Source organism: Thunnus thynnus, chromosome 4, assembly GCF_963924715.1.
Source record: "Thunnus thynnus chromosome 4, fThuThy2.1, whole genome shotgun sequence".
Lineage (NCBI taxonomy): Eukaryota > Metazoa > Chordata > Actinopteri > Scombriformes > Scombridae > Thunnus > Thunnus thynnus.
In genome coordinates, this window is record NC_089520.1 from 22,536,064 (window position 1) to 22,807,430 (window position 271,367).

At 38.7% G+C, this 271,367-nt stretch overlaps 19 protein-coding genes across 26 annotated transcripts; 13 read left to right on the forward strand and 6 right to left on the reverse strand.

Moving 5' to 3' along the window:
- Positions 1–2,796: 2,796 nt before the first annotated feature.
- LOC137182271 (E3 ubiquitin-protein ligase MARCHF9-like) lies at positions 2,797–11,636 on the forward strand. Its single transcript, XM_067588596.1, has 4 exons — positions 2,797–3,889; positions 8,208–8,363; positions 9,770–9,962; positions 10,703–11,636. Exons 1-4 carry the CDS (start codon positions 3,551–3,553, stop codon positions 11,020–11,022), a joined length of 1,008 nt encoding a protein of 335 aa, XP_067444697.1. The 5' UTR covers positions 2,797–3,550; the 3' UTR covers positions 11,023–11,636.
- A 2,484-nt stretch (positions 11,637–14,120) lies between these two features.
- Positions 14,121–22,065, forward strand: mettl1 (methyltransferase 1, tRNA methylguanosine). Its single transcript, XM_067587636.1, has 6 exons — positions 14,121–14,350; positions 14,811–14,938; positions 15,065–15,249; positions 18,053–18,166; positions 20,022–20,123; positions 21,548–22,065. The coding sequence occupies exons 1-6, from the start codon at positions 14,271–14,273 to the stop codon at positions 21,662–21,664; spliced, it is 726 nt and encodes a 241-aa protein (XP_067443737.1). The 5' UTR covers positions 14,121–14,270; the 3' UTR covers positions 21,665–22,065.
- Positions 22,066–36,915: 14,850 nt separating this feature from the next.
- On the forward strand, positions 36,916–43,927 carry cyp27b1 (cytochrome P450, family 27, subfamily B, polypeptide 1). Its single transcript, XM_067587638.1, has 9 exons — positions 36,916–37,258; positions 38,359–38,549; positions 38,999–39,189; positions 40,146–40,346; positions 40,982–41,145; positions 41,239–41,405; positions 41,498–41,579; positions 41,708–41,905; positions 42,629–43,927. The coding sequence occupies exons 1-9, from the start codon at positions 37,028–37,030 to the stop codon at positions 42,740–42,742; spliced, it is 1,539 nt and encodes a 512-aa protein (XP_067443739.1). The 5' UTR covers positions 36,916–37,027; the 3' UTR covers positions 42,743–43,927.
- A 1,801-nt stretch (positions 43,928–45,728) lies between these two features.
- On the forward strand, positions 45,729–52,492 carry mcrs1 (microspherule protein 1). Its single transcript, XM_067587639.1, has 14 exons — positions 45,729–45,893; positions 46,754–46,908; positions 47,109–47,247; positions 47,350–47,514; positions 47,623–47,732; positions 47,859–47,967; positions 48,145–48,283; positions 49,788–49,863; positions 50,015–50,043; positions 50,297–50,389; positions 50,500–50,582; positions 50,710–50,797; positions 51,819–51,946; positions 52,060–52,492. The coding sequence occupies exons 2-14, from the start codon at positions 46,754–46,756 to the stop codon at positions 52,144–52,146; spliced, it is 1,401 nt and encodes a 466-aa protein (XP_067443740.1). The 5' UTR covers positions 45,729–45,893; the 3' UTR covers positions 52,147–52,492.
- Positions 52,493–57,111: 4,619 nt separating this feature from the next.
- On the forward strand, positions 57,112–65,265 carry suox (sulfite oxidase). 2 transcript variants are annotated; one of them, XM_067587640.1, is made up of 5 exons: positions 57,112–57,253; positions 59,973–60,043; positions 60,288–60,456; positions 61,603–61,875; positions 62,982–65,265. In XM_067587640.1, the coding sequence occupies exons 2-5, from the start codon at positions 59,985–59,987 to the stop codon at positions 64,203–64,205; spliced, it is 1,725 nt and encodes a 574-aa protein (XP_067443741.1). In that variant the 5' UTR covers positions 57,112–57,253; positions 59,973–59,984; the 3' UTR covers positions 64,206–65,265. The 2 variants fall into 2 exon arrangements, with proteins under 2 accessions (XP_067443741.1, XP_067443742.1); XM_067587641.1 differs by lacking the exon at positions 57,112–57,253.
- A 5,759-nt stretch (positions 65,266–71,024) lies between these two features.
- mmp19 (matrix metallopeptidase 19) lies at positions 71,025–76,754 on the forward strand. The gene is made up of 9 exons (XM_067587642.1): positions 71,025–71,460; positions 71,600–71,685; positions 71,854–71,984; positions 73,343–73,555; positions 73,660–73,905; positions 74,642–74,761; positions 75,130–75,294; positions 75,395–75,522; positions 75,639–76,754. The coding sequence occupies exons 1-9, from the start codon at positions 71,371–71,373 to the stop codon at positions 75,867–75,869; spliced, it is 1,410 nt and encodes a 469-aa protein (XP_067443743.1). The 5' UTR covers positions 71,025–71,370; the 3' UTR covers positions 75,870–76,754.
- A 145-nt stretch (positions 76,755–76,899) lies between these two features.
- Positions 76,900–89,555, reverse strand: LOC137181718 (transmembrane protein 198-like). 3 transcript variants are annotated; one of them, XM_067587644.1, is made up of 5 exons: positions 88,994–89,555; positions 79,055–79,303; positions 78,318–78,893; positions 78,108–78,197; positions 76,900–77,857 (listed from the first exon to the last, which is right to left on the reverse strand). In XM_067587644.1, the coding sequence occupies exons 2-5, from the start codon at positions 79,206–79,208 to the stop codon at positions 77,805–77,807; spliced, it is 873 nt and encodes a 290-aa protein (XP_067443745.1). In that variant the 5' UTR covers positions 79,209–79,303; positions 88,994–89,555; the 3' UTR covers positions 76,900–77,804. The 3 variants fall into 3 exon arrangements, with proteins under 3 accessions (XP_067443745.1, XP_067443746.1, XP_067443744.1); XM_067587645.1 differs by having other exon boundaries at positions 78,120–78,197; positions 88,994–89,554; XM_067587643.1 differs by having other exon boundaries at positions 78,049–78,197; positions 88,994–89,551.
- A 3,996-nt stretch (positions 89,556–93,551) lies between these two features.
- timeless (timeless circadian clock) lies at positions 93,552–104,998 on the reverse strand. The gene is made up of 30 exons (XM_067587647.1): positions 104,836–104,998; positions 103,624–103,754; positions 103,325–103,478; positions 103,001–103,115; positions 102,428–102,490; positions 102,164–102,265; positions 101,868–102,023; positions 101,640–101,773; positions 101,105–101,192; positions 100,830–101,006; positions 99,917–100,134; positions 99,728–99,831; positions 99,436–99,605; positions 99,225–99,350; positions 98,608–98,759; positions 98,416–98,513; positions 98,209–98,332; positions 97,878–98,079; positions 97,623–97,762; positions 97,361–97,440; positions 97,122–97,245; positions 96,923–97,005; positions 96,633–96,787; positions 95,994–96,231; positions 95,667–95,735; positions 95,394–95,512; positions 95,018–95,267; positions 94,581–94,632; positions 94,404–94,465; positions 93,552–94,164 (listed from the first exon to the last, which is right to left on the reverse strand). Exons 2-30 carry the CDS (start codon positions 103,718–103,720, stop codon positions 94,034–94,036), a joined length of 3,783 nt encoding a protein of 1,260 aa, XP_067443748.1. The 5' UTR covers positions 103,721–103,754; positions 104,836–104,998; the 3' UTR covers positions 93,552–94,033.
- A 1,032-nt stretch (positions 104,999–106,030) lies between these two features.
- Positions 106,031–112,769, reverse strand: prph (peripherin). Its single transcript, XM_067587648.1, has 9 exons — positions 112,052–112,769; positions 110,256–110,316; positions 109,228–109,323; positions 108,170–108,334; positions 107,961–108,086; positions 107,653–107,873; positions 107,167–107,219; positions 106,955–107,028; positions 106,031–106,811 (listed from the first exon to the last, which is right to left on the reverse strand). Exons 1-9 carry the CDS (start codon positions 112,597–112,599, stop codon positions 106,740–106,742), a joined length of 1,416 nt encoding a protein of 471 aa, XP_067443749.1. The 5' UTR covers positions 112,600–112,769; the 3' UTR covers positions 106,031–106,739.
- A 5,607-nt stretch (positions 112,770–118,376) lies between these two features.
- On the reverse strand, positions 118,377–128,673 carry pmela (premelanosome protein a). The gene is made up of 12 exons (XM_067587649.1): positions 125,814–128,673; positions 124,566–124,661; positions 124,321–124,467; positions 123,937–124,071; positions 122,845–123,006; positions 122,450–122,734; positions 121,496–122,344; positions 121,227–121,397; positions 121,018–121,120; positions 120,121–120,326; positions 119,948–120,038; positions 118,377–118,975 (listed from the first exon to the last, which is right to left on the reverse strand). The coding sequence occupies exons 1-12, from the start codon at positions 125,872–125,874 to the stop codon at positions 118,822–118,824; spliced, it is 2,460 nt and encodes an 819-aa protein (XP_067443750.1). The 5' UTR covers positions 125,875–128,673; the 3' UTR covers positions 118,377–118,821.
- Positions 128,674–132,395: 3,722 nt separating this feature from the next.
- On the forward strand, positions 132,396–136,658 carry cdk2 (cyclin dependent kinase 2). The gene is made up of 7 exons (XM_067587650.1): positions 132,396–133,080; positions 134,010–134,087; positions 134,193–134,313; positions 134,405–134,575; positions 134,840–134,941; positions 135,051–135,254; positions 135,636–136,658. The coding sequence occupies exons 1-7, from the start codon at positions 132,965–132,967 to the stop codon at positions 135,738–135,740; spliced, it is 897 nt and encodes a 298-aa protein (XP_067443751.1). The 5' UTR covers positions 132,396–132,964; the 3' UTR covers positions 135,741–136,658.
- Positions 136,659–139,424: 2,766 nt separating this feature from the next.
- Positions 139,425–143,168, reverse strand: olfml3b (olfactomedin-like 3b). Its single transcript, XM_067587651.1, has 3 exons — positions 142,868–143,168; positions 141,568–141,853; positions 139,425–140,427 (listed from the first exon to the last, which is right to left on the reverse strand). The coding sequence occupies exons 1-3, from the start codon at positions 142,964–142,966 to the stop codon at positions 139,643–139,645; spliced, it is 1,170 nt and encodes a 389-aa protein (XP_067443752.1). The 5' UTR covers positions 142,967–143,168; the 3' UTR covers positions 139,425–139,642.
- A 4,498-nt stretch (positions 143,169–147,666) lies between these two features.
- Positions 147,667–157,942, forward strand: avil (advillin). The gene is made up of 20 exons (XM_067587652.1): positions 147,667–147,766; positions 147,913–148,019; positions 148,248–148,322; positions 148,496–148,692; positions 148,774–148,882; positions 148,970–149,080; positions 150,279–150,484; positions 150,591–150,669; positions 150,848–150,946; positions 151,045–151,198; positions 151,320–151,420; positions 152,230–152,367; positions 152,528–152,686; positions 152,851–153,030; positions 155,119–155,276; positions 155,408–155,552; positions 156,094–156,282; positions 156,369–156,437; positions 156,897–157,004; positions 157,455–157,942. Exons 2-20 carry the CDS (start codon positions 147,960–147,962, stop codon positions 157,566–157,568), a joined length of 2,451 nt encoding a protein of 816 aa, XP_067443753.1. The 5' UTR covers positions 147,667–147,766; positions 147,913–147,959; the 3' UTR covers positions 157,569–157,942.
- An 827-nt stretch (positions 157,943–158,769) lies between these two features.
- Positions 158,770–167,219, reverse strand: si:ch1073-456m8.1 (golgin subfamily A member 2). Of its 2 annotated transcripts, none has more exons than XM_067587657.1 (6): positions 166,952–167,219; positions 166,573–166,647; positions 163,337–163,372; positions 162,919–163,080; positions 162,651–162,734; positions 158,770–161,610 (listed from the first exon to the last, which is right to left on the reverse strand). In XM_067587657.1, exons 1-6 carry the CDS (start codon positions 167,048–167,050, stop codon positions 161,047–161,049), a joined length of 1,020 nt encoding a protein of 339 aa, XP_067443758.1. In that variant the 5' UTR covers positions 167,051–167,219; the 3' UTR covers positions 158,770–161,046. The 2 variants fall into 2 exon arrangements, with proteins under 2 accessions (XP_067443758.1, XP_067443757.1); XM_067587656.1 differs by having other exon boundaries at positions 163,337–163,375; positions 166,952–167,217.
- A 6,267-nt stretch (positions 167,220–173,486) lies between these two features.
- On the forward strand, positions 173,487–203,667 carry LOC137181726 (growth/differentiation factor 11-like). Of its 2 annotated transcripts, none has more exons than XM_067587654.1 (3): positions 173,487–174,377; positions 193,516–193,889; positions 200,148–203,667. In XM_067587654.1, exons 1-3 carry the CDS (start codon positions 173,963–173,965, stop codon positions 200,526–200,528), a joined length of 1,170 nt encoding a protein of 389 aa, XP_067443755.1. In that variant the 5' UTR covers positions 173,487–173,962; the 3' UTR covers positions 200,529–203,667. The 2 variants fall into 2 exon arrangements, with proteins under 2 accessions (XP_067443755.1, XP_067443756.1); XM_067587655.1 differs by having other exon boundaries at positions 173,489–174,377; positions 200,151–203,667.
- Positions 203,668–222,078: 18,411 nt separating this feature from the next.
- gpr25 (G protein-coupled receptor 25) lies at positions 222,079–223,884 on the forward strand. Its single transcript, XM_067588597.1, has one exon. The coding sequence runs from the start codon at positions 222,200–222,202 to the stop codon at positions 223,322–223,324; it is 1,125 nt and encodes a 374-aa protein (XP_067444698.1). The 5' UTR covers positions 222,079–222,199; the 3' UTR covers positions 223,325–223,884.
- A 7,378-nt stretch (positions 223,885–231,262) lies between these two features.
- Positions 231,263–250,431, forward strand: inavab (innate immunity activator b). 3 transcript variants are annotated; one of them, XM_067587658.1, is made up of 10 exons: positions 231,263–231,536; positions 239,195–239,310; positions 242,977–243,110; positions 244,772–244,894; positions 244,986–245,217; positions 245,404–245,457; positions 245,764–246,058; positions 246,897–247,052; positions 247,295–248,003; positions 248,906–250,431. In XM_067587658.1, exons 2-10 carry the CDS (start codon positions 239,256–239,258, stop codon positions 248,999–249,001), a joined length of 1,854 nt encoding a protein of 617 aa, XP_067443759.1. In that variant the 5' UTR covers positions 231,263–231,536; positions 239,195–239,255; the 3' UTR covers positions 249,002–250,431. The 3 variants fall into 3 exon arrangements, with proteins under 3 accessions (XP_067443759.1, XP_067443761.1, XP_067443760.1); XM_067587660.1 differs by having other exon boundaries at positions 246,900–247,052; XM_067587659.1 differs by lacking the exon at positions 231,263–231,536 and adding an exon at positions 236,487–236,729.
- Positions 250,432–252,166: 1,735 nt separating this feature from the next.
- On the forward strand, positions 252,167–262,681 carry adipor1a (adiponectin receptor 1a). The gene is made up of 8 exons (XM_067587661.1): positions 252,167–252,279; positions 255,175–255,390; positions 255,482–255,595; positions 258,280–258,451; positions 258,648–258,834; positions 259,903–260,090; positions 260,365–260,558; positions 260,840–262,681. The coding sequence occupies exons 2-8, from the start codon at positions 255,244–255,246 to the stop codon at positions 260,966–260,968; spliced, it is 1,131 nt and encodes a 376-aa protein (XP_067443762.1). The 5' UTR covers positions 252,167–252,279; positions 255,175–255,243; the 3' UTR covers positions 260,969–262,681.
- A 2,675-nt stretch (positions 262,682–265,356) lies between these two features.
- rabif (RAB interacting factor) lies at positions 265,357–268,045 on the forward strand. Its single transcript, XM_067587662.1, has 3 exons — positions 265,357–265,496; positions 266,292–266,443; positions 267,540–268,045. Exons 2-3 carry the CDS (start codon positions 266,300–266,302, stop codon positions 267,786–267,788), a joined length of 393 nt encoding a protein of 130 aa, XP_067443763.1. The 5' UTR covers positions 265,357–265,496; positions 266,292–266,299; the 3' UTR covers positions 267,789–268,045.
- The last annotated feature ends 3,322 nt before the right edge of the window (positions 268,046–271,367 follow it).

Consider the following 271,367-nt stretch of genomic DNA (forward strand, 5'->3'; position numbering starts at 1 on the left):
TAATCAAGTGATACATGGTTTTAAAGAAACACCTTGAAGTTGTATCAATTTTCTTAAGTCACAATTCAAATGGCTGTTTATTCACTGTTAAATACTGTCAGTGAGTAATTATATCAAGTCACTATATTATATTATTATATCAAGGTTTGGAAATTTTTTAAAATTTTTTTTTAAAAAACTCACTAGTCCTCGATAGTAGACAGTTACACAATAGTGTGTCCAGTAGTATGTTGTACACATCGCAGTTTACAATCTGTACCTCTTGTGAAAAAAGTGCAAATTAATAGTAATAAACCACAATGCTTTTGGTAGCATTTTACTGTAAAAGTAGAAAATAACAGTTTTATGTTGTATTTATAAAAACAGCAACAAACTGTTAATTTCAGCAACAGCAAGACGCCATTAATTTTACAGTGAATTAATGGCAACCTGCTACCAGTTCTTTCCCCATTTTTGACAGAAAAATTGTTGAAAGTTCATGGTGTATTTTCATTCAGTCACATTCTTTCTCATTTTTGATACTTTTGAACTATTATAGATGGAAAATATAGTTTGTCTTCTAATTTCAAAATATCCTGCATTTATGATGTTTTTGAAGAACAAAGTCAAACTGTTACTTAAACTGTAAATTTCTTGGAAACAACACAAAGAGCAAAAAGTATTGTTCAGATTCATTTCTCCAATCAACTGACACATTATTGATTACTTAGAATTACCAACAAAGCCTCCTATGTGATTATGATGATATATGATATATGATGAAAGAAGCTTTCAAGTCTTCAATCACTTGAGTTTGATTTTTTTTTTAACGGTGTAGCTAAATCAGAGATTCATTGAGTTATATTTGAATGCATGCTATGCTGGTTACCACAAACAGGAGCCTACTTTGAAAAATGTAGGAAAATGCTAAAGATTTGGGGCATCACTAAGACGGATGAATGTTGTTTTTGTTTTGTGGGATCTGAATCAACAGATCTTGTTTCACTTCTGTCATGTTGTTTCTGCCTTTTGGAAGAAAGTTCAAACAATGTGTTTCAACCTGAGCTTCCAGCCAAACCTTTTCTCAGTTGTACTGGGTGATGCTGCAGAAATAAATAGTTATATTATTAATTTTATTATTTGTTAGGGAAAATGTTCATTTTTAAATCTGATTGATTCATTGAATATTAATCAGTTTAGAGTGTTTCTAAAACCCTACTTTACTTGGAAGAGTGTATAGCAAACAGAAAAAATGATACTAGAAATGATCTTAGGCTTATAGGAAAAGTTCACTGTAGCTGAGAATTGATAAGAAATGTATTTTAAATACATTTGTCTTTATTTTCCACATAATGTTATTATTTTCTATATGACAATGAGGATGTAGAATTTCCTCTTTTGTTTTTTTGTTGTCAGGCTTGGTAGTAAATATGTGGACTTTCATGTCTGAGTTGATGTTTATGTCTGATTTTGTGCGATTTGTTCTGTGTGGTTGTATTTTGTTGTATTTGTCTGTCTTAATAAAAAAGAGGGGAAACAGCTTGAGCTTTCTCACCTCTATCACAACACATCTCCAGCACATAGTAGCTCTGCTCCACCAACAACAAACACTTTAACACCTTTTGATCACTTTTGATCAAATCTAACTCCCCACTGGCTGTAGATTTGTAATGAAGGAGGTCAGGAACAAGTTAAAACCTGTGTGAGGCAAAATAAATCACACACATGCAGGTATGATAAATAAATAACACGTCAGTCATATTAATTTGCTGATATTCAATATTGATTTGAAACAACTGATCATTTTCTATAGATACTGCTAATATTCAGGCCACTGTATTTAAAAAAAAGATTATAAATCAGCAAACAACTACAATGCTTGTCCTTGTCTGTCCAATAATAGTAGCAGACAGTCCTCTGTCTCCTGAGACAATTATCTGACAGATGTGTTGTGACTGTGTGAAAAGAGGATCTATTGAATCTATTGTACTCACACACTGTCCTCACTGTCCCAACCCTGGAGAGTCTTTGTGCTGTTTATTAGAGTCTTATGACACCATGAGATGATGACACACACAAACATACACATTCAGACTGTGTCCCTCACAATAATTGTTTTTCTTTTTCTCGATCAGCCGATGGTTATCAGCACGTGGCCTCCACGTCACGTGAATATCAGCACCTTGGACAGCAGCAGCAGCCGCTGTCAGTACGCTGAAGCTCATTTCTGCTCCTCTCAGCTGCTCGGAGGGAGGCTGGATTAATGGAAACACGCTGCTTTCTGTTACTATGCAGTCAGGAAGTTTGTGCTTTGAGCTGGCGGGTCTGAGAATCAAGTTTTAACATCCAGGAGATTCATGAGGAGAAAGACATCGCTACAGCCTGCCATGTGGAGGGTTTCCTATTGATTCCTGGGGAGGGGGAGTGGGGGGGCTTGATTTGATTTGGTTTGACGATGATGATGATGATGATGATGATGATGATGATGATGATGATGATGATGATGATGTGCAAGTGCAGTTGCTTTTAAGAACCCGGAAGGGACAATTGCAGTCTGCTGTGGGCTCATTTTGTGTTTGCAGGAATTCATATCTGGCATCCTCCTGCTGATTTGTGGCGCAGAGATGATCTGGAAAAGAAGACAGCTGGCACCGCAAGTTGTCGTCCAAAATGGATTTTTAATGCTCGTCTTATTTCATATTTTTGGCATCCATCTCTAACATGCGACGCTGCTGGGTTGCAACTTTGTAACTACAGGGAGGGAGTGGGGGGAAGGGGGGTGGGGGGGGAGTGTGGGGGGAGAGAGAGATGTGGGACGAAACCCTCTCAATAAACAAGCCAGAAGACAAAAAGCTACAGCGAAGAAGAGACAAGAGGGAACAGTGTTGAACTGATGGAAGCCACTGCGAGACAACAAAGGATGCACGCTCCCATCTCCCCTGTAGCTAAATGACAAACTCAGATATAAATCGGATTGGATTTAGTTGTTAATGGGATTTAATATCACCCCCCTCAGACACCTTCGCTGAAGAAAAACAGACACCAACACCAGCATTTTGTTGCTAACCTTGGACAGCTCTTGCAAATTTAAAACACCAAGAGGACCCTTTTGAACCTTGAGATACTAATAATGAGCCGGATTTGAACATGTAGGCATGAGAGGATACTGCTGGACCCCTCTGACTTTAATGTTGGTGCCTCACAGTTCGTGGCTTTCAGCCTCCATTGAATCCCGAAAGAAAACGCCTCTATCCATGAAAAATAATCCCTCCCTATTGGCTGGATTGCGGTGCACATGCTATAACAACAGGATATGCAAAGAGCTATGGGCTGATCTAATAGCCTATCATGTTGTTCGCATGCTTTTTTGACCGAGATCTGTATTTTATTTTATTTTATATGCTAGGATGTGAACTGTCTGCTTGAATCAAGTGGTTCAGATGCCAACATAATTATAGTAATAATGATAATAATAATAATTTATAATGGACCAGTCTGCACAGTCAATGGGGAGCTGAGAGCAGTTTTGTATCACAGAGCAGTTTTGCCTGTGTAGTAAAGCTGTTGAAGAATGTTCAAGTATCGGATCCGGATGTTTTTCAATGAACTCAAAGTGTTGTTACTGATGCGCTCTGGATCAAGCAGGAGGACTGAACCGGGCACAGACCCGGACACGCAGACCAGGATGAGAGGGCTCGCTATAGGAGGCTGTGGTTGGCCGCCGTTGAGCTGCTCTCACCGGGACGACGAGGAGGAATATTACGGCTCTGACCCCCGGCCACGCAGCCTGGCATTTGAAGATAAAGAAGCCAAACCCCAGGGAGGCCTGGACGCCTCTTCCCTCCCGAGTCTCTCAGAGAGCGGGACGCGCTCACCGCAGTGCCGGATCTGCTTCCAGGGGCCAGAGAAGGTAAACTCAAATAAAACATGTTTTAATGTGGATTCCTGTACTTTAACCAGGGGTGTCAGCTACTCAGTTGGATCTCTGTGCCCTTTAGCAAACCACTGATTGAATCACTACAGTCCAGGTTTGCTCGGCAGGACAAGGCAAGTTTTGTGTGGCACCTTTCAACAACAAGTTAGAGGCATTAAAAATCACAGTGCTGCTACAGTGTAGTGCAAGATATTAATAAATAGTCCCAAGTTGAATTTAATAAAAGGCAGTGGCAAACAAAAAAGTCTTGAACTGAGAGTTGGAGTTTAGTTTAGACTTGTTTTATTTAGGACAGTAAACTTGTCCCAGATGATCTGAGAGGTCTGACCAACTCCAATATACTCCACTGCTGTTTGAGCTGAGGAGTCCATGGAAATGCCTGGCATCTTCAAAACTGAATACTACACACTCAGAGTAACATTAGACATTCAAATCCAAACGTTTGCCAAGACACATGCAGGTTTAAGACTATTTTGAACAAAATATAATATCTACAAATAAATGCTTCGGTGCCAGCCTTTAATTTAGCTTCATTTGATCTGCTTTCAGCATCAAAGGGGTACTCCATCAATTTAGTATTGCAGTTTCTTACAGTTGGTCGACTTCCGAAGGACAAATTTTGAAAAGAACACTCGAAATCAAAGCAGCAGAGGCCAAGATCCTCAAAGGATAAGGGTGGCGATTTTCAATGTTTTTCCTATTTTCATGTGCAGTGAAAACCAACAATGAATTCCTCCTACTTAAAAGTACTGTGTGTGTATCCAAGGCCTGATTCCTCTATGCCAAAGATCTTCATTGTTGTCCAAAAACTATTAAAAACACATCAGTTGCACTGGGTGACATGCTCCTTCACCACAAAGAGTCTGGACACGGTAGTTTGTTTAGAAACAGCTCCAAAGGCTAATAACACAATCATGTTTTCAGTCTCCGGAGAGTTGTTCCATGTAAGGCAGACGCCACTGCATGTGGATCCATTTACAGAGCGTCGCTAGCTTGTTGTGCTACATAGCGCAACCTTTTGACTTTGTGCTACATTGTAAATTTCTCAAAGAACTTCAGTATGAAGTCAAGAGATTGTGATACGTAACACAACAAGCACCAAAAGCATTCGATCCTACATTTCCCATAATGCAACTAAATAACATGTTTTTATAAGGCTCTCTGTGCATGATAAATTCCCACATATGCCACACAACCCATTTGTAATGCAGGTATTCTGTTAGAAATTTGTGTCAGAGCTCAAGCTGACATAACCCTGATGACATACCTATGACATCATCAGGGTATTTTTCTCAGGCTGGACAAAGCTCCTCCAGAGGTACAGAGGATATGAAGATATGAGCTATTATACATAAATACCAAACAAGTGTGCATCAAGTCTGCTCTGACACAACCTAAAAATGCCCGAGTGACTAAGACTAAAAAAAGGAATTAATCTATCAACAGTGATCTGAAAATAGCAGTGGGCAGATGAAGGACGTCAGTTAAGAATAGGCTGGAGAGAAGCAGGAGGAGCTTTATTTACTATGTGAACCAGTGAAGTTCTTTTATGTCAAGAATGTTTCCTTGACATAAAAGACATTTTTGGAAGTTGTTTATTTATACTCATTTATATTCAGAGGGGTTTGAGTGAAGAAGGCAGCATTTCAATAACTCGCTGATGGATTCTTCAGCAGGACGCATTAATGCCAGCATTCGATCATTCATTTACGCTACAGGAAGGTCACACAAAGTACACTTTCACCCAGCTGTCCATGAAGTGTCGTCTACTCACATGAAGGAGAGCAGAGGTGCGGGGGATGCACAGAAAGTTAAGTAAGATGTGGGGTTTTTTTTTTAAAAAAATGGAAAGAAGTGGAAGTCTTAGCATGTCAAATCTAGTGGATGAAATCAACCTTGAAAAGAAAGACTTTGCCAGAGGTCTTATAAAGTTTTTGTTTCCCCTCCAGATATTCAACTAATTAAAGACCTCGCACATCACCTAGAGTCAGACAGAAAATAAAGTGAGACGTGTGAGAGCGTTGTCAGTCCGAGAGCCTCAGGGAGTCTCATACTGACAACAAAAACCTGCGCCAGATGTCCTGTGATTTCTATTGAGGCTACAGAGGAGTGACACGAGAGAAGCAAACTGTATCCAGAAGAAGCAGCAGTCAGTCACATGTATCAAAACTCTGTATACTCTCACTTCATTACACTTTGATTCATATTTTGAATGTTTGCAGCTCAGTAAAGCCATGTGTATATCCAATGAAGACCTCAACCAATTAACTTTTCCCTTTAAGTCAGCACATATACATTCATGATGCCTGAAATACCTCCATCATAATGAGGCGAACTCGCGTTTATACCCTTATCAGTCATAATTTAACTAGGGTTCAACTGCCAAAACCTTCCTTCGGGATTTCTGGCCTCTATTGACTCCGGTATTTTCTGCAAGTGTGTCAAGTTGGGAGCCGATCGCTGAGCCAAAAATCTCATCCCAAATGTTAATCTGGACTGAGATCTGGTGACTGGGCAAGCCAGTGCAATTAGATGAATTCAGTGTCACTCTTGTGGAAATGTTCCTAGACAATTATAGCCTTCTGCATTTATGCTATGAAGGGATATGATTGACTAGCAATGCTCAGACATGTCATGACAATCAAATGCACTATTTTAGGGGCCTGATATGTGCTTTGATATAAACCCTACAGCACTGTATCAGCAGCAGCTTTAAAAACATTTTACAGGCAACGATCAATGCATATACTGTACTTGCAGTCATTTTGTTCTGTCCTATTCATCTTTTTGTGCCCATGCAAATGGAAAAATAGTCTCTCTTGACATACAGTATATGTAGCTACAAAGCCCATAAGTTTAAAAATGTGTCATTTGTCATGCTAGGTAGGTTGGATTTCCTTCCTTTGTACGCAATTGAATTAAAATGTGCTTTTTTTAAGGACTTATCAATATTTCACCACAAAAAGAAAGGTAACAGGTGTTTGATATGAACGCAGGGCTTTAATCAGACATTTGTGTGAGATTAATCAATGATGCATCAAAGCAGCATCGTAAAATTCAACAGAATTGGATTCTCGCACCTCTTTTCAACTCAACACAACACAGCACTTTGCACAAAACAGCTGAAGATGAAAGTGAAGGCAAGAATCTTTACAGCTGCTACAGAGAAGCTGTCAGACAGAAGATGGAGAGCCAGCAGTATCAAAGATGGCTCTCAAAGAGTTGGAGGAAATTGAACGCTGTGAGTTTTACTGAAACCTGATGTGACCACTGGCAGTGAATGAAGAAATTAAAAGGTGATTCATTTTTTTAAACGTTGCCTTAAGTTCCTTGTTAATCAAAAACACAAATGTTTAGATTCCACAAACTCACAAGGAGTTTATCAAAAATACAAAAGTGTTATTTTGAGAGGAGGCATTAACAAACTGTGTAGTTTGTGCTGTCTTTCAGTTATCAAACCGTTAATGCTAGAGCTGAAACAATTAACCAATTAATCGATTGGTTGATCATCTGAAATTTAATCAGCAACTATTTTGATAATCAAATAATTGTTCCAGTCATTTTTTCAGCAAAAATGCCAAAAATTTAACTGACCAACGTGACATATTTGATGTTCTTGGTTGTCATATACAAAAATGAATTAAATATTTTTGGGTTTTGGACTTTCGGTCAAATAAAACAGCACCTTTAAATTTTTTGTGTGTGAGCACTGAGAAATAATAGTTATTTGTCATTATTACTGTCGGTGTTTCTCTCTAAGAGACAAATGTAGGTACATATACAACACTGACTGTCAATAAATCAAATAAAACTCAATTAAACTATACTCAACACGTTTCACTAACCAAAAAACTAAGAATCATCATCAGTCTACACTTTATCTTGATCTTTTAGTACTTAACTAACCTTTTAAGCTCATATCTCAAAAAGTATTTTTTAAAATACTTTTTGAAGTGGTATTTTCACTTATTGATGCACATGCAGAATACTTTTAAACTGATTAAAATGGTTGGTACTTGCTCCTTGCTTTTCTCTTTTTTTAAAAATCCCTTATCAGCCTCAGGGCATGAACAACACCTCATACAATACCTTCAAACAGCACTTTCAGTAGATGAAATGTGACAGTAACATCGTCAGGGCAGGGGATTTCCGAGTTTGGCTATTCATTATAAAAATATTTATTTTCACTGTCATCTTCACCAAATCAAATCTTCTTCTAACTGACTGATTCAGTAGCCTAACAGCTTCAACATCCAGCAGTCTGTCTCATGCAGCTGCTCCTTGTGTCCTGCAGGGAGAGTTGTTGAGTCCATGTCGCTGTGCCGGCTCCGTGCGCTGCACTCACCAGTCCTGCCTTATCCGCTGGATCAGTGAGAGAGGCTCCTGGAGCTGTGAGCTCTGCTACTTCAAGTACCAGGTCCTGGCCATCAGCACCAAAAACCCGCTGCAGGTACAGTCAGTGTCCCTTTGTCGCTCTATCTTAATTAACATTTTGGCAAACAATCATAAGCTTTAGAAAGTTTTAAAAATGTGGATGAGGAGCTTCACTACTAAAGGTCTTTCACATGAGGCTGCCAGACTACATTTGACCTGATTTTGTCCCATCCACATGCACTGACCCCCAACAGGAAACACAGATAAAGAGTGAATTGCCCTTTGCAGATTTTCACAGAGCTATTTATACTGTTTTCAATTAACAAATGGAGAGGAAGAAAGTGATGAAGACTTATAGGAAGATGCTGAGAACGGAGACAATGGACATTTCGCAAGGGACACAGTAGACCAACAGACCAAACAATCACCAAATGACAGCGGGAAAAGAGATATTCTCAGATGAAATGCCTGCTCAATTATGAATAAAACTTCAATATTGCTGGAGAATTTACGTTATGTAGTATTAGTTAAATGGGTTGATTTAAATTCTCTAAACTACTTGGTTTTTATGGTTTTATTATCAGTACAAAAGCTGTGAGGTTGTGGGGGTTTTTTTCGCAGCTCTGTAGCGACTGCACATAGTGGATGACATACTGTAGCACTCTAGTTACAGCACTTTGAAGGTGTGGAGTGAATTGGGGCAATAAAGCATTTGTCTCACAGAAGATATAAGCAGTGTTACTGTCAAATAAATCTGCGGAGGCCTGTCACTTGAATGACATTAAATCCAATACTGACACCACACTGCCAGAGCAGAGTCTCTCTAGAGAGCCACGAAGCAAGTAAACCATCTGGCAATTGCTGTTCATATATCTCCATTAACTTTGATGGGAAAGCCAGTGAAACTTTGGTATATTTGATCTTATATACAAGTCATTATTGAGTCTTTACAACAGGTATTCTTACAACTACATAAAGAAATTGCAGTGGGGGCGATAGCATCACTGGAGTTAATGTGAAACAACTTTTTTTAAATTTTTAATGTCATTTGTTTAAGTGGAATGCTATTCATTACAATTTCATTCAATTCAACAATGCTACATCTACATTAGCTTCACTTTGTGTCAAAATATATTTGTTTGGAACAATTGCTTCACTTAAAGTAAGTCTCAAACCAGAGGCACTTGTGAGAAAAATATTTTACGACCGACCTTGCACACTAATCAAATAATGCAATGTATCCTGCTACGGAGAAGCAAGGCAAAGAGAAATGTGTTATAGTTAAACAACCAACAACCAAACAGAGATGAAATGTGGCTATTTAGATGCATAGTGCTCTTTAGAGGTACATTTTTGCAAAGATTTAGTCAGATACTGCTAGAAACTTTGCACCATTATCTCTCTTAACCAAGACGCATTTGGCAATTTACTCTGATAATACTGGATCTCAGTCCATGTTTGTGTCTCACTCTGTTTCTGCAGTGGCAGGCCATCTCTCTGACTGTGATTGAGAAAGTGCAGATCGCAGCTATCATCCTGGGCTCTTTGTTCCTCATCGCCAGTATCTCCTGGCTGGTGTGGTCTTCCCTCAGTCCGTCAGCCAAATGGCAGCGCCAGGATCTTCTCTTCCAGATATGCTACGGCATGTACGGCTTCATGGACATAGTTTGTATAGGTAAAACGCAGAGGTTGGGTTATTTCAAAGGTGGTTTGAATATCAACACAGTTGATTGTTATCCTCGCAAAATTGGTGGTAATGCTATAATTTCCTAGAAAGAAATATGTAATTTGGTACTTTTATAGGGGAAAAAGAGACTGCGCTCAATAGTACACTTCCAATAAATTCCAGTTAATTGTAATCTAGACAATCATGGGATGAGCTAAACATGCAAAAATGTAAAATGTGTGTACAGGAAAGCATGCAATTCAACATATACAAAGAATAAAGGTTCCAATAATAAATGAATAATGGATTAACATTAACTTGGATTTAAATGCTCTTGTATAAGAAATGGTTCAGTTCTTGCACTGATAATTATTTTGGTTCTATAATTACATCATTTGTTCCCAGAAACAAGAAACAAACTATGAAATGAAACTATCAGGAAATTACAGACCTCTAAGATAAAGTTTTACCAATGTGTTTTTCACTAAACACATCTTTAACTTATCTTATTAAAAAGATTTATCCAGTTAATCTTACCAAACATAATTCCAAAATACCCACAAACAAGCCTAGTATGTTTAATCTTTTCAGTGTTAATAAGAACTATAGGACTAGAAGTTCTTATCAACTCTGTACCTTCTGTACCTTTTGAGTACTTCCTGATTCTCGCTGAATAGGCAACTGTTTGTCTATATGTAACCCTGTTTCCTGCCCCTCCACCTCCCCCACCCTTTGTCCTTTATGTCCAGGCCTTATAATCCATGAAGGATCGTCTGTTTACCGGATCTTTAAGCGCTGGCAGGCGGTGAACCAGCAGTGGAAAGTGCTCAATTATGAGAAAGCAAAGGACTTAGGTGACCCCATCAGTTCCAGCAGTAAAGGCGCCGGTCGTGTTGAGAGGAACTCTTCTCACACTGTCACAAACAGCGGACGGCGGGCAAGCCGGCATGTCAGGACTTTTCTTAACCACCACTGTGGCTACACTATTTTGCACATCCTCAGCCAGTTAAGACCCAACAACCTGCACAGTACCAACCATGAGGTGGTCATGAGGGTGACCACGGTATGAGGCTGGCTTATATACAAACAAATGTGCTCCAGTGTTCCAGGAGTCACAGGAGCTGACTGGGGTTTCATACACATAAATCCTAATCTGCTGCACAAACACTGCCGTTAACTTCTCGTCTTATATGAGCTCGTGTGTGGAAGCAGAAATCTTTCTGAGATGTGGGCAAAGGGAGAACAGTGCAGTTTTATCTGAATCTTTAAATACAAAGAAGAAATTTGAAAAACTTAACTTTGGAAAAAAAAAGCTTTGATTCTTAAAGCTATTAACTCTGTTTTACCACCCTGACCAATAAACATTACAAAATGACATTTAGTGGGTTTTTTTTTGTTTTATAAAGAAAAAATAAATTATTGTTAAGTTTGATTTTGCTCATAATAGAAAGTTTGATGTATTCATATTCATGTTACCACCATAACAATAGCCTCAGCCCCCTTAATTTATTCCATTTATTTTTGAGGGTCTGCCATGATCTGATAGATTTGAGCTGTTGTCATCTGAAGCAGCTCTGATGGATCAGACATTAAAAAGCCCGACACGACTTTGTGACATGACACAGTTGCTTAAAATAAACCCTCAAGATACAATACATGTTTTGTAATAAAGACTTTGTGGATCTCAAGGGAAACTTTGTGTTTTCTTTTGTCTCATTTCTAGCCAGTAAGCCTAAAAACAAATGTGACACTCTTGATATATTTGCAGATTGGATCTCCCTGTTTGAACAAATCTCATGACACAAGTCAAATAAAGTATGGAAAGATGTTAATAGGACTTTAAAATACAGAGAAATATTTGAAATATGATTATGAATATCCATCCCCTTATCTCACCAGTCCAGAAAAAACCTGGCCTCTCTGGCAGATATTTGTTTAAAATTTTCCATCATATGTTACACAAACTTCACCTACAGCAGCTCTCATTAGTTGGGATTTAAAATGATTTCTAGTAATTAATTTATTACCAAGTTAAAAAAAAAAAAAAATCTTTCTATCACATCTGATAGCAGCTGCAGGTCTGATGTCTGTACTCTCTCCATCTCTTCATTCATCATCATTCCCCATTAATATATATTCCAATTTGAACAATACAATTCCAATATTAATATTGTTGCAGTTTTGCAATTTAAATGTCACCTCGGGCTAACTTTACTCATTTCATTTTAATATGACATGTAATTCTGACATGATGTTCAGTATATGTTCAGTAATAATAAGGATTAACAATAAAGATCTTGGTCTCTGCTGTACTTAATATAAGACATGTGACATATGTATGAAAATGGTTTCAGCTTCATTATATAAGTAAGAGTATCAGGAGAAAAGAAAATGGTTTGGCAGATGATGGAAAGAAAGAAGGAGATTTTATGTTTATCAAAAAGTATATGAGTTTTAGTGAAATTTAAACTGAGTGAACAAATGATTTGCCTGCGAAAAAAACCACCATCGGCGTCCTGCCCACGCTACCAGAGTCTTTCCTTTTGGCAGAATGATGTAACATAAATCCTGGCTGTAAATATCTAAAGGCCTCTGACACGTGTCATTTGCCTTTGTCTCTCCTCCCTGTCAACCATTTCAAAGTATTATCTGGGAAAAAAAAGTCTGATCCATATTCCTTCACATTGTGTTAATAATAGTCTAGTAGTCTACAGTACATGTCTAATCCAATAATACTCAGGTGAAATAGGATACTGCTGAATCTACAGTAGAAAGTTGTATTTAGATCTGTGGACACAAACTCTCTCTCATAAAGTCGCACACCAGGAGGAGAGGGATTATGATGTGTCACCAAGTTGACAGGGAATTGAGAGGGATATTAGAGCTGACTGAGAGGACCCAGAGGGACCTGCAGAGGCAACACAATGTAAAGAATCTCTGGCTGTGTGGACACTAAAAATCAAGAGGTGAAGTTTAAGCCTGCAGAGAGCAAAACAAACATACATGTACATTTGTGTTTTTGTTAATGAAGTATTCATGCTTGTGAAATCTCTATTTTCAGCCTGCAAGACAACAGAGCTGCTTCAGAAAGTATTACGAGCCTGTCACCTGTGTTTTGGCCATATTTCCATGAAACCCTGCATTTGTTTACTCCATTCAGTCTGGGTTAGAGGGCTACAGTTTCTAATAAAATCATTTTTTAAGTGAATATGATAACAACATGGCAGTACACACAAATGTGCTCTCTAGGGGTTCACATCAAACAACAACTGCCAGGAAGAAGTAAAATTACCCTGAGGGAAGGGAGCAACTTAAACATCACACATTAACAATTATATAAACAGTACTGTAGAAAGTAGCTTTGTACATTTACTCAAGTAAAGTACAGCAACATAACACCCTATTTTATCTCTTTAAGTAGCGTATATCTATCTATATATTTCAGTATATTTCAGAGGCAAGTATTGTGTGTTTTACTCCACTCCAATTATCTGATGGCCATAGTTGGCAGCTTTATTATATAAGTAAGAGTATCAGGAGAAAAGGAAATGGTTTGGCAGATGATGGAATGATGGGCAGATTAGTTTGATTTATTTTATCAAATTGTATTTGATTAGTTTATCAAATGTGCCAATTTATGAATGTTACTCCCAAATGGTAGGCTTTAGGTGGGTAGTAAAAATCAGATCCACCTTAAACTACTGCAGTAGTGACAAAGCATCTTGATATGAATGAGTAGCAGATTTTAACTGGAGAAAAAAAACACAATAAAAAACTTTTCGAAATATTTTTTTAGAGTTTTCTTTGATCTTTTCTGTTTTTCTTATGTAATTTTATACAGTTTTACGTCTTTTGGCCACTAAAACAATTGAAATGAGATGATATGAGAGGAGAAAATCACTCGTAGACTAACAAGACAAGAAAGATGCTGCATACAAGTGCATCAGTAATAACAGTCCAACAGTATAATAGCCAATTTTAAATAATTTGACAGAGAGAGACGATTCTGATGAGCCTCTTCTTACTTTCAAAAGTTAAAAAAAAACATTTCGGTGCTTCACTTTCATCTTAGTAAAAACTGAACTGCAGCAGCTACTTTTTTACTTGTAACGAACAGATAGATTCATAGTTTACTTCTCTTTCAACAAACCTGGCAACCCAGAGGAGACGCGCAGCGATGACGTAAAAACGCCGCGACCCGCAACCGGTGGTAAACTATCCAGAAACAAGCGAGACTCTTTGGAAATCGATAACTAGAAGTGGATATTTGTATTTATTAATAACCAAACAGACAGACTGAATATTATCGGGAGCAACATGAGTTCGTCTATGCCGCAGAAACGTTACTACAGACAGCGAGCACATTCAAACCCGATGGCTCACCACACGTTTGATTAGTGAGTGATGCACATGTGTCTGCATTTATACCATAGACTGTATATAACGATTAATACCTGCACTGCACTGCCTCATGCAGCTTTACATCAGTTTATATCAGTATATATATCAGTACCTGCTGCCCTGTCAGTCCCGTCTGTGCCTTTATAAATGCAGAAGAAGAAAATCAAGAAGCAAACTGGCATTTCTCGCCACATATTTGCTCACTTTTTCCCCAACTAGTGATGTTAAAAGTTTTTACAAAAGGATTTAAGATATTGTCTGAGATTTCTGTGTCCAATGTAATATAATATAGGTGCTCAAAGCAATGAAAAATGACATTTAAAACACCTCTTTCCACCTCTTTCCACAAACAGCATCCCTATTATTACGTTGGATAATCCACAGAAAACACTGGCAATAGTTTTTTTTGTTGTTTGTTTCTTTATTAGAAAATAATTCCCTCTCTTTCCTCGTCAGCCCGGTGTGTCCGGAGGAGATGGACTGGTTCAAGCTGTATCCAGACTTCTTTACCAGCAACCCACCTGAGAATAGGACGCCACAAGTTGAGTTTGCAGACATTGGATGTGGATACGGCGGGCTTTTAGGTAGTTATGTCACTGATCTGCTGCCTTTTAGAGTTTTCACAGGTCAGAGTTTTGTTCTGTATTGACCTGATGTCATCTTCATTCATATCTCTGTTTGTGTCTTTGTGCATCTTTACTTTCTCTCAGTGGAGTTATCTCCACTTTTCCCAGACAAGCTCATCCTGGGCATGGAGATCCGGGTGAAAGTGTCAGATTACGTTCAGGATCGTATCCAGTCACTCCGCGCCTCTGAACCAGGAAGCTACCAGAACATCGCCTGCATTCGCAGCAATGCGATGAAGTACCTCCCCAACTTCTTTTCCAAAGGACAGGTTTGTTCGCCTCTGTATTTGTGCTGCTGTCAGACGAAAGAACAGATTGAAGTGGTTCTCGCTTCTAACCAGACACTAAGGCTTTAATGTTAAACTTACTGAGCTGTGTTTGGAGGAAATGTCAATCTTGCAGGTCACAAGAATTAATACAATTGAGCCTGTTGTTGCATTTTTAATGACAGCTTGCAATTTTTTGTAAATACTCCAATGAAATGATCACAGCCGGAAAATATAACCATTAGTCGAGAACATTTTTTAAGAAATTAGATTATATCAAACATCTGACAAGAGTCATTTGAAAGTTTTCTATATATGTGTCAATACATACATGAAATTTGGTCCAGATACCAAAATGATACTTTTTTTAATACCTCACATTGAGAAATAAAAACATTTGTTCAACAAAACTCTTTATCCATTTAACAGAAGACGTTCTCAAATGTTAAATGTTGTCTAAAAACAAGCAGCCATACTTAACTTGATAAAAAAATTACTGAAATTGGCAACATTCTGATTTAAATCAGAGAATAACTAATCAAGATTAAGCATCTGACTAGACATTCGGTTACAGCTTTCAGTGCCTGACAGCTTTTACTGCTGTGGTGCTACGGACACGTATTCATCGGCACCCAAACAGTTTTAAGGTTTGATACCCGTTTTTTTTTCACATGCACGTCCAACTTTGGCTGGACTTTGTTTTGCCTTACAGACCTTAAAGCCTTTTCTCTTAGGTTGCATATAAATCCTGCTTCTGTTGACTCAGTGCCTGCTGTGGTCACACATTTATCAAGAAAATCCTCACTTTCAAAAGTCAGAAATCATAAAAGACTTAAACAAACTCACTTTCTAACCTGCTCAGGTCTGACAGCGGTGCATGCTGGTTCATGTAGGCAAGTGTGGGACAGAGAACTCTCTCTTTCCAGGGAGGACCCAAGATGCATTACACCACTACAGGCACTACACAGGCAACATAAACTTAAGTGAGGTTAAAGGGTCACTTCACCCAAACTACAAAACAACCTTTCAAGAATTTGTGACCTTGTTACTCTCTGTAACCTCTGTAAAGGATCTGACTGTAGACAATTTTGATTTAACAACTTTCTAACAAGGATTTTTTTTTTTTTTAATCACTGTGAGCACCATCAATTTCCCTACAGGCAGACATCTCATACCTTGTTATCTGCATGGCTAGATACTACTAGAGGCATGTTTTTTTTGGAAATCGTTTGAGCCAGCTGTATAAAAAGCTCCTGAATGTGATGTTAATGTGCCCACATACTGCTGACGCCCCCCTTAATAAGAGCTCACATACAAAAGGCCTGCAGTTCTTTAATTGCTCATCTGATGTGGCCTGTAATAACCTTAAATTAAAGCTGACAATCTGTCCTGGCACTGGCAAGGTAATAACTGTATGCAGCCCAACCGTTTCAAACTAAAAATAATTACTTTCCTCATGTTTAACATATGGACTGAATTAGTTTATACGGATTGCTCAATAAATCCACAACAATGGGGTCATTGACTGACACGCAAGGCATCGCATCAGCTGAGCAGAGAGCAGTGCAAGATGCTTTTTATCCGTTCCAATTAGCTGCGGTAATCTGTGACTTGTTGAAACTCGCATTAGATTACACAGTGGGCTTAGTGTGCCAGGGTTAAATTAGGTACCCTGGATAAAAGGTTCACCTCAAAAGCCCTGAGCGAGTATAAACTGAAAAATGAACGCAGGGAAGTAAATGCTGTAACACTGACACATTTATGGAATAATAATTATACTGTACTGGTTTCATACAAAAAAGCATACTTTTTTTATTTTAAAAGGTCATTTTAAATAATATTTGTACAGCTTGCGTTAAGATTTCTTGCCAGTCTGAGATTTGAAGTGTTTCGAAGGAACAGTCGTCCGGACATCTGCATGGTTTGGACGGAGAAGCTTGGCTCGGTTTTGCGTTTCGGTGTCACTCCCTTCAACTCATTCATAAATTGCATCTCTTGACTCGTATTCATTGAGCAGAGATTAACATTTTTCTCCGTGCAGCTTTATTCTCGGTTACCTTCCTCACTCATGATTAGAATAAAACCGTCTTCACAACCCAGATTTTTTTATTTTTTCTTTCAAAGCGGAGAAATAAAAGACGACCACCCAGGCTAGCGCTCAAAATCTAGCTCCAATCCTTCTCACATGCATGACGTGCTTCAAGTGTGGAAACAGCACATTCTAAAGACCTGCAATACTTTTCTTCTTTTTTTTTTTTCTTCTTCTTGGTATGTTTTGTAACCCTAAAATAATTCAAAGTGTTAAGGTTTTTCCATCTTCTATCAGCACTGAAGCAGCCCCCCGAGGCTGCAGCAGTCCACAGTGATTATACCCACATCTTTCTGTCTATACCTGACATTATTTATTTTAACTAATAAAAAGCTACTGGAATGGTTTTTAATCTATCAGCCAGACTAATACCAATGGAGCCTGCAATTGTACACTTGTCAACGATAGACACACGGGGAACTTTATGGAAGAAAAAAAAATCAAGGAGGGAAATTCCAGTTTTGCAATCCACGGTGCTTAACAACCAACCACAAAATGTTATGTGGGCCACATTTAAGTGGTGGCATTCATTCATTTTAGAACTAGAGTATCAAAGTAGATAAAAATAGAAAGTTTAGTTTTGATCTCATGTGTGGGAAAGACGCAAAGTAATCAACCAGAGTTAAAAAGAAAAGTGGTGTTTTTGTGAATTCAAACACTTTGCTGCTGCTTACTTACAGTTTCTCACCGTCTCCCCGTCCTCCCTCTGTGTTTCAGCTCAGTAAGATGTTCTTCCTCTTTCCTGACCCTCACTTTAAGAAGACCAAGCACAAATGGAGGATCATTAGTCCCACGTTGCTGGCAGAGTATGCCTATACACTAAGAGTTGGGGTACGTACATGAGTAAGACTTGTTGCAACAATCAATAGAAATTTGATAGATGATCGTTAAAAGTCATTTTCCAAAGCACAAATTCCAAACATACACTGGTTTCAGATTTTCGGATATGAGGATTCATGCCATTGTAAAGTGAATATCTTTGGTTTTTTATTGGACAAAACAAGCAATTTGAAGATTTTACTCTTGGCTTTGAGATATGACACTGGTGACGTTGTTTAGACTAAACAATTAATAAACATAATCACTTAAGTTCAAGCCGAACTGCTGCTTCTCTCTGCAGTTATTGACACTTTGTCTGTTTGAACTTTTAAAATTGAACATACGAAGATGAGAATTCAGTGAATTCCACAATTATTGTTTATTTCTTTGTCAACTTAACTTTCTGACCTCCCTACTCTGTCTGTGGCACTCAGCCCCTAACCCATTACCACTGAAGATGTTGATATTTACAGCTTACAAATATATAATTTCATCTTTTTTTAAAAAGGCTCAGTAATTTCCTAAAACAGCTGGGCGCTGTAATGTTTAGCAAAAGTTACTCAAACAGCAGTAAACTGTGTGCTTGTGCATTTTAAGCTGCAGATTAAAACACAGTTTTTTTGCTCTAGTGAGTATTTACAACAGCAGGATTGTGAATGTGGGATTTTTAATAGTTTTTGGAAAACAATGGAGCTCTATGACGCAGAGGAATGAGATATATTAGGCTTTGGCTGCACAGACAATACTTGTTAATAGGATAAAATCATTGTTGGTTTTGTTCTTTTAATGGGATTTGTTTACAGTAAGAAAAATAGAGAATAGATCCACCTTTATCTTTCAGTACTGATAAAATAGTTTCAGTTATATTTGCAGAAATTTTTAAATATCTGCAAATGAGACTTACTAAAAAAAAAAAAACGCTGACTTTTCAGTAGTCAAACAATAAATTACCACTATCCTCACCATTTTATCAGTTGATTGCAGTGTGTAGAAATCCATGAATTCAACGAAATAAAATTGGGCAACCAGTGTGGCCTGCAGCTGGCTGACGTCTGTACACACCCCGCTCCTGCCTGTCAGAGCTGTCAGAGCAGCAGTGGGACACTTGAATAGGGAGCGAGTGCTGATGGAGGTTGTTTGGAACAATGGAAGGCTTGTGTCTAAATTTGGCTTTATCGTTTTTCCTCTGGTGTGTGTGCGTTTCTCTGTATGTGCATTGATGCATTGGTGCATGCGTATGTTGTGAGTGTGTGTGTGTGTGAGTGTGTGTGTAATCTCTTCAAGGGCCTTGAGCATTGGCACGCAGCCATAATTGTGCTGTAGGGTGGGGAAGCTGTCAAGAAAATGTTCTTTTATAGAAGCAGTTTCATACCAAAATTAATCTGAATGTATTATTTATTAGTGACTTGATCTCAAACAGTAAACAGGTGTGCAGATAACGTGCTCACAGTCTCTCATCCTCATCCTGGCTTCTCTGAAAAAAAAACCTATACGTGCTAACTTGCACTGCTGTGGAAATCTGTGCCACCGCTGAGTTTTCAAAGAATTCCTTGTTCTGGTAATGCTATCTGTTCTCCAAAGTAAACTACAGTGACATAGGTGATTAACCTCTGTGTTGTCTGTAGGTTATTTTTATCTTCCTAGCAAGGATCATTGCTCTCCAGAGGTGATGAAACCACTTAACTCAGGCTGCAATGTTTGACAGCGTTTAAAAAAAAAAACATTAAAAAAGAAAAAGAAAGTTTACATGTATCTTGATAAATGAGTTAACTTGATAAATGGATCCATGTTTAAGTTCTATGTAAGTGTAACATTTTTTTCCTAGAACTGTGTTATTAACCTTCCTGTGTTTGTCTGGTCATGTCAGGGTTTGGTGTATACCATTACAGATGTGGAGGAAGTCCACCTCTGGATGGTGAAGCATTTCACTGAACATCCACTATTTACACGTGTCCCCGATGAAGAACTGGTATGTTGTTTTATCTCCGTGTTTGCAGGTCATGACAACAATATTTGTTTTTCATCAGCTCTTTGGAAGAAAAGAGGTCAAATTCTTAAATTTTCAAGGAATAGTTGGACTTTTTTCACTTTCTTTGTGGCATGAAAAGATCAATACTTTTCTCGTGTCTGTATACTAAATATGAAGCTACAGCCAGCAGCCGAGCGTATGTTGCATTCACGACATTGGCAGAATGGCAAGAACAGGAAAACCTCCTGTTATGCCTGGGACACACAGGATGTGTGAGCAGCGTGTGTGCATGTGCGTCGCTGAACTGCTGCGTCTTGCACGCTTGCAGCGTCCACATAGGCAGTGTGTCTGCTGTGGCACTTCTGCTGCGCTGCTACTGGCAGCCCTATCTTTCTATTGTTTTCTCTGTCTATTTCTCCCGAGAACGGCGCGCATCACACGGAGAAAATAGGCAGATCTCTAGATGATGCGATGCAGCAGCCAGCAGTGGGCTGTGTGGCTGCTCTAACCTGTTAACATGGGCGCTGAAATGAAAAGAGGTTCCACGATGCACACACGCTGCTCACGCATCCTGTATGTCCCAGGCGTTATTCCAACTTGGGAGTGTTCACACATTATTCCGAGATAGTTAGCCTCATTGCTAACCACACCAGATCAATAGTCTATGTTAGCTACTTTTGTTTTGTTGCGTATTTTAACATTAAAAAGTGAAAGCAGATACAAACAAGCAATATATATCTTCTTTTAAATTAACGTAATCTTTTTGTTAATATTGAGTTATATTTACCACCAGTAGAGGCTTTGCAGCCATTTTGCTAGCAGTCTGTTACGCTTGTGGCTGTAGCTAGCTCTTTTGAGAAATGGGAGATATCATATCTGTCAGAAATTCCCAATGACTTTGGAAAAAGATGGAAACAGCTAGCTTGACTTTGTCCAAAGTTAACCTCAAAACCACAACTTGCCATTTTTACATTTCTGTTTCTGTGCGGATTAAAGAAACAAGATATTAGCATGTTCATATGTGAGCTTTAGAGATGTTGTTAGGTTTGGGTGATTTTTTTTTTTAACTTTGGACAGAGGCAGGCTGACTGTTTCTCTGCTGTTTCCAGTCTTTAAGCTAAACTAATCATTTCTTAGCTCTTACTTAACTCTTGGCAAGAAGCATATTTCCCAAAACGTCAAACTATTCTTTTAAAAAGCAAGTCATGTTTTAAATAAACAATGTTTTTTTGGTTTGTTTTTACAGTTAACATACTTTGATTACAAAAATGAACACTTTACTATGATATTTTGGTGATTAATATGTTTAAGGAATAATGTGAGTAAACTGAATCATGAAAGAAAGTCTATGTGAGTTCATCTTCTGCTGAATATCTTATTGTAATTTTGTTCAATAAGCTTCAAAAACAAACTTCTTTTGGCAGGTCGGTGATGTCATCATAAATCGCTTGGGTACCTGTACAGAAGAAGGAAAGAAAGTGCAGAGAAATGGTGGGAAGAATTTCCTCGCAATTTTCCGGAGGATCGAGGATTCAAACTAAGGCCAAACATGTATGGATGTGTGATAAACTTTAATAATGGTCTTATGCAGTGATTCATACATGAACAACATGGAGGACGATGCTACTCTGTTGCCCTGAAGGCTGTGGCTTGTTCACACTGCAGATGAACAGGGATGTTTATTTTTTCTGGTATGGACAAACATTTGCATCATCACTTGATACAAGTTTTGTTTTTCACATTTTATGTACTTCATTCCTCAGCTCACAAAAGTCAGAACAAGGAAAGTAAATCTCTGTTGAAACTAGACTTGTTTTTGTAGCTTTTTTAATATTATTGTTTTTTAATAATGATCTTCGGTTTCTTTCGCCAAACTTGAAAGTGCTGTTTTGGATTTCCTTTAAAGCTGTAAATTCTCTCGGTAAAAGTGCTTCTAATGAAAGAGTAAATGTTTGGTTCATTGTAGTAATGATGAGAACACTATTTGAAAACGATGATGATCCTCGATTTGAAGTTTTGATTTTATATCTTTTTTAACAAAGTTATCTTCATGGACTGTAAAAAATAATTGATGCAGCCACCATCACATCACATTGGTTTGTGGACTCCCGTTTTGGAGCCTCAAGTTTGCTTTTTGACTGTCGCCATCTGGGATTTTTGGAGCCAGAAGTGACCATATTTGGATGAGAGGGTGGAGCTGACCCTAACGCTAGCTGCTAGCTGCTAGCTTTGTCAGCACGGTGCATTATAGTCTGTGGTTAACTGTGATAATGCTAATGCTAATGCTAATGTTCGCAAGTGAAAAACAGGATTAAAACCATTAAAACAAAATGTATTAAACAGAAAAAAGTGAACATCCGACACCTTAGAGGGTCTTTAGTACAACCAAACACAGATCAAAATGTTACAATTAACTTTCATGAACTGGTAACACACTGAAATAGCGATGCCTACGGCTTTATTCTGTGAATCTGGGGTTGCCATGGTTACATTACCTAACCAACGTTGTTGCCATGCTAGCGACTTGCCTGTGACAGCACCCATCTGTTAGCCTACTCAAAGTGACCACACCCTTAATTATGCATAACTTTAAGCCTTAATAAAATTCAAAAGGGTGAGTTATATAAAGATTCACCCCCCATACAGTTGTCATGGGGAAATTAGCTATAGAGACCAAAACTGTTTTTGTACCAGGCTGTAAACATGTTAATTTCTGCTGTAAAGTTGGGCATTTTTACATGGAGGTTCTATGGAGATTGACTTGCTTTTGGAGCCAGCATCAAGTGGCCATTCGAGGAACTGCAGTTTTCAGCCTCAGAGGTTGCTGCTTGGTTAACCTGCTAACTTGACTAAGCCTGCTCCATGAGACAGAGCCTTGGTGTTTTTAATTAATTTGAGAAATTTTCAAAATGACTTGTCAGTTATCATGGTTTTAATTCACAATACTACAGCCTGAATCCAAAATAGATTAAACTGAGTTTGCCAACAATCTACATCTTGCTTGTTTGCTTTGGGTTGTTGTGTGATTTAAAAATAAGCCTGCATGCTCCAGCACAGAGTGTTCATTGTGTTAGATGACTAACACAATCATGTTCAGAAAATGTTCTGCCTTTTTGATGCAGTTGCTAGAAGAACATCTTTGACCAACAACATATAAACCTAAAGGGCTTTGTGCTAAAAGACATTTTAGATTCTCTCTAATTAAAATATAATTCAGTCCAAATTGACCACAATTATATAATTCGCGAAAAAAGACACATTATATTATCTGCATTTACCAGACATGTCTGGTATGGATCTTTGTGAAGTCCAAATCAAAGGAGTCAAACAGAAATGGTGGTTTTCTGCTCTCATTTTATGATTTTGGCTGTATATTACAGGTTGGTATTTTTGTCTGTCAGGAGTTTGGAGACGGGACAGTGCAGGTTTGAAGCCCTTTTGCTGCTGCAGGGGGTGGTGATTAAGAACAGGACAGCACATGCCCTAATGACAGAAGCCCAGACACTGGAAAACTGAAGGTGATGGCAGAAAGTAATTGAAGCACTGTAATGGAAATTTATACTCTTAATGTTACACTGTTTTATGATTATGTGCGTGTGTGTGAAACTTTTTTACTTGTGTGAGAAAGTGTTCAATTCCCAGTTCTCAGCAGGTGTAGAAATGTTATCAGAAGTGAGGCTGTGTGATTCGACCTTCAACTTCCAGTTCTCAGCAGATAGATGCGGAGGCAGAACTCCTCCAAGAAAGAAACACTGATAAGTAATGAACAAAAGCAACAACTGTCCCTCCTTCTTTTCACATTATATACAAACAATTGTAGAAACCAGTACACAAACACATATTCTGATAATACAGCCATACTCAGTTTACTGACAGAAGATTCAGACATTGCTATGTATAAGTCAGAGATAGAAGAGGTTGTACAGTGGTGTGAGGGGTACAACCTGATGTTCAACGTCAAAAAAACTAAAGAAATGGTCTTCAATCCCAAGTCTGTTGGTGATCACAGCCCAGTTTTAATCAACAGGGAGAGAGTTGAGCACGTAACAACGTACAAGTACTTAGATATTCACTTTGAATCTCAGTTACAATGGGCTCATCAAGTGGAGAATGTTTGTTCATGAATCAGTCAGCGTCTGCATTTTCTGCAAAGGCTCTGGGTCCATGGAGTAGATAAATGCATTATGTTATTGATCTACAGGGCAGCCATTGAATCTATTAATCTTTATGGCATCACAACATGGTTTGGTAACCTGTCTGTTAAACTCAAATCACAATGACCAGAAGGGCTGGAAAAATAATTGTCATGCTGCCTCCATCTTCTCTCTAGGAGATATTGAGAAGACAGTGAAGTGGAGTTGAAACATTATGGCTCTTATTGTGGGGAACATGCAATATCTTGGTAACATTTTGGTCAGGGCTGGCTCTGACTATGTTGGTGCCCTAGGCGAGATTTTAAATCGAAGCCCGAAAATATTTAGATCGGAGCCCCCAAAAAAGTGCAACCTCCAGTCCAAGAAGATATGAATTTGCACTAAAATCAATTTCCACAATGGTACCTCCAGCCCAGACAAAGTCCTCCCACTCCTCCAGACAAAAAGGCAAGTGAGGGTCAGGTGCCATTCAATGAGTGTTTGGTGGCATTGCCTGAGGTAGCAGATGAAGTTTGGTGGCTGTTGTGTGAAAAGTGACTGAACAATAAGGCTTTGGAAAATCAAATTAGATGAAAATCCTTGCAAGTTAATGGGGCAAAGGACAGGAAAAGCATTAAGAAGGGAGAACTTGTAGACTACATATTTCCAAAAACCCCACGTTCCACTCATTTGGCGCCCTAGGTGACCGCCTATGTGGCCTGTGCCACAGGCCGGCCCTGATTTTGGTGTAGGGCATTGTGCAATATTCTTGACATGTATGTTCTGGTGTATACGGATCTGTGTTTGATACTGCACATTAACTGTAGTTTTATTGTACATGTATACGGATATATTGTGTGTATATGGAGAGGCTGCTACATCACCCATGTTCTGTCAAATGCGCAAGACAATTTCTCCTACAAGAGACAATAAAAGCTTCTTATCTTATGGTTTACCAGTTAATTGCTAAGGTTGAATTGTCTAAGCGTGATGAAGTGCTCTGTAACTTTCTGTTAAAGGTGCGGTTACAACTATAATTATGACTGTTTTACTGTGTTTGGGGCTCTTTGTCTAATGCAGGCACTGAGTCTTTATGTGTGATCCTGGAATAAACTCTGAAAGACACTCTCTCTTTGTGAAATCCACTTTTATTAAAGGAAATCCCACAACAGCACTCATGAGCTAAAACTGATGCTATTAATATTAGAAAACATTTCACCTTTGTGTCCTTTGCTGTTATTGTTATTGGCGTTCTGGCATTATTCCACTATATTTGATAGTGCATTTGCTTTCTGAACCCTTTTATCCAAATCATAACCCAGTGGGGGGACCATATAATTAACATTAGTCCAACTTCAATGCACTTCATCCTTTTTTATTTAACTTCTGCTGGACGTTTCTTTGGTGATATGAAACTATAAATTGCTTCCAGTATTAAGAGAAAATGATCCTGAAACAGCATCTATGAAAATGCAGTGAGCAGACAGTATGTTTAATTTCCCCCTCTCTCAATAATCTTAGATATGCAGTACAAGACATAACTTTTTACCATGAGCATGTGGGTTTAAGTCCATCTGTGAACAGATGATGAACATAAGTTAAATACTGTACATGTCCACACTCATATAGCAGTATCTGCTCAGACTCTTGACACTGTAAACGTTTCTGTTTCCATCCGAACGGCACCAGGTTATGTAGTTAAAGCTCTTAATAATAAAGCAATCTCCTTCTATAGTCGTCTGTAGCCTTGAAACACATATTCACTCATAACAAATACTTTGTTTTTGTATTTTGTTGGTGGCATTTCTCTGTTTATTGGATGGCTGATCACATAAGCTGAAACTAGTTGCTCAGTAAACCTTTTTATCATTAAGATATTTCTTATACATCATTAATCATTAAATAAGAAATGTTCTTAGTCACCAAAACAAAGTGGGCTTAAATATTTGGTTAATTGCACATTATTTTGCTTAAAAATATACATTTTTAACTACAGTAATTTATTAATTTTTTTTAAAAAGTGCCTGCTATTTCCAAGGTCAGATTTAAAGTCCCCCTCCACTCAAAAACGTGTTATTGTTACTTTGTTTTGATATTTGCTTCACTATGTACTCACTGAAAATCTCAGTTTAAGGCGTATTCCTATGAGCAGGATTTGTGACATCACAACTAGTTTGGAACCAATCATGGCCCAGTATGCAATGTACGGAGCTGTGATGTGGAAACTTGAAGCCTCCAGTGCACAAACACTGAGAATTAACATTTCATTGAAGAAGGAGGCATCTTGCATGCAGCAGGTAAACTTTTGAGATGAAGAGTATTTGCATATGTATAGATTCTGAATTTTTCATTGAGGGAGGAGGAGTAGATGTCATTTTAAGGATTTCAACGAGGTAACTGATCTTTTTTTGTTGAAAAACCATATCAGACACAATATTTTTTATATATCTTAAACCATGTGTTGAGGAAATCTTTAATCTCAAATGTCTGACTCATTTCCTACATATGCTTGTATAAATACAGGACATGTACACAGAATTTTTTATGGTGTGAAAATGTTAACCAGTCTAAGTCTAGTCCACTGAATCTGTAATGTTGCAGGGATCTGCTGCTCTGTTATCACTTATTATTGCCATGTGGCAACAAAACCAAGTCAGCCAAAGTGCATAATTTAACATTTTAGTACCATCAGGTCATCAAACGAAAGAGTTTAATTAAATGCGCTGCAGGGGAAGAAACTTAATGATTAGCATTTGGCAACACCAGTAAAGCAATGTGGATGTTGCCTTTGCTTCATACCCAAAGAATTTGTTGCATCTGGACATCAGAATGTTATTGAGGTCAAAGGTTAATCCCCCTCTGAACTAGTTTACAGAGGCAGCTGTCCACTATTGTTGTTGGTACATAATCAAAATACCCCCGCAAACATTTTACTATTTAAGTTGACATCTCCAGCTGGATGTCTGCCTGCCACCTCAAACTCAGCCTAAACCAGACTGAGCTGCTGCACTACTTCCGCAGAAAGTCCTGACTCATTTCTTCTCACACCAACAACAATCCTGATGGGATTCACAGCCACATCACAGCAACTCTGCCATCCTGCAGGTTTGCATTCAGCATTGAATCCTTCCTCATTTGGGTTTCCCAACTTCCCTCTGCATGGCTGCCTGTGACTACTCAGATCCAAGGAATAGACAACAGTCCTGTCCTGCAGTAGCTCAATCATTTATCTACCCAAACCATCTCTTTAACCTGCAGGCCCTCATCAGACTGGAATGACTACTAGTCTAGTCAGGTCTAAAGAGTAACACCCTATCATTCTATCTTTTGTTTAAAACTAATCTCTCCCTTTTGAAATATAATTACATTGCAGTTTTCTCCATCTTCCCCCTCCACCTTCTCCAACATGTGTTTTTCTGTAAAAAAAAAAAAAAAAGAAAAGAAAAGAAAAGAAAATACAGTAGTGTTTGGTTTTCTCGTGTTGCTCGTGTTTCTTGTGTTTCCCATGCACTTTTCCATCACTTATGGGGTACTCTAATATCACAGAAATTATATGTGACCTCCACCATCAGGCTGCAGTTACTGACCCTCTTAGTCTCTCCTGCTGACTAGTTGTCATGAGCTTGCTTGACAACTGTATTTCCTTCTCTAAATTTACATTACAGGTGATAATTTCACAAAGAAAAGCCAATGATACAGTAATCTCTGGATTTGAAATGGCAATACCTTGGGATTTAGTACTTTGTCCCATTTAAAACAATGAACATTTTAGGTAAAACTGCAGATGAAGTTGCATGTACAGTATATACGAACCAGAAATGCATTTAGTGAGGCAAATTCTGTGGAGATCTTGACACACTGTAGTCAGATGACCAAACCCACTCTCTTTAAAAAAAATACCAAAATTAGACTAAAAATTTTAGACTTAAAATTTCTAGTTGTCTACAGTTGCAGCCACTATATAAACAACAGAGTTCTCTTCATTGCAAGTCAAATTTGTCCCACCACCATATGTAAGTGATAAATAGTAGGAAATGTGATCTGTCCAAACTTTTCAGAGTATGCTTTGCTGCTGATGGACACCAGTAATTATTTTGAAGTGGAGAGCAGCTGCAGCCCTCTCAGGCTCTCAAACTGTTTACACATGCTGCTCATGACATCATGACGGCTTCATTACTTAAGTCAGCTTGCATCAGATGACTAAAATATGACATAGTGCCAAGTGGTCATCAGTAATGGCTGGCCATAAGTTAGACCATATCTGTACTTTATCCTTTTTATGAATTTGAGTTTTTTTGTCTTGGAAATGTTATAGTTCCCCTTTACAAATCGAGATTGATCCCCCTTTGATTTATATTTATGTTTTTTTTTCCCTACAGCATGTCCTAAGGTAAGTGATGTTCAGTTTCTACATCTGTTAAACACTTTGGTCCAGGACAATTTATCCAGAAGTAACTGCCTCAATGAATTAATATTTTGGTAACCACTAGATCTTTTGTGTAGTGCCTCCATCAGGATAAAATTTCCCTTTGTTCACAAGAAATATCATATTTGAGTTTACAATTTGCAATGGATTTTATGAGCATGTTCTTGTTCCTCAGTGGATGAATCCTTTCCATTTTGAACACTCATAGCACATACTGCATTGATTCAGCTAGGGACCTTTGTAGCTTGTCACACCTGCCTCTCCCCACTTTTCTTGTGTCTCTACACTACCAGCTATCAAATAAAGCCAAAACAAACATTTTTTAACTGGCGCACAGTATATGTCCAAATGTAATTAAGCGAATCCATGAAATTTACTGAGTTTATTTGTGTTCCCAGAGGCCAATAACTTAACTACCACATGAATTTTCTTGTGTTGCCACTCTCAAGATGAATTTCACATTTATACTGCCATTACTGCTAAGCCTAAAGAAATAGTAAAACTCAGTGTGTTTTTCCTTCTGTCTAATATTGTCTCATATTTTGGGGTGTAAGGAGCATTGCAGCATCTCTGCACCTAATTTTGTTGAAAATAATTATTACGAGAATGGAAACGTGTGTGAAAAATGGAGCAAATATGTAAAAACAACAATCACAACATCCTGTAGCTCTCAATAGTTAGAGATAGATCAAACACATATTGTCAAATGTACAAAGTGTGCTAAAAGGGACATGAACTCTTTCAAAATCTAGTTGGGCATTAATCTTTTAATCATATTTAGATATGTTATCTAATAAAAAAAAATTAATTACAGGACATGTATCTACTTGTTTTTTGTATACTGCTGATCAAATATACAGAGACACTGCTGCTATTAAAAATGCTATATAAGAGGTAATACAGGAAAGCATATCCAAAGCTAAGTGGGAAGAATAATTAAGAAAAACAAGTGGAAGAAGAATATAATCAGGATGTTATAACAGTATTAAGGCCAACTAATTCTATATGTTCTGGCAGGATTATATCTGCAAAATGTAAACAAGGTATGCAATCAGAGTGTAATTGTACAAATTATTGGAGATAATCTGTAGCATATCACACATCCATTTTGTTCATTTAAAGCTTTATCCATCAGATGTGATGTTATTGATTTAACAAAATACAAAAACCTACAAAAAGGCTGATTCAATTAGACTTCTACCAAGAGCTCCTAATATCTCTTTGTGAATACAACCAGGCAGGGTGTTAATAATACATTTGAGTGAAAAATCATTAAAGATTCTGTGTAATCACTCATAATCACTCATTTATATAGTGGATTTGCTTTTACTTATGGCCCAGGAGCAAAGAAAAGTTCATTATCTTTCACATGCTGCCACTGTAGTGGACATACATCACATAACGACAGAATGAAAAAGTCTCTTTCATATGACAGAGCATCTGGTGTCCAGATGTGCTCTTAATTCAACAGATGCCTTTTACCACACCTTAAACACCTAATTTATATTCATTACATGAAAGTGTTTTTGAAAAGACTGCACAATCTTAATCAATTACTGCATGTATGGCAATAAAAATCATTATTCAGTAATTTTATTACTCTATTTTTATTTTTCATTACCACATCCTCATATCCTGTGTGCTCACTTGCAGCTGTTGGAGATTTTGGCGAGTGTTGTTAATAACTCCATGCACACCTCCACTGTTTACTCACATTAACATATATGAACACATTCTGAATATTACATCCTGAATAGTGAGTATTTTTTCAAACACAATAAAGAGCAACCTAAAAAAAATAATTTGACAAATAGGAACCAAATTATGAGTAGATGACTTAGAGCCAATCTCACCTAACACAGTATGTGGCCACTCTGGGTGAATAATGTAATGATTCCTAAGGGCGCCTGCATGTGTAAGTGGAAACTTCAACTAAACTCAGCTAAACAATAAAAATCCTTATTTGATTAAAAATATTTAATATATATTTGTGTTAGTAAGGAAAATAAAACGCCAATTAAGATTATTGGTGTGATGCTGATCTTAACTATATTAACAATAACCAGTAGGCTGCACCCAAGTCAGTAACAACTGAGAGTGTATGAAAACTAGTTAGCAAGCGAGTTGAGAAGTTGAAACAGTTTGCAGAAAGTAATGGATAAAAGGTTGAAACAGGTAAAAGTGTAATGGAATGGTGTAAGTTTATATATTTAGTTAAAAGTAATGGAACAGGTGAAAGAATTAGCTAATTAAACAGTTGAAATAGTTAGCTAATGGATAAACTAATTGGCTAAAATGATTGACAGCTGACATAGTTAGCTAAAAGTAATAAACAGTTGAATGAGTTGTAATGTGTAAATAGTTGAAATAGTTAACTAAAAGTAATGAGCAGTGGTAGAAAGCAAATAAATACATTTACTCTGTACTGAAGTGCAGTTTTGAGGTACTTGTACTTTACTTGGGTATTTTCATTTTACGCTACTTAATCATCTCACAACCCCTCAGATTTATCTGGTGACCCTTTCCCAACCTAGGGGCCTGACCCCTAGGTTGGGAACCACTGGACTAAACTAGTTAACTGTATATAAAGTAGTTCAAACTAGCTCCACCTCCAGCAGCTACAACAGTAACATGCTGCTTAAACACTGATGCTTCAGTATTGTATGAAAAAATGCACTTTTAATATAATATCCATTTTTAATAGTGTTAAATGACATCCAGTTCATAATGCATTCATAAGAACATATTTGGAGCTTGACGGCTTGTGCTGGTGAAGGGATAGCATACTAGGTGGGGTTACAGCAGACAAAAAAGATTAAGTACCACGGACATAATGCATATGGATGACTGTGTAACAAACATGGCCATTGAAATGCCATGTACAAAGGGCAGGGGGCTCAGAGTAGAGTCCATCACCATATAAATAATAAACGAGAGGACATTTCAAATGGTTACACTGGTTTACTGCTAAAAAAAAGCAAATATCTGACTGTTCAGACTACACAGGCGGAGTGTTGAAATTATTATTATTATTATCATTATCATTATTAATATGAATATGATACTTTCAGTAAGAAACACTCCTGAAATGATTTCATTCCAACTTGGTCATGTGAATTTGTGGTCTTAGTCAGCTATGTAGGAAGGCAGAACATAAATGGAAAAAAATTCATTTGAGGTACTGAAAAGTTGTCTGGCAAATGATCAGCAATCTGTCAAAGCCGCATGAGTGAATTATTTTGCCACCATTATCTCCAGAAATCCCGACAGTCCCAAAGTTCTGTTCCACACAATTAATTCAGTTCTCAGCCCTGTTGCTGTTACCTGTCTTGTGCCAAACACAGGACTTTTGAGGACTTTTTAAACTTTTTTTGAGTGAAAATTGATCACATACGATCTAATATTACACTGCCTGCCCACAATCCCTCTGTGGGATCTGCCTGCTCTGCCACCCTTAGTGACTTTCAACCTGTGTCTCTGTCCCACATTTATGACACAATCTCTCACACAAAGTCCACTACCTGCCCCCTGGACATTGTTCCTACATACTTTTTAAAGGAAATATTGGACATTGTCGGTTCCACAGTTTCTCTTGTTATAAATAGCAGTCTTGCAAATGGAACCGTCATGCAATAGTCCAACTTCTTATTAAAAAGCCTAACCTTGACAAATCAGAACTAAATAATTTCCGTCCCATCTCCAAGCTCCCATTCTTGTCCAGATCACTGGAGGAAATTGTCTACACACAGCTTCTGTCTTTTTTAGATAATAAAAACATCATGGAGAAATTCCAACCAGGCTTCAGCTCTTTCAGCTCAGCTTCTGCTCTTCTTAAAGTCTCAAATGACCTACTGTTGCCTTTAGACTGTGGAAAATGTGCCATTTTAATTCTTTTAGACCTTCACGTGGCCTTTGATACGGTTGATCATTGTATTCTATTAAACCTCCTCTACTGTCCCAGTCACTTGTGGAGTACCTCAAGGTTCCATTTTAGGGCCCATTTATTTGTTTAGGCTCTGTCTTCTGCAAGCACAATGTCTCCTTTCACTGTTACACAGATGACACTTAAATATACTTCCCACTGAATCTGGGGGATTCCAGCTCTATCATATCCACCCATAATTGCCTCCAGGATGTGAAATGCTGAATGGCAAAAAACTGTCTTCAGGACAAGATAGAAGTGATTGTTTTTGGTGCCCCCAACACCACAGGGGGTATAGCTAGCCACTTAGAGCCATTGACATTGAATCTTCATGCCCATGACAGGAATCTTGCTGTCATCTTTAACTGGCACTGAAATTTGACAGATTAACTCTGTGGTGAAAGGTTGCTATTTTCAGCTGTGAAACATTGCTAAACTAAAGTACATACTCTCTTTCAACATTATGAAGACTGTTACCACCACATTAATCTCCTCAAGGCTGGATTGCTGCAACTCACTGGGTGTTGGCCAGTCCTCTTTGTCTCGCCTGCAGCTGGTGCAGAATGCTGCAACGAGACTAACTGATAACAGAAAAAGTGACAGGATTACACCGGTACTAGCATCCTTGCACTGCCTACCTATCAAATACAGGACTGAATGCAAGGTTCTTTTATTTGTTTCTAAAGCCATACATGGGCTGGCAACCCTGTACATTTCAGAACTTCTCTGCCCCTAGTCCAACTTTAGACCTCTTAGATCCTCAGAACAATTGCTTTTAACTGTTACACAGTTGAGGCTTGTGGGTAAGGAAGATCGTGCCTTTGCAGTTGCAGCTCCAAAGCTTTGGAATAGTCTTCTACTGTAGATCAAGTGTTCCCCCTCCAGTGACACTTTTAAGACAAAACTCAAGATGTACATGTTTTCAATGGCCTTAGTGGTTTTAATACTTTTAAAATCTTCTAGTTTTTATAAATTGATCTTACAAGTTATATTCTGTTTTACATTTGTACACATATTTTGATATTGCCTTTTATTTTATCATTGCCATTCATTGCTGTTATTCGTGCCTTTTTACTACCGATGTCATTTCACTTGTTACTGTTGTGCCTTTCACTACATCTACTTTGGTCAACTCTGGTCATTTTTAAATGTGCTATATGAATAAACTTGACTTGATATATACACCATCCTCACCAGCCTGCTGCTAACACAATCACTAGAAACATACTCACTCATTCATGTGCCCCTCTGGGCAAATACATATATATATATATACATATCTGTGTGTCTGTGTGTGTACAAAGACACTCTTCTGATACCACCCAGACAGGCAGACTGCAGCCATGAACTTTAACATACTAGTCTGGGAGTATAGCAGCCTCCTTTCTGGGCACTGGGCCAATACAGTAAGGGAAAATACCTCTCCCCGCCCCGCTCTATAGCATGATCTACAACTGGGCCACATCAGTTCACGCCATAAGACAGCACAAAGAGACCATTCTTTCACAGGATTTCTTATTATGTTTTTCATAATCAATATTAATCCCTCGTCTCTCTGGTTTTGGGGAGAGTCTAATCTGTGTCAGCTTCTTGTGTGGTCTTAAATTACCAGCCTGCTGAACAAGAGGTGAAACTGAAGATGAGCATCTGAGCCACTGTGCTAAAGCAAAATGTGAAGATATGTGCATCTTACAAAAAAGATGATGAGGGAAAGACATTTTTACCTATTTATTTTTTTTATTGCAGACATGTATGCAGTCCTGAACTGCATGATGTTAAAAACCCCCCCACATTTTTTCATTATAGTAGCATTCCCCTTCTTAAGCTTGATTTGTGTGCAATCTTTGTGTAACACCAAGACTCATCATGGCACCGTTGACCTTGCTTAAAAGTTGTTTATGTGTTCATGTAAATTTCAGAGGTCACTGTTTATCTTTCACCCTTGAAGATAACTAAGCATCTTCCAATCAGGAAGTCTCGTGTCTCGTTTATAGACATTTTCTGACAGAGCACGTTTGATCTTTGCTCTATGTTGCGCTTTCATCCTCGTAACTCTGTATCACACTTTGTTTTGTAAATAGTGGGGTCAGATATGTGGGGGATTGCTGCAGTGCTTAAAAACGGTCTTGCAATATAAACCTTTTCCCCTGGAGGCTTCGTTCAATACAGTCGGAGCTGTTGTCAAGTGTTTCCATCGATTTCATGTTCATCGACTTTAGCATCTATGACTATCTCATCTAAAACTCATCAAACTTTGTTATGTCACCGTCTTACTGCTGCTATTTATCTTGTTCTTGTTTCAGTCATATATCAGTTTTCTTCCACACGCACTGTGTCAAGAAACACAGACACGGATCTCTATGTATTAAAATTCATTTGTAATGGTGTGTGTTATGACAAGAACTCATGCAGACAATTGCAGACATGTCTTGACCATTGTTGACATTATCTTGGATGTTAATGTACACCAAGAGGTTTGTATAAATCTCTGGGATGGGAATCTTTCCATCATTTCCATGTTGACCTTTTATTCGACCAAATTTAGTTCATGAAACATTTACTCTTAGTTAAGTCTATTAGATTTCTTCACGTGCAGTCCACACAATCAGTGGCAGGTCATTCTCATCAGACTGAATCCTTCCTCAGTCAAATAAATCAAACAGACTCTCCTTGACCTTTGCAGAGTGCTGAGACATGAGATTGCCTACCCCCAAAAAAGACCATGTCCCCAAAACACAAGATCTATCTCTAAGTATTTTAGCCGTATCACAGCAAATGGCTGCTACAAATCAAAATGTCATGTATCATGTGAGAAGTGATCCTTTAACCCACTAGCTGGGAGTGTGAACTTCTGTGGAATAAATTTCTCTTAATCACTTTTTTCACGCAGCAAAACTCCACTTTGTCAGTTCATGTCAGAACATCACAGGGCAGCTGGACTGTTCACTAGTAGTAAATCTAGCGGATTTTCCTGCACAAATAATAAGCTGGTACACTGTAATTCTGCACATCATTATAAGTAGACAGAAAAAAAAGCCACTATGTCATTTTTGGAGCAAGCTTTTAGTAGGCTGCTAGGCTCATTTTCAGGCGCCAACACATGTTTTTCTCTTCTTTAGGCGACACACAAATTTATATGCACACCTATAGGGTTGTAGCATTTGGCTGGCATATTGTGATCATAACTTATATATAATAAGCTAGGTGCACAGGTGTACAGCTAGGTAGCTTAAAGGATGATTATTAATCATATATTTGGGGATTATACACAAACATCACTGTAAAACTATAAAAGCAAACAGGAATGATTTAGATGACAATTTAGTCACAGTATATTTCATAACGGATAAGAAAAATACAGCAAGTCGATGCTGAGACGTATCACATTTATGCTACTGGGAGTGCAGCGGTCGTCCATCAGGCCTCGTTATTTTAAAGTGGAGATTTGCCTGTCAGTCCGCTGTATTTCTCTGAAACTGGGTGATCTAATATTTCTAGTTAGAGCATACAGAATGTGGGAGCAAATGTCACAGCAGATTCTGAGTACAGCCCCGGGGTTGTTACTTCGCAGTCCGCACACATGGTGCTTTGGACAAATTCCACTTCAAATGAAATCAGGTCAGGATTTTCTCCCTCACTAGGAAACCCACCAAGTCAGCAAAAGAATTGGTCGTAGCAGGGTAAACAATACACCACCGAGTCTAGAAAAGACAGCGGCTACACCTGCCTGTTTTTCCAGTTTACCCATAAAACATTGAGCCAGCTGCAAGCCTGTTCTTATTAATAATCAGCTTGTTTGTGGTGCTTAATAGTGAGTTTGATCTTATCATACGTTGTGCGCCAAAACGTATGACAAGATCAAGATTTTTGGTTATTGGATCAGTAGTTTCTGCTTAAGGTTTTGTCTTTTTAAGGTAAAACTAACCTCCAGCCCTCTTATCACTGTTAAACAGACCTGGTTTCCCTGTTTCAGATAAATGGGATCTATAATAACAATGGCCTTGGGGGTAAGTGGTCTTTAAACATACAAGACATATATCCACAAGTGCGTGATCACTCTAAATATGTCAGTCTGCTTCACTATCAGAGAGCAAAGTGCTTCACAGGGGAAGAGATAAGCCTGAACAGTAACACAGAAGTCATGTATTATTTAGCCTGGAGCTCCACGTGTGCTGACTCTGGGATGGTCCGTGCTCAGCCCTCTGATTGGACACACCTTCCTGTCAACTCACGCCTTCACAGTGTCATCCCGGAGGGGCGGGGCCTGGTCGCATTTACAACCATGATTGGCCCAGAATAAGAAAATGTACAGCTTTATCTCCGCGGGTTCGAGGAGCAGGTCGCGCGTTATAAATACAGCCTCCAGCCGGATAGAATAAAATGAGCATCGACAGCCAAGGGATCCGCGTCCGGCCACCACTCCATGATCTCAGTGAGAAGGATGCTGCAGCAAGCTCTCAGAGTATCCGGCCGGAGCGCCTTCCCCCTGGTCAAGTGGATGGAGAGGTGGGCTGAGGGCGCAGCGGCCGGTCCGGAGGGGACCAAGCAGCAGCTCGCAGGGAAGACTCTGGACGACATGCCCGGACCGACGGTCGCCAGTTTCGCCTGGGACTTGTTTGCCAAGCGGGGGCTGTCACGGCTGCACGAGTTACAGGTATGATGAAGTTCAGCAGGGATGAGGAGCATCCATTTAAAACACTGCATATTGACAGTGCTTGCATTTTTAGTGGAAATGCATGTAGGCTGCATCATAGTGGACCAAGACTGATGCACATGAGGTGCAAAGAGGACAGAATGATGCATTTCTGAAAACATAATGGATTGCATATACATACAGTAGGTGGTTGTAGGAACAATAATAATAATAATAAAGAAAGAAAGGACTCCATTTTCATTTTTGACTATTTTTAGACTACTGTGAAAATGGCTTAAAGATCCCCTCCAGACATTTTTAAGACATTTAAAGAATTTGTGTCTGACATGTTTTTTCCTCAAAGAAGTTCAGTTTCCTTGTTAAAATTTCTTAAAAACACATAAGTTTACTCCTTCTCCCTCAAAAATCATTCATTCAGTTCATTTAAAAGTTTAACTACTGGACACAAGATGCCTCCTACTTCCCTGAAAAGTCAATTCTCAGTGTTTGTGCTCTGCAGGCTTCAGGTTTCTACATTGTACTTTTGTAAGTTGCATACTGAACCGCTACTAGATGTCATGTCATCAAATCATGTTCATGAACTAGACACCTTAAACTCAGAGTTAAAGTGAGCTCAGAGAAACTTTCCCCCTTCAGAAGATGAATGTGAAAACATTCTTCTGCACAGTGAAAGTCAAACATCCAAATGACGTAACAATAAGCAAAGCACAGATTTTGGTGGAAGGGGACTTTAATCTAAATCTCACCTTTTTAAGATGCAGGTGTTCTATCCACTGATTTGTAATATTCAAAATATATCAAAGAATTTCAATTACTGCTGGTCTACTGTGCAGCAGGTTTATGAAACACTTTGTAAATTAATTTAGCTGCCATCTGTCAACCGTTCTCCCAAGCAAAAAACAAGATTTGGCTGATCAAACTGCACCAACAAGTTATGGATCTTCAATGATAATTATCTCACATTAGTGGATTACAGGAAGGCGTCTTTATCTCAGCGCTGGGTTTTACTTAACTAAAGAAGAGTGCATCCAAAGATGGTGTCAATCATCTCCTAGCCTGCAGGGTTTTTTACAATGTCATACCTCTGTCTCATGTCCCAGCTGGAAGGAGTGCAGCGGTACGGCCCCATGTGGAAGGCAAGCTTCGGCCCCATCCTGACGGTTCACGTGGCCGATCCGGCTCTCATTGAGCAGGTACTGAGACAGGAGGGCCAGTACCCAATGCGCTCTGACCTTTCATCCTGGAAGGACTACAGGAAGCTCAGAGGACATCACTACGGACTCCTGACGTCGTAAGTGTCACATCCTTACCAGTTTACACTTTATGTTCAGACTTTTCCGCTTCTTTGTCAAACATTAGAAGCCCCAAATCACGAGACAATGTAAACTATTAAATATGACATTACTGATGTAAATGAAGTAACTGAGCTCAAAAACATTCACTGCTAATTCTGGAGCCATAAAGATCAAGGCAACTGCCCTTCAAAAGTGAATAGGGATCTGTAAAAGGTCCTTAGTTTAACTTCAGTGTAAGATTTCACCAACAAAAAGAAGCCAAACTTACAAGACTTTAAATTATTGACTCTCTTACTGTGTAAGATAGCCCACTGGCTGGTGTCAAGTTCTTTGCTGCATTTTCAAAGCAGAAGTTAAACACACCTTCTTGAAATGAAGAAGTAGTATGAACAGAAGCCACACTAACATGAGTGTTTGTTGATTTTTACTCTGTGTGTGTGCCCAGTGAGGGGGAGGAGTGGCAGGCGGTCAGAAGTCTCCTGGGGAAGCACATGCTGCGGCCGAAGGCAGTCGAAGCTTATGACAAAACCCTGAACAGCGTGGTCAGTGACCTCATTGCCAAACTTCGCCTTCGCACACGTCCTCGAGGCCTCGTCACGGACATCGCCAGCGAGTTCTATCGCTTTGGCCTGGAGGGTAAGGTTTGATGTGGTTTGAGGGGTTTGAGTATAATGCATCACTATAGGTTGTATCACATTATGTAAACATCGGTAATTAGGGCCAGCTGCATGCTGCAAGCAATATTATATATCATAAAGCTGACATTTCAAACATACGTGCCTATCAAAGCCTGCCCCAACATGCCCCAGTGATTTCAGAATGCCAAACAAGAAGTGACCTTTATCTCACTTTTAAGTTTTTGAGATTTAAGATATTTGGATTCCCAGCAATTTGTGATCAAATTATCTCATTTTGAGTTCTTTTGAGAGTTCAGTTAGGCAGATTGTTTGCAAAAAAATAACCAGAAAGCAAAAAGCACATGATTTAGGCCTAATATAGCTCAGATTAACTACCAATTATTGAATACAGCAATAAAAAAATGGGCTTTTCTGCACACTCATGTAAAATGGACACTGTCCTTTGGCTGTTTTCTGTCCCAACAGTTATTTCCGCATGAGTAAAGAGCAACATTCATTCATTTTCCTCTCCCAGATTTTCCCAGACTAAACACAATTTCGATCCGGTGACTGTGTTTACATGCACGGTTCTCAAACATTTACTGTTGTCAACATTACTGTATTGTTGAATGAATGGAGGCCTGAACTGTGGCCATTGATAGAACTTGACTGAACTTATGATGTGAAACTGAATTTTGCAAAAAGATACCAAGTGTCTAATTACCTATTGTATAATATTTTCTTTTTTGTTGCATTTTACACTTTAAAAAAATCCCCTTTCATCAGTCTCTTGATTACATTGTTATTGCAAAGTATCATTTAATCATAATTAATTATATATCTGTGCTTCTTTAGTATGATGCAGCAGCTTAAATGTGGTTTTATCTTCTTGTACATCAGCATTTACAATATATCATCCCTTGTGTCATGTTGTCTTCACCTTCTCATTTAACTTTTTTTTTTTTTTTTTGACAGGCATCTCCTCCGTATTGTTTGAATCCAGAATTGGCTGCCTGGATGCCGTTGTTCCTGAAGAGACAGAGCGTTTTATCCAGTCGATCAACACCATGTTTGTAATGACGCTTCTCACCATGGCCATGCCAAGTTGGTTGCACCAGCTGTTCCCTAAACCCTGGAACATCTTTTGTCAGTGCTGGGACTACATGTTTGACTTCGGTAAGGTTATTTATCATAATGATCATCTGGGTTTGGTGTCAGCATAGGAAATGTTAGCAAAACCTGTGCCCACTTTAAAATACTAACTTTAATAGTTATCAGTTCATGTTCAGAGATCACAAAATGCTTTTTTGAAAGTTAGAATATATGAAAATTATGTAATGAAAAAGAAATCTTCCAACATACAATGAACAGGGATGTTTTCAGCAGTGAAATTATAAAGAAGCTTCGATTTAGTGGAACCAAAACAAACATGGAAGTGGAACATACTGCATGTCTTTAAACACTTTATGTAACTATTTTCCCTCCGTTCACCTCAATTCTCATTGGCTGGTTGCTGGTTTCCACCCAGAACTGGGTTGTCATCCCAGTCACTCTTATCCAGACTTATCCAGATCTGAGACATCAATATCAAACATGTTTTAAAATGATCATGCTGGTCCACCACTAGATCAGGAAGCAGGAAGTCTTGAACCCTCACGCACCACAAGATCATCTGCAAAGTCGTGATGGTCAAAATGTTGCTATAATCAAACTAATATATATGTAATTTTCTCTCAGGACTTACTGAGTTCCTTTGCATCCGCATACAATACCTTCTCTGTCATAATGACCCCTAATATCTGTGCCTCCAGCTAAAGGTCATATCGACCAGCGTCTGACAGCAGAAGCAGAGAAAGTCGCCTCTGGAGAAAAAGTGGAGGGCCGCTATCTCACCTACTTCCTGTCCCAGACAGGGCTGCCCATGAAGACCGTCTACAGCAACGTCACAGAGCTGCTTCTTGCAGGAGTTGACACAGTAAGACAGATACCTGTGCCATTCTTCTTCACTGGATTCTGCTGTCAGTCCTGCAGGCTTTTTTAATCTCTGGTGCCCCCTGTGTTGTCTCAGATCTCCAGCACTATGTCCTGGTCTTTGTATGAGCTGTCCCGTCACCCTGAGGTGCAGGCCTTGCTCCGGGATGAAGTGTTGACTGTACTGCAGGGTCGTCGCGTACCGGAGGCAGCCGATGTTGCCCGCATGCCTCTCCTGAAGGCCACAGTTAAAGAAGTGTTAAGGTATAATTATGTTTTTAGTCATTTTCGTAAAGAAATCTAGTGTGAATCAGCAAGTTAAATTGTACTTACATTATGGAACTTTTGTCTTTCAGGTTGTACCCTGTTATTCCCGCCAATGCACGAGTCATCACTGAGAGAGACATCCAGGTTGGAGGCTACCTCGTCCCTAAAAATGTGAGTGTGTTTGACAGAATTAGTGCACTTTGAAATCATTCATAATGCCATTCAGTCACAGTTGAAAGAGCCTTCATACTGGCCTAAATATGAGAGTTAATGTCTGATGGTTAAATCTTTCCATCCAGACTTTGATCACTCTCTGCCACTTTGCAACATCACGGGATCCAGCAGTGTTTCCAAACCCAGATGAATTCCAGCCCCATCGATGGTTGAACAAGGACCAGACTCATCACCCGTATGCCTCTGTACCTTTTGGGGTGGGAAAACGCAGCTGCATAGGCCGCCGTATTGCTGAGCTGGAGCTCTACCTTGCTCTTGCCAGGGTGAGTTAGCTGGACTTAAAAATAGGAAGAAGAAGAGTCATTTTTTGCTGATAAAAGAGATTATTGACTAGCTTTTAACATACTAGCACCAAATCTGATGTTAATCCTAAAACTGTGAATCAACCATTTTAATGGTCAAAATAAGAAAGCAGTAAGTACACAGATAGAAAACAGCTCATTTACAGACAAACAATCTATTCGGTTAGTTAATGGTTTGAAAAAATGACTGTAAATCCACATACAATTACAGTACAGACACTCACACACTGCTTCACAGCCTGAATTTAGCAGTACATGTAATTTTCTGATTAATTGCTGAAAATCAGAACTGTAGAAGCACAGGACGCTGTGATCAATAAGTAGTCACAATGTGAGAGCTTTCATTAAAATGGAAATGAGCAACATCTGCTACATACTGCATGCACAAAGATTATCTGAAATGCTTTCTTATGAAAACAGTAAGTAATTTAGATTGTGTGTCATTAAATAATCAGAAACTGGAGTGTTTCTAACAAACAAAGCACTTTTCCTTGGAAGAAATTAACAAATGAAAAAATGGGATTTGAGATGCATATCCAGTTTCTAATTAACTACTTCGATTACTTAATAAAGGCAGTTAAGAGTCACTGCCCAACACTTAGCACATGATGAGCACTTATTGATTTTTTTTTTATTTCAATCACCCGGTTGTTAATCTGTTTTCTCTGATTCTGCTCTCATTAGATCCTAATAGAGTTTGATGTGAAGCCGGACCCAGAAGGGGTTTCCGTGAAGCCCATGACACGGACGCTTCTAGTTCCTGAAAATGTCATTAACCTGCAGTTTATCGAACGATGACCCACTCTCCCGAGCGGTTCAGTTACGTGAACGTGAACGTGAGACTCTTGGCAGCAGAGAGCACGAGCAGGCGGAGTTACCACAGGAGCTGTGAGCCCGTTGCATGCAGCGGATCACGTCAGAGCGGACCTTCAACCCTCCACAAATCAAAGACCAAAGCCCTCCATACCCGCAACCTTGTTTGTGGAGGCTGACATGTGGAGACGGACAAATGGGAGAAGGATGAGGAGGAGTGAAGGCACATCACTGAGACATTCCCCTGGGAGCGGTTTAACTCCAAATTTCAATCTGTCTCTTTTTTTTTTTTTTTAAACATAAAATCACCATTATAGCACTTATTTGCACAGAGGCCAAAAGCAAGCCAGTGATCTTCTACAATATGTTTAACAAATAGTCTTCATACTATCATTTCATCCGTAACGTGAGTCACACCATTACATAGGATTTGACTTAACATGTCGGTATTTGAAGCAGATTTCTGATTAAGCCCTCGCAAATGTGATTAAGAACTGTGTTCATATATAACACGAGCTTCCACACTCTTAACTACATACAGCAGTATCAGCGATTTCCTGTGTGTCCTGATCGTGTAAATGTTTCATTTCAGGACCGTCTGTGTACATGTTATTCCAGTTTTCCAGCAACGACATTACATGTCTCATAAAGTCTGAGATGCACAGTGCGTCATGAATTATTGAAGAGTACTAGGAGAGCTTCAGACTGGCACAAGAGCACAGTTTCTAACATCTCCAGCTCTTATTGAGATACTAGTTAGATTTTAAACATGTTGATAAAAATGTCTTTCATAAGGTGCTTATGGTGAAAAACTTTTAGTGATGGGTTCCTTTTTTTTTTTTTTTGAAAATATCCACAAAAATGGCAGCTGTTGAAAATATTCCTGTGCAGAAATACATGGTGCCACTGTTTTAAAACCCAAAACTATTCTGCACTCAGACTTTGTAAATCTGCCTGTCTTGTCTTTGAAATTTAAATGTATGCAACAATTCAACACTGCAGCACAATGCAAGTTTATCTGTCTGTAATTTTTTTTTTTTTTTACGTCTAAACCTACTATGACTGATATTTCACCGTTTTGTAAACTTCAGTATCTGAATTCTGTATTTATTCTAATTTAACATATTTTGAAACTGTTACTGTAAATGTCAATAAAAGGTTTCAAGTGAATTCTGTTGATTTTATTTGGCCTAACTCATGAGAACCATCAATAATACCACTAGTACTGTGTGCGTGAGTGTGATGCCCACTTGGCTCATTAAGAAAAATATTCCCCGCTGTCACAATTCAGCATTTAACCTTCAGTTTTAACATTAGCTGTATCAGATTAGGTCTAAATGATCAAACAACTTTTTAACTGTGGATAGTTTGATGCTGGTCAACAGCCACGTGGCACGTAGGCAATAATTTCTAAGAAATACAACACTGAGTATCAAAGTTCTTGTGTGACATGACTATCTGGAGCCATGGTGTACCAGCTGTAGGTCGATAAGTCAGACCAACCTGTCCAACAGATGGGGGGAAATGATGTTTAACCTAAAGCTGGAGATCTGCCTCCGAATAGAAATCATGTTACAATTAAAAGTTTGTTCAAAATGTGACATCATCACCCAAAGTTATGATCCAATTGTCCAATACTGACCTGAATCATTATCAGTACATATCTATAATTCTTACAGTGCTTACTTTGTCGGCTTGAAACATTTATTGCAGCATTTACACTGTTAATTTAAGCATAGTGCTGACAGTGATAGACTAGAGTATACAGTAAAAAACATCCTTCCAGTGTCCATAAAAGTGATCATTCAGTGGTTATTAGTTACACAGAAAGTGTTGATTCTTGACAAATTAGAGTATTGGCTCCCTGTTTCTACCTTTGATAGAGTCTTGTTCATGATTACAAATTCAGACTAAACTTCCCAGGGAAGCAGAAATCAACACCTTCACAATACCTTGAGTGATAAAACTTCTTCCAGCCTCCTTGTCTTGTGTAGACCTGTGAGCAATGACAGCAGGCACCATGAGTGAGGAGGATGATACAGATGAGGAAGGAAAGCTACAGTCTGCAGGTGATGCTGTTAGATACTTAGTTACTGCTGGAACATCGCTGAATTAAGTCCATTTTGTGAGACATGATGGGTTCACAGAATATGGTTCACTGTTAAAATTTAGACTAGACAGCTGTGACAGATAGGAATGTATGGCTTGAAAGAATTTTTCATTCAATCATCACTTGATTAACTCGCAGGAACTCATTCACTATGTGGCTAACACTGTTTTAATAAATAAGCTTATAATCCATCATAGCCAAGTTAGATTTTAAATAAGGAATAAGAATCCTATTGGTAACTCTTGTAAAAATTAATAAAAGTCTTCTAAGACGTTTAAAATACATGTAAGATCCAATAGAGGGAAAAAACAGATTTCCAATAGAACCAAACAGTTTTTCTCATAAAGGGGATACAAAGTCTAATAGGATTTCTAGAAATCCTGAAGGATTTTATTGGAACCAGCAGAAAAAAAACAGATTTCCAATAGGATTGAGAAAATCCTAAAAAGAACATTTTTTTCTAACAGGATTTTTAGAAATTTATGGGACTCCTTAAGGATTCTGTTGGAAAAGATTTTTTGACCAGGGCACAACAGTGAAATGAAACAATTGATAGTGCATGTACTAAGTGTCCAAAACCAAACACTTGGCCTAAGTTACTGGTTTTAAGCTTATCAGACAATTAACTGTAAAGTAACCACTTAACCAACTAACATTTTTGGACCTCTTCTTCAAAAAAGAAGAAATGTTGTGAGGACAATTTCAGTTTAAATGTTAAGAAATATTAATCTCGTGTGAAATATTCTGTGTATATCATTTGAACGGCCTGCTCTCCGGTCCACTGGGGGGCACTGTTGTACCGTAAAGCTGTTTGTTAACTGCGCTACACCCTCACAAGAAGAAAACAGAGCAGCAAAGAAGCTAATGCTAATAAGCATCCGTCAAATTCCTGTGGTCAGTTAGCCATGTAGCTACCTAAATAAACCGCCCACGTCAAGCAGCTAACAGGGTGTTGATATAGACCATATAGGCTCCATATAGACTCCCATTAACGGATCTGATATCACAACTAAGACAAACAGCAAGGTGAGTCGCAAGACAGCGTAGCTAGCTGGTCGTATTAGCTTGCTAATTAACTATCGTAAGAACGTTATGTTGGCTAAGCTAATGCTAGCTAGCCTAACAGAAACCAGCATTATTTTGACCAGATAATGTTGGCTAACCAGAAAGACTGTCAGAATTATAATGCTCCATTATCTGGGGGAAGCTTTCTTGATCGCTCCAGCTATTATTTCCGTATTAAGTATCACATATTGGAGGCAGTCGTAAAGGCCCCATATGGCTAAGGTTACATGTAAACAAAAGGCGATGATGAGCAGCCTGATCACTCCCCTGACTTATAGAAACACAAACACAGACTACTTTAAAATGGATCACACACACAGCGGTAAAGCGACATTCTGAATAAATGACTATCATTTGAGACGTATTTCGTCTGTTTATAACTTTGACGTTATGTTCATACATGAATCAAAGTTGAAATATGTTCTCATACACTGTTATTAAGATGTTTACTATAAAGAAATAAGGTGAATTATTAAAAACTGGTCAACATATGCACATGGATTCCAGGTTATTCCTCAATTTAACACTGGAAGGCTAAGCAAATCAAACTACATGTTAATGTAGAGTGTCCCTAAAGCATATGATACCCCTTACCTGCTCCAATAAGAGTTTAATTATTCGTGGATTGTACTAATTGTGAGCAACCTGGAACATGCTTAAGCTCATATTCTCACATGGATTTAGCAACCATATTAAGCCAGATAAACTCTGAAGCCAAGTTAAAGGTTCATAAACGTGACAGAGACAGGATTGATGAGTTCTGCTACTCTGAGAAAGGTGCAAATTTATTTCCTGACGTGTCTTATGTTGTGACTGGACAGATGCAGGCGGGTGACCCTGTGGTTGGTGCGCCGATGGCAGTAGCTGGTGCTCAGAGCCGGTCAGAGGACGAAGAGTCACTCGGAGTAAAAGATGTGAAAAGGACAGCGACACAAGCATTTGGCAGTGGTGTTCCCAAACGCAGAAGCTCCTCGAGGTGTGATTTAATTTGTTGTGTATTGTGTTGTTCCAGCTGTATACTAGCATAGTCAACATGGTTTCTTTTAGCAATAAATGGGAATATAGTTGTGTTGCTCACTGCTGCTCAAAATATGTGATTTAGTGTTTCTGTTGTGTGTATATATGTTTAAAGAATGAAGAATTGCTGCGTAAATGTTGCCAAAATAATGTCCTCAGGTCAATAAAGAGGAAGAAGTTTGATGACGAGCTGGTGGAAAGCAGCCTCGTCAAGTCATCCAGTAGAGTTAAAGGTCCTCCTGTCATCGAGCCTGTTCGCTGTTCAGGGAGCGAGCCTTCATCCAGTGAGAGAAAAAAGGTACATAAAGCCATAAAAGATTCCCACACAAATGCGTGATGGAGATAAAGCTTGAGACTGATGGATGATGTAAATTTTTGTGCCCTTATGTGACCCTGTTAGGTGGCGAAATCAGGAACAGCTTTGCCACCGCCTCTTACAATGGTGGTAAACCCTGCACCTATCACCAAAAGGGTGAAGAAAAGCAAGCAGCCTCTACATATTACCAAAGACTTGGGTCGGTGGAAACCTACTGATGACCTGCTGCTTATAAATGCTGTGTTGCAGGTGAGTAGTACAAACTTAACGACGCTGTCATGAAAGATGGACATTGTTCAGGAATTAACGTGACCAGTTTCTTTCTACTTTCTTGTGAAATCTTGTGTTTGTCTCTAGACCACAGATCTAACCTCTGTTCATTTGGGGGTCAAGTTCAGCTGTCGTTTCACTTTGCGGGAAATTAAAGAGAGGTGGTACGCTCTCCTCTACGATCCTGTCATCTCAAAGTAAGATACCAAGCAGGCGAAAACTTCACCTTCCCCTAATTTTTAAAATATATTTCTCTTCTTGTTTACACCCTTACCCTTTGAATTTTATTTCAATCACATTCTGTCTGTTGTCTGTGTGGTTAGGCTGGCATGGCAGGCTATGCGGCAGCTTCACCCAGAGGCCATTGCAGCGATCCAAAGCAAAGCGCTCTTCAGCCAGGCTGAGGAGGCACTGCTGGCCAAGATTGGTTCAGTAAGTGAAATTGTTTCCTGAATCAGCTGATGTGTACCAATCAAATGGCGATTCAAACGCAATTCAAAAATAAGCTGTTGTTTTATTTTGGATTACAGCATACGTTTTTGAAATACACATTTGATATTTGCGTCTTGAATTCACAAGAGGCTTTGCATTATGTTTGTCGTTAAACAGACTAGCCAGCCCAAACTGGACGTGTTCCAGGAGCTCCTGAGCAAACACCCCAGTGTCTTTCACCAATCTCGCACCCCCAAAAGCCTGCTGGTACACTGGCAGCTTCTAAAGCAGTACTATCTGCTGGATGACCAGAGTGGTGAGTTGAGTTACTCATTCAAACTCTTCGGAGAATTCACAAATTAAGTTCATTTATTTTGGCCAAATGAAACATGTCCTTTGTACTAGGGGTGGAGTTGAATCCAAATACAGTATTCCAAGAAGCACAAATAGTGGGTTTTTACGAATATTTATTTCGTATAAATATTTTCAAAATTATTTGTTTTCAGGAAGAAAAAAAACATATCAAATAACAGCAGGTCGAGACATTACTGTCTCCGTATCTCTCCTCTGCTCCGTCTGTCTCTGTGTCATGGATGTATAAATAGCTGCACGTCTGTGTGTCTGGCGGAGCCGAGCTTTGGCTGAGTGATCAGTGCAGTCGTCCATAGTCTGGGAGACCGGGGATTGATACCCAGTGTGGGAAAAAGTGTCCGCAAAATTGTTAATTGAAGAAAACTTTAATATCCTAAAATTAGAAGCATAATAAAAACAGAAACAGGATTGTTATGCCTATTTCCACTTCTATTGGAATACAAATACAAATAATTTTGCTGCCTCAACAAATACAAATACTGGGCTCTCCACACATCCCTATTTTGTACTCAGATGCATGTCAAGTATGAATCCCTTTCGGGGGCCATCCTGCAACCAAACTGTAATATCTTTATACTGGGTGTGGAATATAATTCAAATCTTTGACAGGAAAAGACACTTAAGTGTAAACATTTGCCAGTAAACAGTTGTTTTAAAATCTAAAAAAGTGCAGTATCGGGCTGTAGTCTCCTGGTCGACTGGTCGATTAGTTGGTCAATATGCTCTCGTCCGACTAAATTCTCATTGGTTGAATAATCTCCGTCTTATTTTCATAAGGAGAAAAGTGCTACATCAACAGCTTTCCAGGAGTAATCCATTATTTCCTGCGGCGGGAGGGACAGACTAACAAATTACCTGTGAAAACGAGGGTGTATTCAAAACACCCCCGATGTTTTCACAACGTTGAACTCACCCAACCTAATGGAGACTGCTGGGTCTACTGAAGATCATGTACGATTTTAGTCGACCAAGATTTTCTTTGGTTGACTACAGCCCTAGTGCAGTTACATAACAAAATGAACTGATCTCAAACCAGACTCTTCTTCATGTAAAGGTGTGTTCTGGCAGAAACGCATACAAACATTTAAAATGGTCAAACAAACTAAATTATATTACCTAAACAGACAGTCGCTATAATTGATGAGTAAACTACATCATGACTGTTAGAGGGGCTTTTTTTCTTAAAGCACAACCAGGCTTTACATCTCTTTATTGGGGTCTTAGCATGGCAGAAATTGTAGGGACTGTTTTACTGTGATTTTACTCTGACTATTTTACTTCTATTCTACTCTGATCAACATTTATTGAAAATACAGAAAAATAGAGTTTGTCAACATCTGTAATAGATGACAGTTATGATGTAAATTACATTACTATCTATTGAATAATCACATTAATAAAGTGAAGAACTCTGTATTCAGTAGTGTGTTGTTTTTTGTGTGTTACAGTCCAGCCTCTCCCTAAAGGTGACCAAGTCCTGAACTTCTCTGATGCTGAGCAGATGGTTGATGATGTAAAGTTAAAGTAAGACAATCTTTCACTTTGCAGTATTCATATAAGATTTTAGTTTGTCATAAAAGATAGTAGATAAATTATTGTCCATCTTCTCGCTAAAGTATTGTATGTCCATCAATTTTCACTGCTGATCAGTTTTTTTGTGTTTCCTTCCATGCAGGGAGAGCAGAGACGAGGTGCTGGAACATGGTAAGAGTTTTCATTATAAAGACACAAGTTGATATTCAGCTGCGATGCTTCATTACTTGAAGATTTGTCTAATGACGGCGCAGACGCCACAGTGAGGTTTAGTTCAGGTTCGAGTTGGCAGTACAATTGTTTGTTTTTACAGCCAGAAATGTCCTAATTGATTTTTTTTTTTGTTGCTGTATAACATGGATTTAAATCTTTGATCATCTTGATATTTCTTACATAAATGTTTTTACTCCTGGTTTCCTCTCAGAGCTGATGATTTCTGATCGTCACCAGAAAAGAGAGATCAGACAGTTAGAGCAGGAGTTGCCACGCTGGCAGGTCCTTGTCGACAGTATCACAGGTATACACGCTTACACTCGCCAAGCACAAGCAGATGACTTTTAAAATTATATTTGTTTCGAAGAACCCAGTTTGGTGGAACTCGGTTTATGTTCATGTCTTTGTCACCAGGGATGAGTATGCCCGACTTTGACAACCAGACATTGGCGGCACTACGAGGACGAATGGTACGCTACCTCATGAGATCACGAGAGGTAAATCATTGTATTTTTCACAAATATGATACCTCAGAAGCACCGCTGTTTGTGAGCGGGCCAATCTTATCTGTGAAGGTGTATTTTAGTATGATGCTAATTGTCTTTTTTATTCATGTTCACACAGATTACGTTGGGCAGGGCGACGAAGGACAAACAGATAGATGTAGATCTGTCACTAGAGGGACCTGCCTGGAAAATATCAAGAAAACAAGGTGATTAAACTTAAAACAAACATTGTCAGGCTGTAATAGGAAATTTAAAATAATTTGCTCTTAGTTACTGGCAGCAGCTAAGAGAATGGAAACTGCAAAATGAATTAAATTTTTTGGATTGTTTGAGCAAATGGCACTTACTGAATAATTAATTAGCATAATGATAACTTATCAGATATATTTTTGAAAGTAAACTTGCATGCAACACTATTACGGTTCAGACCAAACGTGAAGAGAATTTTATGTGTGGCACGATTGGTCTGTTTGCAGAATATAAAGACAAAATATCCACAGGAACATTTTTGTAACTCAGGGGCTATACTCGTGTTTTGCGAGGAGGAATCAGGGTCCATATTTGCTACCTCTGCTGTAGTTCCTGGCCCACCAAAAGTCCCAGGTGTTGGGGTAATACTTTCCAGGAAGTTGATCATTCAACAGTTGATGTTTAATATACATTTATGCTGCTTTGTGTCATTTTAAAATACTGTAACAGTAAAGCTGCTACCTTGACCTCAAGCTGTTAGATATGAGGAAGTTGCATGAAGCAGTGTCACAATCGTGCAGAACGTGCACAGCAGAGCGTTTGTATGTGTGACTGTTACATCTCAAAAGGTCAATGTCTGTCATGGTTTTAAACTGACATTGATTTGAGACCAGTTTGTTTCTTTTATTGATTTTATTGTCATGTTAAAGCCCTATGAGACAACATTAATGACTAAAGAAGAAACAATAAAAGTCGAAAAAACGAATTAAATTATTATTTATTAAGAATTTATCAGTCCACCTCAGAAGAGCTCTGGGAAAAAAAGAAACCTCAACTGTGAAATAACCAAAACTTCTCAAACTTTGGCAGAAAATATTGTGTTCATGTAGGATCCTTGTCAGTCATAGTAAGAAGATTATTGAGGGGAAAAAAAGTTTTCAGGGACTTTTAAAGCTTCATATTTTCAACTAGCAGCAATTAGAGGCTGCTGACAGTAAACTCAACAATCAATCATCTTGATGTTTTTGATGTTTCCAGGAATTATTAAACTGAAGAATAACGGAGACTTCTTCATCGCCAATGAGGGCAGACGACCCATCTACATAGATGGCAGACCGGTCCTGTCGGGCAACAAGTGGAAACTCAACAACAACTCAGTGGTGGAGGTGTGTGGAGGATGTCAGCCAAGCTGCATATGATTTAAATTTTAAGCGTAAATATAATATCATAATATATTTGAGTGAGACGTGGCTCTAACATACTGTATGTGTCCCTACAGATTGCAGGTCTTCGTTTCGTGTTTCTTATTAACCTGGAACTCATCTCACTAATAAAAGCTGAAGCAGCAAAGATGACACAGCAGTGAATATCAGCCATCCAGCAGGAGAATCCACATGAAGGACGTACTGGCAGGCGTATGGATCCAGGAAGTCCCTCTGTGTACAACAGTGGTTAAAGGATGCTCGTATCAAGCTCAGCAGTGCTACCAAGAATCGGACTGACAGCGGCCATGTTAACCTGAAATGTGAATTATAAAGAGGCTACAGCTAATTCCTGGAGATAGTGACAGGTTTTAGGTGATGTTTGGACATTTTCCATGTTGTAATGTAGACACTCTCATGATAGAGCCTTGTTTTTCCACTTTTTTCAGAATATTGTATTTAAATTCTGTAGTAAAGCTTTTTCAAAATATTAAACTTGTATACACATGAGATTCTGAAATTGTCTTTACAGTCCTATTCACTCCTCATCGTTAAGTTTTAACGTATTAACAAAGAACTGTTCTGTGAGAAACAACACGTCCTTGCATATGTTACTAAAAACCGTTAATGCAAAACTAGTTTTACTAAAAGCACTAATTTATGCTCAGGTGGGTGTCAGAATGGATTGTAGGTGGCTTTTCTCTCGATAACTTTGGATATTTGGCTCAAATATTTTTTACATTTTAAGATTAAGAATCTTTATATGCTCTGAAATGATTTTTATCAGTTAAAAATCAGAAAATAAAGAAAAGACCAGTTTATCTGAGCACCAATGAGTGCTACTCCCTGCACGTAAAATATTCACTGCAGATATTCAACTCACATTTGACTCAAATCCTGAAATGCTCAAGGGAGTGCTTAAAGATCCTGGTATTATAAATCAGTTAAAGGCTCTTTTAGCCTTATCAGAAAACAGAAAAATGGTGATGCATCAGCTATGTTTGATCAGATCTCACTAAACCAAAGCAGTTTGGAGGTAATAGGTCAGTCTCCTGTCAAGCTGAGGATGGGGAGACTACCAAAGTCTACACAAATTTATGTCTATTTCTGACTTTCTCTAATATATATTTTTCTTATGAATCACTGAAGTACATTTTCCAGCCTGTTGGCTTTTTGTTACAAATAGGCGAAATGACCTGCAATCTCTTTCATTGAGCTGTTCATAACTGCATCTGCAGTTGTACATTAACGGGATTCGTGATCTGAATCAACTGTATTGTCGGTTATATACACATTACCAGTAGGTAGAGCTAGAGAGCCCAGCAGTGACAGACAGACCACAGAGGCAATATTCTATGTTTTATTATGCAGATAAGTGATAGAATTTCTTTACAGAGAGGAAAGTTCACTACACTCTGTCTCTGCATGACACTAATTCATCTTTCACTTGATTCATTGACCTACAATTCTGAGAAATGTTATTTCAGGGTAATTGGTCACACAGATAGAAAAAAACTACACAACCACAATATATGCAAAAACAATGACCAGTAACATAGCAACCAGCAGAAACATAGCAACACATCAATCAGAAACCTGGATATTTATGAAGGATATGTATGAAATTTATTGCTCTGATTGTGCCCGACAGCACAACCTACGCACAAAAGGCGTATCGTTACTTAAATATTTATTTAAGGTGTGTCTTTAGTTAGTACGTGGAAATGTACCTGCTGGCTTAAGGAATTGTTTTATCTAAAATGTTTCATTGAGCAACAGGATGTTCTTGTCCATTCATAAAATGTACTTCACTAACATGAAGGTGTCAGAGGTAGGTGTCATGTACATGTAAAAAACAATATTTGACAGAATCCTCACATGAGGGCATGTATGAAAGTGCACCGAGGGGGTTTGGAAAAAATGTCATCAAAACACAGACAGTGCAGTCCAGTGAATCAGTTGTTACTATAGCAACTAAATCCTAAGTACGTGCCTCAGGTTATGTTTTGACTGCATTCTCCAAACATGGCAAAGCTCACAATAGCACAGTTTAAACATGGGGGAAAAAAAGAAAATCCCTCAGCCATATTTTACACAACAGTGACCAAATCCAGACACATTATCTTGTGATATTCTGCTATATAAATATGTGAGTTCAGGTTACCAGCTGTTCAGCAGGAAACACCTAAAAAACATGTTGCATCCAGAGAGAAAAAAATTAAGCCAAGAGCACCTGATAGTTTAGTGTCAGGACTGTATATTGTTTGAACAAACCAGTTGTTTGCTGAATTTGCGGTAATCCTTTAACTTTTGTGTCAGTTTTCCTGCAGCTTCTGTTAAGTTGGTGGCACACAGAAGAACAGGAGGAGTTTGAGTGTGAAATATCTGCAAGGTGTGACATTTGTTGAATTCTGAGTCTTTATCACTTCCTTTTCGATACTAATTACTGTACGGCAAAAAGGAATATAAACAGGAACTCTTCTGATGTCCACCATGACCACTTGGAGGAGAGAAAAGACTATTTTAAAGAGGAAAAAATATCAAATAAATACAGTTTTATTGTACTTTGTAGATTTTAGCCAAATGTGCACTATGTAACATCAATGAATCATTACTGCATTCCATTTAATTAACAAAAATATATTTACTATTAAAAAATCTATACATACTATTAAGATCATCATTGAGAAGACGGCTACTGGCAGCATTATACAATGAGATGGTGCAACTGTGTTGGATTATAACAGTAAGGGAAAATTGTTTTTTGGTGGAAAATGAGCTAAAGATGACAAAATTGCAGCTGGAAAGGTCTAAAATCAGACATTTATTCTCTTCGGGATAGAAAAAGAATAAATAAATGCACATGTGGTGGCAACATTTGAATGAAAGCAATTGGGTTTATGGGAAACGTAGTCTTAATTTTGAGAAACAGTGAATCAGGCTTATTTCTAAGTAGGTTTGCACATGCAAGGAATTTGCCTCATGGTTGTGGTGCATAACAATCAAAATCTACACAAAATTTATTCAAAATATATTCTAAGTGAAAAGAGCTGTTATAAGTTTAAATTGAAGAAAATTTAATGTGCAAAACATTGACCAGGAATGTAAATATGTTCATGGTGTAAACAGCATTTGCAGTGTGTAAGTAAAAATAACAAAACCATTGTTTTAATGTACTGCACCGAGTTAGATGTAATGAGTAATAAAACCCACAGATGCACAAATGTTAGATTATAAGATTTTACGTTAATGTAACGTGTAGTGTCCATTGGTGGGTCAGGAGTCTGTGGGGTCCCAGGTCTTGTTGATGAGGACAGCTCCACTCGAGGTGTGAGATACAGGATTAATCTGCATCTTTCCAACCAAGCATCACAATACAAAAACCGCATGATATTTATATGGTTATATTTACGTCTAACAGTTAATAGTTGTCATATTATTCTTGCTGTGTGCACTTATATTATTATTATTACTGCTGATTTTGTGCTGTTGTTATTGTCAAACACATCTTCAATTTTCACTCATGGCAGCGAGTCACATCTCCAACTGTGTTATGGTCAAATTGCACTACTTTGGCACAATATGCACATTAATGACGATTAATTAGTGCAATAAAGTTTCCTGATAAAGACTTCCTCATTCACTCCTGTTGATAATGACAAAAGTTTCTGTTGGGCCTCTGTTTTTTTACACAGTCAATGCAATATTATACATTACTCTGTTGATAATGTTGTGGTTTATTCAAACTTTTAATCCTCTTCCCCGTCTGCATGTCTGTTTATTGTGTAAATTCGGGTGCATTCAGAAAGTGTGAATACTGGAGGAGACGAGGGAATGAAGAGTCAGTAAACTGGAGCACGTCCAGACTAACCTGCTGTGAAGCCTTTGGCAAAAAATGTACTCTGATAGATTCTTTGTTTGGTGCAAAAAAGAACATCGTCATATAGGCTATATTTTAGAGCTGCAAAGATTAATTGATTAATTTTGAACTATTGAATTACTATTTTGATATTCAATTAATCAGTTTGAGTATTTTTTTAAGAAAAAAAGAATGTGTGGGTTGTGGACTGTTGGTTGAAACAACAGAAAACATTTAAGGACATTATTTTGGGCTTTGGAAAACAGTGATCACCTTTTCTTTTTCTTTCATCATCATCATCATCATCATAAAGCTTTAGCCAGTAAACAATTTTTCTTACATTAATTAAATCATTAGTGATAGATTATACTTTTTTTTTAAAGGTTATTAGGAGCTGGTACCGACTAAACTACTATTGTGCAGTGGTGGAAGAAGTATTCAGATCCTTTACTTAAGTAAAAGTACCAATAAAACTATGTAAAAATACTCAGTTACAAGTAAAAGTCCTGCATGAAAAAATGTAAAAGTACATAAGTATTATCAGCTTGATGTAGTTAAAGTATTGCAGTCAGGCGCCTCCAAAGGGTCACCAGATAAATCTGAGGGGTTGTGAGATGATTAATGGGAGAGGAAAGAAGAAGAACAAAGTTCTGATACACAAATCTGTTCAACATCATCAATCATTTGAACATATTTTCATTATTGAAATGAAACCATGTGAGAAGTTGAGAGGGAAAAATCACTATTTGGTGAAGCTGCTAACAACTCATAGACATCTGAAATGTGACCCCAACTACACACTGCTTTTTGTAAGACATCCAAAGCCAAAAAGGTTGGAAACCACTGGTTTAATCTTTAACAATGTGTTGTATTTTAAAAGCTTGTTATATTATCAATTGTGTCAAATCTTCATCTGAAAAGTAACTAATGCTGTCAAATAAATGTAGTGGAGTAGAAAATACAATATTTCCCTCTGAAATGTAGTGAAGAGGAGGTATAAAGAGGAATAAAATGGAAGTACTCAAGTAAAGTACAAGTACCTCAAAACTGTAAAGTAGGCTACAGTACTTGAGTGAATGTACTTAGTTACTACTATTGTGTTTCATTTGTTACACAGTCTTCCAGCAGTCATCCTCCCACAGTGTTCATCTATAAATTAATTTCTAAACGGTTGTTTTCAAGCCGTCTAAGTCCTTTAACCTAATAATCTTGGGAGTTAAAGGTTGCATTGACCCTGCCTCCTTTTGCAGGAAGTCCTGCAGAGAGAAGTCAACAGTAGTTATCTTGAACGCACCGCAGTCCATATTTGTGTTACGTTTCAGAGCAACGTAGTTAGTTGTTGTTCATCGTGGGGAGCATCTGGGTCCAAGTCTACACATCCATGGTCCAAGCAGGCGACTGACACAACTAAAGTGAGTGTGGCTTTGCGTAGAAGAAGTAACTGAAACTAACATTATAAGAGTAACATTTATTCTGTTTATGAACATACTGTAAGTGAGCGGGTAGGTGAAGCCGGGCAGGCAGGCTAATATCAGCCGGCTAACTGGACTGTTAGCTACGTTAGCGCTGCGACGTCAAATAGACATATTGGTTATTTTAACGTTGCCGAAACGTTTGGCTGCTGTGACACAACTTGAACCGAGTAGCTTTTAATAGGATTTATTTTACGAGTGTCTGCTGTGTGAGTTTTAATAACGTTAGGGTAATATAACACACAGTTTGCTAGTGCAGAAATGTATTATTAAAGCTAATTTTGTCTGCTGTCAGCTTGTGGAAAGATCCAACGCACCCATAATCAGGTCTATGTAAATTACTCATGTGGACAATATAAAACTACACATATTACTGTCAGAGAACTTACACTAAATACTGTTGCAGTTTTTGCCATTAAAAATATGGTGTTAGATGCTAATTTTATCTATAAATAGTTTAATGTGTTGTTTTAAATTTCCACATACACACAGCATGTAAAATGGGGGGAAGGCAGGTTGTCAATACAGCTTGATGTCAGTAAACTTGCAATTTGGGATGCACATAGTTTTTCAGTAGTAGTAATAATAATAATAATAATGATAATAATAATAATAATAATAATAATAATAATAATAATAATATGTGAAGTTGTTTCACCATACAGTCCTTGTTGTGCACCACAAACAAACAGGTGGTTTTTTAATCTAATTTGGGAGCTCTGTGTCTCTCAACCTTTTTCACTTCATATCATTTCATCTCATATATTTCTGGGTGTAAAATTCCTTAACTAAGTTGATCATAAGAAATGTAGGTGTGCCCGTATCCATCTCTCAGATTAGCGAGACTGCAGATACTGAAAACAAAATTAATGTTTCACATTTTAGGTTTTCTGTAAACTTGATATTTGTCACATTTAATTGTTGCTCTTGTCATCTTCATATATTTCATACACTTACTTCCTATTTACAGTCAATATTTCACATTTTAAATCCCATTTCTAAACTATTATTATTCGACTCAGTAAATAGATTTAAAAATTTTCACTTAATTTTAGCACTACTTTGTTCATTTCATTATTATTATTGCCTCACTCTTGTTCTATTTTTATTCTTTTATGTTGCATTTGTGGTAGCAAACGACACATTATTTAATCTAAACAGATTCTGATTCTGAAGAGGTCTCAATGTGTGTAGCTGTAAAAATGAACTTTTGTAACTTTAAATTGTAACTTAAGTCTTACGAGTTACTCTGACCTGCCTGTTTTAAAAGCCTCAAATGCAACTTTGTCAACCAATAAAACCCTTAGTCAGATGAAATATATTAAAAGTGTTACTCAGACTTTCTAGCTACAGATGACTTTTTTTCTGCAGTGTTAAGTAAGGTGAATAGCGGTTATGACACTAAATTCAGTTATGATAACAAAATGGCTCCGTCACTCTACGTTATCCTTCCTCTTTTTATCAAAGAGCACTTTTTTCTCTCTGTGTAAACAGAGTGAGACTCATAAAAACCAGGAGGAGACGACCCCTTTCCCTTCAAGACTATCAGAGTTGAAGTAGCTGCTAGCTGGCTCGCTGCCTCAGTGAAAGCTGGTTAAAGATAACCCCGACTAATCGTAATAGCTACTGTTTACAGTGATAAGGCAAGTGTAATTGATTGATAAAGCTGAATCCCTCTGCATACTACTATAGTTTTATGAGTGACATAGAAGACATAGAAATGCTGTCTTTTTTCTATTACAATACAGTTTTTTAAAATAGCATTACCATTTTTTGCCTTTTTAATTTTGGTCTGATCTTCCAATTAACAGTAAATATCTATAAACTTTATCTTTCCAGTCAGCCAGTCCCTGGTCTAATGAAGTGTAAGCCACAGCCATGTTTTTCTAAAGCTGAGCGAGTCTTTAGTCTGAATTCCTTTATTCAGACTGGAGTCTTTACTGAGTCATGTCCTCTTTCCTTATCATAAAAATGTTAAGGCTTGGTCAACAGAAGAAGATAAGGTCCTGTCTAATTACATTTTCCCACTAAATGGTAAAAGGTTTCAGGTAGTGAATTAATCATATGCTGTGTTTACATCCAGAAACATTTCTGTGGTCAGGGAGTGAACCGGGGCTCAGCCCTCCTCCTCTTCTCTGTTCACTCCCCCTCAGCCGGTTGGCTCCATTTGAAGGTTGAAGTAACTGCTGGTTGGTCAGTTTAGTAGGAGTAGATGGGTTTAAAGGTTCAGTTGGTCATATTAACAAGACTATATGTGGGCTATAAACAGAGAGTACATCTGGTGAGCAGTGCTAAAAAAATGTAAAATGAAACTATATATGACTGTAAAAAAAGGTGTATAAAGTGTAAAATTATGCACACAGTAGCATGTTTGTTTTTTTTACCAGCTATTCCAAGTTACACACATCAACACATCACTCACTGAGCCAGTAGACTGTTACATGTCTCTGTGTAGAGCTGCAACAATTAATAGACAATCAGCAACTGTTTTGATAATCGAAATAATCATTTTAGTCATTTTTTTTAGGCAAAAATGCAAAATAATGTGCTGCAAACGATTTGAATTTCAGTTTACCAGATTATATTTTTACCATGTTTTTGTGTAATATTTCAAATCAAAGGATGTTGGGTAACATTTCTCAATACAATGTCTCCACAGAACATCAATGCAATGCTGCTTCTCAGACGCTGTCAAAGCCTTACTCGATTTGGCCCCCTCAACTCCCAAAGGTACATTTATCACATTTATCACAGTTTATGGACCTCCAGCAAATCAAACCAAAACGGATACGTTTATTATTAGAATATTGTGTACAGTTAGATAACAAGTGGTGTATATTTTATTTTACAATCTGTGAATACCTCAGAAATGTATAATTATACATACATACACAGTTGTATTCAATATGAATATAGATAATGAGCTTGTCTTGATCTGCATAAAAGTTAGATTTCCATTTTTTTCATTTCCTAGACATCAGGTGATACCTGCTGCGGCGTCGTGTGCGGCTCGTCTCTGGAGCAGCAGCAGTGACGACCAGAGATCGCACCAGCATGCTCACAGTCCCAGCTGGAGACATGGCTTGGCAGGACTGCTGGCCGGTACAGGAGCTGTACTGGCTTACGTCCTCCACCACCACAAGGTTAGGAGGCCATAAGATCTGTAAAGACTGTAAATGTTGAATTTGCTTTTGTCATAAGGTAATATTATGTCAGAACAAGCAATTTACAGACATGAATTTGATTGTTAAAACTTGTGATGGACGTCTGATATTATTGTTGACATCTTATAGACTAAACAATTAATGCAACAATATCAGTAATCAGTAGATTAATTTAGATGAAATTTGGTTGCAGCTTACTGGCTACAATCCTCTGCCAAATTTTCTTTTTACCACCAAATAAATCTCTTGCTCTTACTGAAAGTAAATGGCAGCAGTGGAAAGCAGCTTTATCTGAAAGATGTGTTGTTGAACATCGATGAAGAACAATGTGTTGATCTAGAGCAGCACCATTCTAGTGTATAGTATGTTACGGTTTTAATGATAAAAGTAGTCAATTATTTGGCCAATTTGAAGTTAATTAACATTTGATTTAAGCAAGGCGAATTTGCAGCGTTGGCTTTCAGTCACACCCTTTTATGGTGTTCTATCTAACGGTATGGACAGTGATCTATTGCATATGTTGGTACACACTATCACCAGTTTTCACTCCCACATGTGCGTGACTCAACGGGTGTTACACATCATCAGATGAGGAAAGTGATTTGTTTAGAGGAGTGCAGACTTGAGAAATTCAAGGTTCAAACTGCTGACCATAAATGAAGAAATGTTTTAGTTGCATCATGGATAGTTTATCATGTCATTTTTTCATATTTGTTAAACTAACTGAAGTGATGGACTAGTTGACTTGTCATCCATGCAGCTCTCACATGTACAGTGAGAAAACTTTAACCTCTCCAAGCAGCAGTGCAGATCTTCTTTATAAACCTGTGAATAATTAACACAATGAGTATCATTGAGTATCATCATTGTGCTAAATGTCTCTTGCAAGATTTACTACTACTAGGACAAGTAGTAAATTATGTATTAACTCCTACTTTCTGTTCTACTGTGTTTTGTCTTGATCCGACACAGGTGTTCAATATTCAAAGTTTAAAAATCATTAACAGTTTAAGAACATGCTGCTGCTACTGTTCAACAAATAAAAGCCATCTGGTGGACCAGCATGTGTTATTTCCACAATTAAGATCACAAAACTGATGTTTCCTCTCATCTCTCCCCGTGCAGGCTGAGCAAGCAGACACCATTACAGTTCGAACCATAGAGAAGACCTCTTCTCTTCCCATCTTCAGCCAGGAAGAAGTCAAAAAGCACCGCTCTCTGGAAGACGGTGTGTGGGTGACTTACAAAGGCAGCGTTTATGACATCACTGAGTTTGTGAGCATGCACCCAGGTGGGGATAAAATCTTGTTGGCAGCAGGTGGGGCCCTTGAACCCTTTTGGGCTCTGTATGCTGTACACAACCAGGAACATGTGCTGGAAATCCTCTCAGAATATAAGGTGGGAATATAAGAATTGGTTTCTGTTAATACTTCAACAAAAATACTGTTATAAAAAAAGTTTTAAAAAAAAGTATGTTTCAACCAAAAAAAGAAAGTTATCCACAAAAACCAGGAGTAAGATCCAAAAGTAAAAGAACTGTCAGGTGATCATACAAATTCTCAAAGTTAGAAGGTACATTCCTGTCACTAGTGTCTTCACTAACACACAGAAAAGTGTATTTAATATTTAGCCAGTGAACTACTGATAGAATATAGTCTGTCAGAAAAAAAGGTACCTTTCAGCAGATGTTCACTGCTTGCAGGTGGAGAGTTTCCAACACATAGCTGAGACAAAAACTGGTTGTGACCACAACAGTTCAGCCAAAGTTTGTAACCTTATGTGTAGACATTCAGCAGCTGAAATATCTCAACGTGTCATTGAATTCCATTTAAAATTTAACAATAACACACTGGTGCATAGCTTCACCTTGGGGTCGCTGTTTGTGGCTGGAAATGGAAATATGACCTCGTTTCCCCCCCCGTATTACGATCCAGGAACTTGACTGGCCAATCAAAGTCCAACCTGCAACAAAGGAGCATGTTTGTCTTAAAGTTCAAATGAGAATCAATGGCAGTTAAATGTGTTAATCTGCACATCCAGTAACAGCATTTCCTCAAGCATCTATTCAGTATGACAATCCATTAAATAATGTTTGTTTTCATGTTTGAGGAGTCAAAAGAGAGATCTTGTTGGTTATAACAACATTACCAGACGAGGTCTGTTGAATTTGATCCTGGGACGATGATGTCATTTATTTTGTCTGTCTTGCATTTGATCCCTGAAGATACATGTGAAAAGGTCTGCTGCATAGTGTACTCTAAGGAAAGATTAATATCTGTCGGCTAAATACTGGCACTCCCTCAAGTGGCCACTGAGAAAAATGCTCAGCAGCTGCCAGGACAGCAGAGCAGAGTGACTGCTTTCAGAAAGGGGAGGATGAATTGGTTTGCAGCAAAGGAAAGACACATTTGATTTGTATTTTAGGTCATTTGAGATCAAGAGAGATGTTTGAGTTAGACCCATGTGGGCTTATAACACTTCTCTGTGTCTGTGGTTGATAAAAGGTCGGTGAGCTGAATGCAGAAGACCAGAAGAAGCAGCAGGCTGTTAAATCAACTGACCCCTACTCCTCTGACCCTGAGCGTCACCCCATACTGCGCATCAACAACCTCAAACCCTTCAACGCTGAGCCGCCACCTGAAATCCTCTCTGACAACTACATCACCCCCTCCGCTATCTTCTTCAAAAGGAACCACTTGCCAGTTCCTCAAGTGGACCCGGCTTCGTATCAGCTGCACGTGGAGGGACTGCCTGGAAGAGCACTGACGCTGTCTTTAGAGGACTTGAAGACTCGATTCCCCAAGCACACTGTGACCGCCACACTGCAGTGCGCAGGTAACCGCCGTTCTGAGATGAATAAGGTCAAGCAGGTGAAAGGACTTAACTGGGGCATTGCTGCAATCAGTAACGCCAGGTGGAGCGGCGCTAAGCTCAGAGATGTTCTTCTGGCAGCCGGATACGGGCCGGAGGTGGCGCAGTGGGCTCGCCATGTCCAGTTTGAGGGGCTGGACAAAGATGTTACGGGGACGACTTATGGTGCTTCCATCCCTCTAAACAAGGCAGTTAGTGAGGAGGGCGATGTGCTGCTGGCTTATGAAATGAACGGCGAGGATATTCCGGCCGACCATGGCTTCCCTGTCCGCGTCGTGGTACCAGGCACAGTGGGTGCACGCAATGTTAAATGGCTGGGTAAGATCATAATAAGCGCAGAGGAGAGCAGCAGCCACTGGCAGCAGAATGACTACAAGGGCTTCTCCCCCGGGACAGACTGGGACACAGTGGACTTTAAGTCTGCTCCGGCCATCCAAGAGCTGCCCATTCAGTCCGCAATCACCACACCGGCAGACGGCGCTGTGGTCGACCGCAGCGAAGAGGAGGTGATCGTGAAGGGCTACGCATGGAGCGGCGGAGGCAGAGAGGTGGTGCGCGTAGATGTTTCTCTGGATGGAGGGAAGACGTGGCAGGTGGCCCAGCTGAGGAGCAGCGAGAAGGGACAAGCTCCCGAACCTTCGCCTCCACCAGGACGAGCTTGGGCCTGGAAGCTGTGGGAGGTGACGGCTCCTCTTCCTGCCAAGGCTCAAGAGCTGGAGATCGTCTGCAAGGCAGTCGACAACAGTTACAACATGCAGCCAGACACAGTTGCCCCCATTTGGAATCTGAGAGGAGTGCTGAGTAACGCCTGGCACCGAGTGAAGGTGAAGATCAGAGAGGACGAGAGCGAGGAATAGACTCATGATGTACTGCAGCAGGATGTATCAATACGTACGAAACAAGATATTTATGCAATCTACCTGAAAGAGTTTCAGCGGTACTCAAAACAAAGTTGGTGAAAGCTGTAAATGACCAAACCAGAAAATGTCCGGATTTGTCAGATATGGATTCACTTACACTTTGGTCTTAAGTGAGAATGTGATTCAGTTAATTCTGAATCTTTTTTGATCTGTCGAAAAGAAAACATTTATTTTTCTAATCATCCTTGATGCTGAAAATGTACGCACAGTGTGTCAAAAGGGTTGAATTGTTCTTTGTGATTAACATGCATCATAACTTAAAAGCCTCATTTGAATTAATATGATGGGATATGTAAAGTATGAAGTTAATTATTTAGTAATTGCTTTAAGTGAAGGCTGTTGGAGTTGTGTGGAGTGTTCACTTTACTTTAGAGAGAACAACTGGAGTTTATCAAGACTAGGATTAACTTGGAATTTTTAAGACATTGTGAGCGTCTGTTAATCTGCAGCTGTGGCTCTGCTTACCATTAACCTCTGCAAGTGAAGAGATGTGAAAATAATCACTTTTTGAGGGAAATTTGAGTCGCTTGAAGAAATCAGAGGTGAAGTGTGACCCTCAGAGAGCACCATTTAGGTTATAAACCTCTCTCTGCACCAGATTGATTGATTGATTGATTTATCTGATGTGTAACCTGTGTCTCTGGTAACAGGCAAGTGTGAGGAAAGGGAGAGTTTTTTGAGCTCAGCAAAAACATTAAGGATTAAGAAAGATGAAGAGAGTGGATGTTGAGAGAGGAGCAGTAAATAATGTGTGAGGCCAGCTACAGTAAATCTTAATATACACCCTTTTTGAAACGTCCTTGAAGTGGAGTAACTGCACAGCTTCTGCAGAAGTAGCCCTGCTTTTCATGGTCATATTCAGTCATATTAATGTTAAATCACATTGACATCATCATATCATTTAGCCTTGTGATTAACTTGGCTTACACAATGTATTGTGTAAAATGTACGTTATTGTTGAAGATGATGAATAAACAACTCTAATTTTACACTGAAATACTTCTGATGATTCAATTACTGCTTATTGCTGCAACTGGTGAAGAGTCAGAACCATCAAGCACGTCTATGAACTATTAACTATTTTTGTGTCACTCAGAGTTGAACATGTTGACGTCATGGTTGAGAGTCAAACTACAGTTTTCTTAAGTTGATAGAAAACACATTTAAATCACAGATTCTTTTTGTTCAAGGGTGATTTTAGTTATTTAAAATATGGCTTGTGTAGGAATAATACTATACTTGAAATTAATATTATGCACTTGTTAAGGTAATAGGAGCACCACCTCCACTGATTAATTGATTAATAATGAATTAATTAGGAGGAAAAATAATTAAATCAAATTAATCAGTCTTATATCTGAAAGTCATGAACTCTGAATACAGTGAACTCCATCTCTGATATAAACGAACAGACAAATACAACGACTCAAGATATTTATTTAACTACCAAGGAATAGGGATGAGTGGGAAACACCAAGCATATATGCATATAAATATATACACATATATACAACTAAAATGAATGAATGGGTAAATTAAATTAACAAATTATTGCAGACAGAATGAAGGAATGAATGTTATCAAAAATACAATGAGGGGCCAAGACTCTAACTGAGAGCTCCAGAAGCAGCTCAACGAGAACTCAACTAAAAAGCAAAAGATTGCAGAGATTCCTAAACCACAAGCCAAGCCATGCCGTTTGACATTTGAATAATCTATTATTTTTGTAATCTCCTATGTTTATCGTGTACTTAACGTTAGTTAAAGACTTTTCCAAGGACTCTTTTGATTAGTTTAGAGCTCCATGTATCCAACTCTGCAGCCTGCCGCTGAATGCATCAAGACTGGGATACCTCCCTACTGTCTGTGTGTCCACTATGTGGCCTCAGCTAGTCTGAGACTGGATTCATCCTCCTGAGAAACAGTGAACTGAAGCTGTTTCACTCCTTCCTTCATCACCAAGGAAACAGTAGGAAAACCATCTACCATGCTTCTGTCTCAGAGTTGATGCAAGTTATTCAAGATTTGAATTTTTATTGGCTGTAGTCATAGAAATGCCAGGCCAACTCGGCTGCAGGGCCAAGAGGAACACAGAAGAAGCCGCTAAAACGGCATGAGCGAAGAAGAAGAGGTCAGACAAAGAGTTGTAAAACATCTTATAGCGAGGAGGCGTGTGTTTGGAGAAAGAGGATCCTTAGCGCTCTTTTGGGGGACCCCATTGGTTACTAATTAAGTCCTTTGTGTGGAGAGAAAACTGGCCTTCAACTCTAAGGGGGAATAATTTTATTTATATCAGATATCTGAAAATTACACGCTTGCAAATTGAATATTCACTCGTTCTGTCATCAATGTCATCAACACGTCATGGAACAGTGAGAACACTTAGAAATTGTATTATTGATTAACTTAACAAAATACAGAATAAAATCAATTAACCTTAATTTCCCAATCTGTAATTAAACCTATTAAGAAAGCATTACACTAGCAATCGAACCATAGCTAAATGATACACTTACACACAATACATTTATATCAAATAAATCAAATGCAATTATATGTGACTTATAACACATCAAAAGTTAACATTGGCTAGGTAAGTCTAGATACAACCTTTTTTTAGTGGCATTTCTGACCCATTCAGACACTTACTGTATATAAAACAAAAAAGAGGAAGAGAGCGACTAAAAGGAATGCAGCTTCTCCCAAAATTTACAACTTAAGAGACAGGAGCTCGCAGGAGAAGGGAGAATGGCCCATCCAGGTTGGAGCAGTCTGTTTGTATCTGAGAAGAAAAACAAAGTCGTTAATTTCCAAAACTGTTCATTTTCTCTCCGTGACTGGTGGTGAGAAGGCTGCGTCTTTAGTCCTTTTCAATGTTTCCTTGACATCCTTAGGCCTTTAGGTCAGAGGTCATTGGGTCCGTGTGTGTGTTAGTGCTCCTGCACCTACACAGACAGACTGTTAGGCCAAAAGGAATCATAATTTTTTTGAAAGAATTAAACTTTTCTTCTTATATTCCTGGGTTCATATGTCTAAATCTCTTCCAGCTTTCACACACTAATTTAAAAAAAAAAAGTATCCTTTTTCTTCCCTCTCTTGTGAGTTGGAACAGCTGTATACACACTGACCTAATTATTTTCAAAAGGGGAAAGTCCACAGAGGTTTTTATACTATGACTAACGTGACTAACTGCGTAACTAGAAAAGGAGCTGGAGCTGCACGGTACTTTTGCTTGCTCGTTGTGAGATCTGGAAAGTTTAGAGTCTCAGAACATGAATAAGGTGACCTCAAAAGGTTATATTGCACTCACACGGTGATACATTTTGTTGTTTTGTGTGGCAAAATTCAGTTTCCAGTTCCCAAAGTCAGTGTCGAATTCATCAGGATGCAGTCATTTGTTGAGGGCAGCGAATAATTAAACATTTTAATTACTTCAGCAGAAATCAAGCTACAACTGTCTGTCCAAAGTCACATGTTGGTACTAAAATCTTCACCCTGGATTTTGATATTTTGGCTTCAGCACCAATCTTTATCCACAGTATACAATATAACTGTACTAAGTAATGACGCAAATATCCTCTTCTTCTTATTTAATCATTCCTAAATGTAGTAACAGTGGAAACGGGATATGGACTCACTCAGACAGCTTCCTGAAAAATGATGTTGCAGCTGGCAGGAAGGTGGAGAAGAGGAAAGAAGACTTTCATGTGATGGATGAGGTGTCGTGTCAGGACAAAAACTTAGAGGAGATAGAATAGACTGCAATAAGAAAATCTGAAAAATATAAAGTTAAATCTACAGTTATTTGAGTAGTTGTTAGTCTAAAACTTTTTTTTATCCTGTTTTAAAGTCAGTTTGTGTGATTTCTTAATGAACTGGGAGTCATGATGTTCTCATGATGACAAGCAGCATGTGATTTGGCCCAATAGGATTATGAGGATGTTGATGTTCTCCTGCACATTGTTTTCTTTGGCTATAAGAGACTGAAAAAGACATTTTTTATACGCCAAAACCAGATATCTTCCAGTTGTTTCTATGCATGATAAAAGCTGTGGGATCTGTTTGTTTATTAGCGTCTGTGGGGGATTGGGAGGGGATTGTAAACTTTTCATTCTGATCCATCTCTGACTCATGAATGACTAAAGCTGTGGTGGGCAGAATTGAGTCGAACAGATAAATAAAACAGGTTGATATTGCTGTAACAATTGATTTATTGTGTTAGTTTCACGCACAAAAACATGACAATGGCATGAGTGTGTGTGCAGTGGAGAACAACTGTGCACTACTCACTAGGACTTAAGAGAAATGACAGAGAAGGGAAGCAAAGTTGGCAAAGAAATGAAAAATATCCGCTCACTGTAGAGGAAGATGAGAGGAAGAAATCAATTTAAATAATAATAATATTGTTCTACAGTATAATGTTGCTGTGGTTACAAACGTAGCTCGTGACGTTTTTTTGAGTAAGGTGTCGGAAGCAACCTCATCTAAAATGAGTTCATACTGTACTCCCAATTCGTGCTTGTTCCTGCTTTCTGTTCCTTTCTTTTCAAAAATACGTCTGTCATGACAATGACATAGACAGTAGATAGGAAGTGGGTAAAGCTGACTCTTAGTATTACTGCTTTCTCTGTCAGCAAACATAGAGAAATGTGTCACATTGGTGGTAAATTTAAACCAATGCACCACTGCTTTCATTTAATTTCTCTGTGGTCAGTTGTGATACAGTGAGGAATGTAAAGATGGAGGCAGAAAATGTCCATTTATGACTTCAGTTTTAGAATTTAACCATTAAACCGATGAAATTAGAAGCACTGTGGGATTAATGACAGTAATTAACCTAATGCTAATATGCAAATAAATGCTAATACTGTAGGTTTGGTTGTCTGCAGCTCACTGGACGCTTTGTCAGGTTCATAGTTGTCCCCTTGTTGTAGACAGTAGATGAAAAAGTTATTTCTTTCACCTTCTGGAAAATGTCGATTTGAGCTCTGCTGTTGGCACACAATACAAAGACAATCCTTTAGTGTTAGTGTGTCTTCAGGCTTAAGTCTGGGAGGTTCTTCTGAGGATGTGTGATGCCATCAATCCACCATGCACTCACATCTTGAGTCCAGGTGTTTGTGCGTCTAATGCTACTGTAACATTTACACTGGTTTTATACAATGCAGTCTACTGTGATCCTGTCCCAGATTATGCAAAGATAAAGGCACAAATACACAGGATGAGAATTTCATGAGATGACATCAACCTTTCATCATCCACAATTGAATATTTATAAATTCTGCAGACTTTTACATTGCTTTGGGTAATGAAGCAAGATTTGGATGAAATCTACAGAAGTGTAAGCAATTCTAATTTGATCCAAAAATATGACACAACTGCTTTGCTGAGTTCGATTTAAACAAGCAGGAGTTGAATTTGGCAGACAAGGTGGAAGCAAAAACAGCAACAAAAGTTGCTGCTGACAGCTGATGCATGCTAATCAACTCATTTGACAGCCAAACAGCAGACAAACACATAGCCCTGACAATGGCATAATGTTATTTACACATCTAATAGACACAACGCAGCATTATGACTCACATTTGAGTTGTGTTTCTGACCACCTGAAGAATTTGAGTTCAATATTCACTCTACCTTCAGCTCTGTTTTGTTCTCAGTGGTCAACAAATATTTGTCTCTTCCTTGAGAATTTCACCAGCTAGTTGCTAACTTTGTCTGTCTTTGGAGCTGTGCAGCTTGTCTGCAGGTTTTTTTATTTGTTTTTTGTTGAAAACATCTTTAGATTGCAGCTGGTGGAAACAAAGTTTTTGAAAACTGACTGAACCGTGCGGTAACTTTGCTGGGCATTAAAGTGTTAGCCTGCATTAGTCTGCCTATTAAAACACCAGTCAATCAATTTAGGAGTGATATGATTGTTTTGTTTAAATTTTGATCACAAATTGGTGACTTGTAAATTCTCAAGATCACATATGTTTTCTTCACGTGACATGAATTTACTGTATTCAGTAATTGGAGGAGTACTTCTTCAATACCACAAATATAAAAATACTCCATTAGAAGTAGAAGTCTGCATTCAAAATGATACTAAACTAAAAGTACAGAAGTATTACCAATATAATGCACACAAGAAGATTTATATTTTCTTAACAGAATCTCTATCTGCAAAGTAACTTGTAACTATAGCTGTCAGATAAATTTTGTCCAGTAAAAAGTATTTGAAATGAAGTAGATTGGAAGTATAAAGTAGCATAAAATGAAAATTTTCAAGTAAAGCAAAGTACCTCAAAATTATTGTCCTAGGTAAACATGCTTACGTCCACAGAATTAATTCCACATATTGTCTCCCATTTTCATTTTTCTGGTTCACTTTATCAAAAAGAAATATGAGTAGATCTTATTGTTTAATAATAGCAAAACAAGATGTCACAATACATCGAAAACATGTGCCAGCTTGCCAAACCTATATCTGATCTGTCCTTGCTTACCTGTCATCAGGGACGGGTCCAAAAATGGATCAATTTGTGTCTGACTTGTAAATATTTGTCTCAGGTGAAGAAGGTGTGGGAGAGACAGGAATGTGGAGATGGAGGGTGAGGCACCTTTTGTGGTTTAGGGCCATAATTTAATTGTGATACATATGACATACAACACAGCATTAACTCCAGCAAGTCAACAAAACGGGACATGGGAATGTTACAGTGATAGTTGTGTTCAGGGTGAGCGCCCTCTCTTCTGTGACAGTTAAACAGTGCCTTGTAGCTGAACTGAAGCCCACTACTGTGTGCTTTACTGCGGTCTCTTGGCTCTCTAAATTAGCCTGTAGATGACTACTACAGGATCTCCACGTCCTCTCTGAACAGCTGTAAGGTTTACCAGAAGACATATTGGCTGTAGGTCAGCTGGCTGCTCTTGTAATCCTCATTCTTCAGAGATGGATCATCATAGCCGCAGGGCTGACTCATGTGCCGCGCTGAGTTATAAACTACAAGAGCACTCGGAGAACAAACACAGTCTGCTGTGGGCCTTTGCTGAACACTTCTCAAGCTCCAAGCATTAGATCTGGATACTTAGTGCAGGATCTGTGCATAAAAACTTGGAGATGGACTACACAGGGCTGCTGGTGCTGCTTCTGGGGCTCACTGGCTCATTTTGTGCTGTGGTGCGATGGACAGAGTTAGATGAAGCAAAGGTAAGATTTCATTCTTTTAAATACACATTCACAACATGTAGTGTGTATAAGAATCTCAGTAGAGAGTTAACTACATAAATGAATTGGCCTACTTTATTCAGTGCAGTAAAGTTTCATTGTTTGCTTCTACATTTCACAGGCCTATTTAAAGCAGTATGGCTACCTGAACGACCCTGCTGATCCACAGGACCCTCATTATCTGGAGGAGGTCATTGAAGCTCTCAGGTAACATAGACTAGTGTCTTTTAATGGGAAACACAGGAAGCTACTGACTATGAGTTAATGTCATAGCACATGTGGAACAATACTCTAATACTGAAACTGTGGAGGAGGACGCTGTACTTCTTGTTTTTCAAGTCAGTTTGCAGATGTTTGATCCCTTTGTGTCTTCAGAGTATTCCAAAGGGTGAATGATCTGCCACCTACTGGAGAATTAGATAAAGCAACCCTGGATGTGATGAGGCAGCCCCGCTGTGGCATGGAGGACCCGTTCAACATGAAATTTCACAAATACAGAGTGATGGGTGAGTGAAAAAATGTGAACATTTAGTGGCTATAACTTAAGTTTAGTTTATTAACTTCAAAAATATGAATTAATCATTAATATAGCTGCCAGCTAATGTTTGGTTTCACATTCATTAGTCTAATAGAGTGTTAAAAGTTATGATGTTGATTATGGTGCAATTTTACCAAACTGTCAGCAAGTCGTTCATTAGTAGTAGTAGTTCATTATTTTTCTGTTCACTTCTTAAAGAGCACAAGTTAGATACACTGTTAGCATGTCCTGCAGCGTTAATAGTGTTTGTAATCCTAACTTTGACCACGGTGACGTATTTCCAGTACTCAGACTTTTACAAACAATTAAACTCTAGTTAAATGGTTGTATCTCTAAAGGCAACAACTTTTTTAACTAGTGGTAGGAAGACTCAAGTGTAACTAAAACATACATATTTTCTTATTTCTTACTTATTATGATGAGAGCATAATTAGATGAGATCTTTGTGATGTGATTCTTGCATCGTACCAACCAGGACACTCAAAATTACAGAATTAAGTGTCAAAGTTACAGATAACTGTTCTTGGCTGACCGACTGTTCAGTGTGAATGAATCCTTTATTATTAAAATGCCATTTAAAAAAACACAGTAAGACCTGGTGACTTGAAAGACAGCTTAAAGCTACAATAATCAATATTTGACTACTAGGGGGCAGAGGAACTTAAAACAAGCTAATGGACTCAGAGCTCTGACATATTATCTGGCTAACATGTTAGCAAACAATCACTTACTGACACATCCAGCAGAGCAACATTAGCATTTCCTTGCAATTGTCTTGAATTTCATATTTGATACGACAACTGTCGAGCACCAAAGTTATTCATTTTCATTTTCTACACATAGTGGCTTTAACTGATTAATAAACCATCATCTTCATATTTCCTGTATTAATCAGAGGTTGGTGACAAATGCTGTGGTCAAAAGATAACTTGTTAACTTGTTGTCTTTATTTATTTGATGTATATTTAGAGAGAAAAAAGAGGAGAGATGGTCAGTGCAGAGAAATATCTTTAATATGCTCAATTTGTGCACAAATTCAGGCACTGAAAGGCAAAAGGAACATAAAAAGGCAGCTATATTCAGAAGTACATTCAGAATTCTTCCTGTTTTGGAAGTAGATTCATCCACCGTTTCTGTACAGATTCATGAATGTATACTTGTCATGTTGTCACGTTTTATTTTTACTTCAAATTTATGTTGAAATCTTTTTGGTGTAGACTAGAATTCTTAATTTAGCCTCATTTACAAATATAGAAAACTTGTGACTTCTGGTGAGGTAGTCAGTTCTGTTTCAGTGATTTAGAAAAAGTATTTTCTCTCTTTCAGGTCGTTGGAGAAAACGGGCTCTGACTTATCGCATCTACAACTACACACCTGACATGAAGAAGTCACAGGTGAAGGCAGCCATGCAGTCTGCCTTCAAGTACTGGGCTGATGTGACCACTTTGACCTTCAGAGAAGTCAACTACGGCAGAGCAGACATAAAGATCTCCTTCCATAAGAAAGATGGCTACTGCCCTGTCCCATTTGACGGCCGTGGTTAGTGTTTTCTATGAATACATGTGTTTATGTCTCATAGTGAAACACTATTCACTTGGCTCCTGGAACATGTAATCATCCCTGTTTATTTCTACCGCCTACAGGTCATGTACTGGCTCACGCTGAGTCACCAGAATCTGGTATTGTCCATTTTGATGAGGACGAGTTCTGGACAGAGGGAACTTATTATGGTACTAATCTGCGTATTGTAGCTGCCCATGAGATCGGCCACGCCCTCGGTTTGGGTCACTCTCAGTTCAGAAGCGCTCTGATGGCACCGGTCTACACTGGTTACCGTGCCAACTATAAACTGCACGCAGATGATGTGAAAGGCATCCAGATGCTATATGGTGAGTGGATTAAGAAGTCAGCATCATGATGGTGTTTAAACTGCACCAGGACTGTGTCAATATCGATTGATTGTACCAGTGTGTGTGACTTTGCACACATCAATATTTGCAACTTGAGTGGGCACTTTGTTGGTGTCTTTTCATGCAACTCTTGGGAGACATCTTGTGTCCAGCAGTTAAACTTTTGAAATTAAATATATTTGCATATTCATAGATTCTGGATTTCTGGAACGAGGTAGAAAGAGTAGACGTCATTTAAAGAAGAATTTCTAACAAGATTATTGATTTTTTTTAATGGAAAAACATATCAAATTATTATTCAAAGCAGAGTATTTTTATATGTCTTAAAACATGATCTTTAAGGTATCAGAAATAATGTTTATCTTGTGTGTTAAAGTCAGAAAAACAGACAAAAAGAATATGGACTCATATATTGTTAGTGGATTTTTAAAATGCAGATATTGTTATCAGTGTCAGCCTCAAAAGTCCTGTATCAACCTACATTTGTGATTAACAACACAGCTCGTTCCACTATGTGCTGTCAACGGTTAAAATATAGTAATATTTTGTGTTATTAATATGTAATAATAAAATAAATAATACGCATATTCATGCAAAAAGTCAACACATTCAGCTATATCTATCTGGCATGGAAAACAATATTGGGTTTCAATTTTTAAAATAAGGTAAGCACACATTCATCCTAAAACCTACAACTTCTTCTCTTTTATTATAGGCAAACACGTCCCTGGCTCTTTAGAGAGTCCAACAACCCCAGAAATCCCCACAGAAGACAGCCCCAACACTGAGAAAATCCCTGACCCTTGCACTGCCACGCTGGATGCCATCATGTTGGGTAAGATATCAATCAGCTGTTGTTGTGGTGATGACAGGAGAAGCCCCACCTGCGAGGATCGTAGTCTGACTTTATGTTAGCTATGCTAGATTTACAGGGGACAGACAACATAATGTCAACTTAAATTAGGGGTGTTTGTGTGCTAAAATGCAAGTCTTGAGATGTAAGTTTTCAGTCAAAAAAAAGCTACATTAGTTCATTTGTCCCGTCTTAAAAAGCAGGTTTTTGCAATGCTGATTGGTTGACCTCAAGTTCTTTTTCATGAAGGGTTTACATTATTTTGTTAATGGGATATACATTATCCAAAGATTAAGCGCAGTCACAAAATGTGTCACAACCATTTAGGAGTTTACTGTTTGTTCATACAGGCCCATGGAGGAAGACCTTTGCTTTCAGCGGTGATTATGTGTGGACGGTCTCAGATCTGGGACACAACACACCGCTAAGGATTGACAGGCTGTGGAGGAATCTCCCTGGAAACCTGAGTGCAGCTGTGCATTCTCAAAGGACCAACAAGACATACTTTTTTAAAGGTACAGCTGTCCAACAGAGTTACACACCTGCTGTATAAATCCTGCTCTCCAGCTGTCAGTACAGAACTCATGTTAATGTTTGCACTGTTTCTGGTGACAGGCAGTAAAGTGTGGAGGTACAGCACCTTCCTGCTGGACTACGGCTACCCCAAACAAGTGAAACGGATCCCTCCTAACATCGATGCAGCCTTGTACTTGGAGAAGAACAAGAAGCTGGTCTTTATCAAGGTATCAAAACATGAGGAGCAGCAGCATTTTTAACATGTAACTGCATCTGTATTGCTCGTTTCTCTCCTTTCTGACTCAGTTTTTAATCCATCTCTCTGCTGTCTGCCTGTGTTTAGGGTTCAGAGCACTGGCAGTGGGATGAGATAAAGTACAATGACTTAAGTCACTACCCCAAGCCGCTCTCCATGCTCTTCACCGGAGTGCCATCCAGTCCTGATGCAGCCTTGACTTGGACCAACGGCAAGATCTTCTTCTTCAAAGGAGATGACTACTGGCGCGTGAACGAGCTCCTGACAGCAGACAGAGGATACCCACTTAGCAAGAAAGAGCGCTGGATGCAATGCTAGGAGTTGACCATCAGGGGGCAGCAGGCATTAAGAGGTCTAAAACAGGGGTGCTGGTTCCACTCCAGGGGGTATTGACAACCAAGCAACCTCAACAACAGTGATTAATAGTGAATTGTCATCAACAACAATTAAAACTAGTGTTGATTTCTTTTTTTTTCCACTGGATCTTATTATGACCAAGCTACTCCTCCTGTACAAAGCAGGCTGATTTTTGTGAGGCTTGAGCACAAAACGTGTGTTTTTGTGAGTATTATGTAAGCTTTTGTATGATCTCAGGGAGAAATCAAGGGAGGCCTTCTGTTTTTCTCTCTGACATATGTGTTAGATTATGTGTCTTAATACATTCAGTAAGATGTAATATGATGATGGGAGTGTGCGCTTTCTGTTCAGACTTTTACTTTTTGTTTAACCAAAACACCTCTGAGGTATGTTCAGTGTTTTTAAATGTCACATAGTGATACCAAATGTTTCCATTATATATGAATCACACTGGTTTGAGAGAAAACATGTTGAACATCTGTCTCCTGGTTTTGAAAGTGAAAATCTAACGTACTGTCAGCAGTAAAACTGCTTTTCTGATCAAAATGCCCTGTCACCCGAAAGAGGACTGAAATAATGTTCAATAACGATGAAAGGCCCGTCTGTCCTGCGCTGTGTTTGTCTGCTAAAAAAAAACTTTGGAAGCACCATGGCAACCCTGACCAATTGCAGAGTAGGAAATCCTCCCCATGACCTCTTTATTGCCTATGAAAAATCTGGTGAGTAACGCTGCCAGTGTTGCTAAGATCCCAAAGAGACAAACAGTGCAATAGATCTGACTCAAATGAATAACAACTTTTCTTTTTTGTATCAAACACATTTATTTATCTTTGAAATTTCTATCAACAGGTATGTACAGATTCAGGTAACAAGTGCATTGTCCCTGCAAATTCAAACGACAGAAATGGATAATTATTAAAAAATCTACAAATTAACAACAAACATGCTTTGTGTTTTTTGTATTTTTTTTGTCCTTTTTCCATCACTACCGTGTACTTTGTCATTATATAAAATAAATTATAAAAAGTTTACTCAGATACTCCACAAGCACACACACAACAGTCTAAAATTCTTCACCAGCTGCTGAATTTTGACAGGAGCTACATTGCAAACAAAAAAAAGGTCACAGAATTAGAGATTGCTGCTAGAAAAGATCCTGCTAAAAGCTCCAGGAAAGAGCTTTTTAATAAAAACAGCTTTTTATTTGTATCATTAAGTTTGCTTCACTTTGTCATATTCTGCTCTCTCATCACACTCCATCTAAAATAAAAAATACACAAAATGAAAGCTGTTTAACTGATAAACTTTCACAAATCCTACGACCACACAGTTTAACAGTAAGACTGGTAATAACACAACACTTCATGGTAATGACTAACTTTTTTAAGTACAGTACATGTAATGTCAAACAAATTGCATTGTCCTATTCACTACAAAACAGAATTGCGTTTGTTTTTGAGGCTCGTACTTGCTGTTATGTATTTAATACACGATGAGAGGAAATGGAGGACCTTGCTTGGTTAGTATCTGTTTTCAGTGTTTCTCTGAGAAACACAGTGGTTGCAGTGGTTATAGCGTTCACCATACAGGAGCTTGACGCATCCTCTTTCTCCTAAAAAGCAGCATTCTTTTCCACCGATTGTTCTCTGTTAAACACAATAGAAAATCCAACCTCTCCACAAATCAGTTTAAGGGTAATAAAAACCCTGTGCTGCATGGAACAGTTTACAGGTTCTACTCTACGTTTAAAAAGTCACTACTGGAGAACCAGAGATCGCAGTCCCTTCTTATCTCTGTGCTCAGACCCTGACGACTGGGGTTGTGGCTGTGAGGGGCACAGTGGACCCGGTGTCGTAATCCAAGTCGATCATGGTGTGGTTGGCGGTGCCCTGGCTGCTAAGGGAAGTGCCAGTGCCCATCTGCCTGTCTCGCAGACTTTGCAGGTAGCTCTGAGAAGAAGGAACACGGAGAAAGAGAGGAGGTGAGTGAGGAACACAGAAATGGTGATATTGGTGATTGAAAAGGATCTGGAAGCAAGTCAGTTTTTTAAAGTTTTGTGATCGTACTGGTAAGCAGAGCTGATGCCATAAACACACAATGATCAGTAACTACAGCACACGCCATGTTGGGTGACACTGACCGGTGCCAGTAGATCCCCAGCGTAACGTTTCACTGGGGTGGGTTTACGGCGGTACGTGCCTTCCTGCCCACCTGCCTGCTGTCGCTTCTTGGCGTCCTTCTCTCGAATCCGCATCAGTTGGACTCTCTTCTGTCTCCGACTAATAACGACTAAAAGGAGAAGGAGAATTCAAAAGCAAGTTTTTAGCATGTTTTTTTTAAAAACATCTGACCTATCCCAAAAACACTGCCAGAACCTCACTGAGCGAAAACATCATGATATTAAATTACCCTCGGTGTGTGAGAAGCTGTCATCTGTCAGTTTCCACTGGACCAGCACTCCTATAAGGCTGAGGGCGGGCCAGATGCCCAAAATGACCCAGCTGTACCAGCAGAGAGGTGGCCCGGGTGTGAGGCGCAAGCATTCATACACGTGCGTAGCCAAAGCCAGCATCTCCACAAAGTAGTCGGCACACACCGTCATGATAGCTGCCCCGAACACGGCCGTGGACAGCATGGTGAAGAGCTTCTGCCACTGTAGAGTCAGCACGGCAAACAGCATGCCTGTTCCCAGAAGAGCACCCAGGGGCACCCAGACTGTGGTGGGAGTGTAGAACTGGTGAGTGATCAGCAGGGCAGCGAGAGCCAGGAGGAGGCCCAACAGCAGGCCGGTCATGAAGAGGCCGACACTTCGCACCAGCATAGTGACCAGGCCGCACAGCAGGCCTATACCGAGGCCGATACCCGCGCTGGCCTCGACGCTCAGCTGGGTGTCCAACACATGCTCCTTGTGGCACAGCAAGAAGATGATGACAGAGCCGAACATCAGACCAGACAAGAACATGACGGCCTTGAAACAGCGGTAACCTAAAAGAGGAGAGACAGGATAGAGCTACGATGAGGAACTGTGGAGTAAATCTATTGATACGTGTACAATCAGAATGATTGATATTTTGATAGCGTGTGATATCATCCCAAGTTTCAGCTTGCTCAATTTTGAGGAATGTGAGGAGGCGGGGGGTTCTCACCAAAGAAGCAGTAGATGATGCCGAAGAGGCAGCACATGGAGCAGATGACGGCAGGGATGATGTCATACTTCCTTTCTATTTCCAAGCTACAGGCGTCAACCTCGGCTATGCCTGCCCCCGCCGCTTCAGAGCTCAGCCCAGTGGGATCTGCCATTCTGGGTGTATGTCGGAGGCTGCGGGGCTGGCTGAAGTCTGGGATGAGGGTAAACCAGACCTGTTATCTCAGGTCCATCTGAGCACGTTTGGTGACTGTAAAAGACGAGAAAATATTGATGAATGAACTATGTGTAAAATAAAGTAGTTTTGTCCCCATCAACACAGAAAATTCAGAGGTAAAGGTGAAATGTGAAATCTTCAGGTCAACTGTGACTTCTTCCTTGCTGCTACTATAGCAACATGGTGGGCCTTGTGAAAGAGGATCCGCTCCCTATGTAAATATAAAGGTAATGAAAACACAATGATTCCTGTTTTCATGCGATTATACACTATAACTAAAACTAGACCTTTAACTAGATTGGTAACTTTTATCTGGTTTTATGTTAAATTAGCAGTTTTTATCTTCTGTTTAAGTTCATTCTTAAATTCTTCAAACTGTGATTTGACCTCTACTTTAGCACTCTTGTCGCAAGGATAAACACAGGAGATATAGCTCATACTATACAATTAACTTCAATCTAAAATGGTCCAAAGCCTTCATTTTTATGTAATTGTGTATCTACATATCTATAACAAGTAGTTCAAATTTTTCATTTCTGTCTCAGCAGACGAGCACTGAGTAGTACTCTTGAAAAATCATATATGATAGTTTAAGCTGGCAGGCCTGTAGAGAGCCACAGAGGGCTGCAGCGAGGCCCAAGGCTTATGGGTGGACTTCAGTTTCTGAGGCTGCTGGCAGGCCTCCTATATGATCTCACCACAGCTGAGATCCGATTACAGCTAACTCACGTTTTCTACTTGAGACACACAGTCAGGAACAGTCGGTCCTGCATGTTCTCTTTAATACTTTCCAGTTCTTTCTCTTTCCGTCTTGTTTATTTGCTACCTCGTCTCTCCTTCTTTACCTGAAACTTTCCGCATCTTAAACCGATTTTTATTTCAAAAGCGCAATGTGGCTCGTTTGTTTCGCCTACACAAGGCTGTGTAATTTGTATGTCCTGCCTATGAATGACTTTACATGGAAAAAATGAGAGCTCATTGGAACATTTTCTTTTCTTCTTCAGTCACTCGCAGCTCTTCAGTACCTATCTGTCTTTTCTCTTTCTTTCTGGTTTCTATCAGAAATGTCTCATTCTTTCACTGACAACTGAAAACAGCTAAAATGTTCAGACATTTTGTTGACTACAGCAGGTCAAACAGAAAACTGGAGTAAGACAGACCCAAAATTAAATCTAACTTTTCTTACAGAATGAGCAGTGATTTCTATATACAATCAAGCCTGTAATCTTCACATCAACTCCTGCGAACTTACAATGAGGAACCAAACTCTCTTGTGGGATAATATAAAACTATACACAGGGGTCTAGGCAGCACAGTAGCTCAGTGGTTAGCACTGTCACCTCACAGCAATAAGAGATCAAATGTGATGGCTAGCTGGTGCCTTTCTGAGCGGAGCATGTGAATCCGAGTGTAAATGTGTTGTGACAGATTGGCTTCCCTTTCCCAATAGGTGAGGACTGCAGCCTTCTGTGACCCTGAACAGGACAGACACAGGAACCTCGATTGTTAGGAGCTTTTGTTTCCCTCTGGTTTGGGCGTAACTGTGGTCGGCCTCTCTGTGTTGGTGTAGATTTAGTCATATGAGAAGAGTTTTTTTAATGTTACAAACTGGACCATGTTTCTCCAAAAAGATTACATTACTGTATGTATAAAAAATGAACCAACGAGCCTTTTTTTGTATACCTAAAACTGTCATTGATTGCTGTTGTTTGTCACTGTGTTTTGCCCCCATCTGCATTTGTCCAATATGACATGAATGCAGCATAATCCCACCTGGTTGGTTTGGATATATAACACCTGCACCAGTCAACCTCCTGGAAAGAACTTCATTTGAATCTCTTGTGGTTGACTCTGCTCTAAAGCCTTTCCCCTATTTTACAGATCACTGACCTTGAGCTATTTGCAATTGAAGTAATTTTTTAAAGAAATGTGAAACTTGATGAATGTTTTATTCTGCTACTCAAAGGTTACATCATGTACTATATAGATACGGTATATAATAAAATAAATCTACGATACAAAATTTTTTAAAAAAGTGAATTTGAACCTGATCTAGTTCAGTATAAACCAAGACAAACATATCTGTGATTTCATGTGTCTTGCTTCATGTTCTACATACAGCACAATCACATTTGAAAGTAACTTACCACAAAATCTTGTGGGTGGGTAATAAACTTGTAACACATCACATTACACAGCAGCTTATGTCTACAGTAATTACTGTAATTGGACACTAACGAAATTTGCCACAACTTCCTTTATTGCTTCTAGTAGGCCAGGACTATGAATGAATGTTTTGTGGTCAGCTCATAGCTAATTCATCAATGTTAACAGAAAATAATAAAGTCCAGTGTCCTCCTTTTCTTCTTTCCCTTTCTCTGTTAAAGTTTGGTATGTAAAAAATACATTTTTTGCTTTAACACAACAGCTAGCACTGTGAGTGTGAACTAGTTAATATTTCAAACACCAATTTAACAGTAATTTACTTAACTCTACACGCACACCCATGGACACTCCTGTATCTCTGTGCATCTGCCTCATGTTACCCCTCCGTGAGTCACAATGGTGTCCTATGTCTAGCAGCTTTGGAAGTCCTTGCTGCAGTGGGAGAATAGAGCCATTATGGGGCATAACAAAGACTCTGAGGCCCATGCTGTGACCTCTAGTGGCACTCAGAGGAAACCATGCGGACGAAAAAGGAGACCACATAAAGATGGCTGAGAGCACCAAGGAGACTGGTAGATCCCAAGTGTTTGCTTTAAGATGGGTGCCAAGTATTTGCCTTCAGAGGGCTGGTGAGTGATGAGGGAAGGGGGTCTAACTACAAGTAAACCTATCTGTCTCAATGACTGAACTCTCCCTGAGCTCCCAAGCTGAATTTTCTACAGGCTAAAGTCGCCTGGCAACTATTTCAATGCAAGTCAACAACACTAAGAGTATACAGCCAGGCTAGTGGCTCTATGAGGTTGCTTTGAGATAAACGCTAACATTAGCATGCTCATAGAGATGCAAAGACCTGGACAAATTCAAACTTTGTTGATCATGATGATGGCAATAGATGAAAAGTCAGACAATATTTCAAATTTGGATTGAAACTAATTTCTAATACTTTTTAGATGCCAACTATTATATACATGATACCCTAAATTACATGGTTAGAAGGCTATTGTGGATTTGGGTTTCCAGTGGCTTTAACACACTATAAGTGTCTGCTGCAGATGATGAGCTGTTGGAATATTATGTTGCCCTTGACACAAAACTTTGCTCAGGAGTTTACTCCCCCTGAACAAACACTGCAGGGGGCTGAGTAGCACAGATTTGAGTGCTCAGCTGTTGAAGAATAGGCAGGGCTGACTACAAGTTCCCCACATAGCTAATTTGGGTGTGTTTAATCAAGGGGTGGGCGTGTGTGATCACAGCCAAAGAGTCTGCAAGTTCTCCTCCAACCTGACAGCTAGGGCCAGCTGAGAAACTGAAAACCTGCAGTGTTATGATTTGGCTGTCTGACAACTTAGTTTGGAGGACTCTCCCAAGAATGTGAGATGCACCAGGGTGTGTGCTCTGCAGTTGCAGCCATAAATCCTGCCACCCTAAGCTGAACACCCCAACCAGCTGAAAGACTGGTGAGGTCTAGACAACAAGAAGCATGGAGATAATGCCGCTGCCACAGTGGGGGTTGTTAAAATGGATTTCCATATTGTGCTAAGCATAAAACTGCATAAATTCATACTCTTCATCACAATAGCATCTGCTTTCACTCTGGATGGAACATATTGAGCAAGATCATATGGGCAACTACCGCGCTTCCTGCCTTTCCACAGCAGGAAGCTCAGGACCAGATGAGGAAGTGGAACATCAGGTTTCAGCAGGAACTGACCCCTGTGTTTGTGATAGAAACGTCAGATCATCAACACTGAAGCTTCACTTCACCTAACAACAACAAGCTAGACTTCAGTTGAGAAACCGGGGCTGGAAAACACCAAGCAGCCAACTACAGTAGGACTTTGCGTCACTAAGAAAGTTTGCATTGTCAGTACAAACCAATAGATGTGAGAAAAGAACTTGAAAAGATCTTTGGCCACACTACGGAAACAGCAGGAACGGCAGCCTTGCAATATGATGAAAATAAGCTTGTAATCTGTCTCGCTCGCTAATCTACATATACACTTGCCATTGTGTCACTGAGTGCCTCTACTTGCATGACTAAGACTATTTCAGTGGGGTGTTTGTGCTTGGTAGCCACTGCTGTGTTGGTGTGCTGTCACAAATGAAATAAGCCCCTTTCATACATGCATGACAACCCTCAAGTTATCCGAACATTACCTGGAGGAGCTGTATGTGTGAACGCAAATGTCCAAATCAGTCGGACCAGACATTAAACGGACTTTATCATGTCAGCTCCCTAGTACAAAGTCTGTGTAATGTCAGATTGAGCCCATGTGTGAATACTTCTCCGGATAATTCATAGTGAGCAAGTGAGCGCGTTGATGACGTTTCTATCATGCGGCTGGTGCTGGATAAACGCAGAAGGGAAGCTAAGCTGCAATGTTTTGAGTGGGCCTGAACGCTCCGCTGTGAAGCTAGCGCTAATGGAAGAGAGGACTTTCTGTGATTTCTCGTAAAATAAAAGCAGTTTTATTTCTGGTGAAAAGCACCAAATACAACCACAGCATCATTTTTGCGTCATGTCCTGCCTCCTGCATGCTCTACCCAGGCGCCAACCCTCGCCTAAAGCAAATGGAGTATTTCCAGGTGAGAACGTAGGCTATCTGACACAGACAATATCCTGTTGTGTGCTACATGTGTGAAAGGGCAACTCTTGACTCTCCAGATATTGTCCAGAGTTCATATGAACCTAATGAACAAAGCACCACATGATATTCAGTTTACGCTTTTTACAGACTTTGAATGTTCAGGGGTTTTGTTATGCTTATTCATATATTCTGCATTTGAGCTCCATGCAGCCATATTTAAACCAGAATGATACACAGATTTTAATAACTGACACAATCCTGAGGCCAAAAACTCTCAGCTGTTATGTTCACCAGTCACACAATAGTCACATTCTTGTCATTTGTAGTAGGTCAGAGCTTTAAGGCCCTGTTCAGACCTAGTTTTAAAATCCAGATTTATCCTTCCTCCCTGCTGAAGAACAACAAACTCAAACACAAACAAATAAATATAATAAAACAATAAAATTAGAGCATTGTGGTGGCTATTTGGTACTTCATAAATTTTAAAACCTTATCTGAGGGCTTGCCACAGGAAAATCATCTGCAGACTATTTTAAGAGCTTTGTTTTGCTATAAACACACCTCAAAGTTGACTTTGTGGCCCTGGGGCTACATTTGCATGCGCACTACACAATGAGTCTGTGACCTTTGAATGTGTCTTGAGCAACTTGTTCCCAGTGCATCCTCTTTGCATTGTGGGTACATTCACTACAGCTTTTCACTTCTTATCACATCACCAAAGTGCCATTTTAGGGCCAAGTGTGATTAGAAGCAACATCAACAAGACTTAATCTTCTCCTGCACAGCTCTGAGATGTAACTGTCCTTTCATTCTTTCATTCGCAGGTCTATTTTCTTCTATCAGCTGTCTCCCCACAGTGTCACATGGTCTTTGCCTAGTCATCAGCTGTTTAAGTCACAGCTGTAACAAGACAAATCAGCCGTTTACCAATAAACACGATTTAATGCAACTCTTTGACAAAGAGATAGCACCTTGTCTTTTAGGGGTTAATTATGAGGACAAAAATGAAACTGCACTCTGGTGCAGTTTTTCAAAGTAAATTCATTGCACAGCGTGGTCTCCAGAAATGATGCAAAACTATTCCCAATATTTGGCTCTCAAAGCTGAGCCAATCAACTAAATTTTGCAAACAGCATAATTTGAGCTCTTAGCTCTTATTACCCAGAGTACAGTAATAAAAAGTAACATTTTGCAACATCTGGCTGGATTCTACACAGTTTTGGCAGCTGTTAGATTGACAATACTGTATGTCACTCATAATCTTGTAAAATTGGCTGTAATTGAAGTCAAAAATAATAAAGATCATTTCCAAAACAATGAATCAAATTTAGATTCTACTGTAAAATGCCAAATCATTTTCTTTGTGGCCTTAGACCTCCATAATGGTCAGTGGGGATTATTTTATTAGTAGTATCGCTAACTTCTTTCCACCCTCATAATCTCTCTAAATTCATGCCTGCCTGACTTTAGTCTAAACAATAGAGGCCTTTCAACTTAAGACTGCAGAGAGCTGCTTATGGAGAGGCATGGAAAAAGATCAGAAACACAATAAGGAGCCTTTTGAAGAGAGTCACAAGGTTATGGTTCACGCGTTATACGGTACTGTACATCTAAAATACACATGGTCATTAATGTTATAAAATCCAGAGCAAATACTAATATTCGTCCACCAATGTGCTCCAGTGAACTGGAGTTTGTGATCCAGCAGCAGCAGCAGCAGCAGCAGAGGAAGGTACAGTGTGTGCAGTAAGGAGGGGCATTTCCACAACGCTCTATTACAGTTTGTGGCAGAGAGCAGCATTTAGTAGGCGTTGTGGTGGAGACTGTGTCCATATGTTAGTGAGAGCGTGACAGTACAGCACTGTGTATGAGATAATATGTGCTGCTGATGAAACCTAGGTTGGCGTGGAGAAACTAAATGTGACCACCCACCCTACAGAAGTGTCCTTGAGCAAGACACCAACACCCAAGGGATATCACAATAGTATCATAGTTTGTTTTTTTTAAACTTTGATTAGCTCTCATCAAATTTTTCATTTGTTTTCTACACAGGGAGTCAATCACAAAAAACAGAGTTGCTTAGGCGCACTGCCAAAGTAAAATCAAATAAGCCATTTATTGAATTGTGATCATTTGTAGATAAGTTTGCTGTGGTGGCAGAAGAGGAGTCAGAACACAGTGGTGGCTCAGACCTCCATGCAGTGCCTATATATGTCTGCAGTTCCTCTACTGCAGCTCTATCATTTAACCCTCTTTGTCAGATTCCAGTCTACAATAATTGTACCTCCAACAGAGATCTCATGAGCCTAAAATATCACAAACTGTATGTCCTTCATTTTCCAAGCCAGCGCAACACCCATCACATGTCACATAACTCTAACCAATGTTTAAAGTGCTATAAGTAGTCTACAGATGGATGTTTCGAAATGACTGGTATCAGTTTTTATGTGGTATTCGTGTGACAATGGGCTTTTTTTTGCACCCAGAACGGAGATCTTTCTGTCTCGGGGACAGACACAAACTCAGGATGTTCTTCAGACATTTTCTCTCAGATAGCAGGGCACTAAATTAGCACCAACCACCAACCAACTGCTGGTAAAATATGCAAGTAGCTGGTAGATTTGCTTCACTCACCACACACAGGGTTGTGAAAAGGTATTCAATTAGTCACCTTCTACCTCATCAAAACCATATTTAGTAATGTAACTCACCATATTACTCATCTCTGCACTACGTAGTAAGCACAGATGAGAAAAAATGAAAGATGAACAAAATTTTACTTTGGTTGTCTTTACTTATTACTTACGTTCTTACTTACAAGGAGTCGACTAATCATTCGCTAGAAAATGAATCACCAACTATTTCGATAATTGATTAATTGTTTTGAGTCATGTCCTAAGAAAAAAAAGGTTAAAATTCTCTGGTTCCAGCTTCTCACATGTGAATATTTTCTGGTTTCTTTAGTCCTCGTGATAGTAAACTGAATATCTTTCAGTTGTGGACTGTTGGTCGGGACAAAACATGACATTTTAGGTTGTATCTTGGGCTTCGGGAACCAGTGATCAACATTTTTCACCATTTACTGACTTTTTAAAACCAAAAGGACTAATCAATTAATCAAGAAAATATACTGTCAGATAAATCAATAATGAAATAATCATTAGTTGTAGACCTTCCTTTTCTACACCAGTGATGTACTGTCCTAGAAGAGGAGAAAGTCACAGGTACTGAGCATCATGGTCTCCTTATCAGATTAACTGCAGCAGATTATGCAACAGCTCTTCTTTAACACTGCTCTTATTCATAATGACAAGCTCTGAGTCCCTCCTCACTGTTATCCAGATGTACATCATCTGGACAAATGCAGGAGGCCTGAGTGAGCATGTGAGTCAGATGCAGCTGAACCCTGAACCCAACAAGCCTTCTGAGGTAAACTCACATTAATACTTATTATTCAGCAGCGTTTCCGATGAAGTTAATCTTTTTCAGTTGAACAGTAAAACATGGAAATCCCCGATATTTTTTAAAACAGGCTCTAAAAAGTCAGCTTCAGTCAGCCAAAGGGATGTGTTTTATAATGTAAACTGGCCAAAAAGAAAGAATTGTTCATTTCATTTTTATTTCATACTACAAAATACAGTCAACAACCACTGCTGCCATCGTATTGAGATGGTAGCCTATGATCCGGTTGTCTTGGAAAAAAAAAGACTGCTTGTGTTGAAAGAAGAAAGCAGATCTAAACACAGTAATTACCCAAACTTAAAATTAAAGTTTGTAAAATAGGAATTCAAACATTGCTGTGTGAGTCAGCTGCTCCCACTGACTACAGTTTCTCCCCAGAAAGACTCTTCTGAGAGCTGCTAACAGTATTTTTAACATAATTTAGTCGTAATGTCGTATCACTTGTTGAAGACAAGTGAGCATGTGGCGTTAGCATATTCTAACAGCAAAGACCAGACAAAAATGAGACGCTTGCGTAGGTGCTAATTAAAAGACACCATGCAAAACAACATGTGCAGTCTGACTCTCATCAACCCCTGCTCTTCATGCCTTCTTTCCTGCCTTCTCTTTTTTTCCCCCCCAAAGCAGGGAAGGGCTTCCTCTCTGCCTTTTCAAAGGGGCAAAACCATCTGTTGCAGGCTGACAGTGTAGGTTAAGGGGGTGCACTGAGGGGGTGTAACTACAGACTGCACTCCCCAGTAAAGACAGGACCTGTAAGCTGTCATCACACTGCCCAAAAACCAAGAGGCACTCCCACCCTGGGTCACACAGCAGAACCGCAGGGCCCACGCTATGTGGGTCATAAGGAGACATGAAAAGTTTGCCTTAGAAAATGCAGGATGTCTCTATATTGTTTCTATATAAGATGCAAGTTCAGATTTGTCAAACAACCTGTTGAGTTTAGATGAGAAATAACGGAATTGATGAGAAGCAAATCAGTATTTATTCACTATTTTATTAAGAAACGTAAGTTAGGCTCTCCTGCCATATTCCACAAGCGTAACTTCTACATAACTAACTTAAAACCTGGAGTTGTTAGTCAGTATTGATTAAAGCGTGAACGATAAAGCCCTTATTGTCCTCCATTATTATGTATTTGTCCTCAAATGCTGAAGTATATGAATTGTATTAAGTCCTTGAAGTGTAGAGTGCTTCAAAAGGAGAGCAGTCATGGCAGCAGCCTGGCCAATGCTACGTGTTATTACAAACACTTCCAGCTGTAGAGTTTGGCTCTGATCAGTCAGTATCTGGGGTGGAATCGCTCAACTATAATCAATCATCAGTAATGAAATATGCCGCTATTGTTTTCCACTGACACACCGGAGTTAACTGAATTCAAAGGTCCAATGACAAGAGTCTAACAAACATACAACCAAACGAAGAGTACAATCTAACTAATGTAAACACGTGTCACAAAAATATAACTTTCTGCTTCAGTAAAAGTGATTATTTTTTTTGAAAGACTTACCGATGAGCTTGTGTGTTCTGCGGTTGTAACGTTAACTTCTCCCCCGTCAGACAGGAAAAACACCCCACCATTCACAAGCACAAAAGCGGCGGTAGGGTACCAGGGAAAACCGGTTTTCTCCCAACTTCTCCCTAGGCTCTGTTTTAAACTCACAGGCTGCAATAATAAGCCGACAACAACGGCATCTTTTTTTCTTCTTTCTTTTTCTGTCCCCGCCTCATGCAAACCTTCTAAAAGGCGAAACTAGCTCTGGCCAGCGCTGTGTGCGTGAGGGAGGTTTAGCTAGTTTCCACTCTCAGATAACTTTGTGTTACTAAATTAGCCGTTGACGCTCCCGTCTAACGTCCACCTCGGTGGAAAATCTTCACCAACAACATCCCCCCCACCTCCTCCTCCTCCTCCTCATACACCTCCCCTCTCCCCTTTCTCTGTGCTGGAGTAAATGGCACTTTAAAAAAAACAAAGGAGAAAACCGTTTTTCCCCTCTGTCCCTCCGAGGCAATCCCCCCTCTGGATCTCCATCCAACGCCGTCAGTTAGTCCGTTGGAAGGGCGGGGAGAGGAGCTGGCCTGCCGGGGCATCCGCTGATGAGATGGTGTGTGTGTGTGGGGGGGGGGGGGGAGGGGGGGGGGGGGCAAAAGTTCTCAGTTTAAAACAACTGTTTAATAAAATGATACCATTATCTGGGGGGTTGCTTTTATTTGTTGTATTTGTTGTAACGGCCCTCGCTGGCTAACTACAGCTGTAGTTACATTTTAACAACAAGCTATAAGCGACTGAAGTGCCAGATATAACAATGTATATAACAGTATCCAGTGGTGGGAAGTAATTTATTTAAGTAATGTATTTAAGTACAGTTTTGAGGTTCTTGTACTTTACTTGAGTATTTCCGTTTGATGCTACTTTATACTTCCACTCCACTACATTTCAGATATTGTACTTTCCACTCCACTACTTTATTTGACAGCTTTAGTTACTTTTCAGATGAAGATTTGACACAATGGATAATATAACAAGCTTTTAAAATACAATACATTGTTAGAGATGAAACCGGTGGTTTCCAACATACTGGCTTTTGACGTCTTACAAAGTAGTGATTTTCCCTCTAAACTTTTCACATGGTTTCATTTCAATAAATGTTCAAATGATTCACCAAAAATCAAAGATTAGAGAAAAAGTCCCAAAACTGAAAACAGATTTGTGTATCAGAAGTTTGTTTTTTCTTCTTTCCTCTCCCATTAATCATCTCATGACCCCTCAGATTTATCTGGTGTCCCCTTGGAGGGGCCCGACCCTAGTTTGGGAACCACTGGACTACACTAGCTATCTGTATATAAAGTAGTTCAAACTAGCTCCACCTCCAGCAGCTACAACAGTAACATGCTGCTTACACACTGATGCTTCAGTATTAATAATATAATAATGTCATATATAATAATATCAGTTAGAGGGACCAAACCACTACTTTTACTGCAATACTTTAACTACATCAAGCTGATAATACTTATCTACTTTTACTGTAGTAGGATTATTCATGCAGGACTTTTACTTGTAATGAAGTATTTTTACATTGCTGTATTGGTACTTTTACTGAAGTAAAGGATCTGAATACTTCCACCACTGGCAGTATCATGTCCTAATTAAGCCATCCTTTATGGAGGGTTTATAAATTAATCAATCCCTTCAATGATAACTCATTTACTAACACTTTATATACCAGTTACAAATCAATAATAACATAATTTTGAGTCACTAGGTTTATCGTTCTCCATAAAGACACTATTTTGTCTTTCTAGCACTCAAAAGGACTGTAATTGTGTAACACTTATGGAAAAAAAAAACTTGCAGGGCATCTGAAAACCCAAAATACATTTACTGACAACTTAAAATTGACACCTGGTAATCTGATGGATTTATTATTAACTTATTAACATTTATAATTACATTATGTCTTACTAGCTTTTGCTGTTGGCTTATTAGAAAGTGGGAAACTTATGACTCTTATCAGTAATCCCTTATTAACTGCACACTTGATGACACTTATTCTCTATTAATGACTCACCAGTTAAAAGTTGTTAATGTCTTATCACACATCTATAAAGCATTAGTACTTTTTTATTAACCATTAATGAAGTACTTTGTTACAATTTCCCTTTATAAAGGGTGCTAATTAGAAAGTAGTCACTATGACTAACACATAAAACTCTCTAGGCTTAATGAGCTCCTTGTGTTAAGATGGTGAGCATGTGTTTGAAAGTGCAGGCGGACAAGTTGTATATATTACAGCCGAACTCATTCTCTACTCTTTTTTGTATTTGTACATTAAACACAGAGGAGGAATGGGGATTTGCTGGATTCAGCGAGCACCAACTGGTGACACAGGACCTTGTGGATTACATTCAGAGGGAATGAGCTACAGCTGTGAGCGCAGACTGTGGGAGCAGTTCATTCTCTCCACAGGGTACACCGGAGGAGGTGGCTGTGTGTGCAAGAAACAGGGTCTTATTTATTTAGAGCCACGATCGAAGACTGTATGACCACAACGCATAACAATTCAAGAACTGCAGCCACATGTGTTCATGTGGCACCCACTTTCAGTGTGTCCACAGTTGACATTAAACAGTATACAGAGATCAAGTCAAAACCTGACTGAAGAGATCATAAAGATGACACATTATTACTTTGACGCACCTTGTGGGTTCCAAGGTTTCATGCCTTAAAGTGCCTCAGTAACTTGATATTTTATTGGCACATTATTCTAAGCTACTTCTCACTGTGTTCTCAAGAGGATTTAGCAATAGACTTAATGTTTGGTTATACTGAGAATAAAATAAACTGTAGATTTAATGACTGCAAGTGAGCAGCTGAAGTGTTCCTTACACATTCTTTCCTATAATACTACATGAAGAGCATTAAGTACTGTCAAGTTCTTCTATGTAACACAAGAGCAATATCTCTGAGATCAGAATCACAATTTGTCAGTGTAATCAGGAAATACACACTGCCAAACGAAGCAAATGGAAAAGTCCAACTTGAAGAGAAATGTCAAATACTCCCGAATGAACCATCTCATACAGACATTAAATGAGATATTAATATGGTAATGGATACATGTGCTTCTTGTTGTGTTGCAACATGAAGCTCAAGTCCAATCCAAGGGATTTCTGGGAATAATAAATGATATGATAAACAAATCAGGTAACCACTCCTCCTCCACAAACACACACACACACGCACACACACACACACAGCTGAATCTGAGCAGACAAGTATGTTTCCCTGAGCATTTATCCAAACATCAGAACGTGCCTCAAGGTAAATGACAGCAGCAGTGGAAGAATCACTGCAGAGGCCTTCTACAACCTTCACAGGGTGCAACAATTTGTGAACCATGTGTGGATTAGTGCTGCCTGCGGACCTAGTAGTGAGATTGTTTTCTCAACTGTTGTTTCTAAAGCCACGAATGGACTTTGAACCTTAGCTTCAAAGCCAACATGGACGTAAGGTCCTTAAATTCCTCAGACAAAAAAAAAAAGAAAAATTGAACATCTATAATTTCTTATAAACTGGGTAAACTCCATCTGCTGATGATTATATATGATCGAAAGCTCCAGATCAGTTACTAAATGGACTTTGTTCTCTCGACTAAAATCTCACAATATGTTTGATCTGTTGTTTTATATATAAAACATGTGTCAGCTCATACTCAAGGCTGATTTTCTGCACAATTTTCTGTCGCTTTTGAAGGAAGAGTCAGATCTTTGCTTTCACTTGTAAAAACAAGGCTTCTATTTTCTGAAAGTTTGCGCAACATTTAATGACTGTTATAATGCATCTGTTCCTCACATGTATGCAATACAGCCTCCAGGTGTTTGCTTTTAAGTTCTGGTTACAAAACCATGAGTCACCCGTTTGTATAATACTGTCGAAGCTAGGTTAATTCATGGACACATGCGTTTCTCTGTTCAAAGGAAGTGATATACCTTTAGCCTCTTAGCTCCATGAACTACACCCACCCACCACTGTGCACACATGCTTAACTCACAACAGTATCTGTGGATTGTCAGGTCTGTTCCTGGCTCTGTGGGATGGGGGCAGAGCAGATGCTGTGACAGGAAGTTACTAACATGGTCCAGATGTGAGGACAAGAGACCACCTCCACACAGCTGGAAAATGAGGATGACTACAGGCAGCGACTGCTGACATACACAGGATAAAGGATCCCTGTTCTGAAGAAAGCTCAATCAAAAAGGTATTATCATGCACAAGTGTAAATCAAATACAAGGTTTCTTGCAATGTTGTGGTGCCTGTCCTGCTGTGCATGTCCTCACGCACTAGCGGAAGTTTGTTTAAAACTATTTTTTAAGTGTTAGACTTATAATGAAATGAATACAAGGTTCAAAATAATTCAGATGTTTTGAATTAAAAGGGATATATCTCCAAGAGTCCAAATATTTCCTGAAGTAATCCTAAAAGGGGATAATTCAACTTGTGCCCCCTTGTGTTAAAATGAGGCAGTGCAACAAAAAGACAAAAAAAGCTGCCAGAGAGCCACTATGCTGACAACAGTGCTTTTTTATTAATTCACAAGCATGAATTTTACTCAGAAATCTAAAGTCAACATTGAAAATAACAGAAAAATACAAAAGTGTACGTGTAAAAAAAAAAAAAAGAATAAAAGAATTAACTTTCAGCTTTCAGATTAAATCAGATCTGATTATTGGATTATAAAAGAAGTTATCTAATGCAACACATTAGTGCATTTATCTGTATGATGTCCATGCAGGAAATCCAAAGAGAAAGACAATGACTAACAACATAAAGGACCTTTTTCACCATAACTACACAAAGGCACCGAACAATGAAAACGCTTAACAGGATCCATCTATACAGGGATGTTTAAGGGTTGTTTGGGTTTCCATTAATAGAGTTTTCTCTGTCTGGACTGAAGACCTCCAGAGAGCTGCATCTACCTCTGAGCAAAGTGACTTTTATGTCTCCCCTGTCTGCGGGTTTCACAGTCCATTAAAGACGGTAGACTAATCCTCATCTTCCTCTTCATCAATTAAGACCATCTTCCGTCTACGCTTCACAGGAGCGGAAATATCCTCCTGGTCTGAATCTGCGTCACCATTTTTATCCAGATCCATCGCAGCGGTGGAGTCACCCTCTGTAAAGACGGCACTGTGTTAATCAAATGCTGACGTACAGTCATGATTAAACACCTCTGCTGGCAGAGATCTATTATTGGTCCTGGACTGCTGTGGTACAGATGTAAAGTGAAATAAGGAATGAAAACTTTATCCAGTTATACTTTGAGCCTTCAGTTTTCTAGCTGGGTAGGTACCCTATTAGTTCTTCTAAAAGCAGCAAACATGAAAAACTTTTAGTTCCAACAGTGAGAAATACCTTCCTCCTCCTCATCATCATCCAGCACTCTGCTTCTTTTAGCTGAAGTCTTTTCTTGAGACCTGATATGAACAGGAACAGAGTTAGAATTTAGAAGATTTACTGTAGAGGTAAAAACAGACATTTCTGGGCTGCAGTTTGGCTTATTGCTCAAAAAACAAGGAGTTGATACGTCACCTCTCAGCTGTACTGTCTGTATCCTCAGTAGGGGTGACATCTGACACAGGAGCTTAAAAAAAAAAAAAAAAAGGGAGCAAAGTTATCTTAATCCAAAATGCTGAGCCTTTAGTGCTTTATCAACACCTAAAAGTGAACACATCATATTTCTTTTTCATCCGTCTCTTGTTTTTTTTTTTAAATAAAGGGTACCAGAGCAAATGTCTGAGTTGTAATACACGGAGAATCTTACCATCACTTTATACTGTTTACAAGATGTTACACTTTAATTTTTAACACCTGCGTGTTTCTCACTTTCAAAACCACATTCTTGGCTACTTCACTAGACACAACAGGCTATTATGTGCACTGAGTAACTTAACACTTACTTACATGAGAAAACTGTAATTAAATGGTGTAATTTGAGACAAGACAGAACAAGAAGCTTCTACACATACCTGTATGCTCTGTGGTGTGGTGTTTCCTCTTGCGTGCCAGCAGCAGTGCTCTCAGAGCTTGTGCTCTCTGTTCACCTGAGTTCTCCTCCTCCTCCTCCTTCTCCTCCTCCTCTCGGGGTTCTTCGGTTGGACTCCCATGTCCCTCCAGGTCCTCTCCACCTTTAGGTTCGTCCTCTCTCGGACTAAGAGCTGCAGCTGCACTCCGGAGCTGAGATGAGCTTATCTTTGCTGGGATTCTCCAAAAGGTCTCCTGGTTACCAAACAATGAAGAATAACTGTCATTAATTTACGTATATGTACAATATAAGCTATATAGTATTTTACCATCAGGTGTTTTTTAGTTAATCTATTATTTAGAAATTTTCAGCATTTGCACCTGTTCATTTGCAGGTGCTCGCATCCCCAGTTTGCGTAACAGCTTCTGGAATCTTTTGTTCTCCATCGCATCTTCGTTTGCCTCAGTCAGAGGGACAAGTGGCACCGGCTGGGACAAGCCTGATGAGTGCACAACATCATGTATTTCAACTGACTAAACACCACTAATTACAATGAGACATTCACACAACACTTTTTTCAACACAGTTTTTCTAGGACAAATTTAAAATACATTTCAAGGAATACTTTCACGTCTTTTGACAGATGAACTTACCATCTTCATCACGGTGAAGCGCCGTTTTATTCAGGCAATTCTGTAGCCACAACAAGGGTCCTGACATGCCTGTAATTAAAAAAACAAAACAAAATGAAACTGATCTCAAGAGTCCATAATACAGGAAAATCTGTGTACACACCAAAATCTGTAAGCTTTACATCATACTTCATCTAACAATAAGAGGTTCTGGTATCTGAAAAATTCTTTAATCATATTAAATATTTACAATTTCACTATTTCCAAATATCCATTTAAATCAAGTGTAGTCCAGCAGAAAGCACAGACTGCAAATTGTGAAAAGTGTTCAGGGCGGTTTTAGCTCACCTTCCTGATGTAGAGTAGACACCATGGTGCCTACATCAGCTCTCCTCTCTACTGTTGACTGCAGGCTTTGGCTCCTTCTTCCGCCATTTTGTGATTCTTTTCTCCCCCGCTCTTCCTCTTCTTCTTCTTCTTCCTCTTCTTCTTCCTCACTCTCTTCAGACTCATCCTCCTCATCATCTCTGTCCTCAAGATCATCTGGAAATTCTTGCGTTAGTCCAGATAGGAACTCTTCTTCAGTCTGTGGCAGAAAATACAGTTCAGAAGTGAAGTGAAGTCCTGAAAGAGCATCACCAGGGAATATACAAAACATCTGCTGATGGATTTTCAGCAAAATATTACATATGATGATTTTGTTTGACTTCATGTGTATCTGTCCTATTACTTTTTACCTCGATACTTTGGGCACTATGTGTTATATATCTCACACACAGTTCTTTCTATATTGATGTAAACCATCTCAAATTAAAAGCTGATATGTGTCACTTTAATGTAGTATCCATTAATGTATTTCAAAAAATCAGTAACTTTCCAAATATTATTTTGAGGCAATATACTTCTGTTTGTATCAGTGGCATAATCATCTCAATTTGTTCTACGGTCTTACTGTAAAAGATCAAAGTACAACTAAAATAACTTTACCATTCCTTTTCCAGAACTCTTCGCTTGAGCACTACGACTCCTCTTCTTGTAAAGTTCTCGTCTCTCAGACACCAGACCCATACTGAGCAGCTTGTCCACCACACGTGCACGAGAGCGCTTGGCTGTAATCTTCTTCAGGATATTACCCAGCACATCTGTGGAAAAACATACAATCAGTTTTATCTACTAAAGAGACAAATGAATGACATCAAATGAATGAGGTACAATAAGAGGCTACTGCATTCTCCTGTCACAGTCTACATAATGATGATATGGCATTCAACATGTACCGTCAGAGTCTTTGTACTCCTCAAAGAGCATCTGCAGCTCCTCCTCCTGCTCCTCAGTCCAAAGAACAATCTGGGTACCTTTCCTTTGTAAAAGAAAGACAATCCCTTTAACAACGGTCTCAACATATGAAGTATATATAGATTACAAACCAAACCATTCTGCAATATATAACATATTACTCAGTATGTCCATACATACTTCTGCTTCTTCAGTTCTTTAGCGTTGTCCACTAGTCCCATATGCACCAGCTGTGTCACTACCTGGCGTCGAGTGCGGGTGGTATTGCTGAGTAATGGCAGCAGGGTCTCCACAATGTCTGGCACTAAGAGTCATTAGTCAATGACAGAATTTAGACTTAACTACACATTGTGCAACTGCATCTTATAATAATACAACATACAGAAAAGATGTGCAAATGAAAAAAAAAGCAAGCAGACCTTCAGAGTGACGGTACTCTTCATAAAGATTGCGCAGCTCAAGTTCCTCCTCTTCAGTCCATGTTGGTTTCTTTCCCTTTCTGACATATTTAGGTGAATGAGATGCAAAATTTCAAATTGTAGAACATAAATTAGACTTTGCTATTTTGTATGCCTTACAATTTTATACAAATGCATATTTTCCTTGTAACTAGGTAACAAAGGTCAGCTTGACATGACACACATCGGTAAAGAAGAAATACAAAACATTGAGAACACCAACCCGTCGTTGCTGTAGCCTTCAGTCATCTCACGTACAGCCCCCACATTTTTCCAGAACAGCAGTTCAACATATGCTTTGTTGTTTTGTGCTGCCAGTGAAAAGAAACGGTTCAGCACATACTTGGCAAAGGTCACTAGTTCCTGTGAGGGAGAGAAAGAAACTAAGCTAATGTGTCTAATCTACAGTTGACCTTACATCACCAACGGCTTGCTTGACAACAGTAAATATATTTCGCTCCTCATGTTGTTACTGCACCTTGTAAGCAGCTGCAGCGGGGTCGCTCAGGATCTTGTTGAAGAGGTGGAAGACTGACAGCTGGAAGAGCTGGGCGTCCATTTTGAGTTCGACTGCCAAGCGGTGCAGCATGCGAGCGATGCAGTGGTTTGTGTGAGGTGTGTTTTTTGAGTATGATTTTAAAAGGTGGAGGTAGGGACGCACAATACTGGGGTTGGCAAACCTGTGAGGGAAGAAGAGTAACATGCCCCATTAGGAAGGTCATAAAATGTTTTAGCAAATAAACTCAAAAGTACTATTTGGTTTGCAGTGGCAGATTTCTGTCTTGAAGGTTATTATAACTTTTCCTCACTTTTTGATGAAGTCTAGAAAGTTGAACTCTGTTTCAGAAACCTGGACAGACTCCAACTCTTCCTCTTCCAACTCTAACACTGCATCATCGTCCTCCTCTACCCCAGGCTCAGGAGGAGATGACCCTGAAATTGGAAAGGCACGGTTTAAATGCTGCACAGATATTATAGAACAAAAGGTCACATAAACATATAATTAAAAAACCTACTTGGCAGGTTGGCATGCAGTATCTGCTTGAGGAGTTCCAGTTCCTCTTCGGGTTCCACATCAACTGAACCAAACACATCTCCCTCCGGCCACACCTCCCTGAGTACGATAAAAAGAAAATCTTGAATATTTATTTAACTAGACTTCCTTGATTGGTGTTACAGGTTGTTACAGTGCGTTGAGTCTCACTGACCTGGCAGCACGCAGCAGCGCCAAAGCTTCTGGTCCCAGTCGTGCCAGCAGGGCATCCTGCACCCGCACCATAGCTTCAGTCCGCTGCTCCTCAAGCGGAGTTTCAGATGTGGCATCGAATGGCACGATGCTTTCGGTTAAAGCCTCTGACAACTGCAGACAGTGGACAGAGAGGTGATGTTGATATCTTGATGAAATACTAAATCTGTAAAGTTTTCATTAAGGTCTAATTCACTCTGAGCTTTGTGGACAATAGTTTTGCATTTACAATGCAACAGTAAAATTTTACAAAAACATTTTTACCACCACAGAATGACCCAGTCAGCTAACAGTATGTCTTTATTAAAGATAAGTGCTTAATACCCAATTAGGAATGTACTACCTGAAAATCCAGATTGTATTATTTCTTTTTAAAATTAAATGGTTAAAGCCCTGACACATCTTTCTCAAGAGGCTCGCTAAAGGGGATCCTTATTACGGAACTTTAGAGAACCTCTTTGAAGCCAAACACACTTGTGCAAAATCTGCCCTCTGACAATCTCTCTCTAAAATTAAATAAATCCAGCCAAGATGATATAGGCTCTCTGCTCCGTCTCTGAGGTACATTTTCACACTGACCTGAAACCCCGTAGTCTTCAGCTCTTCCTCCACAATCTTCCAGGTATCCGCCAGGGCTTCTGGACTACTTTCTGCAGATGACGGCTTTTTTTCACCGCGAGGCTTTCTCCGTTTCACTCGCTTTTTCTGTAGAGTTAACAGAGTTAGATATTAAACATTTTAAACAGGTACTAATGGCTAAAATGTACACAAATTTAGCACAAGAACCTACCTGAACCATCAGACTTCTGCGACCTTTGCAGAAGCGTTCTAACATGCGCAAGAAGAGATGAGTTGATTCCACCAAGTCTTTAAGGTAGGAGTGAGGCTGTCTGGTTTCATCATACTTCCTCAGCAAGGTCAGGAAAATCTCTCTGTATTCCATCAGGTAGAATATGTTACCTAGAAGGTGAAGGTAAATAGATGAGGCAAAACTGTATTTCATTTGAGTTTAATTGGTGCTAAAACAGGCCATAATTCAAATTTCAAAGCTAAAACAAAGAGCACTCTGTCTGAACTCTTACTTTTAATAACACTGCAACTCTGACGGATGCTTTCATCATGTGAGTGGTCCATCTCGTTCACAGTCAGCAGCAGTTCCTGATATGCCTTTAATGCCAGGTGCATCCTAGAAAGAATACATGATATCAGTCTGCGACCAACTAACAGATTTGACATTTTTCTAACAACCTGCTTCCTAATGATCTTCTTACCTGCGGGACCAGGATGTGGCCTCTTTGCGGTCAGTGAGCATCATCTCATAGTAGTTGGTGATGTTGCGCTCAATAAAATGGAACGCACGGATGGACATGGTCTCAGAAACTAAGTCGGCACGGAAACCGTTGCCCCGGTTGAAAGCCATGAAAAAGCTGAGCGCCCAGAGGTAGTAGGATTCATCATGCTGCTGAGCCTGCTCTCGAATCAGACTTTCCTGTAGAGGAGACGAGAAAGAACAAGAAGCACTCAGGGTGTTACACTTTCTGTTGTATACAACACGTCTTGTGAAACTTTTACAATATTGGTCCACAACTGTTCACAGCAAATAAAAAAAAATCTACTTGCAATAAGAGTCACCTTTCAAAGATAATGTAATATTTTAACTGAATTAATCAAATAAAAAACATGATTTGTATTGACCCTACTTTCATTAAAAAAAAAAAAAAAATTAAACCAACAGTAAATAAAAACTGTAACTGTTGGGGTGGATGGTCTGGGTGGAAATCAATATTAGAAACAGAAAGGGAGCTTAATGGAAAAATTAAGAAATGCACTGGGCCATACTGCATGATTTCTCTTAAAAAATTGGAGGTTGTGTATATAATAGGAGGAAGCCCAGATGAAAATAAAGTGTTTGAAGTGTCTATGAAGTAAAAAACAGAGACAGCTATTACAAAAAAACGGCCACACTAGCTCATTGGATCATTCTGCATAACTGGGAGGGATATTACTGCAAAAATTCTGATGTTTTTTGTATCAGTTCACAGCACATTATCTGTGCATATCCAAATAATGCATTTGTATTCGTTAACACCCCTATTGTATACAACTCATCGGGAGTCAAAAGGAGGCAGCGTGGTATTGAGTCTGTGCTACAAAGAATGAGTCATTCATGTTACAGTGACTAACCTTGACAAGGTACATGAGGCGATTGTAGCAGTTTTCCAAAAAGTCCACACAAAACTCTCGCAGGAAGAGTCGAACATTTAAGGCCGAGCGGCGTTTGTCCTTACACTCCTGGGCCTGTCGGTTCCTCCTGGGAACACGTCTCACTGCTTTGCCCGTGTCATGAGTATAGTTTTTGAACTAAAAAAAAAAAGAAAAAAAAAAAAAGACACAGATTCATGATTATGAGATCACCAATCCTAGTATTGCAGATAAGGTATAGGAGTTGTACTACTCACATTATGAATATTTCTGTGATAAATCACATCTTTGTCTGCGATTGACTTGAGGCCTTTAACAACAAAGGAGCCTCCGAAGCGAGAGTGTCTGAAAGAAAAACATCAAGGCACAGTCAAGCAGAATAGAATATAAACATAGATAGATAAATAGATAGATAGATAGAAAACAGTGAGGTAGGTTAAAGAAACAAATGCAATTAAAGGCTATAATATGCACAATAACTAAATCGACTGACTCAAATATAAAAATATATTAAAAAATGATGAAAACTGAAATACATTTTATTCCTGGAGCAAAGAGTTAAGACTAGTCGTTCACCCATAATTCACATATTCCTTTGATCACTCGGGCACTGCAGCAGGTCATTCAGGTACAGGTGACTTAGATTGAGGTTTTTAAGAGGTTTAAGAGGTATGACGGCAATAAGAGCTTCTCTTTCTGTCTGGCAAATACTGCAAGTGGTGACTGGTGGAGGAAAAATCTTTTACATCCATTGCATCATCCTTTTACCAAAGTATATCTGCTTGCATGTACCTGGTTCCTCTGTATAACATACGAGACCGTTTCTCTGCAAGCTCCTTCTGCCTCAGTGCCTCCAGCTCCTGAGAGTCTCTGTGCTTCTCTTCTGCTGAGCGAGCTTGACCAGCGCTCACCAAAGCTTCCGGCGTCTGTAAGGAAAAAAAGGGAAAAATCTCAAACATAGAAAACAGCTGGTAATCTACTGTATATGTGTACCTCCCAAAAAGGGTTCTTCTGTCTAACCTGGTCTCTGAACATGAGGGAGATGATTTCCAACACATGCATACTCCACTGCTGCTCGCTCTGGGCCGACGCCAGGAACTTGACCAGGTCATCGAAACCGCTCATGTGAATGGCCCACAGCAGCCTGTCATGGACGCTGGCATCATCGTCCACTTTCTACATCAGGAGGAGAGACAGAAGTTAGGGAAGGAGGAAGTAAAGGAGAGGAAATGGGTAAATGGAAGAGCAGTCCCGTATAGGCACGGTTTAGCTCTCCCTCTTTAAAAATCATGTTGGCACGCGTGTTAAAGTCAGACCTTCTCCTCACAGGGATCCGCAGGTACATGAAGCACATTCCTGACCAGCAGCAGAATCCTCTCTATAAGCAAGTTATCCTCCTCCTGTCTCTGCTCCCAGTCCTGAAGGGGAAGGTGGAGTAGGGAGAAACAGCAAGAAAAGCAGAAACACATATGAATAAAAAAAATTTTTTAAAAATTTTACTATTATAATCTTGGAAAACTTCAAGATTCAATCTTAGAAACAGGTCAAGTAAAAGTAGTGTTTTCAAGTGAAACACTTACCAGTTGTAGAAGGTTGTACAATGTCTCACTTAAAACACCAAACACACTCTCACTGGCAAATGCCTGAAGCCAAAGACAGATGACACTTATTATCATGTTTCACATGTACAGATAAACATGAATTGTTATAGTCATAACAGCAGAACTTATCCAACTCTTCAATATTCACTGTACAAATATTAATACATATAAGAAAATGTGGAGCTGCAACAATTAGTCGATTAATTGATTGATTGCCAATTATTAAATTAATCGCCAACTATTTTCATAATGGATTAATCGTTTTCAGAAAGAAGAAAAAAATTCTTTTTAGTCTTTTATGACAGTAAACTGAATATCTTTGAGTTGTGGACTGTTGGTCCAGACAAAACAAGACATTTGAGGACATAAACTTTGGCTCTGGGAAACAGTGACTGACATTTTCCCCCATTTTCTGATATTTTATAGACCAAACAACTAATCTATTAATTGAGAATAATTGAAATATTAATCAATAATGAAAATAACTGTTAGTTCCAGGCCTAAGAAAATATAAATAAAATATGGTATTACTGTTATAAAAGGGGACTATACCTCTTTATAGGCTTGTAAATGAGATGTCACTTGCAAAAAGTGATGTCTAAACACTGGGTCGTCAGGAACTTTACCAAAGCAAAGCATGGCAGGCTGAGTGAGATTGACCATGAGCCTGGAAAAAACAAAAGAAAACATGTGATTAAATATTTCTCTTGAAAATTAGCACACAATAATGTATAACAATAGTGGTACTGCTGTAACAATGATATAAGACTGTATTATGATATATTGACAAATATGTTATTTGTTTCACCTGTATTATAAATATTCATCAACATAGATTTTAGGTTCAAGAGAGAAGTTTCATCTTAGGGTGTCTACCTGATGCAGCAATCAAACAAGGCCTTGTCTTGTCCATGCTGAGTGATGATGGGTAGAAGGTCATTCTGTACAATCTGGCCTGAACCCAGTTGCTGGCGGACATCACGGGTGTCATCTTCATGCCGTAAATACCGGATCAAGTCTTTCACACTCTCTGTAACAGAAACACAGGAGACAGTTAGCATAGGACTTGTGCAGATGCTTTTCTGATCTTCATCCATAACATGAATATACAACCCATCCATCTGGTGATGCAGGAGAAACTGACTTAATATCTTTACCGTCTGAAAACCACTCACCGACACAATCAGCTTCTTTGTGATAGGTGTCTCCTTCCAGATAGCCAAGAGCACTGCACGTTGCCAGAAGCTCACAATTCATTCTGAGTAAGTCCATACACCATCAGCCAGCACAAAGATGAAGGTTCAATCTGTGTAATCAGTCATACAGTGAAACAGAGAAAAAGAGAAACTATGAAGAGGAGAAAGAAACTTATTTACTGTCTGAATCACATACAGAACAGGACAATCTGATCTTAAGTTCATCACAACATGTTGCATCTATTGTGTCTACTGTGTTTTATGTGCAATTCTCAATGACAAAGCCAATACAATCAATAGTCAATAATGATAGTAAATCTGCATGGTCAACAAGACATGGAACATGATTCTGATAATTAGTCACCTAATGCAGGAGATCTCTAATTTTTCCTTGTCCAGGACCTCCAATTAGATGAGCATAAGACTGTACCCTGTTTGATTTGAGGTCACACAGGAATCTATATCAATATTTCTGCTGTTAAATATTATATAAGATAAATACAGAGTGTGTGTGTGAGTTAAATGACAGAACACCAAGGAAAGAGGCTTTTCCCGGAGACCTCCTGCATCCCTTTCATGGGCCCCTGGCAGTCCCCCTGACCCCACTTCGGGAACCACTGTGATTAATACATCAACAACTATGTTTTAATGCACCACAAGTGTCTCACCAATTCTGGTCACGTAAGCTGATTAAGGACTTTGGGAAGTTGCAATATTTTAAGTGGGGTCTAGGTATAATTATCTACAGATTACCTACATTTTTTTAAACTTTTAAATGTTCCCTGTAGACCAACCGAAATCCCAGACTAAGCAAGCTGCCCCTAATGTTACATCCAATGACTCATTTGGTACTTTGAAGGACAATTTTGACTCAGCCGTGTTTGATTCTTGCTGAATAAACACTGTGAATCAAAATTAACTGAACTTTAAGGTAAGTCAATGTACAATTACTTACTGTTATTGTTAGGTGAACTATAAAGGCTTATATTAGTTAAAGTATCTGACACAGCACAGGACGGTTTTTCTACACATTTCTAAAGTAAATTAACTGATAGCTGTCGTTTTCTGTTACACTACCAACCAAACAGTTGACGCTAGCCGTGAAGTTGGTTAGCCGCAGTTCACTGACGGAGACCGCGCAACGACTTCAGTCTTGTTTTAGCAAATAAAAAAACAGCCTAACTAACTTACCAGATCAGTCAAATGCTGCTACTCTCCATCTGCCGTGTTCAGCAGCCGGTGTTGTTTAATGTTACGCCTCTTTTCTATCAGTATAACGTTTATTTCAGACTGTTGTGTCGCAGATCTGACAGGTCGGACAAGTCTCGCGCCAAGACAGCGAGCGAACACTCAGAGAGCGGATGTAGAATGTCGTCATCACCAGTGTACTTTATGTCCTGAGTTTGACATTTCAGGTTAACAGAACCAGAAAACTCCCGTCAAAACTCTGATAAAAACAACGAATTGACTGTGTTAGGTTTACGAACAGAAGGTAAGATTAGATTTAGAGCCATGGTCGACGTTTGGGTGTGCCATAGTTTGAGAATTTAGTGGAATATACTTGCATTTTGAGCTAAAGACTCGCCTGAGAGGTTTTACTCAGGGATTAATCGCACAAAGTACGTGGAGTCCCTCTCATAGGTCTCTCTTGCTGTATAATCATTTAGAGTAGTTTGGTGTTTAGTTTAGTTTGCTTGTCTGCCGTTGTTTTCTAACCCTCCTCGACATTTGTTAAGTGTTTATACATTTTTCTAATAAGATTTATTTAAAGAAACATTTTTTAAATTTAATGTAGATGGTATGCGCGTGATGTCACCGTGCAGGAGGCACCGAGGTTCGTCATTCACATGGAAAAAAAAACATAATAAATTTGGGGTAATCTGCTGGACGACCAGATTTGGTAAAAAAAATTAGGGATGAGGCAGCTGCAACATGAAGGTAAAAAAAGAGGTCTTACTCTTTATTTTCTTTGTGTTGTGTGTTGTATGTTTTTAATGCTGAAGCACTTTGAGATTCATCCCGAATGAAAAGTGTGGTACAAATCAAAGGTGTTAATAATAATAACAATAATAATAATAACAACAGTTTCCTGAATTAACCATGTTAATGTATTTACAAACCAAACGGCTAGAGTGGTTGGTTGTGATCAGACAAACACTGCGTTACATAAATGTGTTATGCCCTTGTCCCTGTCTGTGCACACCACTCATTCTGAATGACTGATAATAAAATTTGTCTCTCACAAGTCCAGGATGCGCGTACATAAAGTACAACAAGGTTTTTATGGATAGCTTGTATGGAAGAGGGCACTGGCCTTAAAACCAAGGCCAAATAACAATCTTGTAGTAAATATAAATGAAAAAGTTATGTGGACAGACAACACAGATTTGCTCCAATTAAGTTTATTTGCTCTTACATAATCATTCATCAATCATGCCAGATACACACAGCATTGCGAAGCACATTCAGTAAGTCTTTTCCATCAATGACGGTCATCTTTTCATTTTCTCTTGTGTTGCATGTTTATTAATAATTCATGTCTTTGGAAATTTGGAGGCTGGAACAGTAAGAGGATAGCAAAGCTTCTAAAACAAATGCAAATAGGTTCATTTATTATCGGTTTGTCCTTTTAAGGTGTTGAACAAAGGGCAGTGTCTCAAGTTTTGTAGGTAAGTCATATCTACGACACAAACGACTAAAATCATAAACTTCTCAAACTATTTCAGACTATTGTTTAATAGTCTGCTACAAATATGTGGTCATCTAAGGATTCCACAGGATTGCACTGTAAATCAAGGCCTCGAGTGGTATGTTAATAAAGTGGTTCAGCTTAGCCCTACAGATGAAACAAAGTGTTCAGCAAAAGTTAGGTGGCTTTAATAGCACCAAAGTGACACTGTCTAAAGGGATTCATTCAACATTGCACCTACACTGAGAGAATCTTCGCACCTATACTGAGACAATGAAAGACAACTAGCCAGAAACAAGGACTAAATAGGTCAGAGTTGTTTTTTTCTAATTTTTTTCTTTTTTTAAATGTTTTTTTTTTTCCCTTATCATGGCACTAGCCTTCACATTATCTAATCAGATTTCATCTACTCGTTCTTGTCATCCTTGTCAGTGTGGCCGGAGTCGGTCTCCTTCTCCCTCCTGGACTCCTTCACCACCTGATAGAAAAGAAACACTCAGATTAGAATTTAATTTATAGCTCTTATGTTCCTCACAGTTTTCTCACACAGCAAAAAATATCAAACCAGTAACAAATTTTTATTTTATGTCTTGTCATTTTTGTTAAAAAAAAAAATCTTACCTCTCCATCTCTAGTCTCAACTGTCTTTATCACAACAGTCCTCTTGGTCCCACTGTCTGGAGTGTGTTCATATTCTATGAAAAGCCAGATTAAAAGAGACATCTACATTGAGATACATTTGCGTTTCACAAAACATAAGTTTTTTTTCTTTGCTGAATCACTTTTTTAAGATTTACTTCAGTGGTTGAAGTCAAAAGAGAACCATAGCTTACCTCGCTCACCAATGTGATTTGTCATGCCAATATTGAGGATGGGAACAGTAATCCTAAACAGGGAATATAAGATTAAGACTTGTTTAACAATTGCTCTGAAGTTCTTAATGGACATAGATTAAAAACCGTGTCTGTTGCAGAAAGATAGCTGTAACATTTTGCAGCTGTAAGGTGAAAAAGTCAACATCCAGAAAGTCATTAATAACACAAAATCACTTACAAACTTCTTACTTTTACTACTCCTTCCTTTTGTATGAGTCCAAAGATACATATCTATATCTATGAGCAATTTAGAGTCTCAAATCCATCTGTCATGCATGTTTTGTTTTTTAATTCAAGAGGAAACTGGATCATTTAGAGGAAAATACTTTGACCTCCACCCAAAAAATTGCTAATTCACCAATGTCCACCTTGCGTCCAAAGTTAAAAGAGAGAAATCTATAAAATATTCATGCAAAAATTGGACCTTGGTATGTGCTCCCTCACCTGCTCTCCTCCCCCTCCAGCAATTTACGATAAGTGGCAATCTCAATGTCCAGAGCCATTTTGACATTGAGGAGGTCCTGGTACTCCCGAAGGTGGCGAGCCATCTCCTCCTTCAGGTGGCGGATCTCATCCTCCAGTCTGCCAACATTATCCTGGTAGTTGCCAATCTCATTGCCAAACTGGTCCTCCATTTCACGCATCTGCCTCAGCAGAGCCTCATTCTGAAAAACATAACATTAAAGGTTTAATGTGTATAATGTAAAGTTACAGATTAATACAGAAAAATAAGAGGTGGGGTTTGTCCTCACCGTGTTCTTCAGTGCATCAACTTCACAGTTGAGAGACTGAATCTGCCTCCTGGACTCGTTGGCCTCCTGCTTGGCCTGCCTCAGAGCGTCACCGTTGCGTTTTGCGGACTCAGTCAAATCAGCAAACTGCAGGAACAAACATGAAGCACAACAGCATGAGTATGTGTTTGTGTTTTCTAGTGGGATCATCTGTCTGTCTGTCTGCCTACCTTGGACTTGTACCAGTCCTCAGATTCCTGCATGTTCTTCAAAGCAATGGTCTCATACTGGGCCCTGATGTCCCTCAGAGCACCAGTTAGGTCTGGCCTGGAGGTGCTGTCCACCTCCATCTTCAGGTGCTGGGTCTGGACGCTCACTTGCACATCCTGGATTTCCTGATAATACAAGCATTTGCACACAAACAGAGACACAAATGTTGAATCAAAACCTTGGCAAGAGTTTTAAAAATGTTAAAAAAAACACCACCTGCATTCACCATCAGTATCCTCCAGGGTTCAGTTCTGAAACTCCTACTTTTCTCTTGTTGATGTAATCACTTAACATAGCTTTTCATCCATATTATATGCTGATGATACTTAAATAATATTTTCTTTTCCTCCTTGCAAAGCTCAGTGTCAGACTAAAGACCCATCTGTGTTTCTAAAAAAAAGTGTCTGAACGTACACATATTTCTTGCTTACTGGCTTAATATGTTAGTTTGTCACAGTGCTAGTGGTGACCGACAGCTTAATGTTGCGATTAATGGTACTACTTGCAATATATTGTATGAAGAGCGCTTAAGCTACAGTAAACAGAACTTAACTTGTGTGGCGTGCCCTGGTAGCCTACTGGTTAAGATGCATGCCAAATTATTGCAACATCTCCGGTTTGATTACATGTCATTCCCTGTCTCTCTCTCCCTCCGTTTCCTGTTGTCTCTTAACTTTTGCTGTCCAATAAAGGCAGACAATGTCCCCAGAAAACGTAACTTGTGTAATAATTGAAATCAGTTGTAGAGAAAGAGTTTAAGATTTTATTAATCAAGCACATGAATTACATCCTGTCGTCTAATCACTGGAATGGTCTAATTAAAGCCAAATGTCTTCAATCATTAAATCTGATGGTATTGTATCATGAATACTGAGCAGTATTGCAAGTCATCCTTGATAAATCTAGATGGTTATCTTTAGGCCTTCAGACAACAGATTGTTATAAATTACTCTTGAAAAAAGGAACTTCACCATTTCTACACGTACAGTGGTAAAAGTGCAGATGTGGCACCACTTACTTCATCATGGATCTTCTTTAGGAATTCAATCTCATCCATCAGAGACTCAATCTTCCTTTCCAGCTCCAGGCGGGACAAAGTGGCATCATCCACATCCTAATTGTTACATGAGATTAACATAGTTTACGTTGCAAGAATCATCTACTGCCAAAAAATTTCATCATAAGTGTCTTTTTTTTTTTTTTAAATAATATGACTTCTGCGATTACATTTCCATATCAGCAGGTGATAAACAATTGACAGTCCTTCCCATGGTTTGGGTCAAAATGGTTAGGTTTATGCACAAAAACCACTTGGTTGCAGTTAGGGAAAGATCATGGTTTGTGTTAAAACAATAAAATGCTGTAAACTCTGTACCAATAAAACAAACTACTGTCACAGAAAACCAGTCTGGACCAAAAGTCTGTGGACTACTAGCATAGAATACCAGTCCCAGTAGTTTGTAAATTATTGCACCAGTTGTGTAGCCATAGCCACTACCAAATTTTTATGGTTTTATGTTTTTTTTTATTTTAATGTTCATTATGTTCACCATTTTAAGCATGCTAACGTTTGCTAATTAGCACAAAAGTCAGAGTTCAGCTAAAGGTGATTTGGTCATAATTGACAATGGTGCTAGATGAAAAGTGAAGGGATTACCAAAGTCATTAGGCTCCATCCTCTCAGCACCATCAGTGTCTGCACAGAATTTCATGGCAATCCTTTCAGTACTTTAGATATTTCAGTCTGGGCCAAAGTGGTGAAGTGACTGATCGACCGACAGACAGACATCTCCATCTCTAGAGCCAGCATGGCTAAAAATATTCTAAAAATATTTATATTAAGTGCCTTAGTGAAAAAAAAAAATATCTGTCCACTGCAATAGTCTGATGACAATTTATAAATCTGGTCTGACATATTACTGCTCACTCCAGGGTGACACTGGAAGTGTCGGAGATGAAACAAAGCTGTTCATTTTGACCTGCCATCCGAGCCTGAGGACACTGTAATCAATATGGTAATCACGGTCCAGAGAGCTGAGTGTTTACCTTGCGGAAGGCAACCAGGTTATTCTCAGCATCTGCCCTCTTCTGGGCCTCCTCTTCCAGCCTTGATGACACAGAGAGAGACAGAATATTTCAAATCATTTAGGAATCTCTTTCAGACACCCAGAATCTCTTTACAGAAGACAGACAAAGGAACACTTTTGTTTTTTCACACGAACATACTTGCCGTCTAAGGTTGCACCAGGGCATCAGCTGGCAAAAAGCTTTCTAGATCAATTTGTTAATTCATTGTCCTGTAAAAAGGTTTTGGGAGTATGCCCAGTGGGATCAGCAGCTGCCCTTTTCAACTAAAGCGTTTTTCTCTACAGTTCAATAAGGTCATCTACACAAACTCAATAAAGTAATATACACACACTTCCTATCTCTGTAAAGATTTTAAGCTGTGACTGAAGATTTAATATAGCTAGTAAACAGTCAAGGGACAGATAAGGCACAGATTATTTCAGGGTAATTGTATAAAATCTACTGTATGTTGAATTGCTGCTCCTGCAAAAATGCAAAAGTGAAAATGAAAATAGAAAAAGGACAATATATTCAATTTCTGAAAGACTTCTTACCATAATGCTCCAGCAAACTCAGTTAAAATTCATGAGTCACTGGGATGAGTCATCATAAATTATATAAAGATGTCAGATACATAAGTTTGCTCATTCTCCGATAACTTTTATGAGTAATGGGGTCGATATCTGGATGTCTGGATGTGGGTCTGTCCTGTCAGACAGAAGTCATGACCGGGCTGCACATAAAGTAGATTAATGTGGAAAGCATCACAGAGCGGAGCCTGCTTCCTCATCTTTAATTCATGTGGTGTTACAGGGGGGCCTTTTGTCCTAATGGGGTCTCTGGCACCATCCCATCAGCAAAGAGGGACACTGAAAACACACCTAATGGAGTCACTGAGTCACATTGATTTTTCCTGATGCTATTCTCACCATGCCTGATATTCAACCTCTCTTCCTCTGGTCCCATTTCCTCTCTCTTCCCTCCCTGCTCCTCAGTCGACCCCACCCTGTGTCTGGTCCATCCGTCTGTCCTCCTCCTATCTCCTCTCATCTCCCTGTGTGCATGTACATAATTCTGTGTGTGTTTCTAAAAGTCTGTACATTTGCATTATTTAAAGAACTCATTTGTCACAGCCATATTTTTCTGCAGGTCACTTTGCTGTCACAGATAAACATAAAACCTTGTTTTATGTTTAAATTGCTAATGTGCAAGACATTCTGTGAAGATATAGGCTCATACACTGCAACAAGCTGATACACATGATGCAGGGCAGTGTCTGTGGTGTCCAGTCTGCTTGAAGTGCCACACCCTACACCGACATCTTTACTGGACTCAAGTGGCAGACGCTCAGGGACTCTCCCCCTCCTCTCTGCTTACAGTGGACAATGGACTCTGTATTGTTACAACGTCAGTGAAGGATATCATGCTGGCACTGGTTGCCCACACCCATGGCTCATCTTACAGTGCATCACTGGCAAACCCAAATTAGGGCAATATTGGAATAAAGAGGGGAGAAAACAGTTGTAAACACAATATGGCTTTGTTGTGACAGTATGATGGAATGGAACAGTTTACATCTTTCTCTGAAAAGTGGTACTTTAATGTTCTCAACATGAGGCCAAACAATTCTTCAAAATATTTGATTCTATCTATCTATCTATCTATCTATCTATCTATCTGTCTAGCTCAATCCTATCATATCATATCACAGGCTTCAGTTAATTGATCTTCATGTCTTCATGCATGACACTTTTTGTCATCATGTTGGTACCAACCTCTGCTTGACCATGGCCAGATCCTCAGCCAGGTTGTCCCTCTCCAGTTGGTACTGGTCCCTCTCCTTGCCGATGTTGTCCATCTGGCGCCGCAACTCCCTCAGCTCCTCCTGGAAGATCTCAGAGGCGCGATTGGGCTGACCATGCTGCTGCTGGCCTTTGTACTGGGTGAGTTCCTGCTGCAGTGCGCCATTCTGCTGCTCCAGGTAGCGCACCTTCTCGATGAAGCTGGCAAAGCGGTCGTTGAGCTCCTGCAGCTCGGCCTTCTCATTGCTGCGGGTGGTGAGGAACTCCTGGTTGACGGCTTCAGCCAGGGTGAAGTCCACCTTGTCATAGGAGAGGCGAGGGGGCTGGGTGCTGGAGCGGGAACGCTGTTGGTGGTAGACGGTGGAGCGGGATGCCACAGCAGGTGACACCGAACGCATGTAGCGTCCCCCGGACATGGGCATGCGAGAGAATGCAGGAGAGTAAGAGGACATGGAGATAGGGTGTGGGCTCCCAAAGGTGCGTCGATAGGACGTGGAGGTATGCATTGCAGTGTGGCTCATGGTTGGTTTAGTTCTGTTCTCTGCCGCTGTTCTCTCAAGAGCTGGAAAGATGGAGAAGCTTGGAGATGCTCGTCAAGCAACAGGACATCAGACTGAAGAGGCTGGGGGTTTTATACTCACAGGCTTGCTATCCCATCATCCTCACACCTCCCCCTCCCTCGTTTTTCCTCACCCCACCCACATAAACCCTTCCTTTCTCAATCACTCTTCAGCATATAAGCTTTAGCCACTCCCTACCCTTCAGATATAGACCCTGCCTCTCTGTGCTTTCACCGGCGCTCTGTCTTGCTCTCTGTCTCGACAGCTCCACCCTTTTAACCAGAGCACTTGGCAGGAGGCCAGACTGACTTCCACATTGCTGCTTTGACAACTAAAGATGTCTGCTCATGCCCACCCCTCCCCGCGTCTCTGATTTATGTTTGACACTTTACACGGGTGCTCGCTTATTGAGTCTTAGTTTTGATTGTTGTTTCTCAAAGTTGTTCCTTCACATCGTCTTTTACTGCCTGCACTTGTAATGCAGGCAAGAGTAACATTACTAACAAATGTGTCCAGGATTCTGTTACCGATTCTTCTATAAGAAAATGCGAAATTGAAGCTTAAATTGGATCACGTGGATAAATTGATTTTGATTCTTTTTCCCCTCCATTTGTCTCGCTCCCTCACTGCTCTCTGTCTCTCTCTCCTTTTACAGTAATGGAATACTTTATTGATATCCTGGGTGTCTGGGGCAGAGCCATGACTCTGCAGTTATTCTATCCTTTTGAAATGCACTATATCCTGTAATCCCGGCTAGAGTACAGGTTGTGAAATAACTGTCAGGATTTCTGGGGGGCAATGGGTTTTTGGTGCTGGTGATGCAACAGCAAAGTTGTCCAGAGTCTGAACCATCTGAACTCAGATGGCACAGGTTGAAGAATAGTGAATATAGATATAGCCGTTTCAGGGACTCAGTGGCTTAACCAGCACAAATTATTATAAGGTTAGGAGGATATCATCAAATTTCTAATAGTTTGGTGTTTCATGTAACTTTTAAAGCAATTATTTAATTAGCTCTTGCAGCATATTATAGCCAACTGAGCACAGTCAGTGCTTGATAATGATGCTCTTTTAGCTAGTCAGTATTCGTTATTCAGCACTTTTAGCCCAGAACATAATGTCTTTTGCTCCAAAGTAAAGTTTAATAATTTTTCTCTCACTTACCCCAAGACTTTTTCTGAAATCACTTGAAGTTGCTACAACAGGAGGTAAACAAGACTGTTATAAAACCATCAGCAGTGTATTAATTAGTTTATATTTCTGTAGAGATGTTTGAATCCTATTTGCAAGACTGATAAACAAAGATGTACATGAACTCGCCCCTTGAAAGCTATGATATCTGTTGTGATGTCAGTTTTGCATTACTAAACTAGGCACTGATGATAGCATCAAGTTATAACTCAGGATGACATGGCAAGCAAGCAGAAAAGTACATTAACACTATTCAGTGCGATAAAAAGGTTAAATATTTTCAGATAACTGTTGATGTACAATAGCTGGACATCACAGGTAAAAGTTATCTCTCTACAGACTGTGTGTGCATTTGTGTGTGTAAGGACTATAGTCATTTTAATTGAGGTCTGTAGACAGGCTACCAATCCAGCATAAAGTTGACGTAATTCTGGGCATGCTCAGTGCTGACTGGGTGTGTCACTTTCTTCCCTTTGTGTCCCCAGTGATGTTTGGTACCTCTTGTCTATTTATGCTCTCTTATATCTACTATAATCCACAACCAAATAAAATATTTTTTGCCATGTTTTTTTTTCTCTTCCAGACACACCTCACACTCTGTGTTACAGATCAATCAATACTCAGCACTGTTTCTGATTAAATTTAACTTTCCTCTTCCTAAGAGAGCATCTGGAGCACACTGTAGTAAAAAGTGATATAGTTATCTCTTTTTTATCTGCCATTCATAAAAACACACACTTACACACTTGATTTTCCTACTTCTACTGTAGGTCTGCATGACTGCTGCTGCTGAGGCCTGGCTTTCTGTGTGTAATAAATGGCCCATGTTAGTCGTGGCCCTGTAATCTAATCAACCTGCTTTATGGTCAGTAACTCTCTCCTCTCCCTCTCTCCCCATCTGTCTCACTCTCTGTCTCACTCTCTCTGCTCAGAGCTCATCTCACTTCCTATTCTTTTTCCAGATCCCGCTCCAACCTGCACATATGGCCTCTCTTTCAGGAATTTCTTATCAGTGGTAAGACCATCTGTAGTACTGCACTTTAAAAAGGGCATGTATGTCAGAAACACACACACACATGCAAAAAACATACAACTTAATGATTTTGGACTCGACTGTGTCAGTAATACTAACCTTCTGCCAGATGTTACCATTAGCGATTGATCCTTCTCAGAGAAATCCCACAGGGGCCATAAATTCAATCATGCTTCTCTGACAGAATTAAGCTAGAATATCCACTCCTATTACCACACATTGAACTTAGAGTATGTGTGTTATGTTTCAAATCTAAATAGGTATTTCGATATCCTAGTCTTATGGGAAAATAAGGGTATAATTATATTCCGTTTTCATTTCATTATGGACGGGTGAGAGCCATCATATCTTCCTATGTTCATGTTCATGTTCATATTGGGTGTGGCCTCTGATAGGAAATCTGATTAAATGTGTCCTCAACAGCGATCTGCAGTGACAACAGCACAGAGCATTGCTGCAGAGGGAACTGCGTTTATAGCTACGTTTACAGCCTCTGTGTGTAGGATGTGAAAATGCCCTGACTTTGACGACTCATAGTGGTAGCATCCCAACCCTATTGCCAGACAAGAACGTTAGTATTGGACAATTCTGTAAAACTCTGGATTATGTCTAAAGCCAACTTTTTTCAAATTATCTGTTTTTACAGCTTATCTGTGCATGTCAGCTATGAAAAGATGGTGGTTGTTGCATGATTCACAGTTCAAAAAAATCCTTATTCATCTTATACTGGCCCTTTTATGCAGCCCCTCACTTCAGTGTCTGTTTGAAGCAGGCTGTTTTAGCTCTTGTCTCTTTAAAGACCCCTCCTGATGAGCCCTGATTGGTTAGCTTCCAGAAGCTGTGTCACAGCTGACTTCAAACTATAGTGGTAGGATTTCACTTATTTTTCTCGTTCTTGACTTGAAATGTCAACACTCTCAAATACGTCCGTACATGTTTGAGCCAGACCACCTCAGCACAAACCTTAGCAACCAGTGGATGGCCATTTATGGGTATGCACGACAATCTGACATCAATTCGTCAGCAAGATAGAAAAAAACATTGCAAACTAAGTGTTCAGGGCAGGTTGAACCCCTGGCTTTTGACTTGCAGGGAACATTTCTACATACGTTAACCTCAAGTTTTGGGACTTTGACCACATTTAACATAGATATTTGACATCATAACAGTATATAAATAACAGAAAACCTCAAAAAGGATAATAGGTCCCCTTTAAATTCAGGTTATGTGCAGCTTTAAATAGTGGCTTTAATTTAACATAGTGTGGGTAACTTAGTTTCTTTTATGTGATAGCTGAGAGTATAAAGATAGACAGGAAATTAAGGGTGAAAGAGGAGTATGATTCAATTAATCAAAATGAGGACATTGTGGTTATGAGGAATATGTCTTAACCATTTGACAACTGGGACACCCTGACCAATAGTTTCACTTTTGTATGAAAACAGTCTGCCAGCATTGGCAAAAGGTCACAGCATGAATATATATGCTGATTGTAGGCTGCAGCGAGGCTGATTGCTAGATCCCCAGAGTATAACGTGATTTGCGCAGTATGGAGGACAGATGAAGGAAACTGCATCTCTTTTAAGATCTGTTGCTAGGGAGTGCTGAACAACAAGGGGTAGGTAAAATTAATCAGAGCTGTGAGGCTGCTAGGCTGGTGTCACCTCACCAGCCGAGCACTCATCTCCCAGATCAAAGCCCAGAGTTGAGTCAAAAGTTGGAAATCTGGTCTTGTACTTTGATAAACAGAAACCAGTACAGTACCTCTCCAACCTTTGCTTGGGGCTTTGTGACACTCCAGCCAGTAATTGTGGTTTGCTTCGACTGGGACAAGTGGTGAGGATGTTGTGACCTATTGAAGTTGAAGATCCAGGGCTGTCAAGGCCAAGCTTGAGATCATCTGTGAAAAATGATGGCCTGTTGGGTCCTGTCCCAGCTGCAGAGCACATTACGAGTGAACAAAGATGGCCAAACGGCACTTGGTACATGTGACCAAGAGACAAGTGAACAGCCAAGAATGATTAACGACTGTGTTTGGTAATTAGTGTAATGGAGCTCTGCAGTGTAGGAGGATATTCATCTGGAATATGTATGTAAGTAAAGAGAGAGGCAGTGAGAGAGGACATTGTAGAGTATTGCATGCATGCATAATACATGCCAATACAAACTGAAATCCCAAGAGGCTTTGATGAGAAAAGCTGAACAGTATGTATGTATGTATATTTTACTGCATAGAGACCTACTTGTATAGGAATACAACAGACCAAATTTTAAAATCAGTAAAACCAAATATTGGGACATAATGCAACAGCTTTTATGAACTGAATGAAATGAAATTTGCTGGAATTTGATTTATGCACGCTAACCATTTTATCAAGAACCACTTATTCCTTTACTTCCCCATCACTCCGCATCTTTGTTCTTGCCATGTAGGCCACGCCATAGCTTCTTTCATTAAAGATTTTTGCTGCAGTGACGTCAGCCTCTTTTCCTGCACTGCAGTGTGTCATACAATGCACATGTTACCACCAGCAGCTCTTCACCGGCTCAGTGTATGAAGACAACCTGCAACATCAAGCATTTTAATTGAGCAGAAAGCAGAACATGATGGTAATATTCCTGCAGCACACACAGCTACAGTATGTCCTATAGCCACACCACTTCCTGACCACGTCTCTGCTGCCTCATCAGAATTGTTCATGATATAGTCATACATATTTTATAAAGTTATGGTCTCCTGTAGTTATACTGTGTATTCTGTACAGGGGTGGAAGGTAACTAAATACATTCACAGAAGTATTCTACAAATATGAGATACTTGTACTTGAATATTTACATTTCATGCCAATCAATACTTCTACTCCACTACATTTCGGCAGAAAATCTTTTTACTCGACTTCAGTCACCAGTTAATTTACAGATTCTGATTTTAAGTCACTAGTTAATTTACAGATTCAGATTTTTTCCGATTCTGAAAAAAAACATGAGAAGTTTATAAAACATGATGCAGTGTTAGAGATGAAACTACCCAGCAGCATATAAAATATTTAAAATTAGCTCCACCTTGACCAACTACTGCTACAGTAATGCATTAATTAATGCAATCATTTTATACTGTATATAAAAGCATTTTTCTGCATTATGAATACTTTTACATGATACTTAAAGTACATTTTGCTAATAATACTTACGTAGTACCTATTAAATTATATTTTCATTGCAGGACTATTACTTGTAATGGGACATTTTTATATTGCAGAGTTGCTCTACTTTAACTTAAAGTAAAGCATCTGAATACCTCCTCCACACCTGTGTGTAGGACATAATTTCTGAATGTTATGTACTGTACTGGTGTTTTGTTTAAATGTATTCTGCATCTCAAACTAATCTGTGGCTCATTGTAATTTTGTGATGTATTGAAAACTTCAGTATTCTTTGGCAGCTGGGCAACTGTTGAGGACATGAAGTGAATTTCACATGAAAATGAAATATATGTGGAAAAAGAAACACATGATGATGATAAAGTTCCATTTTATTTATTTTAGGGTAACAAACACAATAATGTTCTGTGATGTACGTGATTTAAATTACATTGTAAGTAAATTGAACTTAAATCAGTTAACGTTAATTTGCCAATTGGTTTGGTATAAGTAGGCCACAAATAACAGAATAAGTTATGGCTTCTATAAACTATTAGTGACAATTAATACAAAATACTGTAGGTCAAAATAAATATCACTTTTCTCTAAAAATGTTTCAACATTTTTATTACACACCTGAATCCTTTCTATTTCTATTTATGTTGTTGTACACAGGGCTGGTTCACATAACTTGGTTCACATAATTGGTTCTGGTTTAATACATTGACTGGGAGTTACAATATACAGTTAGAGTATTATGTGTAAAAAGCCGATATGTTAGTGGATATTGTTGTAGAGTGCATGAGCTGATGATGATGTTCACACAATCCTCCCCTGAAGCAGTGGACGGCTTTCTCCTGGTGACTGTCGGCTCAGCAAGTTCCACAACAACAAAGGCACCGATGTTACTGCCGAGCTTCCGCCATTAATGTCGGCATGGTCTTCTCTTAGTGGCTGGTACTGCTTGAATCGTCTGTTTAAAAACATGAAACAAGTGAGAAAAGTGACAAGATTTCACTCATGAATTCATGACACTAAATTGAATACAAAAATTTCTCCTTAAAACTTGTATGAGTTTATATGGCATTAATTAAAGGCCAAAAATCAAGAGAGAAAGGGTTAGGGTTAGGGTGATGTTTAGAGGTACTGGAAGGCAGATTTTCAAACTTTGGACACAGCTAGGCTAGCTGTTTTCCAGTATCCAGTCTTTGTGCTAAGCTAATCTAATGTCTCCTGGTTGTGGCTTCATATTTAGCGTACAATTTGTATACTTTGTACGGTAATTATCTTAACTCTTGACAAGAAACTGAATAAACATGTTTCCCATATCCCAGGTTTTATTAAGATATTTTTTTTGTTTGTGTCTTTCGTGGCACCGTTAGCTGAGCTAGCATTGGTTTGGACTTTGGGAAGGTAAGATTTGTAGAGAGGTTGCCAATAAATGTATGTATATATATGTATATTTTTTGTATTTTTCTGATCAGGTCATTTGGGGTGTTCCACAGGGATCAATCAGTGGGCCCTTACTCTTCCTAATACTGCATATGTACATTATGTGCCACTGATTAAACTTAAATTAAATCTTTTTTGATATCGTTCATGCTGGCTCACTGGCACTTACATGGCTTACTGACACACTAAAATGGAACAGAGCCACCATTAATAATATTATTTACAGCTGTGCTTAAAGGACTTCAGGGGTCAAAATATGAAGGAGAAAATACTGATGCTTAGGGATAATGGTAAAAGAAATGTGTAAAGGAAACATATGACATGCCAGTCAAAGAAACTATTTTGCACGATGAAGGGTTAACCATAATAGTGGCACATTCTGCTAGCAACTTTATTTCATTTATGCTTACTTTCATCACAATTTTCAGTGGTTTTCATAATTTTGCTTTCAGTTGTTTTTGGCCTTTTAAAATGTCGTAAATCAGGCACTCACCTGTACATCAAACCGATACAACAGACGACGCAGGCAAGAACCATAACACCCAGCACTGTAGCGGCAGTTCCAGCTGGGGAACCTCCGGAGGCTGCAATTGAAGCACATCATGCAAATGAGAACAAAATAGCATACAGATAATAATAAATGTAATAAATGTTTCTTTCACCCACCTAATGTTACACTGACTCTAGCACTTGCCACAGCAAGACTGACATCATTGGTCAGAGAGACATTCATGCAAAACACTCCAGAGTCATTGAAGAACTGACGGAGGATGATTTGACAGTCTGGAGAAGGTGAAGCTGCATTACAGACTGTTTCAACTGGCGTGATGCAGTCTGCATCCGAAATGACTGTGCAGACCTCACTTGGCAGACTGAAGCAAGGAGAGAACAATCATGACAAGGAGAATAATTGTAAGTGGATATGTATTTTTTTGTACTAAACATAACACACAATTACATGACACGGTTTCTATTTAGACTAACTCGAAGATTACAAAGTGATGTTATTAGTTAATATGAACAGCTGGACGAGTCCAAATCTCTACACCTAAATGAACCTTGTGACCTTGTTTGTGTGCTTTATATATTAGGTCAAAGGCTCTTTATTTCCATTTTGGAGTTTTTTACTGTTAACATGCAGGTGTTCCTCATAATGTGGCATTTGCATTGATATGCTGTTTTTTGTATCTGTGTACCAGGTTAATTATGATAATAAGAGAGACAGAGATGACAACTTCATGGGTTGAAAACAAAAATCGGTTGCATCTATCTTACTCTACTGTTTTTGTGTCAATAGTCCAACAAACCAAGATAAAACTTGGTTTTTAACAGATCAACAATAGTTTGTATAATGTGTGTTCCAAGTTTTAGTCCAGCAACTTGACAGAAATTCCTGCATTTTTCAGATAGTTACAGTGCAACCTCATGAAAATTTTTAGTGATTCGTGTAAAGATTGAATGCAGATTATATGAGTTGTGTACTTCCAGACTGAGTTATATTAACAACCACAATCGTACCTTTCAACTTGTTTGTCTAATTACTTGATGGATGTTACTACTCACCTTCCTTGACAGCTAATGGTGACATCCACAGCATTCTGATTCAGCTCTGTCGCCATCGACACAACATTGGACACCTGTACAATCTCTACACTTTCAATACCCTCTGCAGGGTTGAAAGAGAGAGCAAGAGCCATTAAATCACACTGTTTCTATCAAACTATAATGAACTGCAGACAAAATTCCATGATAACAAAACCGCGTTGACTTACGGACAACATCTACAGAGGTGGCGAGGGAGCCATAACGGTAGACCATGCAGTCAGCTGTCAGCTCTGGTGCTTGTCTCTTAGCCACAACAAGAGCAACCTGTGCCGTATCTGTTTCCACTTCTGCTTGAACTTCACCTTCAGCTGGAACTGTCTCATCACCGGCTGGTTGCTCTTGAAAAATAAATGATCACAAGACAAGTTTTTTTTTTTGATTCTTTCATTCATTCATTCATAGTGTGTAATTATTTGAGTTCACAGAAAATACTGACCTGCAGGAACCTCAGTAGCTGCAACCTCATTCTCTGTTTCTAGTGTTTCTGTCTCGGTAGCAACTGCAGCTTCGGCTGGTGCTGCCTCTTCTACAGTTGTGCTCTCAGTGGCAGCAGGAGCTACAGCGTTATCAGCAGGGGCCTCTGTTTCAGCTTGGACAACCTCTGCAGCAACATCAGCAGCAGCAGCAGCAGCAGCTTCAACATCAGCAGCAGCATCAACTTCAACATCAGCAGCCACAACAGCAGTTTCTTGCTCCTCAGCTACTTCTGCCACAGGAGCAACAGTAACAGTGTCAGCGACCTCTGGAAGGACCGTGGCTCCTCCGTCAACTGCAGTTTCTTCTCCTTCAGCAACAGGGGCAGCTGAAGCAGCAGCAGCGTCAATCACAGGCACATTTTCTTCAGCTGCATCTGCAACCACTGCAGTTTCATCTGCAGCAGCTGTGTCAGCATCTGCCGCCTCTTCGGCTGCAGGTGCGACAGGGGCAGCGGTGGCCACCTCTCCTGCAGCGGCATCTGTCTCCTCTACAGCAGCATCTACTTCTGCTGCAGGAGCGACAGTGTTGGCGGGATCTTGTTCTGCTGGAACAACAGCTGCATCAACTCCTGCAGGTGCTACTGAGGCAACCTCCACCACCTCTGTGTCTGTATCAACAACTGCTTCTCCGTCATCTGCGTTTACGGCGGCCTCAGCTGGCTGCACAGAGGCAGCGAGTGGAGTGGCGTCAGAGGCAGGCACATCCAGAGCAATCGCATCTCCTCCCTCAGCTGGTGCTGCTGGGACAGCTGCAGGGGTGGAGGCCATCACAACTACAACTGGGGCAGCAGAGGCATCAACAGGGACCACTGAAAGGAAAGTGTAAAATAACTGAGCAAAACATCATTCAACAATGACATTAAACAGAAAAGATGTATAAAAGATCAAAAAGAATAATTTGTTTAAACTCCTACCAGCAGTGGGGTTTCCGCAGCCATTGGGGATACTCGCCATCAGAACCACCTGAGGTTTGAAGGTCCCAACTGCAAGGTATGTGTGTGTGACAGTGCGCTCCCTGGAGATCAGAGTTCCCGTGTTGTCACCAAAGTCCCAGCTGAAGCTGATATCGGAGGTACTGAGGTACTGGCTGGGATCATGGAGGTTGACGCTAAAAGCGATGGCTCGGTTCTGGATGAAGTTTGTGTCGTCCTGGTTTATGTCATTGACTTGACTGAGTGATACAGTGAAAGGGACTTGGTCTGATGATGGAACAGAAGATGTACAGATGTTATAATGAGGCTTGTTAAATAATGCAAATATTGTAATTAGATGGTGTAATTTAGAGCTTATAAATCATTTGATGGGTCACCTGTGATGGAGAAGATTGTGGAGGCGTAGCCAAGGGGGATGAATCTGTCTTTACCACGGCAGTGATAGATGACAACCTCCATGTTGTAGGAGCCCAGGGGGATGTTGTCTGTACCAATGGTGAGTGAGGAGGATGGTCCATCTGCCACTTGCCAGTAACGCCCTTAAATACAGAAACAACGTGATTATTTAGAGTTGAGTGGTTATAAATTTGGAGATACAGATGTTACTTTCATACACAAGATTGTGATCATAATTTGCTGAGAAGCTGTAATAGAATAAAGTGTAATTTCTAATTTTCTAATTAGAGAGAGGAACATGTTGGTTGGCTTCTACGTAGCAAATTGACTATTGACGACCAATTTGTGGTAATTTGGTTGAAAACTATTCAATTAGGAATAAGCATCGTGTAAATCTTGACAGAGGGCCCTAAAGCCAGACAGGACAAGTACTAATGCAGGATCAACCTAAAGGCCCAAACAAATTAGCAGTTAATTAAATTACCACAGACCAATTGAGAAACATGTATATGGGGCCTCAGGGTCCCCTGAGGGTCTGAGGCCCCGGGGTAATTACTCCCTTTGGCCAGGTTTTATCCATCCTGATGATCTAAAATAAAAAATAGTAAACTGAGGCCATTGTGCTAATAAAACGACTCACAAGGTTAGAGTTAACAGCACAATTAAAACCATTAATACATTAAAATGTATTTCCAGTAACAGTGTGTCTTGTGAGTGTCTTAAGGTGTTAAAGGTAGTAATGATTTTTCGTGCCAAATATAAAATAATCACAGATCATCTTCACCACAGACAAGAAGATTACTAAAAAGTCTTTGTTTGTAATACGGCCTGGGGCAAATGTTAAACTTTAACTTCACTGGCTGGAGGAAAAACTTCCTCTTGATACTTCCACAGCTCTTTTATGCTCAGTTCTTTGGCTCTTCTTGGGTGGTTTAATTTTTCTGTGAGTTTTTCTGTGATAATGTAACTTCAAGTGAAGCACAATGCAACAACACAGCATTCATTCACATCATTCTCAAGTATGGAGCAGCCCAGGTTTCAACCAGACATATTTCAAAATGGTATATCTTTACCCCATGTCTTCCACACAAACACGTAGTGAGGTTTCTTGTTCTGGCTCCTGGTGAACGGTGTGCCGTCAGGAAAAACTCCAGTCGACTGAGTGTCTTGATCTGGATACACAGCCTGACCCTCCTGATACTGTTGTCCTGAGAAAGAAGACCAACATAGATATATATAACATGATAATATAACTAGTAACACTGTATATTAAGATGAGGCATCAGAGGTGAAATTGCTTGAGTGAAGATAATTTTATAGACACATCTGTGATAAAATGATCAATTATCCATTCATAGCTGCTTGTTATTTCCTGGGGTTTTGTGCATTTATGAAAAGTCAGATGTGATGCCTCCTCCTTCACAGAGTCAGTGCTATTAACAGAAAAGTTAACTCACCATCGATGGTGCAGTTACGTGCCCAGACCACCTGCCCATCAGCGAGCACTGTCTGGTTTGGTGGGAAATTGAGATTAATATTGAAGGTTGCTCTCGCTCCAGTCAGTGTTGGTGCATCATTCTTAAGATCAAAGGTTACTTCACCACCTGAAAATAACATCACAGACAATTTTACATATTTATTACATAGATTGGAAAAGAAAATGAGTTACACATCTTGCACAGAAGAAAAGAAAGAACCTCACCAGACCAACAGTTTCTGAATCTTGCATCTCCATCTTTCCACACAGGATACATCCGTGAGTTCCATGAGCGGTAACGAGTGAACTGACTTCTATTTTCTGGAAGAAAGATTACAAACTCTTCAGGAAAAGAAACGACATCCTGCAGCTCATATTGTTCTTCTGAGTATCTTCAACAACCAAAAAGAGAGTTAACAGTGAAGCAACAAAACATGGTGACTTTTTAGAAGCTTTTCTGTCTTTAAAAATCCTGTTAAAAGTGTTTAATTGAGCTATTTCAACATAATGATAGAGATGTTTATGTAAATGAGAGCAGGCCCAGTGTTTTTGGTGTTGAGGAGGGTGAGGTGTGTCGGGGTTCTTGGCGGTGGCAGTCACACGATCTGCAATCCCCCTCAATCCCTTTCATGTGACTATCAGCTGAGCAGCAGCATCAGTAATCCCAGCTAGAGGAATGAGGGATCCCAGACGCTGTGTGAGTGTGTGAAACTGACTGGGGGATCATTTTAAAATGCTTTTGCTTAAAATACCCTCACATAATAAGAACATAATGAATAATAGTAGAGTTAACACACCTTGCACAATATTTGTGCTTTAGCCTCATGAATGCAAATTGGCATAGGAAATGCTGTAATGACGTGGAATTGGTGTGTAAAAGTTTACACATCTTCCCTCTCCTTAACAGAATGTGAAGTGTGTTACCATGACACAGGCGTAAAATGATAGATTAACCAATTTGCTGTTCAATTTGTAGTTCAAACAAAGAATCACTACTTCACAGATTCAGAAAGACACTTGCGGTTAATGGGAGGCAGGAATGTGTTGATTGGCTTTAGTCACAGTAATCACGAATTAATCACTTTCACAAAGCTCTCAACTCAAATTGCTGGATTTAGCAACACACAACAATATAAACATCCATCTTAACTAATAGTTTAGACTCATATCCAGACTTTTTCTTAAACAAATGAGAAATCTTTTTGCAGTGTATCTTAGTTTAAGGCGTCATTATCTTAAAATGGGACGCGTGAAGAGAGAAACTCTTGAAAATCCTTGAAAGTAAGCAAAATACTATCAAATAATAATAATAAATGACTTTTTTCAGTGCAAAAGAACTGAGGACATTAACCTACCATTGTCTTATTAGAGAGAATTCACCTGTAGTTAGTAAACTTCCACAAAAGGAAAAAAAAAAACATGAAACCACATCTCTGGCTAAATTTTAATATCTATAATTTCAGGTGTACTCACTTCCCGCAGTGGCAGATATAAAAGCCAAAACCACCACCAGCAGCAGTGTCAGAGTCCTCATCCTGTAAGTGGTTGTCGTCCTTCTCTGTTCTCTGATCCCTGATCCTCACCCGGCAGTCCTGAACCCCAACACAACTCCCAGAGAGACTTAAGAAATGTCTCCTCACTCACTATAAGAGGGCCTCGGACCTGAATTACCATAAATTTTCCTCTCACCTCTGACATCATGTAAACCGGCACCGCCCCCTTTGGTGAAGAACAGATGTGAGTACTGTTTTGTTAACTTTTGTTGTGTATTGTTATTATCACTCATAGCTGCTCCATTTTTATCAAATCCCCCCCCCAAAAAAAACAAAACAAAAGTGTTTTTACTGGATGTGTACTGTATGTGAGCGACATCACAGACAGATTTCCATTGCTTTGTGATGGACAAAAAAGTTTTTTGATGCTACAAAAACAAACACAACACAAATGCAATATTTCCAATGCAGAACTCTTTTAAACCCTTTTACAGTAACTTAAGCAGAAAAAAAGGTTCCTAACTGATGGCGAAAGTTAATATAAATAATTCAAATGAAGATAAAGTAGCAGACACTCACAGCATAATATTCTCTTTATTGGGAAATCAATGTGTGTTTTCTGCACAGTGTAAATGTTGTGCCTGCTTTAGAATGGCGAGTGGTGAGATCCGTGAGCAAAGTCATGCCTGTTTCTGACGTATGACCTTACAGCTATGTGTGCATGGGCGTCACAAGATGAGTGTGTGGACGGCAAATCAATAGCATCCTTTTATTTGCTCAGCCATTCCTCCGTATCCTGCTGTCCACCTCAGGCTTCAGCAGCTCTAAGAATCTGTGCTGACAGCAGCACACAGACTCAGTTGATGAGACCGATCCTCCTTCATAGTCCAAAAGTTTAATTCAGAGGAGAACCAGGATGCATTTAGAGGACCGAGATGATTGATTCTGGAAGTAACTAAAAAAACATTTCCACTCAGAAGGTGTCACATCATTAAATATAAATCAGTTTCCACATTTATTTTCCTCTTGCGTGTTTATACTCAGTCGCATCTAGTCGAATGTGATCCAAGAGAAAAATCATCCCAAATGTAGAATTTTCTGGTAACACAAGGCAAATAAGATCAATAAAACCTGAAACAAGATATCGGTGATAGATCGCAATTAATTATTCATGTTATTCTGAACACTATGCTCTACAAAGCTGGAAAACAGAAAAGCAACATTTTCATTTGTAATATAAAAACCAGAAGGCAACACACCCCTCAATACACATACAATAAACGAGAGCGATGTTAGACTCATAGTATTGGTATAAAATGTTACACATGTATGAAAGAAGTTGCTTCAAAAGAAGCTGGACTGAGTGTCGTTGGTTAGGAAGTTCACTCTAATGCACTATTCACCAGTTAATACATTACAAATAAAAAAAAAGTGCACTATAGAAATGATTCTGAAGAAAGTTTTTTTTTTTTTTCTTAAAGGGCAAAATATAAAGTTAGTGGATGGGTTCATGATAGTTTTTATTTTTCTCTTTTTTATTTTTACATTTCATTTTTTGTTTGGTTCTTACATGCAGCTACATCTGTACTGTATGTTACTATGGTAACACATTATTATTACAAGCCTCTTAATTTCCTGGAAATATTCTTTGTAATCTGGAGGTTCAGTATATATCGGTCAACTTTCAGGTCATTTAGCAAAACGTTTTCATGCAATTTGGTACAAATAAGGAAAATTGGGGGAAAGTTGGTTCAGTCTGTTTATATTTGGATTCATATGTAGTTCTTAATTTTCTAAAATTCTTCCTTTCTTTGAAAGTTTATGTCATTTGGTAGGAAAGGAGAAATCTGCTCATTATAGAGTTTTTAAGATACAATTTAATATGCTAATATGTAGTGTGACATAAACTACACAATGAAAAGTATTTTCTGTCAGTTAAAGAATTGTCAGTAGTCAATTACTAAGGATTTTTGCAAATAAACAACACAAATATGATAAAAAACCAACTTCACACTTTTTTTCCTGTTTTTTCATATAATCGATATCATCGAGGACTGTAAAATAAAGCATCACCATTACATTTTGGCAAACTGTGAGCTAAAAGTAATTAAAACAAAATAAATAATAACTTCATATACATATAAATTTATATAGATTATTGAGTAATTATATTGTACTAGAAAATAAAAAAATATGTTCACTCTGAATGTAGATTCATCAGGATTTCTGTTAGTGGATCAGAGTGTTGGTGGTTTTCCCAGAGATGATGTCTCATGCCTATGAGACTGCTCAGGCTGCACTACATGTGACCCCTCATGTGCTCACAGCGGAGTTCAGGAGGAAATAAATCCTTCCCACAGAGCACCTGACTTCACATACCACAAATAGTCAACCATTAGCTTCTTTAGTCTCCACTGTATATAGTATTTTAACAACATTGTTCCTGCCTGAGAATTTCTGGCATTAACATGAATTTATAGAGTTGTATTTCAGAAAGGAGATGTGATGGAAAACATGGGAAATTCACAACTGTTTCCTTTCCAGGAATAATTACAGATGGATTTAACAATATGTTGCACAGATTCACAGTTCAGGAATCTGGTAGTTTTGTTCACAGCAAGTCTAAATTATTGATTATATTAATAAAGCAAACATTAATCTAGTTTTTAGCTTGTAGAATTGCCTAAAAATATTATAGTTCCTGACTTTAGTTCCTCTGGTTTCATCATTCCTGGAACTTTTTGCTCAAAAAGCACAATGTGTGAAAAGTAATGGGAATTCATAGAAAGGAGAAGCTTAGATATAAACTCACACAAACATTGAGCCCTTCCCCCACCTGCAGTCACACACACACACACACACACACACACACCAGCTTTCCCTTTTCACGCACTAACTCACAGAAAAGCACTGTTGTGTTTTAAAATTGACAAAAAGCCAGATCAATAAGGACATCTGGTTTGTGAAAGCTCAATACGTGATCAGACCAGACAGTCACATCAGTTCATGAAAAAAGCATAAAAGTCATTCAGTGCATTTACAGACTACAAAACCAAGGCTGAATCGAACTTCCCTCATTTTTTGGCAGTGACCCTAATTGCTTCTGTTTATTGGTCATTAGATTTCCTGATTAACACAGACACCAACCGTTTTGCTTAATGGCACTCAGGCACTTTTTGATGTGGACTAATATCCAAGAGATATAGGGAAAGTTTCCAGCCCCCTACAACCCTAAACAAGATAAAATATATAAATGTATATATATATATATATATACATAATGCTCATAGAAACCAGTACACACTGACAATATAGCTATGTATGGGATAAAAACTATAGCCAATAGCCTTTAACTCACATACTGTATATATAATAATATCTATGAAATAACTTCTTTGTGAAGGCCTGAGACGTCACTTCACATATAAATCTGTTGGGTGGAGACGTGTCAGGCCTCTGGGCTTTGATCATGTGCAGCGTTGGTATGAATGTTTCCATGTCTAGAAAGACCAACAGAGGCAGTTTCTTCATACAGTAACAGAAATGCCTCATCCTGGTTTATATTTCAGATTCATTTTCATTGAATCTGAAATATAAACCAGCTCTGTAGTAGTATATTTGTATCGTGGGAAAAGCATAGATGTTTCTAATAACATCAACGATGTTTCCATTGTATTTCAGTATGTTTGACGGTGAGCCCGCATGCACACAACCAGCACCCTGAAACTGAAGTGGCTAAACTGAATTCAGCCATTATTCATTTATTTACAGTTGTGCTTTTCTTACTGAAACATGTCAAAATGTCATATTGGACCATAAATGACATTTAAAGCCTCTTCACAGTCCGACCACACAGTTGTTTTCACTTATTCAGGTAGATTAGACTGACTGACAGGTTAAAGTTGGGTGGAGTTATGCTGAAAGTTTGCTAATGCCACCAAACTCCATATATGTAGAAGAGAAACCCTAACCCTAATAGATTTATAGGAATCATAAAGGTGTAACTGCTCCCACAGGATAATCAGTGAGGTGTCATCAGTCAGTGCACACAAATGCAGTCCTGATGAGAGGTTGCAGAGATGTGATCCTCCTCCTGTTTGTGTTTTCACTGTTTTTTTTAAAGTCAGATGTTCTGAAAATAATGACATGGGTCGCTTATCAGACCCGACAGAACTGCAGGAACATTAAAACTGTGTTCTGGTGGCTTATTAGTTAAGATGTGTACAGTATGACAGCAATGACCTCCGTTTGTTTGGAGGGCAGAGTATTAATAGAGGACCAGCAGCTCCCAGGGCCCCCTGACTGGATAATCTTGCCTCTGGGGGGGGGAGATGCTGTATCAAATACAGGTGTAACCGGTAACATAATTAATTGCTGCATTGCAGTAATTGCTGGACGGGAGCCATAATTAATGTCATTAGTTCCACTTGTGCTTTTCCTTCTTTCACAAGTCAGAATGTCTGCTGTGAAAATGGTCTATAAAGCTTTATTTAGGAACAATAATGAAACAAGAGTTAATGAGATTTTTTCGGCTTGACAGAAAGTTATGACAGAAACAGGCTGGGAACCGCAGCTCTGTAGTAGTATATTTGTATATATTTTAATTAATCTCTCTCTCTCTCTCTCTCTCTCTCTCTCTCTCTCTCTCTCTCTCACACCTTTTTAAAAAAAATGTAAATATTCAATATATACTCTAATTGGAACTAGAGCTTGAAGAAGCCAAATTTCACTGCCCTCAATGTTGCCTTTCTTGCAATCTCTTGAATCCTGAATCTATAGACTAGTGACAGATTACACAACTACACTTGCTGCCATTAGAGGGAGCAGTTGTCCATCTCTCCTGCAGGACGTTGTGTGTGAAATGATGGAGGAACACTCCTCTGCATTAATTTGACATTTATCAACATGATACCAGGCTAGATTATTTGTGTATGAAAAACTTGAAAATGAAACAAAATGGCCATTCTTTAAATCATGTTTTATTTGTATTTGTATTGTAAAGCTCTTGTTCAGCTTTTAAAAAACAACTTGATATGCTATGTAGATGTCCAGTGATTGTGTGACCAAAATGATGTATGAAGCTGAATAAACCATTTTTTATACTATGTTACTTATTTTTTGTGTTGTATTTTGTGTCAACTTGATTTTTTTTTTGTATATAGCGCTGTACAGTTTTAAATCTTTATTGTCAGTTGTTACTAAAATGAAGAGAACAATACTACCTTTCAGAGGCCATATTGAACATTTTTATCTTGTATTTGAAAATATTAGTAAAGACGAAGACTTGTATTTTGTTTAGAGCTGCAATGATTAATCAATTAATCATTTAGTCGCTCGACAGAAAATTATTTGCCAATTATTTTGATAATCATATAATCGTTTTAGTGAATTTTTAAGCAGAAAATGCCAAAACTGTTCCAGCTGGTTCCAGCTTCTCAAATAAGAATTTGATGTGTTTGTTTGTCTGCTGTGGTAGTAAACTTAATGTCTTTTTTCACAATTTTCTGACATTTTATAGACAAAACAACTAAGCAATTAATCAAAAAAAATATTCAGCAGATTAATTGTTAGTTGCAGCCCTACAGTGTGTAGAATTTAGTAGCATCTAGCGGAACAGACTTGGCAGAAATGGAATATAATATTCATAAGTATTAATCACATGAAAATAAGAATTGTTGTGTTTTCGTTACCTTAGAATGAGCCCTTTATATCATAGGAGTGGGTCCTCTTCTACAGAGCCCGCCATGTTGCACCGCCATGTTTGCCCAGAACGGGCAAACCCTCTAGAGCGGCCGTGCAGTATGCAGTTGGTTGCAAACTGCAACCTCACCGCTAGATGCCACTAAAGCCTACATGCTGCTTCTTAAAAATCTATTCAAGAAATGAATTCCTATTTTTCTGCACATTATATTATATGTACTTTTAAAAATGTTTGTAGTACAGTACAGTTTGTGCTTGTTCTTGTAGTTTATTAAATTGAAACAAAACTCTTGATTTTTGTTGGGTTTTTTTGTTTTGTTCTTTTATTGAAACTTTACTTTCTTTATTTAATTTTATTTATCATAACATATTCCATTCCATCACTCTAATGTCTTAGTATAAAGTCTTGTAACAGGAAATACAAAATAGACAAACAGTAAAAACAGTAAAGTAAAAAAAAACCCATATATATATATATATATATATATATATATATATGTATGTGTGTGTGTGTGTGTGTGTGTGTGTGTGTGTGTGTGTGTGTGTGTGTGTGTGCACTTTTGTTTATATATAATATATACGTATGTATGCATGTAAATATATATATTTACAATTGTAATTTGTAATGTAATTGCATTTTAAAACATTTTACTCTTTTTTTGTTTTGAGGAGATTTTAGAATGTTCAAACAATATGTGAAGTCATGAAGGAACAGAGAAAATTATCTTAATTTCTTTGAAAAACGACATTTGTGGATAAAAGATTGCTCGGTACCGCTTTCGTCTCGACGCTGGTAACGTAAAACGTCATCGTCGTCGTCACACCACGTGACCTGTGAGGCTCGTTTATTGAAGTTTGTTTCTCATCCCGAGACACCGCAGATCGATCATCCCGACTTGCACCCACAAATTTACCGTTAAAACTAGCAATTTAAACTCAACTGACAGCATATTAAAAAAGGAATATTTCACTAACACTCTAACGCCAGTCTCCTACAAAACTGTTTTACCGATAAGGACTAGAAGCGATTACAAAAAAAATACCGCCCGCCTGCAGTAGTCGGGAGTGTTTGAACACAGAAACGAACGCTCCCGGTGTAACGCGGGAAACGCTGCTGTGTTGTGTTTCCCACAGCGGAGCCTCCGCCACGCTAACCCTGGTATTTATCGATATAACCGGTATCTGGGTCAACAAATGATCTTAAGCTGTTTTCTGTCTCTGAGCCGAGAAAGTTTAGCCTCGACACGGTCGCTCCCTTCAGGCTGTGGAGTCTTTCCGGGACCGTTTGAACTAAAACCGGGAGGAGCAGCTCAGTACATGTCGGTTAACGTTCGTCTCCCGAGCCACCGAGACAGTTGTTAGCATCGACACAAAGACCGGAGCCCAGCCAGCCAGTTAAATAAGCGACAAAGCGGCCGTAGTTTTGTACAAATGGATACGTTTCAGAAGGTGGAGAAGATCGGAGAAGGGACGTACGGAGTGGTGTACAAAGCCAAGAACAAAGTCACCGGAGAAACTGTCGCTCTCAAGAAAATCAGACTGGACACGTAAGTTAACATAGGAGTGTTGTTAACGTCAATGAAGCTAACAGTTACCGCTTTTATATTTAATTAATGCAGCTGTTAAACCAACAAATGGCTCCATCAGGATGTTTCACCGGCAGACCACACTGAACACTTCACAAACGACTCACCTGGGTGGAAAATGAAACTTTCATCCATTTTGACATTGCTCACATCTTTTTTCTAGACGTACAAACCATTATATTCGAGATTTAGATTTTTGAAATTATGATTCGTATATAAGAAAGGAACTTACAAACCATATGTTATCAGTGTTTCCTAATCTGGAGGTGGAAAAATGCCACTTTAATCCATATTTCAACGTGCACCTGGTTGTTGATGAAGTGCATTTTTCTGTAAAATGTACACAAAAAAGGAAATTCTTTTTAGAATATCTCTGCTGCCATGCAGTATCAAGAAACACACATCTTTGGGCTTCAACAGGTGGCATCAGTGACCCACTTTAGCCAGTATTTTCTAATAATAATAATAATAATACATGTTATTTATAGAGCACTTTTCGGGGTACTCAAATATGCTTTACATGAGTTTGAACGATCATTAAAAAAAACAACACACTAAAAGCACAATGTAACACCTGGCTGACCTTTCTGGCCTTTGTTTCAGACCACAGATTAGTTTGTTAGCTAATGCAGTGCCAAGATAAGAGAGGCTGCTCATGTGTGCCACAGTCCCTTTTTACAGCTGTGGCTAGATTATTATAATGGAGGTCAAGTGATTGTGTGACAGTTTGGCTGTCAAACTGTTCAGATACTTAAAAGATACAGTGTAGTGAAAACGTAAGAAATGTTTTCACTCGTTAAAAACATAATTAATAATGTAAATGTTGTAAAATAATTAACAGAATGAAATTATTGTTATAACAAAGTCAATTTTCCATGTTTTTCATCCAGGGAAACAGAGGGTGTACCGAGCACCGCCATCCGAGAGATTTCACTTCTCAAAGAACTCAGTCACCCAAATATTGTCAAGTAAGTTGCCGGTCGTATAGCTTTATCGAAATCCTGCCTGCAAGAGTCACATGTTATTTTCCTCTGTCAGTTTCTAAGCCAGTCTCACCTGCTGACATGTTTCAGATTGCGGGACGTCATCCACACGGAGAACAAACTCTACCTTGTTTTTGAGTTCCTTCATCAGGATCTGAAGAAGTTCATGGACTCTTCGCCAGTTACTGGTATCCCACTGCCTCTGGTTAAGGTAAACTTCAGACCAGATCAGTGTTGGCCTCTCTTAGCTGATATATTCATTAATATATTTGTTAATGTGTGTGTGTTTCTTGTGTTTGTAGAGTTATCTTTTCCAGCTGCTGCAAGGCTTGGCCTTCTGCCACTCTCACAGGGTTCTTCATCGAGACCTGAAGCCCCAGAACCTCCTCATCAACGCCCAGGGTGAGATCAAGCTGGCTGACTTTGGCCTGGCAAGAGCCTTCGGGGTGCCTGTCCGCACATACACGCATGAGGTAAGGTGTACAGCCGCCCGATTCATCCACGTCAACAAGCCTTTTAAGTAAGTTAGGGTTATATAACTTAGTACATATTCATTACTGTGCCCAGTTAGGAAATGAACCTTTATGTTCCTGTAAGAATCACAATTTTCAAAAACTAGATGCACTCAGTGAGCAGTAATGAATCTCTTAACATTGCAGCACATTTTTAGATATTCTGCTTGTTTTTTTGAGAAATTGTGTTTTCTTATTAAAAGTTTCCTTGTTGATATTTTCCAGGTGGTAACACTTTGGTACAGAGCACCGGAAATTCTCCTCGGCTGCAAATATTACTCCACAGCTGTCGACATCTGGAGTCTGGGGTGTATCTTTGCTGAAATGGTATTGCACTCAGTTTCATCATTTTACAAAACGACTCCATAGTCAGTAAATTAAACACACACATGATGATGGAAACAACTGCCTTACGTCACTGTCTACTGTTGCTCAGATCACCAGGAGGGCCTTATTCCCCGGCGACTCTGAGATAGATCAGTTATTCCGAATCTTCCGCACCCTGGGCACACCCGACGAGACCGTCTGGCCAGGAGTCACGTCCATGCCCGACTACAAACCGTCTTTTCCCAAGTGGGCCCGGCAAGATTTATCCAAAGTGGTGCCTCTTCTTGATGAGGATGGAAGAGAACTGCTCGGAGTGAGAACATTTATCATTCTTACCTTTTTATACTTTCATTCATTCATTCATTCATTAGTAAAAAGATTTAAATATAAGTTGGTAAAAAGTTGGGCTGAAGAACAAGTGATTAGCTTTGTTGTGGATCCAATAATTTTTCATAGATTTCATAGCATTGCAAGTTTAGACATTTTTGAACATTCTCATGAACCTCTGCACTTACTTGAATGAAATAAATTTGGTATATATGTCTATATATATGTTTGTTTTGATGAAAATCTGGATCCAGATGCACATGATTTTAAATGATTTTAATGTTTATGTTTTGAAATGTCCCACCAAAGATAGAACGCATATGAAATGTATAGGTATATTGACCACTTTGTTGTTTTTCTCTTGCAGGAAATGCTGAATTACGACCCAAACAAAAGGTTATCTGCCAAAAATGCCCTTGTACATCGATTCTTCCGTGATGTCACCATGCCAGTTCCTCATCTGAGACTCTGAGTTATGCAACATATCTGGCTATTTTAACGTCTAAGCAATAAGGACCTCACTTCAGGTCAATGACTGAAACGGACAAACAAAGTGGACACTACAGGATATGTCGGATCCTTTAACTGATATTTGATAATACTTAAAACCAACTTCTAGAAGATAGATGTCCCAAGAGTTTTGCTGTTTATTTCAGCCATGAATGTTGTAATAGATATGATTGATAATAGATATAACTGTAATTCCTCAATATCATTATTTTGTATATTTATGTGCAACTGCCATATTTGATGTAAATGTTATTTGTGATCGGGGCAGACCTCTGACTGGAGTGCAGGTTAAATAGACACATTCTGTGCCATTCGATTTCCGAATTTAAACGGTATTTTGGCTTCAGGATGTCCAAATTTAAATAGTCAAGTAGTTAGAAATGAATGATTTCATAAGTTTGTGGGGTAGTGCAAATAACAAAAGTCATGCTTTGGAAGACAAGCAGCAGCTGATTGACAGTTGAGTGACGGCTGTCGGCACGAGTTGTCACACAACAAACAGCGAGCTGATGTAAAACATTCGGTGCTAAAAGAACAAGAGTACAACAATGTTCTTATAGGTTGATTTTCTGTCATTTAAATTCAAATTTGGGTCCAAATTTTCTTGAAGTGGTTTTAAAACTGCACCTTTAGCTGCGTAACACACCAAAATGTCTCTTAGTCATTCAGGTTTCCTGTCAGGATCACTCGCCAAACTCTTTTATTACTCAGCTTTGTACATAGAGTTGTGATATAAAAATGTTCGCTGTTTGGATCTAATTTTTACAGTTTATGTGCTGTTCCATCTTTCTTACTCTAGATTTTATCCACGCTTAATGAACCGTTTTTATGGATATTGTTTATACAGTTTGAAAAAATAAACTTGTTTATAGAACTGTTACTGTTTTGTTTACATACCCTAAAGTAAACGTACTCTGCTGTTAAGATCATTACGATAATGATCATAAGTGTCGACTACAGCCGGTTCATTTGACGGGTCAGCGGAGGCACAGTTTGAATGTTAGTGAATTATGTTTGGAGACAGACATCTGTGCCAAATACCTTATGAAACAAAGCAAATACCAGAGTCGTTTGCTGTCTTGACTTGTTTAATCAAATTACTGATACACCTCATTAATCTCTGGACCGACATACACAGGTCCACGTTTGATGGTTAGTTTTTAAAGTAAAGGTGTGTTTTTGTCCTGTTAGGTACAGAGAATGAAAAGAACCCTTTGTGTTTATATGTCATGAAATGGCAGAGACGATAATGATGAAGTAACTGTTTAATATGTCTCATTTTAACTTAAAATAATAATAATATTAACAAATATAGGAACTACAAAAGTTTATCATGTTCTCAAGACAAAATGTTAGACCTGTGGTGTGAGGAACAATCACACACATTTATTTGAAATTCCTCCAATTCCCCTCCCCCACCCCACCCCCCAAGTAAATTTTTGAGATTTGTATGTAATATCTGATTTATACTTACAAATTCACCAATTTTAGGTATTCAACACATTTATTTCAGATTTTTTTTTGCACAAAAAGCAGCACAGAACACAAAAACTAACCTGGCTCAGTCAATTGTTATCAAATGAAAAGCAATCCATCATTTTATTTTGATTAGTCAGACAATAAAGAAGTTCACCTTAAAGCAACAAAGAGTGAAATCAGGAAAAGAGGTAAAGCTATGAGTTCCTTTCTCTCTGTCACGGTGTCTTTTTTCATACTTCCACCAGGTGACACCAAGTGAGATGTTCAAATGCTACTCAGTGGCTTTAATGGTCCTGGTTGTGTCCCTCTATACAGTTCATAGAAAAAGACAGACTCTGTTAGGTGAAAACGTTTTTTATTCATAGTGAACAAAGGCAGAAGTCTGAGTAAATGATAGGAAATGTGCATAATACAAGCAGAAAATACAAATGTCATTTCAGACTTAAATTAAACACTAGCATTATATGAAAGACATCATTGAAATAGTGGTGCTTTTTGTTCATTTGGGTGATTTTATACAGTAAAAAACACAACATCTAAACTTAACAGCATTACATACTGTATGTGCTTGACTTTAACCACTGGAGTGTTGGATAAGACAGACAGAGAGAAAGATAACAGTCCTAGCCTGCTAGCTGATCATTGAAGAGATCCCATTTATATTAACTGCTGCTCTAAGCTCACACACTGCTGTCGTTACATCAGAAGAGACGACACAGGAGCTTTCTGATAGTGAGAGAAATCTGAAGAACAACTGGAGAAAACATAGTCATGCCATCCTCAAACTAAGCATTGCCTCTAAATTTTTAAACAATATAATAAATGTTAGATATGTGGATTAACTCAGTGGCATTAAAGCCTATGTTTAGATTAAATTATAATGGATGCTACTCATATTGTTACTTCTGTCTTTAAGTTCCCACACAGTAATATGTTTATAGCAAATAAAAGCTCTTAACTCCAGTTGAACTAACATTTTCAGCCTTAAAGCTGCCATGGAAGTCCTTTATAAGCTCTTATGATCAACTATGCAAATAATAATCAGACCTAACAGCTGCTCTCGTTCTCACAGCTGATCAGTTAAAGTAAAACTCAGCCGATTTGATTTTAAAACAAATATTTATAGTCCTATTGCACAGTAGACATTCTGACTTATCATAGCAGGAATAGCACAAGTATTATTAATAAAATTAATGATGGCTCTGCTCCTTTTAGGTTTCAGTAAGTTGATTAATGAGCCAGCATGCACAAAAGCAGGGCCCTGGTCGTGGATTACATGAGTGGAGTGAAGCCAAGTTATTAGTTATATGTGTGTATGAGAAGTTAAATGATGTGAAAAGGGTCTTTAGTCAGATGTGCCAACAGTAAATCAAGCATTCATGAAAAAAACAACACTAGATTAAAGGTCACAAGTACTTATATCATCCAAAACCATCTCTAGTGAAGTTAAGGTGAGTATGTATCATCTTCGTTATTTTCCTGTATTTGCAGCGTGAAAAAAAAAAAGAAATTTAAGAGGAGAGTGGCAGAAGAGCTCACAAGTAAGTACAGTAAATCTATTCGAGTCCACTTGCCAGTAGACACAGACATGTTTGTGAAGATGATGAAGGTGCAGTGCAGTCTGATAAGCAGTACGGTTGTGGCAGCCATTACACAACTTTTCCTTGGATGAAGAAATCATATCATTAATCAACTAAATATTTTGGAAAAATATTTCCTACGTTCACATCTGTGAGTGTGTGAAAGTGTACAGATACCTTTTCTACAAGACAGCACTTTTGGATCTGTTTATGCTTTTAGAGATTCAGAATTAAAGGACCATTCCGGTGATTTTTCATGTTTAGCCCATTGTATAATATTTAATATCACTGCTGGCTATTTTCCAAACCATGCAATAGTGTTTCCAATTTCTATATGTGTCTTTCCTTCCTTTCAAGTAGCCATTGCTTCCCATTTATGTCCATATGGTGTGAAAATCCAAAGGCAAACTCTGTAATTTGGTAATTGTTGTGAGGTAATGCAGCGCAGACCTTTCAAATCAGTCTAGATTTTAGCTACTTTACCATATAACAATATAAGTCGATGTTTTCCGTGATGGAAAATACACAACTTAAGCAATTTTCAAGAACATGCTAGTATTATATATAGTATTATATATATATATATTTTTATATCATACGGAAATGAATGGAGACCAGCAGCTGACTAAAAAGTAACAAAAGTCACATTAAAAAAGTGAATATTGAAACATGATCAGCAGTGATATAAAATATACATGATTTGTATTTAAAGAGTTACAACTGGCCAAACACTGATATGGTTCTTAAAGGGTTATCGGGTGTGTTTGTGGAAGTTTTGGGAGGCTGTTGGTGTGTTTTATTCAGCTCAAACCTCTAGTTTCTTTTTCATGACAAGCTTGTACAGAATCTGGTAGCCGTCATCCCAGGCGTAGAGCAGCTGCTCCTGTGGGTTGTACTTCAGACTGGAGTGAGCTCCATAACGTTTTGGAAAGTAAACCAGCGGTGCGTCTTCATTGGTCACCATGTCGTTGACGTCGAACACACACTGGACACGTGAACGACCGGGGTGCTTGGTGTTGTACACCACATACAGCGTGCCGCAGATGACGAACGCCGCCTCTGCGTTCTCTCTCGGACAGTTTGTGTCCCACATCTGCTCAATGTCCAGTGAGTTGGCGTCCATTTTAGCCAGAGAGATGTGCCTCTCGTTCTGCCGTGTGGCATAAATGGCCCACAGGCCTTCCTCGTCCACGGCCAAGTCCATTGCTGTCTCAGGGGTCAGTCCGTACACCGGGACATGGTCCTGGACTGGGAACACTGCGCTGTCAGCCACAGAGTTGTTCTTCATGTCATATTTGACCACCGTCACCCCTTCAACCTGATTAATATAATACGCGTGATTGTTGTAGACAACATGCCCTGTTCCTTTCCAGGCGGACGGCAGCTTCAGCTGCTTCGACAGAGACATGCCCAACGAGCGGCTGAACTCTTGCACAGAGGCAAACTCATAGACCATGTCTTCATCTGTCCCATTAAAAATGTAGACCTTCCCAGAGGCCCTGCTGGTGTCTTTGGTCCACATGCCCTTTGGCCCACCAACTCGCTTCAAGATCTTCATGGCTTTTATGCTGGAGATCATGTCCCTGCAGTCTGAAAATAAGAGTGACAGGTGTTGCATGATACCATTTAAATATATCAGATGTGGTACAAGTCAAGTCTAAAGTCATTTGGATCAGTGTCAAGTCCCTTAGGTCCAAATGAAGTCCTCATTTATGTAACTTCGGACTGAATCGACCAAAGTCTGAAATCTACAGCTTTGAGACATGTTTACTGACAGATTGTATGATGTGTTTCTCTTGTCTATGCCCTATTTGTTCATGGTTTATAAAAATGGGTCACAAATCTGATGAAAAACCCACATGAAGTGTCTTAGTAGGGCATTTGGCCAACATCAGTTTTCATGCTCTGTGTAATAGTTTTTCTCCACATCTGTGTCTGATTAAATGTTTTGATGATGATGGAGGAGAGGGCTCTATAATAAAGACATCTGTCCAAAAGCTCACATACAGTAAGTGTTGAAAGCCCAAAGCATAACAGTCACATCATTTTCACACTCATCAAACCATTTAATGTGGAAGCAGCTTTATTCATTATGTTTCTCCACTTTGTATCATCTATCTGTAACTTCCAAATATTAATCCTAAAATATAAACTCTCCTGGATGTACAGTGCAGTTGTAGGTTAGATGTACTCTGTATGAGCAAATCTCCATGATTCATGGACAAGTCTCAAGCAGCATGTTTTCTAATTTCTCTAAAACTAAGATTATGAGAGGACTCAGTTGGGAGAGGGGTGTCTGAAAACACACGTTTTCGAATTTTCATGTCATGATTGTTCTTGTTATTCTCAGAAATGAGTCGATTTGAATACAAATAAGACAAAAAAATGAAAGTAATTGACTCTCTGATGGAGAGACTTGTAGCACAAGTGGAAATGTTATGTAGATTATTTGTGCATGGTTGATATTGTAATATTTATTACAATTTTGTTATCAACTATGTACAAATAATCTGTAATCTCAATAATGAGGAATTTGATAGTTTCAACATCACAAACTTGAAGATGAGTTGCTTGCTTTTCCCCATCTCAAATGATTATAAATGTTATACTTTGTGTTTTAGTTGTTGGTCATATTGAGTAAGAATTTTCAGGTTCATCCTTGTCGTTGTACATCAATACTCACAGTATATTCTGGTAAACAGGTTAGTCGTTAAGAGCACTGTATCTCACCTGAGAGTTTTGAATATTTGGCCTTTTGCTTCTCCTTCACTAGAGTCACCTGTTGCTCTATCAACTTGTCGTCCACGTCCACACATGGCTGAGCCCCGTTCTGGGTCTCCAAGTAGTCCAGTTCACGCTCAACCCGGTCCACCCGAGTCCCCACACTGTCTAGATTAATTCGCAGTATCTCTTTCTCTTTGTCCAGGTTCTCCAGCTGGGAAACCATCTGCTGCTTCAGCTCCCGCAGCTCTGAGGCGTAGCGAGTGGTCTGCTCATGCCACAGAGAGATACGGTCCTGTTTTTTAAAGAAGGTGACAAAGGTCAGTTATATCTCAATTTTTACACTTTGTTTGTAATCTAATAATGTGAACAATATGTGTTATACAGGGAATGTAAATGCATTTCCAGAAAGCACTGAATTCTATGAAAAGGCCATAATTTTATGTTATTTTCAGGTTCAGTGAATAGACTGGGACAGAAGGGCATAATAAGTAGGAAACTCATCTTTGAAACAACCAGGTTCAGCCCACACGTGGCAAGAATCCACCCTGCTCAAATGTCCCTCAGAAAAACACTACAGCTCACACACAGTGGGTGCTGCTCTGTCACACACCCTGACCTCTGACCTCCCTGTGGAGACTTTCTCTACAGGTGATTAGTGAAGTCTGACACTATTTTCCAGAGCAACACAGAGGCTGAGGAATGTAGATAGTGTTTATTGTAATAATCTATGTAAAAAGGACTATAGACCTGGTATGAAAGAGAGTAGATCATGTGTTGTAATACGGCTTTTGATACAAACAAAACCGCAGTACTAAAATAGAATAACTGAATGGCAAGATCCACATGGCGCGCTATTACTGGTAATTTAGCAGTGGTCTGTTCCTTAAATTAAGTGACATCACAGAAACAAGTTTCCACACAGGCTGGAAATCCTCTGAGAGATCTGGAACATGGTGGAACTGTGACTGTGCTCGTCATGATTAATGTACTTTTGTGATACCAAGATAGAAAAGTATTTAACAAATAAGCTCTACAGCCTTATCAACTTTTTTTTAATAATGCAATTCTATGCTGCAGTTTTTGACATCATATGTGCATATCAAGACTGATGAAACTTTTAAACTGCATTTCTACTTCAGTAACACTCACTCATGACCCCTATACATTTGTGAGAGCTCAGTTTTCCAGGATTTTATCCTGGATTTAGCCACATCTGTATTCTATTGCCTGTGTCCTGTCCCTGAAAGTTTCCTTTCAGAGGGACTCTGGAGCCCAGGGCTCGGCAGGGAGGTAAAGTGAGTCTTACCTCTATAGCAAGTAGCCTCCGCTCCAAGTAGTCAATCAGCGCTTGGTGCTGAGCGCTGGCAAAGCAGGCCAAAGTAACCAAGACAACAAGTCCTCTCATTTTGTGTCAGCTCAGTCTCTTCAGCTCCTGTAAAAGTTTGACTGGAGTTCAGTGAGAGTGTGTAGAGGAGCCAGCAGAGTCCCAGAGGTGGGCTGGAATGTTTCGTTGAGCTCTTTGGGAGGAGCCACAAACATCTGGTGAAGATGAAGGCATACAGTCTCAAAGAGACATGAGCCAGTCCTTCTCACTCTCGGTTTACCCTTTACCTGGTTGACAGAGACAAACACAAACAAATAAGTAGTCTGATGTTTAAATGTATGTATGGCTTTAAGGGGCAGGAACTATTTTAAAAAAAATTTAAGACACAGGAAATAAATGTGGCACAGGACCACACATTACGTAGGAGGAGGCGTAATGTGAGTGGGAGTCAGGAGTCAGTGAGGGACTGTAGTCCTGTAGAAAGGGGGAAACTATGGATAGTAAAGTTTAATCAGATTAAACTTAAATTGACATAATCTCCCTCATAAAAAAAATCCAGAATTTTTTAATGTGCAAAGATTTTTCATTTCAAAGTTTAACCGCCGGACACAAGATATCTCCTGCTTCACTGTAAAGTCCATTCTTATGCTCTGGAGGTTTTGAGTTTCCACGTCACATTTGTGCAAGTTGCATACAGGACCAGGACCGGCTACAAACTACTTCTAGTATCAAACTCTGCACATACATCATTCTGCACAGTGAAGCTCAAACATTCAAATGAAACAATAACAAGCAAAACACAGCTCTGAGTGGAGAGGGAGTTTAAGTTATCATGAAAAGTTCACAGGGGCACGATATCAACCATTGTACCATCTGATGTTCTTGAATATTATACTGAAACTTATACTGATTACATGGATGGATTAGAATCACATCGAATCTATTACTCAATCTTAAAGGATTACAGTTATTAAGATGATGATGGTTAAAGCGGTTATGGTAATGATAATTGCTGTTGTTGTTGTAATATGTACATATATATTAATTATTACTGTTCTGTTTATTATTTTACTTCCTGTTTTTACAGTTTTTCTCAGTTGCAGAGGTCATCAAAACAATATATGAAATTCTTCTCGTGCACAACATAGAGAGAGTATTTCTTATTCTTTGTTACCATTTGCAAATGTTTTAGCACATTTAGGCAAATGACTAAGTACAAATATCTACAATTTGAACAGTTATTGGTTGTATATGTCTTTGTGATCAAATAGATTATGTTTCTTCTCAGTTGAGTAGTTTTACTCTCAAACATATGTTAGAATTCTTTCATTGTGTAAGTCATCACATGAAGAATAGTCCATCTAATTGTCAAAATCTGCTGAGCCCATGTTTCATGAATTGCATTGATAGTGACAGTTTCTCACATCTTAGCTCAACCCATGGCATATGCTGTCCAGTTGGCTTATTGCTGTAAGTCATGAGTATAGACTGTAAAACACATTTATAGAGCTTGAGGGCAACAGAGTTAATACAACTTGTGAACGGGGTCGCCTGCTCAGATGAACACTGGACGGGGCAACGGAGGGGTAAAGTGAAGCTGTGAAGTGTAAGTTCAACGACCACCAAATCAAATGTCTCTGCTTGCTTCAATAGATGCTGCTTGTGATGACATAGCAGCAGAAGTGTGCAGAGACCACCTTGGTTTTGCACAATGTCAAAGGGAGGGGTCATTTTGGTGGCGATGACTTATTCATTAACGCAATAACTTAATTTAAAAGTTTTGGGTGAGTTATGGCCTTTTGCAGGTTAACTGTAGTGTTTGCTGCTTGTATTAGCTGTTTTGGGAAATGCATCTTCAGAGATCTTTAAAAATGTTTTGAGAAATGTGCAAGGCAACTGAGAAAAAAACTGTAAATATATTTTAATATTTTAACTTAAAAGTCGTAGAAAAAGGTAGTGTTTATGCTGGATTCATATGTTAAACATATTTTAGTCGTGTTATAGGTGTGTCTGCCATTTTTTCCAGCTGCTGCTCTGCACTGCGACAGCTGTAATACTAGGATAGATGTCTCTCAGACATCAGCAAAACCAAAACAGTGGTTGGTTGGATGAATGGTGAATTACTGGGGGAAAAGGAAATAGTGTTAAAACTGTCTCTGGTCTCCCCTGTAATTGCAACCACCTTGCTCTTCAAATATCAGAAAGCCAAGAAGAGTAATTACATCACTGCACACCTCTTTTTCAACAAGGTTTGGCTTACTGTATTTTTCCAGTTAGCTCTAAAACTCGGCACAGACTAATTACTGTGTATGTGTACGTTTAAACCCACTCTGGGACAAACTGTGTTCATGCTATAATTAATATCATAGTCTTGTCTTTTTAAGGTGTACATGTGTGTCTTCTCATTTTGGCTTTGAACAGCATGACATCATTTTCAGAGAACATCGTGGAGATGAAGTAAGCAGTTTTTAGATTCTATGAGACTGAGATGGTTTACAGATGCTTAACTATTGAAGTCATTGTTGTCATTCGTGCTCATATGTTATTATGTAAATGTAAATGGATGTGGTAAATGGATTTTGCAAATCAAAACTCTATTTTCATTCTATACAAACTACAATGGTATTGCTTTGCATTTTTCATATTTTCAGTATCTCAGCAGTATGTCTGCATTCACCCTATCATGACAGACACTATGGTGGAGTTTATCCTTTTAGTATCACTCATTGTGATGAAATCAAACCAGGAACCGCAAAGCATGGAAGAGTCTCTTTATTTTATGTGTTTTGTTCTGATCTCTGGTGTGTGGAAGAATAACTGATAAAAAAAAAACTTTTACATTTTGATTTGACCAGCAAATTTCACTTCACCATGACAACAAAATTCAGCCTGGAGTCTGTGAAAAGGCTCATTTTACAGCTTCTCTGTGTTTCAAAAGTTACTGATACACATCACTTTACCATCATGAGATCTCACAAAGCCCAGAAAGATGTGTGTGTGTGTGTGTGTGTGTGTGTGTGTGTGTGTGTGTGTGTGTGTGTGTGTGTGTGTGTGTGTGTGTGTGCACTATTTCACTGAAAACAGAGCAGGGAATGTGGATGCTTTCATTTCTACTGATGACTTTTAAGATTTGAGGATCTTCAATGACACTGCAGTGTTCATGAAGTGGCTTGTTTGCCACTGAGAAAGTCATTTCCTCCTGCTAACAGTACTCCATTGTACAGGGTAGTAGCTCATTTGTAATTCTGCCAGTGGGCTCTGAGGCTATCTCATCTTCATACACACTAATGCTGTTTAACTCTACACAACTAAAGGTCTATTGTACTGTTGGTTATTTACAATATGGTCACTCCAAATCCTGGAACATGTTTATGACTGTCCTTTATCCCACATTGCATCATCATTGGTTAAGGTTTGTTTGTATAAGGATGTGCTGATTTGAATAGTCAAGTTTTTTACATATGACTTTTTAATGTTTAATCCATAAAAGTAAGGATGAAGGCACTTTAGCAAAAGCAAAACAAAAATATAAATTAGACAGGTTTGTAGCATAGAAATAACTGAAACATCCAGGACAGATAGGCCTGTGAGTAACAAGACTAAAAGTCTATAGCAGCTCAATGAAGCTGTACTTAGGCACAGGGGTGCTTTGAGCTAAATGCTAATGTCAGCACATTAAGCTCCAATAATTTTATTATATAATTGACTTTTCAACCACACTTTGAGAAAGAACAAGTCAGTGAAACGTTGATGATAACATGGTGACGTTAGTTTACCATGATCACCTTAGTTTAGTGTGTTACTCTATTACTGCTATTATCAGCTAATTAGTACTAAACACGGAGTACAGCTGAGGCTGATGGTAATGTCACTCATCTTGCATGTATTTAGTCATAAACAAAAATGTAACATTTTTGACTCACCATCATTGGTACATTATTAAATGACTTATTAATTCAAGGTGGATATGTTAGTATGTCACAAACCAGTGTGTGTAGAGTTCATGTGCTGTTTATGAACATGTTTGTTTGTAGGGATTCTGTGATAAATGATTGTGTGTTCTTATGATACATTTGTGTTGAGGGAACAACGGTGTATAGTGACCTCTAGGAATAAGCTAAACCGGAGCTTCAATGGCTGCGTGTCTTTTTTTTTTTTTTTTTAATTACATACATTTTAAAAAGTGTATGTAATTTTCACTCAGAAAGGAGACATATCAGGAGCTGTGTCTAGACCCACTTAGGAGGGGGCTCAACCTGGATGGGTCTGTGCTCACCATTACTGTCTCCAACATGTCTCCAACCAACCCCAGGAGCCCGTCTCAGTCACAGTCTCATGTGAGAGCTCAGTCAGAGCTGTAACTGAGGGGTGCAAGCAGTGACAGACAGTATAGACGGACACAGATAGGCTTAGTGTATGTGTGTGTTTGAAAGTGGAATAACTATCTTATTCATAGCATTCACATTGTATATAATAATACTAAAAATGCTGCTACTACTACTACTAAACACTTCTGTTGATATTTATATACAGTGTATCTACCCATCGCTGTGCATATAACCATATATGGTGCGAACGTGGAGGTAAAGGGCCAAGAAGGCAGGAAAATGAATGGATGTGATGGAGATGATCAGTGTTACTGTGTGTGTAATCATTTGAATATGAGTCAATCCTTTTTTTCGGCACATTTGCCTACAGGATTTTGTGTCTTCCTCAGTGATTGGACAGAACACTGTGAAAGGTCCTGAAACATGCAAACTCAGGCAAATCTTTTAGGAGCAGTGAATGGAAGAGGATCGAGGGCCTTTTGTTATCAGATTGAAAATCAGCTGTTGGAAGATCATATAAGCTTACAGGAACCTCTGTAACCAAGAATACCAGGTATGTTCTGTTCTGTAATTCATAAAGTCTCATTTTGTGCAGTTTATCGAGAGAAAAGAGAAAAATATTTTCTACATTTGTGCTGTTGTGCATTTCTTACTATAAGGATATTGTATTCAATGCACAACAAACTTTCATTTTCCAAGAGAAGGAAACCAAGCAACAACAGCCACTGAAAGTGCATCCGAGCAACATGGAGTACACATTTAGAGCAGTGACTCAAAACCCGGGGATTATCATCTGGAGAATCGAGGTAATTTGATTTTACGGTAGATGCTGCAGGCTGTGACTGTGGAATGACAAATCAACAGTTTGATTTCACTGTTTTAAAAAACTTCTATTCTTCCAAGCAAAATGATTTCAACACTTGTTGAGCAGCAATGATGTAAAAAAAGTTGAGACTGAGGAATACTGGTTATTAGCTCTGAAATGTTAGTGGACATAAAAGTTAAATGGACACTTTCTTCTCTTTGTCCAATAGAAAATGGAGCTGGTGCAAGTCCCTGAGAAATCTTATGGAAACTTTTATGAGGGTGACTGCTACGTACTTCTCTTTGTAAGTCTGTGCAGGTCACTGATGAATCATTGTGGTTTTACGTGCCAGGGCTGCTTATTTGTATATTTAAACACTATTCTTTTAAATTCAAAGCCTTTGTCTTCATTCTTTTCGTATATCAGACAACATGCTCTTCTTATTTCCACTGTTTCCCCACTCCTGTATCTCTTCAGACCCAGAAGGTGAGCAGTTCTCTGTGTTATGATATCCACTACTGGATCGGCTCAAAGTCCTCTCAGGACGAACAGGGTGCAGCTGCTGTTTACACAATACAGCTTGATGAATTTTTGGGCTCCACTCCGGTCCAACACCGTGAGGTTCAGAACCACGAGTCTGACACCTTCAGGGGCTACTTCAAACAAGGAGTAATGTGAGTGAAAGTGTTGTTACAGTAGCTCATAATTCATAGACAGTAAAAGATCCTCATCACCATTCTCCTGTGTTGTTTTAGCTATAAGAAAGGTGGCGTTGCATCGGGCATGAAGCATGTTGAAACCAACACCTATGACGTGAAGAGACTGCTTCATGTCAAAGGGAAGAAAAGAGTGGTTGCCAAGGAGGTGAGCCATGCTTCACAGTGGTTATATAACATTATGGGATAGAGGAAGTCATGTAGAAAGAGTGCTTTATGTTTTAACTTGTTGCAGGTGGAGATGAGCTGGAAGAGCTTTAACCTTGGAGATGTGTTTTTGTTGGACATTGGCAAGACCATCATTCAGTGGAACGGACCGAAGAGTAACAGGCAGGAAAGGCTGAAAGTAAGATTTGTGTGACTGTGTGGAATTCATATAAAAACATACTTGAGTAGAAAACTAGAAGAAACATAAGCACAACTTGTTCCTCTTCTTAACAATGAGGGTTTATTTCATTCACAACTACTTTTTCAATATAACAGTATGTGTTAAGTATGTTTAAAGAAAAACTTACAAGTGAATACATTTGCAACTTTATTTTCCAGTTTACTTTTACTACTACTACTACTGATTACTATTTGAACTTTCTGATATTAAAGATGTTTTATGATCATGTGACTTGAAAAGTTATGTGAGAGGACACTCGTTCAATCTTAATTGTTGCCCCCAGTCAGTGCGCCTTTAGTTCTGAGTTGCATTGAATGTTTGGACCCTGTTATACCTGTTTGCAGGTCAAGTTTGTCCATCTGCATTTCTGTCTCCACAAAAACATTTACAGTCCAATGCACTTTAAATAACAGTATTGTTTCAGTATGTACATCATGTGCATTTTATATAGACCCTAAAACAAGTCTGAGTTGGACGCTGTTTGTGGCGGCCCTCATCATCAGGCCTAAAAATCAGCATTAAACCTTTATGGGAAGCTGTCGGAGTGCACAGTTGAAGCTGATTTCCTCCTTCCTGCAAAAGGCTGGAGGCTCTGAATGGTTTGTTATTCCACCACACAGTTAAACACAGTTCAAAACTACTCTGTGAGCAGAACAATGCAGTGAGTATGGACACTTTTCAGCTCCTTTTATAGGTCCTTGTAAGCATTATCATTATTTGTCGACCACAAACCTATTAATTTAGCCATATTTAGTCATTATTTAGCTTACATATTCATCCCAACTGCATGTCCTATTATTGTAATGAGATTCCTACCAAACCAACATATAAAGTTTGAAATTAAAAGCAGATAATACTAGAATTTATAACAATTACGCTACTGAATCTCAGTTAATTACAGTTTTTAGATGTGTGCTTGTGAGAAGTTTTACTGAGTAAGTCAAAACTGGTACAACACTGGTACTATTGTCAAAATCTGCTTGTGCATTAGGGTGCACTGAACAGGAACGACATTCCACTTTAAAATACATTTTAAAATTTGTGCTGCATTTCTTTCAAGTCTGGTAATAAATTCAATGCACACAGAAAGGTTTTAGTGTGGATTCTGAGAATTCTGAATTGTTCTGTTGTTCTGTGCTGCACCTCTGATTCTCAGGGTATGTTGTTGGCCAAAGACATCCGAGACAGAGAGAGGGGAGGTCGGGCAGAGATCAAAGTGATCGAGGGTGAAGCAGAGAGCAACTCTCCTCAGAACATGGAGATCCTGACTGGTGTTCTTGGAGAAAGAACCTCCAATCTGACAGATGGACCTCCCGATGAAACTGCTGACCAGGAACAGAAGGGAAAACTCACACTTTACCAGTGAGTTGCTCCCAAACCCATATTGTCTAATGTGTCATGCAGTCAGTGGGTGAGGATTCATCAAGTGTTATTTGGTTCTGCAAATGTGTTTGTGTACTCATTTCAGTGTGTCAGATGCTGAAGGTCAGATGAAGGTCACAGAAGTTGCTACCAGACCACTGGTTCAGGATCTCCTCAACCATGATGTGAGTTGTTCTTCTGGATCAGCTTTCCCCAACAGGAAGTTGACTAAATGATGGATGCATCTAGTATACAGGATGTTATACATTTCACCATTCCTGTAAAGCTAGAAGTTTTAAATTCTTGGCATCAGCAATAAATATTTTCCTTCAAGGAAATTACTTATTTTCCAAATGTATTTAGGACTGCTACTTCCTGGACCAGGGAGGGACGAAGATCTTTGTATGGAAGGGAAAGAAAGCAAACAAAGCTGAGAGACAGGCCGCCATGGCCAGAGCTTTGGTAGGTGACACTACATAAGACCTTTGCTTATATGTTGCGTTTTATTGGTCTTGCACAATATGTTTATTTCCTATTATTTATCTGACTGGCTGTTATAGGACTTCATCAAAGCAAAAAACTACCCCATTACTACAAATGTGGAGACAGTGAATGACGGGGCAGAGTCAGCTCTCTTCAAGCAGCTGTTCCAGAGGTGGACTGTAAAGGGCCAGACTCAAGGTCTGGGTAAAGTGCATACAAAGGGGAAAGTAGGTATGTGTCTTTGTTTGGTGACTTGCAAAAACACATCAAGTAGCAAAGAAAAATTACCTTTCCTTCTAATAAATAGATTTTTCTTCTGATGAAAACTTAATTTTACCATATTCTGCTTTAGCTCATATCGCACAGGAGAAATTTGATGCCACTTTGATGCACATGATGCCAGAAGTTGCTGCACAGGAGCGAATGGTGGACAATGGCACAGGTCAAGTGGAGGTATCTGTGACAATGTAATCTGAATTTAACTTTTTTTTTTTTTTTGCCACATTAGTCGCATAGCAGTCTGGCAATGTCAGTCAGTCTGTTTGTTGCTTTGTAAGTCAAACAAATGGATCCAGAATGAAATATCTCAAAATATGGATTTTCAAATTTGGCACAGAAAAAAACAATGCCTGAACACCTGTCATCTTCAGCTGTACTTTGAGATTAATGCTAACACAACATGCTAATACACTAACGTCAGCATGTGAATATTCTAAAAGGGAGAATGTTACACTAACTTGCTAAATGTGAGCATGTTACCATGGCAAGTGCAACATGTTAAACAGTATATGCTAATGTTAGCATGCTAAGATGCTAGATGTTACAAATGTTAAACATCCAGTGGGCCTAGTTGTTAAAATGTCTGTCAACATTCTAACTGCGCATTCAGCTCAAAGTGCAGTTAACCTTATCTAGGGACAGTTGAGGATAACAACCAAAACTGAATTACCAACCTGGCAAAGTGAGCAGCCCCAAGACCCTCCGGGACCCTGGAGGCCTGGTTTTCTGTGAGGGAATAGCTTTGTAGTAATTGAATTAATTACAAATTAGTTTGGAAACATGCACCACTCAATAGACCTTTTTTCACAGCAGACATTTTGACTTGTTGTAGAAAAAGCACAGGTGTTACTAATAACATTAACAATGACTGTTCTATTTGAGTGTCCCAGTAAGCCATGACAGTGTGACAACATGCACATTACCAGGAAGTAAAAAAATAATGTTTCAGGTTACACATGATTACATGAATATGATGTACCCAGGTGTGGAGAATTGAGAATTTGGAGCTTGTCCCTGTGGACCCTCAATGGTATGGTTACTTCTATGGAGGAGACTGCTACCTGATCCTCTACACCTACTTGGTCAACAACAGGAAGAGTTACCTGCTCTATATGTGGCAGGTGAGGATGTAATACCTAGTGTACTACATAATAATAATAGGATTGTCCACTAAAATACTATGTTTATTTGGCTTGCAAAGACCTGTATCCTTCATGTCCCTGCTTTGGATTTTTCACTGTATTATATGATAAAATGTAATTTTACCACTTATTATTTTAGGGGCGCCATGCAACACAGGATGAACTGGCAGCTTCAGCATTTCAGGCGGTACACTTGGATCAGAAGTATGGTGATGAGCCAGTTCAAGTGAGAATTACCATGGGCAAAGAACCAAGACACTTAATGGCCATTTTCAAGGGCAAAATGGTCATCTTTGAGGTATGATTGTTAACAATGTTTATAATAATTTCATTAGAAACACTCTCCTTATTTATCTTTTCACAGGGTTATTAACAAGAGGATATGCTATGCCCAAGTGTTATTTCAGGCAGGTGTATTCAGTATTTATAACAGTATGGAATATTTCCCTTCTTTTCTATTAGGGGGGAACATCTAGAAAAGGGCCTTCTGACCCAGAGCCACCGATAAGGTTGTTCCAGGTCCATGGTTCTGATTCATCCAATACAAAAGCCATTGAGGTTCCAGCCCTGGCCACCTCTCTGAACTCCAATGATGTGTTTTTACTCAAGAGCCAATCTGGACTTTATCTTTGGTGTGGAAAGGTAGGGAGGATGGTGAAATATACAACATACACACGTCCTATAGTCTATCTACCCAAACTCTCGTCATTTACACTTACACAAATCATCAACATGTCACTCATGTCCAGCACATTTCCCATCACTTTTAAGCAGGCTCAGATTCCCCCACTGCTCAAAAAGACAGTACTTGATCCATCGAAAGTAGGAAACTACAGACCAGTTTCTCTTCACTCATTCTTATCCAGAAAACTTGAACCTGCTATACTTAACCAAGTCTATAATTTTCTTTCACTGAACAACATACTTGATCCTAACCAGTCTGGCTTAAAGAGTGGTTAGTGGTCTGCTGCCTTCGACACAGTAAACCACCAGATCCTCCTGTCCACTCTCTCCAGCCTTGGCATCATGGGGAGTGTCCTCAACTGGTTGGACTCATGCCTCTCTGGGAGGTCATACAGGGTGTCATGGAGAGGAGAGGTGTCAAAGTGATGTCAGGTAACCACTGGTGTTCCTCAAGGATCTGTGCTTGGCCCATTTCTCTTTGCACCGCACACCGCCTCGCTGGGCTACATCACCAGGTCGCATGGCTTTTTATACCACTGCTACACTGATGACACCCAGCTGTACCTGTCCTTCACCCAAGAGAATACCACAGTCCCAGCATGCATCTCGGCCTGTCTAGCCAACATCTTTGCTTGGATTACAGAACAGCACCTCCAGCTGAATCTGTCCAAAACTAAGCTTCTTGCCTTCCCTGTGAATCCAGCTGTACAGCTCAGTTCATCCCTGTTATTATCATCCAAGTCTGCAAAAAACTTTGGGGAGATGACCAGCTAACCTTCACTGAACACATCGCAGCATCGCACATCGCATCTCCTGGTCACGCAGATTTACTTTGTATAATCTCAGGAGGATTCAGCCATACATGCCTGAGCATGTAGCACAACTCCTAGTCCAAGTGCTGGTCATCTCACCACTGGTCATCTACTGCAACTTGCTCCTGGTTGGCTTACTAGCACGCACTGGTAAACCTCTGCAGAGGATTCAGAATGTGGCTGCCCGTCTGGTGTTCAACCAACCTAAATAAACTCATGTCACACCTCTGTTCTTCTCCCTCCACTGGCTCCCAGTGGCAACCCACGTCAAGTTCAAGTTCAAGTTCAAGGTGATGCTTGCCTTCAAGGCGACAAATGGAATACCACTCTCCTACAGTGAGTCACTCATCAGGCTGTATGTCCCCTCCTGATTGCTCCATTTTGCAAATGAATGACCGTTAATACCATTGCCTGAAAACTCAGCTCTTCCATGAACACTTCATCACTTGAGCCCCTTAACCTTTTTGATTGTTGCACTTCTTTCTTGTTTCTTATGGTATTTCTTATGCACTTGTATACTTCCAGTTGTTTCTTACTTTGTATATAAAAAAACAAACTTCTGTTTAGCATTCTTTCTCATTGCACTGATGTCCGGTCAGCTACTTGAGAATTTTTATCATGGCTCTTTCGGAGTCACTGTCCTCTAACACTTGATTGTCTTGCCTAACTTGTAAGTCACTTTGGATAAAAGCGTCTGCCAAATGACTAAATGTAAATGTAAATGTAAAGACCCTTTCCTGCTTCAATATGATAATGCCCCCATGCACAAAGTGAGGTTCATAAAGAAAAGGTTTCTCTTTGGTGTTGAGGAATTGGTCTGCACAGAGCCCTGACCTCAACCCCATCCAACACCTTTGGGTTGAACTGGAACACAAAATGCGAGCCGGACCTTAACACCCAAAATAAGTGGCCAATATCACCAATGCACTTGTGGTTGAATGGAAGCAAATCACTGCAACTAGGTCCTGGAATCTTTTGGAAAGCCTCTCCAGAAAAGAGGGGGCTGTTATAGCAGCATATCAATGGCCATGGTTTAGGAATGAGATGATCAACAAACACATTTGGCTGTAATGTTTTGTTGTCCAAATACTTTAGACCATATAGTGTACAACTGTGCATTATAAAAGACGGGCTTGGTCCTGCAAACATCTTGTAGGCTGTACAAATAATTTCCTTTCTCAAATCACTACAGTGTCACAGATACTAATGATCAACATATTAAAAATGTTGCCAGGGATCAAGTGGAGATGAAAGAGCCATGGCAAAGCAGGTCAGCTCTGTGATTGGCCAGAACTCACAGAATGGCTCTGAGGAGATTGTTGCAGAGGGTCAGGAGCCCACTGAATTCTGGGAGTTGCTTGGAGGGAAAGCTCCCTATGCAAGTAGTAAAAGGTAATGATGATACAAATATTATTAACAGTATTGGCAAATGAGCTTCAAAAGTGTAACAGCAGTCATATATCACTTGTAGAGGAAACTTGTTCTCCAACATTTTACAAGTTGTTTGTATGTTCTGTCCACAGATTACAGCAGACGGTTTTAGACCACCAGCCACGCCTGTTTGAATGCTCCAATAAGACGGGCCGTTTCATTGTGAACGAGGTGACTCAGTTCACGCAGGACGACCTCATTGAGGATGATGTCATGCTGCTGGACACATGGGACCAGGTATGAGCTGACAAGGCATAGCCCCCAACCCTGCAATTCCCTCTTCTCTACTAAATGTTTTGGTGTCTTTCAGCTCATTGTTTTGGTTTTATGGCCCGCGACGTTACTATTTTGGTTCACTCACCACTCTCATAATGTAATTTTTCAGTGTTTTCAGCAAAAAAGCTGTGATAAATCAACTGTATACTACCTGCTGAGCAAGAAACATCTGCTGAGCAGACACAAAGTGAAGCAAAACATTTAGCAGCTAAAAAGTCAAATATTTCCCTCAGGGGTTAGTGGAGACCAGAAACAGAGCTAAAAGGAGAGTAAAGTATTAGATTTTCACTTGTCAGGTGGCCAGAAACAAGTTTGCCATATCAACTTTATATGTGAAACTATGCCCACATTGTTTTTTACAGCTTGTTGCACCACCCCTAAGTGGCCCAAATAATCAATTAATGCAGGTTTAAAATGTTTAGTCTTTGGAAACTGAACTGTTTATTGGTAAATGGTAAACCTTTCTTCTCCTAATCCTGCCATCTCTTATTGTTGGTCTCAGGTGTTTCTCTGGATTGGTAAAGAGGCCAATGAGGTAGAGCGCAAAGAAGCCGTGGTCACAAGCCAAGAGTACCTGCGCACACACCCAGGAGACAGAGATCCGGACACCCCCATTGTCTTGATCAAGCAAGGATTCGAGCCACCCACCTTCACTGGGTGGTTCACAGCCTGGGATCCCTCCAAATGGAGCGTGAGTGTTTTGGTTTTTGAGCTGAAATAGAGTATCAACATTTACATTAATGAATAAAAACACAAATGTTGACTTCTTTCTTTTAGGATGGAAAGAGCTATGAGGAGTTGAAGAGGGAGTTGGGAGATGTAACATCACCGGTTAATGTTGTACGGGTAAGTACAGTCTGATTCATTTCTTAATACTCTTAGCCAAAAGATACCAAAATGGTACCATTCTTGTTCAAGATAAAATGAACTGTTCTTCATCTTCATGTTCAAGAGGTTATTTTGTTTGTTATATACAAAGGTCTTTTCAGGAATTGGTACACTTGGGGTGCAAAAATGTTGTAAGCCTCTAATACTATGTAGTATGCCATACTTTTCCACATTTACAATTTCAACTTGGCTAGCCAAAGGACTTTTTGGCTAGTCAACCTTGAATAGGTATGGGATTTATGACTAAATATTCTGAGACAGGTGTAAAAAAGGGACAAAAACTTGCACTCTGCTACATACTATAAACCAAAATTAAAAAGCAGTTTGTTAGAGCCATTTCAATGCCACAACAGCAAGTGGTAGATAAATCATGACATACAGACTAACCATCTATTTTCCTTTAATGTGACTTTCTAGCAGAACAGTGTTGAAAGCGAGAAAAGCTTTCAGCCTTTTCCACCAGAAGCTTTGGTCAACAAGCACGCCAACGAGCTGCCTGAAGATGTTGACCCGACCCAGAAAGAGGTAGTGTGTGTGTGTGTGTGTGTGTGTGTGTGTGTGTTCATAGAGTGAAACATATTCCTCTTTTAACAGAAAGTGATTTTTTAAAAATTTTCTCCGTAGTCCTAAAGTCGGTAGCCTATAATTATCTACCATATAGTCTTGGATTTGCAGTTAGTCCCTGATTTGCTCCCTATTCATTCATTATTAATAGCTCGCAATTTTGTGTACCTTCTTGTTAGGTATAACTATGATGCTTTGCTGCTTAATAGTACCAGTATTTTGACTTTGAAGTGCATAGTTGTACTTATGAAACGCTCTGTGTCATGCCTAACAACGCCCGTCAGCTGTTCTAAAATCACTGTAAACCACGACCTCTTGTGGCTTATTGCTTTATTAACCACCTCAAGAAAGAAACTGCATTGTTAGTCATTTGTTTTCACTCACTACTATAGTTTGTGAACTGCTTTTCAGAAATACCTCTCTGACCCTGACTTCAACAACGTATTTGGGATCACCAAAGACGACTTTGCAAGCCTGCCACGGTGGAAGCAGTTGAAATTGAAGAAAGAAAAAGGGATGTTTTGATTTTTCTTTCAGAGTCTGTATTTGAAAATAAGCTATTACATTTTTAAAGCTAACAGCAAGTTGTGTCTTTGTGTCAGCTCCTCTTCCCCTCCAATTACTGATTTTCCCCTTCAGTGCAATCTCCTACTGTAGTTAACCTGTTTGAAAATAGGACTCAGAGTTTTTAAATTTTAAGAGTAAATTCTAATAATGTGCCTTTTCATACCCTGATTTTATTGTGATTCATACATTTGTTTACACACATCAAATCACTGTAATACAATTCTTGAATTTTTTTTAACCTGTGCTGATGTTGTGCAATAGACACTGTTTAATTAAGAGCTCTTGTTACAATACTATTTGAGCTTTCAGAATGAAAAAAATATAAACTGTGTTGCCTATTCTCCTGTGTGTTTATGTGGTGTGGTTGTATTTCAGTCCTGAAGTGAACACAAAGGGCTTTATGATATTTAAGACCAATAAGACATATATAACTAAAAAATTTTACTATTTAGAAACAACACATACCCAATAGAGTTAACAGCCAGAGCGTGAAAAACTGAACTAAAGTTAATCTAACTAAGAACCAAGTAAATCAGTAAAATACATTTGCCTTACCAAACCCAGCACTGTGACTTTAAGCTCACTCATGAACACAAAACTGATCCAGAGGGAGCTCTTCACATTTCCTCTTCACATAAAGAGCTACTTTGCCATCTGTTGGACAAGTAATGTAACAACATGTCAGGCCAAAAATATGTGAGTGAACAAAATGAAAATAGCCAGTTTAAATATTAATTCACATGTCTGAGGAAATTCGGTGCTATTTTCATTGGATTTTTATGTAAACTGTTGTAGTGTTTTAAATGATTCATAGGAATAGAGGAGGAAGGTTGCCTTTATTTTAAAGGTTTCCATAATTCTAAGCAGTGCTATTTTCAGTGTAAATTATATTCATCCAATTCAGTTACATTAAAGTTTCTCTTATCTTGATTTTTAGCACCAAAACTATTCACATCTCTGCCTTTAAGTTTTAGAAAATGCTATGATGTTCATCAGAATAATTTTCAGAAACAAGAGCCAAATGTCAACTAAACTGATCATTCCCAAAGACCACCATCTTTAAAAACAACTAGATTCCTGCAGTGATTAAAGCTGCTTATGTCTCATATTCTGACAGTTCCTGGATAAAACAGAAGTCAACACAAACGAACAATCAACATCAGCATTATTCACTCCTTTTATTGTGATATGTCTGTAATGTATTTTCAGTTACAAGTATAAATTTATGTCATTTACTGTCACATCTGAACATTTAATTCAAAGTTTAAGACAAGTCAAAAAATATTTGGACCCATTAAAGACATTACAGCAAGGCGACATTTTTTGCATTGTTGTGTGAAAACAATTTGATTACTTATCAAAAAAAATCATTGATGTGTGCTCAAAATGTCAAACTGTGCCAGTGTCAGGGAAGTAATTTCCCTACACATTGTGAAATGAACTTTTAAACATGATGTTTGATCAATTTAACATAAGAACTTAAGAGTGATGTAACTTAACTGACTCATAACAAACCAAATCCCTTGATAGGGAAGGAAATGAAGAGGAAAATAAAACAACAACAACAACATAAACAACCACTGACTGTGGATGTTTAATCAGAAATGTCAGTCGTGTTGGTTGCGAATGACCTGATTGTTCAAGATAACAATAATGCCACCACTCCAGCACCTGTGTATAACAGTAACAGTAACATCCTATCAACTCACTTTGTGGAAAAACAGCATCAAACAGTCATCTAAGCTGTTTGATTCTCGGATGCTCTGTGCATCACGGTAGACAGCACAACAGATAATCAAGTATTAGCATTAGAACCAGCGTTATGTTGAGATCAGACTGAGAAAAGAGATACAAAAGACAAAAGAGACAGTATACAAAATTCAAAATATAGGCTTAAAACCACAAGATGATATGCAGCTAAATGAAGCAACTGCAAACATTCATGTACAAATTAGTTCTTGGGACTTTACATTTTATAAAAAAGATGAGTGTTACACAATGTGTTTCCTCATAATTGCAAGTAATTTTGCAAAGGCTCCACCTTAAAAAAAAAAAAGAATTACAGAATAATGCATGATCTGCAGAAACTAATGATTTTGAAAATCCCTTTAAAACAAATTCTTGCAGTAAATAATGTAGATCAAAGTATTACTTGAATTATGCGTGAAAGTACTGTGTGCAAAAGTACTAAGAATGACAGATCAATTCATGTGCAGTTTGGAAATCAATATACATTCTTAGGTGCTCATGCAAACTATCAATAATAAAGGAGGTGGATGGGCCCATTCTTGCCTCAAGCATAAAAAAAATGAATTGTAACATTGTAAAAAATAAACATAAAAAATTGCAATTCCTTATGATTAAATATAAAGTGTGTACAGCAGTCGAAGACATCCAAAGAGACTCATTTCAGCAAGATCCACTGCAAATGTGCAAACATACAGTAGTATCATGCAGGCAGAGAGAATACAGCCTGCCGCTGGTCAGCTGATTATTCCTCACTGACGGGTTTGGTTGTTAAGGGAATGTTGTTTCTAATGTAATCTGACAAATTTATGCCACAATACAAGAATTTTAAAAAGTGCAAATGCAGCCAAATCAATTGTCCTAAATCCTCAAAATAATTAAAAAAAAAAAAAAAGGAGCATATGAAGTATAAAAAAATAACTGTTCTTGTGAAGATCAGTGAAGCATTTTCCCTTTCTAAAAAATCCTTATCTTATGACCTTATTAACATTTATATCTGATATTAGCTTCCAAAAATCAATCATCAATGTCAAACACGACCTAAAGCTTCTTTACAGTGAGCTCTGCAACTGACGAAAGCCAGACTGCATATCTTTAAATGCAGATCATTTTAATTTGATCTTATCTTTCAGGTATATGAGACAAACATATTACAGCTTGCACTCATCCCTTTTTGAAAAAAAAAAGAAAAAGAAAAAAAGTAATGTAATGTAGTTTTAGTTGGAGACAGGAACCGTCTCTGTCCAAATACTTATGGAGCTCAATGTATTTTGTATACAAGTAAATTCTGCTTTGTGTCCTGGCAGCTGTTACGTAAACAAACTAACCTTCTTAAAAGATTACCAAACAGATAAACAGTTAAAGCAGCATGGAGTATTTTCCATGTCTCATCACGTAGAAAAAAAAAAAAAAAGTTAAGACGTATCAAAAAGAAATTTACTTATTGGCAAATGATATAAAGTAGTCATGAGTGGGATTGCAGCTAGTAAACCACCTGGATCCTGAGTTTTTTTTTTTTGTTGTAAAACTACAGTGTTTTAAAAACTCTGAATGTTATTGTTGACCTCAAAGTTTTCTAAGGACATAAATATCAAAGGTGTTTGAACTGAAAATCAAAGAGCTCTTGAATTTTATCAAATAATCAATAACTATATGTGACCTTTTGCCCTAGTAGATAAAACAAATTAAGTTAAGACACAACGCAGAGCTCAGGGTTTTTGGGGTCTTGGAGTTCCCCCTCGCAGCTGTTAGTCAGACTTCCCTCTTTAGCTGCTGAGTCATCAGGCAGCTCCAGAGAGTCTGCGTCACCTGGGAAGATCTGGTCCCGCTCCGGAGTCTCAGCAGATGCGTCCTCGTAGGCACTTGTGCTGTCTGAGTCGTTCCTGTCCGGAGAAGGATCCCGTCCGTCCTCATCGCTGTCTTTGTAAGGCCTCCGGAGGACCCCGTCTTCAGAGCCTGGGTTGTCCAGTGCGAGGGAGGGCACGTGGCCCAGGGGCTTACTGACAATCCTTCGTGGCTTCGCCAAGACGCTCCCCTCATCCTCTGCCCCTTCATCCTGTTTGGCTTCCTCAGATGACGGCACGGCTGTGCTGCTTTCACTGCTGTGAAGTTCAGACGGGGAGGAGTCCTTTTCGTCTCTGGTTGCAGCCTGAATCATTTCCTTGGCATCGTTTTTCATTCGCCGTCCTTGTCTCGTTTCCCCGTCCACACTTTCATGGGTGTTCACAGGAACAGATGATTTGGTATCCCTTTCCTGCAAAGAGACATTTAGCTGTCCGTTAACAAATGAAGTGCACATTCAGATCAAATAAAATGAAATTCCATTAAAAATGTATTTAAATGAATTTTAATTCTAAATGGATGCTAATATACTGCAATTATACTTCATTTTACAATTTGTTTCCGTGAACATTTCAGCAGGCATGACTTTTTTTTTAGTGCCTTGCAATTCATATGACTGTCATCTATATTTAAGAAGCATTTTGTTTTCAATGTCTTTAGTGCAGCTACTAAATACTTAATGTTGAAATTCAAATAACACTGAATTTTATTGCACTGAAATATTTATTAACAAACAGTAGTAGTTGGATTTTGCTTTTTTCTTGTTCTTTACTCAAAATATTAACTCCCCAAATACACCCATACATGTGAAGTATGCAAGGGCACAAGAAGAGCAGCCCAAGAAACAACATTAACAAAAAAGGCTACAGAACGGACGGCTGTTTATGGGCATGTGCGAGCAATCTGAAGTCTGATGGGGGAGTAGATGTAATGTAAACAGAACGTTCAGAGCAGACTGAACTCTGGGCTTTTGACTTTCAGGCAGCATTTTTACATACTTCAGGTTTTGGAACTTTGACTATGTTTAACATAGACATCCAAGGTTATAACAGAATATAAATGAAAAAAAAGCATGCTATGCCTTTACTGTATGACTATGTCCACCATAGGTAGTAATATAGTGACAAAAGCATAAGTGGGAAGAGAAAAATTAAGGCTCTTAGATGTCCTGGAAAAAACAAAACCTCCATTAATCACATTAAATAACAAGCCATCATGCTCTTGACAAACTGTTACATAACAGGTTCCACATGTAACACAAATGTAAAACCTTTGCACCTCTGTAATGTTACATAATGTTCTCACTTGACACTTGAATAGAAAGCCCTCATTAATGTTATCAGCAACATCTGTGTTTCTTTCAGTGCCTTACAATTCATATCACTGTCAATTACATTTAAGAAGCATTTTGTGATGATTTATCTAATGTTCTCCTTTCACATGTCACATTACCTCTTTTAATCTCTCCACCTCTTGCATCAAGGAGCACACCATGCTCTCCAGTTTCTTCTTGGCCTCCCTCTCTCGCTCCAACTCCTATAAAAGCAGAATGAAACAGTGGCATCATGAGAGGACCGGTAGATTGTTAGTTTCGACAAAAACAAACTTCACATAAGACGATGAAGACTGCTTAAAGCCTAAAATGAATACTAAATGCTTTTGTGTGACTGAGGTGAAGTGTTTATGTGGTGTTTCAGCTCTGGAGAGGCCTTCCACGTACCAAACTAGCCTGTCCAGCTTCCCTCTGGGCCTCGGCCAGCAGCTCCTCTACACCCTCCAGTGTGTCCTGCAGGACGTCCGCCTGGAACAACAGAGCCTCTCGCTCGACCTCCAGCCCACGCAGCTCCTGCACCACCTCGTCATAGCTGGCCTGCAGCTCCAGCTATACCGCAAACACAGTTACAGATCAGTGTGGGCAACATTAGAAGAACACATGCCAGTTAGTGGGTGTGCAAGTGTTTAGCAAGCTCTCAGAGGCAACCATCAGTGGGAGGCCTCATCTGGAACCACGACAATTCCTCCATATGTAAAGAAATGTTTCTCGCGTTAGAGATCTATCATTAGACCTGAGAGGACTGTGGACTTTAAAAATAGTAATAAACTTCATCACAACTACAATAACAATAAGAAATAGTCACCATTTCTGGGAGTCCCATTAAGAGGTCCTGGTCAGACTGCTGAAAAGAGGAAAAAAAAATTATTTTGCAAATAATACTCAAGTTATTCATTATTATTATTATATTATTAAATGATGAAAAACATGCTCTAAAACGCAATATAGGATCTTTTGCTGAGGTCCCGTCACACACACACACACACTAACAATAACATGAACCCTTTGTACAACATATTGCCCACGAATTATGGCCTCAAAATGACTTTAGAGTTGATTCACAAATGTTCACAAATCATTTTAATCTTCATACAGGCAGTATGTAGTGGTGCTGGATTGTGCAATAGCCATAACAAGAAAAGAAATGTTCATGTATAATATAATATTATAATATAAAATTTTGAGATTCTTTCTTTTTCCAAATATGTTAAATTATATGTAAATGTATTTTTGTTGCTGCAATTAATGTTGTCGTACTTTGTTTACGTTATTGAGATGCTGGTGGAAGGCAGACATTTTAATATGAGAAAGAATGTGACGTTTTATTTTTCACAGTAAAACTTCAAAAATGGTTACTGGTGTTGCACCCAATTCTGTGACCCAGTTTGAAGTTTCAGCTATGTTGCACCTGCAAATATTTTTATCATACTTAATCATATACTGCTTATTTTTTATTGCAGCTGTTACCAAATATGGTGCCCACATGGTTTGTATTTGATAGCTGTAGCAGCAGGAACTGTCGTGTATAAGTCTGTCTGTACAGCAGCGACATCTCACCTCGTTAGGTTTCTTTTCATGTGGTTAATGGGGTCACAGATTTCAGTGCGCAGAAATCACAGCTATCAAAACTTGTGACCCTATTTAAACACTACAGAGGCACCATGTTTGATAACAGCTCCAAAAATAAAGTATGTGATAAAGTATGATGAATACATTAGCAGAAGCAATATAGCTGAAATTCCTAATCAGCTCACAGGATTTCTTGTAACCTTGACTTGACTAAGATTAATTTCCACAGACTTTAACTCTAGTAGTGGTAACTGAAAACAGTGCCAGAGATAGCATTATATTTTTAAAAATACAAAAAGGGGAAGAAATCCATCTGAACCTTCTGACCAAACGTCCTGACAGAGACACACTGTGTCCCGACATGTTGACCCAATGCAAGTTTGGATTTCCCGGCTCTAAAACTTATCTTTGTGACATGAGTCACCAAGGCAGAAACTGAGTTTTCTCTTAAGTATAATGGTGGAGGAAGTTGTCAGATACTTCACTTAAAAGATACCAATCAAACAAACAGTCTATTAGAAGTAAAGTTCTGCATTCAAAATCTTAAAAATACTTACCAGCAAAATGCACCAAAAGTACTGCAAAATGTTCCCTGTAACTGATATATATGACTATATATGACATTGTTAGGCTTTTAATATGTATGTAACAATGTGTAAGCAGTATTTTATTGTAGATTAGTCTAATCAGGTCCAGTGGTTCCCAACCTATGGGCCGGGCCCCTCCAAAGGGTCACAAGATAAGTGTGAGGAGACATGAGATGATTCATGGGGCAGGAAAGACGCACAAAGTTCAGCTAAACAAATTTGTACTTGTATTGTATTTTTTGAACTTTTCTTTATTCTTGCTTTTTTTGTGAAACATGGGATATGTTCACCTGTATAAAGTCATTCCTTTTGTATATTTCTGAAGATTGTTGTGTTGTTTTTCTATGTCAGTACAGTCAGTACACTGATAGCTACTAAACCGGAGTCAAATTCCTTGAATGTGTAAACAAACTTGGCCCATAAAGATGATTCTGATAAGTTGATCTTGAACACTTATGTAAATAATTCATCTAACTGGGAGTAACTCTTTGTTGGAGCTGCTAACTCATAGCATTTGAAATACCAAGGGGCTCCAACTAGACACAAAGGTTTGCAATGTAAAATCATAATCTGAAAAGTAACTAGTAACTATAGCTTTGAAAAGTACAAAATGTAATGCAGCAGTATGAAAAAATAAGAAAATACTGACATAAAGTATGTCAAAATTGTACATGAGTAGTACTTTCCACCATTGCTCATGTATTATCATAACACCTGAATGCCATCATACTGAGTCATGAGAGACAACTGGAACAGGGGCGGACTTTACCATTAGGCAAGATAGGCAACTGCCTGGGGCCTCCAGCTAAACGGGCTCCAAACAGCTATGGATTTATTGTGATGTTTAGATATAAAAAAGATTGAATTATGTTACTATTCTAAGTCATTGTAACCCTGAAATAACTTACAAAAGGCCCCAGAGGCACTTAAAAAAAATGTATACTTCTAATTCAGGGGAAAACATTGTACCACTACATTTACCTGCCAGATAAATGTTACTGGTTATGTTGCAGATTCAGATTTTACTCACTAAATATAACAATAACAATATGATGCATCATTATTGATTAAACTATCCAACATTATATAAAGGAAATGGCTAAAGGAATGGATTCCTCTGTGCCAATAGTCCGTTTATTGTAGGTACGGGATTACTACGCATGCACATTGGTATTGATTGTACAAGATCACAATGATCAAATTCAAATTGTTGATTGCCAATCCGTCCCGTGGTTTGGGCTAGAATGGTTAGGTTTATGCATCTGGTAAAAGTTTGGGAAATAAACAGTAAAATGTGGTAAAAATGTCCTGTTTAACAGCACTAAAATGCCTGATGTGACAGTAAACAATGTCCAGTTACTGGTCTATTAGAGGTCCAGCAATAAATTCCAGAAACCCATTCTGTACCAACAGAACAAACCACTATCAGTAGTATTAGAAGTCTAACCAGTCCGGACCAGCAGTCTGTGGACTACTGGCACAGAATCCCGTCCCGTGTCAATAGTCTGTAAATGACTGCACCGGTTACATAGCCATAGCCGGTTCCTTATATAAAATATAATTGAAGGCTCCACCTTGAACAGACTTAAATAAATTTAAGTACATTGTGCTAATAAAACCTCTCTTTTACTCTTCACTTTTAAGTAAAACTTTGAATGCAGGACTTTTAAAGTACTTTTACTGTGCAGTATTAATAGTTTTACTATTGATAGCTAATAGTTTTGCTTTAGAAAAACAGTTTTGAGTACTTCTTCTCCCACTGCCAATACCAACATTCCCAGTTATAGAAAAGACAGAGTTTGCTTGGGGCCCAAAAATCACTGAATCCGCCCCTGAACTGTAGATAACCAGAACCACCATGGACTGGTTGTTATCTGGCACCTACCTGACTGTCACTCCTCTTCTTCAGGGTGCCTGCCCGGCTGTCGCTTCGTGTAAGGCGCCTGGATGAGCTGTCAGACTGATAAAAGAGGACATCAACATATCTCAGGTGAATCCTAGCATCACAGATAGTCTGAACGAAAACACAAGAAGCGAGCTAACAACGGGGAGGTGAAATCAAGCTAACAGACAGGCCCGATAACAACAACAACTCTTCACTGTCCATGAGAGACGCTGTTCACACTTAACAGGAAACACAACGGCTTAACTTCTCACTTACTACATTTTAGCTGAAGTTAAGTCGTTTATAAGACACCAAACTAAGCTAATACAGCCGTAGCATTAGCTGTAAACAAATACTACCGTGATTTCTGTCTGCTCACCTCCTTTATGATGCTGCGCAGAGACTCATCCTCGCTCATTCCCCGAGAAAACGATCGTTTCTTCGGGGAGCCGCTGCCGTCCAGGGTGACTGAATGCATTTTTTTAATGTTTTATATAAGTTTTTTGTTTATATAACAGCCACCTCCGAGCTCCCTGGGTGAAGTGGTGTTTTCGTGCTTGTTTCCTACGCAGCTGCGGTGATGTGTACAGACGACGCCCAGGCCGGGATCCACGGATTGCCGCGGGGCTCGAGCTGTCTTTAACGCCGCCCTCGCTCCGCCCACACGGAGGAGTCAGAGATCAGCCGGAGTCATGCTGACGCCCAGAGGCGGACTTACCATCAGGTAAGGTGGGTAACTGCATGGGCCCCCAAACTAAAAGGGCCCCAAACAGATTTATTATGATGTTTAGATATGAAAAATATTTAATTATGTTCTTATTTTAACTCATTGTACTCCTAAATAACTTAAAAAAAAGGTCCCCAAGCACTTAAAGGTGCAGTGTGTAAGATTTAGTGGTATCTAACAGAATGGACTTGGCAGAAATAGAATATAATATTCATAAGTATGTTTTAATTATTGTATAATCCCATAAAAATAAGAATTGTTGTGTTTTTGTTACCTTAGAGTGAGCCCTTTATATCTACATAGGCAGCAGGTCCTCTTCCATGGAGCATGGATGTATAAAGAGAACTGGATACAGTGTTGGAGGAGGCAGGGCCCCATTCATTCCTATGAAAGTTGCTCAGTGGCACGAGAAGTCAAAAAAGTTCAACTTCTTCTGCATTGCTTCCGCATTTGTTGGGCCCATTGAGCAAGCTCACTAGTGACTTTTGCTGGCTGAGTTGGTTTACTTCCGGTTTACTTCCGGTTTACTTCCAGTTTAGCCCTCCGGCTAACCTGAATGAGGATAAAACAATTCAATTGTGCATCTCTTCTAGACTTTCGAAATGTGATCAGACCAAACAGATCAAATTCTGATAGTGAGACGAGTCATTTTGTGGGGGTTGTGATGCTCAAAAAAAAGCATCCGCTGATTTACAGACGTCTCTTTCACAATGTAAGTCTATGGGAAAAAGTCTTTTTGGGCCCAATAGCATCACGTGACGTTGTAATTACACAATTTGGCAGCTATGTCAAATTGGCCTCACAGCCTGGCGCTGATCCTGGGGGCTTAGTCCTCCTCCTCTGGAGGCCACCATGTTGCACCGCTGTGTTTCTACAGTAGCCCAGAACAGACAAACCAAACACTGGCTCTAGAGAGGGTTTTTCGTATTTTTCATGAGTTTCATCATAGGTTCTCCTACATGCTTGGAAGGGGTTGATGAGGCAAGGGGTATTCTTTTGGTTAAAACAAGCAAGACACCAGTACTCACAGATTTATAGTGTTCATATTTATTGTTGACAAGAGCAAACACATTTCAGATAGAAGCCATCATCAGTGTAGATGTATGCTGATAAGAAGACTATAGATCTGTTAGTGCTGGTGTTTTGTTTGTTTTGATCCTTGGTTCGACAAATGGTTCATCCAATCACCTGCCAAGTATTTTTTGAAAGTGGCTGCACTTTTCTCAGATGGTTCTGTGTAACAAACCATCTGGCGCATCAGGTTATACTTCGACTTCTACTTCAGAGGAAAACATTGTACCACTACATTTACCTGACAGGTAAATGTTCCAGATTCTGGTTTTACTCACAAAATATAACAATTAAAATATGATGCTTTATTATTGATTAAACTATCCAACCTTATATAAGAATTAGGGCTGTACAATTAATTAAAAATTTTATCAAAATCACAATATGGCCTACTGCAATTTTCAGATCTCAGGAAGTGTAATATTTGTTAAAGGAAAAATGTGTCACAATGCCTCACAATACTGTCTAGACATCCTGGCCCTCACATCATAGTCTCCAGACTTAAGAAAACATCTTTGTTTGGAACAGATCCCCACAAAAATCACACCATAATCATTTTAATGTGTTTTTAAATGAAAATGAGAATAATGATGTAAAAATTATCAGTCCAATTGCAATATCAGTCAAAAAAGCTCCACCTTGAACACAAGTTAAGTAAATTTAAGTACGTTGTGCTAATAATACCTCTCTTTTACTCTTCACTTGCAGTATTTTTACTGTGTGGTATTAATAGTTTTACTCAAGAAAAAAGTTTTGAGTACTTCTTCTACCACTGCCGATACCAACATTCCCAGTTAGAGAAAGGTTGAAAATAAAGTAAGACAGTTTGCCTGGAGCCTCTGAATCACTAAATCTGCCACTGTTTATGGCTGTGGGGAGTTAAAAATAAATGAGTTCCTTTGACATTTTGTTTGTTTTTAATTTCAAATGAGCACCATATTAAACACATCAAGCCCCAGAGGCTGAAACTGGGAATTGGGATTAACAAGCATTTTCAGGTGAGCCAATTCTTTATTTTGTGTGAGACTGGATTACCAACTAGCAAAGCTGACAACTGCCCAGGTGCCCCAGACCTACAGAGTCCCCATAATTACAACATGGGGGGTGGGCCCTTAATTACCACTTAAAGATCTTTTAAACATAAAAATACTCAGCTTTGAATGACAATCTGTTTGTGATATTTTTTCTCCACCAAAATTTCAAACCTTAAACTTAAAACAGCGTATACTCTCACATCCTCATTGAAAAATCCACAGTCTATGCAAATATTTCTCATTTCAAAAGTTTACAGTTGTGCTCATAAGTTTACATACCCTGGCACAATCTGTAAGATGTGTATCATTCATAGTGTCTATAGTTGTGACCATAAAACTCAATTTTGGTCTCATCACTCCAGATAACTTTGTTCCAGAAGTTTTTAGGCTTGTCTGGGTGCTTTTTGGCATATTGTAAGCAGGCTGTTTTGTGGCATTGGCACAGTAACCTCCTTATTGTACAACTTTAAACAGCCACATGCAACTTTCAGCTGAAGTTGCATGTGGGTTTTCCTTTGCAATCTGAACAATTTTCCTGGCTGAAACTGTGGCTGAAATCTTTGTTCGTCTACCTGACCGTGGCTTGGTATCAACAGAACCCTTAATTTTCCACTTCCTCATCAGAGCTTGAACACTACTGATTGGCATTTTCAAAGCTTTGGATATCTTTTTATATCCCTTTCCTGATTTATAAACTTCAACTATATTTTCTCACAGGTCCTTTGACAGTTCTTCTGCTTTCTCCATTCCTCAGTATCCAGTAAAGTCAGAGCAACCCTGGATGAAGTGTGCAGGGTCTCTCAAGAGCTGAGAAACTCATTGACTATTTATACACAGACACTAATTACAATCAAACAAGTCACAAGTGTGGAAACTTACCCTTCATAGCCATTTGAGCCTGTGTGCGTCAACTTGTGTGTTTATTATCAGGCCAAACATTCAAGGGTATGTAAACTTTTGATCAGGGCCATTTTGGTGATTTCAGTTATCATTATGACTTAAAAAGGGCACACACAATTATGTGAAAATAAATGGCTTCACCTAACCACTATCCCTAAATAAAACAAAGGTTTTCAGCATGATCAGTCATATTTTCCAAAAAATGGCCAATATTTTACAAATACTATCAGGGTATGTAAACTCATGAGCACAACTGTAACTGTTTTTTGTTTTTGTTTTTTGCTTGAATATATTTATTGGTTTTTATATTTTTTATACATATAATAAAGACATTAGTAAAATTAAACAGGAACAACAAAGAAAACAAAACAAAAAAATGTGGAGACAAGTGAAGTTCATTCTCAGTGTATGCACGCAGACATCAAGTTTCCACACCACACTGTCTTTTGTAAGTTGCATATTTGACTCTGATTAACTTCCAAACTACTTGTGATGCCACAAAGTCCAAAGTGTTTGTTGTACATGTTTTAAACTCAGATTTAAGTTCAGTGGAACCTTCTTCCCTCAGCAGATGAATCTGAAAACAGACTATAATATCAAACTCTGCACATACATAATTCTACACAGTGACGGTTCAAATGAAGTAACAATAAGTTTAACACATTTTTGAGTGGAGATGAACTTTAATCTTTAGGCTCTATCTTGTAGAGAGGCTCTGCGTTATTATTTCAGTATATATTGGGCAGTTTCCCACAGAAAACCACCAGGTAGTACCACGCCAGTGTCAGATTACTGACTGGTCTATGTGTCTCTAGCCATTTAGCTAATGAGGCTATCATATGTAGTCTGATGTGTGCAGTGTACTTCATAAGAGCACAAAGGCAACAGGGTACTGTGCACGAGGGCAGCAGGTAAGGTGTGGGGGGTCATTAGGTGCCAAACAGCTAATTTTTTGCCCCAGAGTGCTCTTAAAGCTTAACATCGATGTGGTTTACAGAAACTTGATACAATTCAAAGTTAATTAAAGCACTACACTAATGTTTTGATAATGCAACATGCTAAGTAGCGTTAATTGTTGAATAATTGTTAAGGAAAATACTCTTTAATCCATTTTATGTACTTTATTTTTACTTCTTTACTCTATACTTGTTTTATTTTTGCTATCGTGAACTCTGTTTCTTCAAAGAGCAACTATGTTCTTCCCGGCATGAACAATGTAACCAATTGTCTAAATTGTAATTGTAATATATATATATATATATATATATATATATATATATATATATATATATATATATATATATATATATATATACAGTCCATGTTCTATACTTTTGTTTCCTTTTTACTGTACTAATTCATTTTTACAATGACTTCTGACTGTTTGTTGTATCTTTTACTTATTTGTAATCGCCTTTACAGAATTTGTGCAGTACTGTTTTCATAGTTTTCATCAGCTGCTTCCAGTAAAGGTAGTCCGCTGTCTTCAATCTTCACACTATCATTAGTGTGTTTAACTGGCAACAGGGCTGTTCAGACCCACAGATTTATTTATCACCATACTACTGAAAATATCAAAGCAGGCTGAATTTTGGGGAAATGTCTATAAAATGAGCGTCAAAGGTTGTAACTGTAGTCTGAGCTGTTGTGTCAGTCAATCAATGTTAAGTTGGGAAATTTAATGTCAACAATTCACATTGAATTCCATCTTCGTATACATAAACATATAACCCTACAAATACACTGTGCGGGGACATTCAACCATTGTGCAAGAATAAAAATAATCACTCACACGTTTATGGTTTTAATTCTTGATGAACTTTCAGTCGATGGTTATGAAAAACTCAGTGTGAAAGGTCATCCAATTTTTTCCTTCTCAGTTGTTTCTTAATAATACTTCCCTCCTGGGGTGGCAGAGATTCCTTCCTACCAATAAACTGGAAATAAGCTGAAATGTCATGTTTTTTTGCACAAGAGAGAAGGAATGAATGGAAATTTAAGCAACCAGCAGCAGTGTCTCCCATCCATTCATGTCTGGGAAGTTCCACCCACCACTGTTGGTATCATTCAGTGTCACTGTTGGTATAAAAATAAGTTTTTTGTTGTTGTTTTTTTTACTACCAAATACCCAAACAGCAGTGAGCTACAGACTACGAAGGAACCTTGTTTCATGATAAAATACCACATGATGAATCTAGGAGAGAAAGATGCAGCACATGATCATAACTAATAACTGAAACAAGATCAGCTGCAACTGTGTTTTCGTCCAGCAGATGACACCAGTGGGTCAGTGATGCCACACAGACTGCAGGCAGCTCATTGCTCTCTGAAGTGCAATTTGTACACGAAGAAATGTGTTTCAGAAATATCACTTAACTTTTATTAAGCCCATGAATCCGGTATCTCTCCATGGCTAGTTGTAGTTTAGACCCTGACATGTTTGCATAGTTGTGGCTTATAGATGAAATGTGATACATATAAACCTTAAAAGTCCACGATCAGTAATAATTAATGGATAAACTATTTAGAAATGCATGACACTTTTATTGGGCTTACTCCCAATTTCATTGATTAGTATAATTTAAACTTTAAATAGGTTTATATTATAAAAGAACCTGCATATGCTGCATATTTGCAGAGCCTATTGATATATTAACAATCAATCTTTTAGTGTTACTATACTGCCGAAAGGATGCAGCGTTTTTAAAACATCAATTATGCATTTTAGAGTCATTTGGTTTTAGAGAAATAACCTTTAATGACTTAACTGGTCCATACAGATACTTTGACGCTGCAGTTTGTGAGTCTTGACTGTAAAAAGCTTTTACAATTTAGATAATCTGCATCTGATCATCTGATAGGACTCATTAAAATCAATCTTCAGTAGTGTTTTTTTGTGAAAAATGCGGCTTACATGTTTTGCTGTGTGTGATTTGGGAGATCTCGGGAGGAATCTATTAAGCTTTTTTTTTTTTCAATTTACACCATAATAATAAAGCATTTATAACAACTGGCGCAGTGAGCCATAGATTATGCCATCATCATAATAAACTAATTGGGCTATATCTCTAATGTGAGACATTGTTTGTGCACTGTAAAAACATTTATAATCTCATAACAGTGCCTGCACCCTCCCTTCGCTCTGTCCCTCTTGACTTGGTGACAGACCTAAAAGCCTTTTGTTGCAATCTTAGCCAATGGAGACGGATTACGACACCGGGCAGCTGAGATATATAAAGAGCCCCTTTTTGACCGCACTTGCACATTTTTCAGTGACACTTCTGAACATTCACACACCTCCATGGACTAAATTGTACAGAGGACCCCAAAACAACCATTATACTACATGTGAGCGGGCTATGCATTCATTAGATTGATCATTTATTAACTTTCAATCAAAACAGCCTGTACCGGGACACACTGGAACGCACTTTTTTTTGTCTTTTTGAAAATTTATTGCAAAAGCTCCTGCTGCAAAAAAAGGCCCAACTTCGGGGTGATCGTATTGGAATAGATGCATGACACTGATTCCCTGCCTTTTGTAGGATAAGGCAAGGAGCGACGCGCATCCAAGAGAGGGGATATAACGGGATAACGCGAGTAAAAAGAAAAGCAAAAGAAAGAAAAAAGTTGCATTGCCCGGTGTCCACGCATCGTCATGCCGAGGTACAACTTCTTACTGTGCTTGATGGTGCTCATCTCCCTGGGACAGTCGGGGAGCGATGAGCCCAATCTGCTGCTGCCTCCTTCCAGCGAGACGCCCACGGATGCCGGGCTGTCTCTGCTGGACGAGGACGCCGGTGCCCACGAGTGCTCCGCCTGTGTGTGGAGGGAGCAGAGCAAAGTGCTGAGACTGGAGACCATCAAGTCCCAGATCCTGAGCAAGCTGCGCCTGAAACAGGCGCCCAACATCAGCCGGGAGGTGGTCAATCAGCTGCTGCCCAAGGCGCCTCCGCTCCAGCAGCTCCTGGACCACCACGACTTCCAGGGAGACGCGTCGTCCCAGGACGAGTTTATGGAAGAGGATGAGTACCACGCCACCACGGAGTCCGTGATCACCATGGCCTCTGAGCGTGAGTAATAGTTTACAACCCAACAATATTGTCTCCAAATGCGTCATGCGCGTAATTACGGATCAGATAGGCGCAAGCGAGTCAGGCCTGCGTGGACAGTGGAGCCGCTGGGGCTCATTCAAGTCAGTGACCTAACCTTCTTGGGGGTCCACTCTGCGTGTCTGAAGCGGACTGATAAAATTAGACAAATGGCCCTGGTCAGCTGTTCGCCACGGCTGTCAAAATAGGGATTGCGTGTGAACCTGATAAATCAATAATCAACAGCTTAAAGAGCCTCGACACTCTAAAACAGACAGCTCCAATATGGCCTAATGAACTTTAGTTTTCAGGTTGACGACGATGATGAAGAAGATGATGATGATGGAGGGTTTGCATTGTGCACCTGGTGATAAAGTTCTGTTGGGGCAGGAGGGTGTCTTTAATATTTGGATCAAGCTGCTGAACTCGTCAGTGAACCTCCTGCTGTCAGACTGTTCAAACTTTCCCTCTTTCAGATGATTTTTGTGTTTGACAGGGAGTGAACGCATGACAGACCCGCTTGAATGTCAAGTGCATTATTAATGATAATGCAGCATTTGGCTGGCAGTCGTATCACTTTATCCTTTATGTTTGCATATAAAAGCCCTAAATCCTGGAGTTATGATCACGTCATGAGGCCCCTAACAATTTGCTCGCACTCTTATAGTTTCCCATAAATCCACAGATAAACCGCAGGCAGGCCCCTTGGAGACATTTTATAAAATTACTGTTGAACCCTGGCAGCTGTGCTCTATCGGTCTTTTATAGGAGGCTCTACCGGTTTCCCTGCTGTTCATCGCAGTGAGAAAAAGTGTGTCCAAAAAGCTGCTATTGTTCCCCTCATGCAGCGGCCCCCCTCGGCCGCACTTGCCTTTTAAATGCGAAGTTTATAGGCGCAGCTCGTTTTTTTTTTCACCACGAGTACACAAAGACAGAGAATCACTTAGGGTCGAGGGGAGTGTGTGACCTTTTCCTGGAGAATCGCGGGGTTCAACAACATTTACACACGTAATATATTCTGCACAAGGCGGATAAAACACACTCCAAATAATCCGTTTTTTTACACCATGAGTGAACAAAGATGGGCCTGTGTGCAGGAGACTTTGGCCTCATGTGTTATCTGACATAATTATAACATCTATCTATCTATCTATCTATCTTTTTTTAGCTTCCCTCTTCTCATCTAACTTATTTAGTTTTATAATAAATCAGTCCAGTATATCTTGTAGTTTATAACACAGATAAACACTTCCTCCCTCGCCTGTCCATCTATTTCTGTGGTTAGGGCAGAAAAAACATCAGTTGACATGTTGTTACTGCAAACTTAAAGGCCATCTGAATTTTATGTCAATCATTCCTCCTCCAATTGCACCATCATCACATTTTTGAACTATCCCTTGTAGAACTCTCTGTAGGCTTTGTGCACATTAAATCTAAATCAATCGATCCTTGATTGATTCATATCAGTGCACAGCTGATGTCTTGTATCTTACAGGTGAATTGATTTTAATGTCTCAGAGTTCATACTTAAACTGTTCTCTGTCTGTCTATCTATCTATCTATCTAGATTTTCTATAATAATTGGATGTTGTCTCTGAGTTGCAGAATAATCCTATATTTCATTATTCTCTCTCCACCTGTAAATACACACAAGATGAAACCCTGCATGCTTACACTCATCTGTACATTACAGAGGAAATCAACAATAACCTCAAGTATATTTTCAACACTTTGCTTCCTCTGCACAGCCCGCCACTCACACACACACACACACACACACACACACACACACACACACACACACAGAAAGACACACAAAACACCATGCAAAGTGATTTGATACCTTCTCAAAGCAGAAAAGGGCATTATGCACGATGCTGGCTAATTGCATATTTCTAACAGCTTCATGCCAGCCAGAGGAGCTAATGACTGACATTACTGCTGTATCTGTCATGTTACAGCACTTCCTCTCTGTTCTGTTTGCCTCATCTCTTTACGTCAGCTGCAGTTTTTATCATCTGCTCCTTCTCTCTCTCTACCCCCTCTCCCCCACCACCACCACCCCCACCCTCCGCCCCCACCTTCCTCCCCGTTAGCCCCCTCTCTCCTTCCTCTCTTTTCTCCGGTACATGGAAGAGTTGAGAGAATGAGTGCATCTCTTTTTGCCTGTGGCGCCTTAGTGATCCCACAGGATTAAAAGTGCCTTTTCTGTCTCTCTGATAGAAGGAGGACTTCAAACACTATTCCCTGCGCACCTCGAACCCAATCACCCTTTCACGGTCGTGCACACTGCCTTTGATGGGCCATGTGGGTTCACACAGTACATACTGAACTGGACCCGTGCCAGAGTTGCTTCTTAGTATTCACTCAAGGTACGTGGGTGCCGCAGTGGGGGTTGAGAGGGTCCATGCTTCCTGGTCTCTAATTACTATGAAATTTCATGGAAAAGTACAGCTATTTATATCATAGTGCAGCACTTTATGTACTAAAACATCTTCCTCCATACAGTGTGTTGTGTAGGTAACCGCTCCACTCGCTGTGCATGCATAAAAAATGACTCACTCTTGAGCAGTTTATCAGGGTCATTTTCTAATGCAGCATTGTGAAAGAGTGTTGAATGTTATCAACAAATCTATTCACATCTGAGCTGAACTGAGTTTGTATGGGTTGATTTATGTGTGTAACTGTGTATGTGTGCATGCAAAGTGTGTATTTTGCAGCCCAGTTGGTTTTGCCTGAGGTGGGGCGAGGATTTGACCTCACTAGTCTTCCATTTGTCACCTGTCCAAGACATTTAGACCAGACCTTACTCCGCCATCAGTGACCTTCTCTTTCTTTCTATCTGTCTCTCTGTATGTTTTGATGCCTATCAACCTCACATTATTTGACTAGAAACTTACTGAAAATGCTCGAAATTACATCTGCCAGAGCGTATCAGGAATAATAATAATAATAATGATAATAAGGAATAGAATTTAAGGAGATGTGACACCTATGTGGACTATGGTGGTCCTGTCACCAACTGATGCAAGAACTCAGTTAAAGTTGCTTGTGTATTCCTGATCGTTTTTTGCTTTGAGTAAACTTATTTTCTGTGCTGTGACAGTAATTTCTGAGATTGTCCAGTAAAAGAGAATCCAGCAGAGAGCAGCACTCGCTTACCCTCCCTCCCAGCTTCTTTTCCATGTTTAAATTTGATTTCAGTGACCAGTGTGTCCAAAATATATTTATGAAATCAGGCTGTTTGCAGAGGGAAAACTTTGCCACTAATGGAACCATAATCAGACTCAAACAACATTTGAAACATTTCTAATGACCATTCAACTATTCTTGAAACTCAAACAGCCTGTCACTTTGTGAAACTATTTTATACCCACATATTGTCTTTCCCATTATGATTGTGTGTAGGCTAACATAAGAAAGTGCTATACTTGTGTTATTATGTAATCCTGTTAAGGTGAGGCACATTCAGTACAAGCACAGGCTTACACAACTCTTGAGTACCTGAAAATGAACATCCACGCACATGTAACTGTATGAATGTATGAATTTCTACATGTGCACACTTGTGTGGACACATGAGGATGCTAACACACACACACTCACTCACACACAGTCACACACACACTCCAGAGAAAAGTTCTCCTATTGACAAAAAGGGTCACAGAGTTCACAGCTATGTGATATATTGAAAGAGGAGACTATTAACCTCATCGGGTCTCTTTCTTTGGCAGCAAAGACGAACCGGTAGTAACTTGAACACTTATCCCCCACCACACACACACACACATACACACACACACACACACACACACACGCTCACACACACATCCACTAACCACTCCCACAAAAAAACAAGTCTTTTATAGTGTTGACCCTATAAAAGGGTCATTTCCTGAAGGTGCAGGAACCATAAAAATTAAGAGGGAGAGCGCTAAAAGGACAGAGCAGCAGAAGCCGGACTGTCTTCAACTCACTGGCCAGTGTTTGCTGGAAGTTGATGACTATGTGAGGTTTTTATAGATTTATTTATTCCATGGAGGTCTCAGTTTGACGATGACACCTGTTCTCCTTGTGTAGTTGCTGGCATCAGTTGAGGGAATCCGAAGAGGGAAGATAAACTTTGGTGACGAATTGTTTGGACGCCCGGGGCACGACCGGTTTGTTTAAAAAGGAGTAAAAACTTAAAGAAAGGTCTGTAGGACTGTAGAAATTGCACAACATACTGTCAACTTTATGGCTAATAAAATTTCAAAGGGACCAAAGTCTATTAATACAGGGACAAAATTTCCCCAGGACCTCAGGAATCTCACTCCTTCCACCCTCCTTCCCCTATTCCCACGCTCCCGTGTACCAGTCCCTGCAGCCGGCCTTTCCTCTTGGCATGTGGGAATATGTTGCTTTGGAATTTAATGCATGCTTCACCAAAAATACAACACTGAGAGGTTCAGAGACTGGATGCAAGACTGCATTACTCAGTTTGAAGGCATGGTTATGCAGGAATACTCTTTTTTTGTCTCCTTATAAAGATGATATGTACAAGAGCTCAGCCTTCACTTCTGGTGTGTACATCCACTGCTGAGCTCCTCATTGATTCTTTAAAGGATTTTCAAAGAGTGCGATCGAGTTAGGTGCACGGTGGCTCACGCTGTGGGTATGAAGGGGGTGGAGGGAGGGAAGAAGGGAGTGAGTCCGCAGGGAGCAACAAGCAGCCCAGTCCTATCCTAAAGGGACAGAAATCATGGAAGGGTTTTATAGGTACAATTAAAAAGACCTGAAACAGATGTTACGTTTCACTAATAAAGGAAATAATTACTTCACACCAGTAATTAAGCCCTGTGTAGGGACATGAGTGAGGAGGAGGAGGAGGAGGGGAGAGAAAAGATAAAATGGAGATCATTGAGGGGATTATTGTTGATGGATGCGTTCAGGCTCTGTGTGGTCGTGTGCGAGGAGCTGCGGATCAGTTTATGGAAGAGTCCATTAAATCTAAGAGGCATTTAAGCAAAGGAAATGCTGCCTGGGCATAATGTTGGATCCCATGAGGGAGCCACTGTGTTGGAAAGAAGCACAATTAACGGTGGATTACCTCATGATTATCTACATGAAAATTTAATTAGCCTCTTTTCTGCGGCAAAGGAGAGCAGCTTTCTCGCTGTATTTATCACCTGTGGTTGTATCTCAGCTTGCCGTACCCACATCAGGAAGTTCATTATGTCCAAATGATTTCTTTAGGGACAAGAGCCAAGTTTGATTTATATAATGTACAACGCAGATGGATGAAGAGAAGCTCATATAGGGAATGATAGATATTTTATGCTGCTTACAATTCTTGAGCAACAGTACAGAAGAAAATGCTTCCTAGAGGGAGGGTTGGCAAGATTCTGTCACACTAACTTTGTCTTGAGAGAAAACTCTTGGCTGAGGTCCTGACAGATTTGGGTGGCTTCAGGGATTTTTTCAGTAGCTAAGTGTGCTGAAACAGAAACTCTTCCAGGAAGAAACATTGTACATTTTTTGAGCTTTTAAGGAGGTGACACTTACCAGTGGTTGACATGTTTGTGAGGGATAGTCATGTGTGGTAAAGAAAGTGTTAATTTGTCCAAATATTTGGACAAATTGTATTTCGATGCTTTGGTAACATTGTTCTTGAAACTTTCATGCCAATAAAGCCCATTGAATTGAATTGAACTGAACTGAAATGTGTTTGAGGAGCAAAATCAATGACAAATAATGTATCAGCATAAGTAATCAATCTATATATTCACCATATAATTGTCCTTTGTATGCTACACTGTCTGTTTTGAATTAGATTAATTGTTTTGCAAGAAAGTGGCCTGCTTAATTTTATAACATCTTTCATACACAATCTCAAGAGATTTACATAACATATAAGACATATGAAGTTAGAAAAAGCAAATTACATTTAATACACAAAGTGCTGAAAGCAAATTTGAAGATGAAGAAGGAGCAAAGAATAGAAGAGTACAGCATGAATGATGTTGGTCTGCAGATTCAGTTAGAAGCAATGAAAGTTTTAACCTGGTTTTAGAGGAAGGGAGAGTCGGGACAAATCTTGTACCCTTTGGAAGTTTGTCCCACCTACATGGCACATAATACCAACTTCTGCTTCTGCATGTTTAGTTTGAATGTTTGTCATCTCACTGCCAACAGATGAGAACACCGTCATAGTTTTCATTTGTGTTTAGTTAAAGAAACTACACACATCTTATCATCGATTTGTTGAACACACTGGTGGAAAGACTGTAAGAACGATTAGGGTGTCATCTGCAAAATTATGAAAGTTGATTTTATTATTTGGAGAGTAAAGTATCAAAAGTCATGCACACTTTTAAGAGCAATGTTGTAAATGGGTGGCACATGGGAAGAATTTTCTCCTCTATTCTCAGTAATGGTATGTACCGGATGCATTTCAATAAACACAATTAGCTGTGTTTGTGGGTGGGAAAACGGTGGGGGATCATGCCCTTGTCGATTCATTAGTAACATGTTACCAGTTACTGGTCCTCTAAAACAGAATGAAGCAGCTTGCCATATTAAAAATAAAACATGATCATAAAGAATTCCAATTATTGGAAACTAAAAAACACAATATGCATTTGTAAATGTATTTGCTGTAGATTTTCAGGAGAAGATCCAGAAATGGAAAAATGGAATGAAATGTTTTTGTGCAGCGTCATATAGATTAGGTTATTGGAGTCAGAGGAGGAATACACTGTAGGTCTAATGCAATTGTTACAGCTCCACTGTTTCATTCAATAATTTCCAACAAAAGTGTACTGTACTATAAATTCATGGAGCTGCTTTTGGACATGGTTCCTGCTCTGGTTTCATGGATCTGCATTAGAGTAAATCACTTTTAAATCATTGTTTTGCTCATATTCATTTAAAAGTGCAGTATGTAGAATTTAGTGGCATCTAGCGGAACGGACTTGGCAGAAATGTAATATTCATACGTATGTTTTACTTAGTTTGTAATCCCATGAAACTAAGAGTCATTGTCTTTATATCTACATAGGGAGTTGGTCCTCTTCCACGGAGCCCCCCATGTTGTACTGCCATGTTTCTACAGTAGCCCAGAACGGACAAACCAAACACTGACCCTAGAGAGGTTCTTTCACATTTTTGCGAGTTTCATGGCCACCGTAGGTTCTCCTACACACTTGAAAGAGGAGGGAGAGGGTGAGGGGTATTCAGTCGGTTGCAATCTGCAACCTCACCGCTAGATGCCACTAAATCCTACACACTTACAATTACATACACAATTAAGTTACAATTCTGATCTGTTGTTATGTTTCTCCTTTAAGTCTGCAAACTTTTAACTAAGTAACTGGGAACAAAGATTAGGGTTTTGCTCACTGATCATGAGAAAAATGATCAGTGACCATGTCAGTGACATTTCAGAGGTCAAACTCAAGTCTGTCTAACAACCAAAATGTGTTAGCAGTGGTTATGCAGTGTTATTGTTGGTAGCTTGTAGCAGATGTCAAACAGGCTTAGATGGGCAAGTGGTGATAATTTGTAGATATCTGCTCCATCAAACATGACAATTCGTATTATTCTGCTCAAACTGGTTCACAACAGAGGGTCAAGCCAGAAAACCAAAATTCCTGTAAATCCAGCATTTGGAAAAGTCACTTAAACTTTAATCTTTCTACGACAGGTTTCTGCACGACTGCTGAGATGAGCTAAGTAAGTAAACAACCAGTAATTTGTCTGTAATATGGTGATGTTAAGCTTAACTGAGCTTTTTTTATTGAGAAACAATAACTGATTATTGAAACACTAATGATAAAATTATAGCAGCTGCACAATCTTCAGGCTAACAAGGTTACTGTCATGATTCGCTGATTTGTTTGAGAACAAACTTCCAACAACTTAATGTCAAAATGCTCGATGTCTTGGCTGATGGTGCATATTGTAATCAAGGAGAAGGTTCAGCTGATTCCCAGAATATTTAAGCACATATAATGGACGTTGTATGCAATAAACACAAAAAAGATCAATGTTGTTCCCCAGAACTTATGACTGGCATGAATTAACAAAACTCCAAATAGCAATAATAAATACTCTTTTTAGTTTTGCTCTTTTCACTTAATGAACCACTATTGTTACTGGACAGTGAAACCTGCTCTGCCTGCCTCTTTATTGCTTAAAACATGTAAAAGTGGACTGGACCATGATGATGTGTTTTTTTTACAAGAACAGACGGTGCCCAGGTGCATGTGTGGTTTTCCTCAAATGGGCTAATCTAAATGTTGTCTCAGAGTTTCATTCTCCAGTGGTTTTTCCTTTAAACACAGTAATAAAAAAGAATCTGATGGCAATACTGAATTCAGATTGATTCATACAGTGAATGAGTCCAAAGCAGCAGCACTTCAAACAGCAAATCAATCACAAGCATCTTTCTGTTTGTCTTTGTTTAGATGTCTGCTTATGTGACATATGTAAAAAGTTTTTGGATTTGACTTTTCGAAGCAGAGTAGTTACGTCTTCTGACATTAACGTCTCACATGTATGTGTGAATGCACACAAACACAAGCGGTGAGACCCCAGCATGCTTCCTGCTGTCCAGCTGTCCACCTTATTGCACTTCACTGCACGCTCGCTCTTTTCATCCTCTGCCCCCGTCCTGCTGGAGATGTCCCACAGACATTCGAACATATATAACCCCAACACTAAAAACAATGAGCTTTAAGTCTGTTTACTCAAGACAGTCAGTTTGAAGCTGGTGTATGTTGTGTGTTTATGTGCGGCTGCATGTTTCTGTGTGTGTGTGTGTGTGTGTGTGTGTGTGTGTGTGTGCGTGTTCACTGAGCTAGAACAGGGAGCATTAGGAGGTGTCTTTTGTTGCTCCTGGGGGGCTACTGTGCTCAGTCCTAATAGGAGTCTTGTGCCTGCCGTTGTCCCAAGGGAGGGCTTCTGAATGAGGGGGTCTTACTTCACACTCCCCCCTCCCCTTCCATCCCCAGCTCGAGCCCGGCCTCCCCCACCACCCTCTCCTGTCCCTTGGGACTGGCCGAGAGACAAAGAGGGAGTGGGGCTGGGGTGGGATGGGATGTTTGAGGGGGTGCACTGTGGCCCCTGTCTTATTAGAAGGGTCGTGAACGTGTCACGATGATTAATATGCCGAGGTGCGTGGGGATACCCTAGAGTCACATTTATTCAACACGAAGGCTCCCAAACACACACTCACCACAAAATGGCACATTTGCATTTCCCATTAAGAAAAGAAAATATAGATATATATGCAAATGAAACTCCTATCTAGGTTTACACCATTATGCATTATCCATTTGGACATTAACAATAGATGACCATTTCTCTCCCCAGCCCCATTTTAGCTGCGTATTTTCACCTGATTGGCATATGTTATGGTACATGTGTACAATACACACACCAATGCCTTTAAAGAGTTTGGATAAAGAAGAGAACTTTGATGAAATGTAGTGTTTTAAGTGCGTCATTTTTTTAATGCCCAAAACATCTGTGATGAATTATGGTTCATTAAGATTTATCATTCAGCTTTGTTTCCTACTTTGAAACAGCTAAGCCTATGTTCTTGGTTTTAAACTTTTTAACAAATATTTTAACCTTTTTATTTATGTTACTCTGTCATGATCATGGTGTAGGGAACTTATCATTGCAGTAAATATAGTGAGGTTGCTCTTTACTGCTGAAGTTGCCAGAAGGGAAGTGCAGGAAGCAGCAGCTTGGTCACCATCACAGAGATCATCAAAGTCTTCATCAAACTGAGTGTTTAACATTTGTGAATTCTCTTGGCCTTTTTCCTTTATACTTTGTGAAAATCAAAGATGTAGAAATATCTATTTAAATGGAAAAATCCATATTTTTCATATAACATGTAGTCACACTTACTGGTAACACATGTTACCTATTCACTGTATAACTACACCTTAACGTCCTCCGTCCATCTGTTTTCAACAGTTTAACTGGCTCAATACACACATTATTGCGTTTTGCTTATTAAAAACATTTTGAACTGGCGTGTGGTTATATTAAAATGGACAGATGGCATGCTGAATAAACCCTTATATTCTATATGTCTCCCCTTACACACACATATAGAGGGCTCTGGGCTAACTATGGGACACAGGTACCCAGGGAGTCAACCAGATGTTTGATAGGCTCACCTGCAGGCCTGCTGCGTGTTGGCAGTAAAATTCATGCGCTGCATATGCTGCAATTATACCACAGGGAAATAAGCTGCTGTAATAATGAAGTAGGCTGGAAACATGAGGAGGAAAAGCAAGCAACCCTGTTTCCTTTGGAAAAACACGGCCTCTGTCCATATTTTACTTGGTTTTCACTTTAAGTAAAGTAAGAGGAGTGTTCTTATAGAGACTATTCATCTTCAGCTTGACCAAGGAGAGAAGTGTAATCGCTCCAGTAGGTGGTGCTGGATGCTAAAACAGAATCCATATCCTCACTGCAGGTTTGAATTTAGTGTTGAAACACTGTGCTGAAATTGTTCAGGAAATTAGGCCATAAAAACAGTACTGCAGATGCAGTAAAACTATGAGCTTCTCAGCAGGGATGTGTGATGGCAGCAGAGGCAAAGTTAGTTCAGGTAGATGGGATTAAATGTTTGGTTTTATGATCATTACAAGCTAGCCTCGCTCATTTTGCACAAGTGAAACGCTTTGCCAAGACGTGGGGTGCAATTAAGCTGCAGGCATTCATCCTCCTCGGCTTGCCTCCTACTTGTGCACTTACAGGTTCTATAAAGGCACAAATTGATTTCATCTATCAATGCAGTCATTGTTTAACATGACGTAGCTCATATGTTGTGCATGTGTGTTTAATAATAGGGTCCTAACTGGATCACGGTGTACAGGCCCTGCTTCTCAAATTACTCCTTCTCAAGAAAGGCCCCCGCTTGAGAAAAGTGAACTGTTTCAGCTCTTCAGTGTTGTGGTGGCGCCTTGTTTTTTTTTTGTTTTTTTGTTTCCAAGAACTCAACAAAAGCAACGTAAACTGTTTGCAAAGGAAGTTCTGGTGTGTGTATGTGTGCGTCCATCTGCAGCGATTAAAAACAACAAAAAATAGTAATCGCAAGCAAACCCCAAGCAAACTGCAGAATCATTCATTCCCAGTTTTGTGCTGATGAGCAAACACAACACCATCCACGTTAATTGCTGTGACCCCAGCAACCCACCAAAAGGAACATTGACATATTGTTTGTCCAGCGTGAGACACTGTATAATTTACACTCACTAATGACTGTGCCTGGAAATACAGGCTGAAGGACCACGTCTGTCCCTGGCTTGGCCCTTATTCAACATTGGCCCGGACTCTTCTAATGGATAGTCCATCTGTACCTCTGTGAATTCATATCCCTCAATGCATGCCCATAATTCAATTACAACACTTGTTTAGTGTAAAAAAACAGCCCTGTGCAGTGTTCTCTCCTGGCCAATTGAGGTTTGATAAACAATTCACTATTGGCTGGAGAATCTCCACCCTGATCAAAACAAAAACAAACTGTGGCTGATTCAGTGCTGTTGTGTCTCACAGATTTCAAATGATTCTCTGGTGAAATAGCTTGTTGTGAAGAAAGACATATTACCATTGCCATAGGGTCGACCTTGACCTTCAAACTCAATCTGGCTATTAGGGGCTGCCCCTCCCCAGCACCCCTGAGATGTAAAGAGGCTGACGGTTTTGACCCCTGATCCCATTTCTTAACTAGGCTGAGGTGCCAAATAACCTTTTGACCCAGGAAGCATTTGCAGGTTGCCTGAGCAACCTCAGATTTAGCAATGATTGACAGGTCCATACAGTTTTTATCTTCTTTTTTTTTTAAGTGGAGGAACCACAACACTCCTGTGCAAGATAAATGAAAGAAAATGATGGTTTATTTGCTTAAATCTAGAGTTGTAATATGTCAAATATGCTTAGTGAAAATGGGAAGATTAGATATTCTATTGTACTCTGTTGGCACATTATTATGCCAGATAGATGCAGAATAAATTTCCCTTAATAAATGAACGCTTTACATGGAAATGAATGTATGAATGCAATGGATGGATGTCATTATATCAGATGGAGGTCTATGTAAATGAACCGCTGTGCAGATTTGGCATGTGGTGCAAATCACAGAAACACCAGAGCTGAGGATCATGACAGGAATAAATCTGCCTATTTTAGGAGACGCCTTGTGTTCTTTAACATAGCCCTTAATCCAGACCCCAAATATATTTGCTAGTAAGGTTGAGCTTCTAAAAAAAAGTTTAATTTTGCTAGTTGTAATGTAGGGGTACACCATTTCATTATGACTGACCCAGGGGAATCTAAGGTTACCATCTGGCCACTGGCCACCATTACTGATCCTTGTTTTAATATGCAAATGTATCTGTTTTTTTCCAACCTTGATGTAATCACAAATGTAACCTGACTGAATTGACCGAACAACAGGACCATGTGCCATGATAATCGACAGCCCTCATGCAGATATAAAAAGCACTGCAATGAGTGCTTTTAGACACTACTGTTTTACAATATCATGTTGTGAAAGAAATAATATCCAATTATTAATAATTATTATAATTATAATAATTAATAATCAAATTTCTCATGTAAATTACTGTACATGGATTCAAACTCAAGGTTAAATTTTTTTAAATCTTACTCAATATCCATCACATTATATAAAATGTAAGTATTGTATTTAAAGAACAACAAATACGCCATATCTTGACTGCAGTGTATTTCTGTTGATTCATTCATGTTAAGGAGTAATGGGCCAACATGTTATCACTTATTATCAGTTATCAGTGATCTCAATCTTTCTCATTTAACTGAAAAACTCCTCTCTGTGCCTGCTTTTTGCTTTAATCCATAAGCAGCTACTCATCAGTGTTGTTGTTAGTATTATAGAAGTAAAGTTTACACTAAAACATTTCTGTTTGTATTTCTAAATGCTGTATTAACTGCTGAGAGGATTCTTTTTAGTTATGTAGTCCAGTATGATTATAGTTATTAACAATACATGAACTAGAGTGCCACGGTCTGTTCATCTGGTGATTTCCTCAGTTTCATTTGTTCTTGTTGTCTTTAACCTCTTGTTCCTGTTGTGAACCCATCAGTCACGACTGTTGTTGGTTGTTGTAATGTAGGAATTAGATAGGTCGTTAATTCTTTGTGTTGCTACACATGAATGAATCTACTGTCTATCCTGGTAATGAAAGATTCTGTATTTGCTTTTTGCTGGTAAAAAGTGCCCTGCGATGCAGAGGAAGTTATGTGTTTTATGTTTCCAGAAGTCAAATGTGGGAACATGTCATGTCCGGTTACCAGCTGGCAGTTTGCTTGTTGTTACTCTGCTGCTCTACCTGTTTTTAACAAGTTTTAACAACTTTTGACAACTTTTTATGACCTATTCAGACCACTGGCTTTCTTATTAATGCCTTTTAAATCGCAGAGCTATTTTATGGACTTATTTTATTCTGATCACAGATTGCTGATTTGTCCCTGATTTGAGTTTCCTTCACTCCGCAAGGACGAACAACAGCTGAGCCCTATTCTTAGGAAAAGCGTTTGCGGGTGATTTAACCAGAGCTGTTTCTGCATGCTGGGCCAAGTATTTTGGACCCAGGTGGGCAAGTTTCCTGCCCCTGCCTGTTTCCTGGTCCTGTGTCCTGGTATAGCTGCAAAATTGCTGTCAGCTCCATATTTGGAGCCCTCGAGCCATTCCTAGCAACCTGTCCCTGAAGTGGCTCTACTCACCTCTCTTCTGGGCTGTGTTAGCTGCTCTCACCTTTCTCAGAAGATCAAGGAGTTGGAGGGGAGGATATCAGTGTTGTACCAGATTCGGGAGGAGGAGAATTCCTGGAAACCTCAGTCGCTCCAGCGCCAAAAGCACCTTCCCCTGCAATGTTGCAGCCCCAACCCATCCCAACATCTGCTGGGAACTGTTAGGAGCAAAGCTTAAAGAGCCACCTACTAGCTCTACTCCATATCCACCAGACACTGGTTGGCAAGGGGAAGCACATGGATAGTCACTCCTCTCGGTTCTCTCCATCTTTCAGGATTCACTTGGAGAATAAATTTAACATCCTGGACGATCTAGGCTTTCCCCATCTATCCAACCCTCTCACCCACATCGTCCCACAACCCCCCGACAATGCTAATAATCGGAGACTAATTAGAAACGTGAGAGTCAGATCGGCTCATACTCTGTTTCCCCAGCGCCAAAGTGCTTGACATTGCAGACAAAGTTCCAGACATAATAAAATCCCACTAGGAGGTAGATAGCTTATTAGTAGATAGATTATTATCCACATTGGCACAAATGATACTCTTCTGGGAACGGGGGCATCTTTTTGGCCCAGATGGTCTCCACCCGAACAAAGCTGGAGTTCGGATGCTATCTGCCAATTTAGCATATAGCGTGTTCAGCCGCTCCTCACAGAAACCAACCATGCCACCCCACAACTTTCATGACCAGAAATGACCAGTTCATTAGAGACTGATGTTCCTTGGGCCCCAGTCCCTATTTGTTTGGTTCCACATCTAACACTGGCAAATTTTCTATCAGACTTGGACCAGACACAGACATTTTCATGATGATGATGCTCTGTGAGATTTGCAGTCAAACAATCTGGTGCATGTCCCAGGAACCTCATCACTATTAATGTTCAGACTCAAAATTGCCTTCAGCCAGCTCCTTCAGCTTTAAATCAACTACTTCTGGGTCTTCTGCATCACTCATCACTTCAGATGCTAATTTAAATGATCCACAGATTTTTAAGGCTAGAAGTGGTTTTGTTTTCTTACATCTAAATATACACAGTTTGCTAAGTCATAACAAATCACTCAAGTATCCTTTTATCTCAACTTTATCTAGATGTGATGATTTTAACAGAGACTTGGCTGAAAAAAGAGATTTATAATCAAACTGTTTCTTTTAGTAGATTTAATATATAGAGCAGGTAGAGTTGGTAAAGGAGGTGGTGTGGCAGTATATGTAAAATCATCTCTCTCTGTACTTGAGCTGACTTCAGTCTCAATTCCTAAATATTTTGAATTTATTTCCTTGAAAATAGATCTGGGGCATAATAATTAAGTAATAGTTATTGGTGTCTACAGACTTCCTTCTGCCCCCCCAGAAGCCCTAGAAAAGCTCTGAATTAATTACAACATTGATTGATCATAAGGTGATTATCCTTGGTGATCTCAAGTTAGACTGGCTTACCTCAGCATCTAATAATCTTAAAGAACTTTTTTACAATCTTAATTTTACACAAATTATTTCACATCCCACTTGCCCCAACCTGAAGGATTTCTCCAAGTCAAGATTAATTGATTTAATATTATCAAACAGAACAGAGAAATATCCTGTCTGTGATGTTTTTGACCTTGGTGTTAATGATCACTGCCCAATTGTTTGCATTAAAATGTGAAACAGAGGAAAACTAATTCACACATAGTGGTTAGAAGAAACTTAAAAATGTTTGATGACTAGGCCTTTCTACTAACCTGACATGCCAGATGGTTTGTTACACAGAACCATCTGAGAAGCTAACAAGAATGGGGATTTATTCATCTCGTATTGTGCCTAACTTTAGTGGATCATAACATATCGGGTATGGAATTCATCTGCAGATGTGCCGGTTCAAGATGAGACTAAACTTTTCTATGGATGTCAGTTTTTGAGCCATGACAAAGGCCAAAATTTGGCCTGCAACAGATTAGATAAGCCTTGTTTTTATCCTAGCTGATTGCCAGCAATGCCTTTTTCTATGTTGTAATGCATATCATCAAATGGTGAGGACTCATAAGGAATTTTATCCTATTAGGCTTATGCCTGGCAGATAATAAGCATGCACCTTTTGAAAAGGCAAGAACAAAATGTAGCTCCACTCCCTGGTTCTTTCTACATTATTTTGTTCCAGAAACAAAGCATAGGCTCTGGCTAAGACCTTTGTCAGTGGCTTGCCTTTAAACAGTTGAGGAATAAGTGCACTGCTGCTGCCAGAAAAGCTAAAACCGAATATTATCTGTACTTACTAGTTCCTCTTAACCCCAGTAAATTCTGGAAAATAGTCAAATCCACCTAACATTTCTAGCACTCTTTTACCTTACCTGGTGTTAATGGCCTTACTCAGATAACTGATAGCTATGAAATGTTCACTGCTTTTAACAATCATATTGCTGCATCTTGTCATTTATTTGTCTTAGTGTTGATCTCAATGGTTGTGTGGATGAACATAGGTCATCCTTCCTTAATAATACTGCTGAGGTAAACCATTCCTTTAGCTTATCTCCTGTTTCCAGTAGGTTGGTAGCTGGTGCCTTATGCAATATTGATGCATGAAAATCAACAGGTGATGACAAACTGGAACCATTTACTCTGATCTTCTCAGCACAGCTAGTTTCTGAATATATAACTAACTTGTATATAACTTTCAATCTTAGCATTACCTCTGACATCACTCCTATAATTTGGAAGACTGTCTATGTTCTTTCTCTCCATAAAGGCTATAGCAAATCTGAATTAAATAATTATTATCCAATTTCAAAACTATCTTGTCTTGCAAAAATACTTCAGTCTGGTCTCAGGCTTAAGCATAGCACTATTTCTGCTACTTCCCTAGTTATTAACAATATAGTCTCAGCATTAGATAACAAAAAAACACTGTGATGCTCTTTTTGTTGATTTAACTAAAGCTTTTGACAAAGTCGACCACTCTCTCTCTTACGCCGACTTTATTGTTTGGGTTTTGACAATGCTAGCTGCCTGTGGTTTCAGAATTCATAGGTTTCCAGTCCTCTTTTCTCCCCATTGCAAAGGGAGTTCCTCAAGGTTGGAGTTCCTTGGACCAGTCTTATTCACAATTTATGTAAATGACACTACCTTTTCATTGTATAATTGCAACGTCCATATTTACGCAGATGACACTCTCTTTTATTCCTGTGTGGATTCTATTCATGCCGCCACTCTTAATCTACAGCTATTATTTAACCTCTTTCAAAAACACCTTCATAGCTTGAAACCGGTCCCAATATGTGCAAAAACAAAATGGATGTTGTTTTCAAATGCAAGAAATATTGACCATGGTAATTTTGAAATTTGTTCTGTTAATAACAGCATAATAAAGAGAGTGCAATACCATACATATCTAGGGATTTGGATTGATGAAAAACTATAGACTGTATAAAAATAATAACGGTAGCCACCATGACATCATCCATTGGTTTGTTGACTCAGGTTTTTGAAGCCTCAAGTTTGGCATTTTGACTGTCGCCATCTTGGATTTTTGGAGCCAGAAGTGATGAGAAGTGACCATATTTGGACAAGAGGGTGGAGCTGACCCTAACGCTAGCTGGTAGCTCGGTTAGCATGGTGCATTTACAGTCTAGGGTTGACTGTGATAATGCTAATGCTAATTTTCGCTAGCGAAAAACAGCTTAAGATCATTAAAACAAAATGTACTTACCAAAAAATTCAACATCTGACTCTTTAGAGGGTCTTTTAGTACAACTAAATGCTGAACAAGACTTTTTAGGTGATCAAAATGTTACAATTAACTTCCATGAACTGAAAACACACTGAAATAATGATGGCTATGGCTATGCCTATATTCTGTGAATCTGGAATTATGCCATGTTTACTTTACCTAACCAATGCTGTCACCATGATAGTGACTTGTCAATCACAACATAGCCAAGCCCTAAAGCACACCCTGCTTCATCATCAAATTTAAATTAAATGGGACCATAATTTACAAAATGAACATCATGCTGTATTGAAGACTTGAAACTAGCGGTTGAGACCATAAACTCATTAGGAAAGTGTTTACTGAGGTAATAAATCAAGTGAGAAGTAGGGTCATTTTCCAATAGACTTCTAACAATCGGACTTTTTTGAACCAGTGGAGTCACCCCCTGATGGCCATAAGAGAGAATGCAGGTTTGAGGCACTTCTGCATTGGCTTCATTTTTCAGACCCAGAACTACCCACTTGTGAATTAAACTTTTAAAGTCCATATTGACATGTTATCAAGCTGATTGAAATTGGGCTTTCTTTTTAGAAATAAATCTTGTTTTCCTTTATTTACAAGAAAAATAATTGTTGAAGGAGTTTTCCTCTGGACCACAGGGATGTTATTTATGGGTACGCGACCAGTTCCACTCTCAAACCTTTATATTCAGAATATCACCCCACATTAAAGGTCCGGTGTGTAGAATTTAGTGGCATCAAGTGGTGAGATTGAAGATTGCAGCCAAGTCAATACCCTTCCCCTCACCCTCCCCTTCCAAGCATGTAGGAGAATCTATGGTGGCCGCTAAACTAGCGAAAAACGCAAAAGGCCTTCTCTAGGACCAGTGTTCAGTTCTGGGCTACTGTAGAAACATGATGGTGCAACATGGCAGCCTCCGTGAAAGAAAACCCCTTTCTTATGTAGATATAAAGGGCTCATTCTAAGATAATGAAAACACAACAATTCTTATTTTCATGGGATTATAAACTTATTAACACATACTTATGAATATTATAATCCATTTCTGCCAAGTCTGTTCCACTAGATGCCACTAAATTCTACACACTGGACCTTTAAGATTCATTACTGGAGATAGTTATGGGACACACCATTGTTTACTATTATACTGTCTGTTCTTATTGTGTGTCTGTACCTCGGCACCATTGTAAATGAGAGTTCTCCAAGTTTTCTGAAGATTTAAATAAATGAATATAAAGAAGCAAAAGTGGTTTGTTTGAAGTGAATGATGCAGATGTTGTTGCAGTAACAAACAGCTACCATGACTATTAACAGTTAGAGAGAAGATCACCAGCTACCAAATGACACATTTTGTCAACAGAAACTCTGTGAAAAAAGATGAACTAACAATGTGTTTTATGTAGAATAAAATACAATTTTATTTTTACATGTATACTGTAACAAAATGCCAACATGTATTGATGGTGACCTGAAGGGAATTAATAATGTCTGATATAAAACTGTTTGATACAAGTGCAATGTCATGTGTATTCAAATGATGATGAGCAGGATTCTATATACAAGATTGTATATATACTGTACATATATTAATGTGACTGTCCTCTGTTTCACAGCGGAGCCACTGGTGCAGGTGAATGGGAAGCCCAGCTGCTGCTTCTTCAAGTTCAGCCCCAAACTGATGTTCACCAAGGTGCTGAAGGCCCAGCTGTGGGTGTACCTGCGACCGCTGCAGCAGACTTCCACCGTCTACCTGCAGATCCTCCGGCTCAAGCCCGTCACGGAGCAGGGTAGCCGCCACATCCGCATCCGCTCCCTGAAGATAGAGCTCAACTCCAGGGTCGGCCACTGGCAGAGTATTGACTTTAAGCACGTGTTGCAGAACTGGTTCAAACAGCCGCACACCAACTGGGGAATCGACATCAATGCCTTTGATGAGAGCGGCAATGACCTGGCAGTTACCTCACTGCGACCCGGGGAGGAGGGGCTGGTAAGGACCCTCAGACCTGTCCCAGGGGCAGAGAGGGAATCACTTTCATTTTAATAAAAGGAGGGCAGATGAAAACAACTTTATTTAAAAACATATGTATATATATTGATAACTCTCAGGTGAACTAAAACTGACTCATGGGATAAAAGAGGAAGGAGCCAGCCACCTTTCTCTCTTGTGAACTCTTGTCAACTCTTAAATATTTTTAGAATAATGTATCAAAAGACAGTGTGTAATATCAGAGAGACTGTGCAGCTCCCCTCGGCTTTGCGGAGCTTTACGGAGCTTTACAGCAAGTTTCAGCTCATTGTTTAGCTGTCTGGCTGCAACTTTTTGGAACACAGGCAGCTGTTTTCAGAGAAAGAGCCACTGTACACTACCTGCTCAGCACAAAATGGCAAACAGACACAGTTAGCCGCTAGCTGGTGAACATAGTCAAGCGCTCTCACTGCTCTCATAGTGTTTTCAGCTGCAGCAGGCTACTGTTTTCAGCAAAAAGCTGTAATAAGTCCATTGTATGCAAAACAGTTGCCACTAGTTTGTGAACATAGTGGAGCATTTAGCAGCTAAAGACCCAGACAGAGTATTTCCCTCAGGAGTTGGTAGAAACCAAAAACAGAGCTAAAAGAGTGTGAATATTGGACTTACATTCACCAGGTGACCAGAGACCAACTCCAAATGAATGATAATTTTGATTTGGTTTGCTAACATGTTCACTATATAGGCTTAAAAGGTGATGATATGTTAGTGTTGTGTTCACAACGACTTTCTGCTGCCCCCAAGTGGCCAAAAAATCAGTCATTACAGATTTAAAATCTTGAAATGAAAAGCTTGGGGTTAAATATATACCCAAAACTGCCAGCAATTACTATATAGTGAGGACACATGCAGGCAAATACACTAATGTATATCTCTTTTTACATAATTTAATGTAATTTAAATTTACATCTTTAAAATGCATGCTGCTGTGTTTTAGACTTTTGAATATTTTTTCTTTCTCTCCAGGCTCACATTGATTTCTATTCATTTCACCAATCAAAATAAGTACAGTAAAGACAACAAGTGTGCGTTCCAAAGAAAGGAACTGATTGAACACTAGATGTCATGTTGGTTTTTATTACTGTCAAAGTTCTGTTTTTAGTGCAAATTGTAACTGCAAATTCATTTGAAAATCTACGCTGAAAATGTTAAAGCAGACATGACGTTCATCCATCTCAAGCTAGCAAAGTATCTGAAAGTTGAGTCTCATGTGTGTCTCATGAATGAAAATCAGTGGCTGCACAGAAGATAGAGAAACACATTCAAAAATGTATCATAACGCATGAAAAAAACACACACATACTCCAAGGTTTGGCTATTGTGAAGTAGAAGAAGACCATGCTGTATAATCAATCTGCATTATGAATACGAAACGTATCAAATATGAAGATGGACAGTAATAATAATACATTATTCAGCGTGCACCATTCTTGACGTCAAAATGTTTGAAACCATAACCAAAGCAACAGCTACACTTTTATAAAGGCACAAATGGTTTCAAACAAACCTGACATGATGTTTCTGTAAAGCAGCATTTATTTGAACAGACTAAATCACAAAGTCACACTTCAAATAGAACAGAATCTCCTGATCCAGATGTCGTAAGTTCCACTAGACACAACATTTTATTTTTGTTGTTAGTTATAGACACTGACTGGGAATCATCTAAAGTGTTGATTTGAAATCTACAGGCATAAAAAAGGAGTGGGCATATTTAGTTATAATTGTTGCAAGAGATATTTAAAGGTAGTTTAGGCAGAACACAGAATAATGTGTATTCTGTGTTATTTAAAGCTTCCTGTACACTGGATACAGGTGGATAATTATGTCTTTTAATCATGTCCCTAGAGAGAAAGCACAGCTGCTTTGTTTGGATCAACCTTCATCAACACATCTATTGTTCACTAATTGTATGTACAGTGCAGATCATTTGCACTGGCTCACATATTTTCTAGTAACACTTACTCTTTAGAAACCGTAAATTTAATGTGCATTGTCTGTGCACTTTTACGGTTTTGTGTTTTTTCCACGTGATCGTGAAAACTCAAAATGTTAATTATATAACTCTTTTATTGAAAATGAAGGCTGAAGTGATTGTACTCTTTTGCAAAACATAAATGTATTTTCTTGCAGGAAATATTTAAAGTGCGGCATGTATCCTAACCCAGTGTTCCTCTGGATAGTTTTGGCACTGTGGACATTTTAGCCTCATATTGGGCCTCAAACTCATCATCACCAGACTTGTTTTGGCTGACATATTTGCTTAGATTCTTTAAATAAAAAATAGATGAACCACTGTTCAGTTTATGTCTAATGTAATTAATGAGGCTGCATGGATGAGTTCAACCTTCAGTCTTAAAACAAAACCATCCGTGAACCATTAATCTAGTTAGAAATCCCAGCGTCACTGCAACTGACAGCTACATACAACATCTATGTTGAACTATGTAGGCCAGTCATCCAAGTTAAGCAACACCAAATATTTACCAAGTGGTCATTTGGGTCAGATCTTCTCAACACATATCAGAGGTCAGCTCTGGTTGTCTTGGCCAATAAATCGCTGCCCTCTGAGCACACAGCAGTGTGCAATATTATTCTTGAACCCAAAAAAAAGGAAAAGATCAAAAACACAGGCAAGTTTACAAAAATAAAACAAAACACAACAAGCAAAGAAAAAATTCAGCTTCTCCTTGATCCTCTGGGTCTTTTTTTCTACAACAAAGGCCCTAAAGGCCAAGCTGACATGGTCTCACTCTGATGGCCTTTCAGCTTATTTCCTCTTTTGAATGCGTCACAAAATCTGCGCTCAAGCCCAGCTGGAATCACTGTGGGGAGAGGAAAGCTTTGTAAAACAAACATGATGGAGTAAAATATTTGATCTGCTCGCTTTGCCCAAAGGTCAAGGTTATGGCAGCCTGCAGATGACCTCTTGGGTCATGGATCAAACCAAGCACACAGACTCATACAGGCTAGTTTCTATCAATGCTCTTTGATTGGTGATGAAATGGCACGTTGTGATTCTACTTTAAAAATGACAAATTCATTCATATGTTTCGTGAAATGGCAGATAAGGAGGTTAAGGCTTTTCATTAGGAACTGAGGAGGAAGAGTCCTTTTAGGACATCCAAGAGTCAACTTATTAGTTTGGTCAAAAAAACGGTAGCCATTAGCAACTGTTAATGCTAATACAAGTCAGCGAGTATCTGACCTCTTCTTTCTCACCTCACATTCATTCCTGTGGAGAAAATAACCAAACATAATTAAGACTGAGGCTAAAATCCCTGAATTTTCTTCAATAGAACTTACTATAAGACTACCTACGTCCCCAAATCCTTTAATTATATAAATGCATGTGTATTATAGTATTTGCATTTACATCAATGAGGAAATATTTGTGGTTAAGTGACATATTTGTGTTATTGAGAATTTTGCACCACTTTTAGATGTCCAAGGTTCAAACATGACTCTGTTGTCATGGTTGCTACTCAGATCAGATTCTCTCTGTACACACCATTGAGCTATGGAGATGATCAGAGGATTATTGTAACTATCATCCATATTATTCAGGTTTTAAAATTGAATTTGTGTGACAGCTGAGTTAAGCTGATTACCAACAGCACAGCTGCTTTTATATTTCAAGAATTGATTAATACCTGGTGTGTCAGGTAAAAGCAGGTAACTGGTATGATAGAAAACCGGAGGAATGTGGTACTACTGATTTTTAGTAATTTACTACTAATCTAAACTAATTGTGCTTTGTCACAGCAGACATTTTTACTTGCCATAGAAGGAAAAGCACAGGTGTTACTAATCACATAAACAATGGTTTTGTTATATTCAAGTGGCTCATTGAGGACCTGGAATAATTCACACAGCTATATAGTCTAATGGTTTATTTCAGTTTGCTTACTTTCTCCACACAGGCTACTTATCATTTTGAAAGGAGAAAGAGTTTTCATCTTAAGGATATCCTCCCGTTATCTTTTTTAAGTTTAACTTAATGTGATGAGCTTCATTTGCAGAAGAAACACTGACAATAAGTGACAGAGAAGCTTGAAAGGTCTCAGGTTAAACTTTGTCATCTTGCTTTGAAAAAAAGCTTTCATGAAGCTGTTTGATAACTGATCAAAACTCAATGTGAAAAGTCATATATCTTCTGATAAATATTAGCATAAAACTATAATTTCAGGATCAGATATTTATTATCATTACTAATAAGACAATACATACAGTGGCCAAAGGTGTCATCTGTTTTTTTAATAATAGTGTTTTTGATCTTATGTTTACTAAAAGACTATCTAGCACACATAATGATAATCATCAGATACATTTTTCTGGATTCTTTTCATGTTAATACAGTTTCTTTCTCTTGGGATGTTAGCTTATGTAATCTACGGTGGTTGCCATCTTGAAATTACAGCACTTTAAGAACTTAAGTCGAGTCTGATCTACTGACGTGGCAGAGGAAGTCCAAGTTTCTACTCCAGTTTCAATGAGTTTGTAAGCACATGGATTAAACACAAACCTTTGCATTAGCCAACTGATTCTATGTGTGCACATCTGTCTTTGAAGGAAAAACAAAATTATTCTGCCCTCCTCACTTGCATAAATTACTTTATTAAATGTTTTGGTCCTTAAAACATTTATGAAGCACTTTGTATTCATCAACCTGACAAAGATATTTTGTATCAACAGACCTTTTTCACAGCAGACATTTTGGTTTGTCATAGAAGGAAAAGTACAGGTGGAATGAATTACACTAACAACGATTTAATTACACTGTGAGTGTCACAGTAAGACATCAGTGAGCCATCATGCACAATAGCAGAGCCGTGGAACTAATCGGGATGCAGCCATTATTAATGTTGTTTTTTACACTTGTGCTTTTTTCTGTGCTACAACATATCAAAACCAAAGAATCCTGCTTTGGATCATTTGTTTTCATCTCATATGGTGAAATTTATATGCAACAATATGTCAATATGTCTGCTGTGAAAAAGGTGTTTTCTGTCAAGTCAATCAAGTCCATTTTATATGTATAGCCCAATATCACATATCACAAATTTTACTCAGGGGGCTTTACAATCTGTACAGCAATACAACATCCTCAGTCCTTAAATCGTCAATTTGAATAAGGAAAAAATGGAAGAAACCTCTGGAGGAACAACAGAGGGATCCCTTCCCCAGAATGGACAGATGTGCAACAGATGTTGTGTGTACAGAATAGAGCAAGAAACACAATTTACAGAAATACATCACGGATAAACAAGATGACAGAATTATAATGGATTTATAATAGATATATATGCTGTCCCTTCTGTTTGTGTTAAGATTAAACTTAGAAATGATGAAAAAAATTATTGTTTAAATCAAACATCAAAAATTAGAGGTTGTTTAAGCGCAAAGGAACATTGTAAACAGGAGCTCACTTTATGTACCTATACTTTAAGACAATACAGGAATAGTTTGAGAAATATGTGTGTCATCCTTCTTGCCAAGAGTAAGATGGGATGATTTATGCAACTCTTGTCTCTGTGTCTCAAGTACGGAGCTAGAGCCAGGGGGCAATTAGCCTAGCTTAGCATAAAGAGTGGAAGCAGGGGGAAACAGCTAGCCTGACTCAGTCCAAAGTTCAAAAATACACCAACCAGAAAGCTCACTAATTAACATATTGTATCTTGTTTGTTTAATCCACACACACGGATAGAAATGTACTAACATTTTTACGAGGAGTTTTGCGCTCCTACTATATCATAGCGAACAACAGTTTATCTCAGTGCGGTTGCCAGGCAACCAGCTGAGATGCTGTGCAGAGGGAGGAAGGATAAACTGTTCATCAAGAGATATTAAGAGCATGAAACTGCGTCTAAAACCACAAACTGTTATTTTTATGTTTCTGTTTGTGAACAAATTTAAAAAACAAACAAACAACGTGCTTATTAGTGAGCTGTAGAGCTAGGATAGCTGTTTAGTCATGTGTCTAGTCTTTATGCTAAGCTAAGTTAACAACCTTTTGGCTTGCACAGATAGAGAAGTGTTATCAATCTTCTCGTTTAACTCTTGGCAAGAAAGCAAATAAGGATACTTCCTGAAATGTTGAACTATTCCTCTAAGACATTAAGTTATTTTCCTCTCCTGACATGTCAGCCACATCTCTTCTGTTGTTCTCTTATAACCACCTCTTTCTCTCTGTCCTGCACCTCCTCCCCCTGATTCCAGCAGCCGTTCCTGGAAGTGAAGGTTCTTGAGACGACCAAACGTTCTCGGAGAAACCTTGGCCTGGACTGTGACGAGCACTCCACCGAGTCCCGCTGCTGTCGCTACCCTCTGACTGTGGATTTCGAGGCGTTCGGCTGGGACTGGATCATTGCCCCCAAACGCTACAAAGCCAACTACTGCTCCGGCCAGTGCGAGTACATGTTCATGCAGAAATACCCGCACACCCACCTGGTGCAGCACGCCAACCCCCGAGGCTCCGCAGGGCCCTGCTGTACCCCGACCAAGATGTCCCCCATTAACATGCTCTACTTCAATGACAAGCAGCAGATCATCCACGGCAAGATCCCGGGGATGGTGGTGGATAGATGTGGCTGCTCTTAGGCTGCAGGGGAGACGCACACTTGTGTACAGCCACCATTGCATCAAACCACCCAAAACCCTTATGGAGCTCTCCCCTGGCACCAGAACCCACTCCTCGGCACCAGATGTCACATTTGCTCAGCCACAAAAACATCCCACTGGGTTTCCATTTTTCCAGTAATTAAATTGATTCTAAATGTAAAAAAAAATTATAAATGAAATATGAATCAAAAAAGGACTGAGTGATGGAAATACAGTACATTATGAATGATTTAAAGAGGTTGTACTTGTGGAGAAGCTTCAAAAAAATGGTAAATGAGACAAAACTATGTTATAGAGTATGTGTTAGTTTTGTGGGGTTTTTTAAGACTTTTTTTTTTTTTTAAATGGCATCTTTGTGAAATGTCCAGGTTAGTGGATTGAGATGACAGGAGACAAAAGCATTTACAGTCCTAAGGAGAAGGGGTTTAAAGAAGTTTTGGAAATACTTTATTTCACAGATACACTTACTTACGGGTGAGATTTGATCCACAAAAAAAAAAAAAATGTTTGCAAGGGGGCATGATCAGAATTATTTTGCAATTCATCACTTTAACAAAAACTCTTAAAACAGAATTCATGCTAATGTGAGGAGAGTTTACTCTTAGGAATACTGTTAGGATAAATCCCAAATCTTGTTTACAGATGTTTAGAGATGTGCTTTAGAGATGTTAAGTGTTAAGGAGATCCAAAACCAAACCTATACCCTCTATTAATGTATAACACCCCAGTGTGACATTCTCGAGTATCTACGAAACCTTTTCACAGTCACTTTGATCTTTTTTTATTTGTAGTCTTGTAAAACTCAAAAAGGAAAAAGGAGAGAAGAGGTTACGCTGTTTTAACTCTATCTTTCAAAGCAGATAAATAAAGTCGTTGTAGCTATTTCTGCCATTCTGCAAAAGTAGACAATACGGATTTAAGTTTGACTTGCACACTAAAATCTGAAACAGAACTGTAATGTAGATGCACTCTGAGGTCACTCGGCACCGTCTGGAAGAGGAGGAGGAGGAGGGCACGTCCTGCAGGACGACAAGAACCTGACATTTTTCTTTCTTCTGTGTAACAAAGGAAAATACACTTTAACACATTCAGCTTTTGTATTAAATGTTTAAAACAGAGAAGAAAATGCACTGTTTCATAACTTGAAGAGGCCTGGGATTGAGCAAGTAATAACAAACAGACAGCAAAACATACAAGGGTGCCAGTTTGCTCAAATACTCAACCTGCTGTAACATGAGTGAGCAGAAAATAGTACAAAATATAATGACAGTATTATCACTAGAAGTTTACATGTTCATACTTGCAGCAGTGTTCACATAAAAACATACACTTAAATTAAGAAAGAGCAGTAACTCCATTACTCCTGTCAAGCAAGTTCACTCACTTTTTCTCAAAGCAAGTTTCAGAAAATATAAAAAGAAAAATGCAAAATCCTTTTACTGCAGTACTGTATTCATAAAAAAAATAGCTTTTATAATTCACAACAAACCACACACAAAAAAAATCAAGAGAATGTAACTCAACACTGACTTTAGTTTAGAGAACATGTTTGAATGCATTTTGAAATGCCCCCATCCACCTCAACCTTGACTGTGTCATCATTATCATAATGGAGAAAATATCGTTAGTTAGTGCTTAAACACAGAGTAGATTAGTACGCTTGAAGTCTGTCTTTGTCTCCTGGATGTCAAAGCAAAGATATCCTTTTGTTGTAAACGAAAGCACTATGCTGTTGGATAAAGGAAGCGCCTTCTGACATTATATATAAATTATATATGTATATATTAAAAAGGGGTACAAAAACCTTTTTTTGGGGCACTCTACCTTACCAACAATAAATTTTGCACTATGGGACGTTCATGGCGTGAGGAGGTAAAGTGTTGTTTGTGTTTTACCAAGCACAAGAGAGCTTGTACAGTATAGGATAAAAAAAAAACTATTCAAGCTTCTTGGTGATAAACCATACGGATAAACTAGAAAGGTTATCACTTCTTTTTGATACCATCACGCTTTCCTGACTTTTGTCTGAAGCGGGGGCCTGTCCATACACTCACACACTTCTATCCAATCTGGAACCTGGACGTACTGTACCAGCGGCCTGAAAGGCCTCCTTGCCCACTTTGGGTGATAAGTCATGTGTGTAATAAGTGTCTGGATCAATGAACATAGAATGCTTTAACTGGAAATGGCCCGCCCACCAACTTTAATCTGTTACCATGTTAGAGAGACTACGTCCTTTTGACTTAAACAATGTGTCGACTGTCTTGCATAGACATGTTTTGCCTTTGTGTGTATTTTAAGTGAAAGCACCCATGTAAGAATGGGAGGAGTATCCAGGGATTGTTAGCCAAAGTAGAGGATGACATGTTGTGTGCTGTAACTTTTGTGATCGCAGGAATATGCTAGAACATTTCAAAGGGAGGAAAAAAAGCTGTTAGGGGCAGTGGTTGGAAATAATTCAACTGGTCAATTGTCTATTTATTAATATTAATTACAATGCATTTCAAAGTCTGTCTACCTCACTTTAGCCTTCTAAAAAAAAACTTGCTTTTTTAAAATTTGTCATCGATTAATCTGTGCAAACATTTAACCCATAAGAACCCTCCCCCCCAACCCCAACCCCCGCTCCCCCTCCAAAAAAGATAATTGTAGATGAAAACCACAGGGTCCCCTTGCTCTCAGGTTCAGATTGAGTTATTGACAGAGTGACTGATGGTAGCGGCTCTGGTAATGTGTGGTCAAAAGAAGTAATTAGCTGTGCCCACAACTATGGCTTAACTATGGTTCAAGCTGTTGAGAAGTTGCATTTTGAATTTTAGTGTTTGTATACTGGTATGTGTGAGAGTGTTTTCATATAAATATATGAGAGTAAGAAATCTCTATGTAAATACCTACCCAAATGTTGACATTTATGATGTTTTGGACAGGTTCACCGCTTCTAATGTTTTTCTCACTTTCCCCCTTCATTCCTCCGTTCTTTGTGTAGTTAAAAAAAAATCACCCCAACTTTGTAGTTTAATGGTTGTGCATATGAATAACTGTTCAATTGTTATTTTTGCCTTTTGTTGTTTATTTACTGTCATTTTTCTTTTGTACAATAAATCATTTATTTAGCTTATGGGATTTGTTGTTTATTTCTTACTGAGTCTAGTGCATCTGTTTAAAGCAGCCCTGTGTTTCTTTAGCTGAACCAACAGCCACTGTGGACATAACAGTGGCAAGAAGTAAAGAAAAGTCAGCCATTTGACTCAATAATGTCAATCAATACCTCAAACATTAGCCACCATGACTTACTGGTCATACTAGACCAAGTAAGGCTGTAGCAGTAAAATCTCTGAGCATAACTGAGTAGGTGGTGTTTTATTGTTCAGATATGTGTTTTTTCTTCTTCCAGAAGTTATGTAGTGTCACTTTAACCCTCTCTCCTATCAGTTTTGGGTGGCATCAGCTTTGTCTTAATGCATTAGTTTGTGCGTAAAATCCACCCAAAGTTAGTAACTACTAGCTAGTCTTTAACTAGTTATTTACTAAATCAGGTTGCACTGATACAAAAGACCAGTTTTGTGCAAAGCAATCAAATGTGTTACAGGAAGTCTCTGTTGCATCATGATAACTTCTCAAATAACAGTTTTAGTCTTAGTTTTTTTCTTTTTTTAATTTAAGTGTACTTGAAATATGTGTACTTCACAATTTGTACTATTAAGTTTAGAATCAGTGGGAAATACCAGATTATGCTGAGCTAAGATATAGTCAACTGACATTATTTGGTCTAGTCTAATGTTATTGGCATTTTGTAATTTGCATATGTTATTTTTGTTAAATCTAATTAAATAATTTACAAGTTTACATCATTATTAAACAGTAATTAGATTAGAAGTGTCAGATCTGTCAACAATACTCCAGGTGACACTAGGCAATTGTTGGATGTAAATATTTTATCTCTTTATGTCATACCCCTTGTTAGCAAAATGACCAATATACATCCCCTTTGTTAATCTGCCATTCCCCTTCTCCATCTTCTGGTAAAACCTACATAGACAAAGAATCGCTTGGACATAGTTTTATATTTTTGTCAATTCTGAGCTTAATCTTTCAGTGAGTATCAAGCATTATACATCATATGATTCAGGGGAACCTGCCCTTTCTTTCTGGTGCAGTGTTAAGTCACCATCATGCATAACCATTGTGTTAGCATACCATATTTAACAACAAAAAAAAAAACACCCAGTGAAAAAAACTTGTCTTGTTGAATTACTCCGTAGTCAACCAGGGAATTTTTGTTTTTTCAATGTGAAAAGTTGTATTTAGGTGTTTTGGAGCTCCATGTGAAGTTTGGTGCAAATCTACCTTTTCCTCAGTTAGTTACAGCCATTTACTTGCACATTGACCTGGACTTTTTTTTTAGTAGACAATGTGATGATATATAAATTTTGGTGCTCTTCCAGAGTTCCAAAGTTATTTAATGTTTTGTAGATTATGGTGTAGCGCAGTGTCAATGTTACATTCGGTTCCAGAGGGCTAGTCTGCCTGATTCATTGATCCTTTATCTGACTGAGGTTTGTGCAAGTTAGGATCTATGGCCCTGACCATGGCTCCGAAATATCAGTAGCCTAACTGTGCTGTGTATTGATAAATACATGGCTCTGTCCGTGGTGCTGAAGTAACAGACGGATTTGTAATTGCGACTTGTTTTCTCAGTCCTGTCCTTCTGTCAGTTTCATCGTGGTTCTATAATACTCTCTAAACTATATACTATAAACACTCAATTCTATACTATATTGTAGCCTATAAACTCTATAGAGTAGTGTCACCTTCACGATCAAAGTGACAAGTAGCAACATGTAGTCACGGAAAAGCGAGAGAATCATAGAGACACACTGCTGCTTGTAGTATTCCTATAATATTTCTATGATCATTCAGTAGTGTCTTTGCTGCTGAAAATACAGCCCAAGACTAAGACACCTCCGTAAGAAAATATTTTAGGAGAGACATGACTTCAGATAGAGTTTTTACTATAGATGTTTGGTGTAAACTGCGAGTGGAGCAGGTAATGTGACTGAGGAAATTAACCTGCACTGACCGCACCGCGCTCAGCTGCTACAGTTACATAATTTGAAGTAAAGTTTAGAACATCAAAACTATGGTGTGTTTTGAAAAATAAGCATTATTAAAATGCTTAATCCAGTAAAAGAATAGGCCTACACAAAACATGTACTTAGTTTAATGGCAGTTATATTAAACGGAATTATAATCACATTATTACATCAAGAATTAGGCCAGGCCTATATGATAATCCTGCAGTCCTAACCCCAACTCTCCCATTGGGCCATCCCCCCTGTTAAAAATTAACAAATCACCAACTGTCTCTATGTACGAAGTTGTTGGTGAAACATGTTTTAAATTAGTGATGCGTAATTCTCCACTTAGTAAATACTGTCAGATCTTGACTTTTGAAGTTAAGTTTTAAGTTATGAGCATCTGGTGCAGCTGGCTACAGTTAGCTATGCGACTGTTACACCTGGCAATTACTGAGTGTAAATATTTAATAACAGCTCTACTGCATGTAAGATCTAGTTTGTGTGGTGCAATCAGTTTTAATTTAGTGATGCGTAAATCTCCACTTGGTAAACTGCCATAACTAGGCTAAGTTTGGTCCAGGATTTCAGAAATACTGAGGTTTCCCCAACGCTACCCCCAATCATTCTGAGAAATTTTTAACCAGACACCAAAAATAAGGTCTTCATTTAATTACTTCGATTGTTCTTTTCAAACATTTATACAGTACTTCAAATAAATTATAATGTAACAAAATGAATGGTGTTTCAAAACCTTCTCCCAAACTGGCAGGAATAAAATAGTGGGAGAGAAATGCTGAAACTTGTTTATTTATTGTTTTGTTGGCCTAAAAGTAGACAAATTTAAACATAATGAATGACTGGAATCAGCTTATAAAATACCCACCAACAATGTAAACTCTCACAGGTTGCTAAAACACACAAATTAATAAGTAAGTACATAAAATAATATCAGTGCAGAAGACATTTCCTTATTGTCCTCAATTGTAGTTACAGCCCTGTCTCCCACACCTTGAGAAGCACACACACACACACACACACACACTAACACAGTCATATAGATGATTCTTGGAAAACAGTAACAGGCAGCAGAGACGGCATGAACCTTATATGATTACATGTGACAAATAAACTTGATTGATTGATTGATTGATTCAAAGGGAGCATTCAGAGGACAAAGGTTTAGTGTTGGGATTCGGGTTGCCATTATTTGGATTTCATATAAGATCTAGCCTGACCCAATTAATATGGCACCTGATAGGAGGGCCTCTCATCAACCTAATTTAGAGAATCAATAGGGGACAAATGAGAGTGAGAACGAAGCTCTTTATGGATGCAAACAGACAAAGACCACCCAGTACAAGCTCGAGGAGACTGATGCCAGCAATGACATAAACCTTTTGACAAATCCTCACTCGACATAAACAAACATTCACACAGTCCCCTGCCCCTCAAGTGCATCAATGTGCCATACACATCATCAGTCATACCCGCCCTACATAGACAAGGGAGGACATTGATGGATGTTTTTTATTGTTTTGGCACATAAGGATTAGTTGTACAAGTTGGACGTGAAGTGTTAGAGGCTGAATGCTGCACCCAAGGCCTTAAGACTGCTAACATGATGACCTCTGACCCAGCTTCATTAAATAAAGACTAAACTATGCCAGGGAGGCGCTTTTGGAAGTACAGTCCGATGGGAATATTGAACATGTCACAAAGCCCTCAAGAAAGCCCGGTGGGGGCTGGGAGGATTTGGGAGGAGCTTTATGGCAATTATAGCCATAAAGTTAAGAAAGAAGGTGAATTGGGGGCAGCACTGAATAGCTTAAATTGCTGGACACAGTCATCAGTAACACCTTTTTGTCTGGCTCGCTAGCTGGTCAGTGTTTAGAGAGGGGGAACTGTTCAGGAAAGATCACACACACTCTTATTGGATGAAAGAATCTCACATGACAATAAAATAAATAGGGGAGACGCCAGATTTGAGACGATGCAGCCGCACAAAGTTCATGAAATCTTCAAATCAACAACAAACTATAACAGTGAATTTTTTTGGTGAAAACAAAATCTAATCAATTCCACCTTTTTAAAGTGACTGTAAACTCTTAAATTAAATTATTCATATTCATATTTGGGGAAATACAACATAAAAAATTATATTTTGAGAGTGAATGAATTCAGTATCTCATTTGTTTGTTATAGTAGTTTTTAAAATAGTTGTTTCAGCTCATTCTTTGTCATATACCTTCCCTCCCCAACTGAGTTCAAAATCTCAAATAAGTTGTTTTAAGTGCAACATAAGCTTTGCTTCATATAACTGATATCTTGTTTGCTTTTTCTCTTATGTGTAAGTCTATTTAGATTTATTTACCCTGTAGTCTTAACATATTTTGATCCAGTTCTTTTTATCTGTATGTTGTAACCTTGACAGAAAGTATTGAGGAAAAACATCACAACATGTTACATCACTGTTGTTATTGTATTGGCAGTTGCCAATATTTGTTGTAATACTAAATTGTAGTAATACTAAATGTATACTAAACAGCCTTACAGTGTTTTTGGTGTTTTCGTAGCACAATGTCAGGATGATGTAGAAAATGTGCTCCCTCATTTCACTTACAAATCAGCAAAAAAATCTAAAGATTATGTACTTTTAGGGAAGTAATCCAGTTATATTTTACAGGAAATTCACTTTACAACAACATACTACTGAGGAAATCCCATGGTTTAAATCTACATGTGGATTTTTGTGGAATTTGAGATCATTAAATCACTGCAGTGGCTTGTGGTTCTTATGTCCTGTGAATGACAGCTGTCACTCTTTTGTGTTCCCAGCGCACCATCTGGTTCAAAGCCGACGATTACACGGCTCTGCTGTAGATGGTGGTGAGCTGCAGTCCGGTGGGCCTGGCTGACACTCCTGCCTGCCTTGCCGGGGGCATGTTGTCGTACCGTCCCACCGATTTGAGAGTATACCTGAGGACAAGACGACCACCCCTACCCTGGAGGATTTCCTTTCTAACAGTCGGGCCCAAAAAGGAAGCAACAAAGGTCTTAATTATACTCACATCTTTACACCTTTTGGTGTTTTAATGCAGTGGGACCATTTCTATCTTATCCTAACCTATCTTATGATTTCAACACAATTAAAGATTCAGCAGTATTTGGACCTGAGTCCCAGTGCTGATAGATGGACAATAGTGCTAGGAAAAGGATTCATTTCAAAACAAGGATGAGTTACATTTATTCAAGAATAGGCAGAAACTAAATCTTAATTGATTCTAAAAATAATCTAAATGTAGAGCACAAGTGGGCATTTCCATATGCTATGAAGAAACAGTGACAAATCTTCTAATTAACTTCTAATTTATGTTGTAGAATAAGAATAATGTGTAAAAATATGTATTTAGTTGAATCAAAGGTAAAAATAGCAGCATTTCATATAGATTTTGTCAGTTTACAGCAAAAGAGTATTTTAAAAGTGGGATCAAAGTTATCTTATTTACAAAATGTTTCGTCAAGACAAAACACAATCTTTTAAAGACACTGCAACAGTGTTAAAACACATACAATGCAAAAGCAACAAATCAAGTTGAACATTTTAAAATATTAAAACTACAAAAGTTTAAATGGAAGATGTGTCAAAGACCAAAACATAAACCAAACAAAATATATATTCTTGCAGGAGTGTGAGATGTGAGAAATAAGTCCTCTTTTCTGGTTCTCACAGGTAAAATGAAAACATGAAACACCTCCTTCTGCTCTGCCAGTAAACAGCAATCTGCACATTCCATCCACTTATTTTCAATGCTCCTCTCAGCAGTGTGTGATTACTTGAAAGTCAGTCGGACATCTCTCTTTTGGCAACAACAGGAATCAGCCCAAGAGTGAAAAACAAAACCTTTTGTCCCGTGCTGTCATCCTGTAGCTCCTGCCGCTGCAGTCCTGGTAATAATCCTAAATCTGCCTCCTTTTTTGGAACAACTTCTTCAATCTGCAGCACAACAGTGATTGCATGTTAAAACGCAGAAATATCATACAGGGTGCTGTTAATATTATTGATGTTATCACTGTAGGTAACCCTTCAGAAAATCAATAAACAAAACACATGCATAAAACAAAAAAGACATGCTCTGCTCTTATAATGTGAAGCACTGACAAAGCGTTTGGTTTTTCCTCTTGAATGGTTTCAGATCAAATTCACTGAGATGATATAATTAAAAAAAATGAGAAGGTTACACAAGGACACAGCTGCACTCCCTCTCTAATGTGGTAGGGCTGGACACACACACCTGGAAATATTCCAGGTCACTGATCAAACCTCCAAAAACACAACCCTTGATCAGTCTCAGCCCTCCTTCACACACACATCCATATAGATGTGTAAGAAAAGGACAAGAAAACAACAATAAAACAAATAAAACAATTTATGAACACATTTGTACTGCATGTCCCACATACACCTTGAGATATTGAGGTATGATGATCTCACACATTGCAGAGTATGTATGTTGTTATACTTTTTAATATTTGCCTTACAAGTATAAATGAACTACTCTTTGTTGCTTGATTGTCACATTCCAGGAGGCTTTTTTGCATAATTTGAGACTGAAATGCTTCAAGTATTTACAATTTCTCATTTGGTTGACGTATAAGAATCAGTGTAAATTGCCTTCACAAGTTATGTTTCATTATTTTTTCATGTAGCTTTGATGTATTTATGATTATGTACAAGATGTCAGCGGTCAGCAGACCCTAAAAGTTCACACAAGCTAAAGAAAAAAAAAGAGAGAGAAAAGAAGAATTGAAAGCAGCAATGCTCCATCGATTATAAACAGTGTTAATAAATGTGTTGTGTTACACAAGCCTCGCAGATTGTAACCCAGCAATGCAGATTTTAGGGTTTAATGAAACGCGGCAGCAAAAACAGCAATAACGAGTTGCCAAAATATAGAACTCTGGGCCGAGATGCCGTCGGTTACAGTGCTGGCCAATAAAAAAGGGGTTGTGGATTTCTTTGAGGCCTGAGCAGTCAGTGAAAGGCACTGTGGGGTCTCCATAGTTCACATGGCAAACTCTCAAACACCCACGGGGGGGTTGCCCTCCCTCCCTCCCCTGTCATGCCTTAACTGAGGCTAGTGTTGACACAGTGCTGGCCAATCTAATTTTGATTGTCAGGAGCAAGGAATGGTGATCCTCCCCCCGCCCCCCTGAGATCATCAAGTTCATTTCTCTGGCTGCATAGGGATTTTTTTCCTTTCTCCCCCCCCTCCCCAACACCCCCCTCCCACTAGAACAATATTCAGCCGTTCCTGGGCCTCTCAGAGTGAGCTCACTGGAGTTAATCTCTCAGGCCTCTCTCCTCTCTATTGCTGCCTCTCTCTCACTCGCACTCTCTCCCTCTCTTTCTATTCAAAAAGCCATTCGAGAACAGCTTGAATTAGTGACAGTTATTATTCAGACTAATGAGTAAAATCTCAATGGCAACAAAAGTGGACTGTGACATCGGCTATAACAGCATTCATAAATCATTCAGTCTCGGGCCAGAGGGATTTATTAATAAGTGGGTGACAAATACAATTTCTGCAACTTTTGGGGAATAAAAGTGAATGATCACACGCACAGCAGTGGCGACAAAAACAGGAGATATCTGTTGCAGCAGTGTTAGGCATTTAGAGGGAAATCTGTGAAGTGTCACGAAGCCTTCATTGTTTTCCCAGATCCGAAGACAGATGGCCTGCTACACCTTTGTTTGTGAGTGCGTGTGTGTGTGTGTGTGTGTGCCTGGACGTCTCTGAGACAGAAAGGGAGTGAAGAAGGTCAGGTTTATTGACTATTTTACTTTAAATTCAAATGCATCTGCTAGTTTTTTTTGTGAGAATCCTGTGTGTAAATAACACAATCTCAAATACTACTACCCCCCCCCCCCCAAAAAAAAAATCATTGTCTTTACTTACTGAATGATAAATGACCACAGAATTAAGATTCATTCATTATTTATGCATTCTCTGATACACTCATTTAGCTCAATGCTTTCCATAATTTTGGATTTAGGTATGCATGATGGGTTAATGCAAAAAAGGGCTACGTAATGTCTTTTGTGTGGTGCAGAAAGAGGAGGGGGGGGATGGAGGGGGGGCCTGCACAGTGACCAGCTTTGACATTTGGTCAATGTCTCAGAGTCGGCGTAATCAAATTCAAGCAGTCGCAGACATTAAGAGAGACATTCATTTTCCCAGTGAATCCGCTGTCGGTGTGACGCACTGACAGTCCAGCAGTGTGTGGCTTTGTGGTGTAATTAAAACTGGGATGTAATAACAGAGAGGAAATTAGAGGGAGAAAAAATCAGTTGACATGAGTGAATCAGTCACCTAAATAGAAAGCAATGAATAATGGATATAATTGATCATAATGTTTTGTAACTGTTTACATGACACAATTTAAATGCTGACATTTAAATAATGTCCATATCAGGCATCAATCATATATTGTTACATCGATGTTGCATGACTTAAGTATTGTTTTACCAGAATTTGTTCTCATTGTCAGGTGAAATTTTGCACAAATTACCAAAGATGAAACTTTGCAGTTGCAGGAATTGTAGCTGCACAACTTCAAGTGGCTGCAGTATCATAAGTTGGCCAGATGGGGGCACTACAACTAAAGGTCAAAGTTTAAATTAGTCTCAAACACACTTCAGCCTTCACATTTGCTTCATCCTGCCATCGCTCTGCTATTATTTTCTAAAGGTTTAACTTTTGTTTTAATCAAACAAGCTGATGTGATTTCTGGGCTTTCAGAGAAACATCAACAAAACCTCAACAAAATATATTTAAAAATAACCCAATCAAATATCCAGTTGTAGCAACAAATTTATATTGATATGTCAACAACAGCTGCTGTTATAAATAGGTGGCTCTACACTTACTGGTGTATATTGATGTGGATTTATAAATTATTACCACTTTGTGAAGCAACTTAAACCAACTTCCATTCAAAGACATCATTCACAGTTTATACTTATAGATTCTGTCATAACTTTACAACAAAAATGGATAAAATTCCTCCTTTTAAACTTGATAGGTGAACATGCTGATACAACAATTCTCCAAATCCTTAAATCATTAACATGAGGTCATGAAATCTAAAATTGTTGTTTGTTCTGTCCTCTAATTTGAAGTCTTGAACACAGGAAAATAATCAGTTTGTAATTATATCTATCTATTATATTGACCACCAACCAAGGTGCACATAGACAGAATAAGTACAAAAGAGAATAAACTCAATCTCTTAAAATGAATTTCAAACAATTAAGTAAAAGTACTCCAACTTTTACTCGTTTTTGACATAATTAATAAACAATTTAAGTTTATCTGACAGAAAAGAAAAGCTTTTCCAAGTATAACCCTCATAAAACAAATGATAATATGGTATAATAATAATATTGTAATAATACACAGAAACCTACCTAAGAGTAGGGTGCTTGTAAACCTTAGACTCTCATTCCTAAAATGAGTTTGCACTTGAGCTGAGAGCACTGCTGCAGCTTGTCAGAAGTAATCTTGACATTACAGAAAACAATTTCAAAATCGAAAGATCAAAGGTGAAAGGTCAGAATTATTCTGTCAGGGGTCCTGGGTTCACTGTGGGGGGAAAAAAACTGACCAAACCGTTGCCCCTTACCTTAAAAACACATGAAAAAAATAGATTTCTTCCAAAAACAACCACACATGGTTCCTTTGTGTTTAAAGAAATGCATGTTTAAAAACTAGGGGACAGGGTGAAAATTAAAGAGGGGGTAGGGTGGTGTGTGCGACGTAGGTGCGTGATTTGCAAGCTGTCAGATGACAGCCTTGCGGATGAAGAGCAGTAGCCCCCATTCTCTGTCCAGTGCTCGCTGCTCCCCACCCCCTCCCTCAAACGCCTCTCCATACCCCATGGGAGGAGGTCTGTTGCGCTGTGGCCACACTAAATCAACATCGTCCTAATGAGGTGTCACACTTGACCCCCAGCAGCCTCAGCCCCTCACATGGGTGTCAGAGCCACAATGAGCGGCTCTCCATCTCCAGCGCCAGGCTGACACATTTTGATTCATGAGAGAGCCTGGGCCCTGTCAGGTCAAAATTACCCCTATCAAAATGCCACCATCAACACATTCATCAACCCTACCTCTGAATCCACCCTTTTTTTTTTTTTTTTTCAAAAAAACACAATCCCTCTCCAAAATCAACAATACTCCTTTGCTCATGCTGTGTGCCCATTTGCACATGATCATACCTCTAAACAGCTCAAATACAAATGCAAGTTCTCATCTGCAGAGACTCATCACTTCCTGTTGCGACTAAAAGTGATATGCCTGCCTATCATTGGTCGACCTGAGCGAGGGGGTCCGGCCTTCTGCTCCTAATGGCTCTCTGAGTGATGAACTCTGTGTCCCCCAGGTGTTTGGTGAGCCTGTCCTCTGACCTGCTGACCCAAAAACACTCCTAATGTGAACAGGTCCCCACAGCTAATAACAAAGCTGAGAATGAAATCTGTGTGAGTTAAAACACAACTGGGTGCTTACTCATAGGGAGAAGTGAAAGACATTATCTTTACATTTAGTTGGCAGTTCAAAGGCTCATCATCAGCCCAGGATGCAATGTGACAGACAAAACTGTTACTTTTGTGGTCATGCTGACAGTAATCATGCAGACAGTCTCCCAAAGAAAGGAGGAACACATCCTGGCTCGTCTCCTCCGCTGCTCAAGTTTACAGAAACACACCCTGTCGCTGGGCCTCGTACCCAGCACCAACGACTCCAATTGTGTTCTGTTAACAACCTGCAGCTTGAAAATACATAAAACTATGAAGATGAGGATTGACTTCAGAGGGAACCTGCCTGCTCTTCTTCCCCTGGAGATTGGCTCCTTCATTGTGAACACAGCTGAGACTTTCACCTTCCTCCGACAAGATCATCTCCTGCCTAATCAACACGCGACTGGCAGCAGATGTTCTTCCTCGAGCCAAATGAGGAGGATCAATGTCAAAAACCGATCCCAGCCCACTTTTGAAGATCAATAATCAAAAGAAATGTCACATCCTTCGATGCCGTTTGGTACAACCTTGCTCCAAGCTATAACATGTTTACCCCTTTCTGAGACAATCATTTACTGTCAGCTGACACTCATCTCTGCCCACTGAGGCGACCATCTGGTCCTAAAACTTTCCCCAGGGAGACAAGAGCAGTCCAGTAAGACCAGTTCACCCATCAACTAGACTAGTCTAGTCTTCAGTGCCTACAAACGATCTCGCCATCATTACCATCCAAAATGAGGATGTGAAACTGTCACTATTTATTACTGAAATCATGATTCATGATGTTCAGTCAGGTCAACAAAGTGACAACATCTCTGCAGCATAAATTGTATGTAAACATCATGATAGTGCAAACAATAACGCAATTACAATACATTTTCAATCGGGAATATACAATATGTCCTTAACAAAGCTCAGGCATAACATAAAACTGTAAGATGTTATGACCCAACACCAATAATGTTGATGTAGCAAAGGTCTCTTGTGCCTCATTTGTGTCTAGACTGGAATAGGTCATTATAATGACATGATAATTACCTCAATCTAGCATTTATTACACTATTGACTGAACAACACAGAAATTCATTGCACGTAATGAGTGTTTTAAGACTGTTTCTGTACTTTGATGGTCAGACATTTATAAAATTAGATATGTTTTATGTGATCTAAGTCAGATGTTACGTGTTGATAAAATAACATGTCTAACTGAGTCTGAACAGATATCATCAATATGAGCATGGAGGCCTTTTAACTTTGGATCTTGTTCTTTACATGTGTTGCCACATCCTGCCTCTAGATGCTGATGCAGGACTTAAAATATTTTAAAGTATATTATCAATATACAACAAACCATGTAACATGTTGCGCCTCGAAACATTTTAGATTTACATTTATTTTCTTTATATATATGCAGGACAGAGTCATATCAAAGTGGAGTAGATTCAAGGATAAGTTCACAATTTTCACACCCTGTCCTAAAACAACAGTCAGGAGCCCAAATGAACAGTGAAACAGGTTTTTCTTGCTGTTATCATTCCTCCTGTTCATACTGACCATTAGAAGATCTCTTCACGATGCATGATACAATGTAAATGATGGGGGACAAAATCCACAAGCTTCCTTCTGTACAAAAATGTATTTAAAAGTTTATTTGAAGCTAATATGAAGCTTCAGTCGTCAAAATTAGTCATATCAAGTAGATATCTTTCAACGTTACAGTCTTTTTAGAGCGAAATTCTCTCTTTTTGTTACTATACTGAACAGGGGAACACTGTCTGATGAGACACAAAGAGGGATTCTTCACTAAAAAGACTATAACTGTAGAAGATATCCACTTGATTTGACTAACTCAGACTGCTGAAGCCTCATATAAGCTTCAAATAAACTTTTATATACATTTTTCTCAAAATGAGGACTGTGGATGTTGTCCCCCATCACTTGCATATTAAGTACATTTGGGGAGGATCTTCTAATGGTCAGTATGAACAAGAGGAACGATTACAGCAAGAAGACCATGTGTCATTGTTCATTTGGGCAGCTGACTGTTGTTTTAAAGCAGACATGAAAAATTATCAACCTATCCTTTAAGGACAAAATCTCAGCCTGAAAAAATAGTGTCGGCCTGTTTTCAATTAATCAGCTTGGTCATTGTAAAGTTTTCTGTTTCCTGGTCTTTCACACTCCTGCCACCAGCTGTCAGAGGCACAACAACAATAATGGGTTTCTAATTTAATCATTTAACCATCATAGTCTCCCTTAACACACGCCTGATCCAGCCGCAGGGTAACTGACCAACAGGCTTCTCCTGTCTTTTCTCAAGCTACTCAATTAGTTCTCATGTGGAGTCAACAGTGGATGAAACACGACTCCTCTCTGAGTGGTTAAGTCGTGTGTTTACTAAATGCTCTGAGATGGGAAGATAACCTTCATTCCAGGAGAAACATTTTGACTGAAACCTTTCAATTTATGTCAAGTCAAGTTGGTTATTTTGACATTTGCAGTAAAACGAATCAGATTTGCTAAGAAGTCATTAAAACAGAAACAAAGGAGAGACATGATATAAGAAAAACAGATTAGATAGAAATCTGCTTAAATTGTGAAAAAAAATAAGGGACAAAATGGCTGCCCTGCTGCAGTGTTTATCCGTAGTTTCGTTCCACTAACTTCTGCGCCATCCTCATAATCTTTCATCACCTTTACACCACAGCTTCTCTGGTTATTGTCCTAAAAACAAGCTGATCAAAGTCATTTTAGCATGCTTTCAGTTTCCTCTCTGAAATGTGGTTTGCAGAGTTGATCTCGTGGTTCAGTATTCTTTGCCGTCATGCAGTGTTTAACATTGAGTAGCTTTCGTCAGTGTGATGTTCAGGAATTGAAACCTACGCTAAGGAGGCAGTTTTTGATGCTGATGCCCAATTTGTAAAAGGGCCTCTGTGGAATCGAGCAAAATGTAGACTGGCAAAACAATAGAAAGATGTGAAATTATCTGGGTAGCCAATGTGTACCTAAACTAAACAATACAAATCAAGAAATAACCAAATAAATCATCCATGAAACATGTGGTTGAGCAGTTGTCACAAATTACAGTCACTGTGATGTAGCATAAGTCATGATGCTCTGTCATAACCAGGAATTAGTTGGACCCAGATGGACTAGATGCTGTTTTCTGAACAACAAAAAGTTTTCTTTAAACTGCTCTCATTCACAATTTATATAATAAAATGCTCTGCTATGCCTTCCTTATCTGAGCAACAGGGCTTATATTTACTATGAGTTATGATCTATGACAGTGACTTCAAATCACCTGGAAATTCACCTTTCAACACAGACACAGACATACTTTTTATACTATCTCTGCAATATAAACTCTTTCAATTCATATTTTATATCAGCATCTTTATCTATGTCTGCTGTTGCTCATAGAGTAAAAATATAGACAATAAAAACAATACTTTTAGAGCCACAATGTAAGAGTGAAAATTATGACTCCTGCATTCAGAGCAAAAGCAAATTTAACTGTGATTCAATCATTACAGTCACACACACACCTGGAGCTCAACATACTATAAAAACATTCCTCTCTCTCAGTGACCACCTGACCAACACTCACTGTGTTACCTCTGTGACTACTGCAAATACATAGTACACCATAGCAACTATGCTGGACTCCCTAGCAACCACCCAGAATCATCCAAAACACTTCAGCAAGGACACACAGTTGCAATACCTGCGAGCCCCCCCTACCCCTACCAATGACCATATCATCCAAGAAACCACCAAGACTTAAGCAACTACTTAACAACCAGCTATCAAACTTATAGCGACCACACCGAACATCTTAGAGACCACTTACTGTAACATCCACCTTCTAAGACTATGCAACCACCTAGCATTATCTTAATAACTGTGTACCAACACCTGGATATCACTATCGCATGTCATTAGCGATACAGATTTAGAATTTTTGATCAGGCAGCAAACACACACATTTTCTCCAGAACTTAAATGTTCTCTAACTTGATCCAAACTCTCTTGTATTGTATTAGTGGGCTGGGGTCACACACTCAAACTAATAGTGATAAATGAGGGCCAAACACCTGACAGTGGCTGTTTCATGACAGTTAGTACTTGTGAAAAGGCAAAGTGACAGAGGATTGTTTTTATATCCTGAAATTAGTATTATTTATATGTGCAAACTGTGACTGTGACCAATTAATCTTCATTCTTTAACTCCCTGTATTCTTGTATATCTCTTGCCATGTTAAAGTGTTACTCAACTTTATTGGATCAGGTGTTTGTGTGTGCATCTGTAAATCAGAGGGGAGGTGAAGGAGATAAACTTGAATCAAGGCAGAAATCAGGCACGGTGGATGAGGAAAGTGGGTTAAAATGGTGAAGTTTTTTTTTTTTAACAAAAAGGAACAGTTAAAAGTCCCTGACCACTTAAAATGACACAGAATGGAGGACCGAAGTTGTGAAATCCTTTGTGGTGAAGGAACTTTTGATTTAGTTAAACAACTAAAACAAGAACCTTTCACACTCAAACAATAGAGTCCTTTTCTGAAAGTTGCACTCGACAAGTGAGGAGCAAATTGTACGTGTGTGTGTGTGTGTGTGTGTGTGTGTGTGTGTGTGTGTGTGTGTGTGTGTGTGTGTGTGTGTGTGTGCGCGTGTGCGGTGTGTGTCTGTGTGTGTATACGAGTGCGCACGTGTGTGCATGTGACCCCCCCACATGTCTAACAATCACCCTGACTGACGCATACCACCCTTTCTCTCCTCAAATAAAAACAGAGTAAAAGGAAAAGAGAAATCATCCACTGTTGAAGTACTTTACGAGATCCTCCTTTAAACAGAAAAAGGACTAAGTATCCATGGGAATCTTAGCACGTTAGGGAGGCCTTTCTCCCTTCCTCTCATCCGCTCTCCCCCGCTGCACCCATGGACCAATGCAATTGTTTATTTTCTCCTATTGAGGCTGCTCCATTCACTGGCTCTCACATTTACTCTGCTCAATTGGAGTGAGACAGCACTTATTCGAGGAGAGGAATGTAGCGTTCCACTGACAGAGCAGCAAGAATGCAGAAGAAATAATTAAAACTTTTTAAAGGAAAAGGTACAGCTGAGCACGAGGGAGAACGATGTCAAACCCCAACAATGAGGACTGACAGGATTTTCTGGCGTGATGAGTATATCCACACATCACCTTGACACTACAAAGTAAAGGAGTGTTTGAATAAAGCACAATGTTAGAAAAGTGGAGCAGGGATCCTATAAGGAGGTCATTCATTCCCCGTGCTTTCTTAACTGAAACTCCCCGCAGAACAATGAGGCGTTCTCCGGCCTCTGCAGCCGGCTCTTGTAAGATGTAGCCTGTCCTCCAACCTCACTCTTGCCCGGCCCCAGCACAATAGCTGCAAGCTGGACCTCAGAGTTAATTTCTCCTGAGGTCTATTCTGCGGTGAGGAGGTAGTCGTAATGACAGTTTCCTTCTTTATAACAATGGCCGTGTCTGCCAAAGCCTTCTCTGTCCTGTCAAACTCTATTATCTGTCACCGAAGGAGGATCTGCTCGGATCATGCCGATGAGCAGGGGTCAATGCTACATTAAAAATCTGATGTAAGCTCTGACGTCACCAGTGTAGTATTTGGTGAAGCTGCTGATGCACAGTGTGGCAGTGTCGAGCAGGTTGCTACAGCTTGGTTTCTGTGATGGTCATGGGTTTTTACAGTATGCGCCATGCAGCTGATGAAGAAAAACAACTTCATCTGCATATCATGTTATGACTAACACCTGCTGCTGACTCAACATACTGAAGCTATAATATGGTGAATGAAACATAATTTTGCTTGCCTTGTTCTTTTCAGGATTTAGCTACCTGACAGCAAGTTGACAAGATAGTCAAGTCAAATTTTTGTTTATGTAGCCCTAAATCATGAATCATAAATTTGCCTCAAAAAGGCTTTACAACCTCTACAACATATGAAACCCTCTAACCTCAATCAGTTCAGATAAGACAAAACTTCCCCCAAAAAACTTTAAGAGGGAAAAAGAAAAGAAGGAAACCTCACACAGACAAACAGAGGAGGGATACTGCTTCCAGGACTGACAAACATGAAATAGATGAGTGAAAAAATTGTAAAATCAAACTATTGAGAAACAGAATTACACAGCTGAGTAGATAAATAAGCTTTAATTCATTGTGCACAACAGAAAGAAGTAATTTAGGGCTGCAACTAATACATTTTTTCTTCATCAATCAATCTGCTGATTATTTTCTTGATTAATCATTTATGAAATGTTAAAAGAATGGTGAAAAAATTATTACATTCATGATTTCTTAGAGGCCACAGTGATGTTTTCAATTTCCTTGTTTTTTTTCTGACTAACAGTAGAATATCTGAAGTAAACAGAACCTTCAGATATTCAATTCACAGTCACACATGACAAAGAAAAACAAGCATTTGAGAGGCTGGAACCAGAAATCAACTAATCGATTTATCATTGCAGCTCTAATTTAATTAATGGCTCTAATCTCACTTTCTCTGATACACTGCAGCTTGGCCTCTACAAATAGTAATAAAGTGGATTTGTAACTGAGAGGTCACCAGTTCAAATCTTCAGTCTGACAGGTGAAACTGAGTAAATACAAGGACAAAATACTTTAAATCCAAAAAGGGAAGAAGACTGTGGTTGTCGCTCCATAATCAGCTCCCAGGTGTCAGTGAGAAGAGAACATGGCTGAAAAAGACATTTCACATATTTGCGTATTTTAAATCTTTAGTTATTGAAGTGAAAACAATTCACTACCTCACTCCGTGACATGGGTTAGGGTTAGGGACGTCCTAACACAAGACTGCATCACTGAGGCCAAAACTCACTTAACATTTCCTTTTCTTAGCAAATTCTGCAGCTTCAAAACATACTGTATGAGATGCAGAGGGAAAGGTGAACAGTCAATCAAAGGCTGTTAAAACTGAATTTGTAAGACAACACGGTGAGACACAGTTATAAAGAGTTTATAAATGGAGTGGATCTGACAGCTGCACAAAAAAAATCAGATTTCATAACTCGGCCTCCTCCTGCCTGACTGGAACTAGAAACATGTTTTCACTAATGAGAGGGGAATTCTCAGCGAAGCAAACAATTTCTTTTGCAGAAGATCGGTGACATTTGCTGCACAACCAGTTAGCCTGAATTTATGCAGGAGGGCACCACATGTATAACAGAAGTAAATCTTACCTGCCCCCTACTGGTCAGATACATCTAATACACCCTGAAACTAGAAAAGGACTCTTAAACACTGTGCAGCAACATGAGACAGAAATCTGCGCTCTTCTATGTTTAAAATGCAAATGTGAGCATTCATGTGTGAGCAAATATCTACAGTGTAGCAGTATGCACACACACACACACACACACACCCATACCCACCCATACCCACACATACCCACCCACACACCCAGCTAAACATACACACACACACACACACACACACACACACACACACACACACACACAAACACACTTGTGTCGTGTGACAAATTTTAGCATTTAAAGTCTTTTTCAACAAGAAATCTATAATTTATGATATTATGATATGATATAGGTGAAAAAAAGATATTGTATTGTCTTCCCATTAGCCATCATATGGACTGTTGTACCCATAATAATGCCATGATGCATTGTAAAATAAGAGATGTGATTGCTCATCAAGCTGTAAATTGTGACATTATTTCAAATAAATAAAGAAATATTCAGTGTTTATTACTCACATGAATTACACACAACAGGATATTGAAAGGGCATTATCACAGGCATCAGTCAAAGACAAAGGGAGGGCAGGGAGGAAGAGAGAGCAGAAGTAGGATCTCTATTTTTCTCTGTGGTTTTCACGCATAATATCAAGTAGCAGCATGTTGACATGGTTAGATCAACCTCCACCACCACAACACAACAGCTTCTCTGTAGAGCCTGCCAGTGATCTTTGCTCTCAGAATGGATGCCTACACCATTAAGTCATATGATGATGATTACTACTATTATGGGGAAAACAGCAGTGCAACAGGTGACTTTAATTTCTCTGTGGATTGTCCAGACTCAAACCTTCATGGCACCAACGTCTTTCTGCCCACGATGTATTACCTCATATTTTTCACAGGCTTTTTGGGCAACCTTTTTGTTATCTCAATCGTGGGAAGCAAAGGGAGAAGAGGTGGGCGACTAGTAGACACATTTGTCATCAACCTAGCCCTGGCTGACCTGATCTTCGTCCTCACGCTGCCACTGTGGGCCGTCTCTGCCAGCCAGAACGGCCACTGGAACTTTGGGAAATTTGGGGACATGCTGTGCAGGCTGAGCAGCTACATTATCGCTGTGAATCGCTTCTCCAACATCTCCTTTCTTACCTGCATGAGTGTTGATCGTTACCTTGCTGTGGTGAAATTGCTGGATTCAAGATACCTCAGAACTAGTGGGTGCATTCGTGTCACGTGTGCTGTAGTCTGGTTCAGCTCCATGTTGCTTGGCATCCCATCCATGTTGTACCGAAGAGTGGCGGAGACCAGCGATGGACTCTACTGTCTGGAAGATAACAGCTCACTTTTGTTTCTTGGCCTGAGCTTGACCATGGTGGTACTCACCTTTATCTTTCCAGTGTTAATCATCATGCTCTGCTACGGCACCATCATCATGCACCTGAACAAGCACTGTGTTGCTGCTGCAAATCCTCGAGCGGAGGCCCGGCGCAGACACTCCCTCAAGATGGTCCTTTCCATTATAGTGGCCTTTGTGGTGTCCTGGCTCCCCTTCAACATCTTCAAAGCCATTATAATTGGCTCGCAGCTCTCAAATGCTAATCTGAGTTGTGATACTCAGTTGTGGCATAAAAACGGGCTCCTCATCTCATGCTGCCTGGCCTTCCTCAACAGCTGTGTCAATCCAGCCATCTACTTTTTCCTGGACCGTCAATTCAGACGACGGGCCGAGATCCTGTGCAAGTTCTGCATAGGAAATCCAAAGGTGCGGCACAGCCTCAACTCCTCTGCTTCATTCACCAACAATGGCACTTCAGAGAGCTTCGGAACAGGTGGTGGGAGAACTCAGCTTCAGCTGTTGGAGTAGAAGGTCTGATAGGAGACAGATTCTAATCTTTGAAGGTATTAAAGTTGTTTTATCATCTTGTAAGATTGGTAATGTGTGAAAAACTGTTAAAATCATCCTGATAATGAGAGACTTTAGATCAGTGTCATGTTAAAATCATTATATAGGAAAAATTGATACACATATCTGAATTTCTGAATACCGTTTGTAGATGAATTACTGTATTTTTTTCTTAAAATAAATCTGTATTCAGTAAGAATTAATTAGTACAAAAATATATTTTTTGTGATGTATTTCCTTTATTTCTCATTTTCAACAAGTATTGAACATGCTGTTTATATTGCTTACACAGCACAATAGAGTGCAGTGATGTTGACATATGATTGAGTGTCCACTTATGTCTTTTGAACAGTAATATTCATGAAAACTAGGTTTGTGTGAAAATCCTCAACATGTTTACAGCATTAGCAGAGTACAACTGTATCAATTTACTGGTGTAAATATCATCTTGTCATTTGTAGCATAGCTGATTTGTTGCATATTTTTCCTGTTTTTTATTTTTTTTTATATTGAAGGCAAGATTTCTTTAATGTTGTTAATTGTTGCATTAATAGTGTTTTAAGAAATGCATTAATTGTTGTGATAAGGTTGCAATTCTAAAATAAAAAACTGAAAAAAAAACTATTTTGTGTATTTACTGTATAAATTCATGCTGAAGTTCTTATTTTCACATTAATTCAGTAATTCCACTGAAACAAAACTTCCTTTTTTAATGATGATAAATATTACCTTTGTCAATATTAGATTTGAGCTGTTGCACTCATATAATAAAGTGCAATGAGGCAAGTTTCAAGTGAACTTCTGGTCTGAAATGAGCATTCGCTTCGTTCAACAGTGCTGATGTAGAAAAGGCATCCATACCATAGCAGATATAGTCCTGCAGCCAAGACGATCGTGTTTTTAGCAAAAATATTCAACTGTGTTTGAATCTAGAAATTATGTTACATAAAGTTCAGGGAATTTCAGTCAAGTTTGTGGAGATTTTTTTTTAAAGTAAGCTTTTATAAATGTGTTGGAGCTAACATTGTAGTTGTTTGTAACTGATATTTCTGCAGCTCACAACAAGGAACAAGTGATTCCCCAGAATATCGTCAGCATAATAAACTATTATGTTGTATTTCAAATGATCCAATTCATGGACTCTAAACATTTAATGCAATTTCCTAATGCAGTACTGCCTGTAGTGTTGATGTAAAAGTGCCCAGTTATTACATGTTTTAAAGCAATAATTGACATTTATGCACAAATGCTCAATATTAATGCAATCATGCCTAGCATTGGTGTAATAATGCAATAATGCACTAAAAAATAATATTAGCTTTGGTTGTTAAAGGGATATTTTTTCTTTAAAATGTAGATTAGATAACACAATAAGAAAGTCATGACTGAGGCCATGTGTTGTGCTAATGAGATACAATTTATCTGGATAAAACTAAAAAAGTAAAACAGATATGGTGTGTTTTTAAAAAAAATCTGCTCTGAACCATCTCTGCACAACGATGTGTTGAATACAAACTGCTTTTCAAAAATGACATTTTTTGAAAGTAGCACTGACAAAATTTTCTGGTATTTCCATAACTGTAGATAGTCACATTAGTAATCATATAAGCCAGCCTGTACATCCCTGATGAAGGCAACGTAGCTCATTTCTTTTATCTTATGAAAAACACAACAGTAACTATGATATGTTATATATAACTGCATGTGAGAAATGTGAGGTAATTTCTAATATCTCATTTTCATATCTTGCCAAGAGAAAACAAAAATAGGAGCGTGAGAAAGAGAAAAGTAAAGTAACACTTATTCATTCAAAGAGGCACTAAACTGGCAACCCAAAGATCCACCAACGCAGACAACTGCAACAGGAACCAAGTTATAGAGTGGCAGAGGGTAGAAATTCTTACATGTAATGTCGGAAAGCCTAAACCTAAATGAAGTTTACCTGGTAAATCGCTCAGCAAAAGCCTCTGAGCCATAACTTGCCTCTTATAGTAAAACAAAGGCATAAACAACTGGCAGCTCAGTTTTTTTATTGTCTCTTGTTAAGAACTCGTTTGGCAGTTTGATAATAAAGCAAAGGCCCACCACACTGCTAACTTCTCAGAAATCAAAGGTATTCACATGAGCGTTACAAGGGGAAGTTGGTATTTGAAAGTTGAAATGTTCATGGGTGCCCACTTGTTTTTCAGTTGTAAATGTGATATGAATCAGATGGTTTCACAATGGAGGAAACCGGGTTAGGTGCCAGGCTCTGGGTGCACAGGGTCAGGACTTTCCCGCCTAATTCTTGAAAAAGCAGTTGACCGTCTTTTCTCGCAACATTGTTTCAGCAGTATCACAAATAATCCTGCAATGTAATAAACAGCAGTAGTGTAGCGTGAGAGAGGTGAGGTGAGAGGTGGTGGTAATTTATTGTTGTTGCAATCACTGTTTTTTTTTTTTAAAGAGACAGTAGAAATGGTAACAGAATTACATCTATTCTAACTTAGCAGACAAATGAATAGGCGTAAGACGATCTCTGTTTGCAGCAGTTTTTTCATAATTTGTATTCTGATGTTTATTTTAACCTATTAGATAACATTTTAAATTTGGTGTTTTTTAGGTTAAGTTTTTAACGAATCTTTTTCCAGATGTATTTTATATTGGGTGAAATACATGTACTTTATTCTCACTGTTGTAAATTGAAAAGAAACGGTCTAAATGTGTGAAAAATATGTATATTACTGTAAGGCTAAATATTGAAGGTGATTATGTATCGCGCTCATAAGAATGGCATGTAAATGCCCTGAGAACAGAGCGGTTAACAAACTTCACAGACAGGGGCCTGCCAGCTGCTGGTGGCTTTGAAGTTTAGTGTATTGTTCAACAAGACTTAGTCAGAGTCCAAACCACCAAACTGTTTTTGTGAACTGAACAGATTGGGGATGCTTCTCAAAGATTAAGAAAATATTACGGATTCATTTTTTTTATACAACTTATTGAATTATTTTCACAAAATTGACAGGACTTGGTTTGTGATTTCAAAAGTTACGTGTCCTGTATTTTCATCAGTGTTGATGTGAGAGTAATGTTAAAGCTGAAGGGGATTAAAATACACAAATGAAAGAAACAATGACGTTAGTTGTTTTCAGATGTTTTAAATGTTGTACATACAGCCAGTTTAGAATATTCAGGCTTTTTGGATCACATTTATGAGTCGGTGAGAGTTTATTTAACTTGCTTAATTCAAAGAAAGCTACTGTAAATGTAAAGTGACAGGCTGATTTACTTGATATTTTCTGTACACTTTAAATAACAACTGCAAACATGTTTAGTGTAAATGTTGCATGACATTATAAGATATTAAAGAAATACATTATGGCACTTTTACATGTAATCTTTATCATCAATTACCCTCAACTCAACTTTTTTTTTTAAATTAAATATTGAATCCACACTGTAATTTCTAAATAATTAACAGTGGAATGATTAATAATAATAGTACTTGCATTTGTAAAAGAAAAAAATTGAATTTCTAAATTAATAGCTTAATAGTTAAGGCATGATGAGAATAAATGCATTTAACAACCTGACAGTTATTCTGTCAGTCTGGCATACACAGAGTGAAAGGTGTGACCTTGGTGCTTAGTGTTATCAAACTTTTCTGCCGTCAGTCAGTTTCTGTTGATCTGTTAACTTGTGATGTTCCCACAGTAGTACTGCAGGTCCTCTGTAGTTGTGAGCCTCATTCCAAAACTGATTTTCTGAACTAAATCAGTCATACTCCTCGAGTGTGAATGTCTTCATCTTGTAAACTGAATATTATGAACTGCTCGGGGAGAAATGAAATCACTGTAAAATTACAAATGCCACAATTCAACTAAAATGAAACTCATAAACCTCAAGGTTCAGCTAGATATATACTATATAGATATACACTTTATTAGGAACACCTGAGCAATCTAATGCAATACAACAGCTCTGCCATAAATTCTACATTTATGAAACTTATACATTTTCAGTTTTTGTTGACATTGTCAGAAAGGTGATAAGGTGATTGAATGGTGTTCCTAATATTTTGTCCATTCCATTAACATACATGAGGGTGGTAAAATATTAGGAACACCATTCAATATAATGCACTCAAGTCCACCACCACCCACTACGACCTCAATAATAAACACAAAGTAGAATTATCACCTTTCTGACAATGTCAACAAAAAAATGAAAATGTATAAGCTTCAGAAATGTAAAATTTATGGCAGAGCTGTTGTATTGGATTGCTGCACCAGAGATGGGCTCCTGAATACATCTTAAACTTGGACCTAAAAAGTGGGACATTTTGCAAAATAACCTTCAAATAATCTTCAGAAAAGACTCTAAAGAAGAGGTAACAGCATTAATCAGCAAGAACAGAAGAGGAAATATCATCTTTGAATATATTTTTTAAAAACAAAACAACTAGCTAGCTGTCAACTGCTATCTGCTACTTGCCACTGATACCAACCTTCCAAAGGAGAAAATGCACTGAGGAAGCTAGAGTTATTTTGTGAAGACAAGAGGAGAAATTAAGGGGTCCTTGTTGGTGGTATTCTCTCTCTCTCCATGAACTGGTTTGATAGAGGTGCGACTGACTTTTGCGGCGGCCTCTTCTGGTTCTGACCATGCAGTGTCTTTATCCATGACTACGTCTGTGTCATCGTGTGGAGTGCAAGGGAAATATGTCAATGATCGTCAGTTTGTTTTGAACATTCATAACAAAGACTTTTGCTATGAGAAATACTGGCTGGGAGCTAAATCAGCTGAGCACATTTAGTCTGCAACTCCCAATGGCCCCAAAGGAGACCACGGCCTTGCCTGGAGCTTCACTGGAAAGGAAACATTGAAAGTAATGTGACAGGATTCGGAAGCAGGGCAAGCATGGAGGAGTACTACGTTGAGCCAGGCTAACTGAGACAGTTAGCCTGGCTCAGTGCAGCAGTTCCAACAATCATGCTGCTTAATGTTCTCTGGACAGCAAAATGGATTATTTCACTTCCTCATCAGTGCTGGTCACTTGTTTACATGCAAGAGCTGTTTACATCAAACCGAGACATGTACTTTCTTTATCCTTTCTGTTGTTGTTACACTGCTGTGGGCTGGGAGGAACAGCGTTTCTTTTTTTGTGTATGCAAATATACAAGAAAATGACAATAAACAAATTCTTGAATCTTGATTTAGATTGCACAGGTGTTCCGAATAAAGTGGCCGGTGAGTATATATTGATGCTATATTGATATATTTACATCATAGAAGATTGGGGCTTTTCTTGGATTACACACAATAATTAATTGTAAAAATGTACCAACCTTCCTGATCTCTAAGGTGACTCTAAGGTGACAATTTTTGATCATATTGGACTGTTGGAGCTGAGTGACAATAATTAGTGAAAACTTCACCTGCACAGCTGTCATATTCACATTTTTCTCAGCACAAATATCACCAAATTTTACATTAAACACAGCATATGAAAACACAGAGAGTCACACACAAAATATTGTCACGATATTTGAATATTCCTCCCTAAGCACTAAGTACAGCTGCACTGAATTTGGAGATAAATGAATACTGCAAAAAGGTGTGGTATATTTACTTCACTGTTTAACCACCATGTAGGAGTTTCATACAGAGGGTGTATGCCAACACTGCAGTTCTCAGATCCTCTGGTGATTGACTGTGGTTTCCTTGTTCTTTAAAACTGTAGTGTACATGAGTTACACTTGATCTACAAAAGTAGCTCACTGAGAAAATAAACTTGCATCTGGCCCCTTTGATGACATTTATATGGAGAAGTGTCCTACTTTTTTTCCTGTGTCAGTGTTTTAAAAAAAACGTATTACTGTCTCGCTGAAACAGAATCTGCTATGCAGGATTTAATTTACATTGACGAGAAAGAGGTTTGTACAAAAACTTCCTCATCGGAACACAAATGAACCATGAGTACAATAGTATGCATCATTTTCCCAAAGAACCTCTCTCCATACAGCTGAAAGTGCCATTAAATTTGTCAAAGGAATATGGTTTTACATTTATTTATGACAACCTGACAACATAAACTGCCTGGAAAATAAAACCACTGAGACAGATGTGGCTTAATGTTGTTTTTGACAAGAGGCCCATTGAGAAGGCGGTACTTGTGAAAAAAAAAAAAAGACTTTGTTTACCTTTAGATGAGGACTTGATCCTCTGTCAATCGGAAATGTAGAAGAATATTTAAAATTAGAAATATATATAGTCACATTATGATAAAAAAATATAATTTTTAATTCAACAATTTCATAGATTATACAGCATTGCAAGTGTGTTGTAATTTCAATCAATCAAACCAAACCACGGCCGTCAATGTGTTTTACTTTTTGAAAAACAACTGAAATTTTACATGAATTCTGCTTCTCACAAGTTAAAGCTCATTTTCTCACAGCTTCACGTGTGGAAACATGACGTCATCAACACTGTTAATATTAATTTGCTTTCTTGCACTTTATAGATAACTAACACTGCATATTCACATTATGATGTGTTTCGTGTTTAAAGTGATGATCAGTTTCATTACTTTTCATGAATTAAGACACATTTAACCACCATTGGTCACAATGTACTGTATGTCCTGAAATGATGACTCACTTAGAAGACTCAAAAAAAAGCGTTAATTTGGCTTCAGCACAGCAGAAGTGAATAATTTAGCTTTAATAATGAAAGTCATTAAGGTTTTAAAGTCATATTGTTTCACAGTGACGTACTCTGTGAGTGAATGGCTAAAGGTCATCACCTTATCTCACAAATATGCTGTAAAAAAAGTACTGCCATGTACAGTAGGTCTATAGCAAAGAACGGTGAATTATATATTTATTTTAAATTCTGATATATGTAAACTGAAGTTTTGCCTGTGAAGGCAAGATTACAATGTTGATTAACATTTTAATCAATAATGATAAACTAATGATGTTATTTATGCTCACAAGGAAGTCAAAGATAGATACTTTTGTGTTATTTTCCTATTTTTCTGGATTAGTCTGGATTAGTTTTGTTCCTTCTTTACTTACTGATTCCTTTGTTGGGTCAGTGAGGTTGAGACAGTATAGAAATTTATAAAACATTAAATTGTAGTTTATTACTAACATCTTTAATTAATTGTATCTGAAATGGGTCCATGCTCACATGATACTGTGTGTGTTGGTCCCTGGGTGGCAGATCACATGGTCTACAGGATTAAAAAGTCTGTGTAACACACTGCTGACCTCTACTGGCTGAGACAGAGAGGATACAACACTTATTTGGGGCTACTCCAATGCATGCTGTGCCTCTTCAGTCCAAACATGTGTAACTTTGGCCACGTTAAAAATAAATAAGTGGTTTTGACGTCAAATCCACTGAATATCCAGTAAAAAAAAGGGTATAATTGAGATTGACTTGCATCATCTCTGCCCGTAAACCGCCCACACAGCTGCGGAGAAGTGGATGGTTTATGCGCCATTCACGAACCCCTTTCTAGCTCGTAACTTCCAGTACTATAATGATAAATATAACTGGACACCTTTTTAAGTACTACTAGAAGACTGTAATAGCATTTTGACCCTTCGGAGGATTGTGTTAGATGTAAGTTATTGTTTTGTTTTAACAATCAAGTGGTACATCACGATTCTGCCCAAGAGGAGAAGAACAGACAGCAAAAACATTTATAAAACACGCACTTAAATTAATTTAATGAATAGAAATATTGAGTTGTATTGACCACTTTCATTATTAAATTATTAACTTTGTTAAATTGATTTATTGGCCATCCCCATTTACAGATCGGGTGTAAGAAACGCGGTTGCCATGGTAAACACGTGATGTTTTCAGCTCTGCCGTGTTTTCGACAGCACATGAAGGCAACACGCTTTGCTTTACTTTACTTGGGCTCAAGAAGTAGCCTCTCCAGCAAAAGTTGCGTTTGAGGAGTAACACTTAACTTTAGTGTTTAGGCTTTACTGTATCCACTCGTTTAGAGACCAGAGGTGAAACCTAAAGACTTTTGTGTGATTTTCTTCTGTTATTTCATCCATGTAACCAAACTGAAACTTCCAGCTCATATCTGGAAGAATGTGAGCCACTGGAGCTCAGATTGTATGGATGCAGATGAGGCACGATGCTAGCGGGCTAACTGGCTACTGAGGTAAGAAGAAATTACATTATAGGGTTTGTTTAACGAGCAGTGTATATGCATTTGGGTAGTGGGTTTATTTATTCACTGCTTTTGAACTTTATTGTGCCTTTTAAACCACGTAAGTGCAAAGAGTTTTGGTTAATAGAAAGAAAAAAAACCTCCTCACCACTAAAGCGAGTTTCTGAACTTTGTCAAACTCTTCAAAGCTGGGGCCCAGCACCTCTATGAAGCTGGATGAGCTTTTGAATGAAAGGTATGAATAAATACCACAAGATATCTTTACTTTTTGTCCCCAGGGAAATGTTTATACCTGACTCTTTAACTCACAAGTTGGTCCAGACATTTGGACTAACAGATGGGACGTTAATGGAGAGATTGTCAAGTCTGTTTGTCTTTATTGTGTGAATCTACTTGTATTGTCATAGATACAGTGTCTCTAATGTATATAACAGGTGTGTATTTATTGTGCCATTATGGCAAGTTAACAGTCATTATAGATTTTCACAGCACTTTTAACTTTAACATGAAGGTAAACACTGAAACAGACATTTTTTTAGTTATTTTATCTTCCTCCAAATGCCAGTGAGTTTATTATCTGTCTTTATATATTTAACATGGGCTTCATGGAAAGTCTCTGGCCATTTTTTAAGGTATGTGACAATCTGTATAAAAGAGAACAAGTACCATTAACTACATAAAGACATATCTGATTGCACTGACCAGCAGAGAAGTAATAATCTTTCAACGTCCTCTTTTAACAGAACGGCACAACATTTTAAAGACAACGAATGTGAGAGGAACAATGAAATCCAAGTTGCAGGGCTATTTGATGCATTTACATTCAGTATTGTTATTTAATGGTGGTATAATAATAGTAATAACTTGCAATAGCACGCCCACATCTTATCCAAAGATGACATTTTTCATATTTAATCTCTACAAAGGGTTTCTTCAGTGCAATAGTCCCATTAGTTGGTTTGTGATTGCTGTCTGTTGAAGTATTTTTGCCGTCTACACATTCCTAAACACTGACCTGAGGGCAAGAGGACAGAAGTGGCTTAACCCCTGAAACCTCTGTGACCTGCCGGTGGGACAGTCATTGCTAGGTCACTCTCTGCAGCCAAACATTGTTCAAACCCACAGAACTTAATTTTAACATCTATCGGAGATTCTAAAGTTTCCAAAGATACTAAATCTATGAGGTTAAATTTTGGATGAATTGGTCTAAAATGATGCACAAGACATCTGAAATATTTCCATTTAATTACAGAGTGGAGCCATAAAAACATGGACTCTTGAAATAATAAATATTAAAAATTAATATACAGATACTTAAGGCGTGAGGGGAGTACTAGTGTTTAGACTTGTCTTGACTCTCAGCCACAATCCAGGGCTTGGTCACAGTTCAGGAAAGGTTTTTCATTTACATAGTGGTGCACATACTTCTAATTCAGCGATCCACATCAGACACACCTTTTCTTCACACATGCTCATTTGAGATACTGTATTTATTTCTCATCTGCAGCCTTTAGGCAACACAAAGCTTAAAGCCGGCTGCCAGCAGAGTGATGGATACCAGTCAGACGGTGGGAGGGAATCAGCAGCTTGCTTTGTTTGCCTTTAAAAGCCTGAGGGGTTGTAGTATATTAGTGCAACTTTATAGGACTTTTTAATGACACCGCTTTGATTTAAGCATCATTACAACAAAACAATCTTTTTGCACCTGGTGGAAGAACCAGACAATGTTATATTGAGGGGTAAATGTGTAAATCTGGCAGCTGATGGCTCCACACGCTGGCAGCAGTAGTCGAGCTGTACACTTATAAAAGGAATCAAGAATATTTAAAGAATTTGTTTTGCCAGCTGCCGTGTTGCCTACACAAAGCCGTCTCTCTGTCTCTCTGGGACTTCTGGTTTATATAAACCAACCATGACATCCACCAACTGGTTACTTCTTCTCTGGACGCATGTCTGTGTCGTACAGCGGTGTAAGAGGGAAGTCGTTTAACCAGGCTGACTTGTCTCGTCAGCGAGCGTGTTGGACTTAAAACCTCCACCTGCGCAGTTTCAGTAATTATGTTACTGGTAGAGGAACTCTGTGATTAAACTAATTTCTTGCAGCTTCAGCACTACTGAAGTTTCACACCACGATTCTGTGTCTAACTGGATTTTAAAATGTGTGTGTGTGTGATTATTTCCTGTTTCGCAGCTACAATACTGTTGCCATCAGTGTTGGAATAATATTGTGTAACTTTGGTTTCCCATCATCAGAGGATATTATTATTCATTTGCATGACTGCACTTCTCTGATTTTAGGTTCACAAGCCTCTGGGCACACAGCCTGTTTACACAAAGTGCTGCTGTTTTACTCTGTTAACTATACAAGCACTTGTAGTTGGAAGGTGTTATCCCTCCCTGCCGCCTTTCCTCCCAACTCTTTGTTCTTTGAGTCATTCTGTCCATCATTTTAATGAAGGTGTTGGTAGAGTAGCTAATTAAATGCTACCAACAAAAGGTTTTGTGGTCTCGAGCCAAATAATACACTTTTTGTAGCTCCGGCATTTGATTAATTATTTTTAATAACTTACAAGTTTATGAATAACTCAAGGTTTAATTAATTAAAAGTCCTTCCTCACTCAAAAATGTGTTTTTCTTCTTGTTCCTTCAGTTGAATATTTGAGCTTCGCTGTACAGAATGATGGATGTGCAGAGTTTGACACTAGAAGGCTGTTTTCACATTCATCTGCTGAAAGTGGAAAGTTTCTCTGTGCTCACTGAAAATCTGGTTTTAAGGACCCAGGAGCATGATTTGTGACATCACAACTAGTTTTGAAGCCAATTCTGGTCCAATATTCAACTTACATAAGTGTGATGTGGAAACTTGAAGTCTCCTTTGCACAAACACTGAGAATGAACTTTACAGTGAAGCAGGAAACATCTTCTGTGAAGTAGTTCAACTTTTGAACTGAAATAAATTTGCATATCTATAGACTCTGGAATTTTTAATGAGGGAGTAGATGTTATTTTAAGGAATTTAAAGTGGTAATTGCACTTTTTCGTGGAAAAAACAAATCAGACACACAATATTGTTCCAAGCAGAGTATTTTTATTTGTCTTAATACATGTCTGGAGGGGATCTTTAAACTTGTTCGGAAGCATTTTTAATTACTCTACTTAAATTAAAGATGCTTGATGTGTTTATCTTTGAATTGTGTTAAATGTATCAGGTTAAAACAGAGCTGACTTGTGGCCTCGTACCATGATGTTGGTGTTTCTGAAGAGCAGAGCTGAAACAATTTATATAGAACTGCAACTAGAAATTATTTTCATTATTGGTTATTCTTTTTTCGATTAAATGACTAGTTGTTTGGTCTATAAAACATTTAAAAATGTGGAAAAATTAGCCCAAGATGACGTCATTAAATTTTAACCAAAATGTTTTATTTTGGTTGCCAAAAGACCAAAACCAAAAGATATTCAATTTAATAAAATGTAAGGAAAATGACAAGGAAAAACAATTTTGAGAACCTGAAACCATCAAATATTTGGCACTACTTTTCTACTTTTCTCTGTTTCACAACACTGTAAACGGAATATTTTGGGGTTTTGGACTGTTTGTCAGACAAAACAAGATATTTGAAGATATTATCTTGGGCTCTGGGTAATTAATAGACAGTTTTTCATTGCTTTTTTACATTTATAGACTAAACAATAAATCAAAAAAAGAATTTGTAGATGAATGAAAATAATTGTTAGTTGCAGCCCTACTAAAGAAAGACCAGTTGACTAGAAACACAAAGCCCTTCGGTGGTTGATGAATCCCATAATGCATCAGCTTCTAGTATGTCGTTCCTGGCTTTAAAACCTTACAATTATCAATATGGAGGTGGTGTGACAAGGCCGGCACAGTATTTTGCTAAAGATTGCAAACATGTGATAATCTGTGATAAGCCAGTACCTGCAGATACCATCAGCCTGCCAGCATGTCTCAGTGTTTCAGTCATTGCTTTAACTCACAGTTTACCCAACATATGAAGCACAACACAAGAAGTCAGACCTCATATTTTACTGAATTAACTATGCCTGAAATATTTCAACACAATTGTCTACACGGTTGGTATTTGTGAAATATTCCCACTTGTGTTCACACTGTGAAAGCTAAATGTAGAAGTCACCGAACCAAATAATTGCAATTCATTGCTTTTTCCGGTGCCGTGTCATTTGAGATCTGATTCTTGAGTGTCTGGGAATTGCTGGACCTTTTTCGGCTTGTCTGGGCACTGACATTCCTGGAAAGCCAAAATGAATATTGAGATCCAGAATGAATGCGAACCATGCAGTTACAGGAGCAGGTGCTGCTTCTGGGTGTCTGTAAATCATGCGGACTATCCCACCGCCATGTGTTTCCCTCTTTTCAGCAAAGACAGAAAAACGACAGGGTCTCAGTACCGGTGGTCTGGAAGTAGGAAGAGAAGCGGTGAAGTTTCAGATGCTTCAGATATGAACATCTAAACTTGTATGTTTATAAGTTCATAAGTAATTATCGGTTTTTACCGGCCCTTTGAACCAGGAGATGGTAGTAAACATGCATGAGCAGATATTTGATCTTTGAACGCGCAATGATTGGCAATGATTTACTGATGTAATTGTGTGTCATCAACAGTCAGCTATCAAGTCATAGTGTCGTCTGTTATAGGTGACGAAAGCATGATTGACTCAGTCAAGTTAAACAATAATTAAACTGCTAAAATTCAGCCAAACATGATTAGTATCTATTGTAAAACAATAGATACTAGAGGTTTTTTTTACACATTGCCTTCTGTTTATTCTCCTGAGCCTCAAACCTTTGGTTGTATTGTGTCGTATTTTCATTTTAATTGTGCTTTTCTATTAGGCCACTGATAAAGAGTGTAAAAATAATTTCTCAGTATCCTGGTCATTGTTGTTGACACAGTTTCAGATTCAGATGGGAGAACGGAGTTATATGATACTGACTCAAGTGTTCAGCCTCTCTGTCTGTTTGTGGCCACTCCTCTTCAGCAGGCAGCCGCTTTCTTTCTCAGTGGGCGAGTCTCTCATTCCTGTCCAGACTCTACACGGCTCGGGTTTTGTGCACTTCCACTCAAGTCGGGAAATCTGAGGGACAGTTTTCACTCTTTGGATTTTAACAGTTTTTCTATGTTTTTTGTTTTTTTTCATTAAGTAAGTACATTTTTTCATTTCAGTGTTTCTTATATGTCTTTTTTAATTAATCTAGTGTCCTCTGAGTAAATTCATTTGAGTTTATGTGGACTGTCTGTCATTGTGTTAATAGTATTTTTGAGTTGCTGTAATACACAAACTATGTCAGTGTTAATGTGATTGTTTTGTCTGTGGTACTTAAACTGACACTTGACTTACAATAACGGGGGGAAATGCCTTCAGCTAGTGTTTTGTTGCTCAGCTTCTGAGTACCTTCAGGGTAGGGACAACCCCTTTATGTTGTATGTGTATGTTAAGTTTCAAATCCTAAAGAAAACAACCGTAAGTGGTTGTATTTTTTGTATTTGTGTCCTTTGTAGTCTATTCAAAAAAAAGGAAAATTGGAAAATATAACACAACAGACATGTCAGACTAAACATTTATTCAGAAAGATGTTTTGCTTGCTGCTTGGTATCAAGAGTTGATTTTGAAAGTTTTGATGGTGAGACGCTGCACATCTACAGCGCATCAAACTGCTTTAGTAGTTTCTGTTCCCTTCCTTTAAAACATGGCTCCATCCATGTGCAGGGACTGAGCGGCTGCAGGTTTTTCAGGGGATTTCAGTGAGTAGTGGACTTGATCGGGAACTGAAAACACTCAGAGACACATGATCGACAGCTTTTAAGGTAGAGCAAGTGTTTCTGGGAATTGTTGTATAAATTGACATTCTTGATGTATTAACTGTTACATCATCGCATTTGTTGGTTTATTTTGGTGCCGTTTTGATTATTGGTATCAAATTGATCAGCAATGTGATCCTTATACTATCAACTAATGAGTATTTTCATTATAGATTATCTGCTGATAATTATTTACTTGATTCATTGATTTAATTATTTGGTCTATGAAATGTTAAGAAATAGGAGAAAATGGCATTCATATTGCTTATTTGTTTGACTAACAGTCTAAAATGTCGAGATATTCAGATACCTGTCTCACATATGAAAAAGAAAAAAGGCAAATCTTCATATTTGAGAAACTGGAACAATCAAATATTTGACTTTTTTGCTCAAATAATTACTGAAACAACATTATTAAAATAGTTGCTGATTAATTTTCTAAGGACTTATCGGTTATACACCATCTCTTGCTTGTAGTTTCCTATTGTGTAGACATAAATAAAAATATAATAGAGTTTTTGGGACCCAGTGACCATTATGTGAATCTATTAATATTACTTCCTGCCAAATACAATACAGAGTTGTATGTAGAAGGTGCCAGTGGATACTACAGATAGATTGTGTGAACATTTCTGCAAACTGTAGCTTATGTTTCAGTTTTCAAGCTACAACACTGTAGCATGTTGTTATTTAAGTGTGCTGCACTAAAACTGTTTTCGCCTTAATTTGGGAAACACAGCAGCCAGTTATCTGTGATTTGGAGGTGTGAATGGACAGTCACAGTCATATGAGCTGTGTGGAGGATGTTCAGGTCATGTTCAGGTCATGTTCAGGAGGACAATGGGATACATTTTTACAGATCTGTGTATTCCTGAATGTCACTGTGTTGTTGGACCAACAGGTAACATGTGCTGTAGCTCATGAACTTGCCTCATCAAGTTGTTCCTCTAAACAATGAGCACCGCTACTGCTAACCGGGATGACCCCCCCCCCCCCTCCCCGTGAGATGGAATGCAACCACTGTCACATTCCTGCGTTCACTTTAGTTAATAATCTAACCAGCAGTTTCACACCAGCTGAATATATATATATATATATATGGCTCATTTGTACTGAGACATTTTATCAGAAGGAGTGAGATAGTGGCGATCACATGACATCAGAGACTAACAAACAGGCAGTCACAGGAAACACCCTAGACTTGGCTACATGTACAGTATGTGTACTCATTCTGTGGGAGACTATGATTACACCTGACTGAGGGGTCAAGCAGGCAAGTCACACATGAATCATTCAAGCAGCAGGTCACATGAAGTAATACACAGTCTTTGGGAAGCTTGTGTTAATGATGTTTGGCTTATGGATTCTGACTCATTCATCCATGCAACTACTCATCCTATGTATTTCTTTGTATTTCCTGTTTATAATCCTATAAACACTGCGGCTTTCTGAGCGCGATTGTTTTGGTTTGAAAATAGTTATGAAATTACAGTAAAACAATGTGGAATGTTAATATATTTCTCACTCAGTAAAATCTTCTTTTTTCTTTTTCTTGATGAAGTTTGACATCTTTGTTGGATATTATAATACACCAACAATCTTTGAAAACAGCTGTTTACTTCATGTTAATATTTGAGGCTTCACCACCATCATGATCGGTCGTCACCATCTTTAATACTCTATGATTGATTAAGGAAATTGTCCACCAAGTGAAACTGAATATCTCTCGCTTTTGTGACATTCAGGTTAATGTAGACTTGAAAAAAGCTTGAAAATATTGATTGTTCCCTGAATCATACTTCACAGGACACCGTGAGTGTCGACATTATCTGAAGAACAGCAGCGGGAACTCAATCTACTGACGTCTATGGAAGGCAACGGAGAGATCAGTGATACGGACAGCGGGATCATCCTTCATTCAGGTAAAACATTTTTGTGTTTTACTTACAGGCATTTTGGAAATAGTAGCACAATTGTCTCAATGGTAACCGGTTTTCTGTTGAGTGATGGTAAATGGTAAAACTGACTGCAGTTATATAGCACCTTTTTGGTCTTGTCGACCCCTAAAGGCTCTTTCACAACGCATACCAACATTCACCCATTCACACACACATACTCACACGCCAATGGAGCAATTTGGGGTTCAGTATCCTGCCCAAGGACACTTTGACATGCAGACTGGAGGAATTGAGGATCAAACCACCGACCTTCTGATTAGTAGACGACCCACTCTACCTCCTGAACCACAGTCTGATGGAGTGCACGTTCACATTTTCCTGGCCCTGAAATAGCAGCAGTTTGGTGCTTGGCTGCATTAAATTGTGATCATTAGAGTTCTACATTGGTGATAATGGTCTGAAATTAGTAGAAGGCAAACTGGACTGCATGTGGCTGGTCGCCCAAATGTGTCTGAGGAACACTGGGCTGCAAAACAGAAAGTGGGATTGACTCATTTTAGACGTTTAAACAGTCGCTTATTAAAAAGTTCTTTTTCCATTCAGACTTCGAATAAATATTGACAAATCTGTGAGTCTTACACCCTGGTTTTTAAGCACACATTCATTTAAAAAAAAAAAAAAAACTCAAGCTCATTTAGCCTTTTAGTAGACCTTAGCTAGAGGCCTAAATTGATGTTGAAACTAAGCACACACTTTAGTCCGACCCAACCGGTGATAATCTTATCGCAGCACCTGCTTTTCAGAAGACCTTAACCAGAAGACAAATAAAAAACCCCATTAAGTTTGGACAAAGCATATATGTAAAGATATTTGTAATGTTTATGACAAACTAAGTAAGTGACTGTGGGCCCTGGTGTGATTAAAATGTCCGAAAGTTTAACACTTAACATGCCTGTGGCGATGGTCATAAATAGTAAAGCTTATTGACTCCTTCAGACTCAGTTATCTGTCATGTGACAGAGCTGTTATTCCTTCTTCTTAATAATCAACATCTTCACTATTTCAACCTTGAATATGTACGACTGTCTACTAATTGTATACTTCAGTTGTTAAATTCAGACATAAATCTTCTGACACAGTTCACCTCTTTTATTTCAAATTTATTATTTTGTTTACTACTGCTATAATATAATATGTTCTCAATAAAATATGTACATTTTTAAATCTACCCCCTGCCCCGACCTTCACCAAATTTGATTTGTTTTCACGTCCACTGAAAATAAGCTGTCATGTGAAAACTCTGAAGGCAGAGTCTGACATGCATGTGGTCCATTGTGACTTGTTGCCAGATTAGTCGCCGTTTCCTGCACAACATGGAGAATGCAACGCAAAATAAGCTTAAAAGTGATGAATTGATGTGATTCAGGTTTGCTCTCAAATGGCCAAACACATCATAAAAGGACAATTAATGATCTTTTTATTCAGGAGATAATTCAGCCCTTTTACTTGATTTAACATTGTGTGTGAATATTAGAGCTGAAATGATCAGTGGATTAGTTGATTGACAAAAATTAATCAGCAACAATTTTTCATAATCAGTAAACCATTTATGTCATTTTTCAAAGCAAAAAAGTTTTTCCAGCTTCAGAAGTGAGTATTTGCTGGTTTCCTCTCTTGTGGTTTTAACGTAGTTTGTCGTTCAGACAAAACAAGCAATTTGAATCTGTCGATGTGGCCATTTTTTCCACTTTTGTCTGACATTTTATAGATCAAACAATTAATTAAACAAATCAACAGATTAATCAACAACAAGAATAATTGTTAATTGCAGCTTTGTAGATATGTTGCTCTTTGTGTTTTGTAGTCAGTCAGTATTCTGGACTTGCCTCAGTCCACTTCATTAAAGGCCGTCTGCTCCCCCAGTCCCATATGGTAGCAGCGTCATAGAACAAGCAGCCAACCTTGTTTTTGCTACGCCCCGTAGTTTCTACTGATTAGTTCTGGCCTTTCTGACATTCCTTGTGTCTTAATTGAGCCACGTGATGTCTGCTCTATACAATGAGAAAGTGTCCATCTGCAAAGAATAGAGGCATTGTCACTCTAGGAAGAGGAATTCTCTGCCCTATTGTAGTGCTGTCACACTTCTTTCCTGTCGCACCTCCGATGTTTGTCAGTACCTGCAGGGATTCTGTTAATAATCTCTGAAGGTATGTGGTACTCAATGCATTTTGCCTGAAGCCACTCCCATGGCCCTGAGATTAATCTTAATGTCATTAGTCACCAAGGCTACAGACAGCACCAATCCAACACTCACACATTGTTTATAGTTACAAAGATCCTGATACTTATTTTGCAGTTTCAGTGTCGCCAATGAAAACAACGATAAAAACTAGAGGTAGGTTTTCTGTTCAATTTAACCATTGTGTTGTCTGTTATAGCCTCAAGACTTGTAGCAATATTATGAAGCATATTATAATAAAGTATATGATGCCATAGTATGATGTACAATGAGAAATAGAAGTTGGCAAATATCAAAACAAAGAACATCATCAGCTTCAGGGATGTGTATGATTCAGGATATTGTTTTTTTCCACTTCAATGAATGTCTGCATTGTTTTAACTGCTCAGTCATTAATTTGGACCGAATGATTAATAAACTGATTAATGCAGTTGTATCAACATGAGCTTAAACACGACCGACATGTATTTATACGACATAAATTAATTTATAAGCAGACTTAAAATATTCCTTGTGGTTTAAAATGACAATATTTTCTGAATATCTTTTAGGTTTTAGACATTTTAAGACGTCACTATGGGCTCTGAGAACGTAGGATGGACTTTTTTTCTGTTTGGTGACATTTTATAGACAATTAATGAAGAAAATAATCAGATTAATTGATTATGAACATCAGAGCTGCAGTCCAAAACATTAGAAACACTCAGTATAATGTAATGCAAATCAACACCATTAGTTTCAACCTCCAAAAGCACCAGAGAGGGTCAACACCTCTGCGACACAGCGTCAACAGAAACTGAACGCGATAAGCCTCATAAAGGCAGCATTTATGACACACCTACTGTATCAGATTACATTAACACTCAGCTGGAGCACCAAATAAACTGGCATCTCAGTGTTTGTACTATGTATGTAATATATGCTTCTGGAAAGAGGAGTTATTGATTAGTCGACCGTCAGAAATTTAATCAATGACTGTTTGCTTTTGTACGTAATAAATTAATGATTTAGCTCAGTTATAAATTGCAAAATATAAACATTTGCTAGTTTTAGCCTCTCCAGTGTGAAGATCATTGTCTGTTGTTGTTTGTTTTGTATTTTATTATTGTAAATCGATTTCCTTTGTGTTTTTCAACTATAAATCAGGCTAAATTAGCTTTTCATTAGATTTCTCTTTGGGCTCTCTGGGAACTTGTGATATTGAAAGCACCTCTCATATTAATTACAAAACGATGAATCAATTAACTGATTGAAAGTAATCATTAGTCGCAGTCCTAATTTGCTTTTACTGAATGAAATGCACCACTGATTACCTATGCTTTGGCTTTGCTTAACTTAGTAATTTCTCATTTAAATTTGCACTTCAAGTCTTGTGTGTAAGAAATGTGCAACAGTCACATTTCAGTCGCATAATGTCAGACGTTTGTTTCTTTTGTCGTTGTATGACTCAGGCTCTGACAGCCCAACATCCCACACGAAGGATGTGACCACACACACGCGAGCCATGAAGCTCAAGCACCAGGCACTCCAGGACCGGCTAGAGATCTGCATACTGGAGCTGAAGAAACTCTGCATCCGAGAAGCTGTGAGTGACTGTAATCTACAAATGTGCTGATAGACTAAAGTCTAACAATTTACCTTACAGACATGTCACTGAGCAGATGAGTTACATAATCATAGCAGTCTAATATCGTTAAAATGTTGAGGTTTAAATTAGTCTTACATAAACAAATGCCTAAGATAATTAGTACATCATAAGGCAAGCTGTTACAAAATGTACTCATAATGTTGTGTATGAATCAGCACCTTTCATACAGGAATAAAAGGTGTGGTAGTTTAGTGCAGGATGTTTGATGACACACGTTACCACAGGTTAACAAAGTAACCTGCAACAGGGGACATTTCTGAGACTTGTTCGGCCATGTCCACACTGTTGCTGCTGCTGCATCAAAGGTTTTTCTGTCCACACTTGTGTTTTGGGATCGTTTTTAAAATCTCCTACTGAGTGTGAACAGGACACTTGAGTCAGCAGATTAATACCAGATCACAGGACAGTCATAGGTTGCACTGGAGACTGGAGATTTGCGAAACAAAAACAGTGACTTTGTGTGCACGTAAGACCATAAAAGAGACAAATTAGTTTATTTTTTAACATATTTGGATTCATTTCAGTGCTTCATGTCAGACAGGGAGCAACTGAAACAAAAGGTCTTTTAATACATCCTCCTCTTGTTTGTGACATCATTATTTTGGCTGTTTCCACCGTCAACAATACAAATATTTTCCACTTTCAGATACACTTAATAGGACATGCAATGTGGTTGCAATTAGATTTTTTTAAATGGTTTTATATGTCATACTTTTTGAGGAGGTTTCCCAGTAGCTCAGTTCGGCTAAAGCCATGTAAATGTTCCCATAATTACCTGGGTTTGAACGCAGCATGAGACCGGTCACACATCACCCCCCTTTATTTTCAGTCTTTCCTGCATCTCATTTTCCCTCTCATTGTGAATTGTCAAATGAAGCATAAGAAGTGCCACATTAATCAAGTACAGTCATTTCGAAAGCGGACACATACTCAGGTTTGAGAGTGTCTCTGCCATGTCTCAGTGCTCCAGGGTAAAATCCCAGGACCATGATCATTCTTTGCTGTTGACACTCGGGCTGGGCACTCCTGTTGGGACATGCTCAGGTGAAATAATGGGAGACATGATGCCTCTCCCTTCTCTCTGTGACAAAAGCACAAATAAGCTCATTGGCCGCATTGACGTTTTAGTCCGTCTGCAAAGTTGGCTGACTGGGAATGACTCAATGAAACACAGTTTTTATGACTGTTCTCTGATGATATCGGCAGCCGTGCGTTGTCATGCTCGGGGTTTGGTTTGGACATGGATACTTGTTACAGTCAGAAACTGAAACCCAAAGAATGTGTTGTGAAAGGAAATCTCTGTAAAAGCAGAATTGTGCAACAGACTCTCTGAACCTATATGTCTCAACATGTAAGGAGAACAGAACAAGATACTTGTACATCATTTCAAAACTGCCATGGACACGGCTGAATTAATTTTCTGGGGAGATGTGTCTATCTTTATTTGAACTACTAAACATCAGGATTTATTAGTGTTTGAAAAGATGCATTTGTATTAAACATTTCACCAAGTCTGTCTTCAGAAAAATAAACTTTTAAGTCAGATTCATGTCTCTTTGTGAAAAATTTTGATTTGTGATGTTATCTGTGTCGTTCAGGAGTTGACAGGCCAGCTGCCAAAAGATTATCCTCTACTGCCAGGAGAGAAGCCGCCGCAGATTCGCAGACGCATCGGTGCTGCTTTTAAACTGGATGAACAAAGCATCCCTCGAGGAGCAGAGGTACAGTAGAAGCAGCATTTGACCGAATGTGAGGCTGTTATTTTTTTAAAACAATACATAAACCTCTATCCCTCTTTCATAACCTTTACAGGAGTCAGAACTGAATTTAGTGGATGCTGAGTTATCGCTGCAGATGAAGATATACGAGGCAGCGCGTAAGCTCTGCGAAGAAGACCACCTGAGTAAAGCTGTTAAAAGAAGCCGCTTGCAACAGTGCAAACGAGAGGAGAAGAAACTCAAGCAGCTACAAGAGGCGGCTTTTCACCTGCGACTGGAGCACGGTCGATCATCACCACTCCCTGCTTTTAATATTACACAACAAGGTGAGAGACGCCCGGTCAGCTGACTAGAACATAGTTTGATGCCAAATCCCTTTCATGATGATCCTTGCAGGAAATTAGTTGATTTTCACATGATAACTATCTGTAGAGAACAATTCATGGTGAATCATAAGTTTGTAAAAATGAGGTGATTGTTTGATAGCTCATATATGAATTTTTGTGTTTCAGATCTGGGTACATCTGATGACAGCTCTCTGTCTGACTCTGTAGTTCAAGATGAAGGTAAGATTTAACTTGGCCCAGTTTCTACCAGTAGAAAAGCTGTTTGTTTTCAATCTAGTGTAGGCGAGAGCAAGACAAATTTCATGCTGTTTCAAAGCTGTACAATCTTTGCCATGTGACCAGTTAACCGTAATATATGTGCAAATGTGACTCCAGTAAGTATTTGTCTTGCATACTACAGTGATTTCTCTTATTAAAAGATGCTTCCTCAAAAATTACACAAAGAATCTGTAGAAGAGATGCACGCGTATTGACACTAAATAACTTTCAGGTACCATACGCTGTATTATTTCTATTTTTCTCTAGAAGTGACGAGCCAGTCCTCAGGACTGCCTTATCCAGGAGAGACAGATCCCCCACAGCCGCTCCCCGTGTCTTCTCTGTCCTCCATAGACGGCTCCTGCCTGTCTCCATCTGTGGCTCCACAGCCACTGCCCCTGACCCCGTGCCAGTCTCCCCATCCGAGCCTCGACTCTACGCTGAGTCTAAACTCAAGCCCCACATACGACCCTCCTCCCATCCAGCATTCTCCGTGGACAGAGTCCAGTCTTGACAAACCATACCAGAAGAGCAAGAAGTCACGTTCCTCCAGCAACACCAGGTAACAGGGACCATCCATCATGACTCCTTTTCCTGTTACTCAGGTTTTTAGTTTGGACAAGAAAAGCATGGTTTGTGAGACTTGGATTGTAGTAAGCAGTGTGAAATGCAGATTTTGTGGCTGCTAGAAGTGTTAACAAGCTGCTGAGTGAAGTGGTGCTAGTTGGATTAAGATCAAAGTGAATTAGTAACACCCAAAAATGTTATTGTACATAGTAACTATGTAGACACCGTAGCAACTGATTTGTCTATTTTGGCTGCTTTGTATCCTTGTTCCTGTGCTAGTTGTTATTATTGATAGTAAAGACAAACATTTATAATCTACCTATATGATAGATCCTCCTCATCTTGCAAAGTCATTTCCAGTACAAACCCTCTTTATCACTGTTGTTTCAGCCCGTCACAAAGTAGATATCAGTGTTGTTTATGAATGTGCAACACTGCCATCTGCTTTTATAGTAATGCTACAACAGTCAATGAATGACTAAAGCCCAGACAGAACCATAAATCTTAAAGTAATTTATAGCACAGAAGCTCAATTCAGGCTTTATTGTCCAGTAGATGATTACTATAATAAAGACTGTGATAATGTGTGTTCCCCTTTGACAGTAATAGATTAATGTTGTGTACAGTAAATAATTGAAAATCAATAATTAATAGCTGCTTTTGGAATATGTCAAAACCCTGCAGTTCTGTGAATTAGGTCACATTTTTTATAATTGGGATTTCTACTTTTTATGTCTGTTATCATGAACAAAGCCTGCATTTTCTTTCAATGTTCAAACTTTTTAAAATGTTTTATATAAAAAAAACCATAAACTATATCTATGTGTGTTCAGCAGTCCAGCCAAGACTGAATTGTTGCCACCATTGGAGGCTTGTTTGGCGCATTCTGCTCTGCCGCTGCAGCTTTCCCATCTGAGACTGTGCCGCACCCAGTCCAGCAGCGCACCCTCCACACCAGAGATGCGTGTGCACAGACAACTCTCCCTCAGGTAGCCACGCCTCAGACATATCTGCAGGACTGTGTGTCACCAGCTGCACACCTAGGTTAAGCCTGTAATTAAATGCCAATCACAGAGATATCATTTACTTTTATATATTCAATTATTTAGAAAAACAGGGATATTGTACATCTGTGAAATGTACATATTTAAAAGTTAAATTTATGCAGTGTCTTAGCTGAGCAGGTGTGTTAAAATACTTGATTTGTAACATTCTTGTGTGGTTTGCACAGGTTATCCAACCCTGACTCTTCATTTGGCCCAGAAAAGGAGCGCGGTCGCACCAGAGGTCCAAGGAGGCGACTGACAGAATATGCGATAACTTTACCAGGGACTCCTCCTCCTACAGTGAATTATGGAAACCTTGCTAGCTCTGAGGACAGCAACTCTGAACACTCATTTACATCTTACACCAGCTCCCCGTGTCAGGAATTGCCTTGTGATTTGCCCAAACAGTATCAGTCTGCATTCCCGCACTCTAGCCCAGTTGGCAGCTATGGACCTCAACTCTTCCAACGCACTGGCTTTTACCACAATCCCCGGAACCAGTCTAGTCCGAGTATTCACGAATATTACAACGAGGAAATGATCTACTCACCTGATGCGGACATGACAAGGAGCTATTACGCCCAACAGGCTCCTTGTCCTTCCAACAGATATGACTATCGGTACAAAGAGGCTGCTGTGCCCCTGCAGAGAGCGCAGAGGCCTTTACCCCCTGATATTAGACTCTCCCCCTCCCCGGCACAATGGGACCACCCACACTACCGTTCCGGTGGCCTCCCACGACAAGTGGTGAATGAACAGCTAAAATCGTGGCACTGGCGCAGTCAGATTAAAACTCCCAGGGCTCGTTCTCTTGACAGGCAGGGAGCAGTCAGAGTGAAAAACATGTCAGCTCGGGAGTCACCCTGCTACCAGAATCAGAAGTACCACGAACAGGTAAGCTGACAAAACTGTCTTTATCTACAGTGTGTCCAACAATCTGTCATCCAGCATTGTCAGCCCAAATTACTGCAACAAGAAGTTGAAGTAGATAAAGATAATTAGTTACAGGAAATTATTTTTACTTGATGGATTATTCTCATCGCATTTTCGCAAATTATCTGCCCAAAGTGATTTTTTTTACACATGGAAAAATAGTTGCTTGTTACATGTTTAAGTTGCTGGAAGAGAAGAGAAATTACACTTTAAGTAGCCTGTTGTAGGATACTTTCTGTCCAGGAAATGTGTCATTTTTGTGATATTTTAGCTTTCCTTACCTGATAGACAAGGGTGGATTTTACTAGTTTTTACTTGGTGTGAAATGGATTTTGAATTGATTTTAAACCTCCTACAGCTGTTGGAGCACAATTCAGACAACAAACAACACAACTTCAGTTTATTTAAGCATCTGAACACCTTTCCCTACTTTCAATCTGCTTTTAAATGTAAGCATGTCTCTAAAAGATCATAGATTAAGTCCAACTGGGTGCAGCAGAAATGTGTTTTGTATTTTAACAATAATGGAAAACTACAGAATCAACCAGCGAAAGTGAACATATGTGCAGGTTATTGTTCATTTATATTAAGTTCAAGTTATGAAGAATTCAGACGTTAAGTCCTGAATAGTCTGTTTGTCACAGCAGAATATGAATTACAAACCCAGACTATTTACAGATGACAGTAGATATACTATCAAACTAAACACCAATACTATAATCTCACTGTGACAGTGAGAATAAGCTGCAGATACTTTGGCATATTACCAAATTAGCTTCATCTCTTACATTTTAACTATTTTTGACACACATTTGAACCGTGGTTGTGTATGATTTTTGTTTTTTCCTGTTGCTAACTTTCAGGTTATGCAAAGAAGGGCTCTCCAAAGAGCTGCAGATGACACTCAAGGGCACTGGGTTGGGTTGGAAGACGGCTCCCACTATGTAAGTCAACTGTAAAGAGACGAAACATGGACTCCAAACTGAACATGTGAGCTCAGAGGCTGCAGCTGGATTAAGTAGTCAGAAAACTGAGTTGGATAAAGGAACTTTTGTAATGAAAGTGTGTCCTGTTTTCTCTCCTGCCTGTATGTGGAGGCAGGATGAAAAAACCTGAACATCTTACAATATAATGCAATTTTAGAACAAAAACACCACAAACTATGGCCTCAAATGTGGAATCAACATCTCTCTGACAGATTCTCAAAAACTAAAAAAAAATTAAACAAAAAACTGAACATTTTAAGACAAAGTTGATCACGGAGCTGCTGTATGAGATTGGAGTACATTACTGTAAAGTGCACCTATTGTTTCTGTCCACTCTCTGTGTGCTGTTTTGTACTAACAGTTACAAACAAAACAATGAGTTTAATGCTTGTTTAATGTGATGAATTGAAAAGGGTATAAACACTCGTCATTATTGAGCGCTGTTTTTGACTTGCAAATGTGTGTCTCGAGTTTTTCTGCAGTTTGGCAGTTAGGGAATAAAGTGCATGTATGAAGGAAATGAATCAATTGTAAATGTAAATAATAATGTAAATGATCAACATATCCCCCTTTTTAAGACTTCATAGATTAAGTACATTTGTGTGTAATGTTGCCTTGATTGAGTCAATGAACTTTAGCTGCTTAAATTTAAAATCCCAGTTTTGTCCTCTTAATCATTTACTTTTGGAGGCAAACTTGGCTTTTTATACCAACGTGTGTCTGTGCCTCTTAACTTGAATTACTAACTAGTTGTAACTAGATATTAACTTACTCACATCAGATACTAAGTAGCACATTAAGACAAAAGTCTTGATGCTTGGCAGCTATTAACGTGTCAAATTGAAATTTAAATGAGCTTTAACAGGGTCTGTGTTGGTGAACAAGAGTGAGTTTGAGACAGCAGATCACTACAGACCAAACTTTTTGTTAGCACCAATTCATATCAAACTCTGAGGTGAGCTGTACTGAAATGTATTTGAAACACTGCCAATAAAAACGTCCACATCTCAACCAAACAAGCTTTTGATGACAGATCATTTGAGAATGAGAGCAAATTACTGTCAGTTCAATTATAGCTACACACTGAGTCGTCTCTCACAGTGATCTATTTATTTGTTAATTTATTATGATTTGCACCATTGGACCAAAATTTGGGAAGTCAGACTTGAAATCAGTGAAGACGTGGACTGAGTTTGTGAAATCCAGCAGCAGTAAAGACTGTGTTTATTTGTATAAACGTAAGAGACCACAATCATGTTACTTTGTGAGCATTTTTTTTTTTAACTGTCTTTTGTTATTTATCTTTTTTTTTCCCAGTTACAGTAGTTTTAAGTGTAATGTTGCTGTTAAGATATCTGTGAAAATGTTTTCCCTGTGGAAGTAAATAAAGAATAATGTTTGCATATTGTTGAGGTTCATTTATTGACGTCACGTGAGCCGTCATTCTAATGTCAAAGCTTTTTATTGGCCTTTTTTACAGAAGACATTTTGACATGTATCAGTAGGAAAAGCACAGGTGTAAATAATACAATTAATTATAGCTGAATTTAGTTTAACTGCTTCAGTTTCAGGGTCCTGGTATTGTTCATACTGGCTCACTGTCATGACTGATTGGGACACTTGTTGATGTTTTTAGTAACACCTTTTTTCCTACTATGACAAGTCAGAATGCTACAGTGAAAAAGGCCTGTTTGTGCACAGCTTTCATTTTGGCCTCTACCTGATTTTGCAATGTGTGCACATCTGAGAGGTGTGTTCTTAATGGAGGTGATTATCAAGGAAATGGCTTAATGGCATTAAGGAAATAAGTAATGTAATGACTTGTTTTGGAGAAGCTTTTGTGCAACAAGTAAAGTGTTTGAACAAACGTTTCATATATAGCTACTGTTAACAGTCATGCAAACTTAAGACATATTGAAATAAAATGTATTTGAATTAGCATATTTATCATATCATCATATCTGTGTAGCCTTTCATGGATAGGCACTTTTTAAAATGTACAAATCTGCTTTTGAAACTACAATAAAGGGGAAGCCGCTAAGCAGGTCTGACATAGAATATGTACTGTATGTAATTCAACCGCATGAGAGCACAGAAAGAAATAAATGTTTCATCCCTCCATCCAGTGAACAAATAAAAAACAAGTCATAACAGGTATAATGAAATGCGGTGCTGAAAAAAAGTGTACACACCTGAGCCAGAGTGACGGGCACATGGAAGACTTACAGCCTCAAAAACTTAGAAAGAAAAGCACCTTTAAAAAATGAAGACAAAGACTTCAAAAAAGCTGCTGTGAATGGATGCTTTTAATCTATGTCCAAAAGACTGTCTGTCAGCAGAAATAGTGGCAGCTATTATTGGGTTACAGTGGGTTGAAGAGGTTGGACCTGATAGGATGGTGGTGTGCACAGATTCAGTAGCCTTTTTGTAAAGCCTGCAGTCAGCAACAACTGTCAGAGAACATTTACTCATTGCAGTTTACCATAGTTTTCTAAAACCTCATAGAGATGGTGTAGATGTACAGTTCTTTTGTATACCAGCATGAAGGGTTGAAAGGGAGTGAGTGTGCTGATAAGCTAAAAAGGAAATATTGTACCAGTTCCACTTGGAAAAGGAGTGGAAGGGAAAGTAGTGATTAAGATGAAAGGAATGGAGATATGGCAGAAAAGGTGGGAGGAAGACCAGAAAGGAAGGGTGTATCACAAAGTCCAAAAGTCAGTCATAACAAACAACTTTAAAGAAAGGAACAGAAGGCAGGAAATCATCATAACAAGTCTCAGATTGGATCACACTGGATTAAATGACACTTTGTACTGGGGAGAAGGAAAAGTGACAAGTGTGGGAACTGTGGAGTTAAAGATAACATTGGACATATCATATTGCATTTTACCATGTATGAAGCAGAAAGAGAAAGGTTACATGATAAAGTCCGCGGGGTGGGATGGCAGTGGGATCTGATGGGGATACTGGGAACAGAAGGAGAGGTAGTGGGTGTAAGAGTCACCAGGAAGGCTTTACTTTCTTAATGACACAAGGTTAGTGGGTAGGGTTTAAGAAATAGGGTAAATGGCATGATGTTACTCTGGTACAGTAGGTGGCGGTATGCACCTTAAAGTTGTTTGCGATCTGCCAGTAAATCAACAGAAGAAGAAGAAGGTTAGGTTTACGGAAGAGATTTCAGTTTCCGGAAAGGATTGTTTCGCATTTTCGATAAATAATTCACCTTCCTGGTCTGAAGACTACCTTGTCAGGTAACTCATGTCCATTTAATGAAATTTCCTCATCAGATGTCAATGCTAAGACGTTTTATTTGTGTGTCATCGCCTTCTGGTGAGTCAATAAACAAACCGCAGGCACCGCGGCAGCTCGGCGTTAGCTACGAGGTAACGTTAGCAAGATGATAAACGAGCGATCCGCGTCCGGCTAACCTACAAAACTTACAGCTGCTCGTTAAATTTCAGTTCAGCTCCTTCACACGACGTGTAGCGAACCGTGTAGAGGCGGCGGATCTACGTTAAATCGTCCGTATGTTGCGGTTGTTTACATTTTGTTGTCCATGTTCCGTCTGACGCGGTGCTAACTGTTAGTGCACATCCGTCTGTTAGGCTTTGATAACTAGTTCAAACGCTTTGTTTGTGTTGTCAGCCTCAGATCTATATCATATGTCATTATCCTGTCTTACCGTATATCACGAGTATTGTCCTGCTATTGTCGACCGATAATTTAGCAGCATAAGCGCTAAATAAATGTAGCCGCTGCTTTGTTCCTCTTTTTTGTGATGGACGTCTGATCGATCAAACACAGATTGGAGGTAAATTACCAGCCATTTTAAATCAGGATTTAGATTCATGACGAGAATTAACTTTGAAGTAATAATCATTTTAAATGCTATAACTATTGATATGCATTCACCTTAAAATTAGGGCTGGGCGATATAAACAAAATCAGATAACACAATATTTTTGACCAAATATCTCAATATCGATGTTGCAACAGTATTGTAGGGATTACTTTCGGTGCTTTCACAAAATATATTTTGATAAATAATCATCAGTGATGTGGATATAATGACTAAGACAAAAATAACAACACTTATGCCATATCACGATATTTTAACCGAAATCTAGTCTCATATCACAATATTGATATAATATCAATATATTGCCCAGCCCTACTTACAGTATGAAATCACCTGACTTTATTAAAAAGTACAGTGTTTCATCATCATTGTATAGTAGCATTTACATAATATCTTTTCACTGTTATATGTGAGGCCATGCAGACTGCATGTATGTGCTGATACACCAATGTGGGAGGGAGCAGTAATCATAACAGGTAGTTATGCATTTGTTGTGACTGCTACCAATATGAAAATCAATAGTAATCTTTCAACTACAAGAGGACAGCATAGACAAAATTTTTAGATTGACATGCTTTATTTTCCCACTAGCCAAAGCAATGTTTAGTGAACCTTCATCATTCATAGAGTAGGTTTAATTATTGTAAACTTATGTGTATCATTATATCTAAAGCTGCAACAATAAGTTGATTAATCTATTATTTGATCGACAGAAAGTTACTCACCAACTATTTTTTTAATCAATTAATTGTTTAGAGTAATTTTTTTAAGAAAAAAATGTCCAAATTCTCTGATTCCAGCTTCTCAAATGCAACTATTTTCTGGTTTATTTTGTCTTTCATGGTAGCAAATTAAATCAGGACAAATGAAGACATCTATGGATGTCACCTTGGGCTTTGGGAAACATTGATCAACATTTTTCACCGTATGCAGACATATTAGAGATCAAAAGACTAATTGATTAATCGATAATTAAAATAATTGCTAGTTGCAGCCCTACATATATCCTTAGTTTATTTTTTATTTAAACAGGTAGGCCAAATAACTGCAGAGTTTCTCTCCTTATTAACAAGTTTGCACATGTTGCAAAAAACATTTGAATAACTTTAGAAGAGGTGACCTTTCAAATACTTTGTGTGTTTATTTATTTATAACTGAACTCCATTCAGAACTGTGTTTCTGGTGACATCTGTAGGCCACAGCTATTGTAAAAAAAAAGATAAATAATTCCATCATCTGAACAATAACAGTATATGAGTTTCAATAAACTTGCAGTGCAGAACGTCTCATTGATTATTTATTTATTTTGAACACATTAAAATAACAAAATGAAACATATAGGTAGCAAAACAAAGCAAAAATAACAGCAAACTTTAAGTAAACAACACAAATAATAACCATTCAATGTTCGAAAAGGGTGCAGGATGAAGTTAAGACAAATAACAGCAAACTTTAAGTAAACAACACAAATAATAACCATTCAATGTTCGAAAAGGGTGCAGGATGAAGTTAAGAACTTTTGTAGTCCTACACCCTTTTTTATTCATACTGTGCATGCTTTTAAATATAAATGAATGTTCATTACATTCAAGCCCTTGCCAAATGAGTTCACACAATGCTGATTAAGTGTATCACCGCCATGTAAATCTCTTTGTATTTCACAGTATACAGAGTTTTTAATCTGGTGTTGGGTTTGACATTCCCACACTGGCCAGATGAATGCAAACTGCACATGCTCTATGGGCAGAATGCGAGCACCAGAGACTTCTGTTGGCTAACTTCCGGTTAGCTCTCTACCTTGAATGATCATGTGGCTTTTCTAGACTTTCCAAATGTTATTGGACCAAATGGATCAAATTCTGATAGTGAATCGAGTCATTTCGCGGGGGCTGTGTGATATTCAAAATAATTCATCTAGCGTTTTACAGACACAACAGAAGTGACAGAGTTGGCTACAGCAGAGGCTATGACATAAGTGCATGTTGATCTTGTTTTTGTAATTACTCTCACTGCCAGAAGGGGGAGACAAAAGTCCCACACTGCATCTTTAACTAGCTAATAATTGATTAGCCACCAATATGTTACTTATAATATTATCCATAAAATATTTCTTTTATCTGCGTCTTCAACTCTTGACGGTATATAATAGCAATATGTTTTTCTGTTTATATGTGTTTAATTTATGTTTAGCTGTATGTAAATTACTCTGTATAAGTATATTGAGAGCTACTGACAACAGTAGTGTCCTACACAGCCATTAAAATTGATTTTGTTTCTGGTTGCTCAGGAGGACATTGAAGTATACCGTCTGAAGCAGAATACAGGGACTGTGAGTGGGTCATCAGGCAGTCTCCCTATGTCAGGCCGAAACGGGTCTGCAAGTGATGCAGACTGCCGGATCTCTGAGGACTGCCGTGTCCCAGATGTTGAGCTGATGGAGCTGGGGCCGCTGCTGGAGGAGGGAGGGGGTCGACAGGCAGCATCTAAAGGCGTCCATCCAGAGGTAGGACTGTTAAAAAAAAAAAAAAAAAAGGGCCAGGGAAATGTTGTGTCTGTGCAGTAGCTTCAGTATCTCTTGTGATGTCTTTTTAAAGGGAGCCTCGATGCTTGCTGACGAGGAAGAGGAGGATGATGAGGTGGGAGAGGTGCTGACCTTACCACTTCAGGCTCACCATGCCATGGAGAAGATGGAGGAGTTTGTACACAAAGTAAATATATCTTCTCAATTTAATAATCACTGACCTTGTAGAGGTACCCATTCAGTTTGCAGCACAAATCCAGCTTTTTATTTGCTAAACTGCCAGAAAAATGTTTTTATACTTTCTCACTGATGCAGTGACATTACGTTAATCCATTTTTCAGGTTGGTGTGTACAGGTCTGCACATGTTATCCAATCTGGCTTCACTTTCCTGCTCGCATTTTGAGCTTTAACAAGCACAGATTTCTATAATAACTAGTATTGTTACTATAAATTAAGTAGTTACTAGTTCTTTCATCAATAAATTCAGCTCTTCTCAATCTGAGAAACTTGAATGTTATCATTAAATGTGGGGTCATTAAGCATCCAAAGATGACAGAATATACAAAAGAGATCCTATGACATTTCACCACTTTGCCCGCACCCTCATGTTGAACCTGCATAAATATTGCAGCGGCCATGTTAAATGAGCTGAAACTCAACACCCTGTTCAGCTCAAAGGCATATCTAGTACAATGTGTTGCTAATCTGTGGTTTAGCAATGAGGTTAAAGGACATGCAGTTGCAGATCCAGGTGAATGGCAACAACCACAGATTAACCTGAGACAGAAGTGTAGTATGAGTGAGTCATATTTTCAGCTCTCTTCTCTGATATGTCCAAGACAATTCCTAAGTTTTCTAATATTAATGACTCTGTTAACTAGTTTACTAGTTGCTCCAAATCAGATAAGACTAGCCCCATTTGTCAGTCCGTCCCCTTGGATAGATGATTCCATTCAATGCAACAGAAGAGATAATAAAAAAAGCGTATAACGAATAGTGTAGATGAAAAAAATCAAACCTGCATGTTCAGTACCCTCACATGAAGAAGCTCTTAAGCATGCTCAATCACTTCATCAAAGATGCGAGAGTGGCCTATTTCTCTGGCCTGATCAACAATAACAAGCATAACCCTTGGTTGTTGTTTAATACTATTTACCAACTTCTGAATCCTGCTCCTTCTGGATTTCCTTCCACCTCCTCTGATGACTGTGATAAGTTTCTATATTTCTTTTTTTGACAAAGATCAATGGTCTCAGATCAAATTCCAGCCTCGGAGTTTATCATTCTGATCGAGTTACCTGGTCTGTTCTGCTGTCTGAGTTCAACCCTATTTCCATCCAAGATTTCTTGGATATAGTTTCTCACATGCGTCTATTGTCTTGCCCTGCTGATGTAATTCCAAACAAATTTCTTAAAGAGGTCCAGCCAGTCATTGCCCCCTGGCTTCTCTCTGTTGTCCATCAATCTCTCCCCTCTGGCTACATACCTGACTATTCCAAGACAGTCATTGTCTTCCCTCTACTCAAAAAATCCTCTTGAGATACCACTGATTTAGTTAACTACAGGCCCATTTCCAAACTTCCTCATTCCTCATCACAGAAACTTTATTTCTAAAATTCTTGAAGAAATTGTCGATCACTAGCTTCTCCGACTGGTTGAGGGAGACAATATCTTTGATAAGTTTCAATCAGGCTTCCGTCAAAAACATTGCACTGAAACGGCACTGCTTAAAGTAAATAACATTTTTGTGTGTGCAGATAAAGGTGAATATTCCATTTTAGCTTTACTTGACTTATCTGCTCCTTTTGACACCATTGATCATGCCGTTTTAATTGATAGACTACTGAACTGGGTTGGTATCTCTGGTACTGCACTCAAATGGTTTTCCTCATACTTGTCTGACAGACACGTCAATGTTCACATTAACAATTATGTGTCCTCCTCTGCTCCTTCCTTATGTGGGGTCCCACAAGGGTCAATCCTTGGACCTGTTCTGTTTTCATGATAGATGCTACCTCTAGGCCGTCTGTTTAACTCCTCCTGTGGTATCTCTTACCATTGCTATGCCAATGACATGCAGCTTTACTTTTTGGTTAAACCTAATAACCTCAGTAACCTAACCCCCCTTCATGACTGCCTAGCCTCTGTTACAAATTGGATGTCTCAAAACTTTCTCCATCTCAATTATGACAAAACTGAAGCCCTTGTGATTGGCCCCAATTGTTTTACCAAGGAGGTCAGTCACTATATTGGCCCCCTCACTAGCAACATCAAGACCACCTCTAAGAATCTTGGTGTCCTTTTTGACCGACATCTGAACTTTGAAACTCATATTTCTAAGCTCATTCAGTCTTGTGTCTTTCAGTTGAGAAATCTTGAAGAAATATATACTTCTAGTGCATATCTTAATCTTTTCTCACTTAGACTACTGTAACTCCCTCGTTACTCACATTATCCAATCATCTTCAGTTGGTGCAAAACGTAGCGGTATTTTGCAAATTACATACAAGACCTTGCCTGGCCTGGCCTGGCCCCTGCATATATAGCAGAATTGTTGAGCACATATTCTAGCTGTCAGCCACTCTGATCATCTGGTCAATGCCTTTTATCTGTTCCCTACTAAACTAAATGGTCACAAACATTTCTCAGTTCATTTGTTACTATTTGTGATATTTTCTAAATTTAGGGCATTGACTTTGCTGCTTGAACTTTAACCAAAAACACTGACATACTGTTTCAAACCTGTCTGTCTATATAAATCTCTATAAAGATGATCAGTATTTCACCTGCATATATTTAATCTGTATGTAAAGTCACAGTAATTGTGAATTTGGGCGTCTGTGAGTAAAAGTTATTCTTTTTTTTTTCAGGTGTGGGAGGGGCGCTGGAGGGTCATCCCTTTCCATGTGCTGCCAGAGTGGCTAAAGGACAACGATTACCTCCTGCATGGACATCGCCCCCCTATGCCCTCTTTCCGGGCCTGCTTTGGAAGCATCTTCAGAATTCACACTGAGACAGGAAACATTTGGACTCACCTGTTAGGTGAGAAGGATTATTGTTGAACATTAGCTAACATTGTTAGCAGAAGAAGCTAGTTTAATTTACATGTTGATAAATATCTTTAAACTATGTAACAGCATCATTTGAAAGTGTTTCTCTCATTGGCTATTATATGTTAAGTGGTCTGTTTCATGCAGGAGTCAGAGAGAAACTGGTGAAACAGTTTTTTCTTCCTCAGGGCTGATCTTATTCATTTGTCTGGGCACGTTAACCATGCTGCGGCCCAACATGTACTTTATGGCCCCGCTGCAAGAGAAAGTGGTGTTTGGGATGTTCTTCCTGGGAGCTGTGCTCTGCCTCAGCTTCTCCTGGCTTTTTCACACCGTCTACTGCCACTCTGAGAAAGTGTCTCGCACCTTCTCCAAGTAAGGCCTCATACTGTCAAACTACTGTCTCCTACTTTCCTAGCATTTCTTAAAGAAATCATTTGTAACTGTCAAAGTCTATGCCTATTTTAAGTAACAGCTCTCCAGGCAGGTTTTTAAATTATGTATTACATAAAATACATAATCATCAGTCAGGACAAAATGATCCATAGTCCAGCCAAAAGTTAGATGATGCTACAGTGATTTGTCATAATGAATTTTAGTTATTTTAAGAATGTATTGTTATTGCCAAATGAGGTGCTTTCTCTCTTTACCCTCCTGGCAACAATCTGTTAAAGATTCTCACCCATACAGGTTATGTGTTATGTGAAAATGTTTCTGGCTCCAACACAGAAAGAAACTCTATTATCAAGACACAAAAGATAAACTTTATATATAAGTATATACAAAAAAACACACAACCAGAAATCTCCAGTTTCCATAGCTGCTGTAATGTAAATGCTCAGAAATGCTGAAATTGTCTGTACACTGATGCAGTCCAGAGATGTGCAATATGAATGATATAGAAAAGGTAACTTAAGCAGGTCAGATCAACTGTAAACTCAGAGGGGTATCAATCAATCAACATGCACCACTGAGTTGCTTTCTGATATTATAAGTAAAGGGACCCCAAATTTTAACAAATCTACAATAGTATGAGTCAGATGAGGAGTGCCTGATCTTCTCTAAAGAAAGACAGGAAGCCATATCAATCTACTTCTTAAATAAAGAGGCTCAGGGTGATCAAACTAACAGTTTTAGTTATAATCTTGCTAAACATTAAAGCCTGCTGAGTCTCAGGTGCACAGACTGCTGCTCCTGCTCTACTTCTACAGCTAACCGACTGTAGTAGCATCAAGCTAACTCATTTATTTCACAAACTACAGCTTCAGAAACCTATAGATTTAGTTTACTGTATGTTATTGTGTCTACAAGAACAGAGAGTACAAAACTTGGATAGATTTAGGATATTACCAGCTGTCAATTTACCTGTGTAAATGTACCTGTGTTTTGTAAAACATGACAGAATTTCAGCTTTTTTGTCTTTGTGTCACGTTCTTTCCTCAGGCTTGACTACTCGGGCATCGCCCTCCTGATCATGGGCTCCTTCGTGCCCTGGCTGTACTACTCGTTCTATTGTTCCCCTCAGCCTCGACTTATCTACCTCACCATTGTATGTGTTCTCGGCATTGCCGCCATCATAGTGGCCCAGTGGGACCGGTTCTCTACACCTCGTCACAGACCAACAAGAGCAGGTGCTCACCAGTTCAGGATAATACTGTACTTTCCCCTGTAATTTTACACTGTAACGTTAGCTTTTGGTTATAATTGTAGTTTTATCACACAACTGTCACTGTTTTTCATTTTGCCTTTTCTGAGCAATGGCATTGCAGAAGAGACAGTGATAACATGCTGCTATTATTTGACTATTTGTTTGAATATCTAAGATGATTTTATATTTTTATAGAAATATAAAGAAATGTAGATGTTGACTTTTTCAAAATGACACCGAGTTCATTCTTCTCGTAGGTGTGTTTATGGGTCTGGGACTAAGCGGCATTGTTCCCACCATGCACTTCACCATCGAGGAGGGGTTTGTTAAGGCCACCACAGTCGGCCAGATGGGTTGGTTCTATCTGATGGGTGCCATGTATATCACTGGCGCTGGGCTGTATGCAGCCAGGATTCCTGAACGCTATTTCCCTGGCAAGTGTGACATCTGGGTAAGTATTTAGTATTTAGTTATATAACAGAACTTTATAGTCATGTATTTAGCTGTGAGATTTTTTTTTCACAAAATAAGAACATGTGCTTCAAGAGTTGCAGCACAAATATATTAATATTCGAAACATTAACGCACTATGTTTATCATTTACAAAATAAAGAATGAGAAGAGGGGGCAGTTTGAGCTATGATTTTAGATTTTTTTTTTTCTTTATTTGATCAAACACAGGCAAAGGATTATTCGTGTTACTTATACACATGTTTCTTTTACTCCTTCTAGTTCCACTCTCATCAGATTTTTCATGTTCTGGTCGTGGCAGCGGCATTCATCCATTTCTACGGTGTTTCCAATCTGCAGGAGTTTCGCTACGGCCTCGAGGGAGGATGCACAGATGACTCTCTACTCTGAGAGGCCTGACTGTGATTTACACATACTTTTCTTGATAGCCCCACACACTCACACACACACACACACACACCCATACACACACGTAAAATGCTGCTGGAAGTCAATATAGTCACTTATTGCTCCTTCTGTACTTCTGATTTGCTAAAATGTTCTTAGGGTTTTGGTGGTCTTTCTGCTTTGGCTCTTTTTTGCTCCAATAAAGTAGCATTAATTAGCCAATGAACTGTGGAGGGAATCTTCAACAGGCACTACTTCTTCAATAATTATGAAGCTGGAAGTGGAGTAAGATAAAAATGGGATTTAAACCAAAATCACGCATCCCTGTAACTGATGGTCACTTCTTAGATGCTAGTACCCCAACATCTCCATAGTCTTTTACCATTGCACAAAGGGTGCAGAGAGTATTATTTGTGCTGTAGCAGAGGGCACATACTGTAAACTATTTCTTTTCTCCCGCTCAGTGTCCATGCAGGTTAGAGGATGAATGTTACTGACCAACAGGAGTAGGTGTAGAGCAGTCCAGGACCGTTTAGGTACTCGAGGGCCTACACATGTATGAAGAGGATGAAAGTATACACATGTAGTGTGTAAGGATGTCACCATGTTTTTGGTTTTTTTATTGTGCTGACACTGATTGTGCAGCTGTCCGTTAAAACATTGAGAACCACCACAAACCCACCCACTCTGCAATAAAACATGAGCTATACTCTGAAAGCCCAGGAAATACCTTTAAAATCCCACTGAAACAAAATAAAATAGTCATGAAAGGAATGTGTAGTTTAAACCCCATAAATATGATCTACTGAGTAACACAGGGGTTAATTTTAATCAGATGTTTACCTGCGTGGTGTTTGAATCAAGATGAATCAATGGACTGGATACTTTAACTGAATTTCTCAGTTTATTTGAATTCTGAAATCTGTAGAAGTGACTTTGCATTTGATGCATTATTATTTTATTTGACAAAAGTCCAAAACAAATGATTTTCAAGCTGTTGAACAGAAACGCTGTAAAGGTTTGTAGCAGATGTGTACAAATAAATGAGCTCCGTTGAGGTTAGACTAAGATGCTTAAAGTGAAAAGAACTCCCCTGCCGTCATTTTTCAGTCCGACAGTACATCTTCGATCCATTTCTAGAGTAATAGTTCCTGGGCTACGCACAATGTACAGATCTAGATAGGTCAAATTGTGTTTTTGTCAGCTAGAGATATTTCGTTTGTGCTAGATTTCAGATGCAATCAGAGGTGTAAATATCAAATGCACCTTAGTGTATACTATTAAATTCAAAACTTTAAATCGCCGTAACGGGGTTTAAAATGTGTTACGTATGATTGATATAAACTTTTAGTATTCCTGTGCCTTAGGCCAACGGAAATGTTTTTAAATAAAAGGGCCTATCTTAACAGTCAAGGGAGCTTCAAGGATTTCCAGATGTTGACTTTTGTTGTTTTTCCTTGCCATATATACAATCGAATCATTATTGAACTTACAACTCCATTGATAGGTTGTATCAACTGCTGTTTAAGACTCCTTTTTCTAGATCAACTTATTCGAGCTTTATTACAAAGACTAAAACAATGTGTATTCTTGACTTTGTGTAATGTCCTGTGTAGAAAGTGATAAATCATACATTTCACTGAAATGTAAACATAAATATTTATTAATGGTAATCTTGGAAAATTATTGTAATAAATTTTTTTCCACATGTACAAACATGGCGTCCCATCGCTTGTGTGTCTACAGTGAGTATTTGAAAGTTGGGCTAATACAAGCAGCTGGTAAGAGTGAGACACACCAAACACAAGACCCTGACAGTGACCATGAATCTTCTGAATCTTCAAAACTGTTAAAATGAATTGTAGAGATTAACGGTAACCATGTTTTCAACACATAAACCTTGACTAAAGAACACTTTTCTCTCATCTTAGATTAGCCGCTGGTTGGAGATACCGTTTGGCACTGAGAATGTGAACAGTGGTTGAGATTTGTGTTCACAGCTGTAATAATGTCCATCATTAGAAAATACTCCGTGTTCTTTTGCTGAAATAAACCTATACCTACTTTATGAATATAAATCACACATCATTTGAAATCACTCAGATATAAGATGCGAGGGATAATGCGCCTCCCTCTGACTTTACAATCATTTAACATTTTTCAATTTTAATAGGACATTTTTGGACATTTTATCAATGTCTTGATGTAGATCTGCATCAAAATTAACAGACAAGACTGGATGTTTTCAGTCTTAAGTCCTATAAATATTAGGATCTATATACAATATTGAATTGTGCAAAATATCAAGTGAAACAGACTCATGATGATGTGATGATCTATGCTTACTGTGAGTGTGATGTTAAAATATTCCAAACCCAATTTGTCTAATTATTTCCTCTGTTTTTTTGCTGTTTGCATTATGCATTAAGACTAAATAACTCTTATTGGTGGAAGGTCTGCTGTATCCAATCAAATCCAATTAATGACAAGGAAACGTAACATTTGTTCAGTGTGCTTACTTCTACAGTGATGCTGCCATAATGAACATTTACTGTGTTCATTTTGTTTTCCACTTTTCCTGTATGTTGCATTTGAGGTCACATTGTCCATTTATGTCAAGTACTATTCTACTATTTCATGAAGTGGATACTTAGCCCCAGTGGTAGAAAGTAACAAAGGATTATAATATTTTATTCTACTTTATACTATTGTTTTATTACTCCACCATATTTCAAAGGGAAATATTGTCCTTTTGATGTATTTTTTTTCAGTATTTGACAGCTATATTTACTGGTTATTTTGCAGATTAAGATTTTACATACAAAACCTACGATGAGTTTATAAACAGTAATTTAACATTAGCTTCATCATGACCACCTACAGTTATATTCAGGCTAATTAACACACAGTCATAGTTGTACGTTAAAATAAGACCATTAAAATGCTGCTTACAGAATTATGCATCAGTAATGATAATATAATATAACAACTCTCCATGTTGAGAATTACACCTCTGTTGCAGTATATTTTGCTGATAATTACTTCTGTACTTTCAATGTTAAATGTATGACTTTATTTGTAATTGACTGTTTTCAATCATTTTACTTTTAAGTAAGAGTTAATGTTTCTGCCACCACGGCTTTAACCAATTTTATCCTCACAAACCACCCTCAAAAAGTCATAAAGTGACAACTTTGGTGTCGTCAAAATTCACAATTTATGATAAAACTCATAACTCTTACAGTAAGTGAAAGGGAGAACAAATTATCCTATTATAATTTGCCTCTGAGTGCACAATCAGCATCAGTCTTTAATAAAATGATGGCAAACACTCAGTATATACTGTATAGTAACTATGAAACTTTAATTAAAACATGGGAAAGAGATCTGAACCCACATAAGCAGATAAATGGGAAAATGTGGTGGCAGACATCGGGTGTTCAGTTAGAGACGCTGTGGGCAGATTTACACACCACAAAATCATCCACAGGTTTTATTATACAGCAGTTAAACTTCGAAAAATGGGACTCATGGATGATCATTATTGTTGGAAGTGTAAAAATGAAACAAGTACTTTTCTCCATTTAAATGTTCTTTTGTTTCTTCTTTTTGGAAACAAGTAATAAAATGCATTGGAGAGTGGTTGTGTGGGCTATTGCCAGAATCTCCCCGGGCAGGAGACTGGTCTCTCTCCCACCACCAGGTATATCCAAACAAACATCTGGACTTATACTGGCAAGCTTTACTGCCACTTCAAGGATTGTTCTCTGCCATTGGCAGAGCCAGACAAAACCAGAGTTTGTTGAATGTTTAAAATTGATGACAGATTCAAAATTGCCTCTTTTGAATCTCTAATAAAAAAGAACTAATAATTACTAAAGGACTTTTTATGAAGTTTGGTCTAAGTTTATGATGTATATAGAGGAAGAAACCTGACGGGAAGTCAATATTCCTGCAATGTGTTTTTCTGTTGTTGTTGTTGGGGTTTTTTTAAGGAAAATGTGCTCCCCCATATATATATATATGGTGCCCCCTTATTTTTATTTTTCATTTGTCTCCACAGTTTACTGTTGTTTTTTTTTTTTACTGTACTTGTAACTAATTCTGTCCAGATTTATTTTGTTTTGTTTTCATCTGTTTATTCTGTTATTTATTTTTCGTTGATTTACTGTTACAAGTGGTTTAGTGTTTCATTATGTTTTGTATGAAAAAAAACTCATAACTGTTGTTATTTCAAATAGAATAGTTTAAATGATTTTGGAGATGACTAATGCACTACAGTGCATTTCTGCCCTCTAGTCAATATATTGTAGAATTAGTGGAAAAATTGATTCAGTGTCTGTTTCATCCAATAATTCCTATTGATCCTGTTTAATGCGGAACCAAATCATCGCCGTGTGTTTCTGACCGAGAGTATTTAGTGGGTGGTAAACTTCAAGACCAGCTAGTATGCTAGCCTAGTTTTAGTTAACCTGTCTGTTTTTACGAATTAATTGTCGTATTCAACCTTGTTTACACCCACAACATTTAGGTAGGTCTTATTTTATTTTACTCAAACATGTATAACCAATGTTGACGGTGTGTTTTTTAGTTTTTTGTCTCGTCATAGTCGGTTGAATTCAGTATTAGCATCAGTGTTAGCATAGGCGTTAGCTGTGGCCACAATTACAGTGACAGTAGATGCTATGACGTGAGCTTTTATTACTATGCGTTTATTCTGTTTAGCTTTTTGTATATATATGTCAGAGTGTGATTCGGCGTAAAACGGGCTTAATATAACTTGTATTAACGACGCCTAAGTCAGCTTCCGATTCAGGGTTAATTAAGGGGAAACTTAAGTGAAACAAATAATGATATTTAGCGGCTGATTCTCCGTTTTTGCACCACGTACACTTGTGAAAAAGCGTTATACATTATAGCAAAAAGCCTTAACGCTGTTTAAACCCACTGTCAGATTTGTACAACCTTTATTTTGCTTATGAAAACAGAAAAAGCGATTTCACTGATATGTGTCCACCCAGACCACATTAGATCAGGTCCATATCAAAAACCACTGTACTTACTCGTCAAATCTTAATAATAATAATCTAGTCCAGATTTGACATGTCTAAGTAAGTGGTTTGTGATCTGCTCCTACTGTATTTGCATAGGATGGGTCAAATGCAGAGGATCAATGTGCCTCTGTCTTTCTTTCTTTGCAACAACACAGCTTGTTAATTTTTCAGAATCTGTTTGGCCCTTATGGTCAGTTCCTGTCCTTTGGTTTAGTCTGGTTGTGCTGGTTGAGCGATACCGTGATCAGACCTTTTCTGTGCATGTTTGTCAGGGCTCGAGATGGACAACGACCAACAGTGCAAAGACAGCTCAGACCGGTCTGACCTGCTCTCTGAGGATGGCAAGAACAGCAAGTCTGTTGTGTGCCAACGCTGTGGGTCCAAGGTGTTGTGCCCGGGGATGGCTGTGTTTGCAGAGAAAGAGGTAAAGATGAGTGACATTAGGTACTGGGCTCATATCAGTGGCTTGAAAGCTTGAATGTGTTGTCCACAGATCATATCAATCTAATCTATCATGGTGTTTATACAGCACCATTTCACACAAAAGGAGTTCAGTGTGGTTTACAGGATTATAAGACAAAAAGGCACATACACACACACACTTACATACATACATGTGCATACACATACATCTTCAGTATATATACAAGAACAACAGTGCTAAGGCACCAGTAAACATACTGTAGGAGAATGCTAAACCGAATAAAAAGGTCTTTAGGTTCCTTTTTAAATGAGGCTGTTTGATGATTTTGGTGCATGAATGCTAAATGAAATCTCACTGCTGCCTTTTAAAATGCTGTAGGAACATGACTGTGACTGGTGCCTTGTTAGTTAAGCTTTATTTTGGGTGCTGTGGCTAAGAAGGCAGAGCGGGTTGTCCACTAACCGCAGTGTTGGTGATTCAATCCCTGGTTCTTCCTGTCCATGTGTCCTTCAGCAAGACACTGAACTCCAAGTTGCTCTGCTGTCATCGCTATGTGAACGAATGTGTGTGAGTGGGTGTATGAGAGGCAAAAATAGTAAAGCGATTCGTCCCTTAAGGCACTATATAAGTTCAGTCCATTTACCATGTTTATTCAGGAACAATATCTTTTTCCATAAGAGTCCTCAGAAGAAATGACATATACACAACATCACAATAAAAAACAATTCACACAAAGCAGTCACACATATTAAAAAATGGCCTATGTCCAGTAAACTTGTGGCCTGAGGGATCTACTATGTTTATAAAATAGGAACATGTCTGATATGTATAGTGGTGCAAGGCCATTAAGAGCTTAAAAAACTATGAGAAGGATCTTAAATTGTATTCTTAAAACAACTAGCAGCCATTGGAGTTTTCTGAGGACCACAGTGATGTGGTCATAATTTTTTGATCCAGCTAGGTTGAACTGTATGCAAAGAACAACATCCCATTTAGACTTAGATTCATCGCAGCCTTTCCAGGTACACACTGAATCCAAAACTGTTATGCACTACTGATTTTGAGATGTGTTTTTTCTGTTGTTTTCTCCCATCAGCTGGTCCTGCCGTCCATGCGGAAAAAGAGCAGCCTCAGCACCACAGAGGGCTCAGCGGATGGGGACACTCTGACCGCCCACTGGTTAGTGGACGACATGTACACTTTTGAGAATGTGGGCTTCACTAAGGACGTGGGGAGAATCAAGTATCTCATCTGTGCAGATTGTGAGATCGGACCAATCGGCTGGCACTGTTTGGATGACAAGAAAAGTTTCTATGTCGCTTTGGAAAGGGTGAATCATGCATAGTGTAAATGCATAATGAAGCCAAGCAGAACTTTTAAAAAAAAATGTGTTGGCAGGCTTTTCATGGATTTACCCCCAGAGTTGACCCAACATAACCAATCTCACACACACACACACATTCGATACATGTACACACAAATCTGGGTGTTATGTGTACATTGGTGATGATAACAGGACTATGTCACTACCTTTCGTCTTCATCACACTGACGACAGTATGATCATTCTGTTCTAATAATAAAAATGTTTTTGGGAAGCTGATGTTGAATGTCGCCCTGCAGCTGTTTCCTGGGTAATACAATGTAGGTTCCTTTGTCTCAGTGTCTATTAACCCACAAAATTCATCAGTCCCTGTCAAATTAATGAGATGAAGAGGTCTGTATTGTGTGTGAAGTTAGCGCTAAATAATTTATGAAATAGTTGAGTGCTGAAACATTCAGTAGATTCATTTACTGGTCAACACTTTTGATATCAAGCCAAAATACCAGACTTTCATTAGTTCTAGCTCTTCAAATAATGAGAGTTTGCAGCTTTTCTTTGTTTCGTTTCACTGTAAATTGAATACTTTTGGATTTTGGGCTGTTTGTTTAACAAAACAAGCAATTGAAAAATGACACATGGGGCTCTAGGAACTTGTAATGGGCATTTTTCAGTGTTTTTTAAGTAAATTGATTATTTAAAGACAATTCTTGGTGAGTCATTCAATGCTAGAAATAATAATTTGTTGAAGCTCTTAAAAAGTTAACCCACTGTTGAGAAGAATCAGGTCCCATCTGTGTAGGTGAGCCATAATGATAAAGGGAGTGTATTATGTTGTAATTTACAATGAGCATCACAGCCTGACATTCTGCTTGCTTCATTTCTTTTTGCCGAAAGGGCAAAAAAAGTTATTTAAAGGATGGAACTAAACTACTTTGTTAAACATTTTCAATATTCAAACATATGCATAGTCTCACAACTCACCAAGTACGCAAGTGTGCGATTGCAAATAACTTAAAATGAGTCAGTGACTCAAAGCTCCAGTAAATGAACGTACACTGATGGTTGTCAGGACCTGTGGTGGTCTTAAACCTCTGCCTGCTAGGTAATCCATACATAATGTTAACTGGATACATTTATTACCAGATTAGTACTCGCTGAAAATGTGCTGCTGTCTGCAGTTTGAACAGAGCACAATAATAAAGATATGAAATGTCTGTTACTGAAAAGTCAACAGTAAAACAATTAAAGAGCAGATTAAAAGGGTTGCCTCACCCAAATAACCTGTTGTGGTTTTTAGGCATATAGATTTATTTATTTTTGCTCCTAAAGGTGTAAAGTTGCTTTTTAAAAGTCTCATCAGCCACATCTCTCTCCAGAGACAACGGCCTGAATACTCTGGATAATCCAATGACCTCACTGTTACCTGCACATAATGCTCATTGAAGAAAAACTGTTAACAGCATGTTCTATGGATTATGAAAGTGAGAAAATGTTGCAGGTGGGTTCATAATATTTGGATGGACCAACCCTTTAAAAGCTCCACGCATTCGTTATTTTAAGGTGTAAGTCTTCTGCTCACCACTAGGTGTCGTGATGTTCGTTACTTGACAGACATTTGTTATGTCATTGCTGCCAGTTAGCTCCATGATGTGGTCATTGTTGTTATGTCTGTGGTGTGCACCTGTCAGTCAAAGGCTTCGCCTCCACCCAGTAAACTGAGCTCCACCACAGTCAGCAGCAGTGGTGCTTGTCAGCTGAATACACTGCAAGTGATGCTGCTGGTGGAACTGTGTGCTTCCCTTCAAAAGTGTGATTTTTCAAGAATAAAAACTAGTATGGATGAAGAGTATTATGTTCACAATATTATACAAAAAGGGGGCGTTAAAAAATGTGGAATTACAACAGTTGTACAAAATGTGCAGATCACGGCTGTATTCGTGTTGTGACATCTGATTGTGTATTGCTGGCAAATTGGAAAATGATGTGTTACTGAGGAATAAGTAGAGAGACGGTCGCATGTCACTGAAATTGGTGCAGCTGATTTTCTTAGTGAAAGACACCTGTCATTTGTACCCATTAGTCTACTGACCAAAATCCACGAACAGGAAGCTCAAATGAAACAGAAAACAGTTACATTCAAATCAGTCTCACTGACTCTCTGAAACAAAATGAGTGCAGTTAAAAGTGGGCCGTGCTTTTTGCAGCAGTTTACAGATTAAATCTATGTGATTGTGCCAAACATGTTAACCCTCAATCAAGTTGCGTCAGTTTTTATTTATGTAATCAGAAATCACAAATTTGTCTCTAAGGGATTTACAATCTGTACTGGACACAGATTGTAAAAGGGGAAACCTCAGTCAGAATAAAAGGTCCCACTCTCAGTTAGCAGGTGCTAAAACAGGATATATTTAACCTCTGTGTGGGATTAAATCAGTGTCATACTCTTACCATGATATGATACAACTCTTGTTAAAAAATGTGATTAAGGATTATTGATTAATAATACTGACAATATTAATAAGACAATGTTATTAGACAAAATATGCCAACGCATTTGATAGACAACCTCAGCAAATAAACAACTTTAATAGACTTCATCCAATAAAGAAAACAGATGATGTCAAGACAGTGTACAACAGAAATAAATGTGTGAACAAATATGAGAAATAAAAGTAATCCTGTTGTATATTTCAACTTTTTTGGTGCAAACATAGCCTAATAAAAGCATTTTCAAACCAAATGCTTCCCCCTACATTACGTTTTGTTTGTTTGTTTGTTTTTTTGCTAAATATATAAATGTAAATATAAGATTGAATATTTGCACATTCCTGGTTAATATTTTGTACATTTCATTTCATTCTCTTCCGTTTAAAATTTAAACCTGTTGTAGCTCTTCTCACTTAGAATATATGTATGTATATATTTTTACTATAATTTTCTTTCTTTTTTAAATATATATCATTTAGGATTACTTAATTTTGTGTATATTTTTGACCACAACACCAAGGCAAACTCCTTTGTGTGCAAACCTACTTGACTATAAACCTGATTCTGAATCAAAACTGTGACACATTTTAAAAATATAGAGGTTTTTCTATATATTGAAGGCTCCTGAGGGATTTCAGGAGTTAGTATAGAATAAATGACTCAGTTTAAATGTTTATTATTAAAACAAACAGCTGAACTATCAACATATGACTACAGTCTCTGCATTCAACAGCCAATCAACGAGCTCCTCTAGACCATTTAAAAACGAAGAGCCGGCCGGCGCGCAAAGATCTGTTGGGTGAGTTCGATTACTAAACCTGGCGTACCGTCCGTAACGGCTATTCTTTAAACTCAGCCGGGCGGAGTAAGGAAGCGCCAAACCAACTCATCCCTTCATTTGTCAACCGATGGAGCTCAGTACACCGCCGCTCCAGAGGGTAAACGAATCAAACTCACACAGCAGGCGAGCAATAATCTGTGAGAAAACCACGGAACCAATAATCCTGAACTAAAAATAAATATTGTAGATACAAAGTGTTAACGACGTGAGAGGAAACTACTGTAGCTTATTTTAGATGATAAGAAGGTAGACAAATGATGTTGAAAGCGTTTG

Coding starts and splice junctions, on each gene's coding strand:
- gpr25 (XM_067588597.1), top strand. CDS start 222,200: ATGGATGCCTACACCATTAAGTCATATGATGATGATTACTACTATTAT.
- olfml3b (XM_067587651.1), bottom strand. CDS start 142,966: ATGAGAGGACTTGTTGTCTTGGTTACTTTGGCCTGCTTTGCCAGCGCT. Junction 141,854..142,867: donor GGAGGCTACTTGCTATAGAG/GTAAGACTCACT, acceptor TTTAAAAAACAG/GACCGTATCTCTCTGTGGCA. Junction 140,428..141,567: donor CAAATATTCAAAACTCTCAG/GTGAGATACAGT, acceptor TCTTATTTTCAG/ACTGCAGGGACATGATCTCC.
- pmela (XM_067587649.1), bottom strand. CDS start 125,874: ATGAGGACTCTGACACTGCTGCTGGTGGTGGTTTTGGCTTTTATATCT. Junction 124,662..125,813: donor TATATCTGCCACTGCGGGAA/GTGAGTACACCT, acceptor TCTTTCTTCCAG/AAAATAGAAGTCAGTTCACT. Junction 120,039..120,120: donor TAGAGTCAGTGTAACATTAG/GTGGGTGAAAGA, acceptor CTTCAATTGCAG/CCTCCGGAGGTTCCCCAGCT.
- mmp19 (XM_067587642.1), top strand. CDS start 71,371: ATGGACTACACAGGGCTGCTGGTGCTGCTTCTGGGGCTCACTGGCTCA. Junction 71,461..71,599: donor CAGAGTTAGATGAAGCAAAG/GTAAGATTTCAT, acceptor TACATTTCACAG/GCCTATTTAAAGCAGTATGG. Junction 71,686..71,853: donor GAGGTCATTGAAGCTCTCAG/GTAACATAGACT, acceptor TTGTGTCTTCAG/AGTATTCCAAAGGGTGAATG.
- timeless (XM_067587647.1), bottom strand. CDS start 103,720: ATGGACTTACTCAGAATGAATTGTGAGCTTCTGGCAACGTGCAGTGCT. Junction 101,774..101,867: donor CCCTCATGTTCAGAGACCAG/GTTAGACAGAAG, acceptor TTTTCCTTACAG/ACGCCGGAAGCTTTGGTGAG. Junction 99,606..99,727: donor GAGTTGCAGTGTTATTAAAA/GTAAGAGTTCAG, acceptor TTCACCTTCTAG/GTAACATATTCTACCTGATG.
- avil (XM_067587652.1), top strand. CDS start 147,960: ATGGAGTACACATTTAGAGCAGTGACTCAAAACCCGGGGATTATCATC. Junction 150,947..151,044: donor CCGCCATGGCCAGAGCTTTG/GTAGGTGACACT, acceptor TGGCTGTTATAG/GACTTCATCAAAGCAAAAAA. Junction 155,277..155,407: donor CCCTATGCAAGTAGTAAAAG/GTAATGATGATA, acceptor TTCTGTCCACAG/ATTACAGCAGACGGTTTTAG.
- adipor1a (XM_067587661.1), top strand. CDS start 255,244: ATGTCAGGCCGAAACGGGTCTGCAAGTGATGCAGACTGCCGGATCTCT. Junction 258,452..258,647: donor CATTTGGACTCACCTGTTAG/GTGAGAAGGATT, acceptor TTTCTTCCTCAG/GGCTGATCTTATTCATTTGT. Junction 260,559..260,839: donor CTGGCAAGTGTGACATCTGG/GTAAGTATTTAG, acceptor TACTCCTTCTAG/TTCCACTCTCATCAGATTTT.
- cyp27b1 (XM_067587638.1), top strand. CDS start 37,028: ATGATCTCAGTGAGAAGGATGCTGCAGCAAGCTCTCAGAGTATCCGGC. Junction 39,190..40,145: donor CTATCGCTTTGGCCTGGAGG/GTAAGGTTTGAT, acceptor TTTTTTTGACAG/GCATCTCCTCCGTATTGTTT. Junction 41,906..42,628: donor TCTACCTTGCTCTTGCCAGG/GTGAGTTAGCTG, acceptor TGCTCTCATTAG/ATCCTAATAGAGTTTGATGT.
- cdk2 (XM_067587650.1), top strand. CDS start 132,965: ATGGATACGTTTCAGAAGGTGGAGAAGATCGGAGAAGGGACGTACGGA. Junction 134,314..134,404: donor TCCCACTGCCTCTGGTTAAG/GTAAACTTCAGA, acceptor TTGTGTTTGTAG/AGTTATCTTTTCCAGCTGCT. Junction 135,255..135,635: donor ATGGAAGAGAACTGCTCGGA/GTGAGAACATTT, acceptor TTTCTCTTGCAG/GAAATGCTGAATTACGACCC.
- prph (XM_067587648.1), bottom strand. CDS start 112,599: ATGAGCCACACTGCAATGCATACCTCCACGTCCTATCGACGCACCTTT. Junction 109,324..110,255: donor ACCTGGTTGCCTTCCGCAAG/GTAAACACTCAG, acceptor TGTAACAATTAG/GATGTGGATGATGCCACTTT. Junction 108,087..108,169: donor AGGACTGGTACAAGTCCAAG/GTAGGCAGACAG, acceptor TTGTTCCTGCAG/TTTGCTGATTTGACTGAGTC.
- inavab (XM_067587658.1), top strand. CDS start 239,256: ATGGAAGGCAACGGAGAGATCAGTGATACGGACAGCGGGATCATCCTT. Junction 245,218..245,403: donor TTTTAATATTACACAACAAG/GTGAGAGACGCC, acceptor TTTGTGTTTCAG/ATCTGGGTACATCTGATGAC. Junction 246,059..246,896: donor CGTTCCTCCAGCAACACCAG/GTAACAGGGACC, acceptor ATGTGTGTTCAG/CAGTCCAGCCAAGACTGAAT.
- LOC137181726 (XM_067587654.1), top strand. CDS start 173,963: ATGCCGAGGTACAACTTCTTACTGTGCTTGATGGTGCTCATCTCCCTG. Junction 174,378..193,515: donor GATCACCATGGCCTCTGAGC/GTGAGTAATAGT, acceptor TCTGTTTCACAG/CGGAGCCACTGGTGCAGGTG. Junction 193,890..200,147: donor GACCCGGGGAGGAGGGGCTG/GTAAGGACCCTC, acceptor CCCTGATTCCAG/CAGCCGTTCCTGGAAGTGAA.
- mcrs1 (XM_067587639.1), top strand. CDS start 46,754: ATGCAGGCGGGTGACCCTGTGGTTGGTGCGCCGATGGCAGTAGCTGGT. Junction 47,733..47,858: donor TACGATCCTGTCATCTCAAA/GTAAGATACCAA, acceptor CTGTGTGGTTAG/GCTGGCATGGCAGGCTATGC. Junction 48,284..49,787: donor TCTGCTGGATGACCAGAGTG/GTGAGTTGAGTT, acceptor TGTGTGTTACAG/TCCAGCCTCTCCCTAAAGGT.
- si:ch1073-456m8.1 (XM_067587656.1), bottom strand. CDS start 167,050: ATGCATTCAGTCACCCTGGACGGCAGCGGCTCCCCGAAGAAACGATCG. Junction 163,376..166,572: donor AGAAGAGGAGTGACAGTCAG/GTAGGTGCCAGA, acceptor TCCTCTTTTCAG/CAGTCTGACCAGGACCTCTT. Junction 162,735..162,918: donor AAGCTGGACAGGCTAGTTTG/GTACGTGGAAGG, acceptor CTGCTTTTATAG/GAGTTGGAGCGAGAGAGGGA.
- LOC137181718 (XM_067587643.1), bottom strand. CDS start 79,208: ATGGCAGATCCCACTGGGCTGAGCTCTGAAGCGGCGGGGGCAGGCATA. Junction 78,894..79,054: donor CATCATCTACTGCTTCTTTG/GTGAGAACCCCC, acceptor CTCCTCTTTTAG/GTTACCGCTGTTTCAAGGCC. Junction 77,858..78,048: donor CTGGGGATCTACTGGCACCG/GTCAGTGTCACC, acceptor CCTTCTTCTCAG/AGCTACCTGCAAAGTCTGCG.
- rabif (XM_067587662.1), top strand. CDS start 266,300: ATGGACAACGACCAACAGTGCAAAGACAGCTCAGACCGGTCTGACCTG. Junction 266,444..267,539: donor CTGTGTTTGCAGAGAAAGAG/GTAAAGATGAGT, acceptor TTCTCCCATCAG/CTGGTCCTGCCGTCCATGCG.
- suox (XM_067587640.1), top strand. CDS start 59,985: ATGCTGCTTCTCAGACGCTGTCAAAGCCTTACTCGATTTGGCCCCCTC. Junction 60,044..60,287: donor GGCCCCCTCAACTCCCAAAG/GTACATTTATCA, acceptor TTCATTTCCTAG/ACATCAGGTGATACCTGCTG. Junction 61,876..62,981: donor AAATCCTCTCAGAATATAAG/GTGGGAATATAA, acceptor GGTTGATAAAAG/GTCGGTGAGCTGAATGCAGA.
- mettl1 (XM_067587636.1), top strand. CDS start 14,271: ATGAGTTCGTCTATGCCGCAGAAACGTTACTACAGACAGCGAGCACAT. Junction 14,351..14,810: donor GCTCACCACACGTTTGATTA/GTGAGTGATGCA, acceptor TTTCCTCGTCAG/CCCGGTGTGTCCGGAGGAGA. Junction 15,250..18,052: donor ACTTCTTTTCCAAAGGACAG/GTTTGTTCGCCT, acceptor TCTGTGTTTCAG/CTCAGTAAGATGTTCTTCCT.
- LOC137182271 (XM_067588596.1), top strand. CDS start 3,551: ATGTTCAAGTATCGGATCCGGATGTTTTTCAATGAACTCAAAGTGTTG. Junction 8,364..9,769: donor GCACCAAAAACCCGCTGCAG/GTACAGTCAGTG, acceptor CTGTTTCTGCAG/TGGCAGGCCATCTCTCTGAC. Junction 9,963..10,702: donor CATGGACATAGTTTGTATAG/GTAAAACGCAGA, acceptor CTTTATGTCCAG/GCCTTATAATCCATGAAGGA.